The 211,172-nt window shown below is 43.0% G+C and overlaps 1 protein-coding gene and 1 long non-coding RNA gene across 2 annotated transcripts; one reads left to right on the forward strand and one right to left on the reverse strand.

Moving 5' to 3' along the window:
- Positions 1 to 98,305: 98,305 nt before the first annotated feature.
- Positions 98,306 to 188,147, reverse strand: LOC142748025 (mucosa-associated lymphoid tissue lymphoma translocation protein 1-like). The gene is made up of 16 exons (XM_075855141.1): positions 188,091 to 188,147; positions 153,131 to 153,229; positions 152,143 to 152,261; positions 145,699 to 145,855; positions 137,142 to 137,320; positions 132,549 to 132,645; positions 132,397 to 132,444; positions 131,647 to 131,673; positions 130,830 to 131,033; positions 127,722 to 127,899; positions 115,195 to 115,269; positions 112,385 to 112,512; positions 106,558 to 106,698; positions 99,646 to 99,797; positions 98,856 to 98,972; positions 98,306 to 98,728 (listed from the first exon to the last, which is right to left on the reverse strand). Exons 2-16 carry the CDS (start codon positions 153,138 to 153,140, stop codon positions 98,405 to 98,407), a joined length of 1,956 nt encoding a protein of 651 aa, XP_075711256.1. The 5' UTR covers positions 153,141 to 153,229; positions 188,091 to 188,147; the 3' UTR covers positions 98,306 to 98,404.
- Positions 151,287 to 188,181, forward strand: LOC142748026 (uncharacterized). Its single transcript, XR_012882121.1, has 3 exons — positions 151,287 to 151,361; positions 152,032 to 152,275; positions 188,042 to 188,181. It is a non-coding gene; the product is annotated as an uncharacterized LOC142748026 (long non-coding RNA).
- The last annotated feature ends 22,991 nt before the right edge of the window (positions 188,182 to 211,172 follow it).

Below are 211,172 nucleotides of genomic sequence, written 5' to 3' on the forward strand. Positions count from 1 at the left end.
ATGCTGCGGATTCACCAGCAAAGGCCTGAACATTGTGCGTCTTCAAATTGTCAATGAGATTTGTACAAAAATACATGCAGCAAAACCACTTGTACTAACATGGTCTTTGGTGTTTTTCAACCACCAAAATGGCCAATCTAAGGCTATGTTCACACGGAGTATTTTGGGGGAGGAATATCTGCCTCAAAATTCCGTTTGGAACTTTGAGGCAGATATTCCTCTCCCTGCACGCCGATTTTCGCAGCAATTATCGCGCCGTTTTTCGCCCGCGGCCATTGAGTGCCGCGGGCATAAAACAGCGAGATATACGCTTTCTCCTGCCTCCCATTGAAGTCAATGGGAGGTCCGAGGCGGAAGCGCCCGAAGATAGGGCATGTCGCTTCTTTTTCCCGCGAGGCAGTTTTACTGCTCGCGGGAAAAAGACGCCGACGCCTCCCATTGAAATCAATGGGAGGCGTTCTCGGGCCGTTTCTGCCGAGTTTTGCGACGCGGTTTCCACGTCAAAAAACTCGGCAAAATACCCCGTGTGAACATAGCCTAAGTGTTCAGTCACATGCGGCAGATTTTGTTGCAGAAGTTTTCTGCAACTGAAAATCCGTTCATCTGAATGTTGCTGTGTCTGCAGAAAGTGCATGGATTTCTGCAAGTTCAGATAAAAGTCAAGTTTCCACGGGTCGGCTACGCAGCGTAAAAATCCCACCTGGAACCCGCAACACCTTCTGTCCGAAAAATCGCACCACATTGTGTGGTTTTTCGGACAGAATTTCCACTGCGTAAAAAAAACGCTCATACTTACCCCCTCCCTCCTTTGACGTCCGCTCCGGCCTACTACGATGATGTTGCGGGCTATGTGGCGCTGCAGCCTGTGATTGGCTGCAGCGGTCACATGGGATGAAACGTCATCCCAGGAAGAATGAGTCGTTCTGGGTACGGAGCTGCAATTTTTGCGGTGTAATCGCTGTGATTATGCCACAAAAGTCGCAACACTTGGCTTTTTGTTGTGGATTTTCAATGGGGAAAACCCGCAACAGAAAATCAACAAACACACAGCATAAATTAACACGCTGCGGATTAACCCTTTCAGGACCCAGCCTGTTTTGGCCTTCAGGACGAAGCCGATTCTTCAAATCTGACGTGTCGCTTTATGTGGTAATAACTTGGGAATGCTTTTGCCTATCCAAGCGATTCTGAGACTGTTTTCTCGTGACATATAGGACTTTATGTTAATGAAAAAACATTGTCGATAAATTCAATATTTATTTGTAAAAACCACCAAGGTTTGGAGAAAATTATGATTTTTCTAAATTTAAATGTATCTGCTTGTAAAGCAGATAGTAATACCACACAAAATAGTTACTACCGGTAGTTAACATTTCCCATATGTCTACTTTATGTTGGCATCGTTTTTTGAACATTCTTTTATTTTTCTAGGATGTTTCAAGGCTTAGAACTTTAGCAGCAATTTCCCAAATGTTGAAGAAAATTTCAAAAGGCTATTTTTTCAGGGACCAGTTCAGTTCTGAAGTGGCTTTGAGGGCCTTATGGACTGAATCACAGGCCTCAGAAGCAAAGGAGCACCTAGTGGATTTTGGGCCACCTTTTTATTAGAATATATTTTAGGCACCATGTCAGGTTTGAAGAGGTCTTGTGGCAAAACCGTAAAGACCCCCAAAAGTGACCCCATTTTGGAAACTACACCCCTCAAGGAATTTATTTAGGGGTATTGTTAGCATTTTGAACACACAGTTTTTTGCTAAATGTATTGAATTAGTATGTGACGATGAAAATCGACTTTTTTTCCTGGAAAAGGTTTTGTTTTTTTTTTAATTTTTACAAGAAATAAAGGAGAAAAAACATCCCAACATATGTAAAGCAATTTTTCCTGATTATAGCAATACCCCATATGTGGTAATAAACTACTATTTGGACCCACAGCAGGACTCCGAAGGGAAGGAGCACCATTTGGATTTCTGATTTTGATGGAATAGTTTTCAGTGCTGTGTCACGTTTTCAATGCACTTGAGGGGCCAAAACAGTGGAAACCCCCCAAAGTGACCCCATTTTGGAAACTACACCCTTCAATGAATTTTTCTAGGGGTAAAGTTAGCATTTTGACTCCATAATTGTTTTGCTGAATTCATTGGAATTAGTCTGTAAAGGTAAAAATCGAAAATTTTTACAAGGAATAAAGGAGAAAAAGCACCCCAACATTTGTAAAACAATTTCTCCCAATTACGTAAATACACCATATGTGGTAAGCAGTAGAAATCACACAAAAGTGACCCTATTTGGGAAACTACACCACTTTTTAGTTAAACAGTTAGTGTATACATGATTAGACATTGTTCTAATTTTTTCACGAGTCAGGAAATATTATAAATTAGATTCTAATTTATAACATTTCCCTGTGCTGTCACTAGAGGGAGCAATTTCCAAAATTGCAGCATTGGCATGTGGTAAAGCAACCACATTGCTTTATGCTGCAAAATTTGAGAAGACACTCGCTAAAGCGTCCTCAAACAATCCCCCCTCCTTTATCCTGGCTAGTGCCAGGAGAAAGGAGGGGATTGAATGTTGAAACCTACACTGTGAGTCGCCATTTTTTGAGCGAATACACAGTGTAGTAGGCTTACATACAGTGTTAATCACACACGAAAACACGAACATACACACACATCACATACACAAACATAACTTACCTGCTCCTGCCGCCGCCAATCCCTCCGGTCCGTCCGCACGCTTCTGAACACATGTCCGGAAGCCGCGACCGGAAGTAGTCATATTACTTTCCGGTCCACAAGAAAATGGCGCCGGATGTCGCTCAGCCGAAGACCTTCCATTTGGACTGTGTGGGAGCCTTCTAACACAGTTAGCAAACACAATGTACCATTAGAATACTGGAGTGATGGTTGCTGGAAATGGGCCTCTATACACCTATGCAGATATTGCATTAAAAACCAGACGTTTGCAGCTAGAATAGTCATTTAGCACATTAACAATGTATAGAGTGTATTTCTGATTAATTTAATGTTATCTTCATTGAAAAAAACTGTGCTTTTCTTGCAAAAATAAGGAAATTTCTAAGTGACCCTAAACTTTTGAACGGTAGTGTGTGTGTGTGCCCATCAAGCCAATCCAACTTGTGGGAGGGGCTTCTGGAAGCATGGGGTGAAATTTCTCCCGATTACCTCAGCAAATTAACAGCTAAAATGCCAAAGGTCTGTAATTGCTGCAAATGGAGCATTCTTTGACGAAAGCAAAGTTTGAAGGAGAAAATTATTATTTGAAATAAAAATCATTATTTCTAACCTTGTCAATGTCTTGACTATATTTTCTAGTCATTTTGCAACTCATTTGATAAATATAAGTGTGAGTTTTCATGGAAAACACAAAATTGTCTGGGTGACCCTAAACTTTTGAACGGTAGTGTGTGTGTATGTATATATATATATGATTCTATATAGAAGAAGGTATACTTTATATAGGACGGGAGCAGGTGGTATGCGTAGGATATAGATGGTACCAGTATATATATGGGATCGGTCTAACGGCCCAGTGAGATATTCCGAGGAAAACTATATTAGCTAACAAAATGTTGGATACAAAGATTGTGCGAGTATATATATATACAAAGTCCGACAGGGACGAGTCCTATATGTCAAAGCATGTACATGACTCTATATAGAATAATGTAAGGGGGTATGGGTTCAGAAGAGCTTTTATGTCGCGGTACAGAGCCTCCCAGGCAGTTTGCCATCCTAAATCATCTCATGGCAGACTGGTAGGGAAGGAGGGTGAAGGATGGGTGGGGATATATTAACGTCAAACTGACCATTAGCCAAGATTATAATTTATTTGAAGTATTACAAAGGCTAGATAGGACAGTATATAGGATGGGAGGGAAGAACATGCATAAGGTGTGAACGATACCAGTATATGTGTGAGATCGGCCAAATGGCCTGGAGAGGTATTTAGAGAAAAGGCATATTAGCCAGCATATAATGTCCGATATTAAGATCATGCAAGCAGATATATGTACATAGTCCGACTGGGGCGAGTCCCACATATCCATCTTGAAGAAGGGACCCTTAGGAAAATGGCAGGCAGAGGAGTCGGTACTTACGAAGTCACAGAGTGGAAGCTCAAGCCGTTGGAGGGGTTAAGGGGTACATGGCTAGGGAGTCGTCAGCCATAGCACTTTCGGCAGGTCGGACCATGTCTACTTGATGGGGAAGAACAGAAGGTGGTCCAGATTTCATCGTAGTTGTGCTCACAGGAAAAGACAGAACTGTCCAGTCTGGGACCGGGACGGGAAATTGGCCGATTTTGCAGAAGGGTTATCCTACAGTTGAAGCTTTTAAACAACCTTTTTTACCTTGTTTTCGCCGCTCTCAGAATTTACAAGACAAATTGGTACATCCAGATGAGGGCTCAAAATCTGGTTTCTCTACAACAATTTTTTGAAAACCAAAAAAATGGGCACCTTCCCATGCCTGCAATGTTCTTAATGCACTAATGTTATATAAGGAGAGAAGGTTTTTCATCCATTATAGGGAAAGGTTTTCCCATCAAAGGTTATTTCACATGTGATTCCACATATGTGGTTTATGTTGTGAAATGTCCATGTGGTCTTGGTGCTGTGAACTGAAGCTCCTTACTATTAGTATTTTATTATTCTATTAATTTAACCCCTTCAGGAATGAGCTTGTTTTGGCTTTGAGGACGAAGTCGATTTTTTCAAATCAAACGTGTCCCTTTATGTGGTAATAACTTTGGAATTATTTTACCTATCCAAGTGAATCTGAGATTGTTTTCTCGTGACATTTTGTACTTTATGTTAGTGAAAAAATTTGGTCAATAAATTCAATATTTATTTGTGAAAAACACCATAATTTAAGTTATAATTTTTCGAAATTTAAATGTATCTGCTTTTAAAACAGATAGTAATACCACACAAAATAGTTACTATTTCCCATATCCCATGTGTCTACTTTATATTTGCATAATTTTTTGAACATTCTTTTATTTTTCTACGGCTTAGAACTTTTGGAGCAATTTCGGCCATTTTCAAGAAAATTTCGAAAGGCTATTTTTACAGGGGCCAGTTCAGTGCTGAAGTGGCTCTGAGGGCCTTATATAATAGAAAGTCCCCATAAATCACCCAATTTTGACATTTGTGCCCCTCAGTATTCAAAACAGCATTCAGAAAGTGGTGTAACCCTTTAAGCGTTTCACAGGAATTAAAGCAATGTATAGGTGAAATTTACAAATTAATTTTTTTTTGCCAAAATTAATTTGTAATACACTTTTTTCTGTAACACAGAAGGTTTTAACCATGAAATGCAACTCAATATTTATTGCCCAGATTCTACAGTTTTTAGAAATATCCCACATGTGGCCCTAGGGTGCTAGCGGACTGAAACACAGGCCTCAGAAGCAAAGGAGCACCTACTGGATTTTGTGGACTCCTTTTTTTTTTTTTTCTAGAATATATTTTAGGCACCATGTCAGGTTTGAAGAGGTCTTGTGGTGCCAAAACAGTGGAAACACCCCAAAAGCGAACAGTAGAAACCCCCCATTTTGGAAACTACACCCCTCAAGGAATTTATCTAGGGGTATAGTAAGCATTTTAGCCCCATAGTTTATTTGCTGAATTCATTGGGATTGGTCTGTGAAGATGAAAATCCACATTTTTTTCCTGAGAAAACATAGAAATTTTACATTTTTACTAGGAATAAAAGAGAAAAAACAACCCAACATTTGTAAAACTGTTACTCCCGATTACAGCAATACCCCATATTTGGTGATAAACTGCTATTTGGACCCACAACAGGGCTCAGAAGAGAAGGAGCGTCATTTGGATATTGGAGCGCTGATTTTGCTTGAATAGTTTTCAGTGCCATGTCGCATTTGCAATGCACTTGAGGGACCAAAACAGTGTAAGCACTCCCAAAAGTTACCCCATTTTGGAAACTACACTCAAGGAATTTTTCTACTGATATAGTTAGCAGTTTGACCCCACTGTTTTTTTGCTGAATTCATTTGGAATTAGTTTGTGAAGATGAAAATCTACTTTTTTTCTGAAAAAACTTAGAAATTTGTAATTTTTACAAGGCATAAAGGTGAAAAAGCACCCCAACATTTGTAAAGCAATTCTTTCGATTACGGCAGTATGCCATATGTGATAATAAACTGCTGTGTGGACCCACAGCATGGTTTAGGAGGGAAGGAGCGCTATTTGGCTTTTGGAGCTCAAATTTAGCTGAAATGGATTTCTGGGGTTATGTCGCATTTGCAAAGCCCCTGAGACCAAAACAGTGGAAACACCCCAAAAGTGACCCCATTTTGGAAACTACACCACTTAAGAAATCTATCCAGGCGTATAGTGAACATTTAGACCCCACAGGTATTTTGCAGAAGTTATTAGAATTAGGCCACGAAAATGAATATCAACATTATTTTTTTTTACTGAAATGTTTGATTTTTTTTCATTTTGACAATGGATAAAGGAGAAAAAGCACCCCAACATTTGTAAAGCAATTTCTCTCGAGTGCGGCAATACCCCACATTCCGGACTGATACATTTTTTGCTTTTTCTTTTTTGTTTTTTTATTTTTCCGTCAATAGTGTTGTGAGGGCTTATTTCTTGCAGGAGGAGTTGTAGTTTCTATTGACACCATTTAAAGTACCTTTTAATATAATTGGAAACCGAAAATAAAATTATTTGCAGGCTGAAATTCCTCCATTGCTTTTTGTTTCGTTTTTACGACTTTCACCATGCTGTAAAAACGGAAACTTCAATTTTTTCTGCGACTCAATATGATTTCGGTGATACCAAATTTATATAGCTTTTTTTTATATTTTACTTCTTTTACAAAGTAAAAACTATTTTTAAGAAAAAAAATTGTTTTGTTTCACCACATTCCGAGAGTCATAACTTTTTTTATTTTTTGGTCGATTGAGAGGTGTGAGGGCTTATTTTTTGTGGGATGAGCTGTAGTTTTTATTGGTACCATTGTTTGGTACACACAACTTTTTGAGCACTTTTTATTACATTTTTTTTTTTAGAGCGCTAAGGTGACCAAAAAACAGGGACTTTGACATTTTAAATTCATTTTTTTTTTTTAACGGCGTTCACCGTGTGAGATAAATAATGGAATATTGTTAAAGTTCAGACTTTTACGGACACAGCGAAACCAAATTTATGTATTTTTTTTTTTTTTTACATTACTTTAGAGAACAAATAGGAAAAGGTTGTTTTTTTTTGGACTTTAAATATTCATTTTTTTCACTAATAATAACTTTTATTTACTTTTATTTTTTACACATTTTATTATTCCCCCTAGTGCACTTGAACCAGCGATCGGTAGATCGCTGATACAATGCACTGCAATACTAATGTATTACAGTATATTGTCCTTTTTATAGGCTCCTGTAACAGCTCAATCGCTGTTCCCGTCAGCTGTAATACACAGCTGACACCTGCAGCATATGGCTCTATACAACACCACTCTCACCACGACATGCTATTAAGTCGTGGTGCGTGAAGGGGTTAATGCACAGCGGTTGGTGCAGAGAGAAAATTAAAATTTTCCATTGATATGCCATTTTAGTGCACAATATGTTGTGCCCAGTTTGTGCCACTGAAGACAAATACCTCATAAAATGTTGATCGGGTTATCCCGGGTATGGCGAGGCCATATCTGTGGACGTAAACTGCTGTTTGGGCACGCTGTAGGGTTCAGAAGGGAGGGAGCTCCATTTTGCTTTTGGAGCGCAGATTTTGCTTGGCAGTAGTTCTATTTAGGGTTTTACTGGTGTTTCAGTTTATAATGTGAGCGCATATGTAAGCTGTGCGGAGTACATCAGGGTACAATAAGAGGGTATAATATTGCGGTAAATAAATAATTTATAGATATGTGGCCAGTGTCACACTGATGGTGCTCGATCTTATTCGCTTTTGGAACACTGCACATTTTGCGTCGCCATATTCTGAGATCTAGAACTTTTCTATTTGTTCTCCAACTGAGCTGTGTGAGGGCTTCGTTGCGGGACAATCTGAAGTTTTCATTGATACCATCACATGCAATTTTTTGATCCATTTTTTGGCAAGCAAAGGGACCAAAAACCATAAATTCTGACAATGTTTTGTATTAATTTATTTTTTTACGGCGTTCACCCTGGGCGATAAATTAAAATGTGACTTTATTCTACGGGGCGATACGATTACGACGATACCATATGTATGTAGGTTTTTTTATGTTTTGCAGCGTTTGCGCAATAAAATCACTTTTTTAAATAAAATAATACATTTTTTGTGTCCCCATATTCTGAGAACCATAACTTTTTTATTTTTTTGTCAAAAAAGCTGTGTAAGGGCTTGTTTTTTGCGGGACGGTTTGTAGTTTTTATTGGTACTATTTTGGGGTACATGCGACTTTTTAATCACTTTTTATTCTATATTTTGGATGGGATGGTGACCAAAAAAATAGTGATTCTGACATTGTTTTTTACTTTATTTTTTTTTGCGGTGTTCACCGTGCGGGAAAATTTATATTATAGTTTGGGTCATTCCGAACGCAGTGATACCAAATATGTGTACTTTTTTTTTTTTTTAACGTTTCCATTTTTTTTCCTATAATAAAAGGACTTATTATAGGAAAAAAAGCAGTTCTTGTTTATGTAACTTATATATTTTATTTTTACACTTTTAGAAAACATTTTTATTACCTTTTTTTTTTTTAACTTTTTTTTTTTTAACTTTTTTTTTTTTGTCCCACTACGGGACTTGAAGACTTGCAGCTCTGACTGCTGCTGGAATACAACATTACACTACCTATGTAGTGTAATGTATTCCAACTGTCATTGTGACGTGACAGTCACTCTGACAGGAAGCCTATGAAGACCAGCCTCCAGCTGGTCCTCATAGCCTTCCGTACATGGTAGCCCGGTTGCCATGACAACCATCGGCAGCCCCCGAAATTGCATGTGGGGGCTGCCGATCTGCTCTAAACCCCTTAAATGCGGCGATCACAATCGACCTCCACATCTAATTGCCAAATTCAGCGGCGATGGGCCGCTGATCGGCAACGGAGAGAGCAGGGCAGACACCCTGCACAGTTAACCGCCGCTGCGGTATAGCGCCGCACGCCGATTAACTGTTAATGTGCAGACGTAACTGCACTCCCAGGTGCGCGAAGATACTGCTCATTTGGACGTGCATGTACGCCATGGTGTGCGAAGCGGTTAATGAATGTATTGGATATGATGATATTTATAACAAAATTTCACATGATGCAATGGCTGTTTTATATTCTGCTATTTTATTTCAACAGGCACGTTAATGATTTTTTTCCTGTAAATCTAGGAGGATGTCTCCTTCATCTTGCCACATTGTTAGGAACGTCAGAATCACCACTTATCTTATCCATTGTAATGTTGATATTTACACTCTGTTTACATCATGTGATCCACTAGACACAGATGTTGTAAATACGTTTCTCGTTTCATACATGAGGATCACATGATCGTCCTACGTCCTGACGCTGCGCGTCAGCAACGTCACAGGTCACATGAGGTGGTGTTTTTATATATACGCTGAACTCATTTTTGACTTGGCGCCATTTATAACCGCAACGGATGTTACGTATGAGAGCGATACGCTAAGGCTTAGGCTATATTCATACGACAGTGAAAAAAAATGGCCATTAAAAACTGATCAACTGTCAGTTTTTCATGGCCGTTTTGCATCAGTGTGTCTCTAAATTTTCATCCATTTCCAGTCTGTCTGTCCGTTTTTAATGGCAGTTTGACATCCATATTGCATCTGTTTTTCATGGCCGTTAAAAAAACTGATGAATTTAATTTGTCAGCCTTTTTTTGTCCCAACCCCCTGAAAACACGCAAAGGAAGGTCATTGTCATGATTGTTTCACAGCCCCCCTGTAGATGATGGGACATAGCCCCCCTGTAGATGATGAGACATAGCCCCCTGTAGATGATGGGACATAGCCCCCCTGTAGATGCATTTGCAGGCTGCCGATGGGTGACAGAGGGAGCCCCCTCCCTCTGTAAACCGCTTAAATGCTGCGGTCACTATTGACTGCAGCATTTAAGGGGTTAAACGACAGCGATTGAAGGAAACTTCGATCGCTACCGTTAGAGCAGGAGCCCGGCTGTCATCCGGCAGCTGAGCACCCGCTCCAGCCTGCACGGGACCCCTGTGCAGGACTTAGATTAGGCTGCGTATTGGTGGTCACTAAGGGGTTAAATTTAATAAAAACAATCTATATTTACCCCCCGGCCGTTTGGTGCGGTCTTTCGGTTGGAATTCCCTGCGGGTTGTATGTCGGATATGCTGTTTTCTTTTACACAGCATATCCGACCTGTGTGAACATACCCTTAGTTCAAACTACCGTCACGGGCTCCGTTTGGGGCTTCAGTCATATTTGACAGGTGTAATAGCGTAGCATGCAGTGCTATTCTCCCCATGAAAACAACGGAAACCATTATAGTCATTAGGGTCTGTCGTGTAAGGGATCTAGCACTGCCGTCATGGATTCCGTTATGACGGCGTTGTGAACACATCCTTAGGGTAAATGTAGTGCTCCTGACGTTTTTTTTGCCACTGATATTCTGAAATCCCATACACGCATTAGGGCAGATTTATTAATATTGTCTTAAAGTTAGGGTAAAATTAGACCAGACCTGCAGAAACTGCGCCAAATTAGTTTTTTGGGTACATTTTGTGCCTGATGCATTTTGCTTCATACATCTCCCCCAGTGCGTTTGAAAAAATAAAATTTGCTGCAGTTCTTCGAAACCTCAGCGTGCTTTATTTGTGATCGTGAATTCTTGGATCTTCCTCATTGACTTAAAGAGGCTCTCTCACCACATTATAAGTGCCCCATCTTCTAGATAATGTGATCGGTGCTGTAATGTAGATTACAGCAATGTTTTTTATTTAGAAAAACTATCAATTTTGACAGAGTTATGACCTATTTTAGATTTATGCTAATTTCTTTCTTAATGCCCAACAGGGCGTTTTTTAGCGTTGACCAATCAGCGTCATACACTTCTCTCCATTCATGTACTCAGCACATAGTGATCTTCATGCTTGCTGCGAAGTGTCGGGATTGTGAATAGACATCGCGTCCTCAAGACCCTTCAGCAACGTTAATGTGTGAGTAAGTGACAGCACATCATGATCTAGCAAGATCACTATGTGCTGAATACATGAATTGAGAGAAGTGTATGACACGGATTGGTCAGCGTCCTACACTTCTCTGTACAACTCCCACTTGGTCAAAAGCTAAAAAACGCCCAGTTGGGCATTAAGAAAGTTATTAGCATAAATCTAATATAGGTCATAACTCTTGTCAAAATTTATCGTTTTTCTAAATAAAAAACACTGCTGTATTCTACACTACAGCGCCGATCACATTATGTAGAAGATAGGGCACTTATAATGTGGTGACAGAGCCTCTTTAGGGCCCCTTTACACTGGTCAATTATCGGGCAAACGAGCGTTCAAAGAACGCTCATTCTTGATATGTAAACCGGGCAGCCATCAGCAGATGAACAAGCAAACACTTGTTCATCAGCTGATCGTATAGTTTTAAATGTGTAAAATATTATAGTTGTTGGCAGCACATCTCCCTGTGTAAACAGGGAGATGTGCTGCCGACATGATACAAAAGTATGGAGACGAGCGATCGGAGTAACGAGTGCTCATCCCTATACTAGCTCCTGTGAAAAGAGCAAACGAGCGCCTATCAACGATCTGTCTCGATAATCGGTGCTCGTTGCGCCGCCCAAAATCCGCCGGTGTAAAAGTACCCTTAGTAAAACTTTAGTGAGGCTTTTATTGGAGGATTACAACACCGTTTTCAGTAGGAAGAGTTTGTGGAATATGTTCTTAAAACGGATAACCATACAGATCACTACATATATTTCCTAACCGGCTGTGGAAAAACAGAAGTTGGCATCTGATTGGTTGCTACAGGCTCCACTCTGTTTTCACTAATTTTCTATAGAAGGCTTCCCATGCATACAAATGATTGATAATTGGCTAGAAAAATGAAACAAAAACTGTGTTTAGATGCAAATTAGGCTATGTTCAAACGACATATGTTTAAGCTGAAAAATAAGAGGCAATTAATTAAAACGATTTCAAGAGAAAACAGCCTCTGAATCTTAGGCGTTTTCTAGCTGATTTACATAGCGTTTTTCAATGTTGAAGCGTATTTTGAGACATCATATTGTTTTTTGAAGCGTCAAAGGGAAATATTTACTCATAAAACCCTTCAAGAAGTGACATGTCACTTGTTTTTTTATTTAGACTATTTTTACACCGCTTTTTTTTTCTAATTTAGCCTCGTTTTAAATACACAGTTTTATTCCATTGAAATCATTGGGACACTGTTTGCAGGCGTATTTTAAGTGCATTTCGGCACGTTATACGAGCGTTCTACGCGATAAAATATACCTGAAAATATGCTATGTGAACACGGTCTTAGAATTGTAGTATAAGGCTATGACTACAGGGGGGCTTTGGCTACGACACAGGTTGCACAGCCAAAGATTTCTGTGTTATCGCAGAGCTGCGCTGACTGCATTGCATTAATGAAAGGGAATGTGGACCTGTTGCGACTCGCAGGTTGCAGCAACACGACGATCGCAAGACATCCAAACTTGATGGATTTCTTGCGACTGTCAGTTGCGGCAACCTGCAGGTTGCAACAAAGCCACATTCACTAGGATGCAGCTAGCGCCACACTGCTATAACACAGCGATCTTTGGTCGTGCGACCTATGTCGCAGCCAAAGTTGCCATGCAGCCATAGCCTAATTCTGTCTATGTCTACCCTCTTTAGACTGCTCTGTGTGAACCTAGCCCTTATAATGATTCCACAGATTAGACTGGAAGGCAAACAAAGTCTTCATTCTGGAGGTACGATTAGCAGAAAACTTGCTGTTTGTGGCATCCTGAACGGACCACTCAATGCACCCTATATAAGCACTCCCTATATATGGGACAGATGTGCCAAGTGACGTCGGCACATCTTAACAGGTAATTTTGAATTGACTAGGGACTTTGACAGGCCACTGTCTTTTTGGTACACAGGCACCTGAAGAGGGGTACACTGGAATAAAATTATTTCCTGAACAGCAGCTGACCTTTAAAGGACCAAGGACTCGTCCACTGCGTTTTTTTTTTGTTCAGGGGTGTATGCCTGCGCAAATGTTTTGGTGAAATAGTTTAGAAGGGGCAGCTGGGCATGGTTGTGGGCAATGTGTATTCTTTTAGAGAAATGCAGGAGGCGCAGTATGGTCTCAAAATGCAAAACATCACCTGACAAATCGGATCTAATTGTGGGTCTTTTTTTTAGACCCGTATTTAAAACGGAGGCACCAAAATTGTTAAATATCTGCCACAGAGCGCCACACATTTATTTTGGCATAATAGGATGTGGAGTTACTGGTAATGAATTGAGCATTGTAGAAATTAGACTGCTTAATTAAGTTTATTATATTTTCTGAGAAGATTTTAAAAATATCCACCTCTCTAAACCCTGTTATGTCATCATAAATGCTCATGAAGGAAACAAATTCTTGAATGCACGGTGTATACGACTCCATGGGCACCCAATCGCGCTCAGTAGCGCTAGTGCCAGGCTGAGCATCTTGCCTGCTGTGCCCATGCTGCGGTTCATCATCGCCAGTGCTGGTGGATAACCAAAACTTTAAAAAATTGTTCATCGGTCTCACTCACACTCTCTGTATCCAATGAGATTATGACTGAAGGCCTCATCAACCGTATACAGATGTGCAGTCAATTTTTAATCAACTATGCTGTAATGGCAGGGGGTAGGGAGACGGACAAGTGAGCCCTAATCTACCCGCAACTCTGTCCCTGCCTACTTGCAACGACCCGCCCTAGGCGACGGGGTACAACTGGGCGGCGGTCCCTGCGCTCAGTAAGTGCACGACAAACACGACAAACATACAAAGGAACACAAGCAAGGAAAAGGGGCCGTTGCCCACGGCAACACCGTGAGCAACCAGAGTGGTGAACGAGCCGAGTCAAGCCAGGAGTGTGCGAGGTACAAAACGAAAAGCAGAAGAGTAGTCGGTAAGCCAGGGTCTGTATGGAGCAGGATCAAAAATAGCAGGAGCTGTAGCTGGGCCAGGAAACCACAAGGAAAGAACCACAAGCACCGAGGGACAGGGAGGGCAGGCTTAAATAGACCGAGGGTGGGAGCTAGCTGAGTCTGGCCAGGTTACGATAGGCTCTCCCACTCCTAAGCCTGCCAGCCTGAATGGTGGAAGCAGGAGTCAGTCTCAGGGATGTATTCTCAGGTGCTGACTGATTAGTTCTGGGAGTTAACCCCGAAGCTGTGCCTGGCAGATCCTTTACAGTACCCCCCCTTTTATGAGGGGCCACCAGACCCTTTCTAAGTGGACCTGGCTTACTGGGGAAACGCAGGTGGAACCTCCTGACCAATACCCCAGCGTGAACATCCCCGGCGGGTACCCAAGTCCTCTCCTCGGGCCCGTATCCTCTCCAATGGACCAGGTACTGGAGGGAGCTTTGGACCATCTTGCTGTCCACAATCCTGGCCACCTCGAATTCCACCCCCTCAGGGGTGAGGACGGGAACAGGAGGTCTCCTCGAGGGAGCCAAGGACGGGGAGCAGCGTTTGAGGAGGGAGGCATGAAACACGTCGTGTATCCGAAAAGACGGGGGTAACTCCAGCCGGAAGGAGACAGGATTGAGGACCTCAATGACCTTAAACGGCCCAATAAACCGGGGAGCAAACTTCTTGGACGGAACCTTGAGACGCAAGTTCCTAGACGACAACCACACCAGATCCCCGACCATAAACAGGGGGTTAGCAGAAAGTTTTTTTATCAGCCTGAGTTTTTTGTACGCTCTGGGACACCTCTAGGTTTTTCTGAACCTGGGCCCAGACTGTGCACAGTTCCCGATGAACGACCTCTACCTCGGGATTGTTGGAACTACCAGGTGAAACGGAGGAGAACCGTGGATTAAACCCAAAATTACAAAAAAAAGGAGAGACCCCTGACGAGTTACTGACCCGGTTATTAAGGGAAAATTCGGCGAGGGGAATGAAAGAGACCCAATCAAATTGACAGTCAGAGACAAAACACCTTAAGTATTGTTCTAGAGATTGATTAGTCCTCTCCGTTTGGCCATTGGTTTCAGGATGGAAGGCAGAGGAGAAGGACAGATCAATCCCCAACTTCATACAGAAGGCTCTCCAAAACAATGAAACAAATTGTACCCCTCTGTCCGAAACAATATTGACAGGGACCCCATGGAGACGCAGGATGTGTTTGACAAACAAGGTAGCCAACGTTTTGGCGTTGGGTAGTTTCTTGAGGGGCACAAAGTGGCACATCTTACTGAAGCGGTCCACCACCACCCACACCACCGACTTGCCTTGGGATGGAGGCAAATCGGTGATAAAATCCATGGAGATATGTGTCCAAGGTCTCTGGGGAATGGGCAACGAACGCAGTAAGCCCACTGGTCGGGACCTGGGAGTCTTGGACCTAGCACAAACTTCACAAGCGGCGACGTAGGCCTTAACGTCTTTAGGCAACCCAGGCCACCAATAATTTCTGGTAATGAGGTGTTTGGTCCCCAGGATGCCTGAATGGCCAGATAGTGCGGAGTCATGATTTTCCCTAAGTAACCCTTAGCCGGAATTGCAGGGGAACAAACAGCTTGTTCTCAGGAAGGTTCCCGGGAGCTGCACCTTGATCAGCAGCAATATCAGAGACTAAATCAGAATCGATCGAGGAAATGATTATACCTGGAGGCAAAATACAAGCCGGATCTTCCTCTGAAGGAGGGCTGGCCATGAAGCTACGCGACAGTGCATCAGCCTTAATATTTTTAGACCCAGCCCTATAGGTAACCAAAAAATTGAATCTGGTAAAAAATAACGCCCATCGAGCTTGTCTCGGGTTTAGCCTCCGGGCAGATTCTAGGAAAACCAGATTCTTGTGGTCGGTAAGGACCGTTACCTGGTGCCTAGCCCCCTCCAGGAAGTGGCGCCACTCTTCAAATGCCCATTTAATGGCTAAGAGTTCGCGGTTGCCAATATCATAGTTACTTTCAGTTGGCGAAAACTTCCTGGAGAAGTAGGCACAGGGGCGGAGATGGGTGAGGGACCTGGTACCCTGGGACAAGACAGCCCCCACTCCCACCTCAGATGCGTCAACTTCCACGATAAATGGCTCCATTTGGTTGGGCTGAACCAGCACTGGGGCCGAGACAAAGCACTTCTTAAGGACCTCAAAAGCCTGGACAGCCTCACGAGGCCAGTGGAGGAGATCAGCACCTTTGCGAGTGAGGTCCGTAAGGGGCTTAGCGATGACCGAGAAGTTAGCAATAAATCTCCTGTAATAATTAGCGAACCCCAAAAAACACTGTAACGCCTTCAGGGAGGCAGGTTGGACCCATTCCGCCACAGCCTGAACCTTGGCGGGGTCCATGCGGAATTCATGAGGAGTGAGGATTTGACCCAAAAATTGAATCTCCTGTACCCCAAACACACATTTTTCGGTTTTGGCAAACAGTTTGTTTTCCCGAAGGACCTGGAGCACCTTCCTGACATGCTCAATGTGGGAGGACCAGTCCTTGGAAAACACCAGTATGTCATCAAGGTACACTACCAGAAAAATCCCCAGGTAATTTCTCAAAATCTCATTTATGAAATTCTGGAAGACCGCAGGGGCATTACACAACCCAAAGGGCATGACGAGGTATTCGAAATGACCTTCGGGCGTGTTAAACGCAGTCTTCCACTCATCCCCCTCTTTGATGCGAATAAGGTTATACGCCCTCCGTAGATCCAATTTAGAAAACCATTGGGCCCCCTGAACCTGATTAAAGAGATCAGGAATCAAAGGAAGGGGATACTGGTTCCTTACCGTGACCTTATTCAGGCTACGGTAGTCAATGCATGGCCTAAGACCACCATCCTTCTTCCCCACGAAGAAGAAGCCAGCACCTACCGGAGAAGAAGAGGGACGAATGTAACCCTTGGCCAGGGATTCCTGTATATACACTCTCATAGCTTCACGTTCGGGACAAGAAAGATTAAATATCCTACCCTTAGGAAGCTTAGCTCCTGGTACCAATTTGATAGCGCAATCGTATTCTCTATGAGGAGGTAACACTTCGGAGGCCTCCCTAGAGAAAACATCAGCGAAGTCCTGAACAATCTCGGGTAGCGTATTCGCCTCCTTAGGGGGAGAAATAGAATTAACAGAAAAACATGACGTACAACATTCATTACCCCATTTGGTTAGCTCCCCAGTATTCCAGTCAAACGTGGGATTATGCAACTGCAACCAGGGAAGACCTAGAACCAAATCGTACGATAATCCCTGCATCAACAGTACAGAGCATTGCTCCAAATGCATGGAGCCAACAAGGAGTTCAAAAACAGGGGTATGCTGTGTAAAATAACCATTAGCAAGAGGAGTGGAGTCGATACCCACTACCGGGACAGGTTTAGGCAAATCAATCAGAGGCATAGCAAGGGACATAGCAAATTCCACAGACATGATATTAGTAGAGGACCCTGAATCCACGAAGGCACTGCCGGTAGCAGACCTACCACCAAAAGAGACCTGAAAGGGAAGCAAGATCTTAGTACGTTTCATATTTACGGGAAATACCTGTGCGCCCAAGTGACCTCCCCGATGATCACTTAGACGCGGAAGTTCTCTGGCTGCAATCTTACGCTTAGGACAGTTGTTCACTTGATGCTTGTCGTCCCCACAGTAGAAGCAGAGACCATTCTTCCTGCGGAATTCTCTACGTTGTTGGGGGGACACGGAGGCCCCGAGTTGCATAGGTATCTCTGAATCTTTCGGGGAGGAACGAAGCAACGGAGCTTCGGGAGGCATCATGGGGGAGTCAGAGGAGAAAACACATAAACGTTCACGTTGTCGTTCCCTGAGACGTCGGTCAAGTCGTACCGCTAAAGCCATAACCTGGTCTAGGGAGTCAGAAGAGGGATAGCTAACTAGCAGGTCTTTCAGGGCATTCGACAGACCCAACCTAAACTGGCACCTTAAGGCAGGGTCATTCCACCCAGAAGCTACGTACCACTTCCGAAAGTCAGAGCAATACTCCTCAACAGGTCTCTTACCCTGACTTAAGGTCACCAGCTGACTCTCGGCAAAGGCAGTCCTGTCAGTCTCGTCATAAATAAGTACGAGAGCAGAAAAGAAACAATCAACGGAGGAAAGTTCAGGGGCGTCAGGAGCCAAGGAGAAGGCCCACTCTTGGGGCCCTTCCTGGAGCCGGGACATAATTATACCCTTCCGCTGGCTCTCAGAACCTGAGGAATGAGGCTTTAAACGAAAGTAAAGCCTACAACTCTCCCGAAAGGAGAGAAAAGCCCTCCGGTCCCCTGAGAACCGGTCGGGCAACTTGAGGTAGGGTTCAAGAGGTGCGGTGAGGGGAACTACCAGGGTAGCATCAGGCTGGTTGACCCTCTGAGCCAGGGCCTGGACCTGTAGGGAGAGACCCTGCATTTGCTGAGCCAGGGTCTCACGGGGATCCATAGTGGTGTCAGGGACCAGGGGTAGACTAGGTATGGGCTTGTGATTATGTAATGGCAGGGGGTAGGGAGACGGACAAGTGAGCCCTAATCTACCCGCCACTCTGTCCCTGCCTACTTGCAACGACCCGCCCTAGGCGACGGGGTACAACTGGGCGGCGGTCCCTGCGCTCAGTAAGTGCACGACAAACATACAAAGGAACACAAGCAAGGAAAAGGGGCCGTTGCCCACGGCAACACCGTGAGCAACCAGAGTGGTGAACGAGCCGAGTCAAGCCAGGAGTGTGCGAGGTACAAAACGAAAAGCAGAAGAGTAGTCGGTAAGCCAGGGTCTGTATGGAGCAGGATCAAAAATAGCAGGAGCTGTAGCTGGGCCAGGAAACCACAAGGAAAGAACCACAAGCACCGAGGGACAAGAAGGGCAGGCTTAAATAGACCGAGGGTGGGAGCTAGCTGAGTCTGGCCAGGTTACGATAGGCTCTCCCACTCCTAAGCCTGCCAGCCTGAATGGTGGAAGCAGGAGTCAGTCTCAGGGATGTATTCTCAGGTGCTGACTGATTAGTTCTGGGAATTAACCCCGAAGCTGTGCCTGGCAGATCCTTTACATATGCCTTACCAAATCTAATACTATAATGAACTATCATTTTTTAATTTATATAACTTTTTCTATTACATTTTTTATAAATACGAATGTCCCTACCACCTAGCCCCATAAGCCTAAACTTAACTCAGGATAAACATCCCCTGAAACTAGCCCTAACTATCATTCCCCCTAATCTAATACCCTACACCTAACTAACACTACCTAATCCCCTATGCCTTATGCTAACGATTATTAATGCTACCTAACCCTAACTAAAAGCTACACATTTTTTTCTGTACAATTTTTTAATATAATTTTTATTTGAACAAAAAACAAAAAAACAACAAACAATGACACAGGATGTGGGAGGAGGTGTATGTTACTGAGGGTAACGACAGGCTTTTTTGTTTTCTTTTGTGGCACACAGTGTAATGAACAGCGGGTTGTGGACCCACTGTGCTACTCAAGTGGTATGACTTAGGGCCACCTCTAAGGACTTTGTCTAAGTAGCCTCCCCATTATTCACCCTTTAACCCTCATATGGGGATCTGGATTTCTGCAGGGAGGCTACTAGGTCGCTAGAAATTGAGGTGGCCCAGCGGACCCGGAGATAACGGTATAGTACACGTGGGTACAGGCACTGTCAGATAATCCCTTGGCAAACTGGTTCAGATCTGAAGTCACAGTTCATAATAGGTAGTGGGTCTTCAGGCTTGCAGTAGGACATGGGTTGTCAACAGCTAGTAGGACTCAGGCTTGTCTCAGGTAGCAGAATACACACTGGTTGCAGGTAGCGTGATACCAACGGGTAGAAAGATATGGACTGGCAGTAGGTAGCAGGATGCAGACTGGTAGTGGGTAGCTGGATACAGACTGGTAACAAGTAGCTGGTTAACAACTGGTTGCGGGTAGCTGGATACAGATTGCTAGCGAGAAGCTGGATACGGAGTCCGGACTGATAGCAGGTAGCAAGATGCGGACTGGTATCAGATAGCAGGATGCATATGGGAACCTTCACAAGAAACAACTAAATTTGCTCAAGCACCAGGTGATCAGAGGAGCTGCCTTAAATAAGCCTGGAGCAACAGGGATTGGTTAGGGAGATTTGTGAATGTGTGCACGCTTGCACTAAGAGACATGCAGCCACGACTGGGAGCCCGTCCACAGGTGGCAGGACAGAGGCTCCGGTGGCCACGAACAGCAGAGGGACCGGGCCGCTGGCAGGGAATATGGGCGACCCGGCAGCAGCAACCACTGGCAGGTGCAGCACCTGCCACCGGCATTACCTTCATCTTCACAGCTCCTATCTCTACAGCTCTCCAAATGTAGTGAGGAGGTCAAAGCTGTACAGCTGATTTTAGAACTGCCGCCCGGCCTTTAGATGATCTGACGATCAGTTGTCCATAACAGATGTTGTTACTGTCCTGTCACCGTGAATACACAGATTTGCCTGCAGCTCAAGGGTTTATTACCTTCTGTGTGGTTGTGGATTGATTTTCTAAAATAGATCATATTTTACCATTGCCTGGTTTACCTTCGGCTCTACGGTTGTTTCAGATATTCTTCAAAGAGATCTTTTGTATTCATGGTCTTTCATGTCACATTGTCTCTGACCGTGGAGTACAGTATGTTTCAAAGTTCTGGAGAGCATTACCCTCAAAATAATGGATAGACAGAGAATATCAAACAAGTCCTCAATCAATTTCTCCGCACTTATGCCCACACTCAGAATCATTCTTCAGAACTGCTACCTTGGTCCGAATTTGTCCACAACAATCATTTCTCCAAATCTTCTGGTAAATCTCCCCCGAGAATTGTCTATGGTCAATGTGCAGTTATTCCTTTTCCCCTCATGGTGCAGCCTGAGGTTCCAGCTGTCATGAATGTCTGTAGGAATCTTCAAGACATCTGAACAGATGTCCATAGCTTGCTGCTACTAAGGTGAAAACATCTGTTGACAAACATCGATGCCCAGGGCCCAAAATATTTCCTGGAGGAAACGTCTGTTTCTGTGAAGCCAATATAATTGTATGACCTGATTTTCTGATTTATTGCCTCCCCCGCCCTCTCCTTTGTTGTATTGAAGAATTGACAAGTTCTGAAAAATCTTTAATGAAAACAGTTTAAAAAAATAAATACATCCTGGAGATAAAGTCTGGCTCTTCATGAGAAATATCAGGCAGGGCTCATTCAGACGAGCGTGTAAAGGCCCTATTACACAAGCCTGTCACACGGAGCTATGGATAGGAACGATTGGTTGTTACTCTGATCGCTCATCCCCGTACGTTATTATCATGTCGGCAGCGCGTCTCCCTGTTTACACAGGTAGATGTGCTGCCAACAACGATAATATTTAACTTTTTTTAAACGATAAGCGTTTGCTCGTTCATCTGCTGATCGCTGCCCTGTTTACACAGGGAAATTATTGCCAACGAGCGTTCTATGAATGCTTGTCTGCCCGATAATGGCCCAGTGTAAAACCCCCCTAACTCGCCCGTGTGATGGCCGTTTAGATAATGACCGTCACACGGACACATGTATTTCAATGGGGCCGTTCACACAGCCATTGTTTTAACGTGTGAAGGGTTCGTGAAAAAATAGGACATGTCCTATTTTCTTGCGTTTTCACGCATCCCTCCATAGACTCCACATCCTATTATTTCAAAAAAAATGTCTGGAGCTCTGTTGATGTGGCAGATATTTTATAATTTTGGTGCGTCCTTTTTAAATACGGGCCTAAAAAAAGACCCATAATTAGATTCTATTGATCAGGTGATATTTTGTATTTTGAGACCATACTGCATACTGCATTTCTCTAAAGAAATACACATTTCCCACCCTCATCTGACCACAACCATGACCGGCAGCACCTTCTAAACTATTTCACCAAAATATTTGCACAGGCATACACTTTTGAAAAAAAAAATGAACGTCTGCCCGATAATTGCCCAGTGTAAAACCCCCTTAATTCGTCTGTGTGACGGCCGTTTAAATAACGGCCGTCACGTGGACACATGTATTTCAATGGGGCCGTTCACACGGCCGTTGTTTCAACGGAGCATGTGAAGGGTTCGTGGAAAAATAGGACATGTCCTATTTTCTTGCGTTTTCACGCATCCCTCCATAGACTCTAGTCTACAAGGGATCCGTGATAATGTGTCCCGCACGGGTGCATCTTGGACATAAAAAACGTCAGTTTTTCACGTACGAGGTTGCATACACTCGTCGGAATGTAGCCTTAGAGTTCCATCCTATAAACTTCTCCACGCTTCATTGGATTATTCTGGGGACTTGTTATGAACGCGGTCACTGACCGCTGCCACTCACCCCCGGTGAACGGCCGTGACAGCAACTTCCCTGCTGTCTGCCTGCGTTTCCCTCCTTGGAGACGCCAGCTGACACGGCCTCCCCGTCCTGGACTTCCTGATAGGGTGTGCGCGCTCGTCTCCGGCCTTAAAGGGCCAGCGCACGCATTTCCTAAAAGTTCCCTACCCTATCCCCAGTGGACTCTGGACTATAAAAAGGGCTCCGCCCTCTCACCCCTCTCATCCCTTGCCTGAACATTGTTAGTAGTCCTATGTTAGTCTTTGCAAATGGTCCCTTAGTGTTGTCCTGTTCCCGTTTTTTCCCCTGCCCTGCTACCTGTATACTGTATCCCCTGCTGTGTTATTGTTCCTGAGCCTGTTCAGTGATTGGAATCGTGTCCTGCTACACCCGTTGTCTACCGCCACGTCTGGTGCAACCTGCTGCACCTACTACCATCCATGCCGGTGACCCTGCCACAATCTGGACTATTTCAGGTACCCTTGTGCTGCGAACCTGTATAGACTCTTGCATAGACTGTGACTTGGTCAGCTGCCTCTCCGGTACGGCGGAGTGGCCTAGTGGTTCCACATACCCTGTGATCGTGACAGTACGCTCAGGTCATGGAACCCACTGGCCAGCCCAAGACCGCAGTTCAAAAGATACATACAGAGATGCATGACCTAAGGACACGTTCGGATCAACTCCTTGAGGCTGTAAATTCCATCATGGCCCGTCTAGATCAACTCACTGTTCCACCTCCGGTTCCTCCTCCAGAGGCTGCTGCTGCTCCACGGCCTGTTGCTCTCCCTGTCTGTTCCGGATCCACAGTTTCACTGCCTCTTCCTCCTCGCTATGACGGTGATCCCAGAGCCAGTAGAGGGTTCATCAACCAATTTCACGGTTCATTTTAGGCTACGAGCTCATCTCTTCCCCTCTGAGGAGGCCAAAGTAGTGTTTATCATTTCCCTCCTCCCTGGCAAGGCCCTCGTATAGGCGAATCCCGTCCAGGAACAACAAGGACCTGTATATTCGGACCTAGCCTTGTTCCAGCAGTCTTTCCGTGCCATGTTCGAGGAGACGGGCCGAACATCTTCTGCCGCAAGCAAGGGGGTTCCACAGTAGGAGAGTATGCTATCTCCTTCCATACCCTGGCAGCAGAGTTGGCATGGAACAATGAGGCATTGGTGGCGACCTTTTGGCAGGGCTGTCCTCGCACATCAAGGACGAGCTTGCAGCCCGCGAGCGACCTTCCTTCTACCTTGGATGCCCTCATTCTGTTGGCCACTCGGGTTGACATGAGGATCTGGGAGAGCTCTCAGCAGGTTCGCAAGGAGAGCCGGTGTCACATTGCCTTCCCCTAGTGCGCTACCTGATGAACCTATGCAGGTACACAGAGTCTGGTTGTCCGAACAAGAGAAACAGCGCAGACGCTCTTCTGAATTATGTCTGTATTAGGGCCTTAAGGGTAATTTCGTGCGCCAATGCCCACAGAAACCGGGAAACTCCAGCGCCTAGGCTTGGTTGGAGAGGAAACTCTAGGGGGCACGTCTTCAAACGTCAAAACCTCTTCCAAACTTTCGATTCCTGTGACCATCATCTCCGGAGAGACATCACATTCCTCCTCTGCCTATCTTGACTCTGGAGCAGCTGCAAATTTCATCCAGCAGGATCTAGTGTACATCTACCCACAGTTCTTCTGGAGAGACCTCTGGCTGTTGCTTCTGTGCATGGCCTACCATTGCCTGATCCAATTGTGTTCATCATGGAACCATTGACACTACAAGTCGGAGCTCTTCACTCTGAACAGATCACCTTCCTTGTATTACCTAAAGCTATCAACCCTATTCTTCTGGGTCTGCCATGGCTTTGCCTGCACGCTCCGGTTCTCGACTGGAGTTCCGGTGAGGTCCTCCAATGGGGCCCTGGATGCCATAGCCTGCCTCTCATCTCAGAACATTTTGACAGAATCCGTGGGGCCAAGGTATTCACAAAACTGGACCTAAGCGGAGCATATAACTTGATCCATATCCGCAGAGGAGACGAATGGAAAACCGCATTTAACACCCCAGACGGCCATTATGAATACCTTGTGATGCCCTTTGGCCTGTGTAATGCTCCAGCTGTGTTCCAGGAATTTGTAAATTAAATTTTCAGTGATCTGCTGTATGTCTGTGTAGTGGTCCATCTGGACGACATCCCGATGCACTCGCCGGACTTAAAGAGGCTCTGTCACCAGATTTTGCAACCCCTATCTGCTATTGCAGCAGATAGGCGCTGCAATGTAGATTACAGTAACGTTTTTATTTTTAAAAAACGAGCATTTTTGGCCAAGTTATGACCATTTTTGTATTTATGCAAATGAGGCTTGCAAAAGTCCAAGTGGGCGTGTTTAAAGTAAAAGTTCAACTGGGCGTGTATTATGTGCGTACATCGGGGCGTTTTTACTACTTTTACTAGCTGGGCCTTCTGATGAGAAGTATCATCCACTTCTCTTCAGAACGCCCAGCTTCTGGCAGTGCAGACACACATCGTGTTCTCGAGAGATCACGCTGTGACGTCACTCACAGGTCCTGCATTGTGTCAGACGAGCGAGGACACATCGGCACCAGAGGCTACAGTTGATTCTGCAGCAGCATCAGCGTATGCAGGTAAGTCGATGTAGCTACTCACCTGCAAACGCTGATGCTGCTGCAGAATCAACTGTAGCCTCTGGTGCCGATGTGGCCGACACGATGCAGGACCTGGGGCAGGAAGGGAGTGACGTCACAGATCTGCACTGCCAGAAGCTGGGCGTTCTGAAGAGAAGTGGATGATACTTCTCGTGAGAACGCCCAGTTAGTAAAAGTAGTAAAAATGCCCCGATGTACGCACATAATACACGCCCAGTTGGACTTTTACTTTAAACACGCCCACTTGGACTTTTGCAAGCCTCATTTGCATAAATACAAAAATGGTCATAACTTGGCCAAAAATGCTCGTTTTTTAAAAATAAAAACGTTACTGTAATCTACATTGCAGCGCCTATCTGCTGCAATAGCAGATAGGGGTTGCAAAATCTGGTGACAGAGCCTCTTTAATGACACATCAGAGGCACGTTCGCCAATTTCTGTCGCGGTTAAGGGAGAACCGCCTATACGCTAAAATTGAGAAATGTGTGTTTGATAGAAACTCTCTGCCCTTGCTGGGCTACATCGTGTCCGACCGTGGCCTCAAGATGGACCCAGAGAAGGTGAGATCTGTCTTAGAGTGGCCACGTCCACAGGGCCTTCGGCCCATACAAAGATTTCTGGGATTCGTAAACTTCTATAGGCAATTTATCCCGAACTTCTCATGTCTGTCTGCCCCAATCTCGGCCCTCACCAAAAAGGAGGCGAACGCCAAGGTTTGGCTTCCAGAGGCAGAATCAGCATCTACTAAGCTCAAGAGCGTGTTCACCTCAGCATCTGTTCTTCATCACCCTGATGCTTCTCGGCAGTTCCTTCTGGAAGTGGACGCATCTTCCGTTGGCGCTGAAGCACTACTAGGTCAAAAGAACTCTAAGATGGTGGCTTGTGGCTTCTTCTCGAAATTGTTCTCTCCAGCAGAGCGCAACTATTCCATCAGGGATCGGGAGTTGCTGGCCGTCAAGTTGGCATTCGAGTAATGGAGACACTTGCTGGAGGGCGCGGTCCACCCTATTATCATTTATACGGATCACAAGAACCCTACGTACTTACAGTCAGCACAACGACTAAATCCTCGCCAAGCCAGGTGGTTGTTCTTCGCTAGATTTCAATTCCTGCTTCACTTCCGTCCTGCTGATAAGAATGTGAGGACTGACGCCCCGTCTCGATCATTTGAGATTAATGGCTCTGAAGAGATTCCCTAATATATTATAGACCCGTCTAGGATTATGGTCGCTAGCCCGTTGCAAATTAGAGACATTCCTCCTGGAAAGACTTTTGTCTGCCTTACTGACAGGAAGAGAATTCTCTGCTGGGGACACAGCTCTAAATTGGTGGGGCACTCTGGTGGTCGAAAAACTCAGGACTTCATAGCCCGTCAGTATTGGTGGCCCATGCTACCTAAGGATGTTGTGGACTAAGTTTCTTCATGTACGAACTGTGCCTCGAACAAGTCTTCCCACTCCAAACCTGATGGTCTGCTCCTTCCCCTGCCCGTTCCTGATGCCCCTTGGCGGCCTATTGCTATGGACTTTATCACTGACCTGCCCCCCTCGGCTGGATGTACTACTATCTGGATAGTAGTGGATAGTTTCTCCAAGATGGCACATTTTATTCCACTGACTCCCCTCCCGTCTGCTCCTCCCCTGCCAAGTCTGTTTATTTCGCACATCTCCCGGCTACACGGACTCCCTCTATATTATGTCTCGGACCGGGGTGTACAGTTTACATCCAAGTTCTGGAGAGCCCTGTGCAACCTGCTGGACGTTAAACTTGACTTCTCTTCTGCCTTTCACCCTCAGTCCAATGGTCAAGTGGAGGGGACCAACCATATATTGGAGAATTATCTTCGCCACTTTGTTTCGGCCCAAAGCGACAATTGGGAGCAACTCCTGCCTTGGGCGGAATTCTCATACAACAACCATACGAGTGAATCTACCTCCTCGTCTCCCTTCTACATTGTGTACAGCCAGCATCCTCCAGTTCCCCTTCCTATGCCGGCCATGACTCAAGTACCGGTAGCTAACTCTTCATTTGGCTCTTTTGTTCACATCTGGCAGCAAACTAAGGCTGCGATTCTCCAATCAGTGGACCACATGAAAAAGCATGCCGATAAAAGAAGGAAAATCCCTCCTCAATTCTCTTCGGGAGTCAAGGCTGTCCTCGATAAACATTCGACTCAAGATGCCTTCTCACAAGTTCGCTCCTAGGTTCCTCCGTCCTTTCGAGGTCTTACAGCGGATCACCCCAGTATCCTTAACTTTTGTTGCCTCCTACTCTGAAGATTCCCAACTTGTTCCATGTGTCCCTCCATAAACCCGTGGTCCTGAACCGCTACAGTAAAGCTAGGTCTGCAGTTGCTCCCAGTGGTACTCCTGAGGTATTCGAGGTGAAGGAGATTTTGGACCGCAAGAGAGTAGGAGGGAGGACTTTTTATCTCGTGGACTGGAGACGGTTCGGTCCTGAGGAGAGGTCTTGGGAGCCAGAGGAGAACCTTAATGCACCTACCCTCATTAAAAAATTCCTCTCACGCTCCGGACTCAAGAAGAGGGGGCATAAGGGGGGGTACTGTTATGAAAGCGGTCATGGACCGCTGCCGATCACCCCTGCGAACGGCTGTGACCGCAACTTCCCTGCTGTCTGCTGGCATCTCCCTCCTTGGAGGCGCCAGTTGGCGCGGCCTCCCCGTTCTGGACTTTCTGATAGGGTGCGCTCGTCCTCGGCCTTAAAGGGCCAGTGCGCGGACTTCCTAAAAGTTCCCTACCTTATCCACAGTGCACTCTGGACTATAAAAAGGGCTTCACCCTCACCCCTTGCCTGAGCGTTGTTAGTAATCCTATGTTAGCCTTTGCAAATGGTCCGTTAGTGTTGTCCTGTTCCCGTTGTTTCCGGTGCCCTGCTACCTGTATCCCGTGCTGTTTTATTGTTCCTGAGCCTGTTCAGTAATTGGAGTCATGTCCTGCTACACCCGTTGTCTACCGCCATGTATGACACAACCTGCTGCACGTACTACCATCCGTGCCAGAGCCCCTGCCACCATCTGGACTATTTCAGGTACCCTCGTGCTACAAACCTGTATAGATTCTTGCATAGACTGTGACTTGGCCAGCTGCATCTCCGCTACGGTGGAGCGGCCTAGTGGGTCCCCATACCCCGTGATCGTAACAGTACTCAAGCAGATCAATTTAAGTTACACCCTTCTCTCTGGAATTCCAACAGGTTTTACATTTCCCTTCTCTGACCCTTGATCATCAAAAGGTTTTCTATGAAAGTCAAGACTACTCCGACCTCCACTCTCGAATCTTCTCTTGACTTTAAAGGATTGAAGGATACTGTCAGGAGTTGAGAACTTGGATTCTGAAAGAGAAGGTTCATGTTCCACATCTTATCTACAGCATCCTCCCAGAATTCTTTCCGTGAGGAGTTTTAAGAAGGGCGGTATTTAGTACTCACCTCACCTTGCTCCAACTCCCCGCTGGCCCCCATTGCTATGTCGCTGGTTGAGCCAAATTGCCTGAGGGCAGTCTGACTCACCCCTCCAGGCTTCTGTGATGTCCTCTCCCTCATGGTCATGGCCATGTCTGGGTGCTTAAAAAAAATGGCGTCTGCTGATTACGTCAGACCTGGCAGCTTATTTCTAGGGGTCTCTAGCATGATGTTCCTTGCCTGTGCATTAAGGTACTCTGGCTGTTATATTGTTTCTGACTGTGATTCTGACTTGCTTACTGAATTCCGCTCCTGCCTCGTTTTTGCATTTGTTTCCTGGTACCTGTTGTTCTACTCCTGGTTTTGACACTTGGCCCATCCTCTGACTAAGTCCTCGTTTCGTTCTCTGACTTCTCATGCTACCCGCTCTCCTAGTGGTGACCCTTGGCTCTGATCCTGACTATGTTTTAGCTATTCCCTCAGCACACCTGCCGACAATCGGTGACTACTCTGGGGCCCATGACCTGGGAATCCAACTGGGTCCATACATTTAAGGTAAAGAACAGGGAGGTTCCTTAAAATCCACACCTCGGATTAGACAGCACCAAACTGATTGTGGATCGAAGAATCCACTTCTCTAGTGAGAAATGTAACAGCTAACTCTGTAATGATGTGAAGACATATCTCAGGAAACCAGATTTAAAGAGACTGGGGAGCAAGTAGTGCAAGTGAAAAATAATGTAATGGTATGTGGCTGCTTTGTTGATGGGAAATTAACAGTGTAAATAAATGAACCAGAAAGGCTACAACTTTATTGAACCTCTATCAAGTAGAAGGTACAAAATCCATTTGAAGCATACTGCTAATGTAATGATGGGGGTAGGGAAACAGACAAGTGAGCCCTAATCTACCCGCCACTCAGTCCCTGCCTACTTGCAACGACCCGCCCTAGGCGACGGGTTACAACTGGGCGACGGTCCCTATGCTCAGTAAGTGCACGACAGACAAACAGACAAGGGTACACAAAGCTAAGGGAAATGGGGCAGTTGCCCACGGCAACACCGTGAGCAACAAGAGTGGTGAACGAGCCGAGTCAAACCAGGAGTGTACGAGGTACCAAATGCTGAGCAGGAGAGTAGTGAACAAGCCGAGTCAAACCAGGAGTGCACGAGGTACCAAACGCAGAGCAGGAGAGTAGTCAGTAAGCCAGGGTAAGTATGAAGCAGGGTCAAATAGTTCAGAAGCTGCAGCAGGGCCAGGAAACCACACGAGAAGAATCACAAGCAAGGAGGAACAGGAAAGGCAGGTATAAATAGACAGAGGGCGGAAGCTAGCTCCGTCTGGCCAGGCTGTGATAGGCCCTCCCACTCCTAAGCCTGCCATCCTGAGTGGTGGAAGATGGAGTCAGTCTCACAGACATAGAAGCAGGTGCAGACTGATTACCTATGGGCGTATACACAGAAGCTGTGCCTGGCAGATCATTTACAGTACCCCCCCTTTTATGAGGGGCCACCGGACCCTTTCTAGGTGGACCTGGTTTATTGGGGAAACGAAGGTGGAACTCCCTGACCAATACCCCAGAGTGAACATCCCGGGCGGGTACCCAAGTCCTCTCCTCAGGCCTGTATCCCCTCCAATGGACCAGGTACTGGAGGGAGCCTTGGACCATCTTGCTGTCCACAATCTTGGCCACCTCGAATTCCACCCCCTCAGGGGTGAGAACGGGGACAGGAGGTTTCCTCGAGGGAGCCAAGGATGGGGAGCAGCGTTTAAGGAGGGAGGCATGAAACACGTCGTGTATTCGAAAAGATGGGGGCAACTCCAGTTGGAAGGAGACAGGATTGAGGAATTCAATGACCTTATACGGCCCTATAAACCGGGGAGCAAACTTCTTGGACGGGACCTTAAGGCGCAAGTTCTTAGACGATAACCACAACAGATCCCCGACCATAAACAAGGGGTTAGCAGAACGTCTTCTATCTGCCTGAATTTTTTGTATGCTCTGGGACGCCTCTAGGTTCTTCTGAACCTGGGCCCAGACTGTGCACAGTTCCCAATGAACGACCTCTACCTCGGGATTGTAGGAACTACCAGGTAAAATGGAGGAGAACCGTGGATTAAACCCAAAATTACAGAAAAAGGGGGAGACCCCTGACGAGTTACTGACCCGGTTATTAAGGGAAAATTCGGCGAGGGGAATGAATGAGACCCAATCATATTGACAGTCAGAGATAAAACACCTTAAATATTGTTCTAGAGACTGATTAGTCCTCTCGGTTTGGCCATTAGTTTCAGGATGGAAGGCAGAGGAGAAGGACAGATCAATCTCCAACTTTTTACAGAAGGCTCTCCAAAACAATGAAACAAATTGTACCCCTCTGTCCGAAACAATATTGACAGGGACCCCATGGAGACGCAGGATGTGTTTGACAAACAAGGTAGCTAACGTCTTAGCATTGGGTAGTTTCTTGAGGGGCACAAAGTGACACATCTTACTGAAGCGGTCTACTACAACCCACACCACCGACTTGCCTTGAGATGGAGGCAAATCGGTGATAAAATCCATGGAGATATGGGTCCAAGGTCTCTGGGGAATGGGCAAAGAACGTAGTAAGCCCGCTGGTCGGGACCTGGGAGTCTTGGACCTAGCACAAACCTCACAAGCGGCGACGTAGGCCTTAACGTCTTTAGGCAACCCAGGCCACCAATAGTTTCTGGCAATGAGGTGTTTGGTACCCAGGATGCCTGGATGACCAGATAGTGCGGAGTCATGATTTTCCCTAAGTACCCTTAGCTGGAATTGTAGGGGAACAAACAGCTTGTTCTCAGGAAGGTTCCCGGGAGCTGAACCTTGATCAGCCGCAATTTCAGAGACTAAATCAGAATCAATAGAAGAAATGATTATACCTGGAGGCAAAATACAAGCAGGATCTTCCTCCGAAGGAGGGCTGGCCATGAAGCTACGCGACAGTGCATCAGCATTAATATTTTTAGACCCAGCCCTATAGGTAACCAAAAAGTTGAATCTGGTAAAAAATAGCGCCCATCGAGCTTGTCTCGGGTTTAGCCTCTGGGCAGATTCTAGGAAAACCAGATTCTTGTGGTCGGTAAGGACCGTTACCTGGTGCCTAGCCCCCTCCAGGAAGTGGCGCCACTCTTCAAATGCCCATTTAATGGCTAAGAGTTCGCGGTTGCAAATATCATAGTTACTCTCAGTGGGCGAAAACTTCCTGGAGAAGTAGGCGCAGGGACGGAGATGGGTGAGGGACCTGGTACCCTGGGACAAGACAGCCCCCACTCCCACCTCGGATGCGTCAACCTCCACGATAAATGGCTCCATTTGGTTGGGCTGAACCAGCACCGGGGCCGAGATAAAGCACTTCTTAAGGACCTCAAAAGCCTGGACAGCCTCAGGAGGCCAGTGGAGGAGATCAGCACCTTTGCGAGTGAGGTCCGTAAGAGGCTTAGCGATGACCGAGAAGTTAGCAATAAATCTCCTGTAATAATTAGCGAACCCCAAGAAACACTGTAACGCCTTCAGGGAGGCAGGTTGGACCCATTCCGCCTGGACCTTGGCGGGGTCCATGCGGAATTCATGAGGAGTGAGGATTTGACCCAAAAATGGTATCTCCTGCACCCCAAACACACATTTTTCAGTCTTCGCAAACAGTTTGTTTTCCCGAAGGACCTGGAGCACCTTCCTGACATGCTCAATGTGGGAGGACCAGTCCTTGGAAAACACAAGTATGTCATCAAGGTACACTACAAGAAATACCCCCAGGTAATCTCTTAAAATCTCATTTATGAAATTCTGGAAGACCGCGGGAGCATTACACAACCCAAAGGGCATGACGAGGTATTCGAAATGACCTTCGGGCGTGTTAAACGCAGTCTTCCACTCATCCCCCTCTTTGATGCGGATAAGGTTATACGCCCCTCATAGATCAAACTTAGAGAACCATTGGGCCCCCTGAACCTGATTAAAGAGATCAGGAATCAAAGGAAGGGGATACTGGTTCCTTACAGTGACCTTATTCAAGTTACGGTAGTCAATGCATGTCCTAAGACCACCATCCTTCTTCCCTACGAAGAAGAAGCCAGCACCTACCGGAGAAGTAGAGGGGCGAATGTAACCCTTGGCCAGGCATTCCTGGATATACTCTCTCATGGCTTCACGTTCGGGACAAGAGAGATTAAATATCCTACCCTTAGGGAGCTTAGCTCCTGGTACCAAATCGATAGCGCAATCGTATTTTCTATGAGGAGGTAACACTTCGGAGGCCTCCTTAGAGAAAACATCAGCGAAGTCCTGAACAAACTCAGGGGGAGAAATAGAAAACATGACGTCAAGCATTCATTACCCCATTTGGTAAGCTCCCCAGTATTCCAGTCAAACGTGGGATTATGCAACTGCAACCAGGAAAGGCCTAAAACCAAATCGGACGATAATCCGTGCATCAACAGTACAGAGCACTGCTCCAAATGCATGGAGCCAACAAGGAGTTCAAAAACAGGGGTATGCTGTGTAAAATAACCATTAGCAAGAGGAGTGGAGTCGATACCCACTACCGGGACAGGTTTAGGCAAATTAATCAAAGGCATAGCTAGAGACATAGCAAATTCCACAGACATGATATTAGCAGAAGACCCTGAATCCACGAAGGCACTGCCGGTAGCAGACCTACCACCAAAAGAGACCTGAAAGGGAAGCAAGATTTTATTACGTTTCATATTTACGGGAAATACCTGTGCGCCCAAGTGACCTCCCCGATGATCACTTAGGAGCGGAAGTTTTCCGGCTGCTTATTCTTACGCTTAGGACAGGTGTTCACTTGATGCTTGTCATCCCCACAATAGAAGCAGAGACCATTCTTCCTTCGGAACTCTCTACGTTGTCGGGGGGACACGGAGGCCCCGAGTTGCATAGGTACCTCTGAGTCTTCCGTGGAAGAGCGAAGCAATGGGACCTCGGGAGGCATCATGGGGGAGTCAGAGGGGAAAACACAGAAACGTTCAAGTTGTCGTTCCCTGAGACGTCGGTCAAGTCGTACCGCTAAAGCCATAACCTGGTCTAGGGAGTCAGAAGAGGGATAGCTAACTAGCAGGTCTTTCAGGGCGTTCGACAGACCCAACCTAATCTGGCACCTTATGGCAGGGTCGTTCCACCGAGAAGCTACGCACCACTTCCTAAAGTCAGAACAATACTCCTCAACAGGTCTCTTACCCTGACGTAAGGTCACCAGCTGACTCTCGGCAAAGGCAGTCCTGTCAGTCTCGTCATAAATGAGTCCGAGAGCAGAAAAGAAAAGATCAACGGAGGAAAGTTCAGGGGCGTCAGGAGCCAAGGAGAAGGCCCATTCTTGGGGCCCTTCCTGGAGCCGGGACATAATTATACCCACCCGCTGTCTCTCAGAACCTGAGGAGTGAGGCTTTAAGCGAAAGTAGAGCCTACAACTCTCCCGAACGGAGAGAAAAGTCCTCCGGTCCCCTGAGAACCGGTGAGGCAACTTGAGGTGGGGTTCAAGAGGTGAGGTGAGGGGCACTACCATGGTAGCGTCAGGCTGGTTGACCCTCTGAGCCAGGGCCTGGACCTGTAGGGAGAGACCCTGCATTTGCTGAGCCAGGGTCTCAAGGGGGTCCATAGTAGTGTGAGGGACCCGGGCAGCCTAGGTATATGGTGCTTGTGATTATGTAATGATGGGGATAGGGAAACAGACAAGTGAGCCCTAATCTACCCGCCACTCAGTCCCTGCCTACTTGCAACGACCTGCCCTAGGCGACGGGGTACAACTGGGCGACGTTCCCTACGCTCAGTAAGTGCATGACAGACAAACAGACAAGGGTACACAAAGCGAAGGGAAATGGGGCAGTTGCCCACGGCAACACCGTGAGCAACAAGAGTGGTGAACGAGCCGAGTCAAACCAGGAGTGTACGAGGTACCAAATGCTGAGCAGGAGAGTAGTGAACAAGCCGAGTCAAACCAGGAGTGTACGAGGTACCAAACGCAGAGCAGGAGAGTAGTCAGTAAGCCAGGGTAAGTATGAAGCAGGGTCAAATAGTTCAGAAGCTGCAGCAGGGCCAGGAAACCACACGAGAAGAATCACAAGCAAGGAGGAACAGGAAAGGCAGGTATAAATAGACAGAGGGCGGGAGCTAGCTCCGTCTGGCCAGGCTGGGATAGGCTCTCCCACTCCTAAGCCTGCCATCCTGAGTGGTGGAAGATGGAGTCAGTCTCACAGACATAGAAGCAGGTGCAGACTGATTACCTATGGGCGTATACACAGAAGCTGTGCCTGGCAGATCCTTTACAGCTAAGCTATGCAAAACCTTATTTGTTGAGGAAACAAGAAGACGGAGTATCTTCTTTTATGGACTGCTGGCTAATTTATTTATTTTTTTAAAAGAGTAAACATTTCTTCGTGAATTACAAACTCACTATTGCCGAATATGAAGACTGCTGCTCCTAATATTAAAATATATAATATTAGAGTATATAACTTGAAAAATGAAAAAACTAAGTATTGATATACACTCCTCAACATTGAAATTGCAACACCAAGATGGTCAAGCCATAAGGTTATGCAAATTGAGGAAGTAGAAGGTGTCGCTAAGATCTGCAAATTATCAATTTTTTAAGCACCTAGATTGAAAGCAAAGTTTTTTAGCCACATGAAACCTCAAAAATGAGATCAAGTGGTGTGGGATGATTGTGCGATGCCTCCTGATCGTTGATGTGCCAGTTATCGACACTTGTCACAAACTGAGAGAGACACAATTCTCGAACTGAGAGACCTTGGGTCTCCGGCAGATCACTACGTGCCTGGGCCGAGATGTCAGCACTGTTCAACGTTGCGTGTCCCGGAAGTTGGGAGAACAACAACAAACGGGAATGAAAGCAAGAGGTGAACGGAGACGAACCTCTGCACAGACGGATCATCTGATTGCAAGAATGGCGAGTAAAACTTGAATATCCAGCAGCACGACCAGCAATTGAGACGGAACAACAGTATCCCAACTAAATGGGGAGAGCACGCAGGTAAGTATCCCCGGTCCAAAAGGGATCACAAATCCATACAGAGAGAAGAGACCGCAGCACTCAAAGTGAAAAAAGTGTTGTTTTCTTTAATTCATCAAAACATGGTCATGCAACGTTTCAACCCTACTTGAGGGTCTTTCTCAAGCATAGAATACAAAGAACAAGGGCACAATTTATAGCAGGTGTACTGTGACATCACATCCTGTGAGTTAATTTATACAAAAGTTCATAAAATAGTAAAAATAGTGAATAATCGATAAAGGCAATATAAACATATTAATCTAATGTGAGTGACATCTTAAAAAACACATGTAAGAAGGATAAATCATTATGAATACTCTATACATTCTAAAAGAGCCTGGATCCAAACATTCAGTGTCCGTAGTTGATTCTGTAAGAATGGCGAGTAGTGATCCATTCTGTACTGCAAGTGAAATTGGATGTGACATCCCAAGCCTAGGGCAGAAACCAGTGTCGACACAAACCATCAGGAGGCGTTTGCACGACATTGGGCTACGAGCCAGACGTCCTTCTACAGGTGTTTCATTGACCACACGCCATCGCTCTCAAAGGCTATCATGATGCACAGCAATACGACAATGGAGGCTGGAATGGAGGTTTATCCTCTTCAGTGATGAGTCCTGCTTTTGTCTCGGACGCAATGATAGCCGGAGATTAGTACGGAAACCACGTGGGCAAAGCCAAGAAGAGGCCTTCTCAAGGGAACGTCACACCGGTCCTACTTCTGAGATTATGGTGTGGGGTGGCATAATGTACAGTAGCCAGACCCCTCTAGTCTTTATTTTAAGTACACTAACAGATCAGTGTTACATTGATTTGGTCGTTGAACCAATAGTATGGACATTTCTCCAAAGAGTTCCAGAAGCGTAGCATAACATTCCTCAGAAAACCATTGATAGCATGCCAAGGCGTGTAAGTCCGTGTATTACTGCGCATGGTGCTCATACTCGATAATGAATAAATCAAGATGTTTTGAATATTTTATTTCCATTTGTTTTTTATCATTTGCATATCATTTACATGTCTATCTGTTTGCATATTTCCAAAACTTTTCCTATTTGATGTTACAATTTCAATGTTGAGGAGTGTAGTTGGGGTAGTCACATATACAAAGCTTTTTCCTTGACCAAAACAACATAAACAAATGTGCAAGCAGAGATCTTCCCCAAAGTCTTTTAACCCCTTCCCGACATTTGCCGTAAATATACGTCATGGAAAACCAGTGCTTCCCGCAAAATGTTGTATACTTACGCCAAATGTTATGATTATTTTATTTTTTACCCCATTATTATACCACCTGACTATGCCCCTTATATACTCCGCCCCGCTTACATGTACCCCCACATTATAAATGTAAATACCAGCAATACTCAAACAAATATAGTACCAAGCAAAATCAACTCTCCAAAAGCCAAATGGTGCTCCCTCGGCTCTGAACCCTACAGCGTGCCCAAACAGCAGTTCCCTTCAACATATATGGCATCGTCATACCCGGGAGAACCCTTTTAACAATTTTTGGGGTGTGTGTCTCCAGCGTCATAGGCTGGGCATGACATATTTGACACTGAATGGCATATCTAGGGAAAAATAGAAATTTTTAATTTGCACCATCCGTAGTGCATTCATTTATGGAAAAGACCTGTGGGGTGAAAATGCTCACTACACCCCTTAATAAATGCCTTGAGGGGTGCAGTGTCCATAATGGGGTCACTTCTCAGGGGTTTCTTTTTATTATTTCACATCTGAGCCTCTGCAGTTGTGAACCAATACTTTCTAAATCGCCAAATTAGGCCTCCACTCCGCATGGTACTCTTCACTCCTGAGCCCTGTCATATGTCCAGGCAAAAGATTAGGGCCACATGTAGGGTGTTTCTAAAACCGGGAAACACCGCATAATAATTAGAGAGCTGTCTTGTTATGGTGGCACAAGCCGGGCACCACATATTGGCATATCTATGGAAAAAAATCCCATTTTCACTCTGCAACATCGAGTGCACACTAATTTCTACAAAACACCTGCAGGGTTAAAATGCTTACTACACCCCTTGGTAAATGCATTGAGGGGTGTAGTTTCCAAAATGGGGTCACTTCTGGGGGTTTCCACTGTTTTGGGCCCAAAGGCGCCCAGAAACCAATCCAGCAACATCTGCACTCCAAATGGCGGTCCTTCCCTTCTGAGCCCTGCCGTTTGCCCAAACAGCAGTTTATGACCACATATTGGGTATTTTCGTACTCGGGAGAAATTGCTTTACAAATGTTGGTTTCTTTTTTTCCTTTATTTGTTGAGAAAATGAAAAAATTTGCGCTAAAGCTACGTCTTATTGAAGAAAAAGGATTGTTTTTATTTTCACTGCCCAATTCTAATAAGTTCTATGAAACATCTGTGGGGTCAAAACGCTCACTACACCCCTAGATGAATTCCTCAAGAGGTGTAGTTTCCTAAATGGAGTCCCATTTTGGGCGTTTTTATTGTTTTGTCCCCTCAGGGGCTTTGCAAATGTGACCTGGCCTCCGCAAACCATTCCTGCTAAATGTGATCTCAAAAAGCCAAATAGTGCTCTTTCCCTTCTAAGCCCTGCCGTGTGTCCAAACAGCCGTTTATTACCACATGTGGGGTATTGTTTTACTCGGGAGAAATTGCTTTACAAATTTTGTGGTGCTTTTTCTCCTTCAGTCCTTCTGGAAATGAGAAAAAATTAGCTAAACCTACATTTTCTTTGAAAAAATGTAGATTATTATTTTCAGGGCCTACTTCCAATAATTTCTGCAAAAAAACTGTGGGGTCAAATCGCTCACTATACCCCTAGATAATTTCCTCAATGGGTGTAGTCTCCAAAATGGGGTCACTTGTGGGGGGTTTCCACTGTTTTGTCCCCTCAGGGGCTTTGTAAATGTGACATGGCCTCTCAAACCATTCCTGCTAAATTTGAGCTCCAAAAGCCAAATGGCGCTCTTTCCCTTCTAAGCCCTGCCGTGTGTCCAAATATCCATTTATTACCACATGTGTGGTATTGTTTTACTCGGGAGAAATTGCTTTACAAATTTTGCGGTGCTTTTTCTCCTTCAGTCCTTGTGGAAATGAGAAAAAATTAGCTAAACCTACATTTTTTTGAAAAAATTTAGATGATCATTTTCACAGCCTACTTCCAATAATTTATGCAAAAAACCTGTGGGGTCAAAACGCTCACTATACCCCTAGATAATTTCCTCAATGGGTGTAGTTTCCGAAATGGGGTCACTTGTGGGGGGTTTCCACTGTTTTGTCCCCTCAGGGGCTTTGTAAATGTGACATGGCCTCTCAAACCATTCCTGCTAAATTTGAGCTCCAAAAGCCAAATGGCGCTCTTTCCCTTCTAAGCCCTGCCGTGTGTCCAAATATCCATTTATTACCACATGTGGGGTATTGTTTTACTCGGGAGAAATTGCTTTACAAATGCTTTTTCTCCTTTAGTCCTTGTGGAAATGAGAAAAAAAATCGCTAAACCTACATTTTCTTTGAAGAAATGTCGATTTTAATTTTCACGGCCTACTTCCAATAATTTCTGTAAAAAACCTGTGCGGTCAAAATGCTCACTACACCCCTAGATAATTTCCTTGAGGTGTCTAGTTTCCCAGATGGGGTCACTTTTGGGGGATTTTTACTGTTTTGGCACTGCAAGAGCCCTTCAAACCTGACATGGTGCCTAAAATATATTCTAACAAAAATAAGGCCCCAAAATCCTCTAGGTGCTCCTTTGCTTCTGAGGCCGGTGCTTCATTCCAGTAGCACGCTACGGCCACATGTGGGTTATTTCCTAAAACTGCAGAAACTGGGCAACAAATATTGAGTTGCATTTCTCTGGTAAAACCTACTGTGTTATAAAAAAAATTGTATTAAAAATTTATTTCTGCAAAAAAATATGAAATTTGTAAATTTCACCTCTACTTTGCTTTAATTCCTGTGAAATGTGTAAAGGGTTAAGACATTTTCTAAATGCTGTTTTGAATACTTTAAGGGGTGAAGTTTTTAAAATGGGGTGACTTTTTGGGGGTTTCTAATATATAAGGCCCTCAAAACCACTTCACAACTGAACTGGCCCCTGTAAAAATAGCCTTTTGAAATTTTCTTGAAAACGTGAGAAATTGCTGCTAAAGTTCTAAGCCTTGTGAGGTCATAGAAAAATAAAAGGATGTTCAAAAAACGATGCCAATCTAAAGTAGACATATGGGTGATGTTAATTAGCAACAATTTTGTGTGGTATAACTGCCTGTCTTACAAGCAGATACATTTAAATTGAGAAAAATGCTAATTTTTGCAATTTTTCGCGAATTTTTGGTGTTTTTCACAATTAAATACTGAACATATCGAGCAAATTTTGCCAGTAACTTAAAGTGCAATGTGTCACGAGAAAACAATCTCAGAATCGCTTGGATAGGTGAAAGCATTCCGGAGTTATTACCACATAAAGTGACACATGTCAGATTTGAAAAATGAGGCTCTGTCAGGAAGGTCAAAAGTGGCTAAAGAGGGAAGGGGTTAATTGTAGCAATAATAGTAGTACAACTATAGAATTTTCATCAGATGCCACTATAGGCTTTATGTGCAGCGATACTCATGCATGGCACAGAAAGATTTTTTAAGCATGTTTGAGAAATTAACTAATCAATGGAACAGATTTCCACCATTAAAAACTATTGTATTGTTCCATAGACAGAGGTTTAGCAAGAACACTTCATGCCCAATCTGCTAGGTAACCTACAAGTGTGTAGCCATCAAGTAACATGGAGACAGATTCACAGAACAGCCTCATAACCAATATCTAAATTACTTTTTATAAAAAGCTAAGATAGAGAAGGTTATGAAAGTATTTTATGTAAAGTAAACCTAAAGCACATTTTATTAAAATTCAGAATGGGGCAAAAGCATGGATTCAAACACATGGGTTCTGTTTCACAATTTGGATCAGAGACTTATTCTGAAATGCCATTGACACCTCAGCACTGGCAGCTGCTGCCCCCTTATATGTTAGGAGATATCTCCTAAAACACCCGGCCTCATGTGATACTGCAAGCTTCGCACACATTATAGCTACATTACTAGTATGAACATCAATGCTATCCACGGAAATGGAAATTGGCCACTTAGAAGAGTAATCAAAAAGGTTATGACTTGATATTGCCTCAATTAAATAAAATGATAAAATCACAATGAAATTGTAAACTTTTCCGACAACTGACCTAATCTATAGTCTTTTGAGGATAGTTTTATCAGCAGGGACACCTTTGGATGTTAAGTTATTTATTTTGTGGGTTCAAGTGTGTAGAATCCTTGCTTGATAATTGACTGCAAAAGAAAGGATTCAATATTTTTTTCTTTTATCAGATTGCATATTTGAGATATTTAAGATTAGCAGTTTCTAAAATGTCATTCTATTCTATCTGAAATGCTGACGATCCTTAGAAGAATCACATTGTCTGTTATGTCTCTGGTGTTACTCTTCTGAGGTTACGATTTCTCCTTTGGTCAGACGTGTGTGTAACGGCTGATGTATTTCTGACATATCTCACTATCTTACAGCTTCCTCCAGAGACATGCAGGGTGTCAAAGGACTGCCATGAGGTGTCTAGGAAGAGGAAACCTCAAGAGGCTTATCTTTCGTGTAGCGCAGGAGAAATATTTATCTGAATATCATTTTCCCCAAATGATAGGGAATGTGCTGCTCATCTGATATCGCTGTGTCCTGTTCGACAGGTGATGAGCATGAAGTGGAGATAAGAAAGGTTGATAAACAATTGTAGTCAGCTAGTGATATGTGCTTCAGCGGCCGTACATAAAGTCCTGGTCTGTGCAGATCACACATTTTATAATTCACAAGCAAATTTGCATTTAGAGAATACCAAAACAAGATATTAGCAAATAATAATGATCAGTCCATGTTCACAAACTGCATTTTTAAGGATTCTAAGGTTTTCACTTTTTTCCTGAAAAAATTGGGTATGGATCACAGACTGGGGAGAAGAGGTGTTGTGGGAAATCACCCATAGCGGTATTTTAAAGTAGCCCTAACCCTATCATTATTATTCTACAGGCATTAAGGGGGTGTTCCCATCTTGACAAATATACTTATAAAGATTAACAACATAAAAATTAGGCATTTTTGTAAATACCTTCTTTTTTTAAATGCTGTACTTTGGGAGATATCCTGGCTCCATCTTACTGACAGCCCCTCTTTGTTTATTGCTCGTTTCCTAGGGATTCGGCCACCGCTGCTTTCCTTTAGCGGTGGCCGCGTCTGCGCTGTTCTACCTCTTTATTTTGCAGTGAGGGTGGCTGGGATCTTGGGAACGAGCATGCTAGAGCATGCGCCGTAGCTCCCTGCCCGACCACCTCTCGGGTTCTATTCAAGTCTATAGGACGGCCCCCAGGCATGCGTAGTAGCCCTGGAGCCAGGGGCGTAACTAGGAAAGACTGGGCCCCATAGCAAACTTTTGACTGGGGCCCCACCTCCCCTGGGTGTCACACAACCCCCCCCTCTTGTAGATAGTGCCTTTTTTACAGCCCCCCCTGTAGATAATGCCATACAGCCCCCCCTCTGTAGATAGCGCCATACACCCCCCTGTAGAGTACGCCATACAGCCCCCCTGTAGAGTACGCCATACAGCCCCCCTGTAGAGTACGCCATACAGCCCCCCTGTAGATAACGCCATACAGCCCCCCCTGCAGAGAACGCCATACGCCCCCCCCTGTAGGGAACGCCATACAGCTCCCCCCCTGTAGGGAACGCCATACAGCCACCCCCCCTTGTAGGGAACGCCATACAGCGTCCCCCCCTGTAGGGAACGCCATACAGCGTCCCCCCCCTGTAGGGAACGCCATACAGCGTCCCCCCTCCCAACAAAAATGCGACCTACAGTGTGTCCTACAAAATACATGTATCCCCTCTCCACAGGATCTCCACAGGATAGGGGATACATGAGTGATCGCTGGCAGCGATAGGGAGAACGGGGGACTGAAAGTCCCCTGAACTTCTCCATGACTAACCTCTGACTTCCGGCGTCTGCGCAGCTCAATAAAAATGAAAGGAGCGCTGGTCACGCATGCGCACAAGCACGACCGGCACTCCATTCATTTCTACGGAGCTGCCGACACAGGTTTGTGATGGAGAACTTCAGGGGACTTTCAGTCCCCCGTTCTCCCTATCAATGCCAGCGATCACTCGTGTATCCCCTATCCTGTCCTGTGGATATCCTGTGGAGAGGGGATACATATCCTGTGGAGAGGGGATACATGTCCTGTGGAGAGGGGATACATGTCCTGTGGAGAGGGGATACATGTCCTGTGGAGGGGATACATGTCCTGTGGAGAGGGGGATACATGTCCTGTGGAGAGGGGATACATGTCCTGTGGAGAGGGGATACATGTCCTGTGGAGATCCTGTGGAGAGGGGATACATGTCCTGTGGAGAGGGGGGGGGGGGGATACATGTCTTTTGCTCTATTTTGCGCCTTCAGGACCAGACACCGTTTAGCCATTTTTAGCACGTGTTAGTTAAATGGCTATAACTTTTTTATTTGTTGTGCTAACTACGTGATTTTTGCGACGTTTTTTCCGTAGACAATTGAGGTTTCATTTTTTATCGTTTTTATACACACCTTTTTTGCTATTTTAGAATTTTTATTCATAAAGTTTGAAAATAATAGTAAAAAAATAAGCCTTTTTACATTTGAGCTATTTGTTTTTGGTAATAACATAGTTTTACCCTAAAATAGACCTTTTATTTGTGATCGCCTTGTCTACCGTAAATTTTTATATATTACATGTCTATATTAGGGTAATTGGGTCAGCGTTACAACAATGATTGGCAGCTGGAAAGGTTTTTTTTGGGGTGGGTATTTTATGTGTATTTATTATTTACATTTTTTTTGCGCTTTACTTTATTATTTTTTTATTACTATGGTCTGTCCCTCTAAGGTCAAAAGACCTTTGGGGAACTTTATATATTTTTTTTCTTTCTTTTACACCATGTTTTTCCACTGTAACTGGAGCTGCACATTGGCCCCAGTTACAGGGGAAATCAGCCCTCTCATAGTGACGATTGTCACTAATAGGGCTGTGCTAGGTCTAGTAAGACCCAGCAACAGTCTGCCACTAACGGCACCCGGCGATCATGTGACCAGTCACATGATCGCCGGGAGGAATAGAGACAGCGGCGCTGCTGCTGTCTCTAGTCCTGTACACAGCGCGCATTCAGCGCTGTGTACAAGTGATCAGAGAAGACAGAAGCAGCGAAAGCTGCTTCTATCCTCTCCTCAGGGTCCCCGGCAGTCACTGACAGCTGGAGACCCGACATTCAGCTGCCTGATCGCGTGGGCAGCAAGTTAAAACCCGAGCCGTAGAAAGTCTATGGCTCGGGTTTTAAGGACCCTGACCGCTGGCCGTAAAAATACAGCCAGCGGTCGGGAACCAGTTAATGGCAGAGTGGGGAGATACCTCCCTGCTCTGCCGTAGTGTTCAGTGGCGTCCCGCTGTAGCAGCCATAGCGGCTGCTAGCGGAGTCTCCGGCCATGGTGGGGGCCCGTGCCGGCTGGCGACACGGGCCCCCTCATGCCGCGGGCCCCGTAGCAGCCGCTACTGCTGCTACGGCGGTAGTTACGCCACTGCCTGGAGCCGTCCTGTACTCGGCACATTAGTAAAGGCCAGCCGAGCTGAGCCTTTATCAGAACTAGGTATGTAACATTGTCTGCTACATACTTATGCTACACAGCAGCATGGACTGACCGCTGTCCCTGGTGTAAGCTGCACATAAATCAGCTGTATGAGACAGCGTCCTGCTCGGTCTCCTGTGCTCCCATCTGCTGTAAGGAAGCCAGCCCTGTATCAGTGTGTCAGCGTATCAGTGCGGGCTGCTGTACTGCCGACAGGAGCACAGGAGACAGAGCAGGACGCTGTCTCATACAGTTGATTTATGTGCAGCTTACACCACAGACCCTACAGTCAGGGGCTCCTCCAGGACAGGAATTCCTGGCTAGAGTGTTGGAAACTACACTCCTAGAAGGAGTCCCAATGGAGTTATCCATAAGACGGGGGGGGGGGGGACGGGGGGAGTTGCATCTAACGACGTCGGGATCGCGCACTAACAGAGCAGAGCGGCTTGATTGATATCAAGCCGCTCACGCCCCCTTTTAGAAAATATAACCAGCACTAGCTGCATTATCTAGTTGAGGAAAACAGGAGTTAGGAAATGATTATTCAATTTTTTTTTACAGCAATATATTTATAGTTTTATTTATGTTTAGGATGTATTAAAAATAAATAAATGACTCAACTTGGGAATAACCCTTTAAGAAAAAGTGTTTGTTCTCTCATAAACTGTTCCACACTAGTGTGCACTGTATTAATAATATAAGTGTGCACATAAGTGTACACAGGATAAACGGCATTCATAGACCCAAGATGAATAATGCAACTCTACCAACATATATTGTATGATGGCACATATAAACATGATGACTGTAGCTTTATTGGCTTAGTAAATATAGCAAGTGACTTGACTGTATTCACAGTCCTCGTATTGAACTTAATTATCCACTAGATGGCAGCAGACAGGTAAAAAACATATAGTTAAAAAAAAACTGGTATAAATACTAGTCCTTCTCAATGAATTAGAATATCATCAAAAAGTTTATTTATTTCAGTAATTCAATTCAAAAAGTGAAACTCATATTATATAGATTTATTACACACAGAGTGATCTATTTCCAGCATTTTTTTCTTTTAATGTTGATTATTATGGCTAACAGTTAATGAAAACCCAAAATTTAGTCTCTCAGAAATTATTTTTAATACCGAAATGTTGGCCTACTGAAAAGTATGTACAGTATATGCCCTCAATACTTAGTCTGGGCTCCTTTTGCATGAATTACTGCATCAATGCGGCGTGGCATGGAGGCGATCAGCCTGTGGCACTGCTGAGGTGTTATCAATGCGGCGGTGTAAGCAACTTGGATTGATGCCTCTCCACTCTTCCTCCAGACTCCGGGACCTTGATTTCCAAATGAAATGCAAGATTTATTTTCATCTGAAAACAGGACTTTGGACCACTGAGCAACGGTGTTGGTCCACTGTGTTATATCAAGTCCAGAGTCAACACACCGTCTACCAGGAAATTTTAGAGCCCTTCATGCTTCCCTCTGCTGACAAGCTTTATGGAGATACTGATTTCATTTTCCAGCAGGACTTGGCACCTGCCCACACTGCCAAAAGTACCAATACCTGGATTAATAACCACAGTATCACTGTGCTTGATTGGCCAGCAAACTCGCCTGACCTAAACCCCTGAGAGAATCTATGGGGTATTGTCAAGAGGAAGATGAGAGACCCCAGACCCAACAATGCAGACGAGCTGAAGGCCACTATCAAAGCAACCTGGGCTTCCATAACACCTCAGCAGTGCCACAGGCTGATCGCCCCCATGCCACACCGCATTGATAACACCTCAGCAGTGCCACAGACTGATCGCCTCCATGCCACACCGCATTGATGCAGTAATTCATGCAAAAGGAGTCCCGATCAAGCATTTAGCGCATATACTGGACATACTTTTCAGTAAGCCAACATTTCAGTATTAAAAATCATTTTTGAAATTGGGCTTATATAATTTTCAAATTTTCTGAGACACTAAATTTTGGGTTTTCATTAACTATTAGCCGTAATCATCAACATTAAAAGAAAAAAAATGCTGGAAATAGATCACTCTGTGTGTAATGGATCAATATAATATGAGTTTCACTTTTTGAATTGAATTACCGAAATAAATTTACTTTTTGATGATATTCTAATTCATTGAGAAGGACTAGTATATGTTCGAGGGAAATACAATGTTGTGTGAGTAGTCAATACCACAATTTTCCATAAGTTTCTTTGCTGGCATTTGTTATGTCAACTTGTCCAGACAATGAAACACATAATGAACACATTATTTTTGGACTATGTTCCACATCCAGATTGCAATATGCTTTGTGCTTTATTTGTTTGACATGATTAAGGCCATACCTTCCAACTGTCCTCAGATTCAGCGGGACAGTCCCGGATTCCGGGCGGTGTCCCGCTGTCCAGGGCGGCCGGTGGTATGTCCTGGTGTCAACTGTATCTGCATCCTCAGGACGCAGATACAGTAGAATCCAATGTTGAAGCAGGGAACCGTCAGCTCCCTGCTTCAGCATTCACTGTGTGAAGCGGCCATGAGCCGGTCGGCACAGACAGGCACGATGCAATGACGTCATAGGGCTTGTCTGTGCCGAGCCACTCATAGTATGGAGCAGATGGATTTCCACCACTCGTCGTGGGAGCGGGGCTAGGCAATTGTTTATTTTATTATTATTTTATTAGGCATTATGAGACATTATACTATATGGAGGCAGCTATGGTGGGCATTATACTGTATGGGGTAATTTTTGTTGGCATTATACTGTATGGGCAGCTATGGGTGCATTATACTGTATGGGGTCAGCTATGGGGCATTATGCTATATGGGGCAGCTATAGGGCATTATACTGTATGGGGCAATTGTGTGGGCGTTATACTGTATGGCGGCATCTGTGTGGGCATTATACTGTATGGAGCATCTGTGTTGGCTTTATTCTGTATGGGTGCATCTATGGGGGCATTATACTATATGGGGCATTTATGGGGCATTATACTGTGTGGAGGCAGCTATTTAGCATTATACTGTGTAGGCAGCACTATGGGGTATTATACTGAGTGGAGGCAGCTATAGGGACATTAGACTGTTTGTGGCGTTCTATGGGGGCATTATACTATGGAAGGCACTATGGGAGCATAATGTGTGGGCTAAACTGGTTGTATATGGCCGAGGTTAGAAGGGTAGCTTAACAGGTAAAAACATTCTGCCCCGCGCTACTCGTGCCGCATTGGTTGTCACTCTTTTCGATACTTGAAAGTTTGGCAGTATGGTTTCAGGCAGGGGTCTCAAGCACGCGGTCCGCGGGCTGCATGCGGCCCCTGGGGCTGTCATCTGCGGCCCGCGGGACAGTCATCTGCGGCCCGCGGGACACAGAGCCGCTAGTATCGGCTCTGCTCCGAGACTCTGGAATTCCCTGACATCGCTGTCCACATATGAACAGCGATGTCTGGGGCTTCCCCAGAGCCGGAGTCCCGGGCAGAGAGCTAGTACAGGCTCTGCTCCGGGACTCTGTGGAATTCCCTGACATTGCTGCCCATATATGGACAGTGTGTCAGGGTCTTGCCCAGAGCGGAGCAGAGCGCTGGTGTCGGCTTTGCTCCTGGACTCTGTGGAATTCCCTGACATCGCTGTCCACATATGAACAGCGATGTCTGGGGCTTCCCCAGAGCCGGAGTCCCGAGCAGAGCGCTGGTGTCGGCTCTGCTCCGGGACTCTGTGGAATTCCCTGACATCGCTGTCCACATATGAACAGCGATGTCTGGGGCTTCCCCAGAGCCGGAGTCCTGGGCAGAGCGCTAGTACAGGCTCTGCTCCGGGACTCTGTGGAATTCCCTGACATCGCTGCCCATATGTGGACAGTGTGTCAGGGTCTTCCCCAGAGCGGAGCAGAGCGCTGGTGTCAGCTCTGCTCCTGGACTCTGTGGAATTCCCTGACATCGCTGTCCACATATGAACAGCGATGTCTGGGGCTTCCCCAGAGCCGGAGTCCCGAGCAGAGCGCTAGTGTCGGCTCTGCTCCGGGACTCTGTGGAATTCCCTGACATTGCTGCCCATATGTGGACAGTGTGTCAGGGTCTTCCCCAGAGCGGAGTCCCGGGCAGAGCGCTAGTATAGGCTCTGCTCCGGGACGCTGCGGAATTCCCTGACATATCTGCCCATATATGGACAGTGTGTCAGGGTCTTCCCCAGAGTGGAGTCCCGGGCAGAGCGCTAGTATCGGCTCTGCTCCGGGACTCTGTGGAATTCCCTGACATCGCTGCCCATATATGGACAGTGTGTCAGGGTCTTCCCCAGAGCGGAGTCCCGGGCAGAGCGCTATTATCGGCTTTGCTCCGGGACTCTGTGGAATTTCCTGACATCGCTGCCCATATATGGACAGTGTGTCAGGGTCTTCCCCAGAGCGGAGTCCTGGGCAGAGCGCTATTATCGGCTCTGCTCCGGGACTCTGGGGAAGCCTCTGACATCGCTGTCCATACATCGACAATGATGTCAGGGGCTTCCCCAGAGCAGGAGTCCCAGTGATGTCAGGAGCACAGCTGGAGTCCCAGGAAGAGCCTATTAGCGCTCTGCCTGGGACTCCAGCTCTGGCGTTGCCCCTGACATCTCTGTCCATATATGGACAGTGATTTCAGGAGCAGAGCTGGAATCCCAGGCAGAGTGCCAGAAGCGGCTCTGCTCCGGGGCTCCAGCTCTGGGCAACCCCCTGACATCACTGTGGCAGCATCTACAGAGGGCACTGTGGCAGAATGTACAGAGGGCATTGTGGCAGCATCTACAGAGGGCACTGTGGCAGCCTCTACAGAGGGCACTGTGGCAGCCTCTACAGAGGGCACTGTGGCAGCCTCTACAGAGGGCACTGTGGCAGCCTCTACAGAGGGCACTGTGGCATTAGAAAAAAAGAAAAAAGAAAAATGATCCAGAAATATAACTAGGCACTCTTGGGTTAAATAAAATTTAACATAGTATTTTATTTTTGAATCCAGATAATACCGGCCACATTTAATTTATACATGAATACAAAATTTACAATTTAAAAAGAGAAATCTCCTGGCCAGGAAAGAAAACATACAATAGAATCTTCAAAACATAGGTGATATTGCCTGATGGATATATATCAAACTATATATGTATAAACAATTTTGAAAGATTTCAAAAAATGAAAAACCGCTGGGTTGTGTTCACACTTGCGGTTTTCAAACATATATATTATTTTTATCACAAAATGGCCAGAGTTCCTATTTGGAGTAGCTGGTAATGAAATTTTTAAAGAAATTCACTTTATATGTAAGTAACATGACTTTACTCTCAAGATAGGAAAATAGCCTCATGAATTAAAGGAATGTGGTTAACAGCGTGCTTTTTTTCCTTCTCATTAATGAATCCTCAGATCCAAATCAGATTTTATGGTGATAGGAAGTCTTTTCACAGACCTTTGGGTCAATGTGTAGCTCTCATGATATTAGGCTTTAAGGCAAGACATCAACTTTTATAGGTTTTTTACCTTTACCTTCGACATCCAGCAAGTGCCGGGAAACCATGCAGGGAAGCGGTCAGCTCTGAGGTGGAAAATAGCAAATCTCCACAGAAGGAAAGTTCACTTTGTGTGGCCACACATAAATTTCAAAGCCTTCAAATCTCCACCCGACAATGCAGGATCGCACCCCGGTATATCAGCTGGATAAGGGCACTCCGAGAGGAACAGACCCAATGGAACAGGATCGCACACCGGCAACCAGATAAATAAAACTTCCAGAGTATGTCTCCTTCCACGTGTGATCTTCAACACTGGACAGGTATTCTCAGGGCAGGGTTTGGACGTCACTACCCGCCCCGTTAATTAGAACAGCTGACGCGTTTCATCCCTGAACGGGATTTCTTCAGAGCAGTTTGACAGGTACTGCCAAACACACCATATTTATAGTGTCCCAAATTCATTCATTGGTTCAATGATAAAAAACATAATGTTTGAAAGATATTATAGAATAATATATCTAGATCTTTCATGAGATGCCATAATGCTATCCATCTCTCAATTTTGATAACCGACATAGACATTTTTATATTCAAACATGCAATTCCTATATCCATTAAATCACATCCATAAGTATATTCGGTATTTTCAAAGAAAGGGCAATCAGTGGTGTGTCTATACTTTATCAAGATAAGACCAATAACTGAATTTTACATAGGAGTACAATTGCTACCTGAACTCAAATATGAATTCTTCCGTAAATACGGTTGACTACTAATATCCAGACCCTATGTTGGATTTCTGAAGGAACAAATTTTTCTTCAATAACGGATCCTTTATTAGACCTTTTAAATAAAAGACGCCGAAGTCTGATCGATTTATTAATTTTTTAATTCCCTATACATATACGATTTGAAATTCTTATAATACTTCAGGGGAAGCAGGGAGAGAGGACCATCACCTGTTAAGGTATTAGGACCCGGGTCCCCACCACCCCCGAATCAATTTGATTTTAATACAATAAAGATTAGTTTGATAATTTTACTACTAAATTTCATAAAATTATGTATATATGTATAAGACTATGGCACATGGTAGAAGCTGTCGAGGGATCCCAAAGGGGGCAGGAAGAGGGATCCAGTGTCCATAGAACAATGGATCCCTAATTCCCACCACCCACGGGGACCAAAACCGCAACTCTCCTCACTACATAGGATTGCAAGAGATGGATATAATCTTCATTTATTTTATAATATTTATCCAATTAATTAATCATTTCATATTGGAAAAAAAAAAAAAAAATTGTTCATACTCATTCCACTAAAAGTAGATTACCAATGTATAAGAAATGGGATATCCAGACCAAAGACACACACTAGGCTTCCAAGGGAAAAAGAATTATCTGATCCAAAAATTTCACACTCAATTTTACTAAGTCTTTCTCCAAGGATGAAATAATTAGGGTCCCATTTTTTGATCCAACACTCATCCATAAAGTATTGTTTTTATCTAATACTAGGTAACTCCAAAATACCGAGAGATGAGAAGGGAATACAATGCTAGGAGACAAAACAGCCTCTTGGCTCCCATCTATTCAAAGGAACATATTAAATTTTATTTCATTATTTAGTCCCCTAGGATTCAAGGTTCCCAGTGTGTAAATCCACATAGTTTCTTTCTGGAGGAGTGTTCGGTTGAGATCACCTCCCCTTCTGTCTTGAAATAATTGATAAATCCCCATGAATTTTAAGCCAGTTGGTGATTGGGCATGATACGTTTTGAAGTGTGCAGCTAAAGGATTTGTCATTTCACCCTTGGTAATGTCCCGAATGTGTTCGCTAATACGAATATGTAATTCTCGTTTCGTTTTCCCAATGTATTGTTTCCCACATGGGCAGATAATAGAGTAAACGACCATGGTTGAGCGGCAATTAATAAAATTATAGACTTTGAATTCCCTTTTATGTTCACTGTCAAGAAAGGTATCTGATTTTAACACATACTTGCAACATCTACAAGAGCCACACATGAACATTCCTTTTGGACGTTTCTGTAGCCATTTCTCATTGTCTGGGGTCCTTCTCTTGAACTCAGAACTCACCAACATATTCCTCAGCGTGGGGGCCTTTCTGGGAACCATACTCGGTACATTCCCCACTATTGAGTTGATTCTTTTGTCCAAAGTTAAATGTGGCCAGTTTTTAATCATCAAATTCCGAAGTATGTTCCAATGGGAACCATACCTCGAAATGAATCTGACTCTATTATCACTGTTATCTTTTTTACCTCTTTTGAGAATTTCCTCTCTATTCTGCCTAGATGCCCTATTGTATCCTTTCTTGATCATTTTTTTGGAGTATCCCCTATCTTCAAAGCGAGAGGATAGATCGTGTGCTTCGCTTTTGAAGTCCCTGAAATCAGTACAGTTACGACGAATTCGAAGAAATTCGCTTATCGGGATCCCCTTAATTTGAGAGGGAAAGTGATGGCTACTTGCTGCCAAAAGGGTATTACCTGATGTTGGTTTCCGATATGTGGTCGTTTTTAATCTATTTCCCTCCCTATGAATATTAAGATCTAAAAAGCTAATGTGATCTTCACTATAAGTGAAGGTCAGAAGAATATTCAATTTATTGGAATTTAAATCTCCGATGAAGCTTTCTAGCAAATCCAATGGTCCCTTCCAACATAAGAGAACATCATCCATATATCTAAGCCAAACAGAGGCGCATTTTCTGAAGAGGGGATGTGGGTATACTATAAATTCTTCCCACCAGCCCAAATGTAAGCAGGCATATGATGGTGCACAAGAGGATCCCATGGCAGTTCCACGAATCTGACGATAAAATTTGCCATCAAAAGAAAAGCAGTTATAATTCAAAACGAATTCCAACATTTCAATAATAAATTCATTTTGGTGAGCCCAGTCTCCTCCTCTCCTCTCCAGAAAATGCGCGGCCGCTTTAAGACCAACATCATGTGGGATGGAAGTATACAATGACTCCACATCCAATCCTACCAGGATGAAATCTTCCTCAAGAGTCAAATTGTCAATTTTGTTTAGAAGATCCCCTGTATCCAATACAAAGGATGGAAGTGTACGGACAAAGGGTTTCAATTTTTCATCTATGTATTTCCCAAGGTGATCTGTTGGACCATCACACCCCGAAATAATAGGTCTACCCGGAGGTGTATTCCTATTTTTATGCACCTTGGGAAGCACATATATAGTGGGCATACGGGGTTCTTTTACCTCCAAATATTGGAACTCATTTTTATTGATTAGGCCCTCATCCAATGCAAAAGTCAATTTTCTATTTAGAGTTCCCACTATATTGTCCAGTGGGTTATCCTTCAAAAGAGAATATGTATCCGTCTCCAATTGTCTTCTAATCTCACCGACATAGTCCTTTTTCATTTTTTGAAATCTTTCAAAATTGTTTATACATATATAGTTTGATATATATCCATCAGGCAATATCACCTATGTTTTGAAGATTCTATTGTATGTTTTCTTTCCTGGCCAGGAGATTTCTCTTTTTAAATTGTAAATTTTGTATTCATGTATAAATTAAATGTGGCCGGTATTATCTGGATTCAAAAATAAAATACTATGTTAAATTTTATTTAACCCAAGAGTGCCTAGTTATATTTCTGGATCATTTTTCTTTTTTCTTTTTTTCTATTATCTTTATCAGGAATGGCACCGTGCTATATTATATTGCAATTTTGGGTTTGTTAGGTATGGTTTGGTTATAACCACATATTTTTTCTATATACAATATTTTTTGGAGGGTGTTTTCCCTTCCTGTTTTGTTTGTATACCTTTAGAAGGAAAAATATTTTCTTTTTGAACTTGAGAGGTAATCAGTGGTGTGTCATTAGTATGGCCTATTGCTTGGACTTAGAGGTGGATGCACGGATTGCTGCACTTTTGAATTGTGAAATGAATAAAAGTGCAGAGGACATCAGAGGAGACATATATGGTTTATTTAAAAATGATCGGAGACTAATTTTGAGTCATTTAAGACGCAAGTGGGATATCCAGAGCTTAGAGGCATATAGGCTGTCCAAAATTATCCCAAGAGGTTTACGTAGACGTACAACACCAGCATCACATTTCAAAAGTGAAGTATTTTTGGAAAAATGGGATGAGGAGTGCTTGAGACACTCAAGGAATTTGATGGATTTATTGATAGAAGAGGAGAAAAATATGCTTAGTCTGCTTAATGTGGAAATTGAGGAGAGTGTTAAAAAATTAGATATATTTTGCAAGGATCCGGAATTTGAAAAACTAAATGTTAGTCTCAAAAAAGAGGTAGAAATGGAACTTCGTGAAATATCAATACGGAAAAGGAGAAAATTCCAAAGGGATACTTTTGATTTTGAGCAGAAACAAATTTTCTCCTTTACAAAAAATAGAGAAAAACAAAACAAAAGTAGATTACGGGTGAGAAGGAATACTTTTATGTCAACAGATGGGGAAACTACAAGTGACCCATCTAGTGACAATGAGATGGGGAAACACATCAGAGTTGAGGAATCACAATCTAAGGTCTCTTCTTTAGGGGACCGAAACAGAGGGAAATTCGGAGAGGAAAGAATAGTAGAGAAAAAAGGAGGACCCAATACAAGACAACGCAGGGGAAGATAGAAAATAATATGAATAATATAATTAATTTAACCGATTTCCCCTTATCAACACACCATATATCCTTATTGAATCGTGGATTGGGTTTTTCACCAGTTATCCCTGGAAAGGAATTTGAGATATGTAAAGACCTTCACCTCTTTCTCAGAAAGATTCTTTTAAGACTCTGGCATGGGGAAAAAAATGAGAGGAATAGTCAAAACGAGAATGTGTCATCACAGTCACAGAGAGAAACAATGGAATTTGGAATGATCCCGAATTTGGAAATGTCGGATCTGAATACTTTAGTGGATTTAAATGAGTTATGGAGGGAAGGTAACACATTGGAGAATACAGATAATTTTGAAGAGTATCTTACTGATATTATCCCAGAGTATACGGGCTTGCGGAAAAAAAGCAGTACCATGCCAAGTATACACTCTAACAGGTACACACATGCATTTTTGGAGGCCATGCTAAGGGATATTAGTGTCATCGACTGGTCCTCATTTCTGTGTGAGGACAACCTAACTGAAAGGGAACGAAAAGCCCTAAAGGAATTGCAAAATATTGAAAATATTGTAATCAAGCCCAGTGACAAGGGTGGAAATGTTGTCCTCCTCAGAGAGGAGGACTATGTCGGTGAGATTAGAAGACAATTGGAGACGGATACATATTCTCTTTTGAAGGATAACCCACTGGACAATATAGTGGGAACTCTAAATAGAAAATTGACTTTTGCATTGGATGAGGGCCTAATCAATAAAAATGAGTTCCAATATTTGGAGGTAAAAGAACCCCGTATGCCCACTATATATGTGCTTCCCAAGGTGCATAAAAATAGGAATACACCTCCGGGTAGACCTATTATTTCGGGGTGTGATGGTCCAACAGATCACCTTGGGAAATACATAGATGAAAAATTGAAACCCTTTGTCCGTACACTTCCATCCTTTGTATTGGATACAGGGGATCTTCTAAACAAAATTGACAATTTGACTCTTGAGGAAGATTTCATCCTGGTAGGATTGGATGTGGAGTCATTGTATACTTCCATCCCACATGATGTTGGTCTTAAAGCGGCCGCGCATTTTCTGGAGAGGAGAGGAGGAGACTGGGCTCACCAAAATGAATTTATTATTGAAATGTTGGAATTCGTTTTGAATTATAACTGCTTTTCTTTTGATGGCAAATTTTATCGTCAGATTCGTGGAACTGCCATGGGATCCTCTTGTGCACCATCATATGCCTGCTTACATTTGGGCTGGTGGGAAGAATTTATAGTATACCCACATCCCCTCTTCAGAAAATGCGCCTCTGTTTGGCTTAGATATATGGATGATGTTCTCTTATGTTGGAAGGGACCATTGGATTTGCTAGAAAGCTTCATCGGAGATTTAAATTCCAATAAATTGAATATTCTTCTGACCTTCACTTATAGTGAAGATCACATTAGCTTTTTAGATCTTAATATTCATAGGGAGGGAAATAGATTAAAAACGACCACATATCGGAAACCAACATCAGGTAATACCCTTTTGGCAGCAAGTAGCCATCACTTTCCCTCTCAAATTAAGGGGATCCCGATAAGCGAATTTCTTCGAATTCGTCGTAACTGTACTGATTTCAGGGACTTCAAAAGCGAAGCACACGATCTATCCTCTCGCTTTGAAGATAGGGGATACTCCAAAAAAATGATCAAGAAAGGATACAATAGGGCATCTAGGCAGAATAGAGAGGAAATTCTCAAAAGAGGTAAAAAAGATAACAGTGATAATAGAGTCAGATTCATTTCGAGGTATGGTTCCCATTGGAACATACTTCGGAATTTGATGATTAAAAACTGGCCACATTTAACTTTGGACAAAAGAATCAACTCAATAGTGGGGAATGTACCGAGTATGGTTCCCAGAAAGGCCCCCACGCTGAGGAATATGTTGGTGAGTTCTGAGTTCAAGAGAAGGACCCCAGACAATGAGAAATGGCTACAGAAACGTCCAAAAGGAATGTTCATGTGTGGCTCTTGTAGATGTTGCAAGTATGTGTTAAAATCAGATACCTTTCTTGACAGTGAACATAAAAGGGAATTCAAAGTCTATAATTTTATTAATTGCCGCTCAACCATGGTCGTTTACTCTATTATCTGCCCATGTGGGAAACAATACATTGGGAAAACGAAACGAGAATTACATATTCGTATTAGCGAACACATTCGGGACATTACCAAGGGTGAAATGACAAATCCTTTAGCTGCACACTTCAAAACGTATCATGCCCAATCACCAACTGGCTTAAAATTCATGGGGATTTATCAATTATTTCAAGACAGAAGGGGAGGTGATCTCAACCGAACACTCCTCCAGAAAGAAACTATGTGGATTTACACACTGGGAACCTTGAATCCTAGGGGACTAAATAATGAAATAAAATTTAATATGTTCCTTTGAATAGATGGGAGCCAAGAGGCTGTTTTGTCTCCTAGCATTGTATTCCCTTCTCATCTCTCGGTATTTTGGAGTTACCTAGTATTAGATAAAAACAATACTTTATGGATGAGTGTTGGATCAAAAAATGGGACCCTAATTATTTCATCCTTGGAGAAAGACTTAGTAAAATTGAGTGTGAAATTTTTGGATCAGATAATTCTTTTTCCCTTGGAAGCCTAGTGTGTGTCTTTGGTCTGGATATCCCATTTCTTATACATTGGTAATCTACTTTTAGTGGAATGAGTATGAACAATTTTTTTTTTTTTTTCCAATATGAAATGATTAATTAATTGGATAAATATTATAAAATAAATGAAGATTATATCCATCTCTTGCAATCCTATGTAGTGAGGAGAGTTGCGGTTTTGGTCCCCGTGGGTGGTGGGAATTAGGGATCCATTGTTCTATGGACACTGGATCCCTCTTCCTGCCCCCTTTGGGATCCCTCGACAGCTTCTACCATGTGCCATAGTCTTATACATATATACATAATTTTATGAAATTTAGTAGTAAAATTATCAAACTAATCTTTATTGTATTAAAATCAAATTGATTCGGGGGTGGTGGGGACCCGGGTCCTAATACCTTAACAGGTGATGGTCCTCTCTCCCTGCTTCCCCTGAAGTATTATAAGAATTTCAAATCGTATATGTATAGGGAATTAAAAAATTTATAAATCGATCAGACTTCGGCGTCTTTTATTTAAAAGGTCTAATAAAGGATCCGTTATTGAAGAAAAATTTGTTCCTTCAGAAATCCAACATAGGGTCTGGATATTAGTAGTCAACCGTATTTACGGAAGAATTCATATTTGAGTTCAGGTAGCAATTGTACTCCTATGTAAAATTCAGTTATTGGTCTTATCTTGATAAAGTATAGACACACCACTGATTGCCCTTTCTTTGAAAATACCGAATATACTTATGGATGTGATTTAATGGATATAGGAATTGCATGTTTGAATATAAAAATGTCTATGTCGGTTATCAAAATTGAGAGATGGATAGCATTATGGCATCTCATGAAAGATCTAGATATATTATTCTATAATATCTTTCAAACATTATGTTTTTTATCATTGAACCAATGAATGAATTTGGGACACTATAAATATGGTGTGTTTGGCAGTACCTGTCAAACTGCTCTGAAGAAATCCCGTTCAGGGATGAAACGCGTCAGCTGTTCTAATTAACGGGGCGGGTAGTGACGTCCAAACCCTGCCCTGAGAATACCTGTCCAGTGTTGAAGATCACACGTGGAAGGAGACATACTCTGGAAGTTTTATTTATCTGGTTGCCGGTGTGCGATCCTGTTCCATTGGGTCTGTTCCTCTCGGAGTGCCCTTATCCAGCTGATATACCGGGGTGCGATCCTGCATTGTCGGGTGGAGATTTGAAGGCTTTGAAATTTATGTGTGGCCACACAAAGTGAACTTTCCTTCTGTGGAGATTTGCTATTTTCCACCTCAGAGCTGACCGCTTCCCTGCATGGTTTCCCGGCACTTGCTGGATGTCGAAGGTAAAGGTAAAAAACCTATAAAAGTTGATGTCTTGCCTTAAAGCCTAATATCATGAGAGCTACACATTGACCCAAAGGTCTGTGAAAAGACTTCCTATCACCATAAAATCTGATTTGGATCTGAGGATTCATTAATGAGAAGGAAAAAAAGCACGCTGTTAACCACATTCCTTTAATTCATGAGGCTATTTTCCTATCTTGAGAGTAAAGTCATGTTACTTACATATAAAGTGAATTTCTTTAAAAATTTCATTACCAGCTACTCCAAATAGGAACTCTGGCCATTTTGTGATAAAAATAATATATATGTTTGAAAACCGCAAGTGTGAACACAACCCAGCGGTTTTTCATTTTTTGAAATCTTTCAAAATTGTTTATACATATATAGTTTGATATATATCCATCAGGCAATATCACCTATGTTTTGAAGATTCTATTGTATGTTTTCTTTCCTGGCCAGGAGATTTCTCTTTTTAAATTGTAAATTTTGTATTCATGTATAAATTAAATGTGGCCGGTATTATCTGGATTCAAAAATAAAATACTATGTTAAATTTTATTTAACCCAAGAGTGCCTAGTTATATTTCTGGATCATTTTTCTTTTTTCTTTTTTTCTATTATCTTTATCAGGAATGGCACCGTGCTATATTATATTGCAATTTTGGGTTTGTTAGGTATGGTTTGGTTATAACCACATATTTTTTCTATATACACTGTGGCATTATCTACAAGTGGGTGTGTGACAGTATCTGAAGAGGACACTGGCATTATCTAGGGGTGTGTTGCATTATCTACAGAGGGCACTGTGGCCTTATCTACAGAGGGCACTGTGGCCTTATCTACAGAGGGCACTGTGGCCTTATCTACAGAGGGCACTGTGGCCTTATCTACAGAGGGCACTGTGGCCTTATCTACAGAGGGCACTGTGGCCTTATCTAGGGGTGTGTTGAATTATCTACAGAGGGCACTGCGGCAGCATCCACAGAGGGCACTGCGGCAGCATCCACAGAGGGCACTGCGGCAGCATCCACAGAGGGAACTGCGGCAGCATCTAAAAAGGGGCTGCCCAATCTTGACATGTGTGCTAACTGAGCCGCCGGACTGCATTTAGCGACACTTAAACTGGAAAGCTGGATTGTTGAAATAAGCACGTGGAGAAATATCTCAAATTTTAAACCTAGCGCTATTATTATAGTAATGTAGTGTTATAGTAGTTTAAATAACTAATTGATTATTAATAATTTTGTATTGTATCAAATTTGAAAGTAATGCGGCCCGTCAACTTCCCATTTTTTCTATATGCGGCCCACTTACCCGGCCGAGTTTGAGACCCCTGGTTTAACCCCTTAACGACCGCCCACCGTCTTTTGACGTCAGGCGGTGCAGGTACTCAGTCTACAGCGACGCCTTTTGGCGTCGCTGTAGTAGAGGGGGTTTAACGGCACCCTGGTGACATCTGAACTAAAACCGGCTGTAAGTAACAGGTCCGGTTCTTAGTGCAGCCATCAGGACCTGCCGATTTCGTCGTAACAGCATGTAACAGCGGTCACATGCTGTTACTGCGTACAGAGCCGCCGGGAGTGTCTAAATGACAGCTCCTGCTCTAAGAACGAGCTGTTGCTACCAGCTCTGTTCTTAGAGCAGTGATCAGGAGCCAATAGTATTGGTTCCTGATCTTTTGTGATCACTATGAGATCCAATCATATTGATCACTACTGTAAAATAAAAGTAAAAACATGTATCTGTTTCTCCTCACTGTTCTAGCTGTGGAGAGAAACAGATACAAGTGTGTCAGTGTCCCCACACAAAATCACTTGTTCCTCACACACAGTTTTTTTCAGTATTTTATAGTATATAGTATATAAATATATATATATATATAAATCTAAATATATTTACTGTATATACTAAGAATCGTACTATAAACTACTTTCTTTTTAGGGTACGCTGTTAGACGGCGTGTACGCTGTTAGGCCTCATGCACACGACCGTAGCCGTGTGCACGGCCGTGATTTTCGGGTTGGCCGGCTGCGGACTGTCAGCCGCAGGCCGCCCGCAAATCGCGGGACATGCACATGGCCGCCACCATTGTTTTCAATGAGCCCGGACCGCAGAACAGGGCCGTAATAAGACATGCCCGTTCTTTCTGCGGTCCGGGCTCCCGGGCCGTGCAAGGACCGCAAAAACTACGGTCGTGTGCATGGCCCCATAGAAAAGAATGGGGCCGCAATTCTCCCTTTTCGGGGGAATTGCGGCCGCAAAAACACGTTTGTGTGCATGGGGCCTTAGACGGCGTAGGGTGCTGTTCTGGGCTTGGGTTTACGGTTTGTGTTAGGCGTAGGGTTTAGGTTTAGGTTTGAAAAAAAAAAATAGTTTCATTCTTTTAGTGTTCTTAGTTGATTAGGCTTCATGCACACGACCGTGCTCGTAATTACGACTCGTAATTACGAGCACGGCCGGCCGCGGGCAGCCGGCCGCTTTTGCGAGCCATTCTGTCATTATAAAGTATAGCAGCACGGCCCGTAAAATAGAAAAATAGAACATGTTCTATTTTTTTAACGGCACGGGCACCTTCCCGTGATAAAACGGGAAGGTACCCGTGGGTAACAGAAGTCTATGAACCCGTTATTGCGGGTCGTAATTACGACCCGCAATAACGGGTGTTTTTACAATCGTGTGCATGAGGCCTTAGTTGATAAAAAAAAAATTTAAACCGCTAGTTCCATTTATTATTTCCGGTTTAGACTGTATTATCATTATGGCTGCCAGAAGATACAGCGTTGAGGAAGCCTATCAGATGCTATGCTCAGATACGGATTCTGCATTTGAAGTTGAGCTTTTAGGGTATGTTCACACGGCCTATTTACGGACGTAATTCGGGCGTTTTTGCCCCGAATTACGTCCGAAAATAGCGCCTCAATAGCGCTGACAAACATCTGCCCATTGAAAGCAATGGGCAGACGTTTGTCTGTTCACACGAGGCATAGATTTACGCGCCGCTGTCAAATGACGGCGCGTAAATAGAGGCCCGCGTCAAAGAAGTGACCTGTCACTTCTTTGGCCGTAATTGGAGCCGTTATTCATTGACTCCAATGAAAAGCAGCGCCAATTACGTCCGTAATGGACGCGGCGTTCAAGCGCCTGCACATGCCGTTACGGCTGAAATCACGGGGATGTTTTCAGGCTGAAACATCCCCGTAATTTCAGCCGTTACGGACGCCCTCGTGTGAACATACCCTTAGGGTATGTGCACACGTAGTGACCAAAAACGTCTGAAAATACGGAGCTGTTTTCAAGGGAAAACAGACCCTGATTTTCAGACGTTTTTTGAGCAACTCACGGTTTTCGCTGCGTTTTCGCTGCGTTTTTTACGTCCGTTTTTGGAGCTGATTTCATTGGAGTCTATGAGAAAACGGCAAAATGTCCAAAGAAGTGTCCTGCACTTCTTTTGACGAGGCTGTATATTTACGCGTCGTCGTTTGACAGCTGTCAAACGACGACGCGTAAATGACAGGTTGTCTGCACAGTACGTCGGCAAACCCATTCAAATGAATGGGCAGATGTTTGCCGACGTATTGTAGCCCTATTTTCAGACGTAAAACGAGGCATAATACGCCTCGTTTACGTCTGAAAATAGGTCGTGTGAACCCAGCCTTACTTGAAAGCGACAGCGAAAGTGTCGCTTCATGGGATTCTATGGATATGAGACCCAGCACCAGTGATATGGGAGACGGCGCAGTTGCCACAACGTCCGTTCAAAGTGCAGCCCCTGAAATTGCACAACCCCACCAAACCGATTTAGTGTGGGAACCCACGAGTTTATTTTCTCCCACCATAAATGACTTTATTGCTACTCCTGGCATAAGTCCCAATGGCAGTAATTTTTCACCACTAAATTATTTTAATATTTTTATGACGGACCAAGTTTTGGAACATTTTGTGCAGGAAACAAATTTGTATGCCAGGCAGTACATTGCCAATAAGCCTTCGTCACCTAATGCCAGGTTGTGGAATCCCACAAATTTCAAAGGGCGTCTCTCATTCCGTCAATTCATACCCTCAAAAAGTGCAAAATACGGGGTAAAGATCTACAAGTTATGTGAAAGCACTACTGGCTACACATGTGCATTTAAGATCTACGAGGGTAAAGACAGTGAATTTAATCCAACAGGGTGCCCTCCAAATATTGGTACCACTGGTAAGATTGTGTGGGATTTAATTGGCCCTTTCCTACACAAGGGGTATCATGTATACACGGACAGTTTTTATACCAGTGTGCCATTGTTTAGCGCCCTTCATTGTGCCAACACCGGAGCCTGTGGCACAATACGCAGGAATCGCAAAGGTTTCCAACGTCAACTTGTGGATAAAAAACTACGAAAGGGGGAGACATGCACTTTTCAAATTGAGAAGATGCTGGCTTTAAAATTTCGTGACCGCAAGGACGTCTACATGATCAGCACTGTCCATTCAAGTGCAACAGCAACTATTAGAGAACGTGGGGCCTCTGCAGATAGACAAAAGCCTGTGTGTGTCATCGGCTATAACAAATTCAGGTTGCGATGCAGAACGCATTTGTCCTGTACAAAAAATCAGCGGGCAGGGCGACATTCTTTGAATTTCAGGAGAAAGTGATTGAAGATCTCCTATTTCAATCTGCAGACCAGAGAGTAGTCCATGAGTCAGAGGATGTACACCGACTTGTTGAAAAACATTTTTTACACCCCATCCCTTCAACATCTAACCAAAAATACCCAAAAAAACGGTGTCGGGTCTGCAGCAAACGAGGACAGCGAAGTGAGTCACGATATTAGTGTTCCGCTTGTCCTTCCAACCCTGGTCTATGCATAAGTCCCTGTTTTGTCCTTATCAATACACTATGGGCTTTATTACAGTTTTGTTCGGGTTTTTGGTGGACCTCTTACACCCGACAATACTTCTAAAAATAGCGACATTAATTTGGGGAGTAGTAGTCCTTTACTGTATCTATACATACGGTGTGGGACACTGCCCCTTTATATATTCTACAGGTGATTGGTTGTTTTGTGCACATGGCGGTTCCTACCTTGCCGGGCAGGGGCTTGTTATGGTGTACCGCGTCACTTGGCACATTCGTCCCTTATATAGGGATTGATGGAGCTAAAGAGATGTTGTATGACCAGTCACTTTGAATCTAGAAAAGTAGAATCCTCCCATTTTCAAAGCAAAATGTGTGTCCTGAAAGCCTCCAGGTGCTCCCTTCCTTTTGGGTCCTGCCGTGTGTCCAGGAAACACATTAGGGCCACAATGGGGATATTTTTGAACACAGGAGAAACAGGGTGATACATTTTCTGGTGCATTTCCTTATTCTCATGTCCTCTGTACAAGAAATCTGACCTTAAAATGACACATTTGTGAAAAAAAGTGAAATAAAATTTTCTTTCCACCTGCTTTGCATTAATTCCTGCGAAAACTGTGTGGTCAAAATACTTAGTACACACCTAGATGAATACCTTAAGCGGTCCAGTTTTCAAAATGGGGTAATTTATGGGGAGTTTCTATCTTTTTGGCAGCTCAGTGCCTCTATAAATGTGTAATGGGACCTGAAACATTTTCAAGCAAAATGTGTGTCCTGAAAGTCTTCGGGTGCTACCTCCCTTTCGGGCCCTGCCGTGTGTACAGGCAACGCATTAGGGTCACAATGGGGGCATTTTTGAAAACAGGAGAAACAGGGTGATAGATTTTGGGGGGTGTTTCTTCATTCTCATGGTCGCTTTACAAAGAAATCGGTCTTCAAAGTGATACTTTTATATAAAAAGTGTTTGTTTTTTTATTTCACCTGCTATGCATTCAATTTAGCAAAAAACTGTGGGGTCAAAATACTCACTACAGCCCTAGATAAATACCTTAAGGGATCTAGTTTTCTAAATGGGGTCGTTTATGGGGAGTTTCTATCGTTCTGGTAGTTCAAAACCTCTCCAAATGTACAGTGGGGCCTAAAACATTTTCAAGCAAAATATGAGACCTGAATGCCTCCGGTTGCTCCCTTCCTTTCGGACCCTGCCGTGTGTCCAGGCAACGCATTAGGGTCACAATGTGGGCATTTTTGAAAACAGGAGAAACAGGGTGATAGATTTTGGGGTGTGTTTCTTCATTCTGATGGTCGCTTTACAAAGAAATCGGTCTTCAAAGTGATACTTTTATATAAAAAGTGTTGTTTTTTTAAATTTCACCTGATATGCATTAAATTTAGCAAAAAACTGTGGGGTCAAAATACTCACTACACCCCTAGATAAATACCTTAAGGTGTCTAGTTTTCTAAATGGGGTCGTTTATGGGGAGTTTCTATCGTTCTGGCAGTTCAAAACCTCTCCAAATGTACAGTGGGGCCTAAAACATTTCCAAGCAAAAATGAGACCTGAATGCTTCCGGTTGCTCCCTTCCTTTCGGGCCCTGCCGTGTGTCCAGGCAACGCATTAGGGTCACAATGTGGGCATTTTTGAAAACAGGAGAAACAGGGTGATAGATTTTGGGGTGCATTTCTTCATTCTCATGGTCGCTTTACAAAGAAATCGGTCTTCAAAGTGATACTTTTATGAAAAAAGTGAAATTATATTTTTTTACGCCTGCTTTGCATGAATTCTTACAAAAAAACTGTGGGGTCAAAATACTTACAACACCCCTTAATAAATACCTTAAGGGGTGTAGTTTTCAAAATGGTGTCACTTGTGGGGGTTTCCACCATTCTGACACCTATGAGCCTCTGAAAACCTGGCTTGGTGCAGGAAAACAAAATGTACTTCAAAATTTATAAAATCATTACTAAACTTGTAAGTCTTCTAAATTGCTCAAAAAAAATTGTTTTTTTTCAAAAGTGCTGCCAAAATAGAGTAAAGCGATGGAAATATATATTTAATAAAAAAATTGTACAGTATGTATGTACATATGTGACATATTGCAGTTAAAAATAGGGAAAAATGATAATTTTTACAAAATGTCTTCAATTTTTCTATTTTTTAATTAATTTCCGCAAATTGTATCAGTCTACTTTTACCACTAAAATAAAGTACAACATGTGACGAAAAAACAATGTCAGAATTACTTGGATATTCAAAACTTTCGCAGAGTTTTTCTCTGATAAAGTCAGACATACCAGATTTAACAAATCTGGCTTGGTCATTAAGGTCTTTTCAGGCCCGGTCATTAAGGGGTTAAGGTGTGCCATAACTTTCAGTAAATAGGGCTTAAATAGAAACCATGCCTAGTGCTGTAAATTTATAAATATAGAATTTTTAAAAGGTGATATCAGTGGCTGCAATTGCAAGGAAGGGTCAGTTTTTGTTAACATGATTCTTCTACACAAACTGTTTTATGGACGGGATAAATCTCTATGAAATTTTCCCATATATCTTATCAATTTGACAGCCTGCCCGTGAGATCAGAACCAGAGCAATACATTTTAACCCAGTATATATTGGGCTATTAGAGTACTAGATATGTTCTGAAGTACACAAATCTTAAAGTGACCCTCCAGTCTCAGGGCAAAATTATAAATTTGATGGGGTATATGGAGTTATATTACCTGGTTCCCACCAGTTGCGCCCATCTGCCGTGGATTTGCCGCTTTGGGGTCTGTGTTGTCACAAAATGGCTGCAGCGCTTTACTGACTGTGTCTATGACACTCCCTTTGTACTTAGATTGGCCAGAACTGCTCATATGAGCAGCTCTAGCCAATCCAGGAATAGTGGTAGTGTCTCAGACTCCGTCTGTGAAGCACTGTGGCCATTTTGGGACAACACAGAGGTAACCCCAAAGCGGCAAGTTTACGGCAGATGGGCCCAACTGGAGGGCACCAGGTGATATGACTACATACACCCCGTCATATTTAAAATGTTCTCGCGGGACCGGAGGATCGCTTTAAAGAAGATCAATAAAGTTGATTGCAACATAGTGAGGACATTCAGCATGAATAAGTAGGTTTCATGATTATATAACCAATAATTTCTGGTGAATTATATAACCGGTAAAATAATCCTTTGCCGATACTCACAGGTTCAAGCAGGTGAAAAATAATACAATTTTCGGTTTTATTGTTTTCAGTAAAAAATATTTGTTAGGAGAGACTTGGTAAGAGATTAGAATTTAGTGTTTCTATAAATATATCTTCTTGCGCCATCCTGATACTTCGCAGCTCTTTGACCCCTACCTGTCTTGTTTATTTGTATTTCATCTTTTTTTGCTGCTAAAGGCCCTTTTACACTGGTAAATTATTGTAAAAACAAGCGTTCACAAAAATGCTCATTCCTGATCATTGCGCTGTGTAAAAGGGCAACGATCATCCGATAAACCAGCACACTCTTGTTCCTCAACTGACTGTAATCAGGGCCGCCATCAGGAATTTCTGAGCCCCATACAACCAAAGAGATTGGGCCCCCCCTCCATTACCGGGGATGGGCAACGGAAAGTGTGGCGCTCACGTTTGTACACCGTGTTCCAAATTATTATGCACATTGGATTTAAGTGTCATAAACATTTAATTATTCGTTTTTCAATTAAACTCATGGATGGTATTGTGTCTTAGGGCTCTTTGGATCATTGTAATTAATCTCAGACACCTGTGATAATTAGTTTTCCGGGTGTGCCCAATCAAGGGAAAACTACTTAAGAAAGACGTTCCACATTATTAGGCAGGCCACAGGTTTCAAGCAATATGGGAAAAAAAAAGGATCTCTCTGCTGCCGAAAAGCGTGAAATAGTGCAATACCTTGGACAAGCTATGAAAACATTGGATATTTCAAGAAAACTTAAGCATGATCATCGTACTGTGAAAATATTTGTGGCTGATTCAGAGCACAGACGGGTTCGTTCAGATAAAAGCATAATGAGGAAGGTTTCTGCCAGACAAATTAATAGGATTAGGAGAGCAGCTGCTAAAATGCCATTGCAAATCAGCAAACAGGTATTTGAAGCCGCTGGTGCCTCTGGAGTCCCGCGAACCTCAAGGTGTAGGATCCTCCAGAGGTTTGCAAGTGTGCATAAAGCTATTATTCGGCCACCCATATAACCATTTCTTGCTTTTACCCCTAAACAATGCTCACAAGCAGAAACGGTTGCAGTGGGCTCAGAAATACATGAAGACTAATTTTCAAACCATGTTGTTTACTGATGAGTACCGTGCAACCCTGGATGGTCCAGATGGATGGAGTAGTGGATGGTCCAGATGGATGGAGTAGTGGATGGTTGGTGAATGGCCACCATGTTCCCAACAAGGCTGCGACTTTAGCAAGGAGGTGGCGGAGTCATAATTTGGGCTGGAATCATGGGGAGAGAGCTGGTAAGCCCCTTTAGGGTCCCTGACGGTGTGAAAATGACCTCTGCAAAGTACGTAGAGTTTATGACTAACCACTTTCTTCCGTAGTACAAAAAGAAGAACCGTGCCTTCCGTAGCAAAATTATCTTCATGCATGACAATGCACCATCATGCTGTAAAGAATACCTCTGTGTCATTGGCTATTGGGCATAAAAGGAGTGTGTATATGTGTGTGTTTGTGTATATATGGGTCTGTTTGTGTACATGTGTTTGTGTATATGTGTGTGTTTGTGTATATATGTGTGTTTGTGTATATGTGTGTGTTTGGGTATGTGTGTTTTTGTTTGTGTGTTAGTTCGTGTATATGTGTGTGTATATGTGTGTGTGTTTGTCTCTTTATGTGTGTGTGTGTTTGTGTATATCTTGTTGTGTTTGTGTATAACTGTGTATATGTGTTTGTGTATATGTGTGTGTGTTTGTGTATATGTGTGTGTTTGTGTATATGTATGTGTTTGTGTATATGTGTGTGTTTGGGTATGTGTGTTTTTGTTTGTATATGTGTTAGTTCGTGTATATGTGTGTGTATATGTGTGTGTGTTTGTCTCTTTATGTGTGTGTGTGTTTGTGTATATCTTGTTGTGTTTGTGTATAACTGTGTATATGTGTTTGTGTATATGTGTGTGTTTGTGTATATGTGTGTGTTCGTGTATATGTGTGTGTTTGGATATGTGTGTTTTTGTTTGTATATGTGCGAGTTCGTGTATATGTGTGTGTGTTTGTCTGTTTGTGTGTGTGTGTGTGTGTATATCTTGTTGTGTTTGTGTATATATGTGTGTGTTTGTGTATGGTTGTTTGTGTGTGCGTGTATTTATGTGTGTAGGTGAGTAGAAGTATTGTTATTGTTCACATTGATAACTGTTTTTTTATGTTGTTGCAGATTTTGATGTACCGATTGGACTACATCTTCAATTCGTTGGACTACTGCGTAGATCTAAGTTTTTTCAAATTTTAATAAAATGGTTAACGAGGGTTTTGTTGGGGATTTCTTATTTCAATAAAAAATAATTGTCTTTGTGTTTTTTTTTAAACTTTATTAGTGCCTAGATAATGGTAGTTGGCTTATTGACAGTGTCCATTATTAAGGCGGTACTTAGTGTTAGCCGGTGCAGAGGCTAGCACTAACCACCCATTATTACCCCGGTACCCACCACCACCAGGGGTGTCGGGAAGAGCTTGGTACGATCCAGTACCCGACCATCTGTTGTGATGGTCAGGTACTGGGGCGGCCGTAGGCTGGTATTATGAGACTGGGAAGGGCCAAAAACAGTGGACCTTCCCACCCTTGTAATGCTAGGCTGCTGCTGCTGTGTTGTATCGGGCTGGTTATAAAAATGGGGGGGACCCCCACGTCGTTTTTTTTTTAAAATTTAACAAATTTAACAATAGACGGGTGCCCCACATTTTTAATAACCAGCCATATACAAGGCCGCAGCAGTCTGGCATTACATGGGTGTGAAGGGACACTGGTTTTGTCCATTCCCAGGCTAATAACACTGTGTTGTATGTGGCTGGTTATGATAAATTGGGTGGAACCCCATGTCTTTTTAAAAAAAATAAAAAAAATAAAAAATAAATAATTTAAAAAAATGACGTGGGGTCCCCCCCACTTTTATAACCAGCCAGATACAACACAGCAGCAGCCTAGCATTACAAGGGTGGGAAGGTCCACTGTTTTTGGCCCTTCCCAGCCTCATAATACCAGCCTGCGGCCGCCCCAGAGCCCGACCATCACAACAGATGGTCGGGTACTGGATCGTACCTGCCTCTTCCCGGCACCCCTGGTGGCGGTGGGTACCGGGGTAATAATGGTGGTTAGTGTTAGCCTCTGCACCGGCTAACACTAAGCCTCGCCTTAGTAATGGATGTTGTCACTCAGACATTACTAAAGTGGTAATTCACTGTATGTTAACGATATATATTGTGCTCCCACAGATATGAACATTTGAAAATTCACTGAAGTGATAAATGAGTAAAATGTATAATTTTTATTTCATAGATATCTAAAAACAGGGGTACAATCACCACTGTGAAAAGCCCAACCGTGTATTTAAAAACGTATTAAACACAATACTCCCATTCTTAGTTAGTTTGCGAACCCTTTGTGACTGGGTATGTAAACAGAGATATCAAAATATGGAATCAGCGTATAACATTGGTAAAGCAGTGGTTTGGACCCTCGTTCACACAGGAGCCTGCGTTAACCGCACCAGATTCTCCCAATGTACAGATGCACAACAATGCCACTGCCCCCTACGCAAAATTCCCTCACTTCACCCGACCCTACGCGTTTCTATACTTATCATCAGGGGTCTGTCAGTCTGGCCAGGATGCCAGCAATATATCTTCAGCAGCAGGTATTCTACTGCACAACACGGAAGCATGCACGCATAGATGTCAGCGGCATGCTTCACTCTGGGACTCTGAGTCACTATGAACTGAATACTCTGCCCCCTGGCTCCGGCAGCATACATCAAACAGCCAATCACACTGGCCCAGCACATCCATGATGCTCAACCATGTGACTCCCGGCTGTCAGCTGACATACCCGGAAGTAACAATGTAAACAACACAGAACATGCTGACTCAATGGGAGGCTGTAGAAGTATCTGTTTGCTACACAAAGCCTCATGCTATTCAAGGATGGAGTATAACAATATTAGGTTGGATATATGTTGCGGATCAGCTCAGGACCGCAATTGGACTACCACGATAGGAGCACCTACCCTGAAAATACATAATATATGGATGGAAGAACGACGTAATTGTAAACCTCACATAAAACATATGACACACTCCTGGACTCAATTGCCATACCTGCTACTTATTGATTGATATATTACAAGTGACTACACTGGGACTAGGAATGCATTACCATACCCCCACCCAGAGGACCAAAAAAGCCCTATGACTTGATATGGATTGTATATTAAATAAAACAGGTATAATTTGTTTGCTCGTTTAAACCTTCAGGATGTACGCAAGCCAGTCTGTAGATCCATTGGGCCTCTTTACGCAGAATGAGGTTATCCCAATCCCCTCCCCGTTTAGGAGGATGTACCAATTCAATTGCCTGAAATTGTAAACATTCTGCCCTGCCTTGATGTTTTGCATGCACATGTTTTGATATGGAAGTATCTCTTTCATTTGTAACATCTCCAACATGTTCCCTAATCCGGCGCCGAAACTGCCGTATCGTCTTGCCCACGTAATTCAGTGGGCACGGACATGTGATTAAATAGACAACTCCAGCCGTTTTGCAGTTCACAAAATCTCGGATATCATACTCAACCTTGGTGGTAACACTTTAAAATTTTTTTCCACTTTGAATGAAATCACAGGCTCTACAACTACCACATCTGTGTGTACCCGGTATCTGCCTGTCTAACCAAGTACCCTTTTGGATTATTGGATCAAAACAACTCTGCATCACCCTATCCCTGATGTTTTTACCTCTACGGAACGTGACTGAAGGCCATTGTGTTATCTGATCCGCCAAGTCCGCATCGGCTCCTAGGATACGCCAATACCTCTTGAGGATTTCCATGATCTCAGATTGTTTGGGGTCAAAAGTACCTATGAGCCTAGTGACCCTTTCCTCTTGACGTTGTCTAGGGACTAAAAGGCTCTGCCTATCTGCATCCCTCGCTCCCTCATAGGCCTTTCTAATTACCCCCTTAGGGAAGCCCCTCTCCTTCAATCTGTTTGTGAGGTCATGTGCCTGTGACTCAAAATCGTCCATTGAACTACAATTTCGGCGTACTCTCATGAATTGGCCTCTGGGAATCCCACGTTTGAGGGGATAAGGGTGACAACTGTTCCATTGTAGGAAACTATTGGTTGCTGTCTCCTTTCGGTGTACTTTAGTACGTATTGTGCCTTCCTTAGTTTTAATTATCTTAAGATCTAAAAAAGATAATTCCTGATCACTGATTTCACATGTGAACCTGAGCCCTAAATCGTTTGTATTAAGGGCTGCCACAAAATTATTGAATTCCTCCACTGTGGAATTCCAGAGCAACAACACGTCATCAATATATCTAATCCAGATACCTATTGATGAAGTCCACTTGACAAATTTATCCCCAAAGACCACTGTCTCTTCCAACCAACCAAGAAACAAGTTTGCATACATGGGAGCAGTGGGACTCCCCATTGCTGTACCACGTTGCTGATGAAAAATATTCAGTGAATTATTACGAATTAGTACAGTTCATTATACAATTTAATATATCTGGGTATGGCAGCCTTTGCACTCTCTGACCTAAATACAGAAGGATGGATGAGTGAGGCAAAAAGTGTCTTCTCTGAGTGTGAACTGGCGTATACAACGCAGGGTGTGTCCCTTAAATCCACTTTTAAAAACCTCACTAGATTACACAAGGATTATACAAGAAGTTGGTGGGAAATCCAGAGCCTAGAGAACTATCTTAAGAACAAAATAGTGTCTAGAGGCCTCAGAGTCCCTATTACCCCAGCCCCCAGATTAAAGACACCTAACATTAAAGAGAGGTGGGAGCAGGAGATTACAGGGAGTTCACTGAGATTTATGCAAATTTTGGTTGAGGAAGAGATTATTCAGTTTGATCACATCAGTGTGGAACTGAAAAAAGAGATTGAGACAGTCAAGACTCTGGTTGATACCCCAGGTTTTGATAAAAAAGATAAAACCTTGCAACAATCCTTAGAGAGGTTTACTTGTCATCTAAAAGAGCGTAAGCACTTCCAGTTCCAGAGAGATCTGCAGGAATTTAGGGAGAAATAAGCTTATGATTTTGTTAATCAGCAACAACAACAACAACAACAACATCAGCAGGGAAATAGGGGTCAAAGAGAATCTGACCCCTCTACATCTGAGAGTGAAACAACAGACTCTGAAAGAGTAGGCCCATTCTCTGGGACTGGTGGTGGTAGACAAAAATTTAGGGGAGGTGCCAGAGGTAGGAATAGAGGCCGAGCCAGAGCTTCTTCCAAAAGTGGCAGTAATAATTTTTTATCCAACAATCCCCCCATTTCCCGCTACATGCTGAGGGGACAAAAGGATTTATAAAGGGAATAGGAACGGATAAGTTACAAATAATTAATTTATCGGAACATAATCTGAGTCCATCTGAGATCATGCTTTTAGAGAAGGGACTTTCATTTGTCCCCACAGTAAAATTTGATTCATTTACCTGGATCAAGGATTTGAATTTGTTTGCTCGTAAATTAAAATGGATTACGTTTTTCAAACATTACAACAGGAAAAAATGTCTGGAAATGGGTCTAGAGGAATCTGATTTAGAAGGACTAGAAGCACTGGAAGGGTTACTTGAAGAATCAAGTAGAACCCCAGGACTGGGTCCTTTTACTAATCTAAGAACTAGAAGTAGGAAGTTGCCGCCATTAGGAGATTTTACCAACGTAGATCTGTTCGTAGATTTGGTGGGTGAAGAGATCAAAGCTTTGAGTCAGGATATGAGGGGCATTGATAACAATCTGTCTTGGTCTGAACGTGTAGCTCTTACCACTTTGGAAAAAAGACGTAATATCATTCTAAAAGCATCCGATAAGGGTGGGAACATTGCGGTTATGAGTCGAGAAGACTATAAGAAAATGTGTGAGTACATATTGCTCAATCCTGACTGTTACACCATTCTAAAAGATAACCCCACAGCAGTGTTCAAGAAGGAGCTTTTAGGTATCCTGCGGGATGCAAAGAGCAGGTCTTTGATCAGTGCTAGCGAATTCAACTTTCTATTTCCTCAATTTCCTATTATGGCATGCTTTTATAGCCTGCCAAAAATCCACAAGGGCTATCCTCCCCTACGTGGTAGACCCATTGTATCAGGTATTAATAATCTAACCCAGAATGTGAGTACATATATAGACCAGGTGCTGCGTCCGTTTGTGCTAGGTCTCACATCATATGTACGTGATACCATGGATGTTTTAAAACAAATTGAGGGTATCACTTTGGAACAAAATACATTTCTGGCGAGTTTGGATGTGGAGGCTTTGTATTCCTCCATTCCACATAGACTTGGCTGTGAAGCAGTGGAATACTTTCTAAAATCTAGGGGCACTCAATATGTGGCTCATAACCAGCTTGTTTTGCAATTATTCCACTTTGTGTTAGAAAGGAATGTTTTTATCTTTGAAGACCGTATTTTTCATCAGCAACGTGGTACAGCAATGGGGAGTCCCACTGCTCCCACGTATGCAAACTTGTTTCTTGGTTGGTGGGAAGAGACAGTGGTCTTTGGGGATAAATTTGTCAAGTGGACTTCATCAATAGGTATCTGGATTAGATATATTGATGACGTGTTGTTGCTCTGGAATTCCACAGTGGATGAATTCAATAATTTTGTGGCAGCCCTTAATACAAACGATTTAGGGCTCAGGTTCACATGTGAAATCAGTGATCAGGAATTATCTTTTTTAGATCTTAAGATAATTAAAACTAAGGAAGGCACAATACGTACTAAAGTACACCGAAAGGAGACAGCAACCAATAGTTTCCTACAATGGAACAGTTGTCACCCTTATCCCCTCAAACGTGGCATTCCCAGAGGCCAATTCATGAGAGTACGCCGAAATTGTAGTTCAATGGACGATTTTGAGTTACAGGCACATGACCTCACAAACAGATTGAAGGAGAGGGGCTTCCCTAAGGGGGTAATTAGAAAGGCCTATGAGGGAGCGAGGGATGCACATAGGCAGAGCCTTTTAGTCCCTAGACAACGTCAAGAGGAAAGGGTCACTAGGCTCATAGGTACTTTTGACTCCAAACAATCTGAGATCATGGAAATCCTCAAGAGGTATTGGCGTATCCTAGGAGCCGATGCGGACTTGGCGGATCAGATAACACAATGGCCTTCAGTCACGTTCCGTAGAGGTAAAAACATCAGGGATAGGGTGATGCAGAGTTGTTTTGATCCAATAATCCAAAAGGGTACTTGGTTAGACAGGCAGATACCGGGTACACACAGATGTGGTAGTTGTAGAGCCTGTGATTTCATTCAAAGTGGAAAAAAATGTAAAAGTGTTACCACCATGGTTGAGTAATATATCCGAGATTTTGTGAACTGCAAAACGGCTGGAGTTGTCTATTTAATCACATGTCCGTGCCCACTGAATTACGTGGGCAAGACGATACGGCAGTTTCGGCGCCGGATTAGGGAACATGTTGGAGATGTTACAAATGAAAGAGATACTTCCATATCAAAACATGTGCATGCAAAACATCAAGGCAGGGCAGAATGTTTACAATTTCAGGCAATTGAATTGGTACGTCCTCCTAAATGGGGAGGGGATTGGGATAACCTCATTCTGCGTAAAGAGGCCCAATAGATCTACAGACTGGCTTGCGTACATCCTGAAGGTTTAAACGAGCAAACAAATTATACCTGTTTTATTTAATATACAATCCATATCAAGTCATAGGGCTTTTTTGGTACTCTGGGTGGGGGTATGGTAATGCATTCCTAGTCCCAGTGTAGTCACTTGTAATATATCAATCAATAAGTAGCAGGTATGGCAATTGAGTCCAGGAGTGTGTCATATGTTTTATGTGAGGTTTACAATTACGTCGTTCTTCCATCCATATATTATGTATTTTCAGGGTAGGTGCTCCTATCGTGGTAGTCCAATTGCGGTCCTGAGCTGATCCGCAACATATATCCAACCCAATATTGTTATACTCCATCCTTGAATAGCATGAGGCTTTGTGTAGCAAACAGATACTTCTACAGCCTCCCATTGAGTCAGCATGTTCTGTGTTGTTTACATTGTTACTTCCGGGTATGTCAGCTGACAGCCGGGAGTCACATGGTTGAGCATCATGGATGTGCTGGGCCAGTGTGATTGGCTGTTTGATGTATGCTGCCGGAGCCAGGGGGCGGAGTATTCAGTTCATAGTGACTCAGAGTCCCAGAGTGAAGCATGCCGCTGACATCTATGCGTGCATGCTTCCGTGTTGTGCAGTAGAATACCTGCTGCTGAAGATATATCGCTGGCATCCTGGCCAGACTGACAGACCCCTGATGATAAGTATAGAAACGCGTAGGGTCGCGTGAAGTGAGGGAATTTTGCGTAGGGGGCAGTGGCATTGTTGTGCATCTGTACATTGGGAGAATCTGGTGCGGTTAACGCAGGCTCCTGTGTGAACGAGGGTCCAAACCACTGCTTTACCAATGTTATACGCTGATTCCATATTTTGATATCTCTGTTTACATACCCAGTCACAAAGGGTTCGCAAACGAACTAGGACTGGGAGTATTGTGTTTAATACGTTTTTAAATACACGGTTGGGCTTTTCACAGTGGTGATTGTACCCCTGTTTTTAGATAGCTATGAAATAAAAATTATACATTTTACTCATTTATCACTTCAGTGAATTTTCAAATGTTCATATCTGTGGGAGCACAATATATATCGTTAAAATACAGTGAATTATTACGAATTAGTACAGTTTATTATACAATTTGATATATCTGGGTATGGCAGCCTTTGCACTCTCTGACCTAAATACAGAAGGATGGATGAGTGAGGCAAAAAGTGTCTTCTCTGAGTGTGAACTGGCGTATACAACGCAGGGTGTGTCCCTTAAATCCACTTTTAAAAACCTCACTAGATTACACAAGGATTATACAAGAAGTTGGTGGGAAATCCAGAGTCTAGAGAACTATCTTAAGAACAAAATAGTGCCTAGAGGCCTCAGAGTCCCTATTACCCCAGCCCCCAGATTAAAGACACCTAACATTAAAGAGAGGTGGGAGCAGGAGATTACAGGGAGTTCACTGAGATTTATGCAAATTTTGGTTGAGGAAGAGATTATTCAATTTGATCACATCAGTGTGGAACTGAAAAAAGAGATTGAGACAGTCAAGACTCTGGTTGATACCCCAGGTTTTGATAAAAAAGATAAAACCTTGCAACAATCCTTAGAGAGGTTTACTTGTCATCTAAAAGAGCGTAAGCACTTCCAGTTCCAGAGAGATCTGCAGGAATTTAGGGAGAAATAAGCTTATGATTTTGTTAATCAGCAACAACAACAACAACAACAACATCAGCAGGGAAATAGGGGTCAAAGAGAATCTGACCCCTCTACATCTGAGAGTGAAACAACAGACTCTGAAAGAGTAGGCCCATTCTCTGGGACTGGTGGTGGTAGACAAAAATTTAGGGGAGGTGCCAAAGGTAGGAATAGAGGCCGAGCCAGAGCTTCTTCCAACAGTGGCAGTAATAATTTTTTATCCAACAATCCCCCCATTTCCCGCTACATGCTGAGGGGACAAAAGGATTTATAAAGGGAATAGGAACGGATAAGTTACAAATAATTAATTTATCGGAACATAATCTGAGTCCATCTGAGATCATGCTTTTAGAGAAGGGACTTTCATTTGTCCCCACAGTAAAATTTGATTCATTTACCTGGATCAAGGATTTGAATTTGTTTGCTCGTAAATTAAAATGGATTACGTTTTTCAAACATTACAACAGGAAAAAATGTCTGGAAATGGGTCTAGAGGAATTTGATTTAGAAGGACTAGAAGCACTGGAAGGGTTACTTGAAGAATCAAGTAGAACCCCAGGACTGGGTCCTTTTACTAATCTAAGAACTAGAAGTAGGAAGTTGCCGCCATTAGGAGATTTTACCAACGTAGATCTGTTCGTAGATTTGGTGGGTGAAGAGATCAAAGCTTTGAGTCAGGATATGAGGGGCATTGATAACAATCTGTCTTGGTCTGAACGTGTAGCTCGTACCACTTTGGAAAAAAGACGTAATATCATTCTAAAAGCATCCGATAAGGATGGGAACATTGTGGTTATGAGTCGAGAAGACTATAAGAAAATGTGTGAGGACATATTGCTCAATCCTGACTGTTACACCATTCTAAAAGATAACCCCACAGCAGTGTTCAAGAAGGAGCTTTTAGGTATCCTGCGGGATGCAAAGAGCAGGTCTTTGATCAGTGCTAGCGAATTCAACTTTCTATTTCCTCAATTTCCTATTATGGCATGCTTTTATAGCCTGCCAAAAATCCACAAGGGCTATCCTCCCCTACGTGGTAGACCCATTGTATCAGGTATTAATAATCTAACCCAGAATGTGAGTACATATATAGACCAGGTGCTGCGTCCGTTTGTGCTAGGTCTCACATCATATGTACGTGATACCATGGATGTTTTAAAACAAATTGAGGGTATCACTTTGGAACAAAATACATTTCTGGCGAGTTTGGATGTGGAGGCTTTGTATTCCTCCATTCCACATAGACTTGGCTGTGAAGCAGTGGAATACTTTCTAAAATCTAGGGGCACTCAATATGTGGCTCATAACCAGCTTGTTTTGCAATTATTCCACTTTGTGTTAGAAAGGAATGTTTTTATCTTTGAAGACCGTATTTTTCATCAGCAACGTGGTACAGCAATGGGGAGTCCCACTGCTCCCACGTATGCAAACTTGTTTCTTGGTTGGTGGGAAGAGACAGTGGTCTTTGGGGATAAATTTGTCAAGTGGACTTCATCAATAGGTATCTGGATTAGATATATTGATGACGTGTTGTTGCTCTGGAATTCCACAGTGCAGGAATTCAATAATTTTGTGGCAGCCCTTAATACAAACAATTTAGGGCTCAGGTTCACATGTGAAATCAGTGATCAGGAATTATCTTTTTTAGATCTTAAGATAATTAAAACTAAGGAAGGCACAATACGTACTAAAATACACCGAAAGGAGACAGCAACCAATAGTTTCCTACAATGGAACAGTTGTCACCCTTATCCCCTCAAACGTGGGATTCCCAGAGGCCAATTCATGAGAGTACGCCGAAATTGTAGTTCAATGGACGATTTTGAGTCACAGGCACATGACCTGACAAACAGATTGAAGGAGAGGGGCTTCCCTAAGGGGGTAATTAGAAAGGCCTATGAGGGAGCGAGGGATGCAGATAGGCAGAGCCTTTTAGTCCCTAGACAACGTCAAGAGGAAAGGGTCACTAGGCTCATAGGTACTTTTGACCCCAAACAATCTGAGATCATGGAAATCCTCAAGAGGTATTGGCATATCCTAGGAGCCGATGCGGACTTGGCGGATCAGATAACACAATGGCCTTCAGTCACGTTCCGTAGAGGTAAAAACATCAGGGATAGGGTGATGCAGAGTTGTTTTGATCCAATAATCCAAAAGGGTACTTGGTTACACACAGATGTGGTAGTTGTAGAGCCTGTGATTTCATTCAAAGTGGAAAAAAATTTAAAAGTGTTACCACCAAGGTTGAGTATGATATCCGAGATTTTGTGAACTGCAAAACGGCTGGAGTTGTCTATTTAATCACATGTCCGTGCCCACTGAATTACGTGGGCAAGACGATACGGCAGTTTCGGCGCCGGATTAGGGAACATGTTGGAGATGTTACAAATGAAAGAGATACTTCCATATCAAAACATGTGCATGCAAAACATCAAGGCAGGGCAGAATGTTTAAAATTTCAGGCAATTGAATTGGTACGTCCTCCTAAACGGGGAGGGGATTGGGATAACCTCATTCTGCGTAAAGAGGCCCAATGGATCTACAGACTGGCTTGCGTACATCCTGAAGGTTTAAACGAGCAAACAAATTATACCTGTTTTATTTAATATACAATCCATATCAAGTCATAGGGCTTTTTTGGTCCTCTGGGTGGGGGTATGGTAATGCATTCCTAGTCCCAGTGTAGTCACTTGTAATATATCAATCAATAAGTAGCAGGTATGGCAATTGAGTCCAGGAGTGTGTCATATGTTTTATGTGAGGTTTACAATTACGTCGTTCTTCCATCCATATATTATGTATTTTCAGGGTAGGTGCTCCTATCGTGGTAGTCCAATTGCGGTCCTGAGCTGATCCGCAACATATATCCAACCTAATATTGTTATACTCCATCCTTGAATAGCATGAGGCTTTGTGTAGCAAACAGATACTTCTACAGCCTCCCATTGAGTCAGCATGTTCTGTGTTGTTTACATTGTTACTTCCGGGTATGTCAGCTGACAGCCAGGAGTCACATGGTTGAGCATCATGGATGTGCTGGGCCAGTGTGATTGGCTGTTTGATGTATGCTGCCGGAGCCAGGGGGCGGAGTATTCAGTTCATAGTGACTCAGAGTCCCAGAGTGAAGCATGCCGCTGACATCTATGTGTGCATGCTTCCGTGTTGTGCAGTAGAATACCTGCTGCTGAAGATATATCGCTGGCATCCTGGCCAGACTGACAGACCCCTGATGATAAGTATAGAAACGCGTAGGGTCGGGTGAAGTGAGGGAATTTTGCGTAGGGGGCAGTGGCATTGTTGTGCATCTGTACATTGGGAGAATCTGGTGCGGTTAACGCAGGCTCCTGTGTGAACGAGGGTCCAAACCACTGCTTTACCAATGTTATACGCTGATTCCATATTTTGATATCTCTGTTTACATACCCAGTCACAAAGGGTTCGCAAACGAACTAGGACTGGGAGTATTGTGTTTAATACGTTTTTAAATACACGGTTGGGCTTTTCACAGTGGTGATTGTACCCCTGTTTTTAGATAGCTATGAAATAAAAATTATACATTTTACTCATTTATCACTTCAGTGAATTACTAAAGTGGTAGTAATAAAATTTGAAAAGAAAAGACAAAGATATAGATAAAATATTTTATTGAAATAAAGCACCCCCAACACAACCCTCATTAACCATTTTATTGTAGAAAAAAAAACCGTCATCTAAGTAGTCCTCGAAACCGCCATAGTCCAAACACCAAACCTGTAAAAAAATAAAAAAATAAAAAATGAAATAAAACATGTCGTAGGCTTAGATTCAGTTTAATGTGTGATACTGACTGTTATACCATGTATAGAAGCCTGCCGCGAAGTTGACTTAGATACAGGGCACCAGCAGACAGTATCATACATGGCCATACAGACATATATACAAACAAACATACATGCAAACATACATACATACATATATACAAACATACATACATACATATATACAAGCATGCACATATATACATGCAAATATACATACATGCAAACATACACACATATATACATACATACATGCAAACTATCATACATACATACATGCATACACACACACATGAAAACATACATACATACAAACAAACAAAGATGCAAAGATAGATAGATACATACATATATACAAGCATGCACAAATATACATGCAAACATAAATACATGCAAACATAATTACATACATGCACATATATATATATAAACATACATGCAAACATACATGCAAAAATAAAAACATGCAAACATACATACATGCACATATATACATACATACATACATGCCAACATACATACATGCCAACATACATACATGCAAACATACAAACATACATACATGCAAACATACATACATACATGCAAATATATACATGCAAATATACATACAAACATGCACATATATACATACATGCCAACATACATGCAAACATACATGCACACATATACATACATACATACATACATACATGACAACATACATACATACATACATACATGACAATATACATACATGCCAACATACATACATGCAAACATACATACATGCAAAAATACATGCACATATACACATACATACATGCCAACATACATACATGCCAACATACATACATGCAAACATACATACATGCAAACATACATGCACATATACACATACATACATGACAACATACATACATGACAACATACATACATACATACATGCAAACATACATACATAAATAAACTCACCTAAGACGTTCCCACGAAGATTTGAACGGTCCCGTCACTTTTCTTCTTACTGCTCCCATTCACAATAACAGAGCGGTGGGCGCAGATGACGTAATCACGTGTGCCTGATATGATTACGTCATCTGCGCCACAACGCATGTAATATAATGTAGTGTAGTGTAGTGTAGAGTGCGCTGTAGCCTGTGATTGGCTGCAGAGTCGGTCACGTGGGATGAAGCGTCATCCCTGGAGGCCGGCCTTCTGACGTCATCCTGACTTGCGTGACCGCCACTACAGCCTGTGATTGGCTGCAGCGGCGACATGGATGAAACGTCATCGCTGGAGGCCGGACAGGAGGAATGTAAGTATGAACGTATTATTATTTTTTTAATTACATTAAAATTGTATTTTCCGCGCGCCGAGCATGTACTGTCAAGGTTGCTGAAAGAGTTAGTGCAGCCCATTAACTCTATCAGCACCCTGGACAGTACCATGCTCGGCGCACGGAAATTACAGGTTCGGTCCAAACTTGTTCGGTCCGAATCGAACTTTTCGTGAAATTCGGCGAACTAGCCGAACCGAACTTTTGATAAGTTCGCTCATCTCTAATCTTGACTCATACATCTTCCAAATGCAGTTTTGGAGTAACTGCTTATAGTACGGAAGGTTTATACTGCTTAAAACATTAATGAAAGTAGAAATTGTATTAAGGCAGGGGCATAGCTATAGGGGATGCAGGCGTAGCAGTCACACCCAGTCCCGGGGCTTAATGTAGTCCAAAAGCCCCTTTGCAAAATAAGAAGACAACAGTCATATAAATGGCATATGGTAGATGGGGCCACAGAATTTGCATTGGGGCCCGGGAGTGTCAACTAAAAGGGTTTTCCCATCAGGGACAGTTATGACATATCCACAGGATATGCCATAAATGTCAGATAGATGCGGCGGGTCCCACCTCTGGGACCCCCACCTATCTCTAAAATGGGGCCCCTTAAACTCAGTTTTAGCTTTCTATGTTTTCCCTTAGAAGTGAATGGTAGTTACAGAAACAGCGTAGCTCTCATGCTATGCTGTTTCTGTAACTGCCATTCATTACTATAGGACTTACGGAAACAGCGTAGCTCAGCGAGCTTCGCTGTTTCTTATATGGTCGGAAATCACAAGCGTCACCAGGAACACAGAAAGCTAAAGTCTGTCTATCTGACATTTATGGCATATCCTGTGGATATGTCATAAATGTCCCTGATGGGAAAATCCCTTTAAGCGTGCACGCTTTTGAAACACCTTGACTGCTTTACCTATTTATATTCTATTTGAAGCAATGTATCATGTCTGGTTAAACTTAAGTTGCAGGCTGCTTCCTCTACATTTCTTGGAGAGATTTACTTTTATATACAGACTTTTTAAAACCTTTACTGTACATTGAGAATAATCCTAATATACAGTGCTGTATAAAAGATTTAGGCAGTTGTGGAAAAATGCTGCAAACTAAGAATGCTGTCACGGTGCGGGGTGTGGACCCACTGGGCCGTACCGCGTAGCGGGATGGCAGCTGGCCAAACAGGTAAGTACAGAGTTCAAATAGTTAAGCGAGGGTACCTGAGGCAATCGTAGGCAGTAACGAGGCAGGCACGTCCAGGACCAGGCGGCGGGAAGACGTCAGGTGAGACCATAAGCACGACAAACTGTGGGAAACATACAACGCTCTGGCAAAGAGCAAGAGGGCAGAGCCCTTTTTATAGCCCAGGGCATCCTGGACTAGATTGCAGAGTTCCTGCAAAAATGCGTGCACTGGCCCTTTAAGACCGTGCACGCGCGGGCTCGCGCGCATGCCGGAGACATTCGAAGTCTGGAAGTGAGTGCCGGCGCCTCACAGGAGGACGACGCTGCAGCGAGGTAAGATGTCCATGGCCACGGCCGTCGAGGTTAACGGCCGAATGACGGACCGTGGTCATAGACGTTACAAATGCATTCAAAAATAGAAGTATACCGCATAAATTCTTCTTGGTACACTTGCACAAAGTCATGGATTTTGTAGGATTATTGTCAAGTGTATGATTAACCAATTATACCAGACAGGTGATAATGATCATCATTTTCATATGTAGGTTGAAACACAGTCATTAACTGTAACAGAAACAGATGTGTATGAGGCTTAAAACTGGGTGAGAACCAGCCAAACTCTGCTGCAAAGTTGAGGTTGTGGAAGACAATTTCATGTCACAGGTCCACCATGACAAGACTGAGCACAGGAAGAAGATACAACAATACTTATCCATCATGCAATACCATCAGGGAGGCGTCTGATTGTCTCCAAATTTATTCTGCAGCAGGACTATGACCCCAAACATACAGTCAATGTGATTAACAACTATCTTCAGCGTAACTAAAAACAAGGAGCGCTGGAAGTGATGATATGGCCCCCACAGAGCCCTGATCTCAACATCATCGAGTCTCTCTGGGATTACATGTAGAGGCAGAAGGATTTGAGGTAGCCTACATCCACAGAAGATCTGTGGTTCTCTAAAATGTTTGGTACAACCTGCCTGCTGAGTTCCTTCAAAAACTGTGTGCAAGTGTACCTAGAAGAATTTATGCTGTTTTGAAGGCAAAGGGTGGTCACACCAAATATTGCTTTGATTTCGATTTATTTTCTGTTCATTCCCTTTGCAATTTGTTAATTGATAAAACAAAAACTGTTAACACTTCTATTTTTGAAAGCATTCTTACTTTGCAGCATTTTTCCACAGCTGCCTAAAACTTTTGCACAGTACTGTACTTCATGGTAAAGCTCAAGAGTATTTAGCAAGCATTGTTCAGAAGGGTACATGAAGAACTGTAGAAATGGTCTTTCTAAACTAGGTGTATGACGCACATTCTAGAGACATCTCTCAGATGAAAGTTTCAATCCAATCATGGGTAAATATTACATCTGATTGTACAGAGAAGGCAGAGAAAGATGACATATCTGAAAGTGCAGCACTTGCCTTTTACATGACACCTTTCAACTGATAAGCTAATGGTAATCAGTGTGATTCATGATGCTGTGTGAACAGACATCAAACAAATCACAGGAAAGTCCTGAAGTTTCCTATATCAAAGCTTGTTTAATAGCTTCCTACAGTTAGCCTGTGATCTGAGTGTGTGTGAAGTGCCCAGAGTCATTTTCTGCCACTATGTTCTGGTTTGTATATTATCTAGTTACATCTAGTTTTACCATCCTGCAGTTATAATAAATATAGCACCCAGTAAAACCTCGCTGGCACTACATACATTAGGCTGGATCTGAGTTTCCCAACCTTTTCAGGCTCGAGGCACCCCTGGAAAAAAATAATTTCCTCAGGGCACCCCTACCAAAAATTATTTACAAAACAGCTAAAAACAAGCACTACACTCTTAGGATATGTTCACACAGCGTTTTTTTGTAAGGCAGAAAAAAAAATCTGCCTCAAAATTCCTTTAGGAATTTTGAGGCAGATTTTGAATTGACGCTTTTTTTGCGGTGTATTTCACCCACATTTTTTTTAAGCCATTGAAGCTAATGCAAAAACCGCAGGCAAAAAAGCACCAAACGAGTGCCGCAGGTATTTTCTGCCTCCTATTAATTACAATGGAAGGTCAGAGGTGGAAACCACTCAAAGATTATCAGGCCCCACTCACAGTAAAATGACCATCAGGGATTAACACTGCACATAAATAGTTGTGCTGATATTGCTAGATGTACGTTCACTACAATTGAATATATAAATCAGGGACCCAGATATAGAGACACAGACTCAGTGGCAGTGATCACCAGGTTTATATTATAATACAAAGGGACCTTGAATCTGTACGCAGGCTGTGATTAATACGGATAATTGCAATATCTGCCTGTGTATCCCTACTGGTTTTCCTGCTTATGCCTTAAACAGTTCTTCTTGGCTATCTAAGCCCATTTTTAGTTTTGATACCTATAATAAAAATCTATTTTTAATCGTTCATTTAGGCAGTGATTTATAAAATGGCCATCAGCCCCCACTTACAGTAAAATGACCCTCAGCCATCCACTCACAGTAAAATAACCATCAGCCCCCCCACTCACAGTAAAATAACTATCAACCCCCCACGAACAGAAAAATAACCATCAGCCCCCTCACAGTAAAATAATCATCAGCCCCCCACTCACAGTAAAATGACCATCAGCCCCCCACTCACAGTAAAATGACCGTCAGCTCCCTCCAGTAAAGTGACCATCAGCCCCCTCCAGTAAAGTCACCATCAGCCTCAGCCCCCCCCCAGTAAAGTGACCATCAGCCTCAGCCCCCCCCCCACAGAGGAGTAGCTAGGTTCTCCAGCACCCGGTGCAAAGATTCAGTTTGGCGCCCCCCCCCCCAACCTCTTTCCCGACATCTCCTTCCCCCTTGCCATGTTTGTTTTCTCTACCAATCAATGACGTGTCATACAGCACCAGAACAAATCTCAGTACATAAATACAGCATAAGAACCAAGCTCAGTACATAAATACAGCTCCAGTACCAAGCTCTATACATATATACAGTACCAGAACAAAGCTCATTACATATATACAGCACCAGAACACAGCTCATGACATATATACAGCACCAGAACAAAGCTCAGTACATAAATTCAGCCCCAGAATCGCGCTCAGTACATATATAAGGTACCAGAACCAAGCTCAGTACATACATACAACACCAACACAAATACAGCTCAATTTAGTGCAACCCCTGCCATATAGGTTTGCACTAAATTGTTTCCAGCTCCCACCATGCCCCACACATTGTAAGGATATGCTGGGAGTTGCTGTTTCACAAAAAAATAATCATATCATAATCATACCACCCATCATCTCGCTGCAGATCATACAGTGACTACAGTACTGATTAGAGCCAGAATAAGCATTTACATTAAGTGACTCACCGATGACGTCTCAGATTCTAGTTCTTTTTCTCCATCCGGTCCAGACCTCTATGATCACTTCTCCCAGTCACAGCCCATTTCTGCAGTTTGCCGCTCGGATGTCTTCAGCTTCTCACTTTTCAAACATTTCTACACCTATAAACTAACATAAAGTTCTCATTATACCACACACTACTCCCCTAAATATAATAGCACCATACATTGCACCTCTAATTATAATAGCACCATACACTGTGTCCCACACACACCGTGCCCCCTGTAGATAGTGACTGCCATAGAGCCCCCTGTAGATAGTGCCCCCCATAGAGCCCCCTGTAGATAGTGCCCCCATATATTCCACCCCTGTATATAGTGTCCCACATATAGCTCCCCCTATAGTGCTCCACAGATAGCCCACCCCTGTATATAGTGCTCCACATATAGCCCACCCCTGTATATAGCCCCCCTGTGGATATAGCCCACCCCTGTATATAGTGCTACACATATAGCCCACCCCTGTATATAGTGCTCCACATATATTCCACCCCAGTATATAGCCCCCTGTAGATAGAGCCCCCCCGTAGATAAATCCCCTCGTAGATAAAGCCCCCCCTGTAGATAAAGCCACCCCCCATAGATAAAGCCACCCCCCGTAGATAATGCCACACACTTTTTTATTAGGATAACAAAACAAACTATACAAACTCACCTTAATCCCGTTACCGCACCGTCCGGAGGCAATGGAGACCTGCTCTCTTCTGCGCAGGTCTCCTGGGGTTGAACGACGCAAGCAGCGCGATGACGTGATTGCGCCGCTTGCGTCTATGAAAGGCGCTGATTGGCAGGGCAGAATGACTTTCCCTGTCAATCAGCGCCTTTCAACGACGCAAGTGGTGCACAGTATCGCGCCGCTTCACTCGTAGAAAGGTGCTGAATGGCCGGGCACGGAACGTACCCGGCCATTCATTGCTTCTATTTGTACATGTGTAATATAGACGCAAGTACATTTATCGTGCAGGAGGGGGTGGCAGCGCCTGGTTTCAGTGGTGCCGCCGACCCCTTTAGAGAGGCAGCAGGCCGCCGTCATGGATGGTGCGGCCTCGCCTGCCCCCCCTAGCTACGCCCCTGCCCCCCAGTAAAATAGCCATCAGCCCCCCCCCCTTGTAATATGATCAGCCACAGTAATGTGACCATCACAGACAGAAAGTGTGCTTACTCTTGGGGAAGGAATAAATAAGGAGGTATAAGAGGAGATAACTACAACTCCCAGCATGTCCGGGCTGTTATTATGGGATGTCAGAGAACATTACAGGAGGAAGTAGAATAGTACAGCACTACAACTCCCAGCATGTCCTTCCTACATTACAGGGAGGAGGTATAAGAGGGGAGAACTATAACTCCCAGGATGTCCAGGCTGTTATTATGGGATATCAGAGGACATTACAGGGAGGAGGTATAAGAGGAGAGAACTACAACTCCCAGCATGTCCAGGTATTTATTATGTAATATTAGAGGACATTACAGGGAAGATGCATAAGAGGAAAGAACTACAAATCCCAGCATGTCCAGACTGTTGTTATGTGATATTAGAGGACATTCCAGGAAAGAGGTATGAGAGGGGAGAACTACAACTTCCATCATTCCCCTGGCTCCAGTTCTCACACAATTGCTAACAAACTATAGATAAAATACTTACCCTTCCCAGCGTTAATGGCTTCTCTCCCTCCGTCAGGCTCTTCTAGTGGGAAGTGGTGGGCGGTACTTGTAGCAGATGTGCATGCGGCACGTCTGCTACAAGCATAGTTGGAATAAGCATCAGGGGCGAAGCTTGTAGCAAAAAAAAGGGGATGAGCAGAGTGTCGGTGCACCCCTGGATGGTTCTCGCAGCACCCCAGGGAACCACTGGGCTGGATGCTCGACTTGAGAATGATTACTCAAGTTACATGATGATTCTTGGAATTTGAGTAACACTTTCTTTTTTCCTCGAGTCCTTTCCAGTAGAAAAACTTGTGTTGAACTGGCCAAAGATTCCAAAAAGTTGCTGCAAACTCTAAGGGTATGTTCACACGGTTAACAAAATACGGCTGAAAATACGGAGCTGTTTTCAAGGGAAAACCGCTCCTGATTTTCAGCCGTTTTTTAATCAAACTAGCGTTTTCCCAGCGTTTTTTTACGGCCGTTTTTGGAGTTGTTTTTCTATTGAGTCAATCAAAAACGGCTCAAGAAGTGACAGGCACGTCTTTTTACCAGGCGTCTTTTTACGCACCGTTTTTTTAAAATGAGGCGTAAAAAAACGCCCCGTTGGAACAGAACGCCGTATTTCCCATTGAAATCAATGTGCAGACAATTTATCATATATTTTGGGGATGTCCTCTAATATCTACCTTTTGGAGTGAAGTTTCCAACTCCTTTTGGCAGTTAACGGGATACCCATAGCTAAGATCCCGCTCTTCTGTCATTGGAGATAGAGAAAGTGGCGCCTGACTTTAGACGTCCAGTGTGTCAAGTTTTGCTTACAGCCAAACTTTTGATAGCTAAAGCCTGGAAATCTTCGGCGTCCCCTTTATGTAAAAAAGTTATTGCTAAAGTTTCAACACATTGCATATATGAACGTCTCTTCTACCTTAGGCAGAATAGATATGCTTCCTTTATTGCCTTCTGGAACCATTGGAAAATGTATAATGATGTTGCAGTCGATATTTCACCTATACCTTTTGTTCCCCCTCCTTCCCCTTCCCCTTCCTTCCCTCTCCTGATCTCTACTTCTTGGTTATTTTTTCATTTATTTGGGTATGATTGGACATTGTACCAATTCTATGTTACTATTCTTGTATTTTGAAAAATGTCAATAAAAATTGAATGTTGAAATCAATGGGCAGATATTTGTAGGCGTTCTGCTTCCGATTTTCCAGCCGTTTTTCGGGACGTTTACAACACAAAAAACGGCTGAAATTAGCCCGTGTGAACATAACCTAACCGTTAGCAATTGCTGCCTTATGGTTACATTGAATTCCACTTTTACTGCGACTCAATACATTTTATCAGATCACTTTGACATTGCATCCCATCTTTGCCATGTAAATAAGTAATAATTATTCATTGACGAAATTTGAGACAGCACCGGACCAAACAATCCATAGAATGCACATATGCTAAAATGAGATGGACCTTTGGGTCGCAATGTTGCTGCTGTCTGTCTGGATGCAATTTTTGGCACAATGAAGGCATGACCAGACGTGGCGGAATTGCTCTGGAATTTCGCTGCGGTCAGTCCGCTGCGGAAATCCGCAGCGTACACGTTTCTCCATTGCTTTCCACAGCTTTTTAGTGAGGTTCGTTTACACTTTGCAGAAAATTCCGCTGCGGAGCATAGGTTGCGGTGCGGAATTTGGTGTCCGCAGCATACACTGGTTGTTGCGGACGTGTAGCGGACTTGTTGCGGACTCATTGTGGAATTTCTCCATTGACTTCAATGGAGAGTCAAAATTCCGCAATGAAGTCCGCAGATGTTATGTGTGTTGCGTAGCGTATTTGTTTTACGACCATGATATTTCTTCATTCTGGCTGGACCTATGCATTTCTAGGTCTACAGCCAGACTGAGGTCCCATTCACACTAACGTAAAAACGCCCATAATCACGGGCCGTTATTACGGCACGGGCAGGCCCATAGAAGTCAATGGGGCTCCCGTAATTACGGGTGACTACGTTTGTGTACCCGTAATTACGGGAGCGTTGCTAGGCGACGTCAGGAGATAGTCACTGTCCAGGGTGCTGAAAGAGTTAAACGATCGTCAGTAACTGTTTCAGCACCCTGGACAGTGACTTCCGATCACAATATACATCAAGCTGTAAAAAAAATAGAAGTTCATACTTACCGAGAACTCCCTGCTTCTTCCTCCAGTCCGGCCTCCCGGGATAACGTTTCAGTCCAAGTGACGGATGCAGACAATCACAGGCTGCAGCGGTCACATGGACTACCGCGTCATCCAGGGAGGTCGGGCTGGATGTTGAAAGAGGGACGCGTCACCAAGACAACGGCCGGGTAAGTATGAATTTCTTTTACTTTTACTAGGGAAAGGGCTGTCCCTTCTCTCTATCCTGCACTGATAGAGAGAAGGGGGAAGTACTTTCACCTCAATACGCAACGGCTAGTCCGCATCAATTTAATGCCCATTTTAGGCAGAGCCGCAACAGAATCTGCAACGCAGATTATGTGCGCCATTGATGCGGACAGTGGCGGAAGAAATACGCCACATCTGGTCATGCCCTAAAGAAATGTTTTTGAATAGTCGTTTTGTCAATATGTATTATATGTTTTATTATAATTAGTGGAGAAATGTGAGGAGGGTCATCAGCTTTGCCCTTGGATTTTGGTATGTATTTAATTTATTGTGTTTGACCAAAAGCAAAAGAACCTTCCTTTATGACATTACAATGACTTGATGGTTGTGACCAATGAATAAAACTCCTGCTGATGCAGAGGAGGGCGAGAATCATGTGGCTATGATGTCATAAAGGTTCCTCTACTTATGGGTGGGATTTGAATTTTTAACAACAGGTTTCCTACTTTTTTCAAACCTTTTTTTAGTATCCCTGTGCCAGTTAAGGCACAGGATGGCTTTCGCCAACTACTAAGTATTCCAAAACTTTATATATGTGATCAAACCTATAAAATGCCTCCGCATCTACTATGAGCGGTGTGTGAGCGTGGAGCAGGAGAGTACCGCTCTATTTACATAGCCAGGAGCGGACCACATAGCCGATAGCGGTTCATACACGTGAGAGTGGCTCTGCGGCCAGCATCACATGTATAGTCACTTCACTTGTTGACACGGAGGGTGCTTCTAAATATCAATAGCAATATCAACTAGTGCCTGAACCAGATGCAGTTTCACTGTTTAGCCCTCTTAGTATAGCCTGCTAAAGTTAAGCTCTCAGTGGGATTCTAGGTCAATGCCAGGCCCATGGGATTGATTCTATATTCTTTGGAGTCAATAGTATAAACTATTTATGATTGAAGACATTAATGTCACGGAGCAGGGATAATTCTTATATCAATTTGGATCGTATAGCTATATCCCATATCATCCCAGACTATGTTCTATGCCCCTTGAATAAACTCTAGGTGCCATTATTGATACATGTGACAGATTTCAATACAATCTGCAACAATAATGCTAAATACCTAACAACATAGTAATCATCATGTGGCATTACAGTTATGTACAAATTGTTTATAAGGGCTAATTTTTAACCCATTAAAGTGCAGAATTGGGGGTCCTCTACACTTATAATACTTACACCTACATTAGACATTTTAAATATTGTTGTGTAATGAGACAATTTAATACAGTTTATTATTTTTCAAACATACTATTCCTCCTTTCCCCTTCCTATTATTATTTCTCGTGTATATATATACATTGGTGGTGTACACCTTGTGTAGTTTTCTCTATCTTGATTAGATTTTCGATTTGAGAGGGCATTTGCAAACCTTTCTATATGTGGTCAAACAAGAAGCTTCAAGTCCCCTAGTGGGACTAAGAAAACAAAAAACAACAAAAACTACGACTGATGATGGGAAAATAAAGGGACACGCCGTTTCAGAGTACACCATTTTAAAGAGGCTCTGTCACCAGATTTTGCAACCCCTATCTGCTATTGCAGCAGATAGGCGCTGCAATGTAGATTACAGTAACGTTTTTATTTTTAAAAAACGAGCATTTTTGGCCAAGTTATGACCATTTTTGTATTTATGCAAATGAGGCTTGCAAAAGTACAACTGGGCGTGTTGAAAAGTAAAAGTACAACTGGGCGTGTATTATGTGTGTACATCGGGGCGTGTTTACTACTTTTACTAGCTGGGCGTTGTGTATAGAAGTATCATCCACTTCTCTTCAGAACGCCCAGCTTCTGGCAGTGCAGACACAGCGTGTTCTCGAGAGATCACGCTGTGACGTCACTTCCCCAGGTCCTGCATCGTGTCGGACGAGCGAGGACACATCGGCACCAGAGGCTACAGATGATTCTGCAGCAGCATCGGCGTTTGCAGGTAAATCGATGTAGCTACTTACCTGCAAACGCTGATGCTGCTGCAGAATCAACTGTAGCCTCTGGTGCCGATGTGGCCGACACGATGCAGGACCTGTGAGTGACGTCACAGATCTGCACTGCCAGAAGCTGGGCGTTCTGAAGAGAAGTGGATGATACTTCTCATCAGAACGCCCAGCTAGTAAAAGTAGTAAAAACGCCCCGATGTACGCACATAATACACGCCCAGTTGTACTTTTGCAAGCCTCATTTGCATAAATACAAAAATGGTCATAACTTGGCCAAAAATGCTCGTTTTTTAAAAATAAAAACGTTACTGTAATCTACATTGCAGCGCCTATCTGCTGCAATAGCAGATAGGGCTTGCAAAATCTGGTGACAGAGCCTCTTTAAGCCCTTTAATGTTTATGCCATTAACCACAAACATTTTGCAAAAAACTTTACACAGTATCTAAGAGCTTTCATCGACAATGCATAACTTGACCCCAAACAGGAAGATAAAGTTAGTATTTATCAGTGCAGTAAGTACTACAGGCAGCAAGTCTTTCTATTATGTTTTTATATTTACATTAAAAATTAATGCAATTTGCAAATTGTTGGACAGTATGTAGAATATCTATAATTACCTCCGCTTCATTTTCTCTACAAACAAAAGCACAATTACTATTAAATTAAATATCTTTACCAAATAGTGCAAATTTTTTATTTTTTTAAAAGATATATTTACCGAAGAATTTTTTTCTAACAAAATAATAAATCTTCTTAAAGTGTAGCTAAATGTTTAACAAACTTCTGACATGTCATAGTGACATGTCAAAAGTTTTGATTGGTGGGGGTCTGTACACTGAGACCCCCACCAATTGCTAAAACGAAGCAGCTGAAGCCGCTTCGTTTCTGTTCGGCTTTTTCCGGAAGGCCGATGTATCGGAGTACGGGTTCATAGACTTTCTATTGAGTCCGTCCTCCGATACATTGATTTCCGGAAAAAGCCGAACAGACACGAAGCGGCTGAACGCTCACACGAGTGCTTCAACTGCTTCGTTTTAGCGATTGGTGGGGGTCTCAGTGCTCAGACCCCCACCAATCAAAGTTTCTGACATGTTACTATGAAATGTCAGAAGTTTGTTAAACGTTTAGCTACACTTTAACATTTACTATATTCTTTTTATAGTGGTGACATATTCCACAGCCCTGTACTATGAAGGAAAGCAGTAGATACACAAAAAATTATAAAACAATATAAACATAGTATTTAGTGTATATGTTTGAGAAAACCATATTGCATGGTAAGCCAGTCTGTTAGAACAGCTAAAACTATGTCAGGCTGATTTACACACTACAATTTTCCAATGATATGACTTGTGGTCTAGTTATTATAGTGACTCCAAACAATTGCATAAGGCCTGCTGCACACAAGACGATAATGTTGCAGATTTTCCACGTGGAATACACACAGAAAATCAGCAGGAGATTACAGTCCCAGCCGTGTGCATGAGAGTTGAACAAATGTCCGCACGAAAATCAAAACATGATGTGGATTTTCAAATCTGTAGCATGCTCATTCTGTTGCGGTTGTTTACAGCAGATTTCACCGTTTTTAATGTAGAAGATGTGAAAACCGCTGTGAATCCGCATCAAAATCCCCACACGTAACATAAACAGATTTTGCTGCAGAAATGCTACGTGTGTGGATACCTTTAGGCCTCATGCACATGACCGTGCTCCTTTGTGCATTTTTTGCGGATAGCACACTGACCTGTTCTTTTCTATGGGTCCATGCACACATCAGTTTTATTTGCGGATCCGTTGTTGGATTTCACAAATTATAGAGCATGTCCTATCCCTGTCCATATTTCTGGACTCGTGCCGCCATTTAAGTCTATGGGTCAAATAATATAACAGACAGCACATGGAAGCCATCAATGTCCTGTCCATATTTTGAAGATCAGTCACTGGGAAACGCTTGGGGAAAAACGATCACGTGACTTTTATATAGGTGCGAACGTCAAAATATGAATGACTCACGGAAACAACATGACTGTAATATACGGACACACAGAACTGCAAAATCTGGGTGGAGACTAGTGGAGAGAGGGCCGCGCATGTGGATATGCCATAAATGTCTAAGATTGGAAAACCCCTTTAAGGGGAACCTTTTATTAGCTTTGACCTCCTTAAAGCGCCACCACTGCCTTATGGTGTAGCTGAATAGCTTTTTAAAATTCCCCTGTAAGTATTATTAGTTGCTACATTAGTTAAAAGAAGTACTTTGTTCACTGCAAGCACTGTATGCTAATTACCTTCTCTGAGTAAAAAAGGTGGAACCGCTTGGCTGAATAGTCACGGAGGATGGTCCCTAAAAATGTCCATTCGTGCCTGATTAACGTCCCTTGGGCCGGGATACGTCATCACAAGATAAAAGGCATGTATGCGTGTTTTTTTCATGCAGTTTAAAAAGAGTGTGTCAGCAGATTTTACGATTTCCAATGGCTGACCCTGCTAGGTAGCTGTCAGGTAATGGATTAGGGACATACCTGTGTTGCTGCTGTTACTGCTTGCATTAACGAAAAAAATATGTTTTATTCTGCTGCGGCATCTTGCACTCCAACTTCTCCCCTCTCCTATGCTATTGATTCAACAGTCAAATTTATGACAATATTAGTAAATCTGCCCCTATGTCTTACACAGGGTAATCAGCACAGGTTATATCGCCTGACAATATATAGTTTTAACGTCAGATATAAAGGCAACAATTATTGCAAACTAAAAATGATGGCTTCTGGTTATTTACATGAGGCGATAATCAGAATGAATTAGATTGCCAGAAAATCATAGTGTGTAAAGCTAACAGCATAAAAATCTGCATTATCTTGCCCGATATCTGACCAAGAAATGCATCACTTTGTAATAGTAAAATGTTGCTATTTACTGGCTGCATGAGTGCAATACAGAGATGGTCTATGTGTCTATGAGCTTTCCATGAACAGTAAAATATAGTCATTACACAGAAACTATTATAGGAGAAGGATTTTAAGAGCAAAAGTAAAATGTGACTTATATCTGCAGGCTCACATGCAAGATATATAAATGCAAAGCACATAGCAACATTATACTGTGCTATATGTGAAACCGGTCTTAGTGTAGGCTGCAATGCTTAAACAAATCAGTTATGATTGAGACGTTATCATATCTGATCCTTACAGAGGACCTGTCACTAGGGCATATTAGTTGGACTAGTTACCTGACCTGAATAGCGATGTCTCCCGGATGCCAGCGCTGTTTTTCTTTTTTTCCTTGACCCCTCTCTTGTTTCAGACTCGATATGGCCCACTGTTAGGTTGGCTTCCTATATGCTCATTTGCTGTAGTTAGTCAACGGGGTGGAGCTAGCTCCCCTGCCTCTGATGCTGACCAATCAGCGTAGCAGCATGAATGTAGTTCACACCCTGTTGGCTAACTACAGAAAAATAGCATGAAGAGAGCCAACACAACAGTGGACCATATCTCTGGAAGAAGAAAAAAAATCACTGGAATCAGAGAGACAGCACTATTCAGGCCATTAACCTGTTCAACTTATATGACCTAGTGACAGGTCCTCTTTAAACGTGTTTTCCGAGTAATTAAAAAAATTAGCCAATGTATGAGGGATGCAAAAAAAAAAGCCATTACTTACCTCACAGATCCCTGTTGTTCCAGTGCCACCGCTCTATTCCTCCCCACCGCTGTTTAATAACATAGCTGCGGTGATGATGTGCCCATGTACCCAAATGATTGCTACAGCCAAGCATTGGCCTCAGCAATCCTGTGCCGTATACCCACTGAGACCAGTGATTGGCTGCAGCGATCATGTGGGTATACAAGCATATCATCGCTGCAGCTATGTCAATACACAGTTGGGGCGAAGAATGGAAGCAGCGGCGCTGGAACGATGGGGATCTGTGAGGTAATGGCTCTTCTTTTTTTTTTTCTTGGATCCCTCCTACATTGCCCAATTTTTTTTAATAACTTGGAAAACCCCTTTAAGGGTGCACTCAACCAAGACACATTTGCCTTGTATTTCAGGACCGTAAAAATATGCTGTGGAAATCTACGATGTATGCATATGGGAAAAAAATGCTGCAACTTAGACTGATTCCTCTAGTTTTTGTATTGCGGAATATTCTTACCCATAGACATACATTGTAACGTTTCCGGCAGCGTATGTCTACACTGCGGAAGTATAAAGCAAGTACGCCATGTGTGACTGCACCCTAAAGGGATTGCCTCGTAAAGACAACTCCTTTCCATATGTGCTATTCCGGAATATTAACATCATAGAGGGGTTCCTTTGCTTAGGACCCTCCTATATAAGCCACAACATACAGAGCTGCTCTGTAAGAATAGCTGCTGCTGTGGCTGACCTGTCATAAACATGCACACAATGCAGCCGAAAAATGCTGTTTTTATCAGGGCTACTGAATTTCAAATGAGGGAAAAAAATTGAGCATTAAAACCATGAAATGATTTATACCAGGGCTACACTGCGACTTTTTGTAGCGCTGTTGATTGATTTGAACTATTGAGTGACTGCTGCAGGCTACAAGATTGCCTACAACTCGATGGATTCCTTTGGAGCTGTGGGTTGATCGTTAAAATAAATCAGTTGCGCTACAAAAAGTTTCAGTGTAGCCCAGGCCTTATAGAAGCAGTTCTAGCAATGTTTCCTAAAATTGCTTCTTTAAATAAACCTAAGGCTTCTTTCACACTGGCGTTACTATACGTTTACCTCTCTTCTGTCAGTGGAAGAGAAGATCGATAAATTAAACGGAAATCAACGGTTCCATTAGAGTTACCATTGATTTAATTGGTAATTCTTTTGTTTTAGTTGTTTTCCGTTTGTCTCCGTTCGCTAGTTTTCTATTTTTTTGAACGGAAACAAAAGTGCAAGTGTGCAGAAGTTTTGTTTACATTCAAAAACGGAAACCTAGCGAACAGAGACAAACGGAAAGCAACTGATACAAAAGAATCACCATTGAAATCAATGGTAATGCTAACGGAACTGTTTCTTTCCTGTTTAATGTATCGATCCTCTCTTCCTCTGACGGAAGGGAGGTAAACGTATAGTAACGGTAGTGTGAACTTAGCCTTAGCTGTTTGGCAAACTGGCAAAAATCGCAACATAAACAGTACATATTTACATGCATATTTTTTTTATCGTTTTTGCTTTGCAGTAGTGATGTGGCTTCTAGAAATATAACATCATTATGCAGTTAGAAGTGCTGCTTTCTATTGTGACTGGGTGGGATATGGGTCCCTAAAGTGCTCAATCCCAATTGCAATTGCTAACTCTATAGCTGTTATAGCCACATCACTGACTAGGTAAGGCATACCAGTAGCTTGGCTGTTATATCTGAACACCTGAATTGCAGTAGGGCGTTTTGTCTACAAGAAGGTTTCCTGCAAGCAATTGCTTACATTAGTTGTGCATTGCAGCAGCCATGGACTTTTATTATTGAAGTCACCTTTGTTTTTTATCTTTAACTTCTGAGATGTGCATACCCCAAGAAATGCGAGATATGAAATACAGTCAAGCACAATAATAAGTTAATATAAGTTAAATAAAATGTGTATGAGAACTTTTCCTTTTGGGTGGCAAATGCATTTTTAGTGGCGTCACATTCACACCTTTCATTTTTCCTTCTGGAAGGAGCTGAAGGAATTAAGTTGTTCTGAACCATGTTTTGGGCACAATGTATCAGTTACAATGTAGGAACATTTGTATTTGGGTACCCGAGTGAAAACAGAATAAAACAAACCTCCCTGGGCATTAATGAACCAAGTGTGCTGTGCCCTTGTTGACCCTAATCCCAATCTTTAATTCTGTTCCCAAATTTAGTTCTTCTGTGATGTACAAGCAGGTGAACTTCACAAAAAGGTGTTCATAAGAGGTGTCATATATCATCTTCATCATTTTCCTCTGGTTCACCGATTGATTTAGATTGGCAACTGCAAGGCATCTCTACAGCATTTGCGAGATGGTGCGCGGATGGAGGTTCTTTGTCTATGGAGATGGCGTTGAGCTGATTTTGTAAGCTTGGAATACTGTCTTTGGCTGCAGCCCCATTAGTCTTATTTCTCTCCACATAGGATGAATTTGTCTTATTCATCAATCTGACTATCCATGGTATAAGAATTATTTGCTCTAAAATCTCCTGAAACCCCGCTCCAGTGTCCAGGCTTGTGCAATGCAAAGATACCTTTATAATTATGTTATTCTGAGAAGAAATAAGAAACAATAGAGATGATCAATTAAATATATTGCTGTAAACAAAGAAAAGTGGCTACTAAAACAGAACACATCACTATTTGCAAAAACTGATTTGACTGTGTGGTACTCCCCACCTGGTACTTCTGGAGGCTACAAAGCCTGAGCATATAATCCACTTCTTCACCATCATCCTCCATGGTCAGCAAGGAATCTACTGGGTCAAGTCCATTGTTTGAGAATTCTACAAAATCCTAATTAATACAAAAGACAATAACAAGATGCTTGACAAGTATCCGTAATAATAGAACATGGGTGATGTTTCATCAGGAGCCTCAAATAAGTTTTTGGGCTAAGTAAAGAAGCCATAAATCAAAGGCCCTAGATACCTGTATAACATTGAATATCTACTGAAAACATTTATTATCTCATTTGTATTTGGGCAGACATTGACAACCATTCATCAAAGAAGCGCACTTGTGTATAAATCTGTTGTCACAAGTCACAGTCATTTAAGTGGCTTTCCCTCAATGTGCCACCTCTGGCAATGCTCTTGTGAGGTGTCCTTCATTCCTCACTAGTAGAGGAAGCACGTGCCACAACCTGTCTGCGCTGTATATGGCATGCAGGGAGATTCAACATACAGACAACCTGCCTGTATATGGCATATATGAGTTCTCCTGCCCACTTGGGAGCAGAAGGATTTCATAGAGCAATATGGAAAACACAGGGTAAACGTTAGGCCCTGGATAACTGGGCATGTGGTAAATAAAATACTATATTTGAGTGAACATTGGGTAGGGATTGTTCACTAGACAGTAAGATGCTATCACTGGGTTTTTTAAGAGAAATAGTGCCCTTTAAAAATGTATTGCATAATAAAACATGTTTTAACCGTGTTTTATATGAACGGAGATGAGGACTTACGGTAGGTTTGTAGAGAATAATCCTGACATCAGATAAATGAGGAGGGGTCTTTGTCAGTTTTGCAAAAGTGTGGATGAGGTTTGAGAACACAACTTTGAACCTCAGTTCGGCCTCAACTCCACATGAGAACTTTACCACCTGTTTTGGGATTTCTGCAATATATGGAAGAACACAGGTTGAAGGATGTCGTGTAGCATTGGTTAATGACAATAAGAACAAGAAATGTAAGTCTAAGGCCTCATGCACACGGCCCTAGCTGTGAGCACGGTCCGTGATTACGGCATGGATTGGCAGTGGAGTGTCATGCGCAGGCTGTCCGCAATCACGGACCGTGTACACACAAAACGTTCATTGATTTCAATGAGCCTGGACCACAATTGCGGAGAGTATAATGACATCATAGAGGGCGATGATACATGATAGCAGGCGGCGATGGTTGCTACGGAAGCCTAGTGGGTTCTGACAATGTCAGGACCCACTATGCTTGCTGCCAGTGAGTAGCTGACAGCTCTAATACGCTGCACTAGGCACGTAGTGCAGTGTATTAGAATTGCGATCATAGCCTCCTGCCTTTAAGTCCCCTAGTGGGTCAAAGTAAAAAAGTAAAAAAAAAGCTGTGTAAAAATAAAAAAATAAAAGTTTTAAAGGTAATAAAAAGTAAAAATCCCCCTTTTCCCTTATCAGTTCTTTATTATTAATAAAAATAAACAAATAAACTATACATAATTGGTATTGCCGCGTCCGTAACGGCCTGAACTACAAAAGTATTTTGTTATCTATCCTGCGCGGTGAACGACAGTTCGTTACGCAAAAATAAGCCCTCACATAGCTTTCTTGATGGAAAAATAAAAACGTTATGGCTCTTAGAATAAGGTAACACAAAAAGTAAATGATTTCTTTATAAAAAGTATTTTATTGTGCAAACGCCATAAGATATTAAAAAAAAAACTATAAACATCTGGTATCGCCGTAATGGTATTACCCCGCAGAATAAAGTTAATATGTCTTTTATAGCGCACGGTGAATGCTGTAAAAAAAAGGAATACAAAATAATAGTAGAATTGCAGGTTTTTAGTCACCACGCCTCCTAAAAAATTAAATAAAAACTGATCAAAAAGTCGCATGTACCCCATGAAAACTACAACAAATTCCTCAAGGGGTCTAGTTTCCAAAATGGGGTCACTTTTAAGGGGTTTCCCCTGTACTGGTACTTCAGAAGTTCTGCAAATGCGACATGGTGCTCACAAATCAAGCCAGAAAAATCTACATGCCAAATATCACATATGGGGTATTGCCGTAATCGGGAGAAATTGCTTTACAAATGTTGGGGTGCTTTTTCTTCTTTATTCCTTGTCAAAATTAAAAATTCGCACCTTTTATCAGAAAAATTTCATTTTCAATTGCACAGCCTAATTCCAGAAAATGCAGCAAAAAACCAGGGGGATCTAAATGCCCACAATACCCCTCAATAAGTTCCTTGAGGGGTGTAGTTTGCCAAATAGGTCACTTTTGGGGGGTTTCCACTGTTTTTGCACCACAAGACCTCTTGAAACCGGACATGGTGCCTAATAAAAAGGAGGCCTCAAAATCCTCTGGCTGCTCCTTTGCTGCAGTCCATTAGTGCACTAGGGCCACATGTGGGATATTTCTCAAAACTGCAGAATCTGGGCAAGGACTATTGAGTTGCGTTTCTCTGGTAAAACCTTCTGTTTTACAAAAAAAATTTGAATAAAAAGGATTCTCTGACAAAAAATGAAATTTGTAAATTTCACCTCTACTTTGCGTTAAATTTCTGTGAAACACCTAAAGTGTTAATAAACTTTCTAAATGCTGTTTTGAATACTTTGAGGGGTCTAGTTTCTAAAATGGGGTGTTTGATAGGTGTGTCTAATATATAGAGCCCTCAAAGCCACTTCAGAACTGAACTGGAACCTAAAAAAAAAGAGGCTTTTGAAATTTTATTAAAAATATGAAAAATTGCTGCTTATGTTCTAAGCCTTGTATCGTTCTAGAAAATAAAAGAATGTTCAAAAAATGATGCCAACATATAGTATACATATGGGAAATGTGAACTAGTAACTATTTTGGGTGGTATAGCCCTCTGTATTACAAGCAGATGCATTTAAATTCAGAAAAATGCAATGTTTTTCAAATTTTCTCGAAATTTTGCTATTTTTCACCAATGAACACTGAATATATCAACCAAATTTTACCACTAACATAAAGCCCAATGTCTCAAGAGAAAACAATCTCAGAAATGCTTGGATAGGTTTAAGCATTCCGAAGTTATTACCACATAAAGTGAAATATGTTAGACTTGAAAAATGGGCTCTAAGCCTTAAAGGAACAGTGTCATCACAAATTATTTTTTTATATGTTAAAGATGTTAGTGCTTTATTAAAAACGTTTATATTCATTTGTGTGTTTGTGTTTTACTTTTTCTTATTTTTACACTTTTTCTTCCCTATGGGGGCTGCCATTTTTTGTTCCATTTCTGTCTGTGTCGATTAACGACACATACAGACATGGAATACGGCAGCCACAGTCCCATAGGGACTGCGAACGGCTCCCGTCCCATTGACTTCAGTGTACGGCGTCTGTGTGGGAACTGCGCATGCGCCGCTCCCACACAGTCCAATTCGAAATTGGCGCCGTCCGGCGCCATTTTCCTGTGGACCGGAAGTCGCGGCCGGACAGTAATATTACTACTTCCGGTCGCGGCTTCCGGATTTGTGCACTTGGACCAGCGGCAGCAAACGGAGCGGACGGGCCGGAGGGAGCCGCGGCGGCAGGAGCAGGTAAGAGATTTCAATGTATGTTCGTGTTTGTGTGTGTTTACTACTGTATGTAAACCTACTACACTGTGTGTTAGCTCAAAAAATGGCGACACACAGTGTAGGAGGTTACATCGTTCAAACCCCTCGTTTATCCCGGCACTAGCCAGGATAAAGGAGGGGGGGATGCTGAGAGCTCACTAGAGCGAGGGGTTAAAAGGCATTACCTCAAGCAAACAATGTAACAGGAACTGTTTGACATGCAGATTGTGCTGTGGATTAACTGCAAATTTCACCCCATACATTGAAGGGGTGAAATCCACTGTGATAATCCTTGACAAATCTATGACATGCTGCAGATTGGAACATAACTGATTTAGTAAGAATTCTGTTAACAAAACATGTATGCAGTCAATCTCTCTCCAGAAGACACATACTACAGCTTTTTTTGTATACTTAAAAGTTATACAAATTTGCAATACACTTTCTGTATTAACCCCTTAATGACATCAAATACAGTAACGTCATTGCAGATAATGACTTAGCGCAACATCAGTGTGTGTCAGCTGTATATTACAGCTGACACCCTGCTGAAACGGCTGCTTTTAGTCACCACCCCTCCAAAAACATAGAATAAAAGTGATCAAAAAGTCGCATGTACCCCATAATAGTACCAATAAACACCTACAACCCGTCCTGCAAAAAAATAAGAAGGTTATGGTTCAAGGAATATGGTGACACAAAAAAATAAGTGATTTTATTGTGCAAACACTGTAAAACATAAAAAAAACTATATACATATGTTATCACTGTAATCATATTGACCAACAGATCAAAGTTAATGTCATTTATAGCGCACGGTGAACACTGTAAAAAAAAAAAGAATAGAAAACGATGTCAGAATTGCTGGTTTTTGATGACCTTGCTTGCCAAAAAAATAAAATAAAAAGTGATCAAAAAGTCGCATGCACCCCAAAATGGTACCACTACAGATTGTCCCGCAAAATATAAGCCCTCACGCAGCTCCGTTGGCAAAAAAGTAAAAAAGTTCTGACTCTCAGAATATGGTGACACAAAAGGGTGCAGTGTTCCAAAATGGGGATAAGATTGGCACCATTTATCGCTGTGACACTGGCCACATATCTGTGGATTATTATTTATTTACCGCATTATTATACCCTTTTATTATGCCTTAATGTACTCCGCACAGCTTACATATGCTCCCACATTATAAACTGAAATACCCCAAAGTAAAACCCCAAACAGAACTACTACCAAGCAAATCCGCGCTCCAAAAGCCAAATGGCGCTCCCTCCCTTCTGAGCCCTACAGTACAGAAATTTAAGTTTTACATATATGTCATTACCGTACCCTGGAGAACCCGCTTAAAAGTTTATGAGGTATTTGTCTGGAGTGGCACAAGCTGGGCATAACATATTGTGCGATAAAATGGCCTATAAGTGGAAAATTGCAATTTTCACTTTGCACCATCCGCTGCGCATTAATTTCTAATGAAAAAACACCTGTGGGGTCAAAATGTTCACTACACCCCTTAAAATTACTTAAGGGGTGTAGTTTCCAAAAAAGGGGTCACCAATATCTGTGCTCCAAAAGTCAAATGGCGCTCCTTTCCTTCTGAGCCCAGCCTTGTTTCCAAACAGCAGTTTAGGGCAACATATGGGGCATTGCGATACTCTGAAGAAACTAAGTTACAAATTGTGTGGTGTTTGTTCCTCCTTATTACCCCTTATGAAAATAAAAAATAAAGAAATATAAAATATTTTTGGAAAAAAAAAAAAATGTTTCGTTTTCACTTCCTAATACTAATAAAATCTATGAAACACCTGTGGGGTCAAAATGCTCACTACACCCCTAGAGGAATGCCCTGAGGGGTTTAGTTTCCAAAATTGAGTCACTTTTAAGGGGTTTCCACTGTACTGCTACCTCTTTGGAAATGCGACATTGCACACAAAAACCATTCCAGCAAAATCTGCATGCCGAATAGCGCTCCTGCCTTTCTGGGCCCTGCTGTGTGTCTAAACAGCAGTTAATGACCACATATGGGGTATTGTCGTACTCGTAAGAAATTGGTTTACAAATGTTAGTGTTCTTTTTCTCCATTATCCACTGTGAAAATGAAAAAAAATTAACATTTTAGTAGAAAAAAAATCGAATAAAAAGTAATCAAAAAATCACATGTACCCTAAAATGGCACCAATGAAAACGACAGATTGTAATGTAACAAATAAGCCCTCGCCCGGCTCCGGTGGAGAAAAAATAAAAAAAAGTTTTGGCACTCAGAATATAGCGACAGAAATTGTCCAAACGCGGATAAGATTGGGCACCATTTATCAGTGCGACACCGGGCACATATCTATGAATTATTTATTTACCCCATTATTATACCCTCTTATGCCCTGATGTACTCCGCACAGATTACATAGGCCCCCACATTATAAACTGAAATACCAGTAATACCCAAAACAGAACGACTACCAAGCAAAATCTGTGCTCCAAAAGCCAAATGGTTCTCCCTCCCTTCTGAGCTCTGCCGTGGGTCCAAACAGCAGTGTATTACCACATATGGGGTATTGCCGTAATCATGAGAAATCGCTTTATAAGTTTTGGGGTGCTTTTTATTCTTTATTCCTTGTAAAAATCACATTTTTTAAATATTTTTTCACAGACATATTCCAATAAATATAGCAAAAGACCTGTCGGGTCAAGATGCTAACTATACCCCTAGATAAATTCCTTGAGGTGTGTAGTTTCCAAAACCACTTTTGGGGAGATTCGACTGTTTTGGCACCACAAGACCTCTTAAAAACCTGTCATGGTGCCTAAAATATATTCTAAAAAAAGGAGACCACAAAATCCACTAGGCGCTCCTTTGCTTCTGAGGCCGGTGCTTCAGTCCATTAGGGCACTAGAGCCACCTGTGTGATATTTCTAAAAACTGCAAAATCTGGGCAATAAATATTGAGGTGCGTTTCTCTGGTAAAACCTTCTGTGTTACAGAAAAAAATGTATTACATATTAATTTAGGCAAAAAAAACTACTTTGCTTTAATTGAAACGCCTGTGAAACGCCTAAAGGGTTAATACACTTTCTGCATGCTGTTTTGAATACTTTGAGGGGTGCAGTTTTTAAAATGGGGTGATTTATGGGGTCTAGCTAGTACATAAGGCCCTCAAAGCCATTTCAGAACTGAACTGGTCCTTGACAAAATAGCCTTTTGACATTTTCTTGAAAATGTGAGAAATTGCTGCTAAAGTTCTAAGCCTTGTAACGTCCTAGAAAAATAAAAGAATGTTCAAAAACAATGCAAATATAGAATAGACATATGGGGGATGTTAATTAGCAACAACTTTGTGTGGTATTACTATCTGTTTTACAAATAGATTACATTTAAAATTAGAAAAATTATAATTTTTGCTAATTTTCTTTAAATTTTGCTGTTTTTCACAAATAAGCTATGAATTTATTGACCAAATTTATCCACTAACATAAAGTAAAATATGTCACGAGAAAACAATCTCTGAATCGCTTGGATAGGCAAAAGCATTCGAGAGTTATTACCACATAGAATGACACGTCAGATTTGAAAAAAATGGGGCTGGTCATTGAGGCATTTATGACCCTTGGTTCTGAAAGGGTTAATGGACCTGAAAATGTACAGTCAACTTATTGCTGCCTCACTCCTGAATGAACCGGCCAACGTTCCGGGCGCCATTTTCCGCTCTTCAAGATGGCCGCCTTAGTCTCAGACTTCGCTGTGGAGAGCCTTTGTGGAAGTCTGAGACCACACCCCCACCCCATTCCCTGTACTCCGACGGAGGAGCGTGATGACGTCAGCCCGTGTCTGCGCTGTGTAAGTTGATTATACATTTCCAAAGTATATTCAATTTTTTTTTCTTTGGACTGGAGCGTCGCTTTAAGGTCCAAACATTGTATGTTGAAGTAGGCAAAACAAGCAAACTGCTCTTTGCAGACAAACATTTGTTCTATTAATGCACACGACTAAAAAAAATAGTGTTATAGTGTTTAGAATCAGTCATGATAATACAGTTGTGTCGCAATTCCCAAAAAACATGAGGTCTGCAGGCATGCACTAGAGGGCAGCATCTCCCCTACTTACTAGTGTGCCGATCCCACACAGTCCTGTTCAGCTGTTCACTTCCTGAGGAGTGGATCTTGTCAGTCAGAGCTCGAGAATCTTTCAGAGAGTGTCTTATTTCCATAACTTGTTTGCCATTTACCAAAGGATCTCTGCCAATATCTTTATGGAGGAAAGAAAAAAATTAAGAGGTCAAAATCTATCCTTTTCTTTTTCCACATTTAGAGGCTTTAAATATTAGATTCTCTAACTGAAGAGAGGGCATTTCAAACAGTTCATATGCATTTTCAATGTATGATCTCAGTTGGAGGTTGGCTATAGGACAGGATGTTTAAAGACTATGTAAACCAGTGTTTGTGCCGCTTAATATAAAGCATATCATGCTCATGATGTGACATCAATTACATAAAACATATATAAAAGGTGGAACACAGTTTTTGTGATTGGGACTTAGACAATACTAAGGAAAAGCCTAACATTACATAGGAAACATTTTGGACTGTAGGAACTCTAAGCACAATTACGCTACAGCCCTACTGTTGTAAAAAGAAGATGCTGTAACTCGATTGCAAAAAAAGTCAGCCTTTAATAATAATTATTCATAGTTGTGAATCACATATTCTTTATTGTGGATATGGAGAAATTTTCCAATATTTACAGGTACACCTTTAGAATTTAATAATCTCAATGTGTTTTTATTTTATTGTGAGATTGCGTTTTAATTTACGGTATACCACTGTTGTACACAGAGTGGAAAATAATAATAATAATAATAATAATAATAATAATGCTAATAATAATGTTCTATTCATTGTAATGCATTATATTTTTCTCTATCTTGCTTTTTCTTCTTTGATTGTTTTAACCCTTTCAGGACGAAGTCATTTTTGTTTTTTTTTGTTTTCGTTTTTCACTCTTCGCGTTCTAAGAGCCAGAACTTTTTTATTTTTCTGTCAATGGATCAGTGGGAGGGCTTATTTCTTAGCGGGAGGAGTAGTAGTTTCTTTTGCCACCATTTAAAGTACCATATAACGTACTGAAAAACTCGGAAAAAAAATGTAGTGGGTTGGAATTGGAAAAAACTTTGATTGCTCCATTGTTTTATGGGTTTAGTTTTTACGGCTTTCACCGTGTGGTAAAAATGACAACTTAACTTTATTCTACAGTTCAATATGATTACGGCGATACCAAATTGATATAGGTTTTTTATGTTTTACTACTTTTACAAATAAAAAAATATTTATTAAATAAAAAAATAGTTATGTGTCGCCACATTTTGAAAGCCATAACTTTTTTCTTTTTTCGTTAATTGAGCGGTATGAGGGCTTTTTTTTTCCGGGACCAGCTGTAGTTTTTATTGTTACCATTTTTTGATACATACTACTTTTTGATAACTTTTTCTTTCATTTTTTTAAGCGCTAAGGTGACCAAAAACAGCGATTCTGGTGATTTAAAAATTTTTTCTATGGTGTTCACCCTGCAAGTAAAATAATGTTATATTGTAATAGTTCGGATTTTTACAGACATGGCAATACCAATTTTGTTTATTTATTTATTTTTATACATTACTTTAGAGGAAAAATTGTAAAAGTTATTTTTTTTTAACTTTTAATTTATTTTTTTTACTACTGAAAACTTTATTTAACTTTTTTTTAAACATTTTATTAGTCCCCCTAGGGGATTTGAACCATACTAATGTATTGCACTATATTGTCCTTCTTATAGGCTTCTGTTAAGCCCTGCCAGGGCTTAACAGGGGCAGAAAGAAGGCGGATCTGGGGTCGGCTTTGACAATCATCCCGGGCTGCCATGACAACCATCGGTACTCCGCGATTGCGGCTTAGATGTTTCAGTTGCTATTGACAGCGGCATCTAAGTAATTAAACGGACAGAAACAGAGTGATCTTTGTTCCTGGCCGTTAGTGCAGGGTGTCAGCTGTAATACACAGCTGACACCTGCAGTGTATGGAGTGGGCTCTGCGCATTAGCCCGCTTCATATTTCAACCCCCACATCAGGACGTAGTTACGTCTAGGTGCATGAAGGGGTTAAATCCATCATTCATGGGGAATCTAAAACTTAAAGTGAATATCCTAAATAGGTCCAAAATTCTGTGCTGATTAATTTCTTTATATATCTTTATAGCGGTAAAAGCTCAGTTTTTCTGATACAATGCTCCAAATCCCCTGCATAGGCATAACGTTAAAGGGGTTATGTGGGGACCAATAATTATTAGCACTTCACTCACTGCAGTATGTGAATACCCTCGCTAATATACATTCTGGTCCCCCATCGCACTGATTCTGAGATTTTCGTCGTTTTTACACTACCTTTCAAAAGTTTAGGGTCACTTAGAAATTTCCTTATTTTTGCAAGAAAAGCACATTTTTTTTCAATGAAGATAACATTAAATTAATCAGAAATACACTCTATACATTGTTAATGTGCTAACTGACTATTCTAGCTGCAAACATCTGGTTTTTAATGCAATATCTACATAGGTGTATAGAGGACCATTTCCAGCACCCATCACTCCAGTGTTCTAATGGTACATTGTGTTTGCTAACTGTGTTAGAAGGCTAATGGATGATTAGAAAACACTTGAAAACCCTTGTGCAATTATGTTTGCACTGTGTAATGATGGGGGTAGGGAAACAGACAAGTGAGCCCTAATCTACCCGCCACTCAGTCCCTGCCTACTTGCAACGACCCGCCCTAGGCGACTGGGGTACAACTGGGCGACGGTCCCTACGCTCAGTAAGTGCACGGCAGACAAACAGACAAGGGTACACAAAGATAAGGGAAATGGGGCAGTTGCCCACGGCAACACCGTGAGCAACAAGAGTGGTGAACGAGCCGAGTCAAACCAGGAGTGTACGAGGTACCAAACGCTGAGCAGGAGAGTAGTGAACAAGCTGAGTCAAACCAGGAGTGTACGAGGTACCAACCGCAGAGCAGGAGAGTAGTCAGTAAGCCAGGGTCAGAATGAAGCAGGTTCAAATAGTCCAGAAGCTGCAGCAGGGCCAGGAAACCACACGAGAAGAATCACAAGCAAGGAGGAACAGGAAAGGCAGGTATAAATAGACAGAGGGCGGGAGCTAGCTCCGTCTGGCCAGGCTGTGATAGGCTCTCCCACTCCTAAGCCTGCCATCCTGAGTGGTGGAAGATGGAGTCAGTCTCACAGACATAGAAGCAGGTGCAGACTGATTACCTATGGGGGTATACACAGAAGCTGTGCCTGGCAGATCCTTTACACACTGCTGTAAACAGTTTTGCTGTTTAGAGGAGCTATAAAACTGACCTTCCTTTGAGCTAGTTGAGAATCTGGAGCATTACATTTGTGGGTTCGATTAAACTCTCAAAATGGCTAGAAAAAGAGAGCTTTCATGTGAAACTCGACAGTCTATTCTTGTTCTTAGAAATGAAGGCTATTCCATGCAAGAAATTGCCAAGAAACTGAAGATTTCCTACAACGGTGTGTACTACTCCCTTCAGAGGACAGCACAAACAGACTCTAACCAGAGTAGAAAGAGAAGTGGGAGGCCCCGCTGCACAACTGAGCAACAAGACAAGTACATTAGAGTCTCTAGTTTGAGAAATAGACGCCTCACAGGTCCTCAACTGGCAGCTTCATTAAATAGTACCCGCAAAACGCCAGTGTCAACGTCTACAGTGAAGAGGCGACTCCTGGATGCTGGCCTTCAGGGCAGAGTGGCAAAGAAAAATCCATATCTGAGACTGGCTAATAAAAGGAAAAGATTAATATGGGCAAAAGCACACAGACATTGGACAGAGGAAGATTGGAAAAAAGTGTTATCGACTGACGAATCGAAGTTTGAGTTGTTTCGATCACACAGAAGAACATTTGTGAGACGCAGAACAACTGAAAAGATGCTGGAAGAGTGCCTGATGCCATCTGTCAAGCATGGTGGAGGTAATGTGATGGTCTGGGGTTGCTTTGGTGCTGGTAAAGTGGGAGATTTGTACAAGGTAAAAGGGATTTTGAATAAGGAAGGCTATCACTCCATTTTGCAACGCCATGCCATACCCTGTGGACAGCGCTTGATTGGAGCCAATTTCATCCTACAACAGGACAATGACCCAAAGCACACCTCCAAATTATGCAAGAACTATTTAGGGAAGAAGCAGGCAGCTGGTATTCTTTCTGTAATGGAGTGGCCAGCACAGTCGCCAGATCTCAACCCCATGGAGCTGTTGTGGGAGCAGCTTGACCGTATGGTACGCAAGAAGTGCCAATCAAGCCAATCTAACTTGTGGGAGGGGCTTCTGGAAGCATGGGGTGAAATTTCTCCCAATTACCTCAGCAAATTAACAGCTAGAATGCCAAAGGTCTGCAATGCTGTAATTGCTGCAAATGGAGCATTCTTTGACGAAAGCAAAGTTTGAAGGAGAAAATTATTATTTCAAATAAAAATCATTATTTCTAACCTTGACTATATTTTCTAGTCATTTTGCAACTCATTTGATAAATATACGTGTGAGTTTTCATGGAAAACACAAAATTGTCTGGGAGACCCCAAACTTTTGAACGGTAGTGTATATACCGCTGAAGTCTTGTTGCACAGCCTTCTTTGGTGAGGAAACGACTCATCGTCATGTGACTGACTCCGCTGTACTCTATGTACTTGCTGTACTACTGCTACTGCTTGTACCTAGAGTACAGCAAGGCCGGTCATATGACGAAGAGTCGTGTCATCATGAAGAAAGACTTCTGGTCCCCCGCCAGCGCTATAAAGATCTATGAAAATCTCAGAACCAGTCCGACGGGGGACCGGAATGTGTATTAGCGAGTTTACTCACATACTGCAGTGAGTACTCTGCTAATTTTTGGTCCCCACATAACCCCTTTGAATGATAAACTCCTGTCTGCTTGCAGCACCACGAGAGGTACTTTAGGAGCTTACTGCATCCTGTTTTATATATTCAATGTATAACAGTATGCATTTAGCTCCTAAACTCCCTCTCATGGTGGCTGCAAGCAGCTAGGAGTTTATCCATTAAAGGGGTTGTCCACCTTCTGACAACAGATGACCTATCCACCGGATGGGTCATCAGTATGCCATTGGTGCGGGTCCGACACCCGGACCCCGCACCGTTAAGTCGTTCCGGTTGCCTCCGCCCACCGGATGTTATAGCCCATTTTGCGATGTACAGAGCCGGAAGCAGTTGGCTCCATACATAGCATAGCGGCCGTGCTGCCAAACTGTAGCTCTGCTCATATTCACTTGAATAGGAGCAGAGCTGCAGTACTGCAGCTTGGCCACTATTAAGTGGCTGGAGCCAACTGCTTCCGGCATGTACGTCCGTTGCTCGGAGACAGCCGGAGCAGGTTAACGGTGCGGGGTCCGGGTGTCGGACCCCCACAGGTCATGTACCGGTGGATAGGTCATCAGTTGTCCAGTAGTGGACAACCCCTTTAACTCTATGTCTATGCAGGTGATTTGGAGCTCTATATCAGAAAACCAGAGCTGAACTGCTATAAATAGCATGGTAATAAAAGGTAGACATGCACTTTAAAGGAACAGTGTCATCACAAATTATGTTTTTCTGGCAACACATTCCCTTTAAGCATAAACCCATACGTCATGGTGTGTGCAGCAGTCCTGTATAAGAATGGTGTCTGGCACTACCTGATGATTATTGTACAAGGAACACTCACTTCTCTGCGACTAGTTTACAATTTAGATTCTCATCTTGGTGTTCATTCATTTAATTTTTAGGGTCATTCTTTGTTAATACTGGCTAGTATGTCTTAATACTTAATGTCTGTACTCATAAATGTTATATTGATTCTAAGATGCTGTTGTAGTTGGCACGGTATGATTTACCTTCAAGGACCTCATCTAGCATGTGCGTTATTTTCTGTTCTTTTAGAATGTGCTTCTTGAGATACGTCATGAAGATGCCAGAGCTGAATGCCTTGTCCTGAACTTCATAGGCTTCTGCATTCTCACTTCTGTAGGTGAATGGAGGAGACAGTTACTTTCTTGAATTAACGCCACAATTCTAGTTTCATGAAGAATCTGCATGAGTAACCGTCAACAGTATCTTTATAGAAACTACCTCTCTTCGAAAGCTTTGTACCTGTCCAAAAGCATTTTTCTAAATTAAAAATCCATATAAAATAATTGAAAGAAAAAGGATGGTAATATCAAGCAATACACAAATATATATCACAGGGAGTGATTAAAGGTTCTGGAAATCTTCAATAAAGGATAAAGTTTACTTGGGGTGAAAAAAACAACTAATGTAACAGACATAATGATCATCTACCTGTACAGTAGAACTCCCACATAAAAGATTTAGGCTCCATGAACACGTCTATAGTTTTTATCTCCAATTACGGATCCGTAATTGCGGATAAAATACTGACATTAATTTATTTTGGCCACAGACACCTTCCTGTATATTTATGGGTGTGTGTCCGGGCCGTAGAAATTAGCCACAAAAAATAGGACATGTCCTATTTTTTGCATTTACGGACCGTGCTCCTATGTGGGTGACACTCCGCAGCCCGTCCGTGCAGTATTTACTGACCGTAAATACTGCACGGACGTGTGCATGAGGCCTAAGTCAGCATGTTCATCAGTCAGGAAGATCTGTATGTCTCTAGTCTCACCATTTGCTCTAGACTACACACTGCCAATGGTTGCAGGTGGATACAACACTCATAAAAAACACAGGGTGTTATTCATCAGGGTAAAATGAAGAGCTAGGTAATATTGAAGGCTTGAAGAAAACAAGTAAGATTGTTCTCAGAGGAGGAATCAAGGAATCATTTGGGCTAGTTCACACAGTTTTTTGGTGCGGTTTTTGATGCAGAAACCGCACTAAAAAAACAGCCGAAATCGCCTCCCATTGATTTCAATGGGAGGCACAGGCATTTTTTTCCCTGCAGGCGTTTTTTGTGACCTTTTTTGCCTGTGGCGCTCAATGGCCGTGGCTGAAAAACGCCACAAAAAACAGGCATGGGAATACTGTCCGGTGCTGAAAACATGATTACAGGACAGTATTTCCGCGGAGAGGCAGGGACTCCTAGCATCATAGATAACTATGATGCTAGGAACTCTGGCTCCCTGAACTGTGTTTGGTCTGGGAAATGAGGCCGACATACGGTCAGTATATCACTGACCAAACACAGTCATATGAATGAGGCCTTAGGCTGAGGCCAGACATGGCATAAAAAACCCTTAGCGGTTTTTGCAGTAGATTTGTTGATGTTTCAATAACAGGGTGAAAAGTGTGGAAAATAGCCACAAGTATTCTGCAGCAGAATTCACATGCTGCGGATTTGAAAATCTGTAGCATTCCATAAATTCTGTGCAGATTTTTTTCGCTACATCTGGATGGAGTTTTGAAAATCACATTCACTATACTCTAAATTGATGCAGATTCTGCACTGAAAATTTCTCGATAATTCCGCGATGTTTGAATTCAACCGAAATCTCAAATATTCAATGAAGCTGATGGTAAATGCACCATGTCTCACTGGCACTTTTTTATTTTTTTTACTTCTCTGTCCTCCTTTTCCCTTATTTTAGATTGAAGGCATTTTACTACATAGAAAATAGCTAGCCCACTGCAGATCACTATTCATTAGATTGTATCTGAGGAGCTCGATTGCAGCTACTAGAAGTTGCTACTCCTTGTTCTATAGAAAGTTACTTGAATGTGTCACCTACAGCAGAACAATCCTATTCCTCACATCTAACTCACTCCTTAACCTTTTGCACCCCAGTTTTCATCCTGTACAGCTATAAAGGCGATAATAAAGGTGACCAATGACCTTGGAGCCAAAGCAAAAGGTCACTATCTCTTGGTCAGCCACCTTGTCCTACTACTTATTCTATGCTCCCTTGGTTTTCAGCACACTGCCCTCACTGTTTTTCTCCTACCTTTCAGAATGGTTATTGAAGCTTCAATGGTGACTCATCCTCTCTTACTTTTCTTAGCCCACTACTTATTCTAATATACAAATTTTCTGCAAAAAACCCTGATGCAAACTCATATTTCCCTACCACCATTGCCTAACTAGTGCCAGTCTATTTACAATTATCAATTATTTAATGCAAATAATATGATTTGCCTTCAAATCATTTCACTTCTGATGTCACCCCTACATGTTGGACTTCATCCACAAATACTCCCCAAACTTTCTGCTCTTCTTTTGGCATACTATTACCCTCCTGTTTTATAGCAACTTCTCATGCGCAACTACAGGACTTCCCTTGACCCTCTATATCATTCTTTCTTTCTTGCCCTTTCCATTAAAACGTGCCTCTTTTTAATTACCTATTCTCTTTCACCTCTATCTTATTAAATATTTACTTCTAACAGGAATTTATTAAATTAAATTTTGTGCCACCCAATCGTCTTCGAGTGTAAGCTTTTTGGGCAGTTTATATTGTCTCTATTATCTAATATTTAGTGTTGTGTAATATGACAGCCCTTTAAAGTGTTATCCTGTATTTAGAAACGTATAGGAATTTATTATACAGTATATTCAATTATTTTACCACTACTAAAGATTATTTTCCATATAACCTCCTTATCTACTTGTACAGAACATTCTAACTGAGGGAGTTAGCCATTTCACAAAGGCTAGTAGAAAAACCTAAAATGTCATCACATGACTTACGTGGCATATCCATAAACTGTGTTGCCCAACGGCTTGAGAGGAATCACTTTGGATAAAGCACAATCCGAGTTGTACCTAAACAAGATTTGAAAAATTAAATAACTATACAATTAAACAAAAATTAAATTTTACAAAAATTATCTTCTATAATATTTTTATTGAAACGTTTTTAATAAGGGGCAGTCTCACGGAGAGAAAAAGTATAGAATCCGTAGAATCCGCACCATATGATCAACAGAGCAGGTACAACACAGTGAAATATAAAAATACAGGGTAAATGTAATTGACAGTAAATATGTACGATATAATAGCAATAAGAACTCACTACAGTACTAAAACCCAGTCTCCAGAATCACCTCTAGAGTTTCTCAAATTTTCAAAAACAGTAATAAAGAATATTAGAAAGAGAATATAGAGCTCTCAATATAGGAAGAAAAAGGGTGAAAAAATGAAGAATAGTTGAAGAGGAGAAAAAAAAAAGAGTAGAGGAAGAGGGGGAATATCTCAGAGGAATATCTCAAAACACCATTCTGGTCAGAGATCCAAGAAGAACTGCATACTCTAAACTGATTTAAATGTCCATCCAGTGGTACCAAGCTTTATAGAACTTATCATAGAAATCCTGGCTAGAGTCTTCCATATACATTAGGTCATTTACTTTAGTTATCCAAACGAAATCAAAGGAGGTCCCCTTTTCCTCTACAGTAGAGCAATTCACGACCCGAGCCGCCATCACAGCAAGGACTGTTGGCAGGCATATAAAGAGATCTCACAGTGATGAAGAAGGAACAACGCCAGAGTCATCGTTAGGCCTGTAACAGGGCTTACCACCTGTTGTACTTTCTCCCAAAAAGGGGAAATTATTCTGCAAGTCCAAAAAGTATGGAAAAGAGTCTACTCCTCTTCTCAACATCACCAACAAACCAGATCAATCTCTAGCCCGAGAGCATGTAAGGGGTACTGGACTCTATACCACGAGAGAGTAATTTCTAATTTGTCTCTTGATATCTTGAGCTAATAAAGGATTTGTTTGTTAGGACAAATATCTTTCATCAATAATCTGAAGACAGGGACAATCCTAAGTCTGCTTCCCATTGCATTACATATAAAGGGGAAGCTGATCCGGTGGAGACTGGAGTAGAATATAAATCATGGATAGTATGTGGCGAACCTGTCCCATTCCCTCATAAAGTAGTTCAAAAGACGCTGTATCACGTAGAAAGGTGTTTCTAGGTGATAAGGTTGAGAGGAATTGTCGCAGTTGGAGTATCCTCCAGTTATCTAATGGACATAGATAAGTAATAGAGGAAAGTGATTCAGGGGAAGGCCAAGTCAAACCTACACCAAAGTGAAGGTCTCTGGAACAATCATAGTCCACCCAAGACTAAAACACAGGATACTACAGTTCAGTAGAAGAATGAGGGTTACATAAAATATGAAATATAGGAGAAGAAAGCTGAAGGTCGGAGCACACTAATGAATTAAGCCATTAAGGCAACAAAGGATCGTCGGTCCAGTAGTTGGATGTGAACGCACAGAGTATAACTAGACATCTCCCAGCCAAGGTAGGGAAGAGAGAGGTATCTGTGGGAAACGTTGTTCTATTTGGACCCATGGTTTCTTCTTTCCGTGATGCATCAAGTGATATCATTTAAGGTCGGGAAGACCAATTCCTCCACGTTTCCCAGGTCTACACAAGAGAGTTTGTTTAATCCTAGCTGGTTTCATAAGCATAACTTGTAGCTCCTGGGTCCCAACGCAAAATCTGTAACAGGGCCCAAAACTACCCTTCAGTGCAACTGCACCCCCTGTAGTAACACCCATGGCTGGTTTACCGGATAAGATGAAGGAGTTTTATATAGTAGCCATAGATTTGAAAAAAAGAGACAGGAATTGTAATATTATATCCTCGGGAGGATATTAACTTTCACAGCGACCAAACCATGTAAAGATCCCATCTAAAGCAATTTTCTCGTATGGGGTGCAGCAAAAGAGAGAAATTCCGTTTATATGTTGCTTGAAGTTCTTTGGCTAAATGAATACCTAGGTATTTTAATGAATGACCTGAAGGATTCTTCCCGAGTATGTGCTTGGTGTCACGTTGGGTACGTGGGCCCACTGGACCGTACCGCCTTGACGGTATGGCAGCTGGCCAACAGAATACAGGTCACAGTCTATAGTTCATATAGGTGTACCTGTGGTAGCTCAGACAGTAGCAAGACAGGCTCAGCTGGGACTTAGGCAGCAGGCAGACACCAGGCGTGGTGAAGCAGGACAGGCGTGGTACACAGCGCAGCATGACTCCAACTCAATACGGCACTTGACCAGGAAAGCACGGGATACAGGTAGCAGGAACGGGAAACACTGGGAACGGGAAAACACTTAGGAGACCATTTGCATAGACAGACTAGGGTAACAACAACAAATCTCAGGCAATACAGGAAGGGGCAGAGCCCTTCTGATAGTCCAGGGTGCTCTGGGAGCAATCAGCTCAATCTCACTTGTGTGCGCTCTGGCTCCTTAAGGCTGGACTGTGCTCACGAGCGCACCCTGGTGTTCACTGTGGAACAGGACGGCCACATGAGCAGACATCTCTGGAGAGAAGGGCGTCGACCGGATGGAAGGAGTTCGTGGTCAGCGACCGCGGACGTTACACTTGGGATGGGGGAAAAGTAATGTTTATGGTCTCTGATTTATAAAAGTTCACCTTAACCCCTTAGTGACCACCAATACGCCTTTTCACGTGATTCACTAATGGGCTTTAGGCTAGGCTGACGCCTTTTCACGTCAGCCTAGTCTAAGTCCTGCACGGGTCTCCCGTGCAGGCAGGAGCCGGGAGCTGTCTGTTACTTCGATCGCGGCCGTTTAACCCGTTAAATGCCGCCGTCAATAGCGACCGCGGCATTTAACTTTGTTTACAGAGGGAGTGCGCTCCCTCTGTCACCCATCGGCGGCCCGCGAATGAAATCGCTTGATAAAAGCCCCCAGGTCTGCCCTGGACATATTCCTGTTAGGACGCGCCGGAGGCACGTCCTAACAGATTGCCTGTCAGATTTACACTGACAGGCAATAATGCTCTGGTATACGAAGTATACCAGAGCATTATAGCAGCGATCGGAATATCGCACAGTAAAGTCCCCTAGTGGGACTAATGAAATAAGTCATCAAAGTGAAATAAAGATTATTAATAAAAAGTACAGTAAAAAAATAAATAAAACCATTTTTTTCCATAAAAAGTGGTTTTATTTAGTAAAAGTGTAAAAAAAAAAAAAAGTACACATATGTGGTATCGCCGCGACCGTAATGACTCCATTAATAAAGTTAATAGGTAAATTAAACCGCAAAGTGAACACCGTAAAAAAAAAAACCAAAAAACCATGGCGAAATTGCTATTTTTTTCCATTGCCCACCAAAAAAGTCATAATAAAAATTAATCAATAAGTCCCATGCACCCCAAAACAGTACCATTCAAAACTACGTCTTGTCCCGCAGAAAACAAGCCCAAAAAATCACTACATTGATGGAAAAATAAAAAAATTACAGCTCTTGGAAAGCGACGATGCAAAAGCAAATAATTTTAGTTCAAAAGTGTTTTTATTGTGCAAAAGTCGTAAAACATAAAAAAACCTCTACATATGTGGTATCGCCGTAATCGTACCGACCCATAGAATAAAGGTAACATGTTATTTACGTCGCATAGTGAACGGCGTCAATTTAAAAACGCATAGAACAATGGCGGAATTTCAGTTTTTTTTTATAATCCCACCCAAAAAGGTTAATAAAAGTTGATATAAAAATTATATGTACCAAAAAATGGTGCCATTAAAAAGCACAACTAATCACGCAAAAAAACAATTCCTCATACAGCTATGTAGACGAAAAAATAAAAAAGCTATAGCTCTTTGAATGCGACTATAGAAAAACGAATAAAATAGCTTGGTCATTAGGGCCTAAAATGGGCTGGTCACTAAGGGGTTAACCCCTTCAGGACTGAGCCTTTTTTGGCCTTGAGGATGCTGCCGATTTTTTCAAATCTGACATGTGTCACCTTATGTGGTAATAACTTGGGAATGCTTTTACCTATCCAAGCAATTCTGAGAATGTTTTCTCGTGACATATTGTACTTTATGTTAGTGGAAAAATTTGATCAATAAATTCAGTATTAGGCCGGATTTACACGAGCGTGTGCGTTTTGCGCGCGCAAAAAACGCTGCGTTTTGCGCGCGCAAAAGGCATTTGACAGCTCCGTGTGTCATCCGTGTATGATGCGCGGCTGCGTGATTTTCACGCAGCCGCCATCATAGAGATGAGGTAGTCGACGCCCGTCACTGTCCAAGGTGCTGAAAGAGCTAACTGATCGGCAGTAACTCTTTCAGCACCCTCATCAGTGAATGCCGATCACAATATACACCAACCTGTGAATAAAAAAAGACGTTCAAACTTACCATGAACTGCCTGCTTCCTCCAGTCCGGTCTCCCGGCCGTTGCCTTGGTGACGCGTCCCTCTCTTGTCATCCGGCCCCACCTCCCAGGATGACGCGGCAGGCCATGAGACCGCTGCAGCCTGTGATTGGCTGCAGCCTGTGCTTGGCCTGTGATTGGCTGCAGCTGTCACTTGGCCTGAATTGTCATCCCGGGAGGTCGGACTGGAGGAAGGAGCCGGGACTTATCGGTAAGTCCGAACTTCTGTTTTTTTTTACACGTATATGTATATTGTGATCGAAAGTCACTGTCCATGGTGCTGAAACAGTTTAAGTCTTTGAGCACCGTGGGCAGTGACTGTCTCCTGACGTCGCGTACCCGAACATTTTTTGCCGGGTTCGGTCAAAACGAGTTCGGCCGAACCCGGTGAAGTTCGGTGCGCTCATCTCTAATTTGACACTCCGTTTGGATGTTTGTAACCAGAAAAGCACGTGGTGCTTTTCTGTTTACATTCATCCTTTTGACAGCTCTTGCGTGATTTTCGCGCATGCAACGCAGGACCGTCCGTGTGGCATGCGTTGTTTTCACGCACCCATTGAAGTCAATGGGTGCGTGTTGCGTGAAAAACGCAAGAATATAGAACATGTCGTGAGTTTTACGCAACGCACTCACGCAGCGCAAAATTCACGCATCGTCTAAACAGCCCCATAGACTATTATAGGTGCGTACGACACGCGTGAAAAGCACGCGCGTCGCACGCGCGTATAATACGCTCGTGTAAATGAGGCCTTAGTTTGTGAAAAACACCAAATAGCATTTTTCTAAATTTAAATGTATCTGCTTGTAAAACAGATAGCAATATCACACAAAATAGTTACTAATTAACATTTCCCATATATCTACTTTATGTTGGCATAGTTTTTTGAACATCCTTCTTTTTTTCTAGGACGTTACAAGGCTTAGAACTTTAGCAGCAATTTCTCACATTTTCAATAAAATTTCCAAAACCTATTTTTATAGGAACCAGTTCAGTTCTGAAATGGCTTTGAGGGCCTTATATATTAGAAACCCCCATAAGTCACCCAATTTTAAAAACTGCACCCCTCAAAATTTTCAAAACAGCATTTTGAAAGTTTCTTGACCCTTTAGGTGTTTCACAGGAATTAAAGCAATGTAGATGGGAAATGTACAAATTTCTTTTTTTTTGTCAGAAAATCCATTTTAATCCATTTTTTTTCTGTAACATAAAAGGTTTTACCAGAGAAACGCAACGCAATATTTATTGTCCATACTGCAGTTTTTAGAAATATCTCACATGTGGCTCTAGTGTGCTAATGGACTGAATCAAAGGTGGACCTAGAGGATTTTGGGGCCTCCTTTTTATTAGAATATATTTTAGGCACCGTGACAGGTTTCAAGAGGTCTTGTGGGGCCAAAACAGTGGAAACACCCCGAAAAAGACACCATTTGGCAAACCACACCCCTCAAGGAATTTATCACGGTGTATAGTGAGCATTTTAACCCCACAGTTTTTTTGCTGAATTTAGTGGAATTAGTCAGTAAAAATGAAATTTTTTCCAATAAAACTTAGAAATGATAATTTTTTTTAAGGAATAAAGAAGAAAAAGCACCCCAAGATTTGTAAAGCAATTTCTCTCGATTATACCCCATATGTGGTAAAAAAAAAACGGCTGTTTGGACACATGGTAGTGCTCAGAAGCCAAGGAGCGCTATTTGGCTTTTGGAGCTCAAGTTTGCTGGATTGGTTTTCGGGTGTCATGTCGCATTTGCAAAGCCCCTGAGGGACCAAAACAGTGGACACCCCCCAGAAGTGACCCCATTTGGGAAACTACAGCCCTATTAATAATTTATCTATGGGTATAGTGAGCATTTTGATCCCATAGGTTTTTTGCTTAATTTAGTGTTAATAGGCCGTCAAAACGTCTATTTTTTTTACAGCGTTCACCGTGCATTATAAATGACATATTTAATTTATTCTGCGGGTCGATGCGATTACGGCGATACCATATGTATATAGGTTTTTTATGTTTTACGGTGTTTGCACAATAAAATCACTGTTTTAAAAAACTTATTTCGTTTTTGTCTCACCATATTCTAAGAACCACAACTTTTTTATTTTTCCATCATAAAAGCTGTCTGAAGGCGTGTTTTTTGCGGGACAAACTGTAGTTTTTATTGGTACCATTTTTGGATACATGCGACTTTTTGATCCCTATTTATTAATTTTTTTGGGAGCTGAAGTGACTAAAAATAGCGATTCTAGTATCGTTTTTTTATTATTTTTTTTATGGCGGTCACCGTGCGGGATAAATTACATTATATTTTTATAGTTCTGGCCGTTACGGACGCGGCGATACCATGTATGCATATTTTTTTCTAATAATTAAAGACTTTATAAGGGAAAAAGGGCGACTTTTAATTTTATTATTTATTTTTTTTGTAACTTTTTTTTTTTAGTCCCACTAGGGACTTGAAGATCAAATTGTTGTATCGTTGTTATAATACCCTGCAATACTTATGTATTGCAGAGTATTATATCTGTCAGTTACACACTGACAGGAGGCATATTAGGTCCTGCCTCTGGCAGGACCTAATCGCCTTCCATAGATGGCAGACCGGAGGCCTTTGTTAGGCTTCCGGTTGCCATAGCAACAAACGGCCCCTGCAATCGAGCCACATCGTGCTGATGTTGTTATAACAATTTAAATGCGGCAGTCGCTATTGCCCGCGGCATTTAAGGAGTTAGTCGGCGGGGATCCCACCCAATATTTTGCCCCAGTACTAAGGCTGCTAGTAGCAGCCTGTGCTGGGAGATGTCGGGCTGTGGGGAATGCCTGTGCGCTCCGTTAGGAGCACACGTAGATTAACGTGCTGCAGGCACAAGGACCAGTGCTGCAGCCCGTTAATCTACGTGGGGTGGTCGGGAAGGGGTTAAAGTTAGATAGCCGTGATTGGACTAACAAATTATCAACATAAACTGCTTGTTGATGTGTGCCCTGGACGGAGATATACCTAAAATATCTGGATTTGAGCGAATAGTTTGTAAGAAGATTTCTTATATAAGTATGAAAATGAGAGGCAAAAGGGGGCACACTTGACAGGTACCATTACATATGTTGAAGTCCTCTGATGCCTTTCACCTGGAGCTTTGCAGGGGAACCAGCATACGGAGATGCAATCCGATACAACAGAACCAACATCTTGCTCTTCAGACCTCCTCTTTATGAAAATCCAATGCTCACGATTGAAGGCCTTTTTTGCATTGGTGAAAAGGAGCATGAGAGGCAGGCTATCCAGTTTAGATTTATAAATGATGTTAAGCACTTTGGTTGTACTTTCACGTGCCTCTCTTTGTGCCATGAACCCCACTTGGTCCGGGTTAATGAGGTCGGTTAAGGAGGAGGCCAATCTAGGTGCCAGGATATTTTTTAAATAACTAAAATGAAATAAAGAAATAAAAAAACAATACTTACCTATCCTTGCCCCTGGCGATCCAGCGCTGATACTCTGGCTGCACTCCCAGTTTAGATGTAAGTACCATGTGCCAGCTGCAGCAAATCTGAGGGCTTAATAGGGCTCAGTGGTCATATGTTGTATTTCTGGCATTATGCCAGAAATACGATTTGTCACCAGTGAGCCCCGCTGAGTACCGGTTCTAAATTACCCAGGTGTTTCTTAGGAAGAAACGGAGAAGGAAAAGGAAATTGTACATATAGAGGTCAAACTCAACAGTAAACCATTTATAGATGTGCATTAAATTGTCAGCTATTAGTATCTAGTAAGATCCCTATATTGCAATCACAAGTTATCAGCAAAATGAGTCGTGTAATAACATAGAAATCTGGAAATAGGACGTAGTTCCTGTAAAGAGTGGGTTAGCGGTGTAAGTGACATTTAAATAACCATATGGGGGATGGGGTGAAAGGGTATGCAGCTTGTTATGGCCTATAAAAGTATGGTGGGCTGTAGCCAATCCCTCAGAGAAATAAGGTAGGGATAATCAAAGAGAGAAACGAAGGACAAGCAGTTTTAGCAGTACTTACAACCCTGGCTGGTGCAGGGATTAGTAAATAGATTGATGTGTCACATTTAGGAGTTCACGCTTCTAAGGGAAGAACTCTAGACAGAACTGGTGGTGGTGGGAGATCCTCCCATAGAGGTGGAATGGTAAGATTAAGGATGGTCCTGTCTCCTGAGATGTTGGGAGATGGATGGTACATGGCCAGCCATTTAGAAGCTAAAGCTGGAGAGACTCAGAGGAAGGTGAAGAGGCCATGTTTCTTGAGGTAGAAGTTGGATCCTCCTTTATTGACAATTAGGGAAAAGGTTGACCCTATCGATAAGTAGCACTGACTTCACGGAGTATAAATTGTAGAATCCGCCTCATATAAAGGGTGCAGCTGGAGACATCAGGGAATAATCTCACCTTAAAGTCATTAAGGGACACCAAAACATGAGCCCAAGCATCATGTAGGATTATTTTCTTGTCAGTATAGTAATACAGTCTGCAGAGAACATCACGTGGGCTGGCTAAATCTGGGAGGACATTTCTAGTCACACGGTGTACCCGGTCAATGATAAAGGTTACATCTGATGGTCTTTGTGTAACCATATTAGAAATAGTGGTCACAGTCATTTGGAGGTCATCTGGCAGTACATTTTCCAAAATGCCTTTTATGCGTATATTATTTTAACTTCCTCTATTCTCATGATTGTCAAGAACAAGGGTCAGGGCAAGCAGTATTTAAATACGTGAGAATCTACAGCGTCTCGTTCCAGGGCTGTAACCCTTTCTGTCAGGGAGGAGGTGGTAGTTTCAATCATGGAGGTCCAAGTCTATGTTCCCCCTTAGGGTATTGAACGACTGCTGCTGGGTTTGTTCAGGGCAATAGATCAATGAATCCAGGTCCTGTTTAGTTGGTAGTGCCAAAACCAGATCCCTGAGCAGTTGTAGCTTGGAATGTACGGGAGGCACCATTAAAGATGGTGGGTAGTCTCTGAGCATCCTGGGTACAACATGTTACCTGAGGTCCTCCACAGATTACAGCTGAACATGGACGGTCCCAGCTGTGGGGATAAACTTGGAAATTTCCAAGAACCCCACGTAGACCGCCCTCACAAGTGCCCACAAAGCAATTCTATTGGTATCACATTCATTGTACCAGATGTTACAAAGGTACCTGCTTATAATCTTGCCCTAGTTTTTCTAAAATCTAGTGTGATACATGTGAGACATACAAAATCAAGTGGGAGCAGTGATCTGGATGCCAGGTCTTTGTGACATTGGCAAAAGAGGAAGGTCCTAAGGGAGGGAGATGTAGAAGAGGGTAGAAGATGAAGGGGTATATGCATTTGCAAGCCCAATATAATTTGGTAAAAGAATTGTGCAGAGCAGGTATAAAACCTAGCCCACTGACAGTCCCATCTATTCTATGACATTGTTATATGCTTTATACACACACACATATATATATATATATATATATATATATATATATATATATATATATATAAATATACATATATGTATATATACATACATATATATATATACATGATTATTTGCCTTATTTATCTAATGTATCAGCTCTGTGTTTTATCCCTGTACTGCAACTTTAATGTGTGTATTATTCTTGTTCACAGAGATCGCTGTGTGTACTATTCCTTAGCTATGACATCACTGTGTCTAGTATCCCGTAGCTGTTACAACACTGGTTTTATTAGCACTGTACTATGATGTCATTATTTACTTTATTTCTCTTCTGTGAAATCATTGTGGGAACTATTTATTTGCTATGATATCACTGTGTTCCTGATCCTGTTACTTTGACATCATTGTGTGCATTATACATTAGCATTGACATTACTATGTTACTACATTTGGGCTGTGATATCACTGTTTATTATCCCAGTACTCTGAAATTATTGTGTCAATGACATTACTATGTATTTTTTTTCTGTAACATCTATGCATTACCCCTTATTGGGGAGTTCACACTGAGTTTTTTGGCTCTGTTTTTGATGCGGAAACCGCATTGGAAACCGCGCCAAAAAACATCCAAAATTGGCTCCCATTGATTTCAATGGGAGGCGGAGGTTTTTTTTCCCCCACAAGCGGAAAAACACTCCTTTCTTCAGGCATTTCCATCTCTGACCTTCCATTGATATCAATGGGAGGCAGAGAAAGCATTTTTCACAGCTGTTTTTGCCCGCGACGCTCAATGGCAGCGGTCGAAAAACGTGGCAAGTGTTCTGCCGGCAGGTCAAAATCTGCCTCGAAATTCCTGAAGGAATTTTGAGGCAGATTTTTCCGCCTGCAAAAAACTCTGTGTGAACTAGGCCTATAAGTGACATAACTGTGTTATTTCTCTCACTGTATGTCATTCCTGCGCTGTGACATCACTGTAGGTATTATCCTTTTGCTGTGAAACAACTGTTGTCAGTAGATTTTTTCTGTGACATCATTGTGGCCATTATGCCTGTATTGGGATATTACTTTTATTTATAAACGATGAAATAATTGTGTGCTTTGTTTATGTGCTGTGATACCACTGTGTGCTTTGATATCACTGGTATTACACCTATGTATCATTGTGTACATTACTTCAGTGCAATGAAATCACTGTGTGCATTATAGCTGAGGTATGGCAATACTGTTATTGCCCTACTGTTATGACACCACTGTGTGTATTAGTCCTGTACTTTGACATCATTATACATTAGTTATCTGCTGTGACACCATTGTGTTTATTATTTCTGTTAAGTAATTATCCTTAAAGTGTTATCTTTGTACTTGATATTACTATGTACATTATACGTCTACTGTAACATTATTATTTCCATTACTTTTGCATTTTTCATTAGCTTTAGCTTTGTTTATTACCTCTATGCATTAGTGGTTATTATTCCTATGCTGTGGTATCACTGTGCTCAACATTCATGTGTCCATTATCTCTATATTGTGACATGACATTGTACATTATCCCTGAGCAGGAACATCACTGCATGCATTGTTCCTATAACATCACTGTGTGCTTTGTCCTTTGTAGTGATATTACTTTGTGCATTATCTTTTAAATGTCACATCGCTGTCTATATTATACCTGTGCTGTTACATCAATGTGGCATCATCACATTACTATATTTTTTCCCCGATTCTGTTACATTCCCTTTACTTAAGGGGGCAGTAAATAACTAGCAATGGTGCCCGCCTTCTGGACACTTGGTCAAATACTGTTTCCATAACTGTAGGAATGCAGTAATTTTATTGTAATGCCATCGCTTTAAGCATCAAACAGTGTGCAGTATTAGTCCCTGAAGGTAGACCTTTGCTGTTTTAGCTGCCTGGGCTGTGACAACATCACAGGAAATATAATTGCTGATACAGAGAAGCAGGTGCACAATAATTGAATACAATTTTAAATGGATGTACATTTTAATTTTAAATGTGGAATTGATGTTTTTCTTAATGGGTAACTAAACTTTTAAAAAACTTTTTACATGTCATAGTAAAATGTCAGCAGTTTAGATCGGTGGAGGTCCGGCACTAAGACCGCCCCACCGATCGCTAAAATGAAGCGGCAGAAGCTCTGCTGTTTTGCTTAATTTCTAATCGAGCGAGTGAGCGGTGTACGGGCACAATAGAAAGTCTAAGAGCCCATACACCGCTCGCTTGGGATTCCGAGGAAAGTCTATCAGAAACGAAGCGTCACAGTGCTCAACCGAGCTCTTCTGCTGCTTAATTTTAGCAATCGGTGGGGGTCTCAGTGCTTGGACACCCACCGATCAAATCTTCTAACATGTCACTGACATATTAAAAGTTTTTGTTTAGTTTAGTTACCCAAATTAAAGACAATTTACACACATAGTGTAAAAATTGGCATATACTAGTATTGTTAAATCAGAAGTTAGAGCCTTGTTGCTGTCAGGCTAATGGGTGAACAGTGAAGTTGATGTCCTACATAAGAAGGACGTATGACTTTATGTGTCAAACTCATTACAAACATTCGACTTCTATGACTAGCTTTTGTTGTTATATACTACATCTCAGGTCATTTCGGGTTAGCAGATTACAAGTGGCATACCACTTCCTGCAGGTGTCCAGTAGAACTACATTCAAGGCTGTCTTTCTATCTTGCATTTGCTGTAGGATTCTTTGTACACTGATGCAGTTTTCAGGTCTGTATGGCTGAGGAGCATCAATGGGTACCATATAGTTTCTCCCTGAGCGTTCATATCCATGGCCAGCGTAATAGAACAGAGCTGTATGTGTAAAGGAGCAAAACTGGTCTGATTATGAAAATCTATCACAATAATATGCAATACTGTCTTTAATATACAACATATAGTATCATCTAGAATAATTTGCTGCAGAAATTCGAGCAAAATAATTTCTGTTACCCATGTAATCATATGTTTGTAGTTAATTAAAGATAAAACCTGTCTGTCTCCTGCAGGGGGCAGGTATCAAAATAGGGCTCCCTGCCAGTGCTGGTTCATACCATCACCAGCTTCCTGGGATAGGATGGCTTAATGCTGGTTGCGCTTTCCCACTGCCTTAACATTCTTACTACCTTTTGCAGGCAAATGGTGTCTTGACCCTCTAGCTGGTTTACCCACATTTTCTTTGTTTTTTTGTATACTAATGGTATGTTCACACGTGCACGTCCATTACGGCTGAAATTACGGAGCTGTTTTCAGGCGAAAACAGCTCCTGAATTTCAGATGTAATGGCATGTGCAGGCGTTTTTCGCAGCGTCCATTACGGACGTAATTGAAGCTGTTTTTCTATGGAGTCAATGGAAAACGGCTCCAATTACGTCCCAAGAAGTGACATGCACTTCTTTGACGTGGGCATCTTTTTTACGTAAAAAAAAATGACCGTCTGCACAGTACATCGTAAAACCCATTCAAATGAATGGGCAGATGTTTGCCGACGCTTTCAAGCAGTATTTTTGGCCGTAATTCCAGGCGTAAAACGCCTGAATTACGTCCGTAAATATTGCGTGTGAACATACCCTTACAATGCTGTGATTTCTAAAGAGGGAGAGCCTTGTGCAGGTTTACACAGTCTATGAGAAAGGGCTAGGACTAACCTGAGCTGCCAATAGGAGAAACATTGTAATATATGTTTAAAGCAAGCCAGTAAGTATAATGCATACCTCCCAACGTTCAAGTATCACAAAGAGCCACGCCTCTTATCCCACCCAACCCCGCCCATGCACACCTGGTTCAGCCTACACAGTATCTTGCTCCCATAGTATCTCCCACACCGTATAATACCAAATAGCTGCCCCCACACAGTATAATGCCCCCATAGCTGCCAACATACAGTATAATGCTGCCATAGCTGCCACCATACAGTATAATGCCCACACAGATTCACCATAGAGTATAATGCCCACATAGATGCCCCCATACAGTATAATGCCCACACAGATTCAACGATGCAGTATAATGCCCATACAGATGCCCCCATGCAGTATTATTCCCAAACAAATTCCCTCATACAGCATAATGCCCCATAGCTGCCCCATGCAACATAATGCCCCATAGATGTCCCATACAGTATAATGGCAGTATAATGCCCACACAGATGCCCTTCATACAGTATAATGCCCCCATAGCTGCCCCATACAGTATAATGCCCCATAGCTGCCCCCATACAGCTTAATGCCCCCAAAGCTGCCCCCCATACAGCATAATGTCCCCCATAGCTGCCCCAATACAGTATAATGCCCCCTAGCTGCCCTTATACAGTATAATGCCCCCGTAGTTGCCCCTAGTGCCATTGCCCTCAAATAGTGGCACAGTGCCCATGTAGATAGTGCCCATGTAGATAGCACCACAGTGTCCCCATGTAGATGGTGCCCCTATTTAGTGCCACAGTGTCCATGTAGATTGAACCACACCCCCTTTGAAGATAGCGCCACCCCCTGTAGATAGTGCCATTGGGACTTCCTCTAGGAGCGGAATACCAGTCAGAGCATAGACCTGGGATTCCGCTCCTAGAGGGAAGCCCGATGTCACTGTCCACATATGTCCATATATGTTAAATTAATCTCATTAAGATTACAATTTAAAGTCTTCAGTGACATCAGTGGCTACTCCTTGAGCGGAATCCCCGTTGCCGACTCTGGCCGGGGATTTCGCTCCAGGAAGAGCCCCTGATGTCAATGTCAATATATGGACAGTGACCTCAGGGGTTTCCTCTAGGAGCGGAATCCCCGGCCAGATCATCGGCAACGGGGATTTCGCTCAAGGAGTAGCCACTGAAGTCACTGTCCATATATGGACAGTGACATCAAGGGCTTCCCCGAGCACATCGCTTAAAGTAGTGCTGTGCCTGGGAAGTCCCTGCTTTAGAATTGGGTTAAACTGTATCTGATACAGGGGACACACCCCCGGCCGCCCAGAATAGTGGGACACCGCCCGGAATCCGTGACTGTCCCGCTGAATCCGGAATGGTTGGGAGGTATGGAAGGGATTGCCCATATACAACGGAATTGCTGCAGCAATTCCGTTGAAAGTAGCAGACTTTCCGCTGCGGAAAAACGCACAATTTCCTGCGTTTTTTACTGCAGAAAATGGTGCGTATTTTACTGCGTTTTTCACAATGCTAGGAGATGGTGGCATCTCCTCTGAAAAATGCAGCAATTCAGTCCTCTTTCCACAGCAGGAATTGACATGCTGCGGTCTGAAAAATACACATCGCAGGTCAATTTCGGCTCGGAATTTTTAAGCAGTGTGTGGGTGAGATTTGTTAAATCTCACCCACTTTGCTGCTACTGTATTCTGCTGCGTTTTTTTCTGTCCGCATTTCCGGATGGAAAAAACGCATCAATTCTGCAACGTGTGGACGAGCCCTAAGAAAGGGACACAGATCTTACTGTTAATTCTTTACTGAGCACCCTTTCTTGACCTTCACTACAAGGTCACTGAAGACTGGCAGTAGCTAATTCTGTTTATTATTAGCCAATGATGCAAATGTTCCTGGAAGGGAGATAAATATCCACACTCGCAACAGGACAGAAGCTATGAAAAGTCCGGACAGAGCTGGAATGGTTTTCTATCTATAACTAGTGTCGTATAAAAGAAAAAATATATATTTTTACTGCTAATAATGACAAATATAATATTTGGTTTTACTGTGATAATCACTATTGCTTTACATTTTCTACATACTCACTCACCATAAACACCTTTGTCCAGAAGCTGCAGAAACTGTCTGACAGATGTCAAAATTTCTTCACGTGTCAGGTCTACAAGTGATATTACACAGAAGCCCAGTTTTCTGAGAAGGACAGACAGCTCAAACACATCCACCATAGGGGCGAGGAGATTGGGGTGATTTAGGTAACCATTATTACCAATCAATAGTGCCACTTTTGCAGTCGCTGTAACGTCACAAAAAATCCATATCAGATCAAATAATAGCTGTACTGGTGGATGGCTGTATTACTATAAGATTGTTAGAAAATGTAGATAATTGTAGACTATATTTTAGGGTTGGTCTTTAACCTCAGCAACATTATTTTGGTTTAAATTTACATGCAAATATAAAATAACTTATTTACATCAATTTCAAAGAATAGGTGCATGTGCCAAAGCTCTACTAAAAGGGGGTGTCTCATGATAGAAATTTATAGCATATAAATAGGAAATGCTATAAATGTTTGATAGATGTGGGTCCTGCTTCTGAGAATCTAACCTATCTCCCAAATGGGTGTCCCGCATTCCTGGTTAGACGGCCGCTGGCTGTGCAAAGCTGTTTCCATAATTCCCGTTAATTTCTGTGGGAGCTCGGCTATTTCCGGAATCCCGTCCTGCTCAGCAATGATTATCTGCCTGGATGCCACGGCCAGGCGGGATGGGATTTGGTGACCTGCATTTGGGAGAAAAGTGCAGGTCCCAGAGGTGGGACTCACATCTATCATATCCACGGGATATGCCATAAATGTCTTTCATGAGACAACCCCTTTAAGCCAAAGATGCTAAAATGATACTCACCAAAGTACCTTTGTCTAGGAGTTAATCCTGTAGAAACATAATACAATTATTTAAGAGCATGAGAATCAAATGTCATTTAGTTGAACACACATTGGCGGCTATCACATCTAATTCTAGTGTGACTTTCTTAAAGGATTTGTCCAGAATAATGTAAATGAAATTTAATCACAGAGGACTGCCTAGACTGGATAAATTGTAGCAAACGACCATCTGTGAGAAGTATTAGGTCTGCATAAGTTTTCACTCTCTGTATGTAAGCAACAAGGGTACCATTGACAGCAAGCAGGGATTTTGAAAACGGTGAGGAATTGAAATACAAAGTTTATTAGAAACTTGTCTTTCATTATACAATATTTGACATGTATGTCTACCTTACAGCATCATTTTAGTCATTTCTAGTACTGATCCTGTGTTACAGTTTGTATGATAGCCCGGAGCAGCATTTATGGCTTTTGAAAACAGTCAACATAAGTCACAAGAACAAGCTCTGTAGTGAGATTGAGCCATAAGAAGTGCTGAGGGATTGCAGCCCTGAATAGTGCAGAATTGTGAATGCTGCTCTGGACTATGCCTCCGGATCAGTACAAGATAAGTAATGTAATATATTCACAAAGTTTCCAATGCATTAATTCTATATGTAAATTGTGAAATGGTGTTTAGATGTGCATGTACATTTAACGTTAAGACTTGAAATTGTAATCTTAATGAGAATAACTTAAATACGGTACACATTCTAAATGGGTCCATTACCTAGATGTATTGAAGGCTGTAGGGAAGCTTGCAAAATGATGTCATCTTCTGAAATACAAGAAAGGGGATTGTGAAAAATCTACAAGAGGCCAACATGTATCACCATGCAAACTCCTGTCATGTAACTAGAGGAAAGTAAATGATTTATTTACCTGATGTGAGTTCAGCTGGTTCACTCCAAATTTCTCCATGGATATTTGACACTTGGCACAGGTAGCTTCCACTATCCTTTTGCCTTACTGATTTGATCTAGGATGAGATATACAGATCATTGCTGTGCTTTGTCTTTTTTGGCGTAGATGTGCAGATGTTTTATATATTTCCCTTTTACTGCAGATGGTTGTATCAAAGAGTTATTATTTCCAACTCAGACATGGCATGGCATGTGCACAGCTCTGTCTATACATTTTTATGGGAATTATGGAAACAGTTGAGCAAATGATTTAGGAATACCCCTTTAAATAAGACCCTTGAATAAGTCTAAATTGAAATAGAGGTTATAAATTAAAATTAAATTAGATAAAAATCTCCAACATATGTAAAAGGGTTCAAGGGTTCCAGTACACCGTGCTGTGGTAGTGCGCTGCATTGCTGAGAACCGTGCAGCAAAATGGTAAATGGTTTCACTACAAATTGCCTTGGTTTTGCGATGCGGTTTTTGACTGTGCGGATGGTAGAGACGAAGCACATGGTTTTATTGTGCTTCAGTTGTGCAAGCTGCGCGGCAGATAATCACATTGCAAAATGGCAGCATTTTGCGCTAAAACTGTGTGTGGTTTTTCCACGCGTTGTACTGGCACAATAAAGCTGGCCAAATACATTAGGTTAAATATTCTGCACAGAGCCAAGCGTGCATATTTATGGGGCGTAGGGAGAGATAACTGTCATCCAAACAAGTTTTTCATCTAATGCGTATAGCTAGCTTTACAAACAACCAGTATCCACTTACTGAACATAAGAATAGCGCGCTTGTTTATAGTTTCCTTTCAAGATTGTATCATCTTCATGTTTTTTTACTATATTGAATCTTTAGGCCTAATGCACACACCTGTGGTTTTATGACCGCAGCTCACATGACCTTATGTCTACAGTTCCTGTTACTGTTTAGAGACCTGCTGGTCACATGACCGCAGGTCCTAGAACAGCAGCAAGACTCTGTATTTAGGGGGTCTATATTTAGGGGATCTGGGGTCTGTATGTAGGGGGTCTGGTCTGGGGTCTGTATCAGTTTAAGGGGTCTGGGGTCTGTATTAGTTTAAGGGGTCTGTATTTAGGGGTTCTGGGGGTCTGCATTAGTTTAAGGCATCTGGGTCTGTATTTAGGGGGTCTGGTCTGCCATCTGTATTTAGGGGGTCTGCTCTGGTGTCTGTATTTAGGGGTCTGGTTTGGGGTTTGTATTAGTTTAAGAGGTCTGTATTTAGGGGTTCTGGGGGTCCATATTAGTTTAAGGGGTCTGGAGTCTGTATTTAGAGGGTCTAGTCTGGGTACTGTATATTTAGAGGATCTGGTCTGGGGTATATATTTAGGGGGTCTGGTCAGGGATCTGTATTAGTTTCTGGGGTCTGTATTTAGGGGGCCTGGTCTGGGGTCTGTATTACTTTAGGGGTCTTTATTTAGGGGTCTGTATTTAGGGGGTCTGGGGTTTGTATTAGTTTAGTGGGTCTAGTCTGAGGTCTGTATTAGTTTAGGGAGTCAGGTCTGGGGTCATAATTAGTTTAGGGGGTCTGGTCTGGGATCTGTATTTAGGGTTCTGGTCCGAGGTCTGTATTTAGGGTGCTTGTTCTGGGGTCTGTGTTTATTTAGGGGTTCTGGTCTGGGGACTGCAATAGTTTAGAAGGTCTGGTGTCTGTATGTATTCTAGGATCTGGTCTGGGGTCCGAATTTATTAGTCTGAGTAAAAGGGGTTGTCTGCACATCGATAGGTCATCAGTATGAAAAAACGGTCTGTACTCGGACGGCCCCTTTAATGTATGGGCCTGGGCCTTCGTGTCTGAATTTTTGTGTTTCTATAGGGGCTGGAAATGGCTGCAGAAGCGAGGAGGAAAGATGTCTCTTCAGGAGAAATTGCCATAACGGTCTGTGTCAGATGGAGAAGAAAAGAGAACGACTCCCATCAGAGAAGACATCACTTGTGAGTCACTGCATCTACAGGGTGGGCCATTTATATGGATACACCTAAATAAAATGGGAATGGTTGGTGATATTAACTTCCTGTTTGTGGCACATTAGTATATGGGAGGGGGGAAACTTTTCAAGCTGGGTGTTGATCATGGCGGCCATTTTGAAGTCGTCAATTTTGTATCCAACTTTAGTTTTTTCAATGGGAAGAGGGTCATGTGACACATCAAACTTATCGAGAATTTCACAAGAAAAACAATGGTGTGCTTAGTTTTAACGTTACTTTATTCTTTCATGAGTTATTTACAAGTTTCTGACCACTTATAAAATGTGTTCAATGTGCTGCCCATTGTGTTGGATTGTCAATGCAACCCTCTTCTCCCACTCTTCACAAACTGAAAGCAACACCGCAGAAGAAATGCTAGCACAGGCTTCCAGTATCCGTAGTTTCAGTTGCTGCACATCTCGTATCTTCACAGCATAGACAATTGCCTTCAGATGACCCCAAAGATAAAAGTCTAAGGGGGTCAGATCGGGAGGAATTTCTTCTGCGGTGTTGCTATCAGTGTGTGAAGAGTGGGAGAAGAGGGTTGCATTGACAATCCAACACAATGGGTAGCACTTTGAACACATTTTATAAGTGGTCAGAAACTTGTAAATAACTCATGAAAGAATAAAGTAACATTAAAACCAAGCACACCATTGTTTTTATTGTGAAATTCTCGATAAGTTTGATGTGTCACATGACCCTCTTCCCATTGAAAAAACTAAAGTTGGATACAAAATGGCCAACTTCAAAATGGTCAACACCCAGCTTGAAAAGTTTCCCCCCTCCCATATACCAATGTGGCACAAACAGGAAGTTAATATCACCAACCATTCCCATTTTATTTAGGTGTATCCATATAAATGGCCCACCCTGTATATAGGATCTGTCCCCTATCCTATCATGTCTGTTGTACGAAATCCTTGTATTCCACATAAAGTCTTTGTGTACCCAGGACTAATAGACAAATGCATGTTACTATTCCCATTGTCAGACGGATGTGTCCCTAAACAGTCTGATACTGTCAGCGATGGCTGGAGACTTTCAGTATGTAGGGACACAGCCCTTTGACAAGGGGAATCATAACACCCATTTGTCAATCCTCGCACAGAAAGGTGGTGTTCACTATAGACATAGCAGTGCAGTGGTGGGGAAGGGGGGCCCAAGTTTGTGGAACAGCCCAGGGTCTATGGTCTACTTAATCCGCCGTTGGATACACGGATGCACTACAAAAGGTTTTTGCAGATAAATGGACAGCAATGGATCCGTGGTTTTGCAGACTACAAAATCACTAAAGTTGTGTGCATTAGGCCTTAGGCTAAGTTCACACCTGCGCTGGTCATTCTGTTATTCTGCTCCATCAGAGGAGCAGAACAACGGAATAACTAGGAGCGCCACTTTCGTTGCACCACGGACACCACTGGCGGCCGACTGAACCATTGACTTTAATGGGTTCCATCAGGTTTCTGTTGGTGTGTCCGTGGTTTTACCGGAAACAATAGCGTAGCATGATGCGCTATTGTTTGCGGCAGAATTGGAGATGGAGCCTCCAGCGCAGATGTGAACTAGGCCAAAGAGGGTCATAGCAATGAATAACAAACAAACAAAATTCAAACAAACAGATAGCTAACAAATTCTCATTTGCCAGTCTGCACACATTTCTGGAAGCTCCTTAAACAATCAGTCTTGCAGAGAAATCAGGGTTTCATGTGCTAATCACTACCATTTTGGACGATGACTTATTAAGAAGGCTGGGCTTAGCTAAAGAGAAGTACATAGATTGTTGGTCTATCATTACAGAAAGAATAGTGTGTAAGGTTCCTTCTGTCCCCCAGCCAGAGATTGGTCTGATTTAAAGGGGATCTGTCACTAGTTTATTAATGCCCTATCTCTATGGACATGGTGCTGCACTATAATGCTGATAACTACAGTGTAATTTTTTTTCAAAAACGTTTTTTAGTTGCAAAGTTATGTTCATTTTTATACATATGCTAATTTGGCTATACATGCCAAATGGGAGGTTACTTTTACTTTTTACTCTGGGTGGTGTAATGTTTTCTGTATAATGCTGTCCAATCAGCGTCATACAGGTCTCCTCTTCACAGCCGAGCGTGAACTCAGCTTCAATCGCGAGATCACGCTGTTTTGTCACTCCCGGCCGCAGGTCCTTCAGCACAGCGACTCAGCGTTCCTCCAGGAAGACCGTCTTCCTGGAGTGACTGTAGTCTGAACTATTCCCTAAAACAGCAATGTGATGTAGTCTGGATCATCCCTATAACAACAGTCTGTTGTATTGCAGTGCGGCTGTGTAGTCTGAACTTCACTCTAACACAGCAGTACTTTACATACCGCATAACATAAATACAAAGATAACTTTCACAGACATGCTTTACTAATCCGACCATCTCACAAAAGTTGCTACATAGTTACTTAGGTTATAAAAGACACATCCATCACATTCAACTTTTCACAGATTAAATGTAAAGCACATCAGGCAAATATCCCCACCCTCATCGTTTTATTTAAAGTTTATTGCTAGAACATAATGCTCTCACTCCAATTTCTAATTTTCAAATCTCACCTTGATTTCCTTATCCCTTCTATGGGGCAGGCACAGACCATTGTGATACCACTGGTATTCAGGAGCTGGCAGTCCCAGAGCATAGCAGCAAAGATGCACTGTATTACGGGTTTTCACATGTGCAGGGACTGGTTCGGTAACAATTATGGGCTTACCGTTCCAGTCAGGAAGAATTGCCCCTGAAACAGAACACACACAAATTCTATACTCACGTTGCCCTACAAAATTGTTAAGCCAAAATAAATCATTACATTCAGTACTGTGCCAATGTTTTAGGCAGTTGTGGAAAAATGCTGCGAAGTAAGAATGCAATTCAAAAACAGAAGTGTTAATAGTGTTTTTTTTAAAAATCAATTAACAAAGTGCAAAGTGAATGAATAGAAGCAAAATCAAAGAAATATTTGGTGTGACCACCCTTTACCTTCAAAACAGCATCATTTTTTCTAGGTACATTTTCACACAGTTTTTGAATGAACTCAGCAGGGAGATTGCTCCAAAGAACTTGGAGAACTAACCACAGATATTCTGTGGATGTAGGCTTCCTCAAATCCTTCTTTCCCTACTTGTTACCCCAGACAGACTCGATGATGTTGAGATCAGGGCTCTGTGGGGGCCATATCATCACTTTCAGGGCTCTTTGTTCTTCTTTATGCTGAAGATAGTTCTTAATGACATTGGCTGTATGTTTTGGGTTGTTGTCCTGCTGGAGAATAAATTTGGAGCCAATCAGATGCTTCCCTGATTGGTATTGCATGATTGATAAGTATCTGCCTGTATATTTTAGCATTAAGGACACCATTAATCCTGACCAAATCTCCAGCACCATTTGTTGAAATGCAGCCCCAAACTTTCAAGGTACCTCCATTATACTTTATACTTGCAGACACTCATTATTGTACCGCTTTCCAGTCCTTCGGCGACCAAGATGGGTGTACCTGGGTCCCTCTGGTTTCTGCCAGATCTGAGCTGATGGCTCTGCTGGACATCTTCAGATTTTGAAGGAAAGTAAGCATGAAGTGTCTTTGATCTGCTGCACGTTTCCTTTGCCGACCACTGCATCTACGGTCTTCAACGTTGCGCGTTTCTTTGTGCTTGTTGAAATGAGCTTGAAAAGCATATCTTGAAACCCCAGTCTGCTTTGAAATCTTTGCCTGGGAGAGACCTTGCTGATGCAGTATAACTACCTTGTGTCTTGTTGCTGTGCTCAGTCTTGCCATGGTGGACATGTGACATGAAACTATCTTCCACAACCTCACCTTTGTAGCAGAGTTTGGCTGTTTCTCACCCAGTTTAATCCTCCTACACAGCTATTTCTGATACATTTAATGACTATGTTTCAACCTACATATGAAAATTATGATCATTATCACCTGTCTGGTATAATTGGTTAATCATACACCTGACTATAATCCTACAAAATCCATGACTTTGTGCAAGTGTACCTAGAAGAATTGATGTTGTTTTGAAGGCAAAGGTTGGTCACACCAAATATTGATTTGATTTAGATTTCTCTTCTGTTCATTTACTTTGTATTTTGTAATTGCTAAAAAAAAATTATTAACATTTCTATTTTTGAAAGCATTTTTACTTTGCAGCATTTTTCCACATATTCAGCTGACAGATCTGCTGTAAGAGTTTACAAAAATCTGGCCCCTTGGAATATTTAGATTGTTCTAATTTATTCTGGAGTTTAATATGTTCCGGGAGCGTGGTGTTATGTACTGTATGTAATGGGAAGCATTAGTCCAAGCATTAAACATCTGTACCCATCTGGCTTTTTGCTATATACCATGATAGGACTTAAAGGGGGTTGTCCACGAATGCACAACTGATGACCTATTCACAAGATCAGCTGCTTAGGCTGCCTCCGGGCACCGGAATAGTTTTTCCGGTCACGGAATAGTGGCCGAGCTGCAGTACTGCATCTCTGCACCTATTCAAGTGAATAGGAGTAGAGCTGCAGTTCTGCAGAACGGCTGCTATGCAGTGGTCGAAGCCATCTGCTTCCGGCTTCGACTACTGCATACCCTTCGAAACATCCCGCGCCCGGAGGCAACTGGGCCAGCTGATCTCGCTTTCGGAGTCTATGTGTTCCCTTTAAGTAGTATCAGGCTTTTGAACATTGCATTTTAGTGCAATATTGTTGCAGTAGTTGGTGCCCCCCCTTGGAAGCCTGTCACCTGGTACATGATGTCCGATCCACAGGCAGAATGTTATAGTGCATGAGCGGTTGAACAGATTGATATATATCTTTGTGGGAAAAAATTTAGTAGAACTTGTATTTTATTGATAAAAATCCTTGCTCACGGTGAGCTTAAAGAAAAATAAGTTTTATTAAATTTATGCTAATGAGCATTTAGGTGCAATAAGGGCGATACCATTGCACCTAAATGCTCTTACTTCGCTCCCCAGTTCAACCCCCCTCCTTCCCTTCTTATATTGATTGACAGGGTCCAGGCAGCGTAATCCACGCGTTCATGCCTGGCCCCGTACTCTCTGTAATGCGCGCGCGTCCCTGCCCTTCACTCAGCGCATGAGCAGTACGATCTTTCTGCTTGACATTCTAATAGGCAGTTGTAATGACGGGGTAGGGAGACAGACAGGTGAGCCCTAATCTACCCGCCACTCAGTCCCTGCCTAGTGCATGACAGAGCAACAGACAAGGGTACACAGAAGCTAAGGGAAATGGGGCAGTTGCCCACGGCAACACCGTGAGCAACAAGAGTAGTGAACGAGCCGAGTCAAACCAGGAGTGTACGAGGTACCAAACGCAGAGCAGGAGAGTAGTCAGTAAAGCCAGGGTCAATTTGAAGCAGAGGTCAATAGTATTAGCAGGAGCAGCAGAGCCAGGAAACCGGACAGAATCACAGGCAAAGGAGGAGCAGGAAAAGAAGGTTTAAATAGACAGAGGGTGGGAGCTAGCTCCGTCTGGCCAGGCTGTGATAGGTTCTCCCACTCCTCAGCCTCCCAGCCTGAGTGGTAGCAGATCGAGTAACTCTAACAGACCTAGGCACAGATGCAGGCTGATTAACCACGGGCGTCGACAAAGCAGCTGTGTCAGGCAAATCCATTACAGTACCCCCCCCTTTTATGAGGGGCCACTGGACCCTTCCTAGGTGGACCTGACTTGTTGGGGAACCGAAGATGGAACTTCCTGAGCAGTAACCTGGCGTGAACATCCCGGGCGGGTACCCAAGTCCCCTCCTCAGGCCCGTAACCTCTCCAATGGACCAGGTACTGGAGGGAGTTCTGGACCATCCTGCTGTCCACAATCTTGGCCACCTCAAATTCTACCCCTTCAGGAGTGAGAACAGGGACCGGAGGTTTCCTCGAGGTAGCCAAGGACGGGGAGCATCTTTTCAGGAGGGAGGCATGGAACACGTTGTGTATCTGAAAGGACGGGGGTAACTCCAGCCGGAAGGAGACAGGGTTAAGGACCTCAATGATTTTGTACGGCCCTATATACTGGGGAGAAAATTTTTGGGACGGGACTTTAAGGCGCAAATTTTTTGAGGACAGCCACATCAGATCCCTGACCACAAACAAGGGGTTAGTAGAACGTCTTCTATCTGCCTGAGTCTTTTGTATGCTCTGCGACGCCTCTAGGTTCTTCTGAACCTGGGCCCAGACTGTGCACAGTTCCCGATGAATGACATCTACCTCGGGATTGTTGGAACCACCAGGTGAAACGGAGGAGAACCGTGGATTAAACCCAAAATTACAGAAAAAGGGGGAGACCCCCGACGAGTTACTGACTCGGTTATTAAGGGAAAATTCGGCGAGCGGAATGAAGGAGACCCAATCATCTTGACAGACAGAGATAAAACACCTTAAATATTTTTCTAGAGACTGATTAGTCCTCTCAGTTTGGCCATTAGTTTCAGGATGGAAGGCCGAGGAGAAGGACAGATCAATCTCCAACTTCTTACAGAAGGCTCTCCAAAACAATGAAACAAATTGTACCCCTCTGTCAGAAACAATATTGACAGGAACCCCATCGAGACGCAGGATGTGTTTGACAAACAAGGTAGCTAACGTCTTGGCATTGGGTAGTTTCTTGAGGGGTACAAAGTGGGACATCTTGCTGAAGCGGTCTACTACAACCCACACCACCGACTTGCCTTGGGATGGAGGCAGATCAGTCATAAAATCCATGGAGATATGGGTCCAAGGTCTCTGGGGAATGGGCAAAGAACATCGTAAGCCCGCTGGTCGGGACCTGGGAGTCTTGGACTTAGCACAAGTTTCACAATCGGTGACATAGGCCTTAACGTCTTTAGGCAACCCAGGTCACCAATAGGTTCTAGAAATGAGGTGTTTTATACCCAGGATGCCTGGATGGCCAGATAGTGCAGAGTCATGATTCTCCCTGAGTACCCTTAGCCGGAATTGCAGGGGAACAAACAGCTTGTTCTCTGGAAGGTTCTCGGGAGCTGAACCTTGATCAGCCGCAATTTCGGAGGCTAAGTCAGAATCAACAGAGGATATGATTATACCTGGGGGCAAAACACAAGCAGGATCCTCCTCAGGAGGAGGGCTGGCCATGAAGCTACACGACAGTGCATCAGCTTTAATATTTTTAGACCCAGCCCTATAGGTGACCACAAAGTTGAATCTAGTAAAAAACAACGCCCATCAAGATTGTCTCGGGTTTAGCCTCCGGGCAGATTCTAGGAAAACCAGATTCTTGTGGTCGGTAAGGACCGTTACCTGGTGCCTAGCCCCCTCCAGGAAGTGGCGCCACTCTTCAAATTCCCATTTAATGGCTAAGAGTTCGCGGTTGCCAACGTCATAGTTACTCTCAGTGGGGGAGAACTTCCTGGAGAAGTAGGCACAGGGACGGAGATGGGTAAGACCCCTGGTACCCTGGGACAAGACAGCACCCACTCCCACCTCGGAGGCGTCAACCTCCACGATGAATGGCTCCATTTGGTTAGGCGGAATCAGCACTGGGGCAGAGACAAAGCACCTCTTAAGGACCTCAAAAGCCTGGACCGCCTCCAGAGGCCAGTGGAGAAGGTCAGCACCCTTGCGAGTAAGGTCTGTAAGAGGCTTAGCGATGACCAAGAAGTTAGCAATTAATCTCCTGTAATAATTAGCGAACCCAAGCAAGCACTGTAAAGCCACACACATTTTTCAGTTTTAGCAAAGAGTTTGTTTTCCCTAAGGGCCTGGAGCACCTTCCTGACATGCTCAATGTGGGAGGACCAGTCCTTGGAAAACACAAGTATGTCATCAAGGTACACTACAAGAAATACCCCCAGGTAGTCTCTTAAAACCTCATTTATGAAATTCTGGAAGACCGCGGGAGCATTACACAACCCAAAGGGCATGACGAGGTATTCGAAATGACCTTCGGACATGTTAAACGCAGTCTTCCACTCATCCCCTTCCCTGATTCGGATAAGGTTATAAGCCCCCCGAAGATCAAACTTAGAGAACCATTGGGCCCCCTGAACCTGATTGAAGAGATCAGGAATCAAAGGAAGGGGATATTGGTTCCTTACAGTGACCTTATTCAAGTTCCGGTAATCGATGCATGGCCTAAGACCACCATCCTTCTTCCCTATGAAGAAGAAGCCAGCACCTACCGGAGAAGTAGAGGGACAGATGTAACCCTTGGCCAGGCTTTCCTGGATATATTCTCTCATGGCTTCACGTTCAGGACAAGAGAGATTAAATATCCTACCTTTAGGGAGCTTAGCTCCTGGTACCAAATCGATTGCGCAATCGTACTCTCTATGAGGAGGTAACTCTTCGGATGCTTTTTTAGAAAAAACATCAGCCAAGTCCTGAATAAACTCAGGTAGAGTGTTCACCTCCTCAGTGAGAGAAACCAAATTAATAGAAAAACAGGAAGTCATGCATTCATTACCCCATTTGGTAAGATCCCCAGTATTCCAGTTAAACGTGAGATTATGCATCTGCAACCAAGGAAGGCCTGAAACCAAACCGGACGATAATCCCTGCATCTCCAACACAGAACACCGCTCCAAATGCATGGAGCCAACCATGAGTTCAAATACAGGGGTATGCTGTGTAAAATAACCATTAGCGAGTGGAGTCGATACCCACTACCGGGACTGGTTTAGGCAAATCAACTAAAGGCATAGCTAGAGACATATCAAATTCCACAGACATAATATTAGCAAAAGACCCTGAGTCCACGAAGGCACTGCCGGTGGCAGACCTACCACCAAAAGAGACCTGAAAGGGAAGCAAGATCTTATTAGGCTTCATATTTACGGGAAATACCTGTGTGCCCAAGCGACCTCCCCGATGGTCACTTAGGCGCGGAAGTTTTCCGGCTGCTTATTCTTACGCCTAGGACAGTCGTTCACTTGATGCTTGTCATCCCCACAGTAGAAGCAGAGACCATTCTTCCTGCGGAACTCTCTACGTTGTTGGGAAGACACGGAGGCCCCGAGTTGCATAGGTTCATCCGAGTTTTCCGTGGAAGAACGAAGCAACGGAACCTCTGGAGCCATCATAGGGGAGTCAGAGGAAAAGGCACAAAAACTTTCGAGTCGTCGTTCCCTGAGACGTCGGTCAAGACGTACCGCTAAAGCCATAACCTGATCTAGAGAGTCCGAAGAGGGATAACTAACTAACAGGTCTTTCAGGGCATTCGACAGACCCAATCTAAACTGACACCTCAGGGCAGGGTCATTCCACCGAGAAGCTACACACCACTTCCTAAAGTCAGAACGGTACTCCTCAACGGGTCTCTTACCCTGACGTAAGGTCACCAGCTGACTCTCGTCAAAGGCAGTCTTGTCAGTCTCGTCATAGATGAGCCCGAGAGCAGAAAAAAAAAATCAACAGACGAAAGTTCAGGGGCGTCAGGAGCCAAGGAGAAGGCCCATTCCTGAGGTCCGTCCTGGAGCCAGGACATACTTATACCCACTCGCTGGTTCTCAGAACCTGAGGAATGGGGCCTTAAACGGAAATAGAGCCTACAACTCTCCCGGAAGGAGAAAAAAGTCTTCCGGTCCCCTGAGAACCGGTCAGGCAACTTGAGGTGGGGTTCTAGAGGTGAGGTGGGGGGCACTACCAGGGTAGCATCACGCTGGTTGCACCTCTGAGCCAGGTCTTGGACCTGTAGGGAAAGACCCTGCATTTGCTGAGCCAGGGCCTCAAGGGGGTCCATAGTGAGTCAGGAACCAGGGTAGAAAAGGTATTTGATATCTGTGATTATGTAATGACGGGGTAGGGAGACAGACAGGTGAGCCCTAATCTACCCGCCACTCAGTCCCTGCCTACTTGCACGGCCCGTCCTAGGCGACGGCGTACAACTGGGCGACGGTCCCTACGCTCAATAAGTGCATGACAGACCAACAGACAAGGGTACACAGAAGCTAAAGGAAATGGGACAGTTGCCCACGGCAACACCGTGAGCAACAAGAGTAGTGAACGAGCCTAGTCAAACCAGGAGTGTATGAGAGCAGGAGAGTAGTCAGTAAAGCCAGGGTCAATTTGAAGCAGAGGTCAATAGTATTAGCAGGAACAGCAGAGCCAGGAAACCAGCAGAATCACAGGCAAATGAGTAGCAGGAAAAGAAGGTATAAATAGACAGAGGGCGGGAGCTAGCTCCGTCTGGCCAGGCTGTGATAGGTTCTTCCACTCCTCAGCCTCCCAGCCTGAGTAGTAGCAGATCGAGTAACTCTAACAGACCTAGGCACAGATGCAGGCTGATTAACCACGGGCGTCGACAAAGAAGCTGTGTCAGGCAAATCCATTACAGCAGTACTCAGCATGCGACAAATAAAGAGCAGGGACGCTGTGCATGCGCAGTACTGCTGATTAGAACGTCCTCTACAATACACTGTTACTAGCTTAATATGGATATTCTGGTGATAGACTCCCTTTAAGAGTCCAGTGGGCGAGCTCAACCTTTAAATGACAGTCTTCCCTCCATTTGTGTGCATACAGAAACAGTTGTCAATTACTGACTAGGACAACTTAGTGGACTCTTAAGCCCGGAGTGAGCAAGGATCTACTGTATTTGAATTAAATTAAAGGATATCCTGAATTTTTTTCTACAAAAATATTTATCAATCTGCTTAGCTCCTCCTGCTATATAACATTCTGTTTACAAATCAGACAACATGTACCACGTGACAGGTTTCCTGAAGCCTATAGTATTTAACACTGTACTGTTAAGACTAGGTTCACACAACGTTTGTTCCGTTTTATTTTATAACATATACCTTAGCACATACTTGTTTTTGCAGTGTCCTGTTGTTTTGAAAAAGCATAGCAACCCACACTTTCACATTCAGTAAAACGAAAAGGTTTCTAGATGTAAACCTGCCAGGGAGACACCTTTGGCAAACGTCTGCCCCATAGAAGTATATGGATACTGTACAGTACATCTGGATACTGTTTATTTTTCTACAAACATATTATGTTAACTGTATGGCCAAACGTGGTATCAACAGAGGCTACAAAAAGGAGTCTAAAAGAAAGATAATTTTTATATAAAGTTGATTTTATACTTTAGGTAGATGCTGGAGAGCTACTATGCAAATTGACAGTAACATCTCTATTATCTTACCAGCAGGAATGTTTTTCAGTACTTTCACCTTCACCCAATTACTGAATAAGATGCGGTGATTTTCGTCATTTACTCGACAGATGTACAAGTTTGTTTGCCTGGCATGAATGTGCAGATCTGGCTGAGTGGCCCCTGGAATTTCCCGAATTTCTGTATACTGGTGAAAGAAGGAGTTTATGTTAATAGAGATGTGACTTACCAGTATATATACAATTTTGGGAGGACTATCTATATTTGTATTTAGATTTGTATATCTCATTTAGTGAGGTCTGTATACTAAAATGTGAAATTATTTCAAATTCAATTGAAAATCATTTAAAATAAATAATCTTTCTTATACAACCATATCTATATTAGGCCAATTATTGAGGCAAATTATTTGGGTACTTGGTACTTTTTTTCCCCAAATAGTTTGTTTATATTTTACAACCCATATAGCTATTGATTTGGCTCTAGAACAGTATATTTTCTTGATTTATTTAATTACCAAGTCTAAGATTGACAACCAGTGACAAAGTAAGGGGAGATTCACACGAACGTTGCGTTTTTGCGCGCGCAAACAACGCAGCGTTTTGCGAGCGCAAAAACCATTTGACAGCTGCGTGTGTCATGCGTGTCTGATGCGCGGCTGCGTGATTTTCGCGCAGCCGGCATCATAGAGATGAGGCTTGTCAACGCCCGTCACTGTCCAAGGTGCTGAAAGAGCTAAATCTTTCAGCACCCTCGACAGTGAATGCCGAACACAACAGCGAAAAACCTGTAAAAAAAAAAGATAAAGTTCCTACTTACCGAGAACTTCCCGGCCGTTGCCTTGGTGACGCGTCCTTGGTGACGCGTCCTTGGTGACGCGCCTCTCTTGACATCGGGCCCCACCTCCCTGGATGACGCAGCAGTCCAAGTGACCGCTGCAGCCTGTGATTGGCTGCAGCCTGTGCTTGGCCTGTGATTGGCTGGAGCTGTCACTTGAACTGAAGTGTCATCCCGGGAGGTCGGACTGCAGGAAGGAGACAGGAGTAATCGGTAAGTTAGAACTTCGTTTTTTTTTTACAGGTTAATGTATTTTGGGATCGCAAGTCACTGTCCATGGTGCTGAAACAGTTTAACTCTTTCAGCACCATGGACAGTGACTATCTCCTGACGTCGCGTACCGATAATTTTTTTGCCGGGATCGGCCAAAACGAGTTTGGCCGAACCCGGTGAAGTTCGGTACGCTTGTCCGGCTTCGCTCATCGCAAAGACACTCCGTTTGGATGTTCGGAAACAGAAAAGCACGTGGTGCTTTTCGGTTTTCATTCATCCTTTTCACTGCTGTTGCGCGAATCACGCTCGTCCCACGGAAGTGCTTCCGTGTGGTGCGCGTGATTTTCACGCACCCATTGACTTCAATGGGTGCGTGATGCGCGAAATACGCAGAGTTTTTGAACCTGTCGCGCTTTTTGCGCAGCAGACAAACGCTGCGCAAAAAGCACGGACTGTCTGTACTGCCCCATAGACTTGTATTGTCCATGCGTGCCGCGTGAAAACCACGCGGCCCGCACGGACCGAATACACGCTCGTGTGAATCCCCCCTAATATACAGAATTCTTGCCTTATTTCTTAAACTAGTTGTCGATGATTAGCAAAAAGGGGCAAGTAAATGGCAATGAATTTCATTACCAGACAGCCCACAGAAAGGTGTAGTGCTGTTTGGCTGGATTCACACATCGCATGTTTATTGCAAATTGTAGTGCAGATTTTGAAGCAGTTTTTCAACCAAAGCCAGAAGTGGATCCAGGAGGAAGTTCTTCCTTTATATTTCCCATTCCTTTTAAAATCACTTCTGGCTTTAACTCAAAAATTTGCATCAAAATCTGCAATAAATACTCAATGTGTGAATCCAGCCTTAGAACGGATTTACACGAACGTGATATACGTCCGTGCAATGCGCGTGATTTTCACGTGCGTCGCACGGACCTATATTAGTCTATGGGGCCGTGCAGACAGTTGCGTGATTTTTACGCAGAGTGAGTCCGCTGCATAAAACTCACGACATGTCCTATATTTGTGCGCTGTTCACGCATCACGCACCCATTGAAGTCAATGGGTAAGTGAAAATCACACGCACCACACAGTAGCACTTCCGTGGGACGCGCGTGATTCGCGCAACAGCAGTCAAAAGTATGAATGAAAACAGAAAAGCACCACATGCTTTTCTGTTTACAAACATACAAACAGAGTGTCATAATGATGGCGGCTGCGCGAAAATCACGCAGCCGCGCACCATATGGTGATGACACACAGAGCTGTTAAGTACCTTTTGCGCGCTCAAAACGCTGCCTTTTTTGCGCATGCAAAACGCACACGCTCGTGTAAATCCAGCCTTAGGCCGGATTCACATGAGCGTGTGCGTTTTGGGCGTGCAAAAAATGCAGCGTTTTGCGCACGCAAAAGGTCCATAACAGCTCCGTGTGTCATCACCATATGGTGCGCGGCTGCGTGATTTTTGCGCAGCCGCCATCATTGTGACACTCTGTTTGTATGTTTGTAAACAGAAAAGCATGTGCTGTTATTCTGTTTTCATTCACACTTTTTACTGCTGTTGCGCGAATCACGTGCGTCACACGGAAGTGCTTCCGTGTGCTGCGCGTGATTTTCACGCACCCATTGACTTCAATGGGTGCGTGATGCGCGAAAAACACACAAATATAGGACATGTCGTGAGTTTTACGCAGCGGACACACGCTGCGTGAAAATCACGGACAGTCTGAACGGCCCCATTGACTAACAGGTCTGTGTGAGGCGCGTGAAAATCACGCGCGTTGCACGGACTTATGATACGTTCGTCTGAATAAGCCCTTAGGGTCTGAACCTATTTTTTAAAAACTGATCCATCCCTTTAAGTTATTATTGCCATGTTTTTTTTATTATGAAAACATTAAACAAAAAAAAATCTTGTCAGTATGTACAGTAAACGCAGAAGATTATGGTGTTACTATAGTGCTATGGAAAAGTATAGAAGATCTCCCCTATTATTGCATACTCTTCACACTGAATGGTTTCTGATATTAAAACAAAATGTGATATTAAACTGAGCCAAAGCAAGGAGTGGATACAGAGGGAAGGAAAAGCATAGAAGAAAGACTGATACACCTCGTCTCTTTTGTCTCCACCCTTGACTATGGCAAAAAAAAAAAAATCCCCCAAAACGGCATCAAAACTAAATGTGTGAATCCAGCCTAAGGATATGTCCACTACTGCAACCAATTTTTGTTATTGCTCCAATGCATACAAATAAAAAAATTATAAAATAAAGCTACAAAATGCAAATAGTTTTGATTAAAAATAATGTTGTTTTGTGTCTACAGCTGCTATGTAGACTTTTGTGTTTCCATGGTTACAGACTACAACCTGTGTAGTCTGATTATGGAGTCAAACACCCTTCCATGTGTCCCCTACTTCTTGCTATATACAATCAGTAGATTAGCAAGAAGCAGGGGTCAGATGGAAGAGAATGTGACTTCAGGATTAGACTACTTAAAGAGGCTCTGCCACCAGATTAGAAATGCCCTGTCTCCTACATAATGTGATCGGTGCTGTAATGTAGATAACAACAGTGGTTTTTATTTTGAAAAACGATCATTTTTGAGCAAGTTATGAGCAATTTTAGATTTATGCTAATGAGTTTCTTAATGACCAACTGGGCGTGTTTTTACTATATGACCAACTGGGCATTGTACAGAGGAGTGTATGAGGCTGACCAATCAGTGACCAATCAGCGTCATACACTTCTTATTGTTCCAGCCCAGCTTCTTTCACTGCACAATCGCACTGGGCTGTGGATCATGCTGGGCTGGAACAATGAGACGTGTATGACGCTGATTGGTCACTGATTGGTCAGCGTCATACACTCCTCTATACGACGCCCACTTGATCAAAAGTAAAAACACGCCCAGTTGGTCATTAAGAAACTAATTAGCATAAATCTAAAATTGCTCATAACTTGCTAAAAAATGATTGTTTTTCAAAATAAAAACCACTGCTGTTATCTACATTACAGCACCGATCAGATTATGTAGGAGATAGGGCATGTTTAATGTGGTGACAGAGCCTCTTTAAGGTTTATTTGTAGTTATAAATTTGAAGACACTTAGGTCTGCATAGGAGCTGTAGACAGAAAATGATAGGATGTTTTTAATTTAAGATTATTTTCAAAAGTGCTTCATTTTTTTGTTTTAGATGCATTGGAAAAATAGAAACAAATGGTTGCGAAGGTGGACACACCGTAGCCTTTAAAGGCTATGTACACATTTGTTTGCAATTTTTTTTATTTTTCTTAAATTAATGTATTTAGTGTTTTTACGCAACTTTCCAAATAAATTGTATTTTTTAACGTAAAAGCTGTATCATTCTGTATCAGCTGAACTGATGGCTGGGATAAGAGTTGGCCCTGCGTGCCTCCGACACCAGAATCCAGTAAATAACGATCACATCTAAGTTATGATGGAAGGACTAGACTGAAAGAGAACAATACAGCTTCTATGTATACAGGATATATAGAAGCAAGCTGTAGCTTAAAATGTAATTTTAAAATAAAAGTGATTTTGAAAGTTGCTTAAAACCAGTAAATTCATTCATTTAATATGTAGAAAAAAATGCTTACAAATGTGAACATAGCAAATGCTCAGACATCTGTCTGTAAGTTAATTGGGTTATGTAGCAAGACAATGGTCCAACAGACAAAAAGAAGTCATGTGAATGACTGAGGATAAAGTGAAAGTTTTGGATTGGCCTAGTCAAAATAATGGACACAATGGAGATATTGTGACAGACTCTGTAACTACCAATGTGACTAAACAAAAGCAGTTCTGCAAAGATGATGAATAAAATTCCTCAACAGCAATTTGCAAAAACTACTTAAGGCTCTGTTCACATCTGCATTGGGGTCCAGTTCTGACGTTCCATCAGAGTTTTCCGTCAGAACGGGACCATGAGCAAACACAAACTGACACAAAGTCGACTACGCTATTGCTTCCGGCAAAACGTCGGATCCGGTGTACAAAAGAGACAAACGGAAACCACGGGCACAGGATCCGTCACCATTAAAATCAATGGTGATGGAAACGGAAGCCTCTGGTTTGTGTCTGCTCAGGGTCCCGTTGTGACGGAAAGCTCAGACGGAACGTCAGAACGGGACCCCAACGCAGATGTGAACAGAACCTAAGAGGACCTGTCACCTCTCCTGACATTTCTTTTTTTTTAGTAAATAATTATATTCCCAATTAAATAACAATTCTGGAGTATGTTGTGCCGTTCCTCTCTTATTCTTCCTAAAAAAACAATTAATAAATTGACAACTGGGTGGTTTCCAAGTTTGTTTGTTTTTTTAAATTTATATTTTATTAAGACCTCATAGAAAAACATTGGTACAGGTACAAAAGTTACACATCCAGAAAAGATATACACAATAAGTAATCCAAGAGTACCAAATTGACAAGGTCAGGTATTAACAAAAATATAAGGATACATTTCTTCATATAATGATATGCATATATAATATAAATAGAGAATGAAAAGAAAACCCTAATAAAGCCTTTCATTACAAATTCACAGGAGAAGCCCAGTGGAGGAATGGAAGGCCGAGCAGAAACGTCAGCAACCCCCAAGTCCAACTAAATTTGATAATAGTATATAAAAATTTAGATCAAAACTATACTAGTTTGAGGGTTGGCTAGCCAAGAATGCCATATTTTTAGAAAATTATCTGGACATCTGCGCGCTTCATATTGGTTTCCAATTTTTGGTGGTTAAATATCAGTGTGTCAAATTTCACACTGATGCAAGTTCATGATTTCTTATGTTTCTCCTCCATTTATGAGTTGACTGTGACTCACAAGGTAGGAAAGGGGGACTTCTAGATAGATAGATAGATAGATAGATAGATAGATAGATAGATAGATAGATAGATAGATAGATAGATAGATAGATAGATAGATAGATAGATAGATAGATAGATAGATAGATAGAAGCTGTATAGATAGATATGAGATAGAGAGATAGATAGATAGATAGATAGATAGATAGATAGATAGATAGATAGATAGATAGATAGATAGATAGATAGATAGATTTAATGATGGATGGATGGATTGATTGCTGGCCAGTAAAATCTTGCATGCCTAGTGTTTAAGTTAATGTTCATGTTAATTCAGACAATGCCTGCTTGTTCTGGTCATAGTTCTAAAATAAGAATGCAGACTAATTCAAGTAGGCACTGCAAAGCAAGTATCCCACAGTAATGAGACTTGCTTGGAATTCAGCACTTTCACAGGAGAGAAAATCTATTTTTTGTTTCAGATAAGCTCAGTGAAAAAAGGAAGTGTGTTTGACACATGCTTGTTCCATGAGGTTAACCTTCTATAAATATGCACTGTATGACACTTATGCAAGAATATGTGTTGAAATTACCTCCCAATACGTGAACCACTGATAATACAACATTGTAGGGCCCTGGGCCTTGCAGCGCATGGTGAGGGGAAAGTCCATGGGAACACAGGCACACACTGGTTGCTCTGTGATTTGGATATCTACAAATAAAAAAGTAGGTATGTTATTTCTACTGACAATTGTCTCAGAAGTCAATCATAGATAAAATGTATCATACATCTATAATGTTCCAGTGTGTTATCTCTTCTAGACATGTTGCCTACGTACTGAATATAGACTGTATTCAACTATTAGCAATTATACTATTAAACCATAGCTTCAGATTGCATTACCATCTCAATGGAAATGCTTCCGTTGCAGTTGATTTCCGTTTCGTAAAGTTTCCATTTTTTTTCACGGCAACAAAAGTGCTGTTGACTGCGCTATTGTTTCACTAAAAAGATCGGAAACCAACTGAATCGGAAGCATTACCATTGAAATCAATGGTAATGCAAACAGAAGCTATAGTTTCCGTTCGGTTCTCCGCTTATCGGTTCCTCCGATGGAAAGGTTGAACAGAACCGATGAACGGAAACCAAACGCTAGGGGACCATAAACTATATTTCATACTGTTAAAAAAACTATTTCTTAAATTGTTACATTATTTATAGACATAAATAGTTTGTGTCTTAGCATTTTCCATTTGGTTCCTTAAAAGCCTACTTGCAGATGATTCTGTGACTGGATGACAAAAGCCGTTTATAGTCTCCAAAATGGGTGACAATGACTGCAGGTTACTGTCCCTAGTTACAGAAAGAAGAGCAGCTCTGAAGCACAAACTGCAACAAGTTAAATACTGTGCAAACAAACAGAAGAAGGACATTCATGAGCATATTTACTGTGATTGTTATTTGTGTGGGATAAGATGAGTCAGTAAATATCTAGCTTCTTCTTTCACCATTCTTCTAAACTAACCGCACACTTACAATCATTGAACTTTTAAAAAGCAGAACAAAAGTAAAGTTCCCACCTTTCAGCATGGTTATACATCGGCAGAGCCTGTGGGCATATGGGAAACATCACAGACGGAACATTAGGCAGCATTTTTCCATTGAATCAGAATGGTAGGCTGGGGACAAAAGAAATGTGTCATCAGAGAGTAGACCATGCACTAATAAACATACAGAATATTTATTTTATTAAATCATCCATAAATATTTTATATTTTCCGTTATTTTTTTTATATATCAGCACTTTCTGCACTAAATCCCTTAGGCCTTATGCACACGACTGTCGTTTAGCGGCTGCACACTCCCTGCCAATGCGGATAGTATAGGACACATTATATCCTATGTGCCAATGCACACGACTGTGGTTATCACGGTTCCTGCATTGTCCGTGAGCCCCGACCGGAAAAAAATATGACCAGCATTTGCGATCCAGGCTCCTTGAAGTCAATGCACATCTTGAGTGTGCACAGTCCGTGATTGCGGACGGCTCGCGGATGACATTCCGTAATCACGGACCGTGCACACAGCTCATGATTTCTCCCTTTAACCTGGAATGTTTTTCAGTTCAACAAGAGCAAAAGGGACTGTTAGCAATAATATATAGGCATTTAGTTAGAAACAGATTACAAAATTCCTTTGTGATTTATGCTCCATTCAATTACCAAAAGTTGGCCAAGGGTGGCGCTTCACTTTAGATGTAACGTTTGTATATAATTGATGCCCTCTCCATATTGGGCTATTAATGCTCTCTACACATATAGCCAGATCATGTCCCCACCATAAAAGAAAAGATCATTTCAAAGAAATGTTAGTTATAGGTGGTCAACTATGGGCAAATTTAGAAACGGGGAGTCAGGGATACTTCCTTCTGCCCTATTGCATCACTGCACTATTACCTATCACATGCAGAAATATTGATGGTGCAAGAGTACAACCACATCAAATCCTGACTGCAACAGGGCCACGAGGCCCAGCTAGGGAGTGGACTAGCCACCAGCTGTCCGACAGGAAATCATTTTCTCTTTCGCATGACGAGGGCTGTCACAGTGCAGGAATGTCGCTGATACCAGCCACCTATGAGGTAATGGTGCCCCATATTGCTATATACCATTGAACATTGGGGATTAGGCACGGTTTATAATGCTTTACCGGGGTTAAACAGTGAACAAATCTCATGTCAATACTTTCTACCAGAGAATATTAATAAAGCTGTACCTGATATTATCTCCCATATCCAGACGCAAATGCTAAACAAATTTAGACAGCTGACACTATACTTCCCTTTTACACGAATACAGTCTATTTTTCTACAATATCTGCCAATTTTGAAGGAACTTCTTCTTTTTACTCTGCATTCCTTATCATTTATGGGCCTTAGAATGTGGCATGTGATATTAGGGAACTTTAAATAAAAAAGGGATATGCTCTGTTGCATTAATGACCACAGTGACTATGAACTACGCATCGGACTGCTGAAGGGGGATCCCATGGTATTTGTCAGAATCCACAGATCTAATATTTATTGGGAACTACCAGGCACCAGTCATGTTAGATTTTACTGGTTGATTCTTTATTCTCCCTCCATACCGGAGATGAGAGGCGGCAGAAATGCCATGCAGTCGCTCGCACCTCATAGCCCTATAGGAATTAATATGCATGTCAATGGTGGGCTTCAAGGAGTGTTAAATGGCAACAATTATCTATGGCCAGAAATGACTAATTAACCCTTTCAGGACCAAGGGTCATCGATGCCTCAATGACCAGGCCTAAATTTAACGTTTTGGCATACATTCTTTTAAACTGTCATAACTCTTGAACTACTTTGGATAACTTAAAGAGGCTCTGTCACCAGATTATCAAATCCCTATCTCCTATTGCATGTGATCGGCGCTGCAATGTAGATAACAGTAAAAAAAAAAATTTTTTAAAAACGATCATTTTTGAGCAATTTTATATTTATGCAAATGAGCCTTTCTAATGGTGAACTGGGCGTGTTTTCTCTTATTTCCAACTGGGCGTGTATTGTGTTTTTAGCAACTGGGCGTGTTTACTTGTTTCACTGCACAATCACACTGTGCTGTGGATCATGCTGGGCTGGAACAATGAGAAGTGTATGATGCTGATTGGTCACTGATTGGTCAGCATCATACACTCCTCTGTTGGTAAAAAGTAAAAACACGCCCAGTTGTCCATTGAGAAACTCATTAGCATAAATCTAAACTAGCTCATAACTTGCTCAAAAATGATCGTTTTTCAAAATAAAAACCACTGCTGTTATCTACATTACAGCACCAATCAGATTATGTAGGAGATAGGGCACTTATAATCTGGTGACAGAGCCTCTTTAACTTTTTTATTTATCTTTTTTTTAGGACAAATCACACTTTCAAAAAAATATATAGTTTTACTACATATGCAACACATATTTTATATTACAAACAAACAATTGATCAAAAAAGTGGAAAAAAACTCTTTTTTTTATTTTGGCTATATTTTTTTGCTTTTTAAGTTCACGCTAATAACTGATAAAAACACCTCTTTTTTTTATTTTATATCTGTTCACGTATAATGAATTGCGATTTACTTGCCAAACCGCACTACAGATCACTCCTCAGAACAAATTAAAATAAATTAATTGTGAAAAAAATGATTAAATTACACCAAATAGTTAATGTATGAATTAATTAATTAACGAACTAATTAATTAACTAACTAACAATTTGTTATCAAGCTAACTAACCTACTATTCCTGCCTGCCTATTAACTAAGGGGCACAGGGAATATAAAGTATATAGTTTCTATATACTTTGTAAATATATATATATAATATAAAATTGTATGTATGTATGTATGTATGTATGTATGTCTTTTTCACTTTTCTTCTGTCTTCTCCTGATCAGTCTCCTTCTTTCTAAAACGCTGTGTCAGAGTGAAGGGGGCTGACAGGAGAGGACAAGCGGGAAAAGTTGGTTTGTAAACAAACTTTTCAGAGATCACCATGATTGGTTAATCATGGTGATCACATGCTTACCAGCCGAACCAATCGGTTTGGCTGTCAGTGAGCAGGTTGCTGGGGAGCCAGGGACACTGACTGACACAGCCGGTGTCTGAGCCCTTTTTTTTACAGCGCTATGCCGGCTGGAGCAGAGATCTGTAGATTCATGTCCTGGCTGCACGTATATGGGTATATGCGAATAGGACGTGAATCTACAGATTGTCGGTATGAAAGGGTTAATATTCATTAATTAACACTCATAATAAATATTTTTATCATTAAATTTCCCTTTCTGGCAAATAAACTATTCTGATTACCCTTAAATGATTACTATTTTCACCTCAAAGACTTCTTAGTCTATGTGTAATTTATATTTTTTCTCCTGTGGTGCTGTGAGGACTTAAGGCCCTTTCACACCGGCCAATAAGCGGCCGGTGCAGCGAGCGTCGATCAACGAGACATCGGTGATCGGCGCTCGTTTGCTCCTGTCACATGGAGCTATAGATGGGGACGAGCGGTCGTTACTCCGATCGCTCGTCCCCATACATTGTTGGCAGCGTGTCTCCCCATTTACAGAGGGAGATGTGCTGCCGACAACGTTAATATTTCACTTTTTTAAAACGATACGACCAGCATATGATAAAGCGATTGCTCGTTCATCTGCTGATCATTCCCCTGTTCACACAGGGTAATTATCGGCAACGAGCGTTCTATGAACGCTCGTCTGAACGATAATCGCCCAGTGTAAAACCCCCTTTACTGACATGGTGTAAAGGATCTACCAGGTCCCTCACCCATCTCCGTCCCTGTGCCTACTTCTCCAGGAAGTTTTCACCCACTGAGAGTAACTATGATATTGGCAACCGCAAACTCTTAGCCATTAAATGGGCATTTGAAGAGTGGCGCCACTTCCTGGAGGGGGCTAGGCACCAGGTAACGGTCCTTACCGACCACAAGAATCTGGTTTTCCTAGAATCAGCCCGGAGGCTAAACCCGAGACAAGCTCGTTGGGCGTTATTTTTTACCAGATTCAACTTTGTGGTTACCTATAGGGCTGGGTCTAAAAATGTTAAGGCTGATGCACTGTCACGTAGCTTCATGGCCAGCCCTCCTTCGGAGGAAGATCCTGCTGGTATTTTGCCTCCAGGTATAATCATTTCCGCTATTGATTCTGATTTAGTCTCTGAAATTGTGGCTGATCAAGGTTCAGCTCCTGGGAGCCTTCCTGAGAACAAGCTGTTTGTTCCCCTGCAATTCCGGCTAAGGGTACTTAGGGAAAATCATGACTCTGCACTATCTGGCCATCCAGGCATCCTGGGTACCAAGCACCTCATTGCGAGAAACTATTGGTGGCCTGGGTTGCCTAAAGACGTTAAGGCCTACGTCGCCGCTTGTGAAGTTTGTGCTAGGTCCAACACTCCCAGGTCCCGACCAGCGGGCTTACTATGTTCTTTGCCCATTCCCCAGAGACCTTGGACCCATATCTCCATGGAATTTATCACCGATTTGCCTCCATCTCAAGGAAAGTCGGTGGTGTGGGTTGTAGTAGACCGCTTCAGTAAGATGTGCCACTTTGTGCCCCTCAAGAAACTACCCAATGCTAAGACGTTAGCTACCTTGTTTGTCAAACACATCCTGCGTCTCCATGGGGTCCATGTCAATATTGTTTCTGATAGAGGGGTACAATTTGTTTCATTGTTTTGGAGAGCCTTCTGTAAAAAGTTGGAGATTGATCTGTCCTTCTCCTCTGCCTTCCATCCTGAAACTAATGGCCAAACTGAGAGGACTAATCAGTCTCTAGAACAATATTTAAGGTGTTTAATCTCTGACTGTCAATATGATTGGGTCTCATTCATTCCCCTCACCGAATTTTCCCTTAATAACCGGGTCAGTAACTCGTCAGGGGTCTCCCCCTTTTTCTGTAATTTTGGGTTTAATCCACGGTTCTCTTCCGTTTCACCAGGTAGTTCCAACAATCCCGAGGTAGAGGTCGTTCATCGAGAACTGTGTACAGTCTGGGCTCAGGTTCAGAAGAACCTAGAGGCGTCCCAGAGCATACAAAAAACTCAGGCAGATAGAAAACGTTCTGCTAACCCCTTGTTTATGGTCGGGGATCTGGTGTGGCTATAGTCTAAAAATTTGCGCCTTAAGGTCCCGTCCAAGAAGTTTGCTCCCCGGTTTATAGGGCCGTACAAGGTCATTGAAGTCCTCAATCCTGTCTCCTTCCGACTGGAGTTGCCCCAATCTTTTCGAGTACACGACGTGTTCCATGCCTCCCTCCTTAAACGCTGCTCCCCGTCCTTGACTCCCTCGAGGAAACCTCCGGTCCCTGTTCTCACCCCTGAGGGGGCAGAATTCGAGGTGGCCAAGATTGTGGACAGCAGGATGGTCCAAGGCTCCCTCCAGTACCTGGTCCATTGGAGAGGATACGTGTCTGAGGAGAGGAATTGGGTACCCGCTCGGGATGTTCACGCTGGGATATTGGTCAGGAGGTTTCACCTTCGTTTCCCCAGTAAACCAGGTCCACTTAGAATGGGTCCGGTGGCCCCTCATAAAAGGGGGGGTACTGTAAAGGATCTGCTAGGCACAGCTTCGGGGTTAACGCCCATAGATAATCAGTCTGCACCTGCTTCTATGTCTGTGAGACTGACTCCATCTTCCACCACTCAGGGTGGCAGGCTTAGGAGTGGGAGAACCTATCACAGCCTGGCCAGACGGAGCTAGCTCCCGCCCTCTGTCTATTTATACCTGCCTTTCCTGTTCCTCCTTTGCTTGTGATTCTTTTCGTTTGGTTTCCTGGCCCTGCTGCAGCTTCTTGTACTATTGTCCTTGCTTCATATTGACCCCGGCTTGCTGACTACTCTCCTGCTCTGCGTTTGGCACCTCGTACTCTCCTGGTTTGACTCGGCTTGTTCACTTCTCTTGTTGCTCACGGTGTTGCCGTGGGCAACTGCCCCTTTCTCCCCCTAGCTCTGTGTACCCTTGTCTGTTTGTCTGTCGTGCACTTATTGAGCGTAGGGGCCGTCGCCCAGTTGTACCCCGTCGCCTAGGGTGGGTCGTTGCAAGTAGGCAGGGACTGAGTGGCGGGTAGATTAGGGCTCACTTGTCTGTCTCCCCTCCCCCGTCATTACACATGGTCAGTTTTTCTCCTCACTGCAACAGAATTTAGTATGAGAATTTACACTTTTAAGTAATTTTTAAATGGCTACCAAGTTCATAGTTCTCTACCTGAGTTACAGAAATCTAGTGTACATGGAAAATGATTGGTCTAGTTATGCGTATTAATATAATTGGAGTCATCAAACATTATTTATATAGTTTCCATCTCTTTACTTCCTGTAAGGCAGCTATGTTGAGGTAGATGACATCATACTATTATCTTTATTTTACACTATGATTCATCCCTTTTTATGTTACCCATGAGCAGGCCTATATCCAGCTCGGGCATCTAGCTACAGAGTGGCATTCATAACAAAGGCTAATAAAGCAAGGTATTCAAGTGGCTCTGAGAAATAAATCTGCCAACTGCTGAGTGATAAGAATTAACAAAAAGAACTAGGAGATTAAAATACATAGAACGTTCCAGGTTGCCTTGATAACCTTGTGGAGTGATGACATCACAGTTAATAAAGCTACTAACCTAATTCCTGTTGGAAAACAATAGGGAGTATTTAATATGTATATGAAAACTAGACAAATGCCATAACAATGGCACGTGCTTTCATCTGTCTGAGCGAATGGCAGAAGCTGTCATCTCTGGAGCTACCTTTACATAGTCAGTAAAGGCCCTTTTACATGGGCCAATGATCGGGCAAACGAGCGTTCATACGAATGCTCATTCCGGATCATTGCCCTGTGTGATCTGGGCAACAATTAGCCAATAAACGAGCAAACGCTCATTCATCGTTTAAGTGGCCAATAAAATGGTTGCTAATTGATGTTCTTCCGAGTTGTTAAAAATGTTTGGGGAAAAACTATTGTACTGACGATTGCTGGTCCCCATACATAACTGATCATTGCTCCTTGTTTTTCATGCTGATGACTTATCCATAGAAGAGGTCATCAGTATATGACACCCGCACCCCACACTAATCAGCTTCTCCAGCTGCCTCCAGGCGCCGGAATCTATGCAGTGTTTGGTGCCGAAAGCAGGCTCCGTACGCTGTATAGCCGCCATGGGCAATACTGCAGCTCTGCTGCTATTCAAGCGAATAGAAGCAGAGCTGCAATAATCCAGCACGGCCACTATACAGTGACCGGAGCCATCTGCTTCTGGCACTGGTACATTACGGGTGGCCTCGACCTCTAGCAGAGATGATGATGTTTTCAGGCTGATGTGCTTAGGCAGAGGCGTAGCAAGGTTCTCCTGCACCCGGGGCAAAGATTCAGCTTGGCGCCCCCCCCAAACTCTTTCCCGACATCTCCTTCCCACTCACCATGTTTGCTGTCTCTACAAAATCAATGAGATGTAACTTTTTTTTTTTCACTTTTATTTTAATGTAACTGAAGCATAAAACCATTTGTATATTTTACAAGCAGTATAGTTCTATGTGCGGTCCTTGTTTTGCGGATCCGTGATATGCAGCCGTTTGAATGGCAACGGATGTGTGCTTGAGGCCTTAGGCCTCATGCCCACTTCAGTTTTTTCATCAGGGTGCTATCCGTTGTTTGAACTGATAGCACCCTGACACATTCATTTCAATGGGGCCATGCACACTTCCGTTGTTTTAACGGAACCGTGCCGCTGCCGCTGTTCCCTCAAAAATAGGGCAGGTCCTACTCATGCCCGTTTCTGATGGAACAGTCTCGGACTTTGATTTGGTCCGTGAAACAATGGACTGCACACGGAAACCATCAGTGTGATGGCCGTGATTCACGGAACCGTCATTAGCGGCAGTACAACGGCCGACGGAAGTGTGCATAAGGCCATACAGTCAAATCCTTACTCCCCACTAAAAGAATTTATACAGAATCCCCTCACCCCACACGCACACACCTGACACCTCCCCCTACTTGCACATACACAGCTGACAGCTCCCCCCACTTGCACATACACAGCTGTACTTATCAGTCCGGAGCTCCGTGGAGGGATCTTCATGTTATGAGGGGTCACACGTTGCAGGCAGGAGCTGTGTGTAAGACTGCTCCTCCCCAGCCCTCTCCTCCTCCATCCTCCCTGCCTGTCTGCTAGCTGGGGCTGAACACTTCAATGGTGTTCTCCTCACAGGCAGAGTGTATGGCCGGCTCCATTATATGATATCACATGTGATGTATAAAGCAGTCGCCCGGAGCACACACGCTCTGCTTGTACAGAACATTGTGCATTACATTAGATAGCTCCCGCTCCTGTCCCATGCGCTGCCACAGCTTTTAAATAAATTTAACAGCAATGGGTAGCCATGCCACTAAACGTCTATGGGGGTACTGGCCAGGAGGGCACATGCCTCCACTCCCCTGGTCGGCGGCCCCCCCTTCCTTCCCTTGTAGTTGCGCCCGCCTGCCCCCCTAGCTACGCCCCTGGCTTAGGCACTCCCCTTCCTGGTTCCCAAATATTAGGATTTTGAAAACCACCTCCAATTTTTTAATGGCATCATATTATTATATTTTTGGGGGTGGGAATATAAAAATACCCAGTAATTCCGCAATAGTTTTATGTTAACTTTACTCTGCGGGTCCATACAATTACAGCTATATCAAAGTTATATAGTTTTTGACATTTTACAACTTTTACACAATAAAACCCCTTTTTTTAAAATCATGTTTTTGTGTTTCTATATTCTGAGAGCCATAACTTTTTTATTTTTCCGTCGACAGAGATTTATGAGGGCTTGATTTTTGCAGCACAAGTTTTTTGTTTTATTGGTACCATTGTGGGGTACATGCAACATTTTCATCACATTTTATTCCATTTTCTTGGGAGGTGAGGTGACCAAAAATTAGCAATTCTAGCATTGTATTTTTTATTTTATTTTTAAACTTTTTTTTACTTTTATTTCTCTTTTTGACTGTAAGATCTGGACTTCTGATCACTGGTATAATACACTGTACTACTTATGCAGTGCAATGTATTATAACTCAGTTTTTCACTTACAGGTAGCCTATTAGGTGCTGAGCTTTGTAGTCTTTTATACACGGCAGATCAGGAGGCCATTGTAAGGCCTCTGTTTGCCATAACGGTGGGAACCAATGGGGTACAAACCACTTAGATGCTGCGACAACAGCATCTAAGGCATCTCCGATCCCGGGCGTTGCAGTGGGATCCTGGCTGTATATTACAGCCAGCTCCAGCTGAAAATTTCACAATTATACATCATTTTGCGGGAACCCCTTCTCACCCATGACAATGGTGTAAATTATAGGAAATTTGCCGAGCCGCTGTGGACTGACGCCTTCTGCCTTGCCCCGCCCATTTATTTATTTATTATTTTTTAAGTGGCAAGAGCGCTGTTAGGGTATTAACAAAAAACGGCAGTAAAATACGGAGAAAACAGCCTCTGTTTTTCTGCCATTTTTTAAGCATCAAGCGTTTTTTTATGTTGTTTTACGTCTGTTTTTGGAGCTGTTTTTCTATTGACCCAATGAAAAACGGCTCAAGAAGTGACATGCACTTCTTTTTTATGGGCCGTTTTTTTACACACCGTTTTTTAAAACGGCCACGTTAACAACACCCCGTGAGAAAGGAATGCTGTTTTTCCCATTGAAATTAATGGGCAAATGTTTGGAGGTGTTCAGCCCCCGTACTTTCAGGTGTTTTTTGGGGCGTTTACACCCCGAAAAACGGCTCAAGAAAGGCCGTGTGAACATACCCTAAAAGGGTAAAAAGTGACAAATTAGTTAGTGCAGAACAGACAAGCACCAAAATTTGTGGGTTTTTTTTCTACCACTAAACCTCATAATAAATTCCCCTCAACAGGTCTAGTTAGCTGTTATCTTACCAGGTCAATATAATTTTTACTGGTTACATTTCTATATCTTGATTCTCTTGACTGATGATATATGTTATGTTTTTATACTAAAACATTTTTCAATAAAAAAAAAATAAAAGAGAGCAACTGCATGTGCAGTACCCTTTCACCTAACAAAAAATGCCTGCCTTGTTCAACAATTTGTTCCACATTCTAACCCATCCATCGCTTTCAAATCAGCTATTTGATTTTAACGATTTTTATTGTCTAAAAAGGCTATTCCTATGTCAAGGTAAAAGTTAGTTCCTAAATTTAAATTGAAAACAAAATACTTTTTTAAAAGGAAGCATAAACACAGGCAAGGATGAGGCATAGGGGCGCAGTCACATGCGGCAGATTTTGCTGCTGAAATTTTCTCAGAATGAAAATTTGTTGCATTGAAACTTGCAGAAATCCATGCACCTGCTGCAGAAACAACCCCATTCAGATGAATGCAACTCATTTTTAGTCACAGAAAATATCTGCTACAAAATCTGCCGCGTGTGACTGTACCGTGTTTATTAGCTATTTCTTCTGGCTTTGGTGGGTGCACCATAATTAGCCCGGCCTGCAGCTTCAAAAAAATAAACCCTCAAATAAATGGGTGATCATGTAGTATAAAGCATACCTTCCAACCAGGGGCGTAGCTAAAGGCTCTTGGGCCCTGCTGCAAAGATTCAGCTTGGGCCCCCCTTCCCCACAACTTCTCTTTATGGCCGATGTCTGTGGCCCACCTGTAACTTACAGCTGCATCGCTGGGTTTCTTAAGTGAACCATTGATGCAGCATTAGCAGCCAGAGGTGTTGCAATGGTCAGAAAAGATCATGGGCACAAAGTCAAAGACATATACTTTGTACTGCCCGCCCCCCATACCTCTAAATAATGCAACTCCCAATAAGTGTCAAATACCAGCTCTACACCGTGAATAGTGAGCATAGTACAGTTACATCCAATGACTTACATGTGATGTCTTTTCTTTCCCTTCTCTTCTCGACTTCTTCCAAGTTCCAGTCATGACTCGTTTTTGTGCACACACTTCCTATTCTGTAGCTACCCGCAGTGCTTCTACAGAGTTAGGCTATGTTCACACGGACGAGCGGAAACGCTGTGGCGCAGGGAATTCTGGACGAAAAACCGCACCAAATTGTGGTGCAGTTTTTCAGCCGGATAGTCCGCTGCGGAAAATTAAACATAAAAAAACTCATACTTTTACAGAGCCATGGCGACGCGTCCCTCTGCTGTTCTGCATGCTGGCCGCCTGGGATGACGTTTTATCCCATATGACCGGTGCAGCCTCTGATTGGCTGCAGCAGTCACATGGGATGTCCCAGGAGGCTGGCCTGGATGAAGAAACACAGAATTCTGGGTAAGTATAAGATTTATTTATTTTTCGTCGTTGAATCGCTGTTTTCCACCACTAAAAAAACACCTGCTATTTGTTGCAGGTTTTAGATCCCTATTGATTTCAATGGGAAAAATCCGGGGAAAAAAAATACAATTGACATGCTGCGGATTAAAAATCGCACCGCAGGTCAATTTCTGAACAGATTTTCCGCTCGTCATTTACGGTGTGTGTGGAGGAGATGTGATTAAATCTCATCCACTTTGCTGCTACTGTATTATCCTGCGGATTTTTCAGTACGAAAGCGGCGATACCAAATAAGTATAGTTTCTTATGTTTCCCTACGTTTGCACTGTAATACCTTTTTTTACCTTGTTTTTGCATCGCCAGATTCCAAGAGCCCTAACCTTTTTTATTTTTCCGCGTATATAGCCATATGTGGTCTTGTTTTTTGCAGGACAAAGTGTAGTTTGCATTGGTACTATTTTGCGGCACATGAAACATATTGATCAACTTTTATTTTATTCTATTGGGGGGGAAATGGAAAGAAAAAGCAATTTTGCTGTTGTTTTTTTAAGTGTTTTTGTCTGCCATTCATCTGGTGGTTTAATTAATGTGTTAACTTTATTGTTCGAGTTATGATCACGGCGATACCTTATATGTGTATTTTTTTCACACTTTAAGGGGTTAAACTGCCAGAATTGTTCGCTACAATTTCGTCAGGAACCGGGCTGTGTCTATTCTTGTAGGTACACTGGCAGTACCCATGAGATCCGAGAGACTAATATATCAGTCACAATGCGGGAACTAGCACCTGCTTGTGACAGATGTTGTTCATCGTTAAGGGGTTAAAGGTGTATTCTTACCTTAGGCATTTATGGAATATGCATATGATATATGCCTAAAAAGTGCTGGTCTCACCTATGTGATCCTCACCTATCAGCAGAACAGGGGTCCACTGCCGCTACATTCTTCATACACTTCAATAGAGAGGTGGTTGCGCTTGAGTGCAGCCATATCTCCACTAAAGTATATGGCGATTACGGCGGGCAGGAATTGGCGGACAGGGGTCTGCTGATAGGTGAGGATCCCATAGGTGGTACTTATGGTATATACTGTAAATAGGAATACCTCTTTAAGAAAGTAATAAAATACTTGTTGAATACAATTGGTGAGGAGAACTACAACTCACAGCAGGTCCTAAAAGCCTACAGGTATCATGGCATGCTTGGAGTTATAGTTCCCCATGCAGGGGTAGGGCATAACAGACAGTAGTTTCTTTGCAAATTACTGGGGACACACTTTTCTCATAAGCCCGCTGCACTGCTGCCTGGCTCTTACCTTTGAGTTTGTATTTCTCTGCTCAGGTCTGTGAGCCATGATGTAGCCGGCACTCTGTCCCCCGAGCATGAATGTGGGCGGGTGGCTGGACATAACTACTTATGCAGAGCAGGTACAAGATGTAATATGATGGGGCTGGGGGAGGGGGAGTGGAAGTGGAAAAGGTCAGTCGACGACTCATGAGGCACCTCCTGCTGCTAGGACCACGACAATTCCCCCCTATGCAGTGCACAGTCTACATGCTGGCTGCTGTAGTACACAGCCTAGTGCAGCCCAGCCAATCAGTATGACCCACACTAATTGGCTGGACTGCAGCAGGCTGCGTAGTATAGCGTCTAGCAAGTGGGCTGTGCGCTGCTCAGGGAGGGGAAATGTGTCACACTACAGGGCAGGGCCCGCCGCTGGGGATAAAGAGGTGGGCGGGTAGCAGCAGCCCACTACATACACCGGCATCTGGCATTTGCCAGATAGGCAGCCCGGCCCTGCAGTCAGCGTTAGTGTGGCGAGGGGGGCCTACGGGCCCCCTTGGCTTACGGGCCCAGTCGCAACTGCGACCGCTGCGACCCCTATAGCTACGCCACTGCTTCCAACCGTCCCGGATTCAGTGGGACGGTCCTGGATTCCGGGCGGTGTCCTGCTGTCACGGGTGGTCGGGGTATGTCCCACTGTCAACTGTATATGCAGCCTCAGGACGTAGATATAGTTGAACCCAACACTGAAACAGGGAACCGTCAGCTCCCTGCTTCAGCATTAGTTCAGAGCGGAGGAGCTCCCTCTTAAGCGCTGTGCCCGGGGAAGACTTTGACGTCACCGTGATGTCAGGTTTTCCCTCTAGGAGCAGAATCCCGGGCTATGCTCTGGCTGGGGATTCCGCTCCTAGAGGGAGTCCCAGTGGTGCTATCTTCAAGGGGGGTGTGGTACTATCTACATGGGAACTGTGGCACTATCTACGTGGGCACTGGCACTTTATATGTGGGCACTGGTACTAGGGGCAGCTGAGGGGGCATTATACTGTATGAGGGCAGCTAAGGCAGCATTATACTGTATGGGGGCAGCTAAAGGGGCATTATACTCTATGGGGGCATTATGCTGTATGGGGAAAGCTGAGGGCATTATACTGTATGGGGGCATCTGTGGGGGTATTATACTGTATGGGGGCAGCTATGGGGGTATAATGCTGTATGGGGCAGCTATGGGGGCATTATACAGTTTAGAAGCATCTGTCGGCATTATACTTTATGGGGGCATGTGTGGGCATTATACTGTATGGGGCATCTGTGCGGGCATTATACTGTATGGAGGCATTATACTGTATGGGGTAGCTATGGGGGCATTATACTGTATGGGGCAGCTATGGGGACTCATGCTGCATGGGGGAATTTGTTTGGGCATTATACTGCATGGGGGCATCTGTGTGGGAATTATACTGCATAGGAGCTTCTGTGTGGGCATTGTATTGTATGGGGGCATCTGTGTTGTCTTTATACTGTATGGGTGCGTCTATGGGGACATTATACTGTATGTTGGCAGCTATAGGGGAATTATACTGTATGGTGGTAGCTAGAGGGCATTATACTGTGTGGGGACAGCTAGAGGGCATTATACTGTGTGTGACGCACTATGGGAGCATGATACTGTGTGGGCTGAACTGGGTGTGTATGGCGGGCATAGGGCAGGATTAGAGGCCTTGCTTGAAAAAAAATTGCCGCGACGCACTATGATCGCCGCATTGCTTGTCCCTCTTTGTGATTCTTAAAAGTTGGGAGGTATGGTATAAAGTTGTGCCGAGTCCACAAGTGTGGGTGACACTCTTTCCAGCAGCTCTCTGCACTTGCTAATAAAGGGGGTCCTGAGCACAGGTCTCCCCTCTATGACGTCCATATGCCCTGATATGGACACTTCAAAGGCGTTTTCCCACCATAAATATGTAGGACAAATATTTGATCGATAGGTGTCTGATCGCTAGGGCTTCACTGATCTTTAGAACGGGGGACCTAGTGGTGAAAAAAACCCTTTAAATCTTCTTAGCAGGGGAATTTACGCAAAGAGATTTCCTGCAGATAACAATAAACAGCATACCATCTGACAGGTTTTATTTCCTATCTCTGCCATAGCAATCTGATAGCAATAATTGGCACAAGAACAGTCAGGAAGCAAAATAAATGATAATCTTGTACAGAGGTATGTTAGTAGAGGAGGAAACAGAGTTGCTACAAATCAACAGGCTTCTGCTAGTTCTATTTTGTGGTATTTCTTAGAACTATCTACAGGTGCTATACGTAGTGTATGATGCCATTCTGAAAATATAAGCGGCCTGAGGGTGAAAATTGCACATTCCTTTCAAATTCCCGCAAGTGAATTGCGGGGGAGGGTGGTAACAGATGAGATATCTTCATGACGTCTTTATACATGTTGCAAAACTTCAATTGATAAAACAGTGCAATGTATTACTTGAGTTTTCAAAGTTTCAATGTGAGATTTCTTTGTCACTCTTTCATGCCTGGGATTTGAAAACTGCAGTTCATTTCTAGTAACATATGCCCAATGCAATAGCAATAGGGTGGATCCCTATTTTTTGCCACTTGCAAAAAAATCCATCTTTTAAACACTTAGGTTGTATCTAACAGATTCTAACTAAAAGTTCCATATGCAATTTGCATATTATAATTTAAATAAGAATATCCTATTGCCAAGGAACTTCTCAGGTTAAAAACATTTGGGGAATGAGGCATGGTCAGATTTACTACAGAGGCAGGTGTGCTTTGCTATAGCTCAAATTTTTATGCTTATTTTTCCTTAGCAAGAATAGGCAAAACTCGCAAAAGTAATGGAAAATGTTTGGGATGCACCAAATAACTGATGAGAACACTGTGTTTTCACAATATATGGATCCCTATTGTTACAGCTTTTTTTTGTGGTGTCCATGCCCAGCCTCTGAGACTCACATGCTCTACAGCTCCTGTCTTCGAGAAGTGCAGGTTCCTACAGTCCCGTCCACGACCACAGCTACTGCTGAACTGCTTCTTCTGCTGCATATGCCAGTCTCATTGCTGCCTGGGACCTGAGCTCCATTAACTTTGGACTCAGATTGCCCATCTGCACCTCCTCTCTGAAACCGAAGTCTGCTGGCTTTTCCTGCTCTACTTTTTATACAGACAGCTCCTTCCAGTGCTTGGAAACCAGGCTAATTCCACCCTTCCATCATAGCTTGGCCTGGAAGCCCACAACAATTGTTAAGGAGACAAAACTCAATGCATTGAAACCCTTTGCAGGGTTACGATACCCTCAGTTATCGAGAATTTAAAATTGAATGGGTGGATTGACTGAACAATGCCCAGGAAATCTTCAAATATAAGGTCGCACACTGACTGTTGCAGACCTCTAGACAACCAGACTCTATATACTACTACTACCAGTACACAGTGCATTTCTATGAACCGTCGATACACATATTATTATTATTTTTCTCTCCCACCCCTCCACAGATCCATGCACATCGTATATGCTAGATATTCTAGGTCTTAAATGTTTGTAAATAGCCTAACATATACTTGACAAACGGAATATTGTGTGTAGGCATCTAACCCACCTCTTCCAAAAACAATTATTATTTTTATAAATGTTAAAAGATGAAAAATCAGACCATTCAATTGTTCGAAGATTTTTTTTTTCCTCCCGCCCCATGACTTACTATTACATCATGTTAAATGGTTCCTACCTGCAAAATGAGTAGTACATCATAGTAATGGCTGTACTGTGCCCGCACCATCACTATATTGTATTATACAGCTGACACATCTGTATAATGGCCGGGATAAGAAATAATGCCAATTCCGGCCTTTTAAACCCTTAGATACTGTGGTCAATGCTGACAGCGGCAACTAAGTGGTTAGACAGATGTAGGGAGCATACCTTGTCACCCAATTGGCACCCCCATGAGGCGATCGCGGGGTGCAGATGGATTGACATAGCAGCCAGTGGCCTAACAAAGGTCCATAAGTCTGCCATCAGTGTATGCCGAGTAGGCTGCCTATCTTAGTGTATTAGTGAAGTGAAAATGATCAAATGATCGCATAGTATAGTCCTGAAGTCCAAAATAAACTGCATTCTTAAGGGTCTAAAATATTATTATTAGTACGAGAAGTACTAAGATGGCAGACCTGGGGGCCTTTTTTAGGCCCCACGGCTGCCATAACAACCCATCTGAACTCTGTGGGGGGTGACAGAGGGATCCCCATCCCTTTGTCTAACCACTTAGATGCCATGGTCGGCATTGTCCGTAGAATCGAAGGGGTTAGACAGACGGGATCACATTTTGCCTTTATACTCGTAACCCCATATATGAGGTTGGTCACGTCACCTCACCCCAATATTTACTAATTAGTGGGCATAACCATTGACAATGAAATGGATTAGCATTCTTGAGACCACATTATTAGCACTCCTGTCTACAATTCGGTATATATTTGGCTAGCGGTTTTGATTGCCCCATGCACTAATCTTCAATACGTCCCTATATATATACACTACCGTTCAAAAGTTTAGGGTCACTTAGAAATTTCCTTATTTTTGAAAGAAAAGCACAGTTTTTTTCAATGAAGATAACATTAAATTAATCAGAAATACACTCTATACATTGTTAATGTGCTAAATGACTATTCTAGCTGCAAACGTCTGGTTTTTAATGCAATATCTACATAGGTGTATAGAGGCCCATTTCCAGCAACCATCACTCCAGTGTTCTAATGGTACATTGTTTTTGCTAACTGTGTTAGAAGGCTAATGGATGATTAGAAAATACTTGAAAACCCTTGTGCAATTATGTTAGCACCTCTGTAAACAGTTTTGCTGTTTAGAGGAGCTATAAAACTGACCTTCCTTTGAGCTAGTTGAGAATCTGGAGCATTACATTTGTGGGTTCGATTAAACTCTCAAAATGGCTAGAAAAATAGAGCTTTCATGTGAAACTCGACAGTCTATTCTTGTTCTTAGAAATGAAGGCTATTCTGTGCGAGAAATTGCCAAGAAACTGAAGATTTCCTACAACGGTGTGTACTACTCCCTTCAGAGGACAGCACAAACAGGCTCTAACCAGAGTAGAAAGAGAAGTGGGAGGCCCCGCAGCACAACTCAACAACAAGACAAGTACATTAGAGTCTCTAGTTTGAGAAATAGACGCCTCACAGATCCTCAACTGGCAGCTTCATTAAATAGTACCCGCAAAACGCCAGTTTCAACGTCTACAGTGAAGAGGCGACTCCGAGATGCTGGCCTTCAGGGCAGAGTGGCCAAGAAAAAGCCATATCTGAGACTGGCTAATAAAAGGAAAAGATTAATATGGGCAAAAGCACACAGACATTGGACAGAGGAAGATTGGAAAAAAGTGTTATGGACAGACGAATCGAAGTTTGAGGTGTTTGGATCACACAGAAGAACATTGAGACGCAGAACAACTGAAAAGATGCTGGAAGAGTGCCTGACGCCATCTGTCAAGCATGGTGGAGGTAATGTGATGGTCTGGGGCTGTTTTGGTACTGGTAAAGTGGGAGATTTGTACAAGGTAAAAGGGATTTTGAATAAGGAAGGCTATCACTCCATTTTGCAATGCCATGCCATACCCTGTGGACAGCGCTTTATTGGAGCCAATTTCATCCTACAACAGGACAATGACCCAAAGCACACCTCCAAATTATGCAAGAACTATTTAGGGAAGAAGCAGGCAGCTGGTATTCTATCTGTAATGGAGTGGCCACTGCAGTCACCAGATCTCAACCCCATAGAGCTGTTGTGGGAGCAGCTTGACCGTATGGTACGCAAGAAGTGCCCATTAAGCCAATCCAACTTGTGGGAGGGGCTTCTGGAAGCATGGGGTGAAATTTCTCCCGATTACCTCAGCAAATTAACAGCTAGAATGCCAAAGGTCTGCAATGCTGTAATTGCTGCAAATTGAGCATTCTTTGACGAAAGCAAAGTTTGAAGGAGAAAGTTATTATTTCAAATAAAAATCATTATTTCTAACCTTGTCAATGTCTTGACTATATTTTCTAGTCATTTTGCAACTCATTTGATAAATATAAGTGTGAGTTTTCATGGAAAACACAAAATTGTCTGGGAGACCCCAAACTTTTGAACGGTAGTGTACATATAATTGACAAATACATTAAGCCTTCCTCTGAAGCCAATGGCTGATAACACCTGACTGAGCCAGGTCCAGGCCACAGTGTTAAATGCTTTTGCTGCCTTCACTCTTCCTCCCCTCATCCTAGCCTGGTCTAGCGCAACCAATGCCTTGTGAACCCCTTTTCCTCCCTTTACAAAACTCTTCGTAACGGCCGAGGTCGCGGACCGCCGCCTCCGCTTACCTTTTCATGGGGCCAGTAAAATAAATCTGTCACGGGGGTTAGCTAAGATATTGCCATAGGGCTAAACTAGGGGGCGAAGTCTAAGGGAACCCTTTAACCTCTATACAGGGATCTGGACTTCGCTGGGGAACACCAAGTTCCTACCCCCAGAGTAGTCTCCCTTGGTGACGGCCAACGTAAATAGGCGTAGTACAAACTCAATAGACAGGATGCACAGGCAGCATTAGCAAATCAGGGCAGGTAGCAAGGTTCATCACAGGTCACTAATAAAAGGTTAGGGGAGGCGGCAGGGGTTCGTCACGGGTCACTAGCAAGAGACCAGGGCAGGTGTCAGGCAAGGATGGGCAAAAGGTACACGCAGAGGTAAATCACAGGAAATATAACAACCATATATCAGAGTCTCACTAGACTAGCAAGTAAGAACCTAATTGCTCAGGCAAGGAACACAGGAAAGGGAGGACCCTTTATACCCAGGGAAAGCTGGGTCTATCATTTGGTGGGCGCTAGGCTTTTAAGGCAGAGAGTCAGCACGCCCACTTTAGAACCCAGAGCAAAGCCTTGACAGTGTGGGAGGCCACCAGACGCTGACTTTGGAGGAAAGGATTGGCGCAGGCTAGGAGGGAGAAGATGCCGAGGCCAGGTTAGTAAAGAAAGGTGGCGGGGAGCGGCGGTCATTACAAACGCTACATCTGTCTTGAGTCTTTTTAGACGTCTTATAATTTTATCCCTGCGAATTGATGTAGACAGACATCTAACAATCCTTGAAATGATATTGAACGACATAGTGACCCAAAAACAGACACCTCTTTCCATTGCTTGGGAACCAGGCTAATTAGTAAATTCCTTTCAATCCTTCCATCAAAGCGGGACCTAGAAGCCCAGAGTAAATATGTACAGGACCAAACTCAATGCATTAACGCCCTTTGCAGGGCTACAAATCTTCAGTTATGGAAGACTTAAATTAATTGGGTGGATTGGCTGAACATGCTGCTCTATTAATGCCATCAAAAGTGACGGAACTGCCCTTGAAAACCATCTCTGAAAACTGCGTACACTAAATGTAATCCCTAAGGCCCCATGCACACGACCATAAGGGTTTTTACTGTCCGCAAATCCGGAGGCTATGGATACACATCAGTAGTTGTCCGCAATTGCAGAACTGCTCATAGACTTCTACGGACGAGTCCGTGCCGCAATTGCAGACAAGAATAAGACATGTTCTATAATTTGCGGATCATTTTTATGGCCTGGACATACATCCATAAATATATGGAAAGGTGTCTGTGGCCAATAGAAATGAAAGGGCCTGTGTGCACGGGGCCTAAATTAATCTAGGCCATGTATAATATGTATTATTACGCTCGAAGACAACCGAGATAACTATGAATTTTAGGTAAACTAAGTAGTAGTTTTATTGTCTTAAATGTATTCGGTGGCACAACATTCCTCAAAGATTTGCTGCAGAGCACCACAATTTGGCTTTCTTCATACATGTAAATTGTTTTGGATTTGCCTCTCAGTGGTCTGTAGCAAAAAACACTGTCCTGTAAGTCACACTGCAACAATATTATTAAATATAATCCTGTCCTAATCCCTGAGCATCTGCCTTGTGCCGCCTTTGTACCTCTCTTGTGCCTCCTTTGTGCCTCTCTTGTGCCTACCTTATGTAAAGTCAGGCCCTACAGGGAAACATGCGTACTGCTGTGTGTGGGCATGTCTTACAGTGGAGGAAATAAGTATTTGATCCCTTGCTGATTTTGTAAGTTTGCCCACTGTCAAAGTCATGAACAGTCTAGAATTTTTAGGCTAGGTAAATTTTACCAGTGAGAGATAGATTACACGGGGGGAACTTGTTAATGATCTCAAGGCAGCTGGGACCACAGTCACCAAGAAAACCATTGGTAACACATTACGCCGTAATGGATTAAAATCCTGCAGTGACTGCAAGGTCCCCCTGCTCAAGAAGGCACATGTACAGGCCCGTCTGAAGTTTGCAAATGAACATCTGGATGATTCTGAGAGTGATTGGGAGAAGGTGCTGTGGTCAGATGAGACTAAAATTGAACTCTTTGGCATTAACTCAACTAGCCGTTTTTGGAGGAAGAGAAATGCTGCCTATGACCTAAAGAACACCGTCCCCATTGTCAAGCATGGAGGTGGAAACATTATGTTTTGGGGGTATTTCTCTGCTAAGGGTACAGGACTACTTCACCGCATCAATGGGAGAATGGATGAAGCCATGTACCGTCAAATCCTGAGTGACAACCTCCTTCCCTCCACCAGGACATTAAAAATGGCTCATGGCTGGGTCTTCCAGCACGACAATGACCCAAAACATAAAGCCAAGGCAACAAAGGAGTGGCTCAAAAAGAAGCACATTAAGGTCATGGAGTGGCCTAGCCAGTCTCCAGACCTTAATCCCATCGAAAACTTATGGAGGGAGCTGAAGATCCCAGTTGCCAAGCGACAGCCTCGAAATCTTAATGATTTACAGATAATCTGCAAAGAGGAGTGGGCCAAAATTCCATCTAACATGTGTGCAAACCTCATCATCAACTACTAAAAACGTCTGACTGCTGTGCTTGCCAACAAGGGTTTTGCCACCAAGTATTATGTAAAGGATCTGCCAGGTACTACGTCTGTGTATACTCCCGGGATTAATCAGTCGACACCTGAGGCCAGACCTCTTAGACTGACACCGGCTCCCACCAACCAGGGTGGCAGGCTCAGGAGTGGGAGAGCCTATCGCGGCCTGGTCAGTCGGAGTTAGCTCCGCCCCCTGTCCATTTATACCTGCCGTGTTCTCTTCCTCAGTGCTTGTTATTCTTCTTGGATTCCTGGCCCCACTGCTGCCTTGCTCCAGCCTGCTTCTGCCGTGCTTCTGCCTTGCTTCAGTTCCGCTTATCCTGCTTCGCTTTGCCCCTGGCTTGCTTCCTGCTCCGTGCTCTCGTTGGTATACTCCACTACATCCTGATCCTGACTGACTCATTCACCGCTCCGTTTCCTCGCGGCGTTCCGTGGGCTACTGCCTCTTCCCTTGCGTGTTCCCTGTTTGTACTCCCTTGCACTTAGTCTACCATTTCTCCTACGCTGACGCTATCATGGACCCCCTTGAGACCCTGACCCAGCAGATGCAGGGCCTCTCCCTACAGGTCCAGGCCCTGGCTCAGAGGGTCAACCAGGGTGACGTTGCCTTAGTAGTACCCCTCACCTCACCTCTAGAACCCGACCTCAAGTTACCTGACCGGTTCTCAGGGGACCGTAAGACTTTTCTCTCCTTCCGGGAGAGTTGCAGACTTTATTTCTGCCTAAAACCTCACTCCTCAGGTTCCGAGAACCAGCGGGTGGGTATCATTATATCCCGACTCCAGGAAGGGGCCCAAGAGTGGGCCTTCTCCTTGGCTCCTGACGCCCCTGAACTTTCCTCCGTTGATCGTTTTTTCTCTGCCCTCGGACTCATTTACGACGAGACTGACAGGACTGCCTTAGCCGAGAGTCAGCTGGTGACCTTACGTCAGGGTAGGAGACCGGTTGAGGAATACTGTTCTGATTTTAGAAAGTGGTGCGTAGCTTCTCGGTGGAACGACCCGGCCCTAAGGTGCCAGTTTAGGTTAGGATTATCTGACACCCTGAAGTATCTGCTGTTTAGCTACCCCTCTTCTGACTCCCTAGACCAGGTTATGGCCCTAGCAGTACGACTTGACCGACGTCTCAGGGAACGTCAGCTTGAACGTTTCAATGTGTTCCCCTCTGACTTCCCTGCGATTCCCCCCGAGGTCCCGTCTCCTCGCTCTTCCACGGAGGACTCGGAGGTACCTATGCAACTCGGGCCTCCATGTCCCCTCGACAACGTAGAGAGTTTCGCAGGAACAATGGTCTCTGCTTCTATTGTGGGGACGACAAGCATCTACTGAACACCTGTCCCAGGCGCAAGAATAAACAGCCGGAAAACTTCCGCGCCTAAGTGATCATCGGGGAGGTCACTTGGGCGCACAGGTATTTCCCGTTAATATGAAACGCAATAAAATTTTGCTTCCCTTTCAGGTCTCGTTTGCTGGCCGGTCTGCCACTGGCAGTGCCTTCGTGGATTCTGGCTCATCTGCTAATATCATGTCTGTGGAATTTGCTATGTCTCTAAAAATGCCTTTTATTGATTTGCCTTATCCTATCCCGGTAGTGGGTATCGACTCCACTCCTCTTGCTAATGGTTATTTTACTCAGCATACTCCTGTTTTTGAACTCCTTGTTGGCTCCATGAATTTGGAGCAGTGCTCTGTACTGGTGATGCAGGGATTATCGTCCGATCTGGTATTAGGTCTTCCCTGGTTGCAGCTGCATAATCCCACGTTTGATTGGAATACTGGGGATCTCACCAAATGGGGTAGTGAATGCCTGATGTCATGTTTTTCGGTTAACTCTATTTCTCCCCGGGAGGAGGTAAACACGCTTTCTGAGTTTGTTCAGGACTTCGCTGATGTGTTTTCTAAGGAGGCCTCCGAGGTGTTGCCCCCTCATAGAGATTACGATTGCGCCATCGATTTGGTGCCTGGTGCCAAGCTTCCTAAGGGTAGGATATTTAATCTTTCATGTCCTGAACGTGAAGCTATGAGGGAGTATATCCAAGAATGCCTGGCCAAGGGTTTCATTCGCCCCTCGACTTCTCCTGTAGGTGCTGGCTTCTTCTTCGTGGGGAAGAAGGATGGTGGTCTTAGGCCGTGCATTGATTATCGGAACCTGAATAAGGTCACCGTAAGGAACCAGTATCCCCTTCCTTTAATTCCGGATCTTTTTAATCAGGTTCAGGGGGCCCAATGGTTTTCTAAGTTCGATCTACGGGGGGCATATAACCTTATCCGCATCAAAGAGGGGGATGAGTGGAAAACTGCGTTCAACACACCCGAAGGTCATTTCGAATACCTGGTCATGCCCTTTGGGTTGTGTAATGCCCCTGCCGTCTTCCAGAATTTTATTAAGGAAATTCTGAGAGATTACCTGGGTAATTTTCTTGTAGTGTACCTTGATGACATACTGGTGTTTTCCAAGGAGAGGTCCTCCCACGTGGAGCATGTCAGGAAGGTCCTCCAGGTCCTCCGGGAAAATAATCTGTTTGCGAAGACCGAAAAATGTGTGTTTGGTGTACAGGAGATACCATTTTTAGGTCAAATCCTCACCCATCATGAATTCCGCATGGACCCTGCCAAGGTTCAGGCTGTGGCGGAATGGGTCCAACCTGCCTCCCTGAAGGCGCTACAGTGTTTTTTGGGGTTCGCTAACTACTACAGGAGATTTATTGCCAACTTCTCGGTCGTCGCTAAGCCTCTTACGGACCTTACTCGCAAGGGTGCTGATGTCCTCCATTGGCCCCCTGAGGCCGTCCAGGCTTTTGAGACCCTCAAGAAGTGCTTTATCTCGGCCCCCGTGCTGGTTCAGCCCAACCAAAGGGAGCCATTTATTGTGGAGGTTGACGCATCCGAGGTGGGAGTGGGGGCCGTCTTGTCCCAGGGTACCAGCTCCCTCACCCATCTCCGCCCCTGTGCTTACTTCTCTAGGAAGTTTTCGCCCACGGAGAGTAACTATGATATTGGCAACAGCGAACTTTTAGCCATTAAATGGGCTTTTGAAGAGTGGCGTCACTTCCTGGAGGGGGCCAGACACCAGGTAACGGTCCTTACTGACCACAAGAATCTGGTTTTCCTAGAATCTGCCCGGAGGCTTAATCCTAGACAAGCTCGTTGGGCACTATTCTTTACCAGATTTAATTTCTTGGTTACCTATAGGGCTGGGTCCAAAAATATTAAGGCTGATGCACTGTCACGTAGTTTCATGGCCAATCCTCCTTCCGAGAAGGATCCTGCTTGTATTTTACCCCCTGGTATAATCGTTTCTGCTACTGATTCTGATTTAGCTTCTGACATCGCGGCTGATCAAGGTTCAGCTCCCGGGATCCTCCCTGGGGACAAACTGTTTGTCCTCCTGCAATACCGGCTAAGGGTACTCAGGGAAAACCATGACTCTGCACTATCTGGTCATCCTGGCATCTTGGGTACCAAACACCTCATTACCAGAAACTATTGGTGGCCTGGGTTGCCTAAAGACGTTAGGGCTTACGTCGCCGCTTGTGAGGTTTGTGCTAGGTCCAAGACCCCTAGGTCCCGACCTGCGGGCTTACTACGTTCCTTGCCCATTCCCCAGAGACCTTGGACCCATATCTCCATGGATTTTATCACCGATTTGCCTCCATCTCAGGGCAAGTCGGTGGTGTGGGTGGTAGTAGACCGCTTCAGCAAGATGTGCCACTTTGTGCCCCTTAAGAAACTACCTAACGCCAAGACGTTAGCTTCTTTGTTTGTTAAACGCATTCTGCGTCTCCATGGGGCCCCAGTCAATATCGTTTCTGACAGAGGGGTACAATTTGTTTCCTTATTTTGGAGAGCTTTTTGTAAAAAGTTGGGGATTGATCTGTCCTTCTCCTCCGCCTTCCATCCCGAAACTAATGGCCAAACGGAAAGGACTAACCAATCCCTCGAACAATATTTAAGGTGTTTCATCTCTGACTGTCAATTTGATTGGGTCTCATTCCTTCCCCTCGCCGAATTTTCCCTGAATAACCGGGTCAGTAACTCGTCAGGGGTCTCCCCGTTTTTCTGTAATTTCGGGTTTAACCCAAGGTTCTCCTCCGTTTCTCCTGGTTGTTCCAATAATCCCGAGGTAGAGGACGTTCATCGGGAACTGTGCACAGTCTGGGCCCAGGTTCAGAAGAACCTAGAGGCGTCCCAGAGCGTACAAAAGATTCAGGCTGATAGTAGACGTTCTGCTAACCCCCGGTTTGTCGTCGGGGATCTGGTCTGGTTGTCGTGCAGGAACTTGCGCCTTAAGGTCCCGTCCAGGAAGTTTGCTCCCCGATTTATTGGACCTTATAAGATCATTGAAGTCCTCAACCCTGTATCCTTCCGTCTGGAGCTGCCCCCATCCTTTCGCATACATGACGTCTTCCATGCCTCCCTCCTTAAACGCTGCTCCCCGTCCTGGTCCCCCTCGAGGAAACCTCCTGTTCCCGTTCTCACCCCTAAGGGGGTGGAATTCGAGGTGGCCAAGATTATGGACAGTAGGATGATCCAGGGCTCCCTCCAGTACCTGGTCCATTGGAGAGGATACGGGCCGGAGGAGAGGACTTGGGTACCTGCTCGTGATGTTCACGCTGGGGTATTGATCAGGAGGTTCCACCTTCTCTTCCCCACTAAACCGGGTCCTCTTAGTAAGGGTCCGGTGGCCCCTCATAAAAGGGGGAGTACTGTAAAGGATCTGCCAGGTACTACGTCTGTGTATACTCCCGGGATTAATCAGTCGACACCTGAGGCCAGACCTCTTAGACTGACACCGGCTCCCACCAACCAGGGTGGCAGGCTCAGGAGTGGGAGAGCCTATCGCGGCCTGGTCAGTCGGAGTTAGCTACGCCCCCTGTCCATTTATACCTGCCGTGTTCTCTTCCTCAGTGCTTGTTATTCTTCTTGGATTCCTGGCCCCACTGCTGCCTTGCTCCAGCCTGCTTCTGCCGTGCTTCTGCCTTGCTTCAGTTCCGCTTATCCTGCTTCGCTTTGCCCCTGGCTTGCTTCCTGCTCCGTGCTCTCGTTGGTATACTCCACTACATCCTGATCCTGACTGACTCATTCACCGCTCCGTTTCCTCGCGGCGTTCCGTGGGCTACTGCCCCTTCCCTTGCATGTTCCCTGTTTGTACTCCCTTGCACTTAGACAGCGTAGGGACCGCCGCCAAGTTGTACCCCGTCGCCTAGGGCGGGTCGTTGCAAGTAGGCAGGGACAGGGCGGTGGGTAGATTAGGGCTCACTTGTTCCCTTCACCTCCTTCCTGCCATTACATATTAAGTCTTGTTTGCCAAAGGGATCAAATACTTATTTCTCTGTGCACAATGCAAATAAATATATATAATTTTGACAATGTGATTTTCTGTTTTTTTTAAATATAATCTATCTCTCACTGGTAAAATTAACTAAGCCTAAAAATTCTAGACTGTTCATGTCTTTGACAGTGGGCAAACTTACAAAATCAGCAAGGGATCAAATACTTATTTCCTTCACTGTATATGACCAGTTGCACATTCAGCATCAAATACCTGCAGTGATTTTAGAAAATAACAGGCACATTTACTTTATTCTGAAATAGTACCAAGCTGTATGATAACACCTAGACTGAGTCATGTTATTTTATAAAGTCAGAGGAAAGAAGGGAATTTCCACCCTTAAAGCAGTGAGTAGGTGGTAGGTGGAAATCCTTTTTAATATTTTTTTGTGACTGTCAGAGCTCCCTTGCCGTTAAGGAGTTATCTGGGACTTTTCAAAATTGGAAGCATGGCAGGGTATTGCATTACATAGTAAACTAACAGATACTCCCCCCCTAATAGTGCTCCAGTGCTGAGGTGCCACTCTCTGCCACTCCTGTGGCAAAAGCTCCTGCAGCGGGCATGTGCCATTCATCTGTCACGTGTCACTGTAACCAATTGCTGGCCTCAGCGGTGATGCTGCCATGAATGGAATGTGACCACTGAGACCAGTGATTGGCTGCAGCGCCACGTGGCCGATGAACGGCACCTGACCACTGCGGGACGGAACGTGAGTGCTGGAGCGGGGGGGCTCTTCAGAAGTTGAGCATCTGTTAGTTTACTATGTAATGCCACCCCCTTTCCTGCGGCCAATTATGAAAAGTCCTGGATAACCCCTTTAAGGTTTTTTCACATAACATTTGTGGCCTACATCAGAAAGATACTTTTGTACGTAATAAAATTAGACAGAGACGTTTTGTGACATATCCATAAGTTTCCTTCTGCCAAACATACCAATATAATGTATTTGTATCATGTTTGACAGGATTACATCAGGGCACCTTTTCTTTCTGACATAACAAGAGGGTGTTATGCTACTCAATATGGCTTATAACATATCCTACAGTATACGTTCTTTACATGAAAGCCAATGGCAGGCATATGCAACAATATAATATACAGTTGCATGCCTTTTGTATGCAATTGAGTGTACATCTTTTCTGGAATTTAAAAAAAAGTATACCTCAACTGTAAGCTACAGACGTGTTGTAAAAAAAGAGAATGTCATGTTTACGATGGAAAGTCCTACAACATGTTCAGTGGGTAAAGTAGTATGAATATGTGTGATGAGGCAGCCTATTTTCAGAAAGGGGAAGGAAACATTTTGATGCGTGACAGTGGAAAACAGTGAGGGGAGGTTGTTGGGATCCCTAGTAGTTGTTAGTACTAAGGCACCTCTTGTGTCCTTCTGCACATGCATTACAGTTCCATTCATTCCTATGGTAGCACCATCATTAGTTTGGAGACCTGCAAGTTAAAAACCTGATATCTATCTCAGTCAAAACATCGATAAAAGTAGATGATTACTAATTATTGTCTGAGACCTCTTTTGCCAGATCTGTAATCATAGTACATTATTACATTGTACTGTGACATTCTATTAACCCATCATCAAAGGGACCTGAAGGTGTTGGGTTATCCAATATTCTGGATTATAGATATCAAATTCACTTGTAAGGGTAGAGAACCTGCAGCATGGAAGTCTACAATAAAATGTTGACAGCAAAATTCAAGAGATAAGGCAGCACATCCTATGATGAATTTTGCTGTCTCCATTCGTGGAACCTTGGATCAGGTTCTTGTAAGGCTTGCACCCATTATACTATATCAAACTTTCCTCCGGTGCTGTGATCATCTCCTTTTTCTCTAAAATGAAATGTTAACACAAAATCTGCTACTAAAAATGTGTTGTTTATTTAGGGGGATTTCTAGTGGTTCTCTCTGCTGTAGCCTCTGCTTCTGGTATTGCAGGTCCGTTTTGGAATCAAGTGATAGATTATTAGACTTTGTAAATTTGCAAAGGCCTGATTAAAGGAATTTTTCTGTATTATTTTCCACTACGGTTTTGCCATTGCTTTTTCAGAATGTTGCCATTTGTTTAAATTGCAGCATACTCTGGATGTAGAATTTTTCTGGAGCTTTTTGTCAGTTGGAGACAAGAGTATGGTCTTTTTCAGACAGCAGTATTTTGACAAGTACTTTTCATCAGTATATATTGTTTTAAACTGTTTTTATTAAAGATTTTAATAACTTGTCAATTCTTCAATACAACAAGGGGGAAAAAGGGGGGGGGGGTTGTCAATCAGGAAATCAGGTCATACAATTAATACGGCCTTGACAGAAACAGACGGTTCCACTGCAATATATAGAACACAAAAATACAATGGAGTTATCCGCAAGAGAAGTAGTTTCGAACCACGTTAGTATAACTTCATTAAGATTTATGCAAGATCTAATTTTAATCAAAAGCAACTCCAATGAGAGAGGACCAAGATCAGATATTAGTCAAGCATGCGGGGGGGGGTATTTAAGATCTAGGTGAGGACGTGCGAGTCATAAGGTACTGAGCAAATTATGCTCAAGTGAGTGAAGAAAAAAAAGAAGATTTAATACATGGGTGTTATCAGCACAACCAAAATTGTTCACATAATTGGTGAGACTCGTGAGATTGTTTGTTCAAGATACCATCTGGTATATTGAAAGCATGTGCAGAGTTTTTGTTTTATATGTGGCGGCAGTATATCAATAAATGGTTTCCGCAAGGTAAAGAATTTTTTATCAGTATATTTAAAAAAAACAATACCAGAAGTGGAAAATAAACAAAAAAAAAAAAAGTATAATGACAAAATTTGTACCTCTTCTGTGTTTTGGACCCGCTTTTGGGTTTGGCTCATAAATACTGATACAAAATCCAGACCAAAATACTAGAGTGTGAAAGTGGCCTAAGGCTGTGTTCACACATTGCAGTCAATTTATTTTTCTGTTAAAAACGCAAATGGACTGACATGTGAACACAACCTTTATTAGAAGAACGCTTGTAAAAAAAAAAACAGAACATTTACACTTTATACAAGCTTAAAGGGGTTGTCCGACAAAAGGAATAGCTATTTTTTCTGTTGAGTTTGTAAAATAAAAAACATGCTAGTATACTTTAGTTCAGTTTCAGTCGCGTGGAGCCGGAAGTTCGGAGCTGCTGTTGTAGCTGTGGCGTGTCGTCACAGGCTCCGGAGGCAAGGAGCTCTCCCCATCTCTTTGTGTGTTGATGACGTGGATGAAGGGGCTGTCTACTTTGCTCAATTCATTAGTTCTTCATCCCCGTCATCGACACACAGAATGAAGGGGGAATCTCCTTGCCAGTGGAGCCTGTGATGACACGTCACAACTACAACAGAATATTCAAACTCCTGGGTCCACGTGATGTGGACTAAAAATCTGCAATCCATGTAGGTTTGAAAATTAAAGTATATTACCAATAAAATTTTTTGTACAAATGCAAAATAATAAATAGGTTTTTATTTTTGGCAGACAACCCCTTTAAAAGAAAAAACTGAAAACTGTTTCTAGAAAATAAATTGTACAATAAATCAACTTTTCCATTTACATTTTTTTTAATTCAATTTGTGTACAGTTAACAGCTGCACCACAGACCATTCAGACACTACGAGGCCCGTGTGCTGGAGGGGGGGCCTGGTCCCAAACGGCCCCGGCTTCCATCCAGTACCATCAATTGCATTAAATTCCCAGCCAGAGGCGTAACCACCGGCCTTGGACCAATTTTAATTGAATCTGCATCCTCAGTATACTGATAAATTGAAGACAATGGTGGGTCAGGGAGCCGTCAGCATCCTGCTCCACCATTTTCTTACTGATCCAGGCTGGCGCGAAGCGGTGACATCAACTGCACAGGACGAAGGGGACCTGAAGAGTGAGCTGCTCTGTTTGTCATGAGAATGGGCCTAGGTGAATATTACTTTTATTATTTTGAGGGGCACTATTTATGTGTGGGGAGATACTACGGGGGCATCACTACTGGGTGTGGAGTACTAACGTCGCATCACTAATGTGAAGGCGGCAGTGTGGGCATCATTACTGTGAGGGAGGTACTAAGGGGCATTATTTTTATATGGGGCACTAATGGGACATAATTACTGTGAGGGGGTACTTCTAAGGGAAACCCACGGGCTCTAAGAGGGCATAATTTCTATATGGGGGCACTAAGGGGCCATCCTTATTATGTGGGGGCACTAAGGGGCATACTTTCTGTGTGTAAGAAACTAATGGGGTATAATTACTTTGAGGGGGCATCCGTACTGCATGAGGGGTACTGAGGAGGCAATGTTATTTTGAGGGGGCGCTAAGGGGGCATTATCACTGTATGGGAGCACTATTACTGTATGCCACACAAAGAGGGCACTATGAAAGTGTGTGGGGCACAAAGGGGCATTGTTACTGTGTGCAGGCATTATTACTGTGTACTATACGAAGGGCACTATTTCTGTGTGGGGCACAAAGGGGGCACTATTACTGTGGGGCACTATTTTTGCAGCATAGGGTGCTCTTAAAGGCAGTAATACATCTGGGCAGCAAACTCTTCAGATACAAGTCGTGGCCAGGAAAAGTCGTCATGGAGGTCTGGGTCGGATGGAAAGAACAGGGAAAGTGAACTAATCCAATCAGATAAGACGTCAACTGTGGGTCACTGGATGTAATTATATTGTATTCTTATACTGTATTCATTGCACTGTATTCAGAGCATAAATATACTCTGCAGAGCAGCAGTGTGACCACTTTTTGGGCACTATATGGTGATATTATTGATTGTATTGGTCTTTGTGGTAAAAATATGAGGTCATGGTGTGAAGATATTTTTTGGCCCTTGTATAGTGGTATTATTTGGTAAGTGCATGATTGTATTATTGAGAGATAAACTATGATATAAATACATTAGTGTTTATGACGGGGCAAATTATTTGGCGGCAGGGCTTATGCATTTACAGATATATCTTCCAGGCACCACAGTGCTTATTTTCATTATAAAGTAATTTCAAAGGATTCCTGTAAAAAGGAGGATATGTTTAATGGAGGCCATAATAGCCTATGAGTGGCCTCTGTTAAACTTGTACATCTCGAATCTTCAGTGACGGCATTGTCCATATATGGAAAGTTGTCACTGGAGCTTCCCCGAGGGTAGCCTGTCACCTACACATCACAGCCAGTGCCCGCTCCCCGCTAGTCCTTACTGCACCCAGGGCTGGGCTCACTCCATCCCCAACAGTGTCATCTCCCCTGCCCATTGTGGCTCCACAAGACTCTACACCTGTACTCCGGGACTCAACCCATCCTCCTTCTGCAGCGTCTTTCACTGTGACCATCTACAGAGATAATACTGCTGGGGATGGAGAGAGCCCAGTCCTGTGTGCACTATAGACGAGCTTCTATAGTGGCCCCGGTCACTCAACATAAGAAGTAGCGCCACGTCTGTCGTCACGGGCTCCCCACTTCTCAAAGTCCCATTCCAGGCTTCACACAGCGACACATTTTTGGGGACTCCGACTGCTGATCCCTCGTTTCCAGCCTTCATATTACCACCTCATCCTTCAGGGATGCCTGCAGGATCAGAACTTCTTGGGAGACTGCAGCTGATGCTGCACAGTAACAGTTCATATATGCACAGATGCTCTGTGCGGGGATATCTAATTCTTTATGTCTCTGCCCGAAATAAAATGGAGAGTTTCGTTACTGGGGCTTCCCCAGAATACAAAACAGTCCCCAAACAGAGGATCTGTCCATATATAGACAATTACAGCATAAGTGGGAGTCTCCAAAGAATTCCCGACCCGGACGGCTTCCTGCCAACATCCCTGAAGGATAAGGGGTGCTGTGCAAGCTGAAAAGCAGCAGCCTGGGCTTCAATGTGTCGCAGTGGATCTCCTTGGAAAGGACTGTATTTGGTGACCTCTCCTCTATCTCTGTGTTTGGTCCACTGCACAACTTCTCTCTCTGGTTGGGGGACCCTGCATTGGCTGCCCATGTAGTATTGGGCTGTATCCTCCGTACCAAAGCTGTGCGCCACAGCAGATCCACTACCTCTCTTTCTCTCCCTCCAATTCCTTCGTTGATATCCATTGATATCCTGAATTCCTGGCTCTCCCTTGCAGCTCCCCTTTCATGGCTGGGCCCTGGTACAACCTGCTGTGCTGGCTCATCCTGAATTAGGTAGGATACAGTACACTGTGCCAGGAACCCTGCCATAGGGAGCCATAACGTTCCCCATTGTATACCTATACAGTTGGATATGTTGCAGCCTCCCATCGGAGGTATACGTCAGGAGTTCTCCAGAGATAAAATCAGCACGTATTTGAGGGCGGTCTGGGATTGTTCTGGAATTTTTGGGGTATTAACCAAAGATTTAACTCGTTGATGTATAAACGATGAAATCCTTTGCAAAATTCACATAAAAATCTTCTGCAAAATACGCATGTAATGCGTACTGATTTTGTTGCAAATTTCTGGGAATTCATAAAATCCTGTGTGTATAGTCTAAGTGCAACCAGGAGATTGTCAGGTGAGTGGTATTTTATTAGCCTTTTTTAACTTTAAGACTAGTTCTTCCCCTTCTTCTTAGATTGTAAGCTCTTTTAGACAGGGTCCACTTCCTTCTATGTCCATGTCTTGCTTTAACTTTACATCCCCTTTATTACCTAATGTACAACACCGATTAAAAAGTTAGCCAGGGCTGACATTAGAAATTTCTGGGCACCATACATGCTTTTTTCCTGACACAGAAATGTTAAATGCAACATATCTGCCTGGTGAGGGCTTTCGGCATTGATATCAATGGAGGGCCCGATAGGAACTGTGTTTAAAGATGGAGGGCACTGATTCCCCTGCCTTATCGGTGTAACTGGAGCCTAACTCACCTAGTAAAGTCAATTAACTTCCTGTTTCTAAATGGAAAACCATGCTACCCACGGTAATTTCACAGGTTAAAAATCTAACCTTGGCCAATCTAAGTCATAATTTTGACGTTATTTGAATCCAACAAAATATCCTTAAAGCCTTACGCCATTGACATTACTGACTTTTTGATCTTGCAGATTTGATATTTGCATAGTCAGGGAAAGAAAATCACGGGTGACCACCAGCATCGCCCACTTGTCACATGCAGGGACAGTGACAATAAAAGCAGTTCTACCGTGTGAGAATTTCTAAAAACAACTCCACATTTCTCCACTTGTTCCGTGTATGACATAGAGAGAAGATGGATGTTGGGGTTAACTGCAGTACCACCTGTGATACACATACTGTAACTGTAACGAGCCGTGCAATTGTGTGTCCATCACATTACCATGTAACGAGCCATGCACCTGTGTGTACATCACATGACCATGGACAAAATTGTATCCACTCTAAGTAAACAATGAAAGTTTCTACTGAAAAACAACAAGCAGAGATCTTGAAACTGTGAGGAATTAATACAGAAAGTATATTGCAAAATTCATTAACTTTTAATTATACAAAAAAATAACATTATTTTTCTGAAACTGGATGAACCTTTTAAACTTTAATGCACTTAACTTTGCCATTCATCCTTACTTTATCAATATTGTACCTCTGCCACCAAGACCCTCTGTGCCACACTGATACATACACACTCGAATATAAATATAAAACTAACCACAGCAAAATGAAAACTTTACGCTGAACTTTGTGACACTTCTGTCTCAGACTGCTGTACTACCTCTATACATTTTCATCAGTTTCTTGTTATCTCAGTGGTGTAGCCTGTTCATGACAACAGTCCCTTTTTATTACAGTCCCTCTGATTTATCATATGGTTGATCTGAACTTTAAGATGTTTGACTACTTATTAAAGTTTCCCATAAAAAGCCAGATGTGACAAATTTATTATTTGTCACCTCCGGTTTAGGATGGTAACTGCTCTTAATGGTGAATTGGCTTTAGCCTTGTGTTTGGTCTCATTAACCCTTGATTAGACATGTTACCTGACCTCTATCACTATTGATTTTCCACTTTCTTCCTGACTTAAGACCACTATGTGTCAAAAGAGAATTTACAACAAGAAATCAGTATACTCACTCGGAGAACGCTCCGGCAGGCAGCTCATGATGACACCTCCAGCAAGAGACTGACTTCCTTGTCTGTCTGCCTCAACTAGTCTCAGGAAAAATGAATAGTACAAGCAACCAATGACAACAGAGGTGAAAATGAAACTAGAGAATAAACAGCAGCATGTGACCCTGCGTGAAGTCCCTTCAATAAATTGTAACACAATTGTGTTATATTATGACACTTGTATATGGAGCGTCACCCATGACATCACCCTGACTATAATACACATTTGTTATATATAGTGAAGCTGTGGATTTCTTGTCCTTGCTTATCTTACTTACTTATGGAGCATTTGTGATATACAGTAGTCCTCGTTTATATATTTTATACCTGTGCCAATCTGAATAATCATTAAAAGGGATTCTTTGATTTTAAAGTATAGTATCTATTTTACAATAAACTAAACTTACGCCTCTGTGCACATCTGTGGAGCCTCCGTTGCGAATTCCCTCTTATTCCCTGGACATTGCAGTTGCCAGTATTTTTGCATAATTAAACAGTGTGTGCACAGTCAGATTTCTTCGCCCTAGGAAAGTCAGTAGCATCAGGACTAGGTTAAGTGTGAATTTGGTGGTTGCAGAAGATTGCAGCAGGAAACACAGCAGAGAGCCAGAGCCTCTCACATTCAGCAGTCGGACATGTGCACACTACCTGCACATCCTCAAAACTCAAGAGCGGGGTCAAAGGAAGAAGGATGCTGACTGAGTTATTGTCAGTCTGAAAACCTAATCCAGACCTAAGGGGCAAATCATACTCAGTGTTTTTTTTTTTTTAAACTTGTTTTATTGAACAATATACAAACGATGCACAGTTCAAATACACATGAATATAAGAACATACCATATACTGCTTGGGTTACATATCGCAGTGCATCCTTCAATGATGGTAATACATATAGGCAATGAAATCAAATAAACGTTAAACAGTATCATGCGTTAACATTATGTTTCTGATGTCAATAAACCTTTGTGAGTCATATAGTGTTTGTGAAGAGTCACACCAGGGTCCCCAAACCTTAATGAACTTATTTTCACACCCTCTATTCTTGTATACAATTTTTGCATATGGTAGCATGTAGTTCACCAAAGCCTTCCATTGTGGAATGGAAGGTGATCTCGGACCCATCCATCTGAGAGCGATTGCCTTTCGTGCCAGGAACAATACTTCCCTCAAAAATATTCTAGTGTGATGGGTCCAGTGCTCTTCGGATACAATTCCAAATAAGCATACCAGTGGCTCAAGGTGTACCGACCTCTGCAGTATATCAGATACCAATGCTATCACATCCGTCCAGAAAGAGAAGATCCTGGGGCATGCCCAGATCATATGCCAAAAATCCGCTCTAGAGACTCTACACCTATGACACTCAGTGGTCGGATGTCTACCCATCTTATGCATTCGTATTGGAGTCAGGTAACTGATGAGTAATAAATAATTGTGTCATCTTATTGTTGGCGGCAGGTGAGACTAGTGTATGTGAATTTAACATGTCTAACCATATATCGGTGGTTATTTCCGGAATTAATTCCCGCCATCTCATTTCTACGACCAACGGTGTCGCTTTTAATCTAGCCTGTATGAGGAATGAGTAGATTACTGAGATTAGGCCCCTAGGTCCCTGGGACCTAAAAATACCAATGAGAGGAAACTCTGAGATATTCTCAGTGCCAGGCGGGTATTGAGTCTGCAAGGAATGGCATAACTGGAGGAATTTAAAGAAGAACTTTCTGGGTATATCAAAATCAAACTGCAATTGCTCAAAAGACTTCACACTCCCATCAATATACATATCCCCAATTCGTTCAACCCCTTGTAGCGACCAAAACTGAGGGTCCAGAGCATCTGTAACATGAGGCAGAGACGGGTTTTGCCACAAGGGAGCTTCAGCTATGATATCCACAAAATTCAGTAATTTCTTAGCAGCTAACCACACCTGCGCCGCCACCCTATGTAGGGGGAGTAAGCTCCTAAACATAGACGTTGATCCCTCTAACACAGGCCATAGATGTGGCACCTCCAAGTAAGATGCTAGATATTGATCACGATTAGGGAGGACCTCCAGCTCGGTCCAGGCGGTAAGATATCTAAGCTCTCTCGCCAGGTAATACAAATAGAGATCAGGGAGAGAAGTTCCGCCCAAGGCCTTGGGTCTCTGTAATGTACTGAGTTTAAGCTTCGACCTGGTATTTCCCCATATAAAGGACGGAAACATAACATGTACACTTTTAAAAAAGGACATTGGTACAGGCACTGCTGCATGCTCCAACATGTATAGGCATTTAGGGAGTATAATCATTTTTATAAGGTTAATACGGCCCGAGACAGCCAGGGGCAGTGAGCTCCACAGCTTTAATTTAGCCTTAATGTAGTCTAGCAATGGTTTTATATTGTTATCAAAATCTGAGCCATGGAGTCTCCCAATCATAATCCCAAGATATTTAGAGCATGTGGATACCCTAATAAAATTCGAAAGGAAAAGAAATAAAAAGCACAGAGCGCAAATAGTGCATCAAACGGTAAAATGGAGAGGTGGACGAGATGGTGAGCAGTTCTGCTAACCTGATCAAGTTGTGCTAGGAGCACAACATCCAATAATGCATATATCCAAATGATGCTGCAGCCTGGGTTCCGGTCTGTATCGCGATCGTCCAGATGCAATAGCAGAAGAAACAGCAGGAAAAAAATGGATACCACCCAGACGCTGCTAGGAGTTCTTTAAGGAGTTTTTAGGTTGTCCAAAGAGTCAAGGATCCTCCAACTCTTATTTCCATATGCTTTATTTGTATAAGATACTACGCGTTCAAAAGTCGGCAAACTATCACTATGATTGTCTGCCGACTTTTGATTTTGGATCCTGTACTGCAAGTGATTGATGTTTTGTCCACATTTGTTTTAATCTGTGCATATCTTTACCTATGAAGATTACTGCAGTTATTTTACTATGTTTTAACTATGATCATACTATTGTATCATTGGTCTCTACTACCTTACTCCTGTTTATTATCCTTTACACATTTATAGGTTTGCTCTTACACGAATTGTAATCCTCCTGTGGACATTCATTCTGCCTGTTCCATTCACATAACCTTCATTGTCTTGTATTTTGATTATACATTAAATGACACAATCCTTGAGGTGGTTTTACACTGAACGATTATCGGGCAGAAGAGTGTTCATAGAACTCTCGTTGACGATAATTGTGCTTTGTAAACACCAGGATGATCAGCAGATGAACGAGCAAACGCTCATTCATCTGCCGGTCGTATCGTTTTAAAAAAGTAAAATATTATCGTTGTCGGCAGCACATCTCCCTGTCACGAAGGGTCTGTGGACCCACTGGGCCGTACTGCCTTGGCGGTATGGCAGCTGACCAACAGGGCGCAGGACAATGTCTATAGTTTGTATAGGTACCTGTGGTAGCTCGGAAAGCAGTAAGGCAGGCTCAGCTGGGACTAGGCAACAGGTAGACATCAGGCGAGGTGAAGCAGGTCAGACGTGGGATACAGCACGACACGACTTTGGCACAGCACAGTGCTCGACTAGGATGGTATGGAATGCAAGGAACAGGAACTGGAACAGGTACAGGATCAGGAAACACACTAGGAGGCCATTACATAGACAAACTTAAAGAGGCTCTGTCACCAGATTTTCAAACCCCTATCTCCTATTGCAGCAGATTGGCACTGCAGTGTAGATAACAGTAACGTTTTTTTTTTTTTAAACGAGCATTTTTGGCCAAGTTATGACCATTTTTATATTTATGCAAATGAGCCTTTCTTATGTACAACTGGGCATGTTTTAAAGTTATGTCCAACTGGGCGTGTATTGTGTTCGTTACATCTGGGCGAATCAGCATCATCCACTTCTCTTCGTTACCACCCAGCTTCTGGCCGTTCACAGACACACAGCGTGTCCTCGCTCATCCGATGCGATGAAGTTCCTGTGGGAGGAAGTGAGTGACGTCACAGCGTGATCTCGCGAGGACACGCTGTGTGTCTGTGCACTGCCAGAAGCTGGGTGGTAATGAAGAGAAGTGGATGATGCTGATTCGTCAGCATCATACACTTCTATTCACAACGCCCAGCTAGTAAAACAAGTAAAAACGCCCAGATGTTACACACACAATACACGCCCAGTTGGACATAACTTTAAACATGCCCAGTTGTACATAAGAAAGGCTCATTTGCATAAATATAAAAATGGTCATAACGTGGCCAAAAATGCTCGTTTAAAAAAAAACAAAAAACGTTACTGTTATCTACATTGCAGCGCCGATCTGCTGCAATAGGAGATAGGGGTTTGAAAATCTGGTGACAGAGCCTCTTTAGGAAACATCAACAATGCTCAGGCATAGAAACAGGGGGCTGGACCCCTCTTATATTCCAGGGTACTCACGGGTTCAAGTCATCAGAAGTCCGGTGCGCACACTGCCCCTTTAAGAGCGAGCACGAGCATGCGCGTGCACCCTACGGGATCCGGCAGAGGTGAGTGGACACGAGCGCTCATGGCTGGGGCTGTCAGGAGGAGGTTGGAGCTGGCGGCCCGCAGCCACGGACATTACAATATCTCCCCTCTTATGCCCCCTCTTCTTGGGACCAGAGCGAGACAGAAACTTTTTCAGAAGAGTAGGGGCATTGAGATTCTCCTCTGGCTCCCAGAATCTCTCTTCAGGACCAAACCCCCTCCAATCCACCAAATAAAAGGTCTTTCCTCTCACTATCTTAGTGTCCAAGATCTCTTTGACCTTAATGGTGTCCGAAGGGCCACTGGAGGCAACCACAGGGCTGGGAGTCTTGGATTAGCGGCTCAGAATCACCGGTTTCAGGAGGGAGACATGGAAGGAGTTGGGGATCCTGAGGGTAGGAGGCAGCCGAAGCTTGTAGGTGACAGGGTTGATCTACTGCAGGAACTCGAATGGTCTGAGGAACCTGGGAGCAAATTTGCACGACGGCACCCACAGTCGGATATTCCTAGAAGACAGCCAGACCCTTGTGCCAGGAAGAAACTGAGGAGGTTCTCTTCTCCTTGTGTCAGCCTTCCTTTTCTTGCGGTCGACTGCCATTAGGATGGAGGATCGAGTCTGCTGCCAGATATTCAGAAAGTCTCTAAAAGTGGAGACAGTCGCTGGTACATCGGAAGTGTCGGGCACCAGGAGAGGAATTCGTGGGTGCTGGCCGTAGACAATGAAGAATGGTGTATTCCTTGTAGACTCGCTGGTGTGATTATTGTAGGAGAACTCAGCCCATGGGAGCAACTTCACCCAGTCATCATGCTGCTTGGAGATGTAGTGGCGTAGGCAGTTCTCCAAGATCTGATTGATCCTCTCGAACTGACCATTGGACTGAGGATGGTAGGCTGAGGAAAAGTCCAACTTCACAGCGAGGAGTCCGCAGAGGGCTCTCCAGAACTTCGAGGTAAACTGAACGCCCCGATCAGTCACAATATGCTGCGGCAAGCTGTGCAGGCGGAAGATGTGTTGGATGAATCGCTTGGCCATCTGAGGAACAGAAGGAAGACCGGTCAGAGGAACAAAGTAGGCCATCTTTGAAAATCGGTCCACCACCACCCAGACAGTACTGCATCCAGCAGAGAGAGGCAGGTCCGTGATAAAGTCCATAGCTATATGCTGCCAGGGAGCATTGGGCACAGGCAATGGCTGGAGCAGACCAGCAGGTCTGGAGGAAGCGGCCTTGTTGGCTGCACATACAGAACAGGAAGAAACAAAGTCCAAAATGTCTTTGGGCAGCGTGGGCCACCAGAAATGACGAGCAATCAGATCCCGGGTCTTACGTACCCCCGCATGACCTGCCAGTCTAGAGGAGTGTCCCCAGCGGAGGATTCTTCCACGATCAGCCAGGCACACAAAAGTCCTCCCTGGGAGGAATGTCCCCAACTTGCAGGGGATTGACAGAGACAATGCAAGACGGATCAATAATGTTCTGTGGACTCTCTATGGTGTCTTCCGTCATGAAAGACCTGGACAAGGCATCAGCCCTCACATTCTTGTCGGCCGGGCGATAATGGAGCTCAAACTGGAACCTGGTAAAGAACAGTGACCACCTGGCCTGATGAGGGTTCAGCCGTTGGGCCGTCTGGAGGTAGGTCAGATTCTTGTGGTCAGTAAAAATTAGGATCGGATGAGCTGCGCCCTCTAGTAGATGTCTCCACTCTTCCAGAGGCAATTTGATGGCCAGTAACTCCCGAGTTGACTTGCCCTTGGGACCTCTCTGGAACAGGAGTGCACCAGCACCGACAGAGGATGCGTCCACCTCCAACGAGAACTGCAGAGAGACATCCGGATGATGGAGGATAGAGGCTGACGTGAAGGCACTCTTCAGGCTATTGAATTGCGGACTCTGCCTCGGGAGTCCACACCTTGGCGTTCATATCTTACTTAGTAAGGTTAGAGATGGGAGAAGTCAGTGAAAAGAAGTTTGGAATAAATTGCCTGTAAAAATTGGCGAACCCCAAAAAGCGCTGTATGGCCCTTAAGCCTGGAGGGCGTGGCCATTCCAGGACAGACTTTACCTTTTCAGGATCCATCTCGAGAACTCGATTCGAGACGATGTAGCTCAGGAAGGGTAGAGCATCTCTGTCAAACACGCACTTCTCCAACTTGGCGTACAGATGATTCTCCCTTAACCGTAGCAGAACTTGATGGACATGTCACAGATGCGTCATAGGATCTGGAGAAATAATCAAGATGTAATCAAGGTAGACTACAACACAAACATAGAGGAGGTCATGGAAAATGTCATTAACAAACTCCTGGAAGACCACGGGAGCATTACACAGGCCGAAGGGCATTACTAGATACTCATAGTGACCTTCACGGGTGTTAAATGCAGTCTTCCATTCATCACCCTGGCGAAACTGGACTAGGTTGTAAGCCCCACGCAGGTCTAGTTTAGAAATTTTTTGGGCTCCACGTATACGATCAAACAGTTCAGAGATCAGTGGCAACGGATATTTATTTTCACCGTGATCTGGTTGAGACCTCGTAGTCGATGCAAGGATGAAGAGAGACATTTTTCTTTTTGACAAAGAAGAACCTGGCTCCTTCCGGGGAGGCATACCTTCATATGAAGCCCCTCTCCAAGTTCTCTTTCACATAGGCGGACATGGCAAGGAGAGAGGATATAACCTACCAAGGGGAAGGGATGCACCAGGAATCGGTTCGATAGGGCAGTCATACGCCTCATGTGGTGGCAATGCCTCCCACTCTCTCTTGCTGAAGACGTCCGAAAATGCAGCATAATGACTCGGCAATCCTGCCAATGACCGAGGCAGAGAAGGCTGAACCGAGCGAATCTGCACCAGGCAAAGGCTTTGACACTCAGAGCCCCACTAGAGAACCTCTCCAGAATTCCAGTCTAGGACAGGGGCATGCAGTCGGAGCCAAGGCAGGCCCAGCAACACAGGGTTAACAGCTTTGGGTAGGACATAAAACGACAAAAGTTCGGAGTGAAGGGCCCCTACTTGGAGGCTCAGCGGCTTGGTCACAGCTATAACTGGGTCTGGCAGAGGTAGTCCATTCACTGAGGCAACCGTCAACGGGCTCCCCAGAGAGGTGGTGGGTAATTGCAGAAGGTCCACCAGGTCTCAGCAGATGAAATTAGCAGCGGAACCAGAGTCCAGATACGCAGAGACTTGATGCGTTTTCACACCGGACACTATGGTCACAGGTATGGACAATTTTGACGTAAGTCCATTCTTACCCAAGGTTGTCACTCCTAGCAACCCTAGGCTTTGAGATCTTTAGGGACACCGGCGCAAAAGATGGCCACCGAGGCAGCAATAAAGACAGAGTCCAGAAGTGTGTCTGCGTTGTCTCTCCTGGGTGGATAACTTAAACTGGTCCATTATCACAGACTACTTAGGAGGATCGAAATCTGAGGACAGCAGGGGTTGCTGCAAAGTAGGAGCAAAACTGGGAAGGACTCCCTCCCGTATAACCTCTTGGAGAATTTCTCATATATGAATCCGGGCGGACAGAAGGATGAGGTCATCCAGGGTAGACGGCAGATCCCGAGCGGCAAGTTCATCCTTAATTTTAGGTGCCAGTCCCTGCCAGAATGCAGCCACCAGGGCCTCATTGTTCCATAACAGCTCTCCCAGCAGGATACGGAAGTGGATGGCGTACTCACGGTGGTGTCTCCTTGGCGTAGGTTAATCAAAGAAGCCGCTGCAGAAGAGACCGGACCAGGCTCCTCAAACACCATACGAAAAGTCCGGAGGAAGGCTTGGAAGTCACGGGTCTCTGGTCCTTGTATCTCCGAGATAGGGTTCGCCCATGCAAGAGCCTTCCCAGTGAGGAGAGAGATGATGAAAGCGACCCTTGCGCCATCAGACGAAAATGTCCTATTATACAGGCTTAAAGGAACAGTGTTACCACAATTTTTTTTTTAATATGTTAAAGATGTTAGTGCTTTATTAAAAACGTTTGGATTAATTTGTGTGTTTGTGTGTTACTTTTTCTTATTTTTCCACTTTTTCTTCCCTATGGGGGCTGCCATTTTTTTTTCCATTTTGTATGTGTCGATTAACGACACATACAGACATGGAATACGGCAGCTCCAGTCCCATAGGGACTGCGAACGGGGCCCGTTCCATCCACTTCTGTGTACGCTGTCTGTGTGGGAACGGCGCATGCGCCGCTCCCACACAGTCCAATTTGAAATGCGCGCCGTCCGGCGCCATTTTCCTGTGGACCGGAAGTCGCGGCCGGACAGTAAGATTACTACTTCCGGTCGCGGCTTCCGGACTTGTGCACTTGGACCAGCGGCAGCAGACGGAGTGGACGGGCCGGAGGGAGCCGCGGCGGCAGGAGCAGGTAAGAGATTTCTATGTATGTTCGTGTTTGTGTGTGTTTACTACTGTATGTAAACCTACTACACTGTGTGTTAGCTCAAAAAATGGCGACACACAGTGTAGGAGGTTAGACCGTTCAATCCCGTCGTTTATCCCGGCACTAGCCAGGATAAAGGAGGGGGGATGCTGAGAGCTCACTAGAGCGAGGGCTTTTGCAGCATAAAGCAATGTGCTTGCTTTACCACATGCAATGCTGCAATTTTGGGAATGGCTCCATCTAGTGACCAGAAATGGGAAATATTATAAATTAGAATCCAATTGAATCCAATTTATAATATTTCCTAACTCGTGAAAAAAATAAAATAAATTAGAACAATGTTTAATCACCTATACACTAATTGTTTAACTAAAAAAAAAAAAATCATGTTTTGCTGGCAACACATTCCCTTTAAGTGGATCTGGCACTGATTCAGAAATCCATGACAGGTACTTGCTTCTCCATCATAGCGGTCAGGAAGTGGCAAAGAAACACGCGGGTCAAAACTGCCAAGAGGTGTAGTCTGAGGATCAACATTGCCAGGAGGTGTATCAGGAGGAACGGCAGCTTGTGTCTCCTACCGACGTGCAAGAATGTTCAACGCCTGGAGGAGTTGGTCCTGTCGAGACCGGAGGTCTAGCATATCCGCTCGCATCTCTTGAGACGTCGTCATAGTCTTGAATCGACCAGCGGGGTCCATGGCCTGAGCGTACTGTCACGAAGGGTCTGTGGACCCACTGGGCCGTACCACCTTGGCGGTATGGCAGCTGGCCAACGGGGCGCAGGACAATGTCTACAGTTCGTATAGGTACCTGTGGCAGCTCGGACAGTAGTAAGGCAGGCTCGGCTGGGACTAGGCAGCAGGTAGATGTCAGGGAGGCGCGCTGCTGACATGATAATAATGTATAGGGGCAAGTTATTGAAGTAACGACCACTCGTCCCCATCCTTAGCTCAGTGTGACAGGAGCAAACGAGCGTAGATCAACGATGACTCGTTGATCGGCGCTCGCTGCACCTGCCGAATATCGGCTGGTGTAAAAGGCCCTTTAGTGTCTGTCATCCTACGATGTTGCAACGGACTTGAACAATCTTAGCGATTGCATTAACCTTATGACAAGGAATCCTGACTCTATTTTGGCATGTTTTTCCACTTCTATTATAATTCTTTATGTATATAACCCGTTGCAACTGGCTCCTTTTACCATTTGTATTTTACCTGAGGAAGAGGCCAGTCCGGCCTCGAAACATGTAGTATCTTATACAAATAAAGCATATGGAAATAAGAGTTGGAGGATCCTTGACCCTTTGACTCGTTGGACAACCTTAAAACTCCTTAAAGTACTCCTAGCAGCACCAGAGTGATATCTGTTTTTTTCTGCTATTTCTTCTGCGGATACAATTCTAAACAGACAGATAGAATCACACAGAAAAGATACGCAAAGATATGAGAATAGAATACACTTTATCAATAATTCCATCCCATTGCTTATAAAAAGGGGTGGTGACAGAGACAAACTATTAAAATTCTGTTGATATTTGTATTCCTTAATCTATTTTTCTAACGTGGACGGGGAGGGTAAGATCGCCAACATAATGTTACCGAATAGCAGATTATTACCCTACTACCCTGAAAGATTTACCTTGTAATAATAAGATTATGATACAGCTATTAATAATTATGCATAGAAGGGCATATAGGGTTTTTTCAAATTAAATCACATCATTTATTTATCATGGCCACATCATCTCTCGCTCTTGCCGAGCACCTACTGGTCCTTGTATCTTCTCTGCCCGGACTGACGCCACACCGTTCCTCTTGGCTGCCTGGCGCATGGACTCTTTTTCTGCCTCTCTCCTCCTGGTCCTCTATCACTTTCCTGAGTCTATAAGGTACCCTCCCCCTCTGCTCTGAGCCTGATCTATAAATTCTGTAATCTAGTTTACTAGTGCTATCTTTGCTGTTGATACTATTGGATTATCTGTTGCTGACCCTGCTTGAAATTGACCTTGTCCTTTCTGCCGCCTGCCCTGACCTTTTGCCTGATTACCGTGACAACCGTCTGCCTCCTGCCATGACCTCTGTGTCTGCTAATCATGATGAACATATGCAGTCTGCACTGACCTATAGCTCTGCTTGCTGTGAGTGACCATTTGCCACTTGCCCTGACCTTTGCTAGTACGGACCCTGCACCTAGTCTTCAGTTATTGATACATCACCTGTTTACATCAGTCGTTCCCAATGTAGAGTACTCTGGGGGTAGCGACCTGGGAATTCTAGCGGCCAAGTCCAAATCTCTGTACGGAGGTTAAAGAGTGAAAACCTAGACTCTGCTCCCAAGTTTAGCCCCACGTTAAATCCACTGGCAACACAGAGGGTCTACTCTAAACCATCCTCTGTTGGCCCTGGGACAGTTACCTATCTTTGTGGGTCCCATGACATTATTTTAGCACATGATAATGTAATGAAGTACTCCTAGTGTGATTTCATGATGTGATGATTGGCTTCTTCAAATCTGTGAACAAACGCTCATTCCATGGCGTCTTCTCCATAATGATGGCTGTCGCTGAAAAACAGTGCTGTTTACATGTATTATTGAGTGCCGCACTTACTGCCAGCAATCCGGTAAGATTGGATAGCTTAATTGTTTGCATGACTTGTATGTATATGACTAAGTAACTTTAGGTTATTTTGATCATGTTAGCAATTGTTTGGCATCTTTCCATGGCCTTCATTGTACATATCGACTTTATAATTGCGAGAGTTGTTGCACATGAATTTGTTGAAAATACTATAAATCTATTCTATATATAGCAGTCTTTTTGGAAAACGGTGGTAATATTATAGCCACAAGACATACATATGTCATTTATAAGATTAAGTACTGATAAGTAGCTATGTGTGGAATTGCCACTTTAGAAGTTGTATCTATATGGATGTAAATTATATAAATATTAACATTGGTTTATAATTTGTTATTTTATGTATTTTGTTCTGTATATAGATTATTTGAGAATGGTGGAAGTTACTAATAGAACTTCATGAGTTCTGTGGATTTCTTAAAGAAATAAATAAAAATAATTTCCTACATTTAGCTACATATCCTATGATGTAGGAGAAAAGATGAATGAACATTACATGTAAAGGAAAGTAGTCACAATCTAGCATGCAAGCATCTACTAGAATGGCCTGAACACAGTAGCCTATGCATTAATATATCTTGTGTATGTGATGAATAATATTAATATTGTATTGGCAAACATTTCTATTTCTAGTCATACAGTATTACAATACAGATGGACATAAAGGTAACACAGCATGCAAATACAGTATCAACTGATTGCAAGTTTAATCATTATTCTTCTTCCAATTCTTGGACCTTTCTTTTCCTGAAAGCAGATTGTCGTCAATGCTCAACTAGGAAAACAAAAGACAACAATGATGATTATGGTGAGCCTCACATCTTAGGCTACATTCAGACGAGCGTGTCCGACTTACGAGCGTAAAAAACACAGAGTTTTTCCTACATTTCATATCCGAGTGCCATCAGTGTGTGTTGTGTATTAGCATCAGGGTGCTTTGCGTGTGGCATTCGTTTTTCACGTTTATGCAAGTACTTCTTTTTTTATTTTTGATTTCTCTGCATTTATTTGTAACTGATGCGTGAAACACGGACTGCACACGGATGTCTTCCGTGTGCTGTCCACGGTTTTCACGTACACATAGACTTCAATGGGCGACTAGGTGTGCAAAAACGCACCAAAATAGGACATGCAGTGAGTTTCACGCAACGGACACTCGCTACGTGAAAACTCATGCATGTCTGAATAGCACCATTGAAATGAATAGGTCCGTGTGCTGGGAGTTATTTTAACGCACAGCCCACGGACGAGGAACTCGCTCATCTGAATGAGCCCTTGATAAGAAACAAATAGCAGAGTAATCAGATATTCAACATCTGTGGTCATGTAACAATAATTGGTAACAATCCAAAGGTCTATAGAAATGTAACAACAAGGATAGAATAATCACATGTGTCTGAATCCGTTTATTAGTCACGGTTCCATGAAGGCTTTGTAAAGCAAAAGTAAATGTTTACTTAAACTTTTCCTCCTCATCAGAAGTGCTGTAATTCAGGAACTACATTTTTCCTGCATACTCATTGCTGCTCAGTATACTTGGCCTACACAGGGAAGCATTACTACTTTCTTCCTCCTCTAAGTCTGCAGCACTTTCATCTAATGGTTCCTTAAGATATTTTGCATTCATTCACCAGTAAAATACAAATTACACAGGGCTGCCATTAGGACAGTGCTAACATAACACCACTGCTTATCTCCCTCCTTGTACTAAAAAGTATCTGTTATCATGAAAGGACAGCATTATGTCTAGGCACAGCAGGGCAGTCATCGTTCTCTCCAAAACCAGCGTGTGTGGATCTCTTCGAAGAATATCACAGACACATTAGTGAACTCATACAACGTCGAGTCCCATTTGATTTGCTCCTTTCACAAGTAATGATTATGGGGATGAGCGCTTGTTACTTCAATCGTTCGTCCCCATAAATTTCTATTGTGTTGGCAGCACGTCTCCCTGTTTACACAGGGAGATGTGCTGCCGACAATAATAATATTTTAAGCATTTAAAACGATAGGATTAGCAGATGAACAAGCATGTGCTTGTTCATCTGCTGATCACTACTCTGTTTACAGAGGGAAATTATTGGGAATGAGCGTTCTGTGATGAACGCTCGTTTTCCCGATAATTGGCCAGTGTAAAAGGGCCTTAACTGCCGTGTGCAGAATAGACAGCAGCTAGACGGGCTGGGAGTGACTCAATAAGGTGCTGATAGGTTGCCTCAGGTATCTGGCGCCATGCTGACTGCAGTGCATCCCACATTTGCTGGAGGGTGCGTGGGGGGAGGATCCATAGAGAGAACAAGACGATCGAGGTGGTCCCACAAATGCTCAATTGGGTTCAAGTCTGGCAAATTAGGGGGCCAGGGAAGTACTTGGAAGTCTTGTCGTGCTCTTCCAACCACTGTCGGACATTACTAGCCGTGTGAAATGTCGCATTGTCTTGCTGGAAGAATCAATCTGCCCCGGGAAGACAAACAGCTTGTATGGGTGGACGTGACCTGCAACGATGGATTCATACCCAAATTGTTTCATAGTGCCCTCCAAATGGATGAGTGGGCCCAGAGAATGCCATGAAAAAATTCCCCAGACCATAACGCTGCCGCCACCAGCTTGTGTTCTTCCAGCAATGGTTGCAGGGTGTTTGTTCTCTGATGTTTCTGGCTTGACTCGCCAACATCCGTTCAATGAAACAGAAAACGTGCCTCATCAGAGAAGGCAACTCTTTGCCAATCATTGGTGGTCTAATTCCATGCTGCCTTGCAAATTGGAGCCTTTTTTTTTAATGCACTTTTGTAAGCATAGGAGCAGTGACCATTTGTCTGCTTCAGGGCTCCATACGCAGTAGGGTTTGCTGAACTGTTGTTTTAGATACACTTCTGGTAGCCCCCTGGTTGATTTTCACGGTGAGCTTCTCCACTGTAGCGTGTCGTTCGGCCCTCTCGCACCTTCGTAGCCAATGTTCACCTCTCACATCAATGGTACGTGGTGCTCTGCAGTTTCGACGTTGGTTATTCCCAATGGTGCCATTTGTCCACTCACGATGCACTTTCACCCCAGCAGCACGTGAACAGTTCACAAACTGCGCTGTTTGAGAAATACTGCCAACCTTGGCCCGAAAGCCAATAATTATCCCTTTTTGCAACTCTGATAAATCGCCCCTTTTACCCATGGCAACAACAAGTGATATGTGTTCAGACAGTCTATCTCACACCTTACCCACCAAGCCAGCCACAACACATCAGTTGCTTGATGGGCTACGCGCTGCTGACGTCGAAAGTAGGAGGTGGTCATAATAATGTGACTCGACTGTGTATTTCTACAGACTGATGAGGTAGTAAGTTCTAATGACACAGACCACCTCAACCCTGCTTGTAGCAGCCTGGGTGAAAGTGAGAAGTTTGATGTTATTTACTATGGCGAATGCGGTTGTTACTATTTTATTGACTGTATGGTTGGTATTATGTGGATGCTATGGCTACTATTATATTTGCAGACAACCTATAAGCAAAAAGGTAAACTCAATCACTCCTTAGGTCAATATGCAAAAATAGATCTAATTGAGTAAGGCAATATGAAGAAATAACTGTAACGTTTCAGCCACAATACGACCTTTATCAAACTCTATTGCCGCTGGTCAATAGAAAAATTTTTATCACTTGAGAATGACGCTTATGGAATAGGGTAACTTGTACCATGGGTATGCGTGTCTCCATGGTACAAGTTACTCTATTCCATAAGCGTCATTCTTAAGAAATAAAAAAATTTCTATTGACCAGCGGCAATAGAGTTTGACAAAGGCCAGATTGTGGCCGAAACGTTACAGTTATCTCTTCATATTGCCTTACTCAAATAATTTTTTTTTTGCATATTGACCTAAGGAGTGCTTGAGTTTACCTCTTAAATATTGATGGGGTGGAAACCCTACCCATAGCACCCAGACAACCTGCAGAGTGCCACAGATTTTGATCTTTAACCCGTTAGTGACCGGCCCATAGTCTTTTTACATCGGTCACTAACGGGCCTTATTCCGATGCCATAGACTTTTTACGTCGCGGCATCGGAATAAGTAAACAGAGCAGGGAGCTGTCAAATCTCCCTGATCTCCGCTGCCAGAGGCAGCTGAGGGCTGGGGGCGTCCCTGCTCTGCCGGGTGAGATCGATATTAGTATCGATCTCACCCGTTTAACCCCTCAGATGCGGCGCTCAATAGCGAGCACCGCATCTGAGTGGTTTTGGAGAGAGGGAGGGAGCTCCCTCTCATCCCACCGACACCCGGCGATAAGATCGCCGAGTGTCTGTGTCTCCCATGGCAGCCGGGGGCCTAATAAAGTCCCCCAGGTCTGCCTGGAGCGACTGCCTGCTAGATCATGCCGGAGGCATGACCTAGCAGATGCCTGTCCGTTTTAAACGGACAGGCATAATACACTGCAATACAAAAGTATTGCAGTGTATTATAATAGCGATCGGAGGATCGCATAGTGAAGTCCCCTAGTGGGACAAGTAAAAATGTAAAAAAAAAAGTTTAATAAAGTTAATAAAAAAAAAATGTGAAAAAAAAATGAAAAACCCAGATTTTCCCCTTACAAAATGCTTTACTATTAAAAAACCAAAATAAAGTTAAAAAGTTACACATATTTGGTATCGCCGCGTCCGTAACGACCCCGACTATAAAGCTATTACATTACTTAACCCTCACGGTGAACGCCGTAAAAAAAGAAATAAAAAACGACGGAAAAATTGCTGTTTTCTGTGAATCCTGACTTTAAAAAAATGTGATTAAAAAGTGATCAAAAAGTCGCATCTACTCCAAAATGGTACCAATAAAAACTACAAGTCTTCCCGCAAAAAAAAGCCCTCTTACAACTGCATCGGCCAAAAAATAAAAACGTTACGGCTCTTCAAATATGGAGACACAAAAACAAATAATTTTGAAAAAAAAGCGTTTTTACTGTGTAAAAGTAGTAAAACATACAAAAACGATACAAATTTGGTATCGTTGCAATCGTAACAACCCGCTGAATAAACTTATTGTGTTATTTATACCACACGGTAAACGGCGTAGATTTAGGATGCAAAAAAGTGTGGCGAAATGTCAGATTTTTTTCTATCCCCCCCCAAAAAAAGTTAATAAAAGTTAATCAATAAATAATATGTACCTCAAAATGGTGCTTTTAAAAAATAGAACTTGTCCCGCAAAAAACAAGACCCTATACAGCTATGTTGACGCTAAAATAAAAGAGTTATAGCTCTTGGAATGAGACGATGGAAAAACGTAAAAAATAGCCTGGTCATTAAGGTCTAAAATAGGCTGGTCATTAAGGGGTTAACCTATAAGCAAAAGGCACAGGGAACAAAGCACCCAAATAAATATATATAACTCCTGTAGTGTCCATGGCCGCGAACCGTGGGGATTACTCATCCCCCGACGGCCGCAGCCTTAGATCTGTGAGCGCTGGCCCGCATCTCCTCCCCAGGAGACGCCAGCGCTCACTTCCGCTCCAGTCCGCTGTGTCCCATATGGTGCATGCGAACGCTCATGCCCGGCCTTAAAAGGCCAGCACGCGCACATGGGAATTATCATTAATTAGCTCATGATCACCCTGGACTATAAGAAGGACCCTGCCCCTTTGCTCATTGCCTGAGCATTGTTGTGTTTTCCTATGTTAGTCTTGCAAATGGTCCCTTAGTGTTATCCTGTTCCCGTTGTTCCCGTGCCCTGCTACCTGTACCCTATATCCCATGCTATTTGCTCCTGTGCTTTAAACCTGTTGGAGTAGTGTTGTGCCACCAATTCCGCCTGCTGTGTTACACCACGTCTGGTGTCTGCTGTCAAGGTCCCGTCTTTGCCTAGCCGTTGCTACTGTCTGAACCACTACAGGTACCCTTGTGCTTTGACTATTTATATATTGACTTGGTACTCTTTTGGCCAGATGCTATCTCGCTATGGCGGTACAGCCCAGTGGGTCCATATACCCACAGATCGTGACAACTCCCAAGTATTGTAAAAAATATAGAAATCTTTATTACATGATAAATATCAACAATACATGGTATCAAAAAATATATATAGAAAAAACTGATAAAAAAAAGTCATATACGGAGAAAATATCAGTTAGGTAAGATGTTAAAATACCTAAGGGTTCACTGAACAACCTGACAGAGCGCCGATTTGCATATCACTCACAGAAGACAGTTATTTGGTGTTTATAGAATTCCTATATAAACCCCTGGTGTTTTAGTATAGTTAGACTCCTGACGAAGCCGGTCTCAGGTGAAACACGCATCAAGGCGGTCTTTTGCTACATCTCATACGGCCATTCCCTCCTTTCTCCAACATGACTTCGGGTATGTTTCTCTAAAATCCCTCTGGTTGTCTGCCCTGCCATTATTTGGTTAGGTGTCAGATTCTATTCTATCTAGTATCTGTGATTATGAATATATACTACTAGTTGGCATTCATTTATGTACCTATATTTATGCATTGATATTATCTGGTAACTGTGCACTTTACATTGTTGCATTTTTGCTCTTTTGATGCATTAGTGGTGGGGTCTTGTATGGGGTGGTTACGCTATTTTGAGCTTGGGTTGTTCTGTTAACCCTTGTATTGTATTGTATTGTATTGTATTGTATTGTATTGTGGGGAACCCTTTTTTTCTTTCGCTTGTTGAGGTTTTATGTAGGTTTATACTATTAGATTTGCATGATGGCACTATTATACACTATAAGGTCAAAAAGTATGTGGATACCCCTCCTAATTGTTTCCGCTACACCCATTGCAAACAGGTTCATAAACTCAAGCACATAGCCATACAATCCCCATAGACAAATATTGGTAGATTGTAAGTAGTATGTGTTGTACTAAAGAGCTCAGTGAATTTAAACATTGCACTGTCATAGGATTCCACCTTTGCCTCAAAGCAGTTTGGGAAATTTCTGATCTACTACATCTGCCCCGGTCAACTATAGGTACTGTTATTGGGAAGTTGAAGCATTTAGGTGTGATAACAGTTCAGCCGCAAAGCAAAATACGATGCAAACTCACAAAGAGCAGAGTGTTGAGGAGTGTGGTACGTAAAAATCGCCTATCCTCTGTTGTATAACTCATTTAACTCACTAAGCAGTTCTAAACTGCTTCTGGAAGTGATATCAGCACAAGAACTGTGTGTCAGGAGCTTAATGAAACGGGTTTCCATTGTCAAGTAGCTGCACACAGGACTAAGATCACCATGCGCAATGCCAAGCGTTGGCTGAAATAGTGTAAAGAACACCACCACTATAGTCTGGAGCAGTGCAAACGTGTTCTCTGGAGGCATGAATTACGTTTCACCGACTAGCAGTCTAAGGGCACAAAATCTGGGTTTGGTTGATGCCAGGAGAGCGCTACCTACCAGATTGGCATAACCCTTTTTTCGTTGAAGGGTAATGGTAATTCTACAGCATACAAAGACATTTTAGACAATTGTATGCTTCCAACTTTGTGGCCCTTTCCTGTTCCAGTATGATTTTGCCCCTGTGCAATAAGCAAGATCCATAAAGACATGGTTGGGTGATTTTGGTGTGGATCACTCGAGTGACCTGCACAGAGCTTTGTCCTTAATCCCATCACAAAACTCCTGGCTCAATGGAACGCTGATTTTCGAGCCAGATCTTCCTTATCCAACATCAGTGCCTGACACTCTAAAATCTTGCGGAAAGGCCAGAGGGTATATGGGCATATAGGTTTGAAAGTCAGTTTCCACATACTTTTGGCCAGATCGTATATATGTTGTGAGGCAACACCCTCAAGGGCAGCATATTGACAGGTTCTCTGAGCTATTATACCAAATGGCATAAAAAATATTAAGCTGTTTATTAGCCGATTACAAAGAATATAGTGAACTCATGGTTATTGGTCCGCTATATACACTATATGTATAGAAGTATTAGGACACCTACACATTACACCTACAGGAACTTTTATGACATCCCATTTCTAAATCCATATGGAGTTGTTACCCCTTTGCAGTTAAAACAGCTTCCACTCTTCTGGGAAGGCTGGGAGGAAAAAATATAAAAGGCTATCTACATGTTTTTGGAGTATGTCATTGACTTTTTGCCTATTCATCCAAAAGATCATTTGTGAGGTCAGACATTGATGTTGGACGAGACGGCCTGGCTCGTAATGTTCGTTCTAGTTCATTCCAAAGGTGTTATATGGGGTTGAGGTCAGGGCTCTGTGCAGACTAAGGGGCCTAGGCCAACCCCTGAAAACAACCCCATAGCATTATCCCTCCTCCACCAAACTTTACAGTTGCCACAAAGAAGAGTGATTCATCACTGCACAGAACACATTTCCACTGCTCCAGAGTCCAGTGGCGGCTGCTTTACACCACTCCATCCGATGCTTGGCATTGTGCTTGCTTGCTGTGATGTAAGGCTTGCATGCAGCTGCTAGGCCATGCCATGGAGCTCCGGGGAACAAGTTTTTGTGCGGATGTTAATGCCAGAGAAAGATTGGTACTGTGCATGTATTGAGTCAGCTGGTGACTTTTATGCACTATGTACCTCAGCACTCTTCTGTCCTGCTCTGTAACTTAACGTGGTCCGAGTTGCTGTGGTTTCTAAACGTTTCCACTTTGCAGTAACACTACTTACAGTTGATCGTGGAATATCTAGGAGGGAATACACTTCACGAACGATGGCATCCTATTACAGAACCACGCTCTAATTCAGTGATCTCTTTAGAACGACCCATTCTTTCACAAATGTTTAAAAAAGCCAGACTGCATGGCTAGGTGCAGGATTTTATACACCTGTGGCAATGGGACTGAATGAAATACCTGAATTCAATGATTAACCACTTGGTGTCACAGCCATTTTTCTTTTTTTCCATTTATATTTTTTCCTCCCAGCCTTACAAAAGCCATAACTTGTTTATTTTTTCGTTAACCTAGTGAGGGCTTGTTTTTGTGGGATGAGTTGTAGGTTTTAAAGTCACAATTTTAAGTACCATATAATAAACTGGGTAACTGAAACAAAATAAGTTTTGGGTCGAAATTGAAAAAGAACTGCGACTCCCCCATTGTTCTTTAGGTTTTGTTGTTACGACATTCACAGTGAGTGGAGTCTAAAAATAAGAAGTTAACTTTATTTTGCTGGTCAATACAATAACGGCGATACCAAATTTATATAATTTTTTTTATGGTGAGACCCATAACTTTTTTTATTTTTCTGTCGATGGAGCAGTGTGAAGGCTTCTTTTTCGCGGGCTGAGCTGTAGTTTTTATTGGTATCATTTTGGGGTGCATACGCATTTTTGATCACTTTATATTCCATTGTTTTAGAAGCAAAGTGACCAAAAAACAGCAATTCTAGAATTGTGATTATTTTTTTCTTACGCCGTTCACTCATCAGGTTAAATACAGTGATATTTTAATAGTTTGAACTTTTATGGACACGGCGATACCAATTAGGTTTACTTTTTTATTTTTCATTACTTTAGGGGAAAAAGGGTTTATTTTTGAACTTTTAATATATTTGATTTTTCATACATCATTAAAACTTTTACGGTCTGTTCACATCAGTGCTGGATTCCGTTTAGGATTTCCGTTCATCTGTTCCGTCAGAAGAACAGATGAACAGAAAGCCAAACGGAAAGCATCGCTTCCGTCTGCATCACCATTTATTTCAATGGTATTGTTCAGTTGGTTTCAGTATGCCTCCGTTCCGCTAAGTTTCCGTTTTTTTCACGTAAACAATAGTGTAGTTGGCAGCATTTTTGCTCCCGTAAAAAAACTGATAACTTGTCCGAACACAGGCAAACAGAAACCAATTGAAACAAAAAAAATACCATTGAAATCAATGGTGATACAAACAGAAGCGATGCTTTCCATTTGGCTTTCTATTCATCTGTTCCTCTGACGGAACAGATGAACGGAAATCCTAAACGGAAGAAAGCGCTGATGTGAACATGTCCTTATTTAACTGTTCTTTTTTTAGTCCCCCTTGGTTTCTTAAAACAAGCATTTGATCATTGGTACAATACACTGTAATACATATGTATTGCAGAGTATTGTGCTATTTACTGACTCTATAAGGCGTTTAATAGGAGCTGACAGATGGCAAACCTGAGGGCCTTTATTAGGCCCCCAGGCTGCCATGACAACCATCGGCAACACTTGGCTGCACCCCTCTTTCTAACATGCCCCGATCCCTATTGACCACGCCATCTATGTTCTTAAACGGCGGAGATCGGAGTAAACTCTGATCCCAGCCATTAGTGCCAGGTGTCAGTTGTAATTCACAGAGGCTGGCGTAAATTATAGCGAAAATCTAGATTTTACTTTATAATGCATGGACAGCCAAAGATGCACCAAATGAGGTGTGACGCTGTCTGCTCCCTGGAATGGCTGTATTAACACAGGCAGTCAATGACTATTTTTAATAATACCACCTGACCTATGATTTTGGTTCTATCTATCTACAGTGAAGGAAATAAGTATTTGATCCCTTGCTGATTTTATAAGTTTGCCTACTGTCCAAGACATGAACAGTCTAGAATTTTTAGGCTAGGTTAATTTTACTAGTGAGAGATAGATTATATAAAAAAAATCCAGAAAATCACATAGTCAAAATTATATATATTTATTTGCATTGTGCACAGAGAAATAAGTATTTGATCCCCTACCAACCATTAAGAGTTCAGCCTCCTCCAGACCAGTTACACGCTCCAAATCAACTTGGTGCCTGCATTAAAGACATCTGTCTTACATGGTCACCTGTATAAAAGACTCCTGCCCACAGACTCAATTAATCAGTCTGACTCTAACCTCTACAACATGGGCAAGACCAAAGAGCTTTCTAAGGATGTCAGGGACAAGATCATAGACCTGCACAAGGCTGGAATGGGCTACAAAACCATAAGTAAGACGCTGGGTGAGAAGGAGACAACTGTTGGTACAATAGTAAGAAAATGGAAGACATACAAAATGACTGTCAATCGACATCGATCTGGGGCTCCATGCAAAATCTCACCTCGTGGGGTATCCTTGATCCTGAGGAAGGTGAGAGCTCAGCCGAAAACTACACTCGGGGAACTTGTTAATGATCTCAAGGCAGCTGGGACCACATTCACCAAGAAAACCATTGGTAACACATTACGCCGTAATGGATTAAAATCCTGCAGTGCCCGCAAGGTTCCCCTGCTCAAGAAGGCACATGTACAGGCCCGTCTGAAGTTTGCAAATGAACATCTGGAAGATTCTGAGAGTGATTGGGAGAAGGTGCTGTGGTCAGATGAGACTGAAATTGAGCTCTTTGGCATTAACTCAACTCGCCGTTTTTGGAGGAAGAGAAATGCTGCCTATGACCCAAAGAACACCGTCCCCACTGTCAAGCATGGAGGTGGAAACATTCTGTTTTGGGGGTGTTTCTCTGCTAAGGGCACAGGACTACTTCACCGCATCAATGGGAGAATGGATGGAGCCATGTACTGTCAAATCCTGAGTGACAACCTCCTTCCCTCCACCAGGACATTAAAAATGGCTCGTGGCTGGGTCTTCCAGCACGACAATGACCCGAAA

This window comes from Rhinoderma darwinii, chromosome 3 (assembly GCF_050947455.1).
Source record: "Rhinoderma darwinii isolate aRhiDar2 chromosome 3, aRhiDar2.hap1, whole genome shotgun sequence".
Classification (NCBI taxonomy): Eukaryota; Metazoa; Chordata; class Amphibia; order Anura; family Rhinodermatidae; genus Rhinoderma; species Rhinoderma darwinii.

What these genes read in the sequence shown, in the direction of transcription:
- LOC142748025 (XM_075855141.1), bottom strand. An exon ending in ACAGCCTTCAATACATCTAG is followed by an intron (nt 131,674 to 132,396) that starts GTAATGGACCCA and finishes ATGTTTCTACAG; the next exon opens with GATTAACTCCTAGACAAAGG. An exon ending in CTGGACACCTGCAGGAAGTG is followed by an intron (nt 115,270 to 127,721) that starts GTATGCCACTTG and finishes AATCTTGTTTAG; the next exon opens with GTACAACTCGGATTGTGCTT.